Genomic DNA, 274,893 nt, shown 5'->3' on the forward strand with positions numbered 1-274,893 from the left:
AACTAACAACTGTCACAGCTCGACAGTTAAAGCGCGCTGGTCAAACACAAAGGAGCTGGCACGAAACGAACGCACAAGTATACACAGCATGAGCGCGAACTGTGGCAGTTGAAACTCATTTGAGTATGAGTAGCGCGCTCCTTTCGCAAAAGCGACCGCTGCGGTGAGCAAAATGACCTTCGTGTACTCTGTAAGTTCAACGCAATCTTTCGGTGAGAGCTCAAGACGTACAACCCCCCCCCCACCCCCCCCCATCACGAGATAAGCGCGCGCGCATCACAACCCGCGGGGCGACGACCTTTGAAGCACGGCCTTCGAGCCTTTCGCGCCATATCTGTAGAGATAAAGAAAACACGCTGAAGTGCCACCGATCTTTGAATACCGCCTACGGTAAATGATGAATATAAATAGCTCGCCGTTTGTACGCTGAAGGTGCCGTCTGTGGGAGAGTCGGTTCGCGCCGCGAGCTGCGAAGCGAGGGGTCGTAGGTTCGACTCCCGGTGACGGAACTTTTTCTTCTAGTTCCTTTCTTTGCGATCTGTTAGTGTATATATACAACGTCAAATCCGTGACGGAAATACGTCAGTGGAGCCGTGGTGGACCTCGGCAAAAACACTTTCGTATTAAAAAAGAGAAAATAGAGATGTTTTTCATTTAGGACCATATTTTCGTTTCAATTACATGAGAGAACCGTGTTGATCGGAGTGTGCCAGCATATTAAAAAAAAAAGACGCACTTTTTCTCTTTCTGTCTTGATTAAACTACTAACTTTTCTTACGTCTTTTGCAGGTCGCCACGTGCAGAAATTCCTGGCTCTACGCAAGCTTTCGAAAGCAACCTCACACCGCGTAGCAACTCACAACGCGCGCACAAAAAGGAAGAAACTGAAAGAACTCTAGAAACACGAAGTCGTCAGTATCAAACAGGAATCAAGGCCAACGGTTTCCTTCTCCGTGTGAGTGAAGAGGCCGGACGGGGTAAAAAAAAATAGAGCTCACTTAGAAAGCCCGTCCGTTCGTGTACTACATGCTATAACGCATTTCGAGCGACACTGCAACACGTGGACTAGCTGGAACTCCCGAAGCGTTCTTGCTTCGCCGGCCGTGCGCTTGAGGCGGTGGGACTTTGAGGTTCCGCTGTCTTGCAAATACGAGAAGAAAAAGACGCGTCCGACAGAAATCAAAAAGAAGAAAATGGACGAAGAGCCCGGTTTCTTATTTTCGCGTCGTCCCCGTCGACAGACACTTTGACCCAGTTCTCCCTTTACGACCCGCAAAAGGCGCGCCGAGGTGTGCTTTTCACCACGTGCCGGACAGGCGCTGCCGTCTCTGAACGCGAGGTTATCAATCAGCGTGGTACGCCCTCCTCCCAGACACTGACAGAGAGACGCGTTCGATTTGCACAGATGATGATGGCTCGGCAGGTCCCAGGGAAGGGACCTGCCGCATCTGATCAGCCGTTGCGGGCCCTGGGTGAAATTGCTAGTAAGCAGGAGGAGGAGGACAAGAAGAAGAAGAAGAAGCCCTTTTGTGATGACGGATGGCCCGACCAGATTGCATTCGTCATAAGTATGTCACGCGAACAGACGTTTATTTCTCGCTCTATCCCCCTCTTATTCGTCTTCATTACTCGAAGCCCGGGTATGAAACAAGGCCGACGAATTGCTCGAACGCCGGCACACGCGAACAGGCGCTTCTTTCGTCGCCGATGGAAGGCGTGGTCGACCACGTACACTGTGACGAGTCCGATAGCGGTCGTTCTATTTAGTTGCATGGCACAAGGTCAGCACCGCAGTCGGAATCTTATTTCAGGGGCAGGACGATTTATAAACCTATAAGGAAAAAAACTGGACCTATTACGATTGGATGGACAGGCTGGGCCACGTGCCCAATTCAATTGGCCGCTTTACACTCGTCGCGCCTGTGGAACTTGAGATGCAAGCACTCTTGCAGTCCATCGAACGATGTCGGCTCACCGTGATAGGTATTCATTTGTAGCAACTACAAGAATGGAGACGCATGAACATGTTGCAAGTATGGCTGTACAAGAGAAGTTGCCGAGGTCTACTGAGATATCAGACTATCGGGTGAGGGCTTGATGTTGGCTGTGGATTGAACTGGCTTTATTCTAGGTGGCTACATACGTGTTGTGCATCTTTGAAGTCTGGCGTGTTACGAAGCCTCAGTACATTGTGCAATAACGATATTAGTGCAAACGTGAAATAATGTCGTAAATAGCGCAACTACGCAGTTCTATGGCATAATGGACAAAAAAGAAGAGAAAATAACGAAGCAGCGCACTTATAGCCAGAAATAACTTGAGAGCACAGCCTGGGGGGACAGTTCCATGACCAGTTTTAAAGATATAAGCCTCACTGTAAGCGCATAGAGCAGTAATTATATCGACATCGCACAAATTGATCAAAGCGAAAGAAAATGTGTTCTAGCCAGCGTCGATGTTTCTATCAACAGTCCACGACAGCACATGGCATTGTGGTGTGTGCGACGTTCCCCGCATGGAGTAAATTCCTCGGGAACGAATGCATCAGGATCTGCGCGCACCAAGTTTGTTTCCATCAATCCAGGAATAAAAAAGTCAAATAACGAGGCAGATTTCGCACCGTTTTAAGAGACGATGTGACCCCTTTCTGTGGCGAGGTTTTAAAAGCATCCTACCTGCAAATATTCCGGAACGACTGCGTACAGAGCATGTACGAAAAGGAGAAAACATTAAACGCGAAATAGCTGGGAGGAGGAAGGGGAAAGGGAGGCCATCGGCAGGAATGACATTCGCGAGGCGCCAAGTACGAGCGTATAACACAGAAAAACACCCCCGACGCTCTCTCGCATCCGCATGCGAAGAGCACGTGCAATTTGCCGCCGAGCGTGTCGCCGTGGCGCAGCCGCTGACAGGCGAGCAGAGGAATTCACGCACGTATCCGACGAAGTTGAAGTTGGGAAAGGCGTAGAAGGTGAGGTGAGAGAGAGAAGACGGCAACGAACACAACACGTAGCAACGACGAGCGTCCAACATGCGTGCCTGCTGGGATAGAAAAGCAAATAAGCACGGAAAGTGTCGAAACAGAAGAAAGAACAGCGTGGTTCGCACTGGATGCGGCGCGGTGTCGAAGATGAGACAGCAGCGGCGACTTGGCAGCGAAGCATCAGGCGGTTTGGTGCTGCTGCAGCGGCAAGCTGTACGGAACGCAGTGGGAGAGAACGGGTCTCCGGCATCGGGATGATAGTATTCACTGTGTTCACAACCTCGTTGCCTCTGTTTCTCCTCGCAACAGCAGTGTCCATACACGCGCGCACTTCTTATTCTTTTTTTTTTTTTTGTTCCACGCGGGCAAAGCAGCGGTCCACAACACGTGGAGAGAAGGGAAGGAGGATGGAACAGAAAGAGTGGAGAGGTTCGAGAGAGGCGCGACGGACCGCAGAGCCGAGAGGCGAGCGAAGCAGAGAAAGAAATATGTAATAAGAGACCTACGGGCGAGAGAGGGGGAAGGAGGCAGGTGAGGAGAGGATCTACCGGAGAACTCACCGAGCCGGCCGCATCCCGACAGAGTCAAAATGCTCGCCGCACACCTCTGGCGCTGTGCCGTGCCGTGCCGGCGGTCGTAGTAGTCTCGTAACGGGACCCGCGCACGCATTGAGACCTTACAGCCTGTGTCTGTGTGTGTTTGCGCGCGCCGGTGTCAGTGCCGGTTGTAACACGTGCGTTGCAACGGGTCTCACCACTTTCGGTTTCGTCCTGTGCTTTATATATAGGAAGGACTAACACGAGTGCTCGCAGCCCGTTCTTGCATAGCCAGCTAGTCTCTCAGCATCCCAAGCTCCCGGTCTTCCCGAGAAGAAGGTCTCTGCGATGCAACTGTTGGCGGCACCGCGCGACCACACCTGCCGACGCCGTGTGCCGCAATTCGTGGTTATCAGCGGCGTCGCCGTCGTCTGAAGTTCCTCCGGGTCCTTCTTCCTCGTTTTTCCGAGCGTTCGCGCTCGCCGCCGGAGGCGTGTGCGCGCGGTTGGTTTGGATTGTCACGACGACGACGCGGTCGCTGATCGTCAGATGACGCCTGAAATACAGCGTTGCCCCGATGCGACGAGCCAGGGCCCCGAGCACACTGGATACGAGCCCTCGCGTCGGCCGACGGCCAGGAAACCCAAGGTGAGTGAGCCTCAATACATTGACGAACGTATGATCACGTAGTGGCATCGCTCCGAACTGTAAGATAACCGCCGGTAGATTCCATTCGCTTTCACAGCGCATGTTTCGAAAGTACGCTAATTTTTCACGACACTGTTATACTTTTCTCGGACTTGGGGAAATATGCCGTTCTTTTTTAACGAAAATGACAAAACTATTCGCAGTAAGTGTTTACACTTGTAACATGCGCCGAGTCGTCACGTGACTATACCGACAGCATTTTTTTTGTTGTTGCTGGTGGCAGACAGTACGTGCCATTTCATCAGAATCATAGTTTAAGTTTCAGTAAGAGTGACTAGAACCAATACGTTGCAGTAGTCGACTTGCTTGGAAAAGGTAATAATAATAATAATTGTTGGGGTTTAACGTCCCAAAACCACGATAGGATTTCTCGCGATATGAGCAGTGCTTAGAAAAGGTATTTTTCTTGACAGATGGTTACCGGTCGCCAGCACTATAGCAGTACACATTGACGATGGAAAAATAAACAAGCAACGAACAATGTATCGGCGCAAAAGGTGCTCTCACGAGCATTGTAATACGCCCGTTTCTCGCGATTTTAGTGTTTTACTAGCTAACATGCACATAATGTTACCTACCACGAAATATAAAAGACACTTTCATTTTGAGGGCAGGCGTCTATATCACACATTCTGATCGAGCACTGCTACTCACATTCTTCAGTACTGGCGTTGAAAATGTAATTCTGGAACAGCAAGAACCGTGACAATCAACTGATGCCTTATGGGGCTTAAAAATCGCCATCACTACACACTTTTATCATTCCAAATATGTAAAGTGAGTTAGGTGAATAGTGTTTTATTCAGTATTGCCCAACAGATTCTTCGCGTATGCTTATATCGGACCTACCGCGCCACTAAAAATGCACGGCCTCGCAAATATATACAGTTGAGTCAACGCTGCCCCTCAACCACTAGCTACGTCTCATTTAGCAGAGCGCGACACGCACGTAGTTTAGCAAATAAGGGTATTTGTATAGCAATAAAACATTCCTTCATTTATCTAATACGAGTTTTCGAGCACATATAGGATGATGCTGGACCTAATGTTCCCACGAGGGAACTTGCCTTCTCCACGGCAACTGGACAAAGACAAGTTTTACTGTTTCGAAACACTGACTCCAGGAGTCGAGGTTCCTTGTTCGACGACTTATGATCTCTTCAAGGCTCCACCTTCCCTTGAACTTCTGTCTTGTTTGTACTCTTTTCATCTATGTAATACATATCGTCATCGCTGCCATCCTTGTTAAGCATGAACATTATTGGACGAAGACTCCTTGCTTCCTGAAGATATATCAGCGAGTGGCTCACGTGACACCAGTCAAAAATGCAAGTGCAATCTTCTGCCAATGCGTATTTGAAGAGCCACGACACTGTAATATGTACCATACTATTGATACAGTTCAGATATTCACCGTTGTCCAATACATTTTATCCACCGACGTTAACTCCGCAGCGTAGTAGTAGTAGTAGCAGCAGCAGCAGCAGCAGTGGATAGTGGTAGTTGTAGTAGGGGCACCAGCAATAGCATTCACATTGCGTGTGTGTTAGCAGGGTCACATTCCCATTCCAGATAATTGTAAGCTCGCTTTTCCAGTACATAGTCGCAAGTCTCAGCCGTCATTTTCATTAAAGTTCATTGTCTCTCCATTTCTGTTCTCTCACTTGACCGACTCAACTATACATATAATGTATCGCCCACGAAAGCCCTTGCAGTTGATTTGTTCTAGAAGTCTGTAAAGGTATCGAAGTGACCCACCATGTAACCAGTGTACAGAAAGTCGTATCTTTTCTTTTGGTATTGTTGTTTTGTGGTATGAAAATGCGCGAGTAATAAGTGTATACGCTAAACCTAAGCACTAACTTGCCTGAGAAGTTATTTTGGCCTTGTTGTTTCTTCCTCTTATTTCTTTCGCGGAACCGCGTTTTGAAGGCCGAACTCCGCGCTCAAAGCAGCAGGAGTCTCGATGACTGCATGCGAGAAGCTCCATATGCTGAAGAAAAAGATGAGGGGGAAAAAACAAAAATACATAAAACAGCCAGTGAGGCGCGCTGATACCTCGCTGTCAAGCGGGCCGATGAAGCGCGGCAAAACAAATAAGCAATCCCATCAACGCTGTGCCCACATCGCGCGGGCCACAAAACGAGAGGGTGGGAGATGGGGGGGGGGGGGAGGGTGGAAACATCGAAGACGACGAGGGCAGGTAAGCACGAGACGAAGGAGAGGCGCGGGTGAAGTTGTCTCCGGAAGGACGCTGCGTTCATTTGCGTTCTCGCCCGCAAGCCCTTCTCGCCCCGAGGCGTGTGTGACGCGACACCGCGGCGGGTCGCACGCACACGACCTGCGGAAACGCCCTGCGGCATTCAGACGCCCGACACTTGGTGGCTTCTTCCTCCCGAGGGCTTCTGCCGCTTGCGGGTGACACGTCCGCGGCCCGGCACTTCGTCGCAGGCGGCGTGTCGACCGCGGCCTGTCTTCTCGCCGGCTCCCTAATGACAGGTCCCGCTGCGATGCGACCGCTCGGCCGTCCGTCCCCGCCTCTGCGTTGATCGGTGTACGCGTGCGCTTCGGTTAGAGTGTAACAAAACTCTGCGCTAAGCTATAAAAGGATGGTTGCGGAGATTGAGGGTTACGTTTGGCGAGCTCTTTTTGAGTTACTGACAAGTTGTACGCCTTAATTGTAAGCGTCACCTTGGTCAAGGACCATTCAGTTAATGCGCAAGAGCCATGCACTATAATTGAACTCACGCAGTGAGGTTAATTACTCACAAATTCATGACAGCTGCTTGTGCAGCAGCACTACTTCGGCACGCTTTTCACGGGACCTCAGTAATCAGATGACGCGTAGGCGCAAATCTTATCAAGGCGAAAGCCTTCAAGTGCGCCATCAGAGGCTAGCCACGGCTTGTGGCACGAAAACCCAAGTCACCTCAATAAAAATATCTGATAAACAAAACTTACGGCTCTAGCCTAAATCGAACCCAGGTATTCTGCGTGACAGTTAAGTATTCTACCTCAGCGCCTCGCCAGTACTTGTAATCGCTTTGGAAAAAGAATACAATTGTCATCTCGGGCAGAGAGTCCCGTTAACCGATGCACTATTACGTGGCAGAAGCGTATCACCTCACCAGGCATCACATCATGTGCATAGTGTAACAAGTGAGTGGTTGAAAGCTGTTAGCTAATTACATAGGGCTGAGCTATAATTCATTATAAGTATCGGTATCAGCAGCAGCAGCCACAGCATCAGCAAAGGCGCTGGCGTCACTCGGCCTGTAGTCGCATGACGGCCCGCGCACCTCGCCGAAAGGGAAGGAGCAGAAGAAGAAGAACCTTCAAGGAAAGGTTCAATGAAAGGCAAGGAAAACATTCAAGGAAATGGTTTGATGAAGGGGCAAGAAAGGTGAAATGGCTTTGCCCTTGATGTATCTCAGGAAGCGCCTATGAATCCCAGGAATTTTTAAACGAGATCTGTGAACATGCTGTGGGTCTACAACGAAATGCAGCACATATTGAAACTTTATGTTGTCAGTAGTTCTGATAACGTCATGTGCGGCCGATCATGACGAGAAAACTTGGCGAAATACATATATAACACGTAAACTGTCACGCAATGCTTGTATAAATTGTTTATGCTCCGTTGACAAAGTGGTAACTTCAGACAAGGTGTTTGCGAGTGCCAGGGAGATCTCGTCGAGAACTGTTCATCGAACTGAACACTCGAAAGCTTTCAAGCGTCATGTTTGCCTTCGTATGGCATGTTTCTACTTTGTCCAAACAGTGCAAACGAAGGGAGACCAGACAAAAATATGCACAGATGAAATGCGTACTCCCAACTGTTCTCTACTTGTCCTTATGCCAGGGGTCTTTCTTCGTCTGACCCCCATTGATCACGCTGTTTCAATTTTCAAGTGTGTAGCATCGACTCACTAAAGCGATATGCAGGTCATAGACGATAGTTGTTTTCTACCGTGCTTATGTCACGGTATATAATCGATAATTGCGTCATCACGTGCACAAAGGATAAGCGTGAAAGACTGGAAGAAAACGTTCGACAAAATGTTCTTTCTCCAAGCGTGTATGAACTTCAAGGTCGCTGTGGTACCGCTAAAGAAAAATTATTCAGCATGATTTTGAATTTCGCACCTGCGATGGCCGTCCTGAAGCTTATGTACTCCTCTCATTTCCTTCAACTTTTTCATTTCTCAGAATGCTAAACATCCTACGTTGCATCGCTTCAACGCCATAACATACTGTTTTTCACAACAGTTTCGTAATTACGCAGGGCTTTGGGGCATGTGATAAATCTAATTGTCGTCGAGCATACTCATAAAATTATCCCACCCTTCCATCATTGTTTCATTCCTCCGTATACCGATCCCCTTGTTGCCGCGCAGACTTCCTTATAGAACCAACGCGCGCATTTGAAGTGAATTGTATTCTTTGATGGCCGTGCCATGACACCTGTGTATGGCTTCCTGAGTATGGGTACCTGCTAAGGCCACGTACACTGTTATTTAACTCCTGATCATGAAGCACAAGTGCTTGCTTCAAGGTGTCGCCTTTGTAGATTTACACTGGGGTTACACAGCTGTAAATTTCTGCCGCATAGAATGCGCCAAAAGGCACATCATTTGTTGCATGTTACGTTCAATAGTATTGGTGTCACAGTATGGTATATATGAGCACGAAGACTAAGTTCATACTGGACCAAATTTCAGGAGAAATTAACGACGTTTAGTCAGGAATGAGTATCACTACACACAGACAAAAAAAACGAATGTTTGGCTAAACGCGAACATGGCATAAACACAAGGCAACATTAGGAAACACCGCCAAGAAGCTGTGCTTTCAAAGCAAGGGCAAGTGCGTTGACAGAAAAAGGTTCAGCATCTTTACACGTCTCCCTGAGAAACACAACGTAAGCCAAAAACACACATAACACATAACAACCGTTATGCCTCAAGGAAAGTCTTCATGATAATCAAAAAAGAAAAAAAAAACAGAAGAGGGGCCATGCTATCGGGAGAGAAACGTTTAAAAGTGTATATCAGCATGCGTAAGCTTGCAGGAATGGACGCCTTGTAAAATAATAATATCTGGGGTTTAACGTCTCAAAACCATGATATGATAATGAGAGACGCCGTAGTGGAGGGCTCCGGAAATTTCGACCACCTGGGGTTCGTTAAAGTGCACCTAAATCTAAGTACACGGGCCTCAAACAATTTCGCCTCCTTAAAAAATGCGGCCTCGCCACGGAGGTCTAGTGGTTATGGCGCTCGGCTGCTGACCCGAAGGTCGCGGGATCGAATGCCGGCCGCGGCGGCTGCATGGACGCCTTGTCAAGGCGGACAAACCATCGAAACGAAAAGCCAACGACCAAAAAGAACACAGAGCCTAAGTGAATCCAGAGAACAAGTATTTAAGAACAAGAGAATACGCCGAGTGTGCGCGCATTCATTTGTATCATTTAGCCTACATTTTTCAGCGCCCTTAGGAATGTGCCACCATTCCAACAGAATTGTGAAAGCCGTTGAACCCTTCGTAACCTGCAGATCAGGAGCGTCGGTGCGTGCTTATCTCGCCTGCTTCACCATAGGCGGTCTTCGTGTATTCGATGGGAGAAAGCTGCTAACAAAGTCAGGCTCCCGCACGTGCAGACATCGCGTCATGCATGTAACCAGAGAGTACAGGCCACATCGCCGGGCAGGGCTCAACAATGGAGGCATTGTTTATCGGCGCTTAACATGTACGTGCCCCCGTTAACACCTATGGGAAGTCCGGTGCTCTAATTACCACGTCAATAATGAGCCAACGGTTGCGAGCCAGAATTAGTTGGCGGCAAAAACGCACATTCTAAGCTAATAATTTGGCGTCACGTTCGGGATAGCTGTTCTGAACGGTGTCACCTGCCTCCATCTTGACTTCTTGGGGAAGTCAGAGATGGAGCAGCCATGGACTGTTTGAGCCAATCAGAAATTACAAGCTGGAGAATCGATAGCATGGCGAAATTTGACGTTTTCTAGAATGGCGGTATTGCAGAAGAGCTGTTATGATCGAGATTTGGCGTGTGCCGTAGATAGAAAATGACCATCATCATGAACCGGCACGCGCTCAATCATCGCCCAAGCATTCTGTACAGTTGGTTAACAAGATCAGCTGAAACGTGCTCACCAGCTCTGCTGTGACCCAGCTTTGCGCGACTTGGTGTATATAGGCTGCGCTAACTTTTTTGGAGACGAATAGTTCGATAAGAAACCTGGAGAACAAGTACCTCACAAATATTGAAGATCCCATAAACATGTCCACGATGTGCGAGCCCCTGAAAATTTGGAGTTTGACCGGCGCAATACATATTTTTTGACACAACAGTTTACTTCACGGTGCTTTAAACTTATTTACAAATGGTACCTCGCTTCTCCGCAAAATGACGAGTATTGTCGTGGCGGGTGCTTGCCACCTTCAAGAAAAATATTGATTTGAGGCGTAGTGGGCACGTTGCCAGTGTACTTGTATTAGTAGCCACAAGGGAGTTTCTAACGGGCTCAAGAAATGCCACTCTTCGAGCTTTCGCTGTGACTGTGCTGCGCTTTCCGCGCAGGCCTGGCTTTTTTTTTTTTTGTATCAAATGTTTTATCGAGGTTAAGTGTTTGGGTTGTATTATTATGTCAGTACATCTTCTTACTTTACTAACCGCAACAAATCCACGAATTCTGCCTTTTTCGCTTCATTACGTTCGAAAATCGCTAAATGTTCCATGATACCTGTATTTTCCTTTTGCTGCCTATAAATTAACATAAAATTTTATTTGAGGATATCTTTAAAACCAGAGAACGATAAGTAAACCAGTTGGAAAAGAAAAAAAAATATCCACACGCTACGTTTTCTCTGTCTTTAAAGGTCAATATTACAGGGCAAAACGAAAGTTCATAGTGTGACTCATCTCGAACCACAGATATAACACGCGAGGTGCATTGTTCTTCTTACATGGGCCTATATTGCATTATATCCGAGAAGCGAACCCAAACCTGGGCCGCGCCGCAAAGGCGCGAATCGCGACGCTTTCTCGGGGAATCACCGAATCGTGAAACGACGCGGCCGCGCGCTGGGTGCGTATTCACGCACGCACATCGGCGGCAGTGGCATAGCATGCTTTTGACCGGCAGCGTTCACTTTAGTGCGCGCTCTCGGCAGTCACGACCCAGCAGGCAAATGATGGGGAAACCGGGGTCGGATGCAGGAAACGGCCCTCCCGCGGCTTGGTAACGGACCAGAGGATTTCCCTGGCCGCCCGGAGTGCAGCGTCTGTGGACTGTCTGTCTGCTGCTGCCGCATTGCGCGGCTCCCACGGCCGCGCGCACAGGATACGGCGGCAAATACACGTAAACCCCCGCCGGGCTTTGCCGCTTGAGTTGCTGGAAACATTCCACGGGGGCCGCTGGCACAGCGCTGCCGACTCAAGCGGTGTCCAATTTGGGGGGGGGGGCCGCTCCATTCGTGGCTTTGGGGGTCCTCGCGCACCTCTTTAAAAAATCTTGTTTAGCTTGTTACAAAGAAACAATGAGAAATGGAAAGTGGGCAAAAGCATAAGGGAGAGAGAGAGAGAGAAAGAGGAGAGGAAATAAACGTCATTATTTACAAGGTAACTAAGCAGAGGCGCCTTTAGTGCAGGATGACTTGAGCTCGGGCAGCCTCCTAGACCGTCGCGACCAGCCTTAGCTGATCGTTGAGGCCAAGGCTCTCTGCCAAAGTTCGTTGGTATGACAAAGGTTGGGTGTTCTTAGTGCGATTTTAGGCAGCCCCCTAGCATATCTTGGAGGGACTCTGGTTCTCCGCAGAAGCAGCATTACGGAGAAAATTGAGTAAGGGCTATGCGATGATTTCTGGATGGGTGTAGGTAAAGCCCCTCGACCTTTAGGTGTAGGAATACGTTAGCCTATACAAACTGTAATGCGGGCGAGCTTACAATGTTATGTATTGCCATGGCACTGTGATAGAGGATACATGCACTAGGGCTCGACTTTTGCTCGGCGTTTGATCCAGGAGGGAACGAAGGATCAGCATGGAGGTCGACAAGACGCGCATTCCGGTTTGCTACCCTACAAAGAGGAAGGGGTCTAGAGACATGATGAAAATAAATAATGAAGCGGTGACCATGCCTAAAATAATTGCTGAATATGAGACAAAAGGGTCAAGGCAAGGGGATGAGCCAGTCTGATTCTGACTGGCTACCCTGCGCTGAGGGAAACTGAAAGAGCACTGAAAGATGAGGAGAATGAGAGAAATTTTTACTTCGTACTACGGGCCCAAAGAAGTAGTTGACCGTGTCACAGGCGTTCGTACGGGTTGCTGCGTCACAAGAAGCGCAAAATATCGAACAATAGTGTTCAAAGTCAGTCGATATCCCCCCGTGGGCCTGATGAGCTATGACCTCCGGATACACTTGCTGATTAGCCATACTGTTTAATGCGTTGAGACGGGCGGCTGGCGAGGCCTTGGAGAAACTCAAGGATCGACCATCGTTACAAACGTGACTACAACGTCAGTAGAGTGGGAAGCTGGGCTAGTTGGTATGGCTCTATAGGTGAGATGCTGTTACAGTTCGAAACACAACGAGAAAGAACCACAGGACGAGCTCTCAGTTGGCAGTCAGCGCGCCGCATGCGTTTCCCAGGAGGAATCAGGGGTCTCAAGTCACCTAACCTCCCTCCGTAAGTTTTTTGAGCCACTGGCCTGCTGTTTTGTCTACCGATATGTTCAGCATCAGGATTGGCTCAAATATTATCTGAAGATTTTATCGTAAGACTTTTTTTGTGTGTGTGTGAATACGGACCCTGATTTGGTTGCCTTATAGGGACGGCTACCCACAGCCCTCCCATAGTAGAGCGCATAGTACTCTGAGTCACTTCCAATTTTTTTTTTCTAAAGACACAGACAGCACTCGTCCCGCGGTTTTCTTACGTTGTGTTGAACCTGATCGCGCTGTCCTTTACGTATGTCATTACAACAGTTGTGGGGGCTTATATTGGGCTTTTGGTGATGTAATCGATCCACCTAGAGGTCCTTCTTTTGTCATACGGCATCGGGTGAGCTTTTTGTCGGTAAATACTGTTTGTGATTATCGTGCGGCCATCGCTGTAACATGCTTGTCAAATAATCGGTTGACACTTCCTCTTCAGAGCAGCTTTAGAGTGATAACACTACTGGGAATGCGGCTGCTGTCAAAAAGTATGAACATTCCGAAGCGACGTCGCACCACGTCAGCTGGCTGCTGCGACTGCAATAATATTTAAACCAAGGTGAAAGACGCCTAGGAAAATGACACGCGTTCTACGTATGTCTGTGTAGACGTCACTTGTCAGTGGACTCAGCGATTGTCGAGCACGACTTCATCGCATTCTCAACAACGACAACTCAGATAAAACTGTAGCTGTTGTGAATCGTTTTGTTGAAAGGCGTTCTCTTCCTTTTCTCCCTCTCTCGCTTTTCACTAGCTGCCCCGCTGTTGTAATTGATCTATCTGCACTTGTGTACGACTTCCCGTCGGTACATCTCGTCGACTGACGACTCGTGAGGTGATACATTTCGGCGCGTTGTTTCTACTTGAAAGACAGCAAGAAGACCGGGGGCTCTCGTATTAACGATCCAATGCGTGGCAGTGTATAGCCTAAACCAGCGTGATTATATTGGTATCAGCGGACGCGGCATCTGAGAAGACCAGGCACGTAAGTTTAACTGTACCGGTCCTCTTGTATGCCGTTCTTTTCCGTTGCCGTTGGCCTTCCATCGCGACGGGGGTTCTCTCCTCATCGCGGCACCGTTACAGCTCTCAAAAGAGCCGAGAAAGCGGCGCAATGTACTCACGTACACAGCAAAGGAGAGACGCGACATGAAGTTGTTACGGGCGGGCGGCTGTCTCGAGCGAGTGGTGGTGCGCGTTGCTTAGTGTAATTGCCTCCATCGCTTTTTTTCCCACGCCGCTGCGATTCGGCTCGCCTGTCGACCAGCCAACCTTCGCGGTATCCTCCCCACCGACCGCAGGGTTATACACTCAAGGGGCGCAGTCATCCGCCGAGGAACGGCCGCAGAGAATGAGCTCGGCCCGCGAGAATGAAAGAAATAAGTAAACAAGCGCGCCGCGGAACTGCGCTGAGGGTTGGAATTACTAATGCACGCGCGAGTTGCTGCTGAGACGACGGAGCTGGCCATCCGGCAACCCCTTCCGTACGCGCACCGCTCTCTGATTGCTAGGCGTTATGGTGGGGGCGCGCGCGTGCTCGCGGGGCAATTACAAAGCTCGCCCGCTGTGCGGCGCCACCTTTTGAAAAGGATGCAGAAGAAGTGGAAGCGTATAATGAAGCAGCTTTGCAAAGCGTATGTACAGGTTGCGATTGGCGCCGGCTTCGAGCAACGGTGCTGCCAGAGCAGTGCGCCGAGTCTTCGGAGGCCTAAGTAGAGGATCGAGTTGCGCGCTGGCAATATATTAGAAGGAAGCGCAGTGGAAAGAACCTGTGTCCGGCTGGGCTTACGGGAGCGCACCATGCGCATGGACGGACGGGCATGACCCAGAAAGGAACGTAGTCTATTGGAGGAGGGGGAGGTGGGGGGTGGGACATATTTAATTTGCAGCGCTGTATAACTTAACTGGGGTCGATCTATTCAATTTAAATCGACGCTTGTAGCTCAACTTCCGGTCAGCTGCTTCATTATTTTGTTGCTGTTTCTAGGTCGTCGCGCAACGCAAAAACATCGTGCGCCGAGTGAAACACGTTTTGCAACAACTTTCGTCCACTTGTATACGCTATTTTTTTTTATTCTGGACTGTAAAAGAAGCAGCTACTTCAGGACGAAATTAAGCATAGACACCCGCTGCATCATGTGCTTGTTGAAATATTATCGATGCAGTTTCGTTTGCATACTCAGAAATTATAAAATACTGCGAAAGGCCTACAGTGCAATCATTGATTATCCTAGCTTTAAAGGGGTCATGAAGCACCCCTTGGGCTGATTGAAAAAAACACATCCTGCGGAAAGCTGACACGGCTATGAACTGCTCTGCCAAATATTACAGTCGTGCGCCCCGCGTAATGGCCACAAGCGGAGCGCGAAGTTGCCGTTTCCCCACGCACCCTCTTTTCAAAACAGAGGCCGGTTCTCACTCTCGTCGGTGGGCGGGGCGTCTGTCCGCTGTACGTCGCAAGAGACATAGCATGCTTATTGGCCGATAGCCGACGTAAATCGAGAGCGGCGTTCGGATCAGATGCGCTTCTTGCCGCGGGGTGCCGCCACTTGCCGGCGCCGCACTCCTCAGTACACGGTAGCCGCACTCGCGCAAGCGAATCACAGCGGGAGAACGATCGCGTTTCATGACGCGCGCTGGCGTAACTTCTTTCCCCCATGCCATCCCTCCCTGTCTAGCTTCCAGTGCGCTCGCCGGCACGAGAAAAGAGAGAAAGCGCTGGGAGCGTGCGCCAAACCCCCGTAACTCCGCTGATTCTTGACGGATTCGAGAAATTTTTGCGGCAATCGATTCGGGAGGCAGTACACTCCGATACTGAGGCCATTAGATCATTACTTGGAAAAGTGGTTCATGACCCCTTTAAATGTATGTCCTGGACGTGACTAGAGGAAACGATTGTTTCTGACAGCTGCACTTGGACAGAAATAAGACGGCAGGAGACATAGGACCAACAGCGGAAAGGTTGGATGTTGAACGAATGAAAGCATAGATGGGGCCGCCAGTTAGATGGTCGTAGTTAGGTGGTAGAAAACCATATTTTTTCCATGTCATAGCCACGATGAATCTTCGCGTTTGTTGCAACAGTTAATAATAATAATAATTTTTGGGGTTTAATCTCCCAAAACCACGCTATGGTTATTAGAGACGCCGTAGTGGAGAGCTCCGTAAATTTCGACCACCTGGGGATCTTTAACGTGCACTTAAATCTAAGTACACGGGCCGTGTTGCAACAGTTCCGTTCTCCTTTTCGTGCACCGTGAACGATACTGTCTTTCGGTGACTTTTTTCATAGCGTTTTTGTTGCACTTGCCCAGGTGTAGACGCTGCTATACCTTCGAAAATCTGCATAAAGGACACCTCCCGTAAGCAGTGCAAAAAATTCCTTGCCAACGTTTCACATAATCCCGAGACAAAAAACAGTAAATCGATTCTCTTCAACTGGGCCGGTGTGCTGAAGATACGGCGCAGCCAAACAGAGCATAAGTGTATCTAATAGGCGCAACGTGCATTTCACGCTATCTGATCCCCCTGTCATGATCTAATCTCGGCACACTTATGCTCCCGATTTAACGAGTTCGCGCTCGAGAGCTAAGCCGTATAAACAGTTAAATAATTACGCGCCTCCGACCGTCTTGTAGCGTGTAAAACCATGGCGTAACAAGTTATACTGACCGATATTTGCCTTCGATGGAGGTCAGATATATATGCCTCGTCGCGCGCGGAAAAATCAACAGTGGCTGACCGGCACACTTTCATGGTGAAGATGAGTCAGGATGCACTCGTTTTTCGACTATTCAGCGAAAACGCCTCGCTGGGATGCGAGAGGGGCCCATTAAAGCAGCGCTCTAACGGCTTCTACCGCCCAAGGAGAGTGCTTCCGCCGGAGGCGATCGTTCCTGGACTTGACCCGTTTACACTCGCGAAAACCGGTAAACTGGCCTTTAAAAAAAAAGATGAGTAACCAAGCCTAGCGAATAAGCACGCGAGCGCATTTACGGAGACGTGAAATTAATACTATGCACGAAAAAAGAAAAGAAAACGTCATAAAAAATACAGATGACGCAAATTGGCATGGTTCAACGGCCTTTAAAAAAAAAAAAAAAAAGGTGTGGCGCTACGGCGTTGGCTCGACATCGGCAAGCCGATCTGTTATTATACGACGCGGTCGACTATACAAAACAAATATAACAAAGTGTCAATGGCAGCTCTTCCCCAATAAGCAGCGATGTTCGCAAAAGAAAAAAGAAACAAAACAACGAAACGGGTTTATGTGATGGTTGTAATACACGGTGACAGAAACAGCGGGAGTGTTTCGGTCCTCTCAACCCATTGACCTGTATTTAATGGATACTCCCATAAATTCAGCGCCCCCAATTATCTTTTCTTTTTTAATGTAGTACCACGGGGCTGTATAAGAAAAAAGCAAACTGCAAGTGCTGTGCACTGTGAACGTTAAAAAGTGCCAATGTTCTGTGGCTTTATGCAACGCGCATAAAATTTGTGAACATATTGCGGTCATTCGAAAAAAGAATATAAACAAACGATGATTAAGAAAGATTGAGAGCAATGAGCCGTACGCAGTAATTGTAGTCCTGCTCGCTGCAAGTTGTTTTGCTGCCTTCTGATTTACGACAGCAAATGCTTCTTACCTAAATCCGTGTCAGCAATTTTTAGCAAGCTCCGGCATTGAAGGAACGCTGCGGATGAACGCCTTATTTTGAGTTGTGGCGCTTAAGTAGCCGCGTGTGTTTTTGAGGATCGTTCAAACGAGTTAAATGCGCACCGACAATGGGTTTCAAGCCCGAAGAGGGAGTGCAAATGGCCTCAAAGTGGCGCTTGAAACTCTGAGGAACACGGTTGTAGAGTAATACTTGTGTGGAACTCCACTGCATGCTGCAATGGACGGAGTTCGGCAAGAGCGTATTAAAGTTCTTACCCGGTTGTTTGTATTTTGTGGTTCGTAAAATACTATCGTGTTTGGACCGCCCTCGAACCTTACCCTAGATTAAAGAGGCTGTAATTTATGGGGTCGAAAACACACGGGCAACACCGTTAATGACAGGGTATGGCGATTACACTGGTCTTCCTGTGGAGGAGCGGAGTCGGTAGCTAGGCACGTGCATAGTGAAACATGAAGAAATAAGAGTTGCCCACAATTTCTGTTTGCAGTTTATTAATGTTTGGAAACAGTGACCCAGACTGCTCTTGAATGCGTTAACAGGAGATACTGATTAAAATGTGGAAAGTGTTCACCCGCCCTTCCTCCCCCAAACCAATTCCTCCACAAGACAGGGACTGATTTACCAATGCTTGTTGTTCTTATCTGCTGTTTGTCATTGACATGCAACGTGCCAGGATTGACTGAAGTTTTCTCTTACCACTGAATCTAGAAAGACACAAAACCGCAGCTAGTGATGGTGCTGTACACGTTAGCAAAAGTGGACGGGAAATGGGGTAGGTAAGTTTGGAAGGTGCTTTGTGAACAGGGGGCCAAGACCGGATCAACCAAAAAAAGATTACCGCTCCACTTATGCAAGTCATTGTGTCGACCTATGATTCAAGTACGCAACCTAAATCTATAACTGTCGCTTCGATGGCGTCTCAGCTACTACTAGAAACGTGCGAAAACCACGATATGATTGTGGGCCACACCTTAGTGGGGGCTCTGGAAATTTCGACTATCTGGTGTTCCTTGACATCGCGCAGTACACGGGCCTCGACCATTCCGTCTCCATTGAAATGGGACCTGCCACGTCCGAGATCCGTAACAGCCGAGCACCGTAACCACTGTACTATTGCGCGGGACAGCATCTCAGTTGCTGTAACTCGTTACATACATCGGAGATGGGGGCCACAGGGTTTAGCCAAATTTGACGTCCTTGCCTGTCCAAAGGGATCCATTGCTATGAGAGCCTGGTGGCTTCGCTGGCTCTCGCGAGCCCTTCGCAACATATGACAAGTCCTGCGATTAGTTCACAGCAAGAATTTGAAGGCTGCTGTGCCCACCGTACTGGCGCAAATGGCTCGTTAAATCCAGGAGGCAAGTCGCTCGCTCATTGCGTTGCTGTTTTGTCGGTCTCTACTCGCGATTTTTGGGAGGGGGAGGTGAAAAGTGGAAGCGCTCATTGCCTTCTTTATGTTTGGTGTGTTCCCATCAACCGTTGCCGTCAAGGATGCGTAGGAACCGTTCAAGTTCGCGGTAACAGACGGGCGTCATCGCCGAAACACCGCGCCTCCTCCAAGTGAAGCCGCTTCCGCCTCACCCTTGGGCCTCGCCGAGGAGATGCAGCTCGTCTCGTGAGTGGATCCTTGAACGTCACTCGAGAACGGAGCGGCCGTAGCCTACATCGCGTGCAATGCTGTAGAGACTCACGTGATGCCGCATGCTTTCAACAGGCTGATTTTGCCTCCAGGTTTGGTCGATTCGCTCGAGTTTGTTGTAAAAACTACCGGAGTTTTATCCCCTTTCGTCGCTGGAACAAGACCCGCCACGGTGGTCTAGTGGTTATGGTGCTCGACTGCTAACCCGAAAGTCGCGGGATCGAATCCCAGCCGTGGCGGCATTTTCGATGGAGGCGAAAGCACCTAAAGCCCGTGTAATTAGCTTTAGGTGCACGTTCGAGAACCCCAGGTTGCCGAAATTTCGGGAGCCATCCGCTAAGGTGCCCCTCATAATCATATCGTGGTTTCGGGACTTTAAACCCCGACAATTATATTAATAGTCACTGGAAGAAATACTACAGTTATAGCTTTGTTAACAAAGAAAATGACAGTCACTGCGCCTCTTTTAACACGAAAGTGTTTTATGTCGGGTCCTACTAAGAATTGACTGACATAACTTGCGTCACGGGTATGACGCCAGTAAAGGAACACACTTGCTTTGATGTTTTATCAAGGGCAAAATGAGTTAGGGTACCATTTTCTCCACTATGGGAGAGCGGACACTCGAAACATGGATAAGCATTGCTGTTTCGGAGACAAGTTAGAGCGCAACGTCTTCCAGAAGGCACTCTACGCACCCTTGATAAATGTGATAGCAAGATCTGTTGAATTCCTTAGCATCATACCTCGAATTATTAGTCGATTTCATTTTACCAAGCTGTTTCGGGAGCGTTTTTGTCCCTGCGTATGACTTTTTATCTAAGACTTCGCGTGGTTCCAGGCGGAAGAGCTAAAGCTAGCGTTGGCTTAATTTCGGCAAGCTCTGCGCTGAGAATGCTTCAGTATAGAAGGACCCTAATCTGGATATTTCTTGTGCTTGTTTGGCACAAGGAGCGTTGCTAGCTTGCTCTTGCGATGTGTGAGTGCGTTATAAACTACGAGTAAATAAAGAAATATAAACGACTCAGTCATATTACACACAGGGCGAAATTTTGCTGTTTGATTTGTTATCGTCTGACAATGCTACAACTACTTCTACGAAGTCACGTTTCAATTTAACCGATTCCCATGAAAGAGGCATCAACGGTTTTTTTTAACGCGAAAGTGTTTTATGCCGGGGTGCACCAACACTTTCAGGAGGTATATTAGCAAAACGAATGCCATGAGATGGCAAAGAAAAAAAAAACTAAGAAAAGGTCCAGTCTACAGGAGTAGAACCCACGACCTCTCGGTCCGCGACATTGGCTGGCGGGTGTTTACCTCACTGAGCTACCGCCAAACACATAATGGAAACTATATGAACGCTCCCTTTATCTTTCACACTTTCCCCTCACAATGCTCTTGGATGGATGCAATGAGCGTCCCCTTTATAATGGGGCGGTTAAATGTGTGCCGCTAGGCTCGAAAAAAAAAAAATCACAGCATATCCACGGGGTGAATGATGATGAGTGGGGCGAAGCTACGGAGGGAATCATCTGTAAACCGTGAAACTCTTCCGTGAAATGCGCCCAGTACATAATATAAAGAGTGCGAAACATCGTGTATATATTAAACATCAAACTTTTATTGTACTGTTGGTTTACGTGGTCCCTTCATTATCACTTGTGATCGGTGAAATGCAAGGAAGAAGTCCGCTCCCGAGCGAAAGAGCGCCAAGAGCGACCGCATTCCCCGCTCGCCCTGTGCGAATTAAAGGCAAGGCTAGAGGGAAGACAGGACGCGCGTTCCACGACGCGAGGTCGGTAGCATGCCCAACGAAAGCCAACGGAACGCGATCGTGCAAGTGCTCCGGCTTCGCATCGCCTCATGGTTCCATTTAGCGTCTCAAAACCAAATATATTGCTCAAGGTGTGCCTTGCGTTTTTCGTAGAAATAATTTCTTTATCATGTACAGTAAGACGGAAAGTTGAAAGCTCACTAGAGTGTATCGCCCGCAAAGTATGTCTTTTAGTGTGATTTAACTCTCGTACGGCAGGGTCCTCGCGCCGTTGCCGGTCCACCTCGCCCGTTGACGATCGGGAGAGGTGGCTACATACAACTACTACTACTACACTTTAAGAAAAACATCTGGCGTTCTTTCGTTCTGCTTTTACAAAACATCTGGCGTCTTTCGTTGGTTTATTTCATCAATCAACGGCGTTTCGAACAAAATTTTTATTGTTTAATCACGCACAGGAGAAATCTCACCAGGCACTACCTTGGAGGTAAACAATGGCTGCTAATGGGAATGAGAGACAGAAGAAGTCGGCTTTTAGCTAACACTTACACTTCTACTTCTACTAACGTTTCCTACTGGAACATGCCAATGGCTGCTAATGGGGAATGAGAGACAGAAGAATTCGGCTTTTAGTTAACGCGCACGCTGCGAATTTTTTATTGTTCAACAACGCACAGGAGAAATCTCCCACCGGCACCACCTTGGAGGTCAAAGCGTAAGACTTGTTACGGACTACTACGATGACTACGAGGGACGAACGGGTGCCGCGTTAAGGAGCTTCGCCCCTAAAAACGCGCCGTTGCTACGACCGTCCCATTCGGTGCGTTTCCAATAGCAGTGTAATTCCGTCAACGCTTTAACACACCACAAGGTGGCGGCTTTCGCCCAAGCATCGCTCATAGCATCCATCAATATCAAAAATAGCTTTCCGACGCTCGCCTGCCTGTCGCGCCACGTTCACCGCTCGCCCTGTGGTAATTAACGGCCAGGCTAGAGGGAAGACACGACGCTCGTCGCGTTTCTCTGCGTGTTTCACGACGCTTTGAAGGAGTGCATATCGAGTATCAGTGTTTACTAGGTGCTTGTTGATGCCATCTTTGCGCGGGATTCACCATATGTGGCGTCCAGGTATATCTTGACAATTTCAGCTACCGCAAAGGTTAGATCATGATCATGGGCTTTAGCCGTCGGTACGGAGATGCGCCACTAAGCGTCAAAGTGGGTGCATCCACGTCAAGCGATGCTATATCTGCCAAGCAACAATAGACATTGTACAAGCTCTCATATGCCAATGCACTATAATAAATCAACTGCTACTGTGTCGAAACGTTCCACTTTCGTGCTATACCGATTCCAGTGATAGAGGGATCAGCCAGCTTTTTTTCATCCCATCGCCGATAAAAAAAAATAGTTCTTAAAAATGTCATGAATATGGCGATTACAACGCCATGTATCAAGCAATGCAGATCCAAGCCAAATAACATTTACGCTATTGGTTCATAGCTAACAGTTTGCTTGTGTTACTGAGGTGCAAGGAAATTACTGATAAAATATGTCGTCACTATGGTGTCAAGGAAAATTGTGTGTCGATTCTCGAGCATGGTAAAATGATCGATACCACGAGAATGCTGCTAGTCGGATTAGTTGGAATTGAATGCCGGAATATCGCTCCCGTCTGTTGTTTAGTGTGCCTTGCTATGTCCCTGCCTTCGCAAGTACGACCCTGCCAATGTGCCAGTACTAGTGTATACATGCGCTGCTGTAAAACAACAACAAACAAAAAACCTAAGCAGAGACAAAGCGTCTAGCTGATAACGGACCCGCGAGTGCAGCGAGCCGTTAAGCAAGTGGCTATAAGAAAGCACGGCCAATATATGCTCGCACAGGTAGTCAGTACCTCAGCAACTCTTTGCGCACAAGACCAGTAATACTCCTGAGATGCTAGAATATTAGGATATACATTCAACGCATAAGTGTTCATTATACAGCATTCACTTATAAAGTTGCTGCAACGTTCGACGACCGGCAAAAAGCGTTAGTGGATGAAATTTACTCGAATTTCAAGCAAGATTTTGTTAAAAAGCAATCTTTCTATCAAGCAGCCCTCGATCCATTAAACACTATGCATCATCATCGCTCACCGAGGAAAAGACTATGACCTTCGTAAAGTTTGTATTACAGAGCAGGTTCAATTACGCAAAAAGCGTTCTCAAGCTGAAGCTGTTCTTGCATGTGAGCCGGTGCTGACTAATGGTGATGTTGGATGTACAACTATTGTTGGTTAAGGTGGTCAGCCATTCGACAAAACACCCTCGCGATGGAAATGGGGACGAGCTTTCCTACATTAGCTGCCTGCCTGTCTTTGCCTATAACAGTACCCCTAAAGGAGAGACTCATTTATTTACATTTAGCGACAATCCTAATGTAACAGCCTTTTCCTTATCGAAAACAAAAAAACGAGCCCTTGAAAAATTACTTTATTTAGCCCAGCCTTTCCATTATGTAAGACATCTGGAAATTCGGCACACTCACATACGCACGTTCAGACATTGCCTATAAGGCGTTGCGAATGAGCCTGTGAGCCAAATGGTAATATAATGAGCTTGTGAAACAAATAGCATTCTGGCGGTAGTCTGCGCAAAACAAAGTACACGAAGCAAGCGCATATTCGAGGGTTCGAGTTCTACATTAACTAGCGTTCACGTTTTGGATATGTACATAAAATAGGACAATTTTCTTGAAATGAAAAATCCATCACTCTTTTCAAATCATTCAGTCAATCTGTCTACCAAGAAGATCGCTACAGTTGGTGTGAAAAAAAAACTAACAAAAAAAACCTGAGCCTGAATTCACATACTTCTTTGCTCGAAAGAGCTCTTTTCAATTAGCTGGCCTCCCTCCCTAATTATGGGCCCAACAAAATGACTGGGTGGCGTCCGCTCTCACGAATGCTTCAGGAACAAACTTCTTTTCCGTGTACTTGAGAGCCTAGTTTCTTAACTGATTCATTTGCTCTTGAAGCATGTCACCACGCACACAGTACCGAGCATCCACGAAGTCCTCACATTATCGGAGGCTTTTGTGGCAGCCAGCCACTCCAGTTGTTCGATCCCTCCCGTCCCACCGGTTTTCGAGCGGAGCGATATATGCGACTCGATTATGCATTCCTTTCGCGCATGGAAAGGCACCGCGCAGGAAAAGGGGCAAAAATAAACAAATACCGACCCGCGGACGGCGTGTGGCGACTCGTCCAGGTGACTTGTGACTGGTGCTGACGGGACGGCCTGCCGCCGCTGTACACCACCTCGTGCCTTCCGCTGATGCAGACCCTTTTCGGCGCTGAGGAAGTGGCCTCTCGAGTTGATTCATGGAGGCGCTTTATTATAATCGAGAGGAAAAAAAAGAGGGCTACGGTCGTCAAACAAGTCAGCTACGCTGCGAACAGCAATTTGCGCGTCAAATTCAAAGTTCTTGCATCAAGTGTTTATGGTTGCGTTGAAAGGCACCGAAGTATAGGACCCACGACTTTCAGGTGAGTTTGCAGGCCTTATCTTCAAGCGCCGTGGTATATCTTGGAGGAAGGCCTAGCGACGAACCCTACGCTTAAAGCCGTATGCTTGCCTAACCTCATCAATCTTTAATCAGTCATCGATCTTTTGAAGTAATGAGGGCGTGCGCTGGCATAGGACTAGAGCAAGTGTCGGATCAACATCACTAAAAAAAAAAACAATACACAAGGAATCACCGAAAACAAGAGCAACATTAAAGAGGCAGCAGGTTGCTACATTTTAGGCGCGCATCCATCCAGTTCATTCATTCATTCATTCATTCCACATAGCAAAATGGGTACGTAACATGTGACCCCATAAGCAAAAGCTACTTGCCAGTTGAAGACAAACTGCATCGCCAATTAGGGCTCATGAACGAGCCTAACGAAATGCAAATAAAACAAAAACCGGCGCGAGACACTCATTCATTCATTTATTTATTTATTTATTTATTTATTTATTTATTTATTTATTTATTTATTTATTTATTTGATTTGCATGCATACAAGCACAAGGACACAGAGAAAAGAGGGAGAGAGCAAGCTGGCAACTGCCACCAGAAGGGGCACAACGCCTGCCTGCTCTTTCGGGAGGAGACAGAGGAAAGGAAGTTAGGAGGAGAAAAAGAGGAAAGGAGATAGGAAAGTAAAGAAAAAAAATTGACGAAGACTTGGACAAAAATAGGTAAACACACACACACACAAAGAAACGCTTATAAACGGGTGGCCAGATCTCTTTGACCCATAAATGTCAGCAGAGCTCGATGGGCCTGGTCGCGTCGAGATGCACACCCTCTCGGAAAGAGGTAATCGTCGATGGTCGCGCATTTAAATCCGAGGAATTTATATTCCTTAATCAGCAAAGCCCGCTGCGTAGCCCGCGGGACAGTGTATTATAAGATGCTCAAGTGTTTCACAGGAGCCACATGCTGCACACAACGGACTGTTCACACGTCCTTGACGATGTAAGCGTTCGCGCACCAATACTGAGCCGACTTTTAGTTTATATAACAGTGCTCTGGAGCGATGAGGCAAGCCACGACCACGACACACATAAAGAACGGCTTATTCATACAGTTCGAACTCGATTTAACGAAACCTGATTTTACGAAGTTCTCGATCTAACGAAAAATTTACATTCCCCGCCAGGCACCAATAGGGTTCAATGTTGCTATCATTCTGAATAAATAAACTAACTTACCCTTTTAACGAAGTTTTTTCTGAAAGAAATGGGCAAAAATGCGGCGGTTTCTTTCTAATTTTCACACAGAGAGGTTTTCCTTCGAGCGTGCGCTCTAACGCTGTCGGTTTGAAAACGTGTAACCGCCTTAGTCACGACCATAGCTGTATTTTGACAAGACTGAAGCCGCGCCCATGCACGAAACATTGGACAGAGCAGTCGGTAGCGCTCTTACGTGACCGATGGTGCTAGGGGCAACGGTGCTTTATTGTCCCTGTAAACGCTTCCACAGCAATAATACATGGTTGCTTTCGTTATTGCATGGTTTACACAATAGATGACACTAATCGCCTCCTCGCAACTTTCTTGTTTGTCGGCCTGCTCGCACAATCACTGCTGTCGTTCTCCTTGCCTTCGTTTGTCGGCAGCCCGTCACAGCTTAATGTGACCGTCCGTGTGGTTCGCCTCACCCGGTCATGGGAGGCTCACTGTCTTGGCCACCCTCGCGTGAGGTAGCATTTGGGTGTCGCTACGCTGCAATTTTAAATTTCTAGGGACCGAAAAATTCCCGTCCCGATTTGAGAAACTTCTCGAGTCAACGAAATAATACTTGGTTAAATCGAGTTTTAACTGTAATACAATTCCCAATTGGTCATGGAGAGCGCTTTATGTTAGTCGCTATTGAGCCTCTGCATGAAACGAGACAGCGTGCATATAGTTAATCGTACTGGTTTATGCGTATTACGCTGCGTAGCGATCTAAGAGTTAAAAAAAAAGAAAAGGTTTTAACCGTTGTCGACTGAAGTACACTTTCGCAAACTGTTTTAATAATTGTCTAATACTATTTAATCTCCTCAATGTGAAAATTTCCAAGAAATGATGTCATAGTTTACTTATGCGCATAGAGCAGAGTAAGCACATGCGCAGGCCCTTGTGCGCGCGAGAAGTACTTCTACCAACACTTTCTTCAGTTCCCAGTGCGCAGCGTCACCGTAGCCCACTGCACTGCCGCGAACTTTTTTCCCCACTTATCCCTCCATATGCTTCTATGTCGGCACTTATCGTACTTCCATCGGCTTGGAGTCCGTTCTTGCCTTCAACAAGATGCTACTGCTTACGTGTCCTTAAAACGCATTACCTCTTACACCTTCTGTGCACGTCTTACATGTGCACAAAACGGTTTCCACGTAATGAGCCACTGATTGCAACCTTCATCCGAAGAGTTCTAATAAGCCTGTTGCTCAATAGGCATTGAAGCTTCGTGGAAAATGAGATACTGCGTGTTAATGGTGCAAAAGTTACGGTTATGCTCCTTTCTACTTCTTTGAGCGCATTGACAATTAGTAATATAACGAGCGTCGTCATAAAAAAATAATTCCATCAATTCCCAATAATGTTATAATTGCTTCATAGAAGTACTAACAAAAACGGAGTGTGAGAAAAAAAAAAGCGTTTCACGGAGTTCGTAGAATTGTGAATGCCGCGGAGATTTCAGAAATGTGACAGAGATTGGATTATGTCTATTTAAGCTTTAGGCTAAACAATGCGACACGTGGAAACGCGCGAAGATGTATTCTTCTCCGTGCCCGTGTTGAAGCATTACTTAAACTTTAGCACCTTACAAACAAAAAAGACAGGATCTCTTACCCTATCGTATCGCGCATTGCTCCCTCCTAATTGTTTACTCCCTCCATAGCTGGAATTGGACCTTAATCCCCTTGCTTAGCAGCACAGCACTTCCATTGCTACAGGCTACAATGACCGTCATGCGTTCATGTCCAGGCAACAATGAAATGTGGCAACGTGAAATGACAAGGGACCTCGATAAAAGGTCAGATTGCCATATCAGGAATGCCTCACCGCCGACAAGCCCACGACTGAGAGAGTACCAATTATAGGAAAACGGCGCCTGCAAATACGCATGCGACCGGCGCAACTCAGAGGTCAGAAATGCGACACACGCATTTCTGTACGCTCGCCGACACCGTATTTTTCGCGTACGACGCCGCCACCGAAATCTCGTGAGTTATAAAAGCTTCGCTTTAAAACATATTGCAACCTTAAAGAAAGACGACGTGAAACTTTGAGGCGTGAAAGAAATTTCCTCGTGCGTCGGCACGAACTGTTGCCATTTCGTTCGATATCGGCCGCGACCCGTGACGCATCGCCGGTTTGGCCGAGAAATCTACGCGACCGGCACTTATTGCCAGGGAGATTCGTGGCTTCCCGCGTCCGATGCCATTCTTACGGGGAAGCCGACTGAGGTATTTCTCACGCTAATTTAGGTTGCGTCAGCAATACGCGCACGTGGGTGGTCTTTCGGAGAGGAAACTTTCGAAAACGTGTCATGCCAACACTACCGCCCATCTTCGTTATTACTACTGTTATTACCAATGTTTAAAAAAAAAAAAATCAGGCGAAGCTTGCACTAAGCCGCGAAAGGCTTGAAACAGCGAAATGGGACGATTCTGAAGAGTAATCTTGTTGCTTCTAGGTTGTTCCTATGTCTTAGCTAGGTGATGCAGGTTGTTTCTATAGGTTGCTTCTAGGTCGTTGCTAGGCTTTAGATAGGTGATGCTAGGTTGTTTCTACGTTGATTCTCATCGCAGAGAGGGTCGAGTTAAACCACAGACAGTCACAGACACGACAGCGATGTCGAAACTCCAGAGACAGAACCCCGCGCGGAAACCAAGCGCTCGCACTTCTCATAGATCTACGGGCACGTCGTCGTTAGTGTAGACCTTCCATCGCTTCGGGGTCTTCTCGCAGCCGCCGTTGCATTTCCCGTTCCCTAGTATTATTTCCTTGTACATACTCGGGGCCTTCGGCTCGCCGCCGTCGCTTCGGAGCCATTTGTTGGGCTAACTGTTCCGTTCTTCCTTTTTAGTGGAAGTTGTGTGTAGTGCGATTTACCGAATTTCTGTGGCACATACCCGTTTATGATGATGATAGTTTTCTAAAAGGCCGCACAGTGCCACATACCCGATTGATGACGATAGTTTTCTTCTTCATTTTTAGTGCTCCAGTGGTGAGTAGTGGGATTTACCCAATTTCTGTAGTGCATACCCGTTTATGATGATTATAGTTTTTTGGTACGGCGTGAACAAGGAATGATCGGCTAAACAGTCTTGACTGTTAAAGAAAGGCAGTCGGTGTTGTCGGTGTTAGACCTCTAGGCTGTCAATAGGTGTAGTTTTGCCGTGATCTTCAATTAATTTCTTGCTGCGAGTGTTGACTCATTCAAGGGCATTCATTCATATCCTTCGTTATGAACGGGTACCATGACCGATTTTCGTTAGTGACCAAGCGCTCAAGCGCGGTAAAATAGTATATGGCCTTTAGCAACATGATTCCGCTTCCTTAATTATAACTTAAACGCATTCACACTCAGAACAAAACGATAAAGATGTCTACTTATTTCCGAACAGACAGACTAAAATATACTACATCTACATCTCATTCTTTTTTATCTACATCTAATTTTATTTCTCATCTAGGTTAATGACATTCCTTTTAGCTTCAACTCATTCATTCCAATAAAGCTTTCCGCAGATGACTGCATCGTGTAGACGACGGTAAATCAAACTGAGGACAAGGCTAACCTTAATCGCTCGTCACAAAAAATTCAAGCATGGTGCTCTCAATGGGGACACTATAACTCAAGGAAAACTGCAGCCATAAGTTTTACAAGTAAGAAAACCTTTTAACTTTCCTTATATATTAAGAAATTTCGAAATCACTAAAAGTGATCACGTAAGATACTTGGGAGCTAAAATAACATCAAACCTGAGCTGGGAACAACATATAGTGACTATTTCTTCGAAAGCGCAAAGAAAGTTGTCGTTTCTGAAGAGAAAACTACGTAACGCTCCAGCTGAAGTAAGCTAACCGCCTATAAGACGCTGATTAGACCATCACTAGAATATACCGCCATCATTTCGAGTCCCCATCATAAATTTCTCATCAACAAAATTGAGAGAGTCGAAAATTTAGCAGTCCGATTTCTGTTTTCAAATTATTCCAGGTATACCAGTGTTACCGCCCTGCGTAAGAAAAGCCTAACTGTATTCTCTTGATCAACGTAGAATAATTTCCTAACTCAAATATTTGTACCTTTTGTATCGTGAGCATTATAAAATGTCCAGAACAGAACATCTCTTTGAATCCCTCAGGCACTCCTCAAGAACTAACCACAACCACACAATACGGATTCTTAAAAGTGACAACAGTATTAACAAAAACTCTATTTTTCCGTCATCAATAGCACATTGGAATGAACTACCATCATCAGCGGTGAACTGTGAAACGGCAGAATCTCTTGCTCAAGAAATCAAAGATATGTTTTTTTCTAAATTGTGTATTAATACGTCAGTAAATTATCGAAATTATCAGTAGGGATACACAGTTTATTATCACTGTCATTTGTCCTTACATTTTGTACCGAGTTTGTCTGCTCTCTCATGTGACTTAAGCACTGTATCTTCGAAACTGTTAACACTTCTCCCAGCACTGAATTGTTTTCTTTGAATTGTGTTCGTCACCATTGTAATTATCACGTGTACACCCCTGCTTGGACCGAGAAAGTCTGCAGTATGTTAAAATAGTAAAAAAAATGCCTAAATAATCAATGCATCAAAATAATAAAATAATATTTTTATTAGTTCTCAATAAGCCTAAGTTCATCAACACTTTAATGGACTTCATTCAACATTAATTCGATAAGTTGCTTTAACTGATTTGTCCAATGTAGCATAACTTATCAGCACAGAGCGCGTTAAAAGTGCTTGGACAATATTAACACCCCAATAATATTAACATTACCTCCCAAAACCGCGACATGATTATGAGAGACGCCGTAGTAAAGGGCTCCGGAAATTTCGACCATCTGGAGTTCTTTAACGTGCACTGACATCGCGCAGTACACGGGCCTCTAGCATTTCACCTCCATCGAAATGCAACCACCGCGGCCGGGATCGAACCCGCGACGTTTGGGTCAGCAGCCGAGCACGATAACCACTGCTCCACCGTGGCGGACAAAATTGTTTGGATAACACACGACGAAACTTTATACACTTAATAGAAACGCATGGCACTGCACACTGTTCTGTTGCTCATTGCATAAGGCAGTGGAACATTATATGGCTATAGGAGAATGGAGACATTTAGTTATGGAAAGCCTGGAACGATACAGAAGAAGGATGTCTACAGGCATCTGTTGGTTGTTGTACGGTGCCCTCAGTGGAAAGGCAGCGAAGATGTGCTGTAGACACCGGTCAGGGCCATCAACCTTTTCAGGCCCAGTGATTCCAATTAGAATCATAAATTTTGTAGGTCAGTCAGCAATTACCTGGTAGGAAAAAAAGGTTGTTTTTCGCAACAACAAGTATCTAGCCTCTGCTCTCCCTATGTTGCCAACCTCGTAGACACAAGAAAGCGAGGTCACAGGTGAACAAAGAAATTGCAGAAGTGGTCGCGCTTTTCCTACAATATGCTGAGGCTGCTTCTTTCATCCTGCAGAGGGGGCTTTTATTTTAGTTTTCTATAAAAAATATATTTATTGAGGACTATTATATTGCATCGGAATAATACTTGTGTTAAATATTATTAAATAATATAAGTAAAGTTATTAAAGATTAATTATTTCAATCACTACTTAATTCTTATTGAAAAGTAAGCGCACAGATTTTTCCCTTCTTTTGGACTTCCATGATCGCGCGCATATCGAATTGTAAAAGCAGTCGCTTACATTTAACAGAATTAATTTGGGCCTGAAAGGGGTAAAGAGTGAGCATCACCTTACGATGACGTGCCCAAATTCACAAAAATTGTGAGTCATTTCATTCTGTGAAGGTAGATGACCAAGCGAAGGTGTTGAGCACACGACCCATAGTTCAAAGAGAATTTCGAACCATAGCCACTAATTACGAAATGTTGGTCCATAAAAACCCCTTTGAATTTGGCCTATGCTCCTTTTTAAGTTTTCCATTTGAGCAGCATGGTACTTGTGTATTCTTGCTGCATTCCTTGCTTCGCGACATGCGTCATGTTGCCTGGCTACCCGCATGCTATTGGTGTTGCGTGCACGATCCTAATTGAAGTTTGCCGCCCGCGTATTTTCTTCTTCATTTTTATTGGACCGGTGGTAAGTTGTGGGATTTGCCCAGTTTGTGTGGTGCATACGTCCTTGCTGACACATAGGAAAAATATACAGAATCCTCGACTCATACAGCTTCGCAGTGTAAACCTATGTCTTGCCAAGAAGCTTAGTAAGAGATAACTGGAGGCCATTGTCACTACGGAACGAAGACAGCGAAACAATCTCCAATGCGCAACTACGAAGCTTATTGGTCAGTTCAGCCATTGAAGGCATGTACATTGTAACATTTTTAAAAGTTGTACTGCTTATTAAGGTATAATGTGCATAAAAGTCATGAAGGATTGCTGTGAACATAGGTCAAACTAGTGACACTGGGGCTTTATAGATACGAATGAATTGATGTCGACGTAAGCTCATGATCATTGTGAGTGCCACAAAAAGTATACTAATTAGGACAACAATAACCAATTTCATGAGAACAACCTATTCTCAGAATGCCTGCGCTATGTACTTATGCGTTGACCGTGTAACAATCAGTCATACACAAAGCTGGAGACGTATTTCCTGCGCTGGAGACAAGGCAATGACTGATAACCTGTTCGATAAGCGCGACGCAGGGAAACCGCATCGCACAACACGTAAGCGTAACGACGACAACGATCTTTCATTCAAGGAAGATTCATGCCCTTTAGCAGCCGTCACGCGCGCCACATTCAAAGGACAGAACGAGCGTTACAAAGGCTGTTATTGTTTCGACAACGGCGCCGTCCCATCTGCCACTTAGGCATCGACGCCATTGCGTGCAAGGCCCTGTTGCCTGCCGTGACTGTCTAATGCACCATCCCTGCCATTGTTGCAGCAGTACGCTCGCCGCTTTGCTTTGCAACAATACCAGGCGGCTGCGAGAAAGAATGAATAGCTCTTGTTTCCCTACCCTCCACCCGCATGAGTCAACGCGAGGGTTTGTTTTGAGATAGGTGCCAACCCTTGGGCTATTGACAAGTGAAAAGTAACAGAAGAAAGAAAAGGACCCCACAAAAAAAGAAGCAAAAAAATGTTCCAGTCACTACAGCCTTGTTCATGGGCGCAAGGCAGGCACACCGGCATGGCTAATCATGGCAAACTTCTGCGCCGAGGAAGGAAGGATGGAAGCAGAAAAAAATGGTATCAAGTCTTCGTTCCAACAAACTTGCGGTGATTATAGAATAAAGAAGCGCTTTGTATCGCCTCAGTAAGAAACACACCGCCTTGCGTCTCATGGCGTCCTCTCACGAAAAATTCTTGGGAACTTAAGGTTCACCAGCATGGCGAAAGAGTGACTGCTATTGTTTCCCTGTCAGCCGAGAACAAAGTTCGCCCTGTTCAGCGTAGGTATATCGCGCTTGCCAACCTAATTATTTTATTCGAAGCATTGCCTTGTGGCTGAAAAGTGAAGCGGATGTCCTACGCATTTTATTTCCTTTGATTACCTGGTGGGGAGTATGCGTCGGTATAACGGTAGATTGCTTAACAGAAAACCAACATAAGAATACATTAGGAGAACATCACACTTGCGCCTAAGTGAAAAACTAAAAATGGACGTAAAATAAAAAGAGGGGACGAAGTAAATAAAAAAGAGGGTGATGAATGCTTGTAGATGTAGAGGAGACAAGTCTCGGACAAAAAGCCGTTTCCTCGTGGTGCATGGTTGGCGGCAACGAATAATTTTTGCTAGAAGATAAGAAACCACTCCGGGATTGTCGGCGAAAGTCACTGGAAAAACAACTCCGTCTTATTTTATTCGCAGCGAGCCTCGGGCAAAAAAAAAAAAAACAACAAAAAATACACACGCAATCGCGGAAGAAAAAAATGCGCTCCCAGATGCCGCCGCGGACATGTTCTGTTCACCGAGAGAGCGCCTCTCAATCACCATAATAATGGCATTCGCTTGCGCTTTCACAAAGCACCGCAGCGGCCGCAAGGACCACGAAGACGACGCGTGCGGTATCCCGTGCGTTTCAAGGGTCCGGCTTCGCCGTTCCTCTTAGCGGCCGATCCGTGATGCGACGCGCGGTCACTGAACTTGAGAAGGACAACACACGCGCGGATCGAGTGTGCCTTCGTGTGTGTGTGTCGTCCGCGGTGTGCTGGCGTTCGGGGACACCACTCTCTTCTTTCTTCCCACCATGCCGCGCGCGAATGCGTGTCCGACATGCTGCGCGCGCACGGTGCTGAGAAAGCAACTGGAGCAACCACGAAGAGAGAGCGCACGGCTGTCGCTGCTTCGAAGAGCCGGGAACAACCAACCCCTCCTGCTCGTCTCGCACGGAGACGATCGTCTTTTGTCCACGATGAACGGGTTGAATGCGAGCCAGTGTGTTAGCCTCATCTGTGCGGTGTAGCCTGCATTCCCTCTCTCTTCTTTTGCGCCCACCTCTGCACCCAAGCCTCAAGGACGCTGAGTCATGCACTTTCTTGGGTCGTTCCCAATGGGGCATTGGCCTCGGACGCGATTACCCAGCTTCCCTTGCGGACCACAAAAGCCCGTCTGTGATGACGGCAAACAAAACGGATGTGTCGAGACTATTATGAGGTGTGCTCTTCTTCGTCGTTTATGTCGGTTGATTTCTTTTCTTTTTTTCTTTTTTTCGTAATCGTTTTCTGTTTCCTGACTGTTGATTTCTGCAGTGTCGGAGTGTCAGGCGAAACTGAGACGCGTATCTGTGGTTGCATCTTCAGAAGGAGAATGGATGTTATCGATGAAAAGCATGCGTAGCTCACCTGTTTTGACTGGACGTTTGATGGGCCGACGTGAAATATTTGGAGTTTGACAATAATGAGGCAGACCTCAGTACAGAGGAAGCCGACTGCTACAGTACTCCTGTTGTCCGATGCTGTCTAGCTATTTCCATTTGTGTGTCTCCGAATGCTTATCCTTCCCGCCTTCTACTCCCACAAGGTGTAAACATTGCTCCGGATAAGGCTTTTTTTTATAAGTTGCGAGTTAAAAAATTCAGGCATGCCTTAGTCCCTAACTTAAATGGTGCCGCGAAGCTCCGCGTACTAGTGCGTACAGCCAGTGTTCCGTTTTGTGCCACGTTCTGTTCCGCTCTTTCTCCATTCTCCATTCTTTCGATCTCCTTTTAAGAGAGGAGCTCTTTACGCTTTCCGTTGCGCCTGGTATTGCGAACAGGAATTATCATCATCATGAACCGGTACGCTCTCTCTTCGTCCTCTTCAACTTCTGCTTTGCCCCCACAACACGTGCGCCGATTTGTCCGGCGTCGAATACAAAATCTACGATGGGTGAGTTTGTTACGTGACTAAAAGTAACGTAACATCACGTGACTGAAATCGCGTAACATGACGTAGAGACTAGTCACGCGAAAGATCACGTAACATCGCGTAAAACTAGTCACGTGATTAAAATCCCGTATGATCACGTAATAACTTTTTACGTTACTAAAATTCACGTAACATCACGCAACTTTCAGTGACGTGACTGAAATCACGCAACATCGCGTAATAGCTGGTCATGTGACATGTTCCCGCTATCAACCACAAAACAGCTAGTCAGATGACTATAATCACACCCTCACGTAACAGGTAGTTATGTGACATGTCTAGCCAAGTGTAGCGATACTTAGTACTATCAGCAAGAACTTGGCACTTCTAGCAAAACTTAGCTAAGTCGAACACTAGCTCCGCTGATGGTACCAGCCTTGCGGCACTAGTGCAAGCGGCGCACTCGTCTTTTTTTTTTTTTTTGCTCTGTCAACCAAAAAACGCAAATGTTGGTCAAGCGATATCAATGACTCATATTTGCTAAAGCGAGTGCTTCTGTTAGTTACTCTTCAAACTGTTTCTTGTTTCCTGTTTACAAGGTTACGATGCTCTATCGTGGCTTCGAAACGCCCATTCAGGTGTCCCTCAGGACGTATATTGTACACCTCTCATGCGTGGCGATTAAGTCAGACTGGCAACAAACAAGCGCCACTTACTTTGCGCATGCGCAGACACTTTCACAACGCTAAACGTTTGTTGTGCCTTTCTGACTTCGTCTTTGTTGCTCGCACTGCTTCAATCTACAATGGAACCGCACCAACTAGCCCAGTTGTCCACCTTAACACGCTAAACGGTTACACAATGCTAAACGCAGACGGGGCTGCGCGCCCACGACACACACCTGCGTTGCCGCCGTCTCATCGAAGTGATCATTCGACCCAGTTCCAGTGTGTGCTCGCGTGTTCAAAAGTATTTTCTTTTCGCGCCTCGAAAGAAGAAAATGCGGCGCTCCAGCGAGCGGTCGAGACTGCGATGACCCACATGCGGCATCGCTGTTGAATCCCGAGAGGGTCCCACTCCGACAACGGAGCGCGCTCTTCTCACGCGGCGACGGAAGTCGGACGGTGCAGTAGGCCACGGTCTCCGCCACCGAGATGTTTATACACGCTGGAGCGCTTTATCAGGCGAGCTCACGGTACTGCCCACCGTTGCGGCGAAGGAAAATATCCGTCGCTCACTCCTTCAGGTTTTTTTTTTCTTTACACGAAGCAACATACTGCTCGCGCAGGCACGCTTCTTGCTCGTGCGTCGACGAGAGAGGCCGCCTCGTGCTGAATGCCGGGGGTGTAGCTGGTCGGCGCGGGATGACAGGCCGTTCGTTAAACAGAGGGCGTTCGCATAATTAATTAGCGAGTGCCGGGCGGTCGCTCCGCCCTGCAATGCCCGCGCTATCCGTGTCAAGACGAGATCTCGCGGGATTCCATGTCGGGCTATAGACTGGCGCGCCTTTTAGCCACCTTGTGTGTTCCAGGAACTCGGAGGTCCGCAAGAAGCTGTGTTACAACCACTTTAACAAAGGTTCAGTAAAAAGGCGTAATACCTCGAGATGCTGGACAGCTACATCTTTGCTCTCTAAACTATTAATCACGTGAATATAATGCTTGATTACCTCTGGTGTGAAAGAAACTGAAGCATCGACCTTGTAGCGACCTTCGCGAAGACTTCGTCATGCTGCGGTGGTTCAGCGGCCATGCCGGTCTTCTGCTCGAGCCTGTAAATCCGATTCCTGGTCTCGGCAGCCGCATAGCGACGGGACCGGATCGAGAAGACGGCCATGCGCTTCAATTTAAGCACAAGTACAAGCATAGGCGTGCTCACAGGGCGACAGAGGGGGCGGCTGCAACCTTCTCCCCCTCCCCCCTCTCCCCCCTCCCCACACTAATCATCTAAAAGCGGGCGCCAAGTCTGCCCCATACTTTTACACATTCCTACCTGCTCCATGATTGTATAAAGTGAATGGTTCTAACCACGCAGATATTTTACCATAATGGCGGCCGAGCACCTCTAATATTGCTCTCGATGAACTGTTGACTTCCAGCTTTGCCCACAGAAATCCGGAGACTCAAGGCAGGCCGTTGTAAGAAGCACGTCATCGCTCCAGTTTCATTTTTGCGTCCACTGCGAAGTTTCATGTTGCATCCATTGTTTTTCTGTCTGACTTGGAGGGAGTGGGGAGGCGCTGCGGTGAAGCTTGGCCCCCCTTAATAAAGGAGAATCCTGCACATGCATTCCGTGGTGATCGCAATTAATTTGAAGCCTCCGTGAGAACGGCATCCCACATTCTGCGTAGCACTGGGAAACTATAAGTTCCCTCGTGACTCGGCTAACTAACTGCATCATGGGTATATTGGGGACTATACACTCTTAGCAAATGACCGCTTAAAACAACGCATATAAGGCGGAAAGTAGGTCAAATTTTCGACGCTTATAAATGGCTCTCTAAGCGGCCTACTTATACGGCTCTCTTATGCGGCCCTTCTTCATGCGGCCTCTGGCTAAGCGGCTCTTTCTTATGCGGCCTAAGTTTATGCGGCTCTTCCATATGCGAGGCCACCTCGTTGCCAGAAGGCCGTTTAAAAGTGACCGCTTAAAGTAACGCATACCGTCGATTTGGTTAAGCGGTATTTCAGGTCAAATCTGTCCGGCTTATATACAGTTCAATATGCGGTCGAAATATATGTGGTACTTTTCGCAAATTTTTAGAAAAAAAAATAAATTCTTCTACATTGTAGTTGATCGTGCAGTGTTCCTCTTTTATTTCTTTTGTTCTTTTCAGCCTTCCAACTCATGAATATGCATTTACACATCACAAGAACACTGCGCAGATTCACAAACCATAGCAACACACACACTCCACCACGGGGATTTGAACCCAGGCCAATCGCGTGACAAGCAGACAGTGTAACCACTACGCCACCGCACCACACGATCTGGGTGGACTTACGCGGCTTTATATATGCACTTCACGTTATCTCGAACGATTTTATGATCGGTTACAACGCTATAATTCTGCATATGTGAGATGCATCGTTCGCGTATATATGCGCGTGTACACGTGTACACGACCTTAAGCGAACCCTCGCGGGCAGTCACAGTCAGTTTGTGTGTGGAATTATGTTTCTCGTCCGACGGCTTGCGCATCCCGCACGGAGACAGAGGTGAACCATGAACGACGCGTTTCCGAGTGCATTTCCATTTGCCGGCATCATACAGCAGCCAAACGTGCCCTGACGTGCAACCAGCCGCCAAAGAAAAGTATTCTGCGATGTTTGACGCAGTACAGGCGGTGGAAGTCAGCTGATCTCATCTCCACTCGGCGAAGTAGTCTCCCACGTCCTTCGCGAGCATCGCGTTGATGTCGGTGCGTTTATACGGACAGTATTGTGCAGAGGTTCATCTCAGGGAATCGGATTAAAACACATAATCGCTTATTCGCGCAACAGATGGGTTTGGTGTAGTGCAGCGCGTACGGGGCGACGGACCAGCTTTCAGAACGGGCGCGCTCATTTCTCCCCGAATATAGTACAGACGATAAGGAAACCTTGTTGTTGTTGAGTCGAAAGAACAACGAGCATTCGCAGAAAAAGAATGCAGTCACCCGAGCTCGAGGCTGACGGCGCCGACGAGCGATGCCGTGGAATTGTCATGCTGGGGAGGACGGCGGGTCTGAGGTTGTTCGTTCTCGTAGTTCGTTCGTTATTGACAGTTGGAAGTGATGCTCCCCTTGCCTTCCACAAACGGTGAAACGTAGTGCATGACTGGCGCGGAAAGAGCACGCATGAAATCGCTTGCATCACCCGTTAGAACATTTGTTTCCTGCCAAGCGTCGCATCAAAAGAAGCTAGCAATGCTTGAAATCGAATGAAGTCACAATGTGATCTAGCTTTCAAGGATAAAACCATGCTATTTCTTGAAAACTCAAAAGTGGCCTGAAGGATTCAGAAGGATCATATGAACAATTATACTGAATAATGCAAAGATTAACTTGAAACATGCTAATATTTAATGGGTTCTGTTAAATCTAAATAACAACCCCAAATTAAATATGCACTTGTTTTGCACCTTGAAGGTTCATGAATGTTAAGCTCTACAACATGTCTCAGTTGACCGCATATCAGCGCCGAAGAGTGATCTGGTGGAGGCCCTGTGTTGGGCTACATGGCAAGTTGAAGGTTGTTTTCGTATTCCACCCGTTGTCGACGAGTGAAAGTGATTGTTTCCTTGGCTACGAGATGTGATCTGGGCGACAAGGGCCAGTATTACTTCACTCCACGTGATCCAGTCGAGTATGCTTTGAGCTTAACGACGCTTTAATGTATAAACTAGAAAATGCTAAAAGTGGCTTAACTCGGGCAGTAATCTTGACTTCTAGGAATAAATAATCGCCTGTCTTAAAAATGTGCAGTCAGTAGCAACCTGCTTAATTCGGATCACGGGACGCGACATGTAAACGTACAATACTAAATAGTACATATATAGGAACAATTGTTATACTCAATACGTGTCATAATTGCAAGTAACAGCTGCAAATAAAAAGCACGCTTTCACACAAATAGCACACCCATAAATGTTCAGCTTTACGTGTCCCAGTCAACCTCCCTTATGTTCCATAACAGGGGCGTAGCCAGAAATTTTTTTCGTGGGGAGGAGGGTTCAACCATACTTTATGTATGTTTGTGCATGTGTTTGTATGCGTGCGTGTATATATACGCAAGCAAAATTGAAAATTTTTCTGGGGGGGGGGGGGGTTGAAACCCCCCCATCACCCGAAAAGCCACCCTGGCTAAGCCCCTGTTCCATACCATGTAGCTTTGCGTGCACTTTTATTTAAATATCAACTGTCATGCAACATCCTTAGCTTTGGCTAGTACAGCAGCTAATACAAACTGTGCTTGAGAATTCAAGATTTATAGCCAGTACCAACGCTAGGTCTACACAAAAACATTCTGTAGTGGTTCAAGCGCAAGTGTTGCTGCTTTTTTCAGATTTAGCAGCTCATGTAGCGGTGGCTCACAAAAGCATGCAGACATACACATGTCTAATGTGCAGCTGTTATTCTTTGATACGAAGAACTGCACGAAATAAACTGACACAAGGAGAGGCATGGACAAGCGTCTTCCTTGTGCCAGTTTATTTCGCGCAGTTATTTGTAGTCATGGATTACCAACTTGCCCAGTGATCAATTCTATATTATCCTTTACATGCAGCCTCCTTCCGTGGCACTTACCACGGCGCAACATCTGTCAGACATAAAGGGTATTCGCATATTGTACTAGATTTGTCCTTCATTAAATGTTGAGACCTGGATTGTATTTGTTCTTTTTCTGGCATCATTTCAAAACATGGCCTTTCCCTTGCAGTGTTCAGACATTTCTTTACAATAAGTTAGTCAGGCATTGAGTCCAAATCCATCACTGTGCCAGACTGGTACTTAATTATGTATGCATGGGTCCCTTATTTCCATGATCTTCTGTTCTCTGCTCCAAGCCCTTCCCTTTACCCATTACTGTAGAACTGTGGCATTTAGGTGTTTCATATCGCACCGCTAATTGTTGTTACATTTTGTGCCATTTCTTCGTGTACCCAGGCCAGTATTTAGTGCATTAATTGAATGAAGGAACATGTTATGCTGCTGCGCAGCTGTACACTGAGCAGAACAATGAGATGCAGAGCCATGAGAGAAAAAATAGAGAATATTGTCACGGTACAACGCAAACACAAGACAGTGAGAAGTTCTACAAGAGTAGGAGGACAGCTTGTTGACACAAAAAAAATAGCAGGCACAAACATGTCTAACAAGACTGAAACTTGAGCTAGTTGGTTGTCCTTCATGATGAATCGGCAGCACAACTATACACGGACAGAGGAGAGGTACACAAAACATAGCACTGTGTTGTGTACCTTCTTTCCTATGTCCGTGTGTGGCTGCACTGCCGATTCACCATGAATGACAAATATGATGTCTTCGGCAAAATCCAGAAAACCCACTAGACGTTGATGTTCACTGATGTCCCCATAGTCTTTCTTGCCTCCAGAGCACACGCGTCAATACATATACAATAGCATGCATCGTAAGGGTTCTTCACCTATATGCTCTATTTTTGGAGTAATAGGGCATTCTGTCAACTAAATAATCAATGTAATAATAAAATCACCCTAAAATATATGCCATATTCCTTATTGCTCAATTCTCAACCTCCACGTATTCCACTTCAGCACCTATGAACATAATGGCCCCCTAAAGGATCTCGGCAGTAGTTTCTCTGAAGTGGTTTTCAAAGCTGTTATTGGATCAGATTAAGCTAACTGAATCTCATGAACTTATCCTTTCAAAACAAATAAGGGGGCAGTCCACTTGTTATTTTCTAGCAAGCTACTTAGCAATTTGGCCTTGAATGTGTGCACTTTCCTTGCAGTTGTGTCCCAAAACAGTCAGTGGCCTATTGGTTATCAGGTTATCAATAAAAATTTTTTTTATGAACAGTCTTACAAGTTCAGTAATGCAGCATGGTAATGGATGTATCATTCTGACATATATAGTTTATGCATTCAAAACTCTTCAGTTGAAATTCCTAACCAGTTTCTCCATCAGTAATGACCACAATTGCTATGCGACTCTCGGTACCATCGTCTGCATGCATGGATTCATGCATTCTGCAATGCTTTAATTATGCATCTTATCACTGGCCCTGTGATCTCACAGGTCACCTGTGTCCTTCTCTAGACAGGAACAGCTATAAATATGTTGCATAGCCTAACTAGTTTTTTTTCCAAACAGCATGACTTATCTCTATTTGCACAGTCAGTAAGCCTGAACACACAGTGCACACTTTTGTAGTTTGACATATTTTATTTTCAATTACAAACAAAACTGAGCAACAATGTATACACCAATACAGTGTCTGTAAACTAATAAGTGAATCTTACACTTTTACAGAAACAAGGTAAAAAAAACAACTGCGAAAGAGGTGATCAAATAATTAAACAGAACGATTGTTGTTTTTCTATGCTTTAGGGGTTTCAGGCCTTCTCATCCGACTAGAATTGATAATGACCTAGCTTGAGTTTCAGCACGCCTATACGTAGAAAAAACTCTACTTTCTTGCAAAGCGCAGGTCAATACATACATAGAAAATTGCACCACATAAATCGCAGGAGCTACCTAAATGCCTTCAATTATAATAACTTTACTTAAACACAATAAGATAACACAGAATTAACTAGAGTAACAAAGAAGTATTGAAAGTAAGTGGGCCTTGATCGACGTCATATATGTAGCCTTGGAAACAGACGAAGGGCTTGAGGTGTGCTTCCTGCCTGTTTCTGGCACTTAATTTGCAATATATGAGTAGAATACACAGTGAAAAAAATTCTGTTCTATATGATGAGCTGTGTAGTGCACGTAGGTACTATGATTTATCACAAATGTATGACTAAACTAGATACCCTCTATATTAGTAGGCCTGAAGTTTGAGGACGCAGCTTTTCTGTAGGTAGTGGCTAATAAAATTTCAAAGCATGGGTATCAGCTGTGCATGAACGACAAGTGATATGCTAATATAATGCCCTAATAAATAGGACTTTTCATAGTACATGCATCAGAAATAATATGATGACTGTGTATGTTATACTTCGAGGAAAACTACAAAATGAACAATGAATATGAACATACGAACACACACACACATACAGTTATTATTGCACATGATGGCTGCCACATATTCCAATGCTAGTGTACCTGCTACTCAGGTATCCTCAAAAGAAAGAGCATTGAAAAGTGCATGGACATAAAACGAACTTAAGTGTCTCTAAAGTTTGTGAAAATTCAGCTAGCCAGCAGCCTTATCTACCCAGCCTAACAATGTAACAAAAAACACACAAACGAAATAAAACTGCACAAAAAAGAACATAAGTTAGGCGTTGTCCTTGAGCTTGTCGAGAATCTTCAGCAGTTTACTGCTTGCCCAGCAATGTGGAAAACTCTCTTCCTTGTGGAGCAAACTTTGAATTAGTCCCAATGTTTGGGCGAAAGCAGACGGGTAGGTAACATCCTTTATGTAATGTACGGTCAAACACAAGAAAAGTGCCTTCTCAAGCGTGCAGTCATCTTTCTGGGTAACACGCTCGTCCTCAGCACAAAAAATAAGCTTTGTTGCCGAGCTCCAAACAATCATGGGCCCTGGCAACCCATGGACATCTGCAAGATACTGGAAAAAAGTAATAAAAACTAATATATGTTTTATGTTCTGCACAGCACATCTTTATACAAAAAGCTAACAATTCAGAGGTAGTGGATGGATGAATGCCAGAACTAAAATATTGCAAGCTTTATATGCAAAACCGTGCATAAATTGAGATTTTTATGGGTGTGGTTTATGCCACAGTAAATAAAGCAGTTTCAGCAACCCCGATAGACAGCTATAGGTGCCACTGCTTGAAATTTTGCTAATGCATTCAAAGCAGCTACAGGTACAATGTCAGATCTCACAAGTGTATAAGCAAGCGTTTCTTTGTGTTTCGCACGCAATGTTCATATCATATATCTGTTCCATGAAAACGGGTGAAAACAGCAGCCAAATGAGTGTACTGAGACCATAAGTTATGGAAAGCAGAGCCTTGGCTTGCTTCAATAGTAGGCTGAAGCCACCTCTCAGTGATGACATATCATAGGTGGTGACAGATGGCATGTGTGTTGGGCATGTCCTTTTGCATAAACTTGAGTGCTGTAGTGTCACGCTCACAGGGCAAACCTGGAAATACCCGGTTTCTGTTTCTGTTGGGAAATGGAAGAACCACAGGACAATCAAAAAGGCCCGAATGGATTGCCTACATTGACTTACATGATTGCTTATGTGTGTACGCCTTTGTGCATAGATATGTACTTGAACTATCTTAAACTATTTTAAACAAAGGAATTGACTAGACCCTATTCAATGGCAGAAAAGGAACTCTGCTACAAACAAGGTGGACGTAACGACAGAGTCCACATTTAAAAAACTAAAGGCCATGTCCACACTAGGACACACAGCAGTTCTCAGTCATCATGTAAGGTGGCTACGCTTGTAAGGCGGCTACACATAGGTTAGTATCAATATTCTTTGCAGCACCAAGGAAACAAACTTCAATCTACATGGATGTTCTAATACTGAAATTTGACATATAATCTTTCGTTGAGTGAATGATACAAATTACATTCAAAGTCAATGTCAGAGTACTTTAGCAGACTCAAAGGGCCCACTTTGTGTACACAGATGCATGCAGTGAATGGTGCTGTTGTATATAGACTAATATCACAACTTTGCAGGTCCTTTTGGCTGTCAATGCACACGTCTGAGAGTGGTGCAACCACCTGCTTATTGAATATTGTCTTTCTTTCATTGAAATTAAAGCTCTTTTGCAGAAAAACATTCTTGTATTCAAAAGTATTTTGTGTTTGCATACAGCATAATTGGGCATAAAATTACCCTGAATATGTCCTTTCAACGTGGTCTTGACAAACATATGTATTTGTCGCCTGGCCAGACATAGAATAGCTTTTTTTTTTTAATTTCGTATGCTGCGCCGAAAATTGCTGCATAATTGTGACAAAATTGTCGTGCAAAAGAAAATTCTTCAATGGAATGAGCTAGCTATAGACTTAATTGTAATTTATCAACTCTCCACCAGAAACAAATATCTAAGTTATATCTGTTGCAGTACCTAAACGCAGATAAATAGTTACATTGTTTATGAACGTTTTATGATAGTCATGCAAGTAAAATACTGATTCCGTTTTTGAGCAATATATGAGAGATAGATCCGCTTCAGGTGCACAATTGCAGATGCTGCTTGATATCGTTCTTGATTCGCGAACCACAAAATAGTGAGCAACAGTGTTTCGCTTTCTGACAGTTTGCGACCTTCATGCATTTCTAAGAAAAGGTCCGAGCAAGAGGCTCTTCTGATGCGCCTTTCACAGATCTATAGAGACTCGTTAGGAGCGGTGCTTTGTTTCTAACAGCACAACACAAGATTGGGAGCATCGAAATAAACTCACCCAGTCATGCATGGTTCACGGGGCAGTGCCCGCAGTAGGAGCACCAGGCAACTTGATGTGGCACGCCTGGTTCCCCTGGCTGGCGGCTGTACGTGAGCAATCTGATGCACTCACACTCACATCGCACTGACACACTTTGCACTCACACGTGCCATCATAACTGCACGCTCCTCTCTGAACGCCTTTGACGTCGGTCGAGGTGTACATCCCACGCAGCAGGGCCTGATCGGCACTTTCGAAACGTTGAAGCACGCCAAGACGATCGCGGGACCGAATTCTCAACGAAAACAGAGAGACCACGCAAGGAGCGGGAGCAAAAGAGACGGACACCGCTCGACGCGCATGGGAGAGAGAACTGTAGGGGGGATAAGTCAGCAGCGTGAGCAGGGAGAGAACGCGATCAAATGTGAAAACTTCCTTCGCACGTTGAGTTTGTAGACGTCGCGGGCGTTGTTTGCGTGATAATTTTGCGCATTCACGAGTAAACAGAAACAAAGGCACGTCTGCAATACGAACTTGTATACTTTAAACAAAAACGGTGCGAGGCGAACGAGGCAGCAGACGCGACTGACGTAACTCGTCACGGCCGCTGGGTTTCCAACGCACGTGCTTCGCACGAAATCTGATACGATTGCCACGGTCAGGGAGGCGCTGGTTGTATTGGCTATCTCGAGTTCACCGGCCGCATCCGGCGCCAACACAGGAAACACTACACGACGTCAACGTGGACTTCGAGTCTTGAGCACTCTCGCTCGGCGCTCTCTCGCTTCTCGCCGCGGCGCCGATCTCAATTTTCCGCATAAAAGAACGGGCCCTGTATAAGCGTTGCGTCCGCTCGAGAAATTTTCGCGTCAATAAACCGCGGGCTCCATATAAGCGTTGCGTCCGCTCGCGGCCGCATATAGCGGGCCCAGCCCGTCACCGCAGAATTTGTCACGCTTAATGGCGATTGAAGGGCCGCTTATATGGAGTACCTTGTGGTGGAATAAAAATGGGCCGCTTATGTGCCGGACGTTATACGGGACTTGAATAAGAGTGTACGGATACAAGTTACTAAAGTTCTTTTTTTTTCTTTTAAAGCGTTGCCGAACTTATTTTGCTCGTCTAGTTAGCGTTTGCTTTTTTTTGCTTTTGCTGTAAGAGAAGCTTTGTTCACAAATTATGACCCTCAGTAGCTGTACATAAACCCCATGACGGTTGTAGCAGGGCACACCAATGGTGATGTAGACGTTGGTGCGTTTTTTTATTTGGCAGATTTTTTTTTCTCTTGCTGTCATCCAACATATTCAAGTTTGTTGTGTGCTTTGAAGCTTAGCATTGGTTGCTTGAGCGTCAGTGGCAATTGCTGCTCCATTGTATCCTCCCAGTACCAAGATAAACTGCGCCAATATGCTATCCCTATAAATTCAAGCGACTAATAAAATTTTGGTCATTGTGTTTCTTATAAGGCAAGTTATTATTACTGAATTAACACTGACAAATGAATAGTCCAGTAACGTGTATTAGGAGGGTTGATTTGTCAGGATAATCGTCACATAGAGCAGACCAGGCGTGACTTTTCACTAGCTGAGACGACAGGGGCGATTTGACGCCTTCATCCCATTTTCTTTAAAATTGTTTTATTCTAAAAAGCGCCAGGATCCATGTTACTTATCACAGTTCACTACGGTGGCATCCGGCGCTCCATGATCACTGATAACATAAAGACATAGCTCTGAGCGCGATGTACTTGCACGAGCACGGTCAAGTTATTAAGCAAGGCAAAATCCCGGCGTTACCTGCAAGTATCAAGTCACAGAGATACACATTGCGGCCTCTATCTTTATTTCAAGCAACAACTTGTCCACGCATACTCTAACAGGGTTTACAAAAGTGTTAGGAAGTATTCCACAATCTTCAGCAAATACACAGCAGAAATAAAAAAGCCAAGCGAGCAGTACAGGAGTCATATGTCTTCTTACACGTTTTCTGTTGCTGCTTTCACGCAACAGTCATATATGAAGTCTAAGTGCGCCCTTGCGATTTGGTGTTAGCCGTAGACATTTAACCATTGCATTTGTACCCGGAATGCAAGCTCTATAAGACTAAAGATTATTATCTTAGGCTGCGTTGTCTGCAGGTAACAATGGTCAGTGAAGTATCATTTTTTTTTCTTTTAGCATAATCGGGCACTGCCCGTCCATTTCTCATTGCAAAGGGATGTGGCCACATGGATTATGATCATCAAAATCGTCATCATCATCATCAATGAAGACAAACATGGCGGCCAAAGAGAAAAGAGATCGCTCATCACGATACCTCGTTTGCGATCACAGGAACCCGTATGCATGCGGTTGGCATGCGACACCTACGCATCCCTGCCAGAAACAAAGCACGGCCAAGGCCGCGCGTGCGTGCTGCCCCTCTCAGCAACGAGAAACGCAGCTCGTCTTTTACGACCCTTTGTTCCACGCGGCCGGCCCACGCAAGAAAAGAGGGTCGGCCGGCGGCGTAAGATTGGGTTTGATTCATTACCCCGATCCGCGGCGCCAGCTGACACGCATCAAATCTTCGGCCGGGACAAGCGACGCGGCCGTGAAAAGATGGCCCAGCCGCTGACCTTGGCAGACCGCACACAGCGACGTCGGCGACCGAGCGATACGAGGGCCCTTGGCCGTGAGCCGACGGTCGTGTCGGCCACAGCGCTATATGCCGAGAGTCGCGTCGTGTGTAGTGTAATACTGGCTGCCAAGCTTGTGCGCATGGCACGGCCAGACCTTTGACGGCGGGAGGAATCGAAGCTGTCCGACGTGTGACGATGCCGAGGAGGCGGCATCACGCACAGCGCGGGAAGAGGCAATCACGCGGCGGGTGGCAGAGAGACTGTCTCGTTCTGATGGCGTTCCTCGTGCCTCTGTTGACGCCTGTCTCTTGGGAGATATTCGATGTGATCGGCTGACTGGCCGGGCAGTGCAGGATGTTGTATTGTCAAAGGCATTCCTTTGTTTGCATTTTATATACCTGTCCTGTAGTTTGCATACGCTCGTATAATTCGGTCAAACAGCGCAGTGGCCAGTTGAACTCGGCACGGCAAGGTGTGACCCTCGCAAAAACGTGTCCTATAGTAAGCACCAACTTCAATGAAAGGGAAGCCGAGAGACGTATGCTCTTTTTGAAAAGAATAGTTTAGTGTGTGTGTGTGTACGGGAGTGTACGCTTCATTTATACATGTCAATGCGGTAAACCTTGCCAAAAAAAAAAAGCTTCAAAATCAGACATTTCACCGCTGCGTAGACGATATTATGGGTTGAGCAGTTTCGACTGACCGAAAGTCACATATTGCTGGATCAAGAACCAATCGCCCATATTACGAATAATGTCAAAGGGCCCTAAGAAATGGTGGTGATCGCATTTGCGTTGACCACTTCATCAAATTGCATCTAAAGAAACGCATGAACCCAGGGCACGAGATACATGAGCGATAGGACTGGTTCAGGTAGAAGAAACTCGTTGTCTTGGAACTCGGCTTCTTTCCATTAGTTGGTTTGCAATGAAACTCTTATTGCACACAGACAAGATTGTCAGCCGGTCATGGTTCTTACACTGGCTGTTCTCATTCCGTGTTTCAACGAGGGGAGACAAAACAACGGAAGGGACTCATTTTCCGTAACACCCTTACAATGGCAACATATAAGGGAATCGAGGAAAGCCGTGGAAATGTTGTATTTCGTTTGTTAAAATGTAGAACCTGAAACGAATCGGCGTTAAATTTGGCATAGCCTTCGCGTATATTTTACAAGCAATACGGCAATCAATATGGAAGGACATGCGAGCTCACGTAAATGGTAGTCAAGTACACAACGTCCGAATGGCGTTGCGGTGCTCTGCCACTTGAATGACATAATGACTGCCTCGGTCAAATTTTTCGGCCATTTGAGTAGATGCACGAATTTTAGCTCTGTGACTGTTAGCCGGCGCAACTCACGACCATGAAAACTGTCGTGAGTTGCACGGCCGTGGCGTGTCATCACCGCGAGAGGTGCCGTCACAAGAGACGCACCGCAGCGCTGTGTGGTTTCGTCCTTTCTTTTTTTCTTGCGTCCTGTTCTTTGCGCCGTTTCCCGAGCAAGCTAGTCTAACAGGGCGCATAGGTCTTACATCTATGTGTCCTGCCACGCGAGAAACACATAGCGGATCGCTGTCCCTCAAGATCAGAGGCAGAACAAGGATTTTTTTTTTTACCGGGGCGAGGAGGGGGGGAGGGGGCAGACTAAAATCTTAGGGGGGCAACCCGCTCGCGCCGCCCCTGCTCAAGATTCCCACAATGCTTAGTACTATGAAGCGAGGACGAAACGTAATAATTGTTGGGTTTTACGTCCCAAAACCACGATATGATTATGAGAGACGCACTAGGGCTCTGGAATTTCGTACCATCTGGGGTTCTTTAACGTGCGCCTAAATCTTAGCACAGGATGAAACAGGGACACGTTGACAACGGATGGACAAACGGGTTCCTGTCTCGTCATCGTTTCTGAGCATTCAGCGCAAGAAGAAACCATGAACAGCCACCAACTAGCCCGATTCATCGTGATGTTGAGTGTCATAAGGTGCTGTTGAAAATGCGATGTCCTGACATTATCATGACAGCATGAATACGACCGTTATTCGTTGCGGACATGAAATGACTGTATAGATTTGGTTAGAAGGAGCGCGTTATGAGGAAACTTCCCCACAAGAGCACTTTCTAAGCACGTGGGAACGGATATATCCTTTCTCACGGCATCTACTGAACGGCATCTATTCGGACGTTACGCTTAGATTTAAAATTAGTCGACTGTATACACAGAGCTGGTTATTCACTCGAGTAATGAATGTTCTCAGAGAGAGCATCGACGATAGCGACACCTCAAAGATCGCGAATTTCAAATATCACAGTTATAACCTCAGAGGGGGAACTTTAAGGGCTCGTTTTTCTTTTGCCTGATGCAACAATAATTAGAACTAACAGACAAGAAAGCTAAGGAAAGTATAGGGGATGGCATTTGTACTAATTATGATGTAAATGTGAAGAAAGTAAAGTAGACAAAAAGATAACTTGCCTCAGGCAGGGGCCGAACCTGCGACCCTCGAATAACGCATCCGATGCTCTACCAACTGAGCTACACCGGCGGTCATCCCCCCGTCCATTTTATGAGGTATATATATGCATTTAAACCTGGGAATGTCAGTCAGCGCCGCTAGTAGCCATGACGCTAGAACATCGGACGCGTTATTCGAAGGTCGCAGGTTCCGCCCCTGCCAGCGGCAATTCATCTTTTCGTCCACCTTACTTACTTCACATTTACATCATAATTACTACAAAATAAGCATCCCCTACCTTGGCTTTCTTGTCTGTTAGTTTTAATTAATGTTACACTTATAACCACGTAACTTAAGTATAAAAAAAGATAGATCGCAACGCAGTGAGCTTAACCTTTTAAAACATATAAAGCGGACTAAACTGGTTTGTGTTGCACCACGTATTCATAAATTACTAATTTGGGAGTGAAACTTCTGCAAGACATTTACAAGCAGTGGAATAATTTCAAGTAAACTGTTAGCTCATACTGTGTCACGAATGCCCTCTTCGAATGCTCTAGTAAATGTAGTGTACATCTACGATATCTACGTTTATTTTATATTTGTGCGCAAGGTTCCATGTGCTGCTATCTGCATGTCTCACTTTTTTAATTGCAGACTTTGATTGTACTTTCTAGAATCTGAATGTATATTCTTAGGCTTTAAATCAAAATAAAGCTTCCAGAAAATTTACCTTTACGTGGTCTATGCAACAAATTCATTTTAAATTGGCGCAGCGGTATCTGATGACAAGATTTCAGTACTTAAATTTATTTTGGAAAGTAAAATCGGAGCTGGCCGCAAGTAAAGCTTCCCCCTAACTGCTACTAGCTGTAAAAGCTTCCGTCGGTGCAACTAAGAAGGAAGCTAGGTTGCCTATTTTCTGAAATATATATATTGCTAATAATATAACACACAACGTAAAATATGTAGTTACATAATTTCCTCGGGATCGTCCATTCAAGTCCATTTATGTGGCTCCGCGTTCAACAAGGATCACACGTGACAATTTAGAGTCTCCACCATGTCAAAACAAATTATAGCGACAGAGTTGAGTCTTTGGCTCGGCAAATTTGCACACTTCTAGACGCGGTCAAACATTTCAAATGGTACAGTGTTATGCGATTGCTCACCAGCAATAAAAACAAGCTGAGAGTGACGTGTTTATCTTCGTGGGCACAATATTATCAAGTTTAAAGCGGTCGTTCACGATATGTACTAGAAAACCTTCGGAAGTCGCCAAATGGCGCCGGCTAAAAAAGAAGCAAACGAAATTCCTTCACCAATGAAATGGAGCCAGTTTATGCCTTCGGTACCACCTATTCTTTTCTCCGCCGTCTATACGACGATGAAGGTAATTCTGCTGATGTTGGAAATTCAGGGCGCGCAGTGGCAGAAAAAGGTTTTTTAGAGAAATGTTAGATGTCTAAATCACAATTCTGTCCACGCTCCAGCGTTAATGAGTTGACCTGACCCTCTCAAAGGGCAGCTATGTATGAGATCGCATTTTGCAAGCATGTGTTACAGTCTGTCAAAACAAGGGATTAATTAGTGTACTTGATTAACTATGACATGAACTGCATCAATAAACCTTCTCTTAAGAAAAAACTCACGGGGCCCCTTATCCACACGCGCCGAAAACGACTAGAGGGTGAAAGCCATCAGGTACGCTATACTTCATCGTCACTTCGCGAAGTAGCGAAGTACTCACTATGAGTCTTTAAAGCAATGCGTACGCTATACGTGGCTGGACACTGTGGCTGGACACTGTGTTTATGCTGCGGCCGATTATGATGTTGATGAATTACAGTTGAGCTCTTTGTAGTGGGTTGAAAGCTCTAGAGCCCCCTAGTTACGCCGTTCACATGGTGTGTCGTCTTATGAGGTTCTACGCTTGCGTCACGCAATATTGCATCTGGTAACGTGACTCATCGACCGACGTGACAGCTATATAGGGCCTCCTTCAGAATAAGTTTAAAGTGCTGCTGTTGCTCGCTGGTAGAATGCTTCACTGCCACGCCGAGTGCCTGGGTTCGGTCCCTGCTCGAACCCTGGTTTCCATTTATCATTGTGCGCGAGTTCACTTGAGTTTTCGTGCCACACGTCGCGCTTTTTAACTTATGAGACACTTAAGCTTAGCTATCGTCTTAATAAGAAATCCGCCTGTTTGCGCTCAATTCTGACGGTGTCCATTAGCGTAAGGTTGCTTCGCGGCACTCGACACAATCTTCAAAGGGAAATTATAATTCACCAATTAATAGCACGAATCTACGAGGAAATCAATACGGATTTGCCAGAAAGAAATGGGTTAGTTGACGCAAAATGCGTTTTGTGCTGGAGTTCGAACCCTGAACCAACGCCTTCGGGTGGTCGCTCTACTGCTTGAGCTAACCAGGGTGTTACCAGTTGGCAGCGCCAGGGCGAGTTAATAGGCGACTCGAAGTACGCCTACTGAATATACAAATCAGCAATGCGGGATGCCGCATTATAGAGGAAAGGTTATAAAAGAAAAATTATCATTTCCTTGTAGCACAAAGTGACAAGGAAGTTCATACGGATACCTCAGAAGAAAAAAAGAAGAAAAACATCATTTATAGTTCCTGGTTTCTTACACATGTCAACTAGAGCACAATGGCTAGACGCCACGTTCATAGAAAAACGTTCTTACTGACATGTGTTAGCACGCACTTATAAGAAAAAGCATTTTATTGCTGAGCTACTTAGCATTCCTTTAAAACGCATATTAGAACGTACGCGCCTAGCCTGCACCGCTCATGGTCTTATGCATTGGAACCTGTAATACTTCGTCACATGTGTCATAAGACGGCTTCAAAGATCTTCAAAGGTTTGCGCTACGTTGATGTGGCACGATTTCTGAACAGCAGCACACGCAACCGGGCGAAATTAGCCCGGCTGTTGTTTCGCGATCGTTTGGAACTTTTTGAAAAAGCTCAAAGACTGCATGACTATGCTCCTGATTGTCTGTCGAAGATAGAACCTTTGACGGTGCCCAAGAAATAGTGTACCACTACACCACTCTATAGCTGGACTGACGTACCATATCGTACGATAATTTGTATTGCTTCTTGTTCGATATATGTTGTCTTATCGTTCAACTTGCACTTATCAATAACCTTCCATTCAAAACTTCGAAAGTGCGCCGTTGGTGTAGCGACATCAGGGTTCGGCGCCGCAGGTTCTTAGTTAGAATGCCGCCGTCGCAACATTCAATTTATTTGTGTTCTTTATTCATTATTTAGCTTCAAAGTCTGCGTAACTGCGGCCACGAGTTCCCTCTTTCCACACCCTTTTCGTCCAGTCTCTATTCGGTACTGCGCACAGGCCACCGTCTTCTGATACACTTGCCGAAAAAGGCCCAGGAATTTGTGCAATCCTTAAGTAGCATGCATGGAATTTTATAAGAGAAGTGTTTGCCTTCTATTCTGCGGAGCTCGCCAAGCCTGCAATACGATACAATAAAATCAACAATGCAGAGTTATCTGTAAATGAGAATCTGGAAAAGTGATAAGCAAAATCTTATACAATTATCCTATGACCTTTTTTTTCGTTTTCTTCCTCTGCCTTCCTTGTCCTAAGGACTCTATGTCCTTAATTCCCGTCCCCTGTGCAGAGTAGCATGTAGGCGCATTCGAACATACGCCGGCAGAATTCTCTGTTTTTCATTAAAGATCTTTCTCTCTCTCTATCTGTCTCTCTCTCAAGACTGGTTTTTAGCTTTGATGTTCTGAAAGGGATCTCATGTCTCCAAGCTAGCCGAAATTTTAAGGCCATTTCTTTTACACGCAATATTTTCTAGTAGGATATTGGGAAGTAAATAATCATCTAGAAAATTATTAGTCCGACTACGAGCTCAAGTATGCCCTCCAAGACAAAAAGAGCGCATTTGGGGCGCCCTGTTTCGACACTGCAATAATCGTGAAGTCGCGTGCTTTCCTTGTATTATTTCCCGGTCACGTGCGGCGTGCGGCTATCAGCGCGATTTAGCACTTTTGATAGCAAAAAGCGAGCGCACAGTTTTTGAGAAGGGAAACGCAAACAAGTCAAATGACGATTGATGTTCCGTGGCAGAAAGACGCCCCAAACGCACCCCTTTGGTTTAAAGTGTATGAAGTTAACAAGGGGCGCGATTTGCGAACACGTTTTTTTTATAACTGTGTTGCAACTAAAATACCCTGAAGAAGCTCGAGCTTAAAGTCTCCCGGCATATTTTTGCGCCATATAGCGAGGCTTCATAGGCAGAAGCAACATGGTTTGTAACCAAGGACATTGAAGGGTCACATTTTCTTCCTCAAAGAAATTTATTATAAGAACACCAAGAGCGTTAGGGACAATGTGTTTTACCGACACTGTTGACAGCAGACAGCCCAAAACTGTTGGCATGAGCGCTTGCAGGCGTGACTCGCTATAAACGTTTTGACAAAGCTCAATTCCGTGCAGTTTGTTGATCTTCATGGTAAGAGCAGCGCAAAAAAGACGACAACACGAGAAGCAGAACGCCACAGGACAGCGCCTGTAATGCGTCGTTCATCTTCTCGTGTTGCCGTCTCGTTGCGCTGCTTTTACCATGATCACAAAGTTTGTTTCACCTCAGCATGAGACAATTTGTGGCAAAGCCAGCTTTACAAAATTGCTGTAGTTCTAAGCTGTCGCATAACTTATTGCATTAACCGCATTGCTGTAGTTCTAAGCTGCCGCCTACTATATCGAAAGTTATTCATCTTTGTATAACCTACAACTACATATATACGACGACACGCTGTAGTGGATGAGCGTCTGCGTCGTTGCGCTGCTCTGCATGAGGGTTTGAGTTGGATTCCCGGCACGACGGTCGCATTTCGAATGAGGAGAAAATGCAAAAATGCATGCATTTAGATTTACTAAGTGTGCGATAGAGGTTTCTACGTGGCCAAAATTCATCCGAAGTGCCCCACACAGGCGTTTCCTATTATCCCAACGTGGTTTTAACCAGCCCCTGTGCATGGTAGCGACCAGGTTACTAGTACCAGGTTATTCTCCCTGCTTTTCCTTTTCATCTATTTCTCTCTCTCTCTCTAACACATAAAACATCAGAATCAATATAAAATTTCACAAGTTGACACTCAAAATGTCACCTACTGGGGCAGAACTAGCCGGCGTTCTTCAGGCTGTGCAATTTGATGCCGCAAGTGGCACAACGAATCAAACGGATCGTTCTTTGTTATCTTAAATCAGCCTCTGAGGCATTAAGTCACTAAATTTATCCCAAATCAGTTTCCGATGTGAGTGTTATTGTCTTATAAAATTACTAAAACGAATTCTGTGGTAGTAACGTATTTACAGCAGATCGATATTGATTTAGTTCAGAAAGAAGTGCAGTGTTTTTTTTTTAGAAGTTGCACACATATGGATATTAATGTAGCCTACACTAGAGCCGGATATGCCAACATAGAGTTAAAAAGCTTTCACGCAAATACAAATCCTCATGGCTGTAACAAACGACACATTGAGTCACTAAGTATGTTTTTCTAGACTTGGCGGAACACAGTAGGCACACTGGCAGCTGGATTTCATACTTAGGACTCACTGACACCATTTACCTTATGGCCATCGAATGTCTTGCGTATTTCTTGAGGCTATTTGAAAGGGGCCCTGCAACTCTTTTTCAGCGTGGCCAGAAGACGCTGCCGATCGGTAGTCGAGGCTCCTGAGAACACGTGAGTCAGATTATCGCGCAGCACGCAGCCTGGAATTTACAATTAATTCTCAAAGTTCAGCTAGAAGTCGTTTCCTATTCTCTTCACAAATGATGCCATAAATCCCAATGACCACGCCATAAATCTAAAGTCCACGGCCATTGGCTCATTTGAGCATCGTGAACTGCACAGCGACCGCAGCCGCCGCGGGATGCCGCCACGTGCCTGCGCGCGCGATTGCGATCACACTGAAAGTAAGCCGTGAATTCGAAGCAAAAAAAAAAAGAAAAAAAAAGAAAATGATGTGCTCAAGGTCGTGATGCGCGCTGACGATCGGACGCTTCTTTCCCCCGAGTCATCCTCCCCCCCCCCCCCCTCCTCCTCCTTGCGGAGCTTTCAGCGCACTTGCTGGTACGAATAGAGAGAGTAAGCCCTTGAAGGCTGCGACAAATCCCATAACTCCGCTCGTACTTGACGGATTCTAACCATTTTTGCGGCGGTCGATTCGGGAGGCAATATGCTTTTTTAATGAAGTCATTCGATGGTCTGCGGCACTGAGGAAGACATCGATCATCTTCTATGCCACTGCCCTCGATTTGCCTCTGAAAGAAGAGCGCTTTCTGATGCCATGCGACGATTGGACGATCGGCTGCTCTCCTTGCAGATGCTGCTGGAGCACCGTCCCCATCGCTCGTCGGCCCACAAGGCAGTTAATGCACTTTTGTGCTTTTTAAGGACTACGGGCCTCTGTGAACGTTTGTGACTGTTGTACAGTGCCACCGCCACATACGTGTCAGCGCATTTATTGATCATTTCCTTTTTTTCGCTCCACTTTCTCTCTGTCTCTGCCATCTTTCCACTCCCCTTCGCTTTCCCCCGGGGTAGGGTAGCACACTGGACTGCTGTCTGGTTAACCTCCCTGCCTTCTCCCATTTGTATTCCTTCCTGCCTTCCATTCGAAGGGTCTTGGAAAAGTGTTGCAGGGTCCCTTTAATACAGAGCCGCTGCACGCTATCAATGCATAGGTGACGGGATGCTAAAAGTGGCGCCGTGCTCTGATTGCCCTTCATTCGGTGAAGATTGCCCCCCCCCCCTCTTTTCTGCTAGCACGCCAATAACTATCATGCGCAGTTTGGAAGAAGGACTCACTTCATCGACAAGGTAACAAGTGACTCAGAATAAGTATCACCGACACTACTTTGATGGCTGACGATAGCAAGACTGCAGCCTCTCGATCTCTGTTCGAGGTTCTCAAGCTTTCTCCATTCGTCAATAACCTTGTTTAAACAACTTATCTCCTTTTGTTTCTCTCTCTTTCCAGCTTCAAGTGGGTGTGTTGTGGTACCTTTTCGAGTTTTGTTAAGGTCAGTTGAACACATACTTATTGGCATTTTTACCGCGCAAAAATGCCTTCAATCGAATGTATGCACCGATTCGTTCAGTAGCCGTTAAAGTGAATTTGGTTGTTCGCAGCTACATTGTAATTACTTGTACGTATAGCAGCATTGTAGTAAAGTCGTTGTCAAGCACGGAAGGATCTGCCCGTGGAATGATGATAGAGGGCGTTGCTTTGCACGTAAACCCCTTATCGTTTATGCTGTAGTTTACGTGGTAACTTCTTACCATTTACGAGTGAACGGTTTATTGGAGCAGTGCAGGGCTGAGAAGTTACCATGCACGTTACTCTTACGCTGAGTTCGTCGCCCCCATGAACGCTCCGCTCCCGCCCCGATTTGCTGAAGTGTGGCAACGTGCACTGAAGGCGTCTTTCTTTGTAATAAAAACAGCTTCACGGCTGCCGTCGAACGTGCGCTCGCTGTTTCTGCGCCTCTTCTTATGGCTATGAAACAAGAGCTGCGTCTCGATTTACAGTCATAAGAAGTTGAGTACCAATCGCTAATGAATGCTAACAAAAGGTTGCTAATATTATGGATATTACTCAACACGAACCTAAAGAAGAGTTGAAAGTCGAGCTCCCTAGTGCATTGCAACATTGACGCAACGAGACAAGAAAAACACATGGACGCATACTAACAACTGCCTTCCATTAACGGGTTGTGACAGCTGGAGTGTTCCGAAAGTGCTCTATCTCTGAGAAGAACTCCCTTGTGCATAAACTATATGCAGGCAAAGTGAACTGATAATAATCAATCCGACATAGATGATGTGTCCAACTGGTGCAAAATGTGTTTTATGGAATTAAATGTCAGAAAATTCAAGGTTACGCGTGTCGCTTTCATAATCCGTAAGTGCGCTCTTCTGCGCTGCACATTCGCCCAACTAATGGCGGCCTCTGTCGTCCTTCAAGTGGAAACGATGTCCTAGTCGCATGTGCTGGGGCTTGTCTATTATGCATGATTATATCAAGAGAGCTGAGTATACATTTTCCGCCTCAGCTTGAACACGCTGTTTGCAGTAAGTGACTAGGCGCCATCATTTGGGCTAGCTGCATCGCAGAAAAGCTAGCTTTACAACAAAACGATCTATAGTCCGCCTATTCACCTCTTGAACGGAGTTCATTAGAACCCGACACTTATTATAAATATTTGCGCTTGCATATATTACGGTATCTGAGCTCAATGGTACACACTGAAAACTTTATTAACAATAGTAAATGTATCTTTGGATCACAGTGTAAGTATTTTTCTTACACAGTGGTTTGGATACTTACATCACAACTTTTCCACCGAATATTCGTCACTTAAAGCAATACTTTAGAAAACATGAATACGGCCAAACTTTCAATACGCTGCTTCATTGTGAGAACATGTGCATGTAAAATTAATCACTGCCCTGGAACTTGTTCAGAATAATTCGTGTAATTTTGTTATTTCTAACTACACTCTAACTACACGTAAGCCAGCCTTTCTCTTCGGCGTTGATGTCCATTATTGTTCGTCATTGCAGCTTTGAGATTTCGAAAAAGTTCCCTCAGGCAGTTATTGTGAAGTAATGCAATTCGACCGAATTCAACGGCGAAACCGAAGCACCCATGACAGCAACTAGCGGGCGAGCAGACTGACTTCACTGCTCAAGGCAACGATTGCAGAGGTGTTAGTTCTTCAGCGTTGTTTAACGTATGTGCGCTATGTGTGCTAGTATCGCAAGCGCAGCCCATACACCCACACAACGAAGCCGCCAGACGGTTGATATAACAAAGCTCACTCACTCTGTTCGTCGCGGAGGAATACGGCAGTCGCGCTCTTCCCGGTTTCGGTTTCGCCGCTGAGTTCGGTCAAACTTCATTACTCCGCAATAATTACTAGAGGCCGCTTTTTCGAAATCTCAAAGCTCTAATTGGTTCGTCGCATGAAGGACTTCAATCCTCCCATTTGACCCGAATGCCTGTATTCAATCATTAAACATTTAATTATTTCATTTCTTCAATCACTGTCCTAAATGACGTCATTACCCATCTTAAGATGCCTGCCGCTGGAGAAAAAAAAATTGTGAAAGCAGCGAGGAAATATCGAATTTCCCTGATAATACAGGATTTCCGGAACCATTTCCTGAAGCACCCTGTATAAAGCAAGATAATATAACGACCATTACGGTGTCGTGATGGCGTCCTCATATTCATATAGGCCTAATAACGCGCATGACATGTATATCGTGATATTCATGTGGCGACCTCTCGTTCTTCTTCGTCATGCGCTCATAGTATGTTACGGAATTTTGATGTACAGGGTGTCCCAGCTATCACGCGGCTCGATTTAAAAGAAGAGGAACGCCGTTACGGGAAGCACACTTAGTACATATTGTTCCCCGTATACTGTAGTACCCACTACTAATTTTTTCGCCAATTAGGTTAGGTAATTAGTTCTAATCGTGTTTCCAACACGGCAAGTACTCACCCAATCATTAAAATGTCAACGAGGCATATGTAGGCACGTTCAAATGACATCTAACTCTGCTACGTTCAACAACGTACTAACTGCGTGCTCGCTTTTTTTTTTTGTTATTAAAAAAAATCACAGCATATCCACGGAGTGAATGATGATGAGTGGGCGAAGCTGCGGAGGTTCATCGGTAAACCGTGAATCTTCCGTGAATTCTGCCCAACCGACGTGAGATCGGGCGCGTTTATACTAAAGGTTCGATGAGTTATGACGACTTGCAGCTCACTTTAATTTTACATGTACGCTGTGAATTTTCATTGTTTAGAAAACCATTGCTTTAGAAAACAACTGGCGTCTTTCGTTTTGCTTTTACAAAACATCTGGCGTCTTTCGTTGGTTTATTTCATCAATCAACGGCGTTTTGAACAAAATTTTTATTGTTTAATCACGCACAGGAGAAATCTCACCAGGCACTACCTTGGAGGTAAACAATGGCTGCTAATGGGAATGAGAGACAGAAGAATTCGGCTTTTAGTTAACGCGCACGCTGCGAATTTTTTATTTTTCAACAACGCACAGGAAAAATCTCCCACCGGCACCACCTTGGAGGTCAAAGCGTAAGACTTGTTACGGACTACGACTACTACTACTGCTACTACTACGACGACGACGACTACGAGGGACGAACGGGTGCCGCCTTAAAGGGGCCCTGCAACACTTTTCGAGCATGCTCAAAAAGCGCTGCCGATCGGTAGTCGAGGCTCTCGAGAACACGCGAGCCAAATATTATAGCGATGCGCACGGCCTGGAATTTACAACAAATTCTCAAAGTCAGCTGAAAATCGCTCCCTCTTCTCTCGACAAATGATGTATTAGTCCGCAAAATATGACGCGATTGTCGGCAGTTCCACCATTGGCTGATGTTATAATCACGATAACACCCTCATTATTACTTTCGTTGTTAATTTTGAGTTCAATAAGTAGATAATATGTACGTTTATATTATGTTATCGCGTTAAAAACACCGAACAAACATTAATATTAGCACTTCCGGTCTCACCGACAGCTAGTCTGCTCGTAGTTGCGTGGTTCCGTTTTCTTCGCCATGCGCAGTGCCGAAAACGTGAATATTTCTGTGCTTTTGACCATCGCCGGTTGCCGTTGAGAGTGGCAGCCGTTCGAGTGTTGCCTCGTCAGCTGAGAACTGCATCGTCGGCACGTTCTCACGACCGACCGAGGCACGGGCGCAGCGTGTCTCCGATAACAATGCTGGCGTCCGGTAATGGCGGCGCTTCGGGGTCGTCTGCCAGTGCCGTCTTACGAGGCGGTGTATCGGAGTATGGGCCGAAACTGATCTCAGCTGTCATTCGTTCCAAACGAGCGCGCACGTTTGCTTCCATGGTTGGCAGAGTGATGAAAACACTACGGCGTTCGAGGTGCACACCCAACATTACCAAACCGACGCGCAGTTTTCAAACACGCGCGATACACAGCGCGATCGACTCCGCTCGACGAGAACGACGCAAGCCGACCGGAAGTGGCGGCACAGACCACGTGGTTGCGCCGAGACGCCAGAGAGAAAAAAAAATGAAAAAAATGCCGCCGGCGCTGACGTCGCCTCCTCGCACCTCCGCCCTCCCTCCCTCCCCTCACGCCGCGCGCAGCTTTCCGCGCGCTCGCTGCGTTGAGTTGAGAGAGAAAGCTGCGGAACGTGATCTCTATAATTTGGTAACACCACTTAGACTTGACGGATTCGAAAAATTTTTGCGGCATATGACTCGTGAAGAGTCATACGTCAATAATGAGACTATTCCAATATAATTAAGAAAGGTGTTGCAGGGCCCCTTTAAGGAGCTTCGCCCCTAAAATCCGTGAAACCTGAAAAGTCACACGTGACTAGACTTCAGCGCGCATCAGGAAGCAGCGCCCTCAAACAGGGTCACTGCGGAGTAGCAAGTGAAGTTGTATGTATGGATCGCCCTACCTACATTCCCCGGCCGAATAAATGCGCCGCTTTGGTCTTGAGTCAGCCATAATCTGAACAGTGCTTCGGCCGTCTTATCGGTAAAAACAGTCGGCCGTGAGGCGCGGATAATGATAGTGGCGTGCAATCGAGTGCAAGGAATCCCTGCAAAACTGCGACGCATGATGTTGGCACTCGACTTGTACCCTTGCCAATGTGCGGAACGCTGTCTCTGGCAACAGACAAAAGGAAAAGCGGTTGTTGCAGTTAGCTGATTTGAGGGTGCTGCTTTCTTTTGCGGGTGGGAGCGTAGTCACGCGTTATTTTTCATGTTTCGCGGGCTTTCTTTATCAGACAGAAAAAAATGAGCACGTAATTAGTACGTTGCTGAAAATAGCGCAGTTAGATGTCATTTGAGCTTGCCTACATATACCTCATTGACATTTAGATGATTAAGTCAGTACTTGTCGAGTTAGAAACATAATTAGGACTAAGTAACTGAACTTTATTACCAAAAAGATTTGATAATAACATCTGGTGTGTAACGTCGCAGAACCACGATATGATTATGAGGGATGCCGTAGTGGAGGGCTCTGGAAATTTCGACCACCTGAGGGACCACCTGAGGTTCTTTAACGTGCACCTAACTCCAAGTACACGGGCCTGAAACATTTTCGCCTCCATCGAAAATGCAGCCGCCGCGGCTTTCTTTAAATTGTGCTGCTTGATCGCTGGGACGCCCTGTATATCAAGCTAAAGAAACTACGACAGCACAAGGATACAGGCTGCTGAGACAGACAGACAGACAGACAGACAGACAGACAGACAGACAGACAGACAGACAGACAGACAGACAGATAGATAGATAGATAGATAGATAGATAGATAGATAGATAGATAGATAGATAGATAGATAGATAGATAGATAGATAGATAGATAGATAGATAGATAGATAGATAGATAGATAGATAGATAGATAGATAGATAGATAGATAGATAGATAGATAGATAGATAGATAGATAGATAGATAGATAGATAGATAGATAGATAGATAGATAGATAGATAGATAGATAGATAGCATCGTGGAAATCCGACCACAAGCATCCGTCTGGACGCGAGCAAACGGAGGTGGAAAACCATTTAGCCTTTGACCACTTGGCATCGGATGCTGAAATGTCTTCATACTAAACGTGGCCACAGTCATCATATTTGCCGTAAGCATCAACGTCACGCCTTTTGCAGCTCTCTCCTGACGTTTTGCTGACAATTATCGCGACAAGGCGGAAAAATGTGCATGCTTTGTTTCTAGGCTTCATAATTCAAACAAATTAGCTTTAATTTACCTGATCTCTGTCAAAATTCTGCCCACCATTTCTTTCAAGCACGCAACGCTCATGTCAGTTGCGTGTCAGGTTAGCGTCCGAGTTGGGCGTTTTCACTCCTTTAAAACGTCCAGGGCGGCAGGAGTAAAGCTGGAGATACTACTGCGAGTTACGCTCCCCACTATGGTAGAGTAGAATGTGTTTAGAACAAAATGTGAACGATCCAGAGCACTATAGGCTTCCCAAGCAACGCCTAAGGGCGCTGCTGCTCTTGAAAGGCAGCACCATCTCTGGCAGAAAAGGAGAAACTGGGGTGCAAGCAGCGAGCGTTTTCCCTTCTCTCCACCGCGTTGCCGCTCGCTTTGCACGTGCAGAACTCTCGCGGTGCACTTGCGGCGTGTCACAACGTACCGCGTGCAGTGTGGCTTCAAAAGGATCTTCAAGCTTTACTGGCACTTCCGAAAAGCGAACTTGATAAAAGGAGAAAGGCGACGATAACGACGCCCGACTCAAAGCGAAATGCACATCTCAAGTCGCGATAACACCGTGTAGGACGTATACCTCGAGGTAAGTCTCATTCTGTCATGTTAAAGATGAATAATGGTCCACATGCACTCCGAAATGAAGCCGTACACGCTATCAACGTTCTGCGGTGTGGACTAAGAATCATATGATTGTTGTTTGTTTTAATATGGCATGCTTAACAGTAGCAGCCATGTACTTTCGTGAACAAACGTTTGCGGCGTGCGAAAAAAAGAAATTACACGGCCATGGCCCTGTTTCCTGAGAAGGTTAGAGTCAATTCATCCGTGCCGCTGGAGAATCACCCGCCGATTAAGACGCGAGGCAGCTAGCTGAGCTTTAACCACAGTGAAGCAAGATGAACTGCTCGCCTCGTTTTTTCGGCTCTCGTGTCATGCTTGCAGTCTCTTTTTATGATATCGAGTTGACAGGCATATAAAACCTGCTGCGCGAACGCGGCTACAAGATCGCACAAAGTCAGAAGGTGACAGAAGGTTACTTCAAGGTTGCAATTGCAAAGCATGTATTAAGTGCCAGTTGTATTTAGTGGCTTAAATATATATCACACTAATAAAGTGACAAAAACAAAGCAAACCTGCAAAACGATGTCAAAGCTTGCTGAAAATGCACGGACGTCCGTTCCGGCGTGATAAAGCAGCCTTCCCGACGCGTGAATTGCAGGCGCCGAACTTCTGACAATGTGCCGAGTTCAGTTGAATTCAACCAACCGCGCAACGCTAACGGTATAGCGCGAGTGTGAACGTTCAACAACGACGGGTAGGTCTCACGAACACGAGGAATCAAAACACAAAGTTGTTTCACCTACAACCGTAACTGGACTTTCACAATGCGAGAAGACAGCGTGTAATCATTACTGTAGTCGCTGCGTGCATGCGCCGCGTTACTTACCGATTCAGGTAGTCGAAACGAACGAAAGCGATGAACTCAGACAACCAAAATAGAAGGCGAGACAGCGCTGTCAGCTATCCACGCTTGCCGCCTGTATTTCTCGTGCGACACGAAGACACGAAACAATACAGTTGCACACGTAAATCGCGTGCCTTGGTGTTGTCTGCACTGTTGTGGCAGCCAACGACACAGGAATACTTCCGACCTCACGTCCACTTCCGTGGGGTCGCTTCTGCCATCGCGGAAATGCGCAGCTTCGCGCAGCAAGCCTCTCTGTTCAACGTGCCGAGCTGACGCCCCCCCCCCCCCTCCCCCGTTTCCCGCACCTACAGAAGAACGCGTACGCACGTGCGCTACCGCTACCGTGAAAGGGGCTGAGTCGGCCGCGCCTAAGCTCCAGAGCTTTCCGACAGAGCCGCAGCGCGGCCAGCGCGGCGCTGTCATCGCGCCGCAAACTTGAGCTTGGGTTCCCTATAGGTACCCTGTTATGTGGGGTAGCATATACTTTCGAAGGCAACGCATGAGAGAAAGCGCTAACAAAGCCGGCAGCACGGTGTTTTCTTCTAGGCTACACACCTGAGAACCGCGCCCGTTTCAGAAGTAGCCTGTTCTACTTTTGCAAAGATATTTCTTGAATACCAAAAATAAACTCCGGTTGATCAACACAGCGACAGAGACGGAGTTTCTTCGAGTGCTCCTTCTAGTGCTATTGCAAGAAATAAAAACTGCAATATTGATATTTTTGTCATACTTAGAGACTACGCTACAGTGCTGCAGAATGTGCAAACAAGGGGTGGCTCTATATTTCCGATATACTAATAGTGGCTATGAAAAGGAATTCACGCTTAATTGTTCAGCCCACCAAGGGGCACGCAAAGCTCATTATCCACTAACGCTGTGAGGTGCCAATGTTTAAGTGCCGATCAAACAATGACACCAAATAAACAATATCACAGGATCCTTTGTGAATTCACCTAAGACGACTCGAAGGCGAAAGCCATCTTCTTTTTCTTCTCGGTCGATTTATTAGGGAGCCTACATGAACGACCGGTCATGTAGGCACCCTAGATGTATTTATCCTGCCCCGCCACCCTCCGAAAGTTTTGTGCACCTAGCTTGGTTTCGCTCTGTCTCCAGGATCGGAGGCACCTCAATTGGCTTTGCACTGCCTCCGAGATCAGCCCACCTTTGACCATGCTACGATGTCTTGTGATGATGGTGTAGGCTTATGCCACAGGAGAGAAGGAACGAGACGGCTGAACCAGAATCGACTCCAGCAGGGAACACGAGCGGTGGCTTCACGTGCCACTGCGAAGCGCCGTTTTTATTTTTCTGCTCTTGGGGTCCCTCGCTCTCCGGTTTTGTTCGCCGCCCGAAGGAGGGCGCTACAAAGGCATTATGTGGCCGTTACGCCACATCACGTCACGCCAGAATTTATGACATCATGGTGACGTCACAAAATCTTTGCTATCTGTGACGTCATCGCGTGATGATTTTTTGCACCACTCATCCCCGACTCCGATGGTCAAATATCGAGTTTACTGAGGCATATAAGGCTTTCGCCTTAATAAAGCACTTAGACACCTTAATTGTTTAGTTTACCGATTAGTAGAGTTACTTGCCGGCTTTAAACGTATAAGCATTTTTATGCCGTCCCCAAGCGGAAACTTATCTGTCCGTCCGTGTGTCACGCAAGACGGGTCACAAGAAAGAAAATGTATCAAGCCAAATAAATGGCACGGAAAAAAAACGTTGGCGGGCTTTAAACCCCGGCTCAGAAGCCGAGGCTTTTACCGACCGGTCTACATCTTTATTTCTTTCTTTTTTTTGTTCTTTATTGCCTGTCTTTGACATGTTAGAGATACACACGCAAACACTCAACAGAGGTAAAAAAAACCAAGACTGATATTAATGTACTTCCTTTACGTAGTTAACTTTTTGCTTAGCACAGTAATCATGTGGGCTTAAACGAGAGTTAACTGCTTAGACATTCCACTTGCCCTTTGTACAAGTTAATCGAAAGCTGGCTCACATATTCACTTTCACTGCCATCGATACGGCAGGCCTCGATCACCATATGTGTTTCTTTGTTCTAATGCTGGAGTTTCACGTGGCATAACGACAATTATCGTTGGGGTTTGACGTCCCAAAACCAGGGCATGATTATCAGAGACGGTGTAGTGGAGGGCTCCGGAAATTCTGACCCCCTACGGTTCTTTAACGTGCACCTATACATGTGAGTACACGGGCCTCTAGAATTTTCGCCTCCATAGAAAATGCAGCCGCCGCGGCCGGGATTCGATCCCTCGACCTTCGGGTCGGCAGTATAGCACCATAACCACTAGACCACCGTTGCGGGTGCGGTACAACAACGATATCATATAAGGCACGCCTTACTGGGGGACTCAGGATAAAATTTAGACCATCTCGTCTTCTTTAATGTACACCTAAATCTAAGCTCGCGGGTGTTCCTTGCATTTCGCCCCCGCCGAAATGCGGCCTCCGAGGCCAGGAGTTGAACCAGTGCCCTCGAGCTTAGCAGTACAATACCTTACCTACTAAGCTACAACGGCGGGCTTTCTTCATTCTTGTAGCTGTATAAAATTGCGCATTCATCAAATTTTAGCACGCATTTACATTCTCGTAAATGGAAAGCTATATTAGGCGGTGATCCTGCAGTTAGCGGCCTTTTACGCTCTGATCTATTATTATCTGATTAGCAAAACGAAACGTGTGCCCTATACGTAGAAGCGTGCGAAACTGAAAGAAGCATTATATAGTTCATAAGAGTTGCTGCTAGGGCGAGTTCGTCATCCATGAACATAGCGTGTATTAGCGCGGTACATAAAAGAAAGAAACACGACGCAGACGTAGAGACAGGTAGGCGCTAATTAGCGTCTGCCTGCCTCCACGTATATGTCGCGTTTCTTTTATGTACCGGGCTAAAATACACGCTACGCGCTTTATATACCACACCGGTGCGGTAGCCTGTAAACTTATTTATGTGTTTTAAGAAAAACATGTGTTTTCGCATTTCGTCAATTACCTGTCCAATGTTTCTCTTCACTGCGGCGCATAACTTACACACGTTGTCGTTAACTGTAAATACAATGTTAACACCATACCTACCTCCCACTTTCTTTAGCCTGGGCGATAAGGAATGGATGCAGCGAGTACAAAAGGGGCTGGTAGAAGCGCAATCCCTTTCTTCCGTTTGAGCAGCATGAGTTCTTTTGCGGCAACCTCAGTTTACCGACATGCGTCTTCTTGTCTGGCTTGCCGCATGCGCTTGGCGTATTGTGCACGAGCCTCATTGGGTGGTTGCTGCCCGTGTGTGGCTTCATTTTTAGTGGAGCGGCGGAGAGTAGTGTGATTTGCCCAATATATGTGGCGCATACCTGCGCGAGGTGTTCTTGCGCACTCACAGACACACAGTTAGGCATACAGAGCTTCGCTGCAAAAGGGTGGCAAATCAAATACGCTCTTCTGTAGACAAGGCACAGCTAAGCTGCTTCGCATCTTTCTCTTTAAACCGAAGCTTCGATGCTATCGACGCGACTTATCTGCCTGGACACCTTTCAACCACTATCTGTACATCACTGTCTGTACACCACTGTCTGTGCACCACTGTCTGTACACCACTGTCTGTACACCACTGTCTGTACACCTGTACGACTTATCTGCCTGGACACCTTTCAACCACGGGCTGTGACGTCCATAATATCGAAGTTCATTTCTGAGAGAACTTAGACAAAAAAATCACAGGATATCCACGGAGTGAATGATTATGAGTGGGCGAAGCTGCGAAGGTTCATCGGTAAACCGTGAATCTTCCGTGAATTCTGCCCAGTACATCATCACCGACGTGAGATCGGGCGCGTTTATACTAAAGGTTCGATGAGAGTTATGACGACTTGCAGCTCACTTTAATTTTACATGTACGCTGTGAATTTTTATTGTTTAGAAAACCATTGCTTTAGAAAACTTCTGGCGTCTTTCGTTAAGCAGCTGGCGTCTTTTTGTTTTGCTTTAGAAACATCTGGCGTTCTTTCGTTTTGCTTTTAGAAAACATCTGGCGTCTTTCGTTGGTTTATTTCATCAATCAACGGCGTTCTGAACAAAATTTTTATTGTTTAATCACGCACAGGAGAAATCTCACCAGGCACTACCTTGGAGGTAAACAATGGCTGCTAATGGGAATGAGAGACAGAAGAAGTCGGCTTTTAGCTAACACTTACACTTCTACTTCTACTAACGTTTCCTACTGGAACATGCCAATGGCTGCTAATGGGGAATGAGAGACAGAAGAATTCGGCTTTTAGTTAACGCGCACGCTGCGAATTTTTTATTGTTCAACAACGCACAGGAAATATCTCCCACCGGCACCACCTTGGAGGTCAAGATCTGGTACTAGCGTTACGACTGGTTACGCACTACGACTACTACGACTACGAGGGACGAACGGGTGCCGCCTTAAGGAGCTTCGCCCCTAAAAATCCGGCAGATCCCACGCACTGTGGGAATCGATGTAATGCGAAGTAGCCAGCAAAGAGCTGCATAGATCGCTTTGTTTATTTTTGAGCCGAATGAAATCATTCATGCCATGGCATCTAGTTCACCATATATCGCATGTTTGCCATGCACGCGTGCATGCACAATGTGGTATATACCATGCCAATGAAACGTATATTCTGGTATATACACAGCATGACCGGTGATTTATGTTCATCACGCACTCCTGTCATGCAATACCAATTTTGGTATATATCCAGTTATCTAAACGGCCCGAAGCGCACCATAACAGTGTCATGTAAATCATACCATACATGACATGCATAACATAATTCGCATGTTAGGACCTGTCATTTATGTTCGTCATACAGTCACATCGCACAATCTTGGTGTATATCAAACGAGCGAAATGGCCGCGAGACCACCATGAGGGTGGCATGTAAATCATGCCATGCATGACATGCATGTCATGGTTTTCATGTTACCTCCTGTCATTTACGTTCGGCATACATTCGCGTCACGCAATGCCAATTTTGGTGTATATCAAGCTAGTGAAACGTCCGCGAATGCACCATGAGCGGGGCATGTAAATCATGACATGCATGTCATGGTTTTCATGTTACCACCTGTTATTCATGTTCTTGATACAGTCACATCGCGGAATACCAATTTTGGTGCATATCAATGTAGCGAAACGGCCGCGAGCGCACCATGAGCGTGCCATGTAAATCATGTCGTACATGACACGCATGTCATGATTTTCATGTTACCACCTCTAATTTACGTTCGTCATACACCCGCGTCGTGCAACACCAATTTTGGTGTATATCGAGCCCGCGAAACGGCCGCGAATGCACCATGAGCGTGGCGTGTAAATCATGACATACACGACATGCACGTCATGGTTTTCATGTTACGACCTGTTATTCATGTTCTTCATACAGTCACACCGTGCAATACCAATTTTGGTATATATCAACCTAGCGAAACGGCCGCGAGTGCGTCATGAGCGTGGCATGTAAATTATGTCGTGCATGACACGCGTGTCATGATTTTCATGTTACCACCTCTAATTTACGTTCGTCATGCAGTCGCGTCGCGCAAAAGCGATTTTGGTGCATATCAACCTAGCGAAACGGCCGCGAGTGCGTCATAAGCGTGGCATGTAAATCATGACATACATGACATGCATGTCGTGGTTTTCATGTTACCACCTGTTATTTATGTTGTTCATACAGTAACATCGCGCAATACCAATTTTTTTTTTGTGTGTATATCAAGCCAGCGAAACGGCCGCAAATGCACCATGAGCGTGGCATGTAAATCATGACATACATGACATGCATGTGATGGTTTTCATGTTACCACCTGGTATTCATGTTGTTCATAGAGTCACATCGCGCAATACCAATTTTGGTGTATATCAATTAAGCGAAACGGCCGCGAGTGCGTCATGAGCGTGGCATGTAAATCATGACGTGCATGACACGCGTGTCATGGTTTTCATGTTACCACGTGTCAGTTGTGTTCGTCATGTCGAAATGTCTCGTCATACCAGTTTTCGTATATATCCATTCATTTAAACGGCCGCGAGCGCCCCGAGACCATGTCATGTAAATTATGCCGCATATGACATGCGTGTCATGATTTGCACGTTAGGACCTGTCATTATGTTCGCCATGAACTCTTGTCACGTCATACCAGTTTTGGTATATATGAAATTAACGGAATGGCCGCAAGAGCCCCAAGGCCGTGGAATGTAAATCATGCTGTTCATGACATGCATGTCATGATTTTCATGTTATGACCTGTCATTTATGTTCGTAATACGGTCATGTTATTCCATACCAAGTTTGGTATACATCCGATTAACGAAACGGCCAGGAGAGCACGAAGACGTAGGCGGCTAGACAGACAGACAGACAGACAGACAGACAGACAGACAGACAGACAGACAGACAGATAGATAGATAGATAGATAGATAGATAGATAGATAGATAGATAGATAGATAGATAGATAGATAGATAGATAGATAGATAGATAGATAGATAGATAGATAGATAGATAGATAGATAGAGAGATAGATAGACAGATAGATAGATAGATAGATAGATAGATAGATAGATAGATAGATAGATAGATAGATAGATAGATAGATAGATAGATAGATAGATAGATAGATAGATAGATAGATAGATAGATAGATAGATAGATAGATAGATAGATAGATAGATAGATAGATAGATACGCTCAAACTCGCAGAAGTTCCAGAATGGCTGCATTCTGTAGAGGCGACGTAAATTATTAGTATACAGAACACGCAGGACATCATAGTTGAAATCAAGAAGAAGAAATGGATATGGGCCGGGCACGTAGCACGTCGGCAGGATAACCGATGGTCATTAAGGGTAACTGACTGGATTCCAAGAGATGGCAAACGCGGGAGGGGGAGTCAGAAAATTAGTTGGGTAGATGAGATTAAGAAGTTTGCAGGTATAACGTGGCAGCAGAAAGCACAGAACCGGGTTGATTGGCGGAACATGGGAGAGGCCTTGGCCCTGCAGTGGGCGTAGACAGGCTGATGATGATGATGAGAACACGCAGGGCTGAAACTACCACTTGGCCACTTCACATTATATTGACCACTTCGCCAATATAAAGGGTAATGGGGGAGGCAGGCCCCTTCTTGAACAAGGTTTCTTCCTTCCCTTGAGCATAAGAAGACTAATATTCAGGGCGCCTATGCCTATACGCATCCTCGCGCGTGTGGGTGCGTGCGCAGGCAAATGAGCATAGAAGACGTTTCGAAATTTTGCACGTGCGGGCAAGCGCGCTCCCACACTCGGCGCGTTTTCCACAATACCGATGGTTTCGCGAAGAACTTCCCTCGCGCAAATCAACGCGTCGAGGGGCCTGGGAAACACGTATGTTGGTGGCACACAAGAGAAGGCGTACGTGATGGCCAAAAGAATACACTTATTGGTCACCATAAGACTATTTCTCATCGCACCATGACAGCTATAAGTCGGTAGCATCTTGAACAAAAATATAGTCGGTTACAGCCTAAAGATATACGTTCCGCCCATAACCACCGCTATCGCACCCAGCGGAAACTTCAATCTCTGTTCTGAAAAAAAAAAGAAAAAGAAATGTGTGGCGATCTAGACTACTATGTACTCTATTATGGGAGCTGTCCCTAACAATGATCACGAACCTTCTTAGAAGAAGAAAAAAAGCCTGAACGATTTGCAGTACTATGCACTTTACTACCGGAACAGAGGTATAGTACAGTGCTACGGGACAACAAAGGCGAAAGCCACCTTCTTTTTCTTCTCGTTTTTACGGTCATTTATTGCTACGCTTTGTGTACGCACGTTCATGTATATGTGCTAATGTCCACACATATTGTATGCGGTCGCTTTATGACGCCTCTTTCACAAAAAGCGTGTGACTAACCATGTAATTCATAGCACGTAGATACTGAGCATCGCGTATATATGAGGCGCCTGCCACGTCATTCGTCCGACTACAGCTACCCCCCTTCGCCCTCGCCGTACCTTTTTCACAGCTTCCGTCTTCAGTTCAAATCAATGAATGAATAAGTAAATTAGTATAATATCATGCAAGTAGACCTAATAGTCGCCGCGCGTAATTTTAGGGGTCTACCATATGTGAAGATGTGTTCTTCCCGCACTCATTATAGAAACAGCAATAATATGAGCAACAATTTCACTATCTTTTCAACTTGACATTTTCCCATGTATCTAAGATATATTCAAACTTACGACTGATTACGAATAGGCAGTTCTTTTCTTTATTGGCGCAACTTAGTGGATATTAATGAATAACTACAACCCTGTGGCCTTCAGAACGGCAAAAGTTGAAATGCCAACTGCAGCAACGAAATTGCGCATTTCCTGATTCGAGTTCGGAACATATTAATCACGCCATGGCAGCTCAAATGAATGTGTAAGTGCATTCACATGATTGCGTTCATTAAAGCTACTGTTGCTCTGAGAACTGGCTAACCTCCCTGTCTTTCCGTTTTTCTTCTCCTCCTCCTCCTCCTTCATCGTATTTAGAGCATTGTCTGATTGCTTTTTTTCTCTTGTTTTTCCCCTTGCAGGGTGTCAGATGGCGATTAGCAGAAGCGAGCGGCACCACTCCTATTCTTCCAGTCCTAGTATTCACATTTTCAGTCATTTCACTCGCCAAAGGTACGTGTTTTCTCTTTAATTGCCACTTGGAGCGCGTTGGCTCGTACTTGAATCTTGCATGCAATTTATTCCTCCGTGAAAATGCTTATTTGTAATCTACGGACAACCTGTCCAGGCAATGATTTCACAATAGCGCATATAACGAAAACTCATTAAAACGCAGCTAAAATAAGCAGGTATGCTCGTTCAGTATTTCCATTTATATTCTTCCGTATTCTAACGAGATTATGTCTTAAATTATCGAAATACTGTTCGGTGAATTGCTCACATAAAACAAGAACAAAAGAAAAAAAAAAGGAGCGCGATTCAGCGGTTCCTTCGCTTTTGAACTCATTTGCATCGACGTCCACATTCACTCGCAGTGAAGGCCACCTACTATTATGGCCTAATTCATTAAAGTATTTCCGGTAGCGCGTTCGCAAACAACAACAACAACAACAACAACAAAAATACCAGGTATGATAAATGAAAGTTTAATGAAGGCAGTCGCGGCCAAGGTGTGTATTAAAGCGTCCTGATCTGCTAATATGGTCCCTGCCAATTCGTGCTATCTTAATTGCTCGCTGGCTGCTTGTGCGCTCTTGTTCAGAGAGGCGAACCGGTTCGCATAATAAATTGTCGTGTGGGCCAGCGGGCGCGTGACTCGCAGCCATAAGCAAGGTCTTGCTTTCCTGTTAGGCAGTGCTCTTATGTAGCAGCGAATTTCAAAACGAAAGTACTGCAGATGATAAATAGCAGGCACCTGTTGTACATCACGAAGCCGAGCCTGTCTATTTGTTGCAATTGTGTTTTTCCGAACCCATCCTGTAGCTTCGTGTCGTCAGGAGCAACGCGAAAGGCACTGAATAGGTTTTTAAACGATGTCTACGCGTATAATAACTTGTCAAGTAAAGAATAAAACATAATACGTAAGCTCCCACTTACTGGAGAATGAAGGTACTAGGTAAGTATGCGTTGATTCCGATTCTCTCGTCGTACTCACAATGCCACAGCTCCAAGGTTAACCTAAACCAACGTGTCACTCGCAGGTCTGAAGATCAGCCCAAAGTCATGCGAGAACGCCATCGGCGAACGGGGTACGTGCATGTTCGTGTGGGAGTGCATCAAGCTAGACGGGAAGCACCTGGGCACGTGCACAGACGGTTTCCTGTATGGTTCCTGCTGCGAGTACGATGACAGCGAGAACAGCGTCGCGGGCGGCCTGGCACCGGAGCCGCCATCTTCGTCGACAACGACGACGACCACAGAGACACCGCCATCGTCGCCGCCACAGCCTCAAAAGCAGCGTCCTAAGCCGCCGCAGCACGCCAAGCCGCCACCGGGCAAGCCCGGCGTGACCACGAGCCTCAACAGCATTGCCGTTCCCAGCTATCCGCAGAGAAATTTTACGCTCATTTATCTGACGCCCACGTCGCCTACGCCAACCATGACGAGGAGACCCTCGACGACGACAAGAAGAACGTACAGGCCTTCGACTAGGCCCAGCACGGCGTCGTCGTCTTCGTCTACAAAGAGACCCGTGGTAACGAGCACGACGACAGCTGCGCCTAGCAGCACTACGACGGTGGCGAGTGTGGTGGTCACGGCGACCCGATGGCCGCCGACGTTCCGGCCTCCTGGCATCACCACCTTCTGGTCGCTGTTCAGGCCGCGGCCGACTTTGGTGCCCATCATCACGTTCCGGCCCAGCCGCCGGCCTCCGACTAGGCCGCCAACGACGACCCGGAGGACTACGCTGAAGACGACCACGACGACTACGAGTACGACCAAAAAGCCGGCTCGACCTCCGAGTCCACAGCGGCCGCAGCGGCCGCAACGGCCGCAACACGGCACACATGGCACATACGGCACACATGGCAGACCAACGACGACGCGGAAGCCGCCCGCCACGCCGGCGGCGCAAACTGGAAGCGCGTCGACACCCGTAGGTTCCAAGAGACCGGTGCCTCCGAGCCAGCTGCTGAACAAGAGACCCAAAGGTGAGCAGAAGGGCGGTGATGAGAGCTGTATTCAATGCGTTGTCTCGACCTGCGTTTATCGCGGCTTTATTATTAACTGAGATGCTGACAGTGATGCCCTCCATAACTGGCATTCCTAAACACATATCTCTGAATGTACACACAAACATTTCAACGCACTCGCTCGTTGGTGTACATTAGATGTCAGTGGGGCGAGACTTACAGGCTTCACGCAGATGTTGAGGAACATGTAAACAAAAGTATTCAGAAGTAGTAGCGGGAAGGCTGCAGTTGTTGGTCCAAAGTGACCTAATGCTTGTGAGTAGAAAATGGAATCTGATTACAGTAAAATTCAAGAACCATCTCCGCACACTGAGTAGTATTTTACGAAAATGTTCTTGATTTTCATCAATATTAACTATATGAAACCGCCATTCAGACGTCGATAATGTGCTTGTTATATCGCATTAATTAATAACCCATTCAGGACGAGGCAAACAAATATTCGAAAGAGATGGTTTCTTTTTTTTTCTAAATGTTCAAGCTACACCGAGTGTGTTCGCACTTATTTAAAAAACAAGCAATTTGTGGAACTTCTGTTTAGAAAAAAAATCGGGACGATCAATGGCACTCTATGTAGCGCTCTACTATGAGAGAGCGTTCAGCTGTCCCTAAGAATTTTCCTTAAGAAGAGATAAATTAACTTCTACTTGAGCTGTGGACAAGCAGTACCATAAAAAACATTGGAAGAAAGCCTTTTTTATATTGATATGATGGAAGGAGATGTTGGCGCACAAAATTTGCTCCGGATATTCTGACTCTTGAGAGTGGCGTATCCGACGACAAACATGGTTCAAGATTTGAAGATAATATATCAAGTTGTATTGCCATAGTAGCAGCAGGACCGCTGAATACCGTGTTCACCTGAATAAGTCTACGCTTTCTTTGAACCTTGTGGAGACAGTTCTCAATGGACGCGAACTATACTTAGTGTGAGTTGCATTTATACTTTACGTTAGCTGTACGATACCACTACATCCAGACACTTTGTACCGGTCCGTATCCTGTAACCATGCCTTTTGGCATGGCAATATGGAACCGATTCACTAGTTTAGGCCCGTTTACACTGAATAGCAGCCACTATTGCCGGCTTCGTAGCACTAACAGCGGTATCGGCCATGGTTTAAGAATTGGCGACGTCCCGCTCGCCACTAAGTGTCATTCCTGTGTTTTATGCCAATAAAGTAAGTCATGCTATTGCTAGACAGTTTGAACAGCGGAGCTGTTTAAGCTCGGAGAAACCCTGTTAGTCCTGAACAGAAAATATTATCATCATGAATCAGCACGCGCTCTTTTCGTCCTCTTCTTCCTCTCCGTCCACTTGTACGTCTTCTGCTTCGCTCCCAGAACACGTGCGCCCATTTGTCCGGCGTGGGATGCAACCAGTCTGATGGGCGAGAGAAAGGGTACAGAGAGAAAGAAGAGAGAGAAAGAAACAAAGAGAAATTCTTGTCGAAAAAAATTTCTTGACGAGGCGGGATTCGAACCCGCGCACCCACGGTCCGAAGGCGCGCGTCGTAACCAGTTAGCTATCCGGGCACGCTAGCAGGGCATAGCGTAGCCTTGTATAGTATGGTATAGTAAGGGGGTAGGAAAGGGGGAGTGAGGGCGAGGGGAAGGGAAACGAGGAGGGGAGGGAGTGAAACATAGCCTTGTATAGTATAGTACAGCAAATGTGGGAAAGGGAAGTGAGTGTGAGGAGGAGGGAAGCGAGGAGGGGAACACCACCAGCTCCGTTGTTCCCTCAGTCTTCGCACCACTAGTACGTATCTACCCCAATTTTTAAGAGTTTGAATGTACTAATCGAAGTTAGCATAGGCATTCTGAAAGCGTAGTGATGTGGGCTTGTTGGTGCATAATGGAAAGGCAGTTTCTTAGCGCTGGTGTAGACGAGGACACATAGGAAGAGACACTAGACACATGGTCCTCGTCTACACCAGCGCTATGAAACTGCCTTTCCCTTCTGAAAGCGCAGAAAAGAATCCTAACGAAGGCTCAGCAGCAGCAGCAGTACTCCATTCCTACCGGTTGTCTGCGAAGTTTACTGGCACACGTACCACTTGATTGATTCGTACGACGAATGGCAAAGCTGTAAGCCTACAATATATACCATACATATAGCTCAATGGAGTATCTTATAATGTAGTGCAACTTTCATTATTGGCTTTACGCGCAAGGGCCGCCTAGTTTATCAACCACAGAACCAAGCGCTTGTTCACGACACTGCAGTTAACGAAACATGAACATTGACAGAGGCGCCCGACTGACATATTTTATGCTTGTTCATCATCATCCCCATCATCATCCTCGTCATATTCGTTACCATCGTCATCACCATCATCAGCCTATTCTTATGCACTGCATGACGAAGGCATCTTCCAATGATCTTCATTTTGTTCTGTCTTGTGCAAGATGATCCTATTTTATGCCTTAAGTTTGCCAATATTATCATCCCATCCATATTTCTGCCGTCTCCCTTTATCTCTCTATCTCTCTCTGCTGCGCTTCCCAACCCCCGGTACCCATTTCGTCGCTTTAAATGAACACCAGTCACCTGTCCCATGTACTACGCGGCCTGCCCACCTCTATTTTTTTTTTCTCGTAATGTCAGCTAGAGTACAAGGTATGCCTGTTCGCTTACTGATCCTCTCTGCTCTCTTCCTGTGTATTAATCTAACACCTATCATATTCCGTTCTTCTCACGACGCGTAGCCCTTGACTTCTTGAGTTTCGTTCCTATGCTAATTACGTATTATAAATACAACGCTACGATCACGAGTAATATAAGTTACGTTCAAAAAAATATGACAATGTCGTCATTTCATAACCTTATAAAGAAACACACCACTAAGACAAAGCATTCCACATGTTCCCATTTGTCAGGTCCTTAATTTTGCAACTATTCCTTACGTGGTTAAAGACATCAAGAACGCGCAAGAGTAACCGCGACGTATGGCGGAAGCATGGTAGTCTTTCCAAAATGTGATGAAACTTGCACAAAACGTCAGTCGACAGTTAGGACAGCTGTCGATATCAGCACAGCTGTGGATATCAGTACAGGCAGCCAGATTAGTCAATAGTGTGTAACGTGCAATGTTGGCTGGCAATCCTGAAGGCCGTTTCACACAGGTATGCAAGACCTGAGCGTCCTTATCAAGATGTGTAGCTTAATGCTAATACATAGAAAAACATTATTCGAAGTTTCAGGCGGGTGGAGAGCAACCGTTGCTTGCGTCCCCCTCCAGACGCCCATGTACCCTACTACTCTATTTCCTTTTAATCTTATCAGCTACGTCCGGTTGTTGTGCAATCCGGAGTGATCTCTTGCTATCTCTTTATGCTAAGCCTATAATTTTCCGCCCCATCCCCGGTTTCGTGGGCCTCAGTGTTGTCGGATACACAACCGTGACCATGAGACCTAAAAGGAAGCAAGAAAACATGCAGTGTGAACAGAAATACGCGTGCAGTCATAACTGGCTGCTTTCCTTAACAAGAGAGCTCGATGGAATCTGTTGCTGTTATAGAAGCAGGGCATATTGCGAAGAGGCTTCACAGGCAATGACCGCTGGATGCTCCTGATAGGACAGAAATAAAATAATAAGCTGAAAAAACAAGTCCCAAGTGGACTCTAAAACAATCTCGGAGACTAAAACAATCAGCAATGCTCTATTTACGGAAGACACAGATTGTGGTGGTGGTGGTTTCTTCTGTAGAAGCTGCCCTCCCGTTACGCCCTCCCAAGCGTAACGGAGAGCACTTAGATACGGCAAAAACCGTTAAGTATCGTAAGTATATAAGATGAAGCTTTAAAGTAGGAATGGCGTACTACTCTTCCGAAAGCACGATATGAGGAAAAAGACTACGGGCTCGAGGGAGTAGATAATATATGGGAACCGTGTGCAATAAATCCCACGCAACCATCACCGCGCCCCAGGGTCTTGCGTACTATATGGGCACCACATCCTCGTAGTGTCTTGCTTCAGCGACTACGAAATATCAAAATGACATGCCAAAAAATAGATAGGGCGGCGATAAATATTGCCCCCATTATATAGGGCAACGTTACATAACCATTTAGCTGCAGCTGAAGACCGTAAGAAGCGTTTTCAGCACTCGCGTGAAAATATATTGGCTGCCTAATTTAACCCGTTACTGAAACCCTCGCCCTTTGATGGTAAAGATAGAATCATTCATTGGGACCATGCAATTAGGTTTTGTTGATTGACGGCTTTGTCAGGATAGCTGCCACGGGTGCTACAAAACTTGCATCAGATTATCTTTATTTCCTATCCCTGTGAAACACTCCATTGGCATATTTCTGGTGACATTTAAATATAGAATGAATAAAAAGGTTTTAACGACGCATTTCCTTTTTTTTTTCTTTAACCTTGCATTGAAGGTAATATTTACGGGGTGCACCAATTATTTCTGTTATCTTAAGGCTAAAGAGGTTTTACAGGATAAGAGGGATTTTATAACAAGAAGGCAGAGAGGTCGGCCTGAGCTCTTTGGCTTGCTACTCTGCACAGGCTAAAAGAAAAGAGGGAAAAAAATAATGAAGTGTGATGACGGGAGCAGGCAGAAGTGGTGTGCATACGCAATCACCACGTAACATATTCGTCTTTCTAACGTCTATCATCTTTGAAGAAGAACCACTATTTGGGCTAGATGGTTAAAGTGCATATTGAAGTGCATCTTTCTCTAACGTCCGTGGTTGCCAGGCTGAACTGCCCACCACGAACTCCATGGACGTCAGGCATATCACCTCATCCTGGTGGCCTTGCTATACAGTTCACGAGTTCCTATTTCAGCTCTCTGTGGCGGAAAAAAATTAGGATGAGCCGATACACTTCCCTCGTTAATATTCATGTTGTCTCCAGAACACAAGGGCACTTTTGCTCGAGGCTTAAATCCACTTACTTTTTTATTTAAGCTTTGCATCAAATTTGTGGCATTCTTAACAGGTAACTATCGACTTCGTTGGATGCCAATGATACACAAGATAACATTGTGGTGCCCTATGCACCATATGCCTACAGCATCAGACGCCACAAGCTTTTGCTTTTGTTGTGCCACACAGGAGTCTACAGAAATTGACTGATCTGAGGTCATGCCCTTTCCCTCGTTTCTGAGGTGGTCGACTGGGAAGTGCTTGCTTCTCTATACACCCAGGTCTTTAATGACCAAAATATTAAAGCATGAATAGGATGATCAATATTACATAGCACATGAAGGCGCATATTGTAACATGTAACTCTGGAGAGCGCAGGTTAGGGTTCATCGATTTTTGCGGCCTTCAGGCTTCTGTATATTCGACTGCCTTGACACTGCATGCATACACGCGGTGCTGTGCAACATTTTTGTCAGTAACTTTCACAAAAAGCCCCCTTGTATCTGAGTAAAATTGACCGCACCTGCAAAGTTCGCATAAGAAGTGGTATTTTCATTATACTCGCGCATTATTTCCCTTGCTTTAACGACGTGTCAGAGGTCGTCAGATCGATACATCTAGTCATTCAGTTTTGTGCTTACACTTCTATAACCCTATGAAAACCTTTTCTTTATTTTGTCGAGGCAACAGTTTTCCACCGATGAGTACATATCACCATGCCGGTAGTCTGAGGCCGGTCTGAGGCTTTGATTGCTCACCCATTGTGAATCATTTCCGGTCTTCATTGCCCTGCAAACATTCGTTTTGCTTGATTGAGTTCCGAGCGCTAAGTCTAGCCTTTAGAGATGTTATGCCTTCGCACAGCCTTTGGAGACCGATACTGCTCGGTGATGAGCGCTGGGGTTTACGCGTGCGGGTGATCAACGGCGTAACAGGCGCTCAGCGGTAACCGACCGGCTAACACGTTTCGCATGACGCCGTAAAGTAAACGTCACGCTTTAGTCTTTGCCTTGATCACGTGCTGGCACGATTACTCGGGAACCGGGAGCACACTGCTGAGGTATCGCTTCAAAAAAGAAAAAGAAAGGGCTTTGTTCGTATACTCAGTATTCGTGGCGCCTCTGAGCGCGTTTCTCAAGCTTTTAAAGCGCCAGGACACTCCTGGTTCTGACGTTCCTCGTAAACTCCGCGTATTCTTAAAGCCGCCTGGCGGATATGCGTCACTTTCGCTCACACCGTGAGTAGGCAATAAACGATCGAATGAGGTTATTCACCAGGCTTGGCTTTTTTTATTGGCGGCGATAACGAGTTATGGGTATTACATATACGGCAGGGTGCTGGGACGATGAAACGAGCTGCAAAGCGGCGATGTCGATGCCCGTAAAAGCATTTACGGCACTTAGAAGCGCGCGCGATATGGCTAGTTGAACTAAACAGGAGCAAAACGTTTTTTACTAGCGTTCTGTCGTCTGCATCCACATTTTATTAATGCTTTTTGGTTTACCAGTTTCGTTCACATGCTGTGCTGCGGGAATATCAGCCCTGTCTGCTCTGTATTTGTTTCTTATTGGCATTGTTCCGCTTACCTTTTTCCATCAAAAGAGGACGGGTACAAAGCGAACACGAAGTGAAAATTGGCTTATCTAAGGAAGGATATGAGAGCGCAGGACGAACATAAGGGGAGTCAGAATATGAAGGCAAAGTAATGTGGCATAGAAAGACAAAAGCGCAGGCGTTTTTAGGGCGAAGTGCTTCATTCAAACAATCATTTCATTACGAGCTACTCAGAGTCCAAACTCAGAGTGACTGCGTCGCCATAGGGAGCTTCTCCTCAGTGCTGCGCGTTGCTGCGTGGCGGGCAGCGGGCCTACCTAAACCATTAACTATACTGAAGTGGTGAGAATGCGGCTGTTTAAGGAAGCTGTTTCGTTGAGTTATGTTACTTTACGACGATTAAGTTAAGTTAAGGACATGTCAAGCACTTTGAAAAGCAGCTTTCGTGAACAGCAAGACTAAGAAAAGCATCATTGAACAATCCGAGCTAGTGAGACAGCACTGGACTTCCGCTTTAAGCTGGCGATTTCAGTGCAGCGGGTTGCATTGTACTTATTTTTATAGATGGTCTGTCCGTAAAGTACAGAGATTGCGTCTAGTAAAAAGAATATATTGATCCGGTCGATACGTATCATTTATATTCTTCGAAATAGTTCTCTTGGGCATCGATACACCGAGTGCAACGCACTTCCCACGCAGCAAAGGCTCCCTGCAAGTCAGCTGCCGTGACCTCTCTCAGAGACTCTGCGACAGCCCGTTTACTGGCAAAACGCCGTCGAACCGGTGACCTTTCAGGCCTATCTTGAGATATGCAAACAGAAAGAAGTCTGCCGGACTCACACCAGGGCTGTCATCGCACGAAGCAGATGCCAGTCTTGGTATTGACACATCGTTTTTTGGTCATTTAAAATTATTGACCAGTCTCTAAGCAAACTGAACCACCCTAGCAGGCCCTAGCAGCCCATTTGAAAACGGCAATAGCGTTAGAACTCTATTTAATTAAACCTGATTTTACGAATTTCCTGATCTAACGAAGAAATTTTCGTTCCCCGTCAGGTTCCGATAGGTATCAATGTTGTCATCAACTCTAATTAACGAAGCTTTCATGGAACTGAACTCGATTTAACGGTCTTTTTCCGGAAATAAATTAGCGAAAATGCAGTGATTTCTTTCCAGTCCTTACACAGACGGCTTTTCTTCGGACGTGCGCTGTAACGCTGTCGCGTTTAAACGTCTCGCCACCCTAGTCACGACACGAGTTTTATTTTGACGAGGCTGCACGCCGTAGCCACTAGCGCTTTTACATATCAAATTCCGCAGGGCGATAGTGGTTTGTTGCCCCTGGAAATACTTCCACAGTAATACGGTGGTTGCTTTTGTTATTTAATGGTTTATGCGACAGATGGCACTGATCGTCCCCTTATAGAACCTTCTTACTCTGCCTGCTCGCACATTAACTGCATTCGTTCTCCTTGTTTTTGAATATCCACAGCTTGTCGTAGTTTCACATGGACGTCTACCTCGCCGGTACCGCCCGGATGTGGGAGGCATTCATGCTCGGGCTGCCCTGGCGGACTTTTCAGACGCGCAGGCGTGTATTAGTGGCAAATAAAATGTCGCGGCAGCTTTTGGCCGTCATTACATTACAATTTTAATTTTGAAGCAGAGAGAAATTCCTTCCTCGATTTTACGAATTTCCCAATTTAACGAAAATAATTCGAGCACCCTCATCGCTGTTAAATCGAGTTTCAACTGTATTTTGAAGAATTTAAATATGTATCAATCGGATCAATAAATTCTTTTTACCAGACGCAATCTTATTACGGAACAGCCCCTGTGTACATTTGACCATTCGGTTAGATATCTCACAGGAGAGAGAGAGAGAGAGAGAGAGAAGGAATGTAGGAAAGGCAGGGAGGTTAACTAGACTATGCGTCCAGTTTGCTACCCTACACATGGGGAGGGGGAATAAGGGAGTAAAAGAGAGAGAAGGATAGAAAATGTTGAACAACAATGGTGGGTGGTAGTTTGAAGTGACCGGAGATTGCTCAGATGAATAACGCGATTCGGATGACTGGAAGGGCGTGCGCACTTCGACACAATGCAGCAAATATATTTGAAGGGCTACGTACGTGCGTGCTTGCATGCTTTTTTTTCTTTTCTTTCTTTTCTTTTTGCCCGGCTACCCAATATACAAGGAGCAATAGAGAGCATTACAATATCGCCATTCGAAACGTTATGCTGCTGAAGTCTTTCTATCAGAAATGTGTTTTTTTTTCTTTCTGGTAAGATTATTTGTTCCCTATTCTATAAAGGTAGAAATGCAGGTATAAATATTTATTCACTTATAGCTTAACTCAAAAGTCAAATTTTTATCTGCGTGATACATCCTCCAGTCGCTTTGAATTTTGCCTTACTGGTGATTTTGCATGTTTCAGATTTAATTTTACAATGAAGTGGGATCTAACCCCCTGCTAAAGGCTTTTTTCAAAGCAGTGACCATGCCGCATTTTATAAATACTAAGAGTAGAATACCTTAAGTACATCACATTCTTCGGCATATAAAATGGCAACTGTGCGCTTCGCATTCAGAAATGGAAAAGCACCAATATATCGTAACGTGTTCGATTTTCCTGTTTGTGCGTGTAAATTGTTGAATCTCTATTCTCCTGACTACCGGAACTATCGTACAGCCTTGTGCGTGTTAGCAGTTCCGCGCAACATAGACACGCGTTGCAGCTGCGTTGGTAAGCTGCAAGGGTGTGGTGCGCCATGAAGAATCCGTTCAATCATCATTCTTTACAGCTGCCTTTTCGACGTCCTCCATTTTTCATGTGTCATTCAGGGAGACGACATATTTTTTTCTAATAGTTATACCTCATTCTGTACAGAAACTTACATAATGCGATGCGGATAACCTACGTCGCCTCTAACAATTAGGCTAGACTGATCCATCTCCCCGTTAGTAGGTGGCAGGATTAGTAACGAGAACGCTATGAGTAAAGCATTGCCCGTTTGATCATTCATTTGCAGCTTGCTCATCTGGTGGTCATGAGCTGGCTCAAAGAAACCTATGTGTGAAGCAAACTGCTATTCTATTGGGGACGTATAAGCCTTCTAATGATGTCGTCACGTTTGTACCGTGAAAATGAGCGTACGTTACCTTGTACTGACGCTCTTTTTTCTGCACTTGAACAGGGGAGTGCGGTGTCCCGTCCATTCTGCCGCAAACCAAGGTCGTGGGAGGAAAGAGTGCGGCGTTCGGAGCATGGCCGTGGCAGGTGCGTAAATTCTGCAGAGGGAGCAAAAGTGGTGATGGCATAATGAGACGAAATGGTCTTAATAGAAATAATTAGGGGTGTGCGAATATCAAATTTTTCGAATACGAATCGAATACGAATATTTACCTTATAATATCGAATCGAATATCGAATATCAAAGGAAAAATGCCTTCACAGTAACGATATTTTGTTTAACATGTAGCTATTTGAAGAAAAAAAACATTAACAGCCTGACTGGCAACACAACATACCCTGCTATCTCCAGAACACAATGTCCAGGCTAGCACAATGCACATCACAACACAAGCAAATATCACGGCAGAATGAAAGTAATGACTACATGTTATCAAGAAGAAATATGAGTTGTTCCACATGATCAGGCAGCAGGCGCTCCCTTCTAACAGAGACACCCCCCCCCCTGCCGCTCGCTTGGAACAGAAGTGGCTGGTATAGGGAGTTACATGGGGCAAAGCTTTGCCAGACTGGGGTATCTGAAGGTGCCTACAGTCCGCCACCAGTCACATGGGTCACTGTCTTTCTTCAGAAGTGGTCCCGCATAGTGAACGAGTGGTAGTGCGGCACGTTACGGCCGCAAATATTGAAAATGTACGGTTACATGATCGCCAACAGCGCTGCACGTCGGAGATGCACCAGCAATAAAGCATACGTATTGGGGCGCTCGTCGCAGGCAGATATCGTGCCTCCGTGTACTTACGATGTTTATCGCTCCTCTTGGCAACGTTTTTAGCTATACGAACGCAGCATAAATGTGGAAGACGAGTTATTTTATGCATGATAATCGAATCGCATATTCGAATTTTTTGAATATTCGAAGTTATCGAATATTCGAAACTTTTCGAATACACGATTTTCGAATCGAATACGAATATATCGAATGTAATATTAGACGAATATTCGAAACATTCGAATATTCGCACACCCCCAGAAATAATATGACCCATTTGATCAATGGCTGCCAAAAACTTAAGCAAGGAAAATTACTTCGACGTTTTAGTAACACGTCTTGTTTCTATGACCGACCACCGTAGAATAAATCTTTTCCAGCAATTTGTGCAGAAACTTTTGTGTATTACAAGTAACGTACCGCGTAAAAAATAACAATCGCCAGAGGTAATTCGAGATACCAAGGCGTCAACGACTCTGGTAGCATAAATTACGTTGAGAGCGACGTAGATTCCTGTTTACATCTGATTCACGCTGACATTAGGCGTGTAGCGCTCCAACGTTGGAGCCTTGCACTAAAGGAACATAAAGTTGTTTCAGTATGGTAAGAAAGCAGTATTAGAAGAAGTTTGGCTCATTTACACTAATGTAGCTAAAATAATGTTGGAATCTCCGAAAGCTCCCCGCAGCATACTGAATTCGTGACAAACTGGCTAGCGCATAAAATTTAAAAATAATGTCCCTAAGAATTTTTTAAATGTTTCTATGCCTATTCTAACTCGCTTGCCCTCTAGACCTTGATATAGTGCACTAGATCTAGGTCTCTACATCTAGTGCAATCTACATTGCTTGCGCTTCAGGTTGCGCAACTTGGTGATGCCGACTACAGATACGCACAAGCGGGCCACTTTATGTAAACGAGAGGAAGTCATATTTTGCCTCGGCATAGCACTGACCTTAAGAAACTTGGGAACATTGCGGATTAGAGGTGGGGCAGAAAACACGCAAGGTTGACTTTAGCCGGTGATTAGTTGATCATTGTTGCGTATCTATAGAGCACACAGGATAAGTCACTCCTTTCGTCCAACTATTTCGCTTTCGTATTTAAGCTTAACCATTCCAGTGTCACGTCGCCGTACGGCGTCAACAGCCCGTAGCTCAATGTACTTACATACATTAGAGTGTTTTAAGTAAATAGCCCCGTCTTCTAGTGATGCCATTCATAATATATTTACCTTTATTCTCTACATCTAGCGAACTGAACAAGTGGCGCCAACAGGACACTGACACAAGAGGTCCTGGCAGCTTGTCAGGACCTCTTGTCAGAAACCTTAACCTCATGCCGTGACGAGATCAGGCACGCGTATGGATAGTTCGTTCATAAATCTTCGCTGCAGACTTCGATGAACAAGGAGCTATGCAATGCCCTGCTTTGAACCACTAGATTTTTTTTCTGTAACATATACGTGCAGGTCGATTACACTTAATCTAATACGGATGCTGGGTCCGGATATCTTAAGCGACAGGAATATAAAGATACAATGAGAGTGTTGTATCCGTACTTTAAGCATTTTTAACTCAAGCGGTAAGTTAAAAGGCAAACTAACGCAATGAAGAAAGCGCGGTGGCCACGTGTCTGTCCGACTTCTGATAAGCCTTGATACGAGTGTTGAAAGCTCCTCAGATTAACGACACATTGTTACAACTTGCCTCGCACTTCACGGGAGACAGAATTAACGAAATGTATGGTGCCGAGGGGTTGCGAAGCTCATCATCCGCGTAACAGCATCCCAAAAACAACTGCTGGAAACAAGAAATGTCAGATAACCGAGTTGTCCACTTCCGATTAGCACTAATCTGGGCAAGCGAAATAAACTGAAGCCTATGCCCCTCTTCCTTTTTATCGATTATAATTTTCCCTGAATACTTGTGCCTGATGTAACCACAGGAATGCTAGAGAGATCGTTGATTGCGTTGCCGCCATATGTGCCTCTAAACAGAATTGCGCATTCGGCATCTCCTGTAAGGTGACATGCCTGCATAACCGTGAAGTTATGTCGGTCTGCTGCCTTTCTGGAAAGATAGTTTTCAGTTTTTATTAACGGTAACTATATATAGCTGTTCAGTCGGATCGCAGTTTTTGTGAAGAGTTTTCCATCGATCGATCAGTAAGCATGTCGGTGAACCACCAAGCCTGCTAAAAATGTAACCTACCTTAACAGCCGCACTCTCATTACGTCGCCACCACCATTTCTTGCCATACGCAATTAATGTAAATTTAGAGGTGCTTAAAAGCCACTCGTGGATCCAGAGGGGGACCCCTCCTCTCATATTTGACACACGCCGGGCATTCAGCGCTGACAAAAATTATTGTGCAGTATGTAACGCCCCCTCCTTCCTTCCCTATATGAGCATATATTTTTAGACCCCCCCCCCCCCTTCGTACGAACATAATTCTTGCAAGTACAATTGGCCTTCGTGTTTTTGTGTTCTTTTCCTTGTTTAATTACGTTAAGACTGAATGTTTCACTGATATATACTAGTTCGATCTAAGTGTTAATGCGATTTCATGCGTGTGTTTTTTCGGGTTCCAGGCCTTCGTTATATTCTGCGTTACGTGAAACGTAGTAGCCGGTGCCATCTAAGGACCCTAACGCCTCGTAAACATAACAATCATATTAAAAGGTTTTTGCCACCAGAATTCTGTTCGGGAAGACGCTTTCGCTTAAATCAGTCAGTAGCTGCAAATGAGCGCCGCAAACCCGCAGGGAAAATGGCACAAGAAACTGGTGGTCATCGTACACGGACAGATCTAATACGCTACTTATTTATTCATTGTGGAAACCTTGCAGGTCGCCAAATGACATTGCGTAAGGGGAACAAGCACGAAAGAAAAATACATCCAGAGTATAAGGCAGTTTATTGAAATTATTGCGCAGGGAAAAAGCCAAAGGGAAAGACACGTCGGCCTGGCACTAGCATTGGTGCGGTAATTGAGGTTGTAAGAAAAGAAGCAGCACGGATACTTCGAAAAAGCAAATACAAAACTAAAGAATAAGCAATCGTCATACACAAAACACGCGTAACTACAAAAAAGTATAACGCAAGAACAATCAGAAGAAACAAAACAAAAGATAACAGGATACAAAAGAGTGTTAAGGTCTATATTTAAAAAGAGTCAATATATGTAGCAAGTCTGGAATCACCAAAGAAAGTAACACGCATTTTTTTTAGAGCGTAGCGTGCGACGTTCCTAGACGACTGGACATCAAACGCGTGAGCACTCATTACTTCGGTTGTAAGTTTAGGAATGGCGATGGTCGCAAGAGAAAGAAAAACAAATGCAGCTTTCCTAATGAAATATTTCACGATGACTGCAGGTGTCCGTGCGGAGACGTCTTTCTTCGGCTTCTCAAGCACTCATCGCTGTGGAGGCGCCATCCTGAACAAATACTGGATCGCCACGGCTGGGCATTGCGTGGATGAGTACAGTGACCTTTCTGACATACTATAATGTGAACGTGTACATGATATACGGATATAATACATTGTATGTATCAAACGTTTTCCTAACGTCACAAGATTTAGCACAGCGCTCACCGCCATTATGCTCGATCTGTGAGTAGTTCAAGAGTGCTCGAGTGTGGATACAACATACAACAAAATGCACACGAATTGTCGAATCACTTTCAAACATAAAGGCCGCAGCTGCTGCACATAGTCACTTCCGCATTCAAGAAGTGTGCAATTCGCGCAACAGAAGGAATGTACACGATGGCAGAGAGTTTCAGAACACCGTTTGGCGAGGTGGACGCGCATAAGTATTAAAACAAGGATTATTCGGTACTCCATCAGATTCCGTCATAATACGTATAGTATAATATACTTTATTCCACACACAAAAAGACAAAAGGTTCGCGCCCTTTAGGGATTTTATTAATACCGTCCTTACTTTCTTTTCATTTGTGTGTTTCCGTGTACACGCGTCTGTGTACAAAAGTGGATCCAAACGCACGGAACAGTTCCATGTCTTCAGTTCGACTTTTCCACAAATCACTCACACTCAAATGGACAATGCGGCTTCGCTTGGTTCTTGTTATACGCTGAATAATCACTTACGGAGTGGCGTATCGCCACTGGTGGATTAACATAATGGAAGGTTAGCTGAGTTATCCATACTAAAAAATGTCGAACAAATGTTAGGCCTACGTTTACTGGCGCAATGCATTTCGCTTCAAGATGTTGTGAACAGCTGAGCCGCAAATGGTGCTGATTTTGTCAGCCGTCACGACATGACCATTGCATAGGGATTGGCCAAGTTCAAACGTAATTCGGATCTGCATATTATAAATGTTCATTATGTATTATTCCAGTAATGCACTGAATACTAATGGCATGTGGAAGCGCACATCGGAAGGACAAGACATATGGATAGACAAATATTGCCTATCCTTCAATGTCGGCCATGTTTCGATATGCACTGCCATAACCCATCGTGACAACCAACGGGCGCACCAGTACGTCTGGCACTAACTATTGCCAGTTTATTTAAGTAATCCAGGCGATGAGGCAGCGTTGCACTTCTCCAATGGGCACAATCCTTCAAAATACGTCCATAAGCTGATTTTATAACGCAATGGAAAAGTAAATTGTACCGTCATTTTTCTCAAGCGTTTGCACTCCCTGCTCAGTACCACTACCGCTGCGAGAAACTATCGAAATAAGGGAGTGTCAGCGGTGGGCGTTGCACGACCCGCTATAGTTGCCCAATCCTTCGACTCCCAGTGTGCGCATGCGTGGCTTGCCACGGCGTACGCTCTTCTGGCATGCAGGCAGCGCACCGCGGTAGCGGACAGGATCGTATAACGATAAAAATGGAACCGCAAGAGATACTGCAGAGGCCATTATACGCTTATCTCGCGCACACCTTGCAGCGATGTTTTCTTTTCTTTTTCTTGCGTTGCAGAGCCACGCGTGCACGATAGATTAAAGAGCCTCCAATGTCAAAGGGGTTCGGAAGCAAAACTCGACGTTTCGCAGCTGCAATGACGTCATTTCACGCGGCGTCCCGCGAGCCGCTGTGCCCCTTAGGGACCAACGACCTGATGCACGAGGGGTCCGGATTACATCCATTACGCGTTATCGCAGTATCCGTCGCTCGCGTTTTTCTCTCCACTTTGTCGCGCTGCCTCGGTTGACACGAACGCGTAGGAACGAGCAGATTTGAATCGCCGCTCCCACCGGCTTCCGTCTCGTTCGGCCGCCGATAGCAGCGCCGCCGCACGTACGTTCCTGCCACCACCGACAATCAACCGGTTTGCCTTCTGCCCGCCGCGAGAAGAGTTCTCTCGACTGCCGCGAGATAGCGGCACCATTCAAGCAGCCGCCGTGATCATGAGATGAGACCCCAGTTGAGCGATACACGTGAAATAAAACACACTTGCACATGTAATAGTGCTAGCGCAGGGGAGAAAGTAAGCAATGATCAAAAATGAAAACGCATTTATCACTGTAAGTTGCATAAGTGTATTTGGAGAAGTGTCGTGGGTGCGTCGGGTTTGTGGAAGTCGTTTTCTCCGAACTCTCTTGATGCCATGCAACGAAGCTCCTGAAAAGGCGGGTCTCGCATCTTGAGATTGGTGGGCAGGCAGCGAGGCGATCGAGCACAAACTAAAAAGAAAAAAGATTTAAAGGAAAAAGTTATGTTCTTAGTCTCACGCACAACTTTTCTTTAGTTTCAATGCTGCAGGTTAGTACATAGGTTAATATACTTCTCTTAAGCAGCTGCAAACGAGAGCCCATATTCAGTGAGAAGTTTTGTGGCCATGAAGAAGCGTCGATAAACCGCTTGAAAAAAGAGGAATTGTCCGAGGGCTCGATTTCCTTGTTAGACACAGCCAATAAAACCAACAGATGATTAAGCCGTGGCCTAATTGGTTGGCTAATTGGCTTCATTGGTTGTGTCTAAGAAACTGCTTCCTAGATGAAATAATACAGGAACAGGGCGCTCACACAAGACACTTGGTATGCATCTTGTATTCAAAACAACACTTACAAGCACAAATAACTGCAGTGTGATGGACAGGTCGGTTAGTTAATATTGCGTTTGTCAAATGCGTAAGCATTTCTATGTCAACTCAGCACGAAAACTGTCCGTTCGACCGTCCCTCAGTTACATAAGGCGAATTATTATGAAGAAATAAATTTATATAATAAAATAAATGTTTATTGGCGGTGCCCGGTTTTGAGCACAGACCCCTCGCTATCTTAACCAAGGGGTTACACACCCACTTTTTTTTTCTTTCCTTCACGGTATTTGCTCGAAAGAGAAATACCGTGGAAGACATAATATACTTGACATTCCTCTGTCGTTAGGTGCGACTCAGCTTGTGGTCTGAAATATTGTTGAAATGCATAAATGTGCATTTAGTTACCGACAGAATAAAAGGGAAAATGTTTAACGTGCACTTCATAACACCCATCACCCATCAACACTGTGAACATTGGGAAAGACAACATACCAAGGCAAGAAAAACTGCAGAGCCCTATATATAGCCGGCTCTCTTCATTTCCTTTTATATTTTTCTTTCTTTTTTGAAATTTTATTCTAAAAGCATTGGAAGCAAGCGAAAACTAATATCAGCTCAGGGTCGTATGGCGACAACGCTGAACTATTGGCAATAACAAAATAAAAAAGATAAATATGTTTTTCTGGTGTCTTAAGAATACCCAAATAATCCTTTTAAACATATCCGGGCATACAAAATAGTTTCATCTATTTCGTTTGAGGTCTATCGATCTTTCCGAAATTTGCCATTTCGTGCCTTCCAAACCGGTGAATTTTCTATAACAATGGATATTGTTGGGCTTGTCGGTTCCTAGATTCAGCAAGCTCTTGCTGAAACTATGCTGAACTTTCTGTCGTTTTATAAATTTCATAAGGACCGCCGCGGTAGCGCAGTGGTTTCCGGTGTTTAGTTGCTGACCCGAAAGACGCTGATTCAATATCGGCCACGGCGGTCGCATTTCGATGGAGGCGAAGTGCTAGAGGCCGATGTACTGTGCCATTTCAGTTCACGTTACTCCGGGCGGTCGAAATTGCCCTCAGCCTTCCACTACGGAGTGCCTCGTAATCGTATCGTGCTTTTGGCACGTAGAACCCCAGAAAAAAATATTTACAGGGTCCCTTATGCATGCGTCCGCCTAAGACGTCTCGAATGCGAAAGCCATCTTTTTCTTCTCAGTCGATGTGTTGATCATGCCCCGCCACCTTCGGAAAGCTTTCTGCACATACTGTGATACTGCACTGCCTCCAGGATCGGAGGCGTTTTGCACCACACCTGGTTTTGCCCTGCCTCCGTGGACGGCCCACCTTTGATCAAGCGACGATGTCGCGGGATGACGCCATCATGTGACGTCACTATATGTGACGTCATGATGACGTCATAGTGGCGTCACAAGCTTTGACGATTTGTGACGGCGTGCTGACGTCAGCACGTGATGATGATTTTTGCATCATTCGTGTGGACGCCGCCGACGACGAATCTTCGAGTTTCATTAGTCATCTAAGGCTTTCGCCTTGATATTATAGTAAAACTTCCATAGGAATGAAACAGTGAGACGGAAGGCTGGAAGGCTAGCCAGAAAATTGCCTGGTTTACATATCTTAGGCTGCGGAAGTGGAAAAGAGCAATAAAAAAATGACGGAGAGACGGATCAAAACGAAAATCTGTGGTGTATTCGCCCATGCGTGCGGGACTGCACCCCTCAGTCAAAGGCGCTAGCACAGGCCAGTCGTCCTCAAGAAGCGCAGAATTGTTTTCACTGCCTTAACATTTACATAAGGACACTAGCTTGACATGTTCCATTTATTCCATCAACTTCATCTCGTCCTGTTCACTGACTGACTCAAAAATACGTATGTTTTTGTGTCTACAATGCTGAAAACACTCGCGCACGCAATAGCAGATGTGCAACCCTCGACCCGGCAGGACTCATGAGACAACACTGCGTTGTAGTTGCCCAGCAAGACACCGTACCTTCTGTATAGAAATTGCTGGGCAACGTGTAACCTCCACTCTCGTCTCTTCAGCCTGCAACCACAAAGCAATACGACCGGATTTATACTGCCCTGACCTCAGTGTAGCTGGTGCGACAAATCTCTTCGTAGTGTGCATTCCACTGCTACATAGTAAAAAACGCCTTGGCCATTTCGGCTACTACGGAATACCCTAAAAGACGGAGCCAGCCTCATTTGTACACAACGGTTGTCACGTCCTAAACAAGGCTTCTTTTTCACCGCCCATATTTAGGACGTAGAAAGCTGGTCATCCGCATTGCATCGGGGTGGCCGTGCTGCCGATGTAATGCTCCCTATCATAGGGCGCACGAAATATAGACAGAGCCTATTTTAGGTCTCGTTCCGATTTTTTCTTATACGAAGAGGCAGGGAGTTAAAGATGTACTCGGAGCTTAACTGCTAGTTTAGGAGGGCGCGGGAAAAACACAGCTAGGGCCGTGCATTTAGATAATATTCATATTCAACGAGAAAGCGAAAAAATTCTCCATAGCCTTTAAATAATTAAAAAGCACATCGCACTCACTTATGTCTTCAGAACGTGTCTTTTCGCCACGTGACATTAGCTCAGATGAGAAAAAATTAAGAGAGAGATGAAATCATAATATATTTTGCAATAGCTGCAAGTTTGACACCTGGCTGTTTGACAACATGCCAGCAACGCCCTGTTATGTGCGTGTGAATAGTCTGAAATCTCGCATTAGCTCCTTCTCATCTTCACACGTCCCTTCCTCTTTCTAAGTGTACGGCAACTCGTCGAACTCTGCAGTTGTTAGCGCAACTAGCAGTTGCACTAACACACTAGCACTGAGATAATGTTGAATGTATTAGCTTCTGTTTATGGGGTGCAAACAGTTTGCATCATTATACGCACAATTCAAGCACCGAGTGTGTCTACATATAGAAACCGTCCGCACGCTCGAATCGACCGTACAGTACGGCTCATTGGTTATTAGATGCGAAGTATCTTAAGGCGGAGCTCAATCCGGTGGTGGTGGTGGTGGTAGAGCACTGCACGGGCCGATTTTTCCGGCCCGGGCCCGGCCCGGCCCGAAAACGCCATGCTCTGGCCCGCCCGAGCCCGGCCCGGTGTTCCTAAATGTGGCCCGTACCCGGCCCGGGCCCGAAAGGTTTGGGTCCGGCCCGGCCCGGCCCGGCCCGTTTCAGCTAGTTATGCCTTGAGCATAAAGGAGGCACTGTCCAGCCTACGGTTATTGTGAAGATACCTGCCGCACACAAGATATTTTCTAGATTGTTTTAGGAACTTCTTTCATTGTCACAACTTTCACCGGTACTGTGTATACTTTCGGTGAATTACGCGCGTAACACTCTTGCGAAATGATTGCAGGGCAATATAAAATATAATTGGAGTCATAGCTGGCTCTTTCATGTACGCACGCAGTGCTAACCACGCAATCTCATTTTTGCATTTCAAAGAACAACTACAAAATATAATACCTGCATAAAGTGGAGAAAACAGCATGGCAGACATTTTTAAATTGAGTCTACATCAACTGCATACGAGCTAGGGCTGTTGAGTAAAAGTAGCAAGTCTCCTGCAAACCTCATCTATTGCACAATGCAATGGGGAAAAAACGTGCTCTATCTGCTTCTGGGAGGAATACGCCAGGCTGGGCAGCGTTACATAAATTAAAGCTGTCGTGTTGACTCCTCGGCAGGCAACTGCACCCAACCTACACTATACGTTTTCGTGTTCAAAACAATAAGGTTCTTTGTCCCACCCTTCTCCCCGAGTCACCGCCCCCGTCACCGCCACTCGGGGAAACGAGTGTCTCTATGGTCTGGCGCATCACCACTAGTAATGGGAGAATCAACAACGGCGTTTGCCCTGGGATAAGAGTCGCTCCGCATCTTGCACTTAAAATGCACGAAAAACAGCTCTTGAGATATTAATGACTCACAAGTCGTGTTGGCCAGTCTACGGGCATGCGAGCGTAGCTGCATACTCGAAATGTTTCCCTAGATACCAACGCGCACATCTTATACACAGTAATCTAGGCAGTTTACCGTTCTTTTCCTTACACGGTACCCAAGAACGTCTTTCACTCACTATAATGGCGGAAACTTATATTGGGCGTTTTTTGAAATCCCATGTAGCATACCGATGGAGCAAAATTGTAGACGTCTTGTACTGTGCAATTTCTATGCACGTCAATGCAGTCCAGGTGGTTTAACCCTTTCGGCCCTGGCGTCCTATAAAAAGGACACGAATAAAAATTGCTATAAATTGTGACAAATTACTAAAAAATTCAGAAATGTGTTTGTGGCATTCCCAATACACCTGTGCAAACATAGTGAGTATATTTTCCATTATCGTCTTCCTCGGAAGTCTGCAATGTTGAAAACGAGAAGGCGGAAGGTGAAAAAGACGACAAACGCCGCAACCAAATATTTGATGACATTTTACTGAATAACAATTTTTTCTGTAGCTATCGTAATTTTCTCTGTTGTGTCTAAAGTATTTGACGGCTTATCTACAAAGGGGGATTTCCCTAACATTTCCGCTTAGGCCGCTGCAACGAAAAATCTCCATGTCCTAAATATAGGACACCAGGGCTTAGTGGTTGTGAGATCTTTGAATGCATTGCATGATGACCCGGAGCCGTAGCGCTTGTGTCTGCTTCCAATTTCTTGTTATTCTCCTCGGGAAATCAGCCTGCATTTTTTGCTAATTTGCAAGGGGGTCCGAACAGCGAGATTGTACATAACTGATGTGAATACATTTGCTGCAGTGTATGAATGATGCATGAGAGGGCTTGAAGATAACGAGGATGAAGTCCAGTTCCATCTGCTTGCCCATGCAGGCACGGGCGACAATAATTGCGGCGCACCAAACGAGGATTCGGCAACCTATTATGATGTTAGATCTTACAAGGCGTCCAATAATTAGATAATGGCCATTCAAGTGCATTGAAGAGCATTGTTAATTTCTAAGGGCTCGTTTTCTTTGTTATACACAATATTAATGAGCACTAACAGACAATAATGCCAAGGAAAGTATAGGGGATGTTTTTAGTAGTAAATGCAAGGTAAATGTGAAGAAAGAAAAGTGGACGAAAAGATAGCTTGCCGCGGGCAGGGACCGAACCTGCGACCTTCGAATAACGCGTCCGATGCTCTACCGACTGAGCTACCGCGGCGGCCATCCCTCCGTCCACTTTATAGGGTATATATGTACATTTAAACGTGGGAGCGTCAGTCAGCGCCGCCAGTAGCCATGACGGCGAGTGTGGAACACTCTTTTTTGTCTGTTGGCGTCACGTAGCACGTGAACTTATTACGAGCTGGCAGCTGACCAATAATCCCTCGCATACCACCTGAAAGCATCAAGTCTGCCAGAACGAGACCCTTGCTATGAATGAAGGAAAGAAGTGTTAATTTCTAAGGGCTCGTTTTCTTTGTTATACACAATATTAATGAGCACTAACAGACAATAATGCTAAGGAAAGTATAGGGGATGTTTTTTAGTAGTAAATGCAAGGTAAATGTGAAGAAAGAAAAGTGGACGAAAAGATAGCTTGCCGCGGGCAGGGACCGAACCTGCGACCTTCGAATAACGCGTCCGATGCTCTACCGACTGAGCTACCGCGGCGGCCATCCCTCCGTCCACTTTATAGGGTATATATGTACATTTAAACGTGGGAGCGTCAGTCAGCGCCGCCAGTAGCCATGACGGCGAGTGTGGAACACTCTTTTTTGTCTGTTGGCGTCACGTAGCACGTGAACTTATTACGAGCTGGCAGCTGACCAATAATCCCTCGCATACCACCTGAAAGCATCAAGTCTGCCAGAACGAGACCCTTGCTATGAATGAAGGAAAGAAGTGTTAATTTCTAAGGGCTCGTTTTCTTTGTTATACACAATATTAATGAGCACTAACAGACAATAATGCTAAGGAAAGTATAGGGGATGTTTTTTAGTAGTAAATGTAAGGTAAATGTGAAGAAAGAAAAGTGGACGAAAGGATAGCTTGCCGCGGGCAGGGACCGAACCTGCGACCTTCGAATAACGCGTCCGATGCTCTACCAGTGTATCAATAGGTACAGGGCCATCATTCATCAATATTGTGTATAACAAAGAAAACGAGCCCTTAGAAATTAACACTTCTTTCCTTCATTCATAGCAAGGGTCTCGTTCTGGCAGACTTGCTGCTTTCAGGTGGTAACGAGGGATTATTGGTCAGCTGCCAGCTCGTAATAAGTTCACGTGCTACGTGACGCCAACAGGCAAAAAAGAGTGTTCCACACGCGCCGTCATGGCTACTGGCGGCGCTGACTGACGCTCCCACGTTTAAATGTACATATATACCCTATAAAGTGGACGGAGGGATGGCCGCCGCGGTAGCTCAGTTGGTAGAGCATCGGACGCGTTATTCGAAGGTCGCAGGTTCGGTCCCTGCCCGCGGCAAGCTATCTTTTCGTCCACTTTTCTTTCTTCACATTTACCTTGCATTTACTACTAAAAACATCCCCTATACTTTCCTTGGCATTATTGTCTGTTAGTGCTCATTAATATTGAAGAGCATGGTGTCACGAGTGCAAAAACTTGCTAACGCAGTAACTAATATATGGTTGCTGGCATGCTAGCTTCACAACCATTTTAGATGTAAAGAGAGTAAAATAAATAGCAATATCGAAATATCCCCATATTTCCTTTCACAACCACTAAGCCCTGGTGTCCTATATATAGGACATGGCGCTATTTTTCTCATACACTGATGGGATGCTCAGGAAAGATTATTTTCGTGATCTTGAGGTAATAAAAAAGCAATCTCAACAAGAAAAAAATTATCTACCCGTTAAAAAAATTTCAGGGCTGAAAGTTAAATTACCCGGAGCCCTCAACGACGGCGTCTCATATAGCCTGGGTCGCTTCGGGAAGTTAAACCCCACAAAACAACAAAAACAAAGCCACACAACGTACACACGCAATTATACCTATACGTATGAGACCCGGGCCTAATACGGGCCTGGCTCAGGCCCGAGCCCGACCCGAGCCCGAAGACAAAGGGCCCGAGCCCGGCCCGGGCCCGATCCAAGAACCCCTTACCCGGCCCGGCCCGGGCCAGTGCAGTGCTCTAGGTGGTGGTGGTGGTGTGCGGCGTGACCACCCTTACTGCGCATGCGCATACCCTCTCCACAACCTCCTCTCCGCTCACCCTATCCCCTCCCATCTCCACTTTCCCTCTCCACTTTCACTCTCCCCTTCCCCTCTCCTCTTTCCATCTTTCCTTCCCCCTCTCCCCTCCTCCTTTCTACTCTTCCTCTGAAACGCGGGCTAGACATGCCGAAATTCTCTCCTGCGCAACGCCGCGATGAGCTCGAGCGCATGCGCGTCTCCTCCCCGTCTCTCTCCTCTCCTACGCTGCCCCCTCTCGCCCGCGTGTCGACCGCGTTCCCCGCTCGCCCTGTGAGAATTAACGGCCAGGCTAGATGGAAGATACGACGCGCGTAGCGTCCCTCTTCGCATTCCACGACGAGAGGTCGGTAGCATGCCCAACGAACGCCAACGGAACGCGATCGTGCAAGTGCTCCGGCTTCGCATCGCCTCATGGTCCCCTTTAGCGGGAGATGGTGTAATTTTTTTTATAGTGACAAAGTGCTTATGTTTACAGCACATGCATGTTGATCGCTCGTTTTGGACTCAATTACAACGGCGCGTGTCTCTCGCAGCCTGCTGCTCAGCCAGATTCGGATTCGAGTGGGCGAGTACGACTTCTCGAGCGTGCTCGAGCCGTACCCGTACGCCGAGCGCAGCGTCAAGAAGAAGGTGGTGCACCCTAAGTACAACTTCTTCACCTACGAGAACGACCTGGCGCTGGTCAAGGTGGACGAGCCGTTCGAATTCATGCCCCACATCGCGCCCATCTGCCTGCCACCTGACAACGAGTCAGACGACCTGATTGGCCGCAACGCCACCGTCACTGGATGGGGACGCCTAAGCGAAGGTACGCCGCGCGTGATCGACGGTACAGTGTTGACATTACATGCGTTTGCACACTTTTGTAGCTGAGAGCCCGCAAGCTGGCAACTGTGGCTTCTGAAGCGAGCCAACCACATCTGACAATTACTGACAATCTATGCCGCAGTGGTGAAAAATCTAGTACGCCTGATTCATACGCACACTTTAGCTATGTCCTATCTTCTTTTCGTTTGAGAAAACAAGCGCAAGACTAAATACTTTTTTATCGAAGGCGGTAGTCTTTCCCATGAAATTTTAACCTTCCCCCACTGACCTTCGCCTTTGCACTATTATCCATGTACTGTATAATCAACCAGACGTTTTACTGCTTATCGCTGCCTTCTCTATCGCTCTTTGTAAATCCAGCTCAGAAACCTTTTGTCTTGTGTTTATAGTTTGACTATAAGAGTAGGCATGTTTTTACGAAAATAATCTCTACTTTTGTTTGGGTTCTTTTCTTTATAAGGCATATACCTATCTTACCCGCAAAGGGATGTTACTGGAGCCGTGCCGCTTCCAAACCCTACGCTGTGGTTGCTTGGTTGAAAATGGAAGGGCTCTGGGTTCCTTTTTACATCTACCTTTCTTCTATAGCCTTCGCTACATGGCGTGCTTAAGTAAATGGTCCATTTACACCTTAAATGTATTACACAGACGTTATCTACCTCATTTCTGCTAAGCTCCATACAGCATCGTCAACGCACACTCATGAGTGTTCAGCAGGCCGCACCATACATTAGATATAGCTTCAAGAGCATAGGTACCCAATCTGCGGGTAGGTCTCAAGGTTCACAACCGACATTAGAATCTCGTGAATCAAGGTTAAATACAATTACATTACTAAATTTTTTGTAGTTCCGGAAAAGTGGAAAAGCATAGGCATTACTGACAAATGGGTACAAGCGAGAATATGACGCGAGATTCTTAAGCCACAACGATATTAGGGCAACTTTGAGGAACTGTACAGCATCAACTAAAGAGTTGAAATCCTGTTAAAGCAAAACAGGAGATATAAACTGAGAGTAATACAAGGGTACGCTCCAACGTCCAGCCATGATGACGAGAAAGCAAGACATTTCTATGAGGATGTTGAATTAGCAATGCAAGAGGTACGAACCAGTACACTCTTGCCAAGGGCAACTTAATCCGAAGGTAGGACGAAAACAGGAAAGAGAAGAAGCAATGGGTAACTATGGTATCGACTTTATGAATCATATGGGGAGACACGATAGCGGAATTTTCAGAAAGAAATTGAATCCGCGTCATGAGCACCTTAGCACATTAAACAGAAAGTATGCATAGGAAAGCTCCAACAAAAGAAACAGAGAATGAAGATGAGTTCATAATGTGCAGGGATCCAAGAACGATACGGGACATAGAAGTAGCTAGCGAGGGAAAAATCAGTGAAGTTCGTGATGGCCAAGATCACACTCAACTATCAAGAGAGCAAGAACAAGATTAATCTCCAAAACAGGCCAGCTTAGATGTAATCAGGGTAAAAACAGAGGAAATTATGATTGCACATGAGAACGAGTACAACCCTTTAGAACAAGCAGAAAGCGATGGCATAGAGTGCGTGAACGACACCGTAACTTGAGTAATTTCCGAAGCTGCAGTTGAAACTGGAGACAAAAAACTAAAAGAACAAGTACGCAAGCTATCTCACAATGCTAAAGACAGTAAAGAAACGACAAGAAATCAAAGTGACTACACCAAGCAATAATATAGACTTCGCTGAGCTGTCAAAACTGATTCATAAAAGTGAACTTAGTTATGTACGAAACTATAAAATCATGGATATAGAGTCATCAGTAAAAAAGGGTGGCAGTGTCAAGGCAGCTAAAAGAAAATTGTATGGAATATACCGCAATGCGTGTAGGAGCAATGGTATTCACAATTTTAATGATTGTAAAGGTAGTTAAGGACATTTATTAAGTACAGTACAGCACAAATGTAAATCGCCTTACTTTAAGCGAAAGTAAAGTCGAGCACGAAACCGATGTCTGAAGCGTGGCTTAGCAATACGTTTTGTTGGGCTAGTTGGTTCATGACTTCTGAAGGAAAAAATTGTAGCGCAGAGCAACACACGGACAGACAGAGAGGACGGGACTGGCGCTAACTTCCAACTGTGTTTATTGAAGAAACGTACGTACATATATAAGGAACACAAGAACAGCAAGGGAATGACACTCGCGATAATCAGGCACAAAACTAAGGGGGAAACACATCTATAAGCATTGTCAGCAGAAAATCATTTTTTGGCAAACATTGCATAACAAGAACGCTCTATGACTTTGGCGGTTGCACGCGTGTTCTACAGATTGCAATTTTAAAACTGCTAGATGAAGGAAAAAGGACAAAAGAATAAGCAAGAAAACTTGGAGATTGTTCATAAGATTGGTTCTTACATGGCGATAACAACGGTTCTACATGAACAGAAACTAGGAGGCAATGCGTCATACGTAAAAGCGATGCTTCAGTATACAACACAAACGACGAATTGCGGGCGTAACCAATCAGAAAATCCAATGAACGAAAAACAAACAAGAAAACATTTTTTTTCTCTCTCTTTTTTCTCTCTCTAACGGAAGCGCGTGTGCTACTGCCAGCAGAATTGTAATGAAAACGACAACAAAACTTAAAGGTCCAATGGGGTGCGTCAAAAAATCAACAAGAAATAACGGCAACAAGACTTAAACGTGCAAAGGGGCGTCAATAAAACAGCAAAAATGAAAGTAAGATAACCCAAATGAGGTGAACGTTAAACATTTTACGCGAATACGCGAATACCATAACCACTGTATACAGAGATTCCATAGTTACTCTGCTCTTCCCCGCGAAAAGCTGGAAAATCCCGATCGAAAAAGGAGCTCGACAAGGAGACACGATCTCTCCATTATTATTCCTTGCATGTCTAGAAGAAGTACAGACGGGTCTACTGTTAAAGGGAACACTTGCGTTTCGGGTATGTCCGAATCTCGCTCTCCTACAAAAGCATAGTGGCTTACATTTGCATAACACTACTGTTAGCTGACAGTTTCGAACCCTTATGATAGACTAGTAACGTGCACAAACAATCTTTCCTCATCCACTAGCCATTAAGGGGCCAACAAGATGAAAGTTGCTCATTCGAGTGTTCCCTTTAACAGTGGACCGTACTGTACATAAACGACTAGATTGGGAAGAACTAGGAACAAAGAATATATGTATTAGCAATTTAAGGTTTGCAGTTGAGATCGTACTCTTGGGCAAATGGCTGCGACGAACTGCAAAAAATTATTGAAGACCTAAACCGAGATAGCGTCAAGGTAGGTTTGAAGATGACTATGCAGATGACAAAGATAATGACAGGTGGTCCGATGAAAGAACGAGGATTTGTGACTGTCAACCGGACCGATGAAACGGCATAACAGTATGTCTATGAAGGTCAAACGTCAACATAGGAGCCTACTCGTGTAAAGGAAATTCACCAAATAATGAGGATTGGTTGGTGCGCATGAAATGTACTTTCTCAACTCGTGACCGGCTACTTACCACTGCCACTAAAGCGGAATGCGTGCAACCTTAGTATTTTGTCAGTTCTGTCATACGGTACACGAATCTGCAGATTAACAAGGAAACTATAGCGAAGAATTGAAAGACCACACAGAGTTCGAAGGAACGAATAATTATATGTGTAACTCGTAATAGAATAGGAATACAGCGGAATATATCAGAGAACAAAGAGGGGTAGGCGACGTTCTAGTAAACATTAAGAGGAAAAATAGACCTGGGCAAGCCGCCTCATGAGAATGACAGGTCCCGTTGGTCAAATAGAGCGTCGGAATGCATACTAATGGCTGGGAAGCGCGGCTAAGGACGGCGAGCAGTTAGGTGGAGCGGTGAAATTAACAAATTTGCATGCATGAAATGGGATCAGCTGGCGCAGGATAGGACGGATGGGGAGCAATGGGAGAGGCATTCGTCCTGCATTGAACATCAGTTATGCTGACTTTGCTGCTGATGACGATAACGATGAATTGCTACTATGACGTTTAAATGGATATTTCCGTGCAGTCATTACGTTAAAACTGACGGGCAAATAACGCTCCTTAATAGCTTATTGGTCTCTTAGCGCGGCGCTTTATCTTAGTTTCTCTTACAAATAGGCACACTTACAGCCCTCGCGCTGAAAAACTACACGATTTGGTCTAATTTCAGAGCATCTCTATATTGAGGCTCTACGCGCAACAGGAGGGGAGTGCGGTTAGTTTTTCCGGCAAAAGACAGTGAACTGGAGGCCACTCCAATATATACATGGGCGTCCGGAGGGGAGTGCAAGGGGGAGCGGCTGCACCCCCTTGGAATTTCGGATAATATTGTTACGTGAATGAAGACTCGGTAGACTGTAGTCCGTAGATTATCTACACGATATATTTACAGGAGTGGTTGCAGCGCTGACCGGTTCAGCCAAGAGCCCGAGGAGAGAGAGATCTTCCTTCTCTTCGTCCGGCGCACACGCGCATGGTGCAAGGGGCTGGCAGTATGCATGTAGCATAATCCCCGGCGGCAGAAGCGCCGTCTCGGCGCATCAGATGTCAACGTCACTGGGAGAGTGGTAGGGCTTCAAGCGTGCGACATGTACGATATCGCTGGCCGGTGTGGAAGAGGAAGGCGACGAGGCGACAGGAGCGATTTCATAAGTCACCGGGGTTACCGCACGAACGACTCTGTATGGACCTGTGTATCGAGACATCAGTTTTTCCGACATCCCAACGTGACGGGTGGGCGACCACAGCAGGACCAAGGAACCTGGCGAGAAGTGCACGTCTCGGTGTCTGCGATCGTACAACCGCCGTTGGTTTCCTTGAGAAGTCAAAAGGCGAGTGCGGGCGGTTTCACGTGCATGGGCAGCCCTGGTGATAGCGTCAAGGGCATATTCACTGGTCGGTACTGCGGGAAACGGGATGGTGGTGTCCAGGGGCAACGTTGGTTGTCGGCCGAACAACAGAAAAAATGGAGAGTAACCGGCAGTGTCGTGGCGCGAAGAATTGTACGCAAATGTCACGTATGGCAAAGCAAGGTCCCAGTCGGAGTGGTCGGAGGAAACATACTTCGCAAGCATGTCTGTAAGTGTTCGATTGAGACGCTCCGTGAGGCCATTTGTCTGCGGATGGTAGGACGTAGTAAGCTTGTGCCTCGTTTCACATGACCGCAGAATGTCGGCTATGACCTTCGACAGAAATGTGCGGCCACGGTCCGTAAGCAGCTGGCGTGGAGCTCCATGTTGCAAAATCACGTCGTGTAGGAGGAAGTCGGCGACATCGGTGGCGCAGCTTGTTGGAAGAGCTCGTGTGATGGCGTAGCGCGTGGCGTAGTCTGTGGCCACAGCTATCCACCTGTTGCCAGAGGAAGACACGGGAAACGGGCCAAGTAGGTCTAAGCCAACGCGAAAGAACGGTTCTGACGAAATGTCAAGGGGTTGAAGGTACCCGGCGGGAAGCGTCGATGGTGTTTTGCGGCGCTGACATTTCTCACACGCCGCAACATATCTTCTGACGGAGCGTGCAAGCCCTGGCCAAAAGAAGCGTCGGCGGATGCGGTCGTAAGTGCGCGATACACCAAGGTGACCGGCCGTTGGAAGGTCATGAAGTTCGTGAAGGACAGCCGAGCGGAGGTGTTTCGGAATAACAAGCAGCAGGGCTGGTCCATCTGGGTGAAAACTGTGGCGGTAGAGTGCACCATCTTGGAGGACGAACGAGCGATGGGACCGGTCGGTAGACGATGATTCTAGGCGTTCGATGATAGTACGCAAGGACGCATCACGGCGTTGCTCGTCGCCGATGTTTGTTAGTAAGGAAAGTGAAAAGACGCAAGCGTCGGCGTCGGTGTCAGAGATGGTGCTCGATTCATCGACCGGGTAGCGAGACAGGCAGTCTGCGTCCTGGTGTAGGCGGCCCGACTTGTACGTCACTGTGTAGCTATATTCTTGGAGTCGCAGAGCCCAGCGACCAAGACGGCCAGTAGGATCCTTTAGTGACGAAAGCCAACAGAGCGCATGATGGTCCGTTATTACAGAAAAGTGCGTGCCATATAAATATGGGCGGAACTTCAAGACTGCCCAGACAAGAGCAAGGCATTCACGCTCTGTAATGGAATAGTTGCGCTCGGCAGCTGTAAGGAGGCGGCTGGCGTACGCGATAACGCGGTTGTGTCCCTGTTGTCGTTGGGCTAGGACGGCTCCGATCCCGTGACCACTAGCATCGGTTCGGACCTCCGTCGCAGCGGATGGATCGAAGTGGGCCAATATAGGCAGCGTTGTCAAAAGTGTGACGAGGCGAGAAAAAGCGGCGGTTTGAGCGGGACCCCACGTAAAAGGCACGTCTTTCTTCAGAAGTTCAGTGAGTGGTCGAGCGATTGTTGCAAAATCTTCCACAAACCTTCTGAAGTAGGAACAGAGTCCCACAAAACTCCGGACGTCTTTGGCTGATTGGGGTACAGGAAAGCTCGTGACTGCACGAATTTTCTCTGGGTCCGGCTGCACACCTGAAGCATCGACGAGGTGGCCCAAGACTGTAATCTGCCGGCGACCGAAGTGGCACTTCGACGAATTCAATTGGAGGCCAGCTTTGCGGAAGACGTCAAGAATAGCTGCCAAACGCCGAAGGTGGGTTTCAAATGTAGGCGAATATACAAGGACATCGTCGAGGTAACAAAGGCAGGTTGTCCATTTGAATCCTTGTAGCAGAGAGTCCATCATACGCTCGAACGTGGCTGGGGCGTTGCACAGACCGAACGGCATAACCTTGAAGTGGTAGAGGCCATCGGGAGTTACAAACGCAGTCTTTTCTTGGTCTTTCTCGTCCATAGCAATCTGCCAGTAGCCAGAGCGTAGGTCTATTGAAGAAAAGTAGCGCGCGCCGTGTAGGCAATCAAGAGCGTCGTCAATTCGGGGCAAAGGGTAAACATCCTTTTTCGTAATTCGATTAAGATGGCGGTAATCAACGCAGAAGCGCCATGTGTCGTCTTTCTTTTTAACCAGCACGACGGGAGACGCCCAAGGGCTCGACGAGGGTTCAATAATGCCTCTGGCTAGCATCTTGTTCACTTGTTGAATGACCGTGCGCTCTGCGGCAGACACCCGATATGGTCGGCGGTGAATGGGAAGAGAATCACCGGTGTTTATGCGGTGCTTTACAACAGAAGTCTGGCCTAGTGGTCGATTATCGACGTCAAAGATGTCGCGGTAAGAAGCCAAAAGGCGGCTTAGAGCGGCTGATTGCTCAGGTTCGAGGTCCGGGGCTATCATGTGACGTAATTTCATGTCGAGGCGTGTGGTATCCGGCGGGCGACAAGGAACATCTGAGCACACGTCCGCAGCGAAAATGGTGACGTGGTCATCTGATAATGATCGGAGCGTGGCGACTGAGATGCCTTGGGGTAGCACTTGCTTCGTGAAGCCGAAATTTACAACAGGGAGATGTATCCGGTTAGCGGCTACGGTGACAACGCAGTGTGGTACAGTGATGTCGCGCGCCAGAAGGACATCAGCAATAGGCGTGACGACATAGTCCCCGTCAAGCACCGGTGAAGACGTTGCCATTTCGACGAATGTCAGGGCTTTAGGCGGCATGCGAATAAATTCTGTGGTACAAAGGCTGTTCTGGAGCTTGGGGCTAGTATCGGGCAGAAGAGGAAGTTCCAAGCAAAGAGTACCGGCAGAACAGTCAATCAGGGCAGAATGTGTCGAGAGGAAGTCCATCCCTAAGATGAGGTCGTGAGGGCAACTGGTGAGCACGGTAAAGAGGACGGAACGTGGCGGCCGGCAATGCTTATTCGAGCGGTACACATTCCTGTGACGGCAACAGTACCGCCATCGGCGACGCCTACGGCTTTAGTTGTAGCAGGCGTGAGTACTTTCTTAAGTCGACGGCAGAGATGCGCACTGATGATAGACACCTGAGCCCAGTATCAATTAACGCTGTCATAGAAATACCGTCCACTTGCAGATCAATTAAGTTCGTGTTCGTAGGGAGCGTCAACGGAGGATTTGGTTCAGACGAAAATGATGCAGCACTACCTCCAGGAGCTGCACGACCTAGTTTTCCGTCCGGGACGAGACGTAGTTCGGCGGCGATGAATGGCGGCGTGGTTGAGGCGACGGGGAACGACGGCGTTGGGGCGACGGTGACCGAGCAGTAGGGCGGCTGTTGGGTGCGTCAGAGGCAGCGTACGTACGGCTGGGCGGATACCGGTGAGGTGCAGCGTATGGGCGAGAAGGCGACGAGAATTGGCCCCAATAAGGCGGCGTCCAGGTGGTTCGGCAGTGACGGGAGACGTGACCCACCCGGTGGCAGCGGAAGCAGATGGGCTTGTCGTCGGGAGTTCTCCATTCCGATGGGTTGCGGGATCTTGGAGGGAAATAGGAGTCGTTGCGGGGTGCACTCGTTGACGTCGGTCGGTATTCGGGTCGAGAGACGGAGCAGGCGACAGGGAAACCGAGATTGGCAATTTCTTGACGCACGACGGCCTGAATAACAGAGACCGTGGGGGGTGCTTGGGCAGCGGCTTGGTCAAAGGGAGGTGTGTGGAAGGGCGCTGGACTTGCGGCTTCAAGCTCCCGTCGAACGATGCGCGTCACATTCTCCTCAAAGGGTGGTGTGGCGACGAGATCGGAGCACGTTGATGTGACAGCCGTGTTCGGTAGCCGAGCGAATTGAGGCAGTACGCGGCGGCTTTTCGCCCTTTCGAAGCGGCGGCATTCCTTAATGATGAGGTCGATGGTCGACACATTTGTGTAGACGAGCAAATTGAAGGCGTCGTCCGCGATGCCTTTGAGTACGTGGCCCACCTTGTCAACCTCGGACATTTGTTCGTCCACTTTTCGGCACAGCGCGAGTACGTCCTGAATGTACGAGACGTACGACTCGGTCGATGACTGGACACGGGTGGCAAGTTCTTTTCGTGCTGTCATTTGGCGACCGGACGGGTCCCCAAAGATGTCGCGTAGTCGCTCCTTGAAAATGTCCCAGCTGGTGAGCTCGGTCTCATGGGTCTCGAACCAGACAAGCGGGGTGCCTCCCAAGTAGAAGATTACGTTGGCAAGCATCATGGTGGGGTCCCATCGGTGAGTTTGGCTAACACGCTCGTACATGCTGAGCCAGTAGTCAACGTCAAGGCCAGCTTGGGCGGAAAATGTACCGGGGTCGCGGGGGTGGGACACCGTAAGGTACGTTGTGGTGGGCGCCGCAGCTGGAGACCGAGACGAGCTGTTGTCAGTGGTAGCCATGGCCGGAAACTGGACGGTGAGGCCGCTGCGAAGCTTCGTGGTGAGGACGGGGAACGTTCCACCTCCACCAAATGTTACGTGAATGAAGACTCGGTAGACTGTAGTCCGTAGATTATCTACACGATATATTTACAGGAGTGGTTGCAGCGCTGACCGGTTCAGCCAAGAGCCCGAGGAGAGAGAGATCTTCCTTCTCTTCGTCCGGCGCACACGCGCATGGTGCAAGGGGCTGGCAGTATGCATGTAGCAATATTTTTCTATACCGTAGCAATAGGCTACACAGTTTGATTAGCACACTCAGGTCCTGGCCTTCAGGATTGCAATTCAATTTCTCACGTTACACACTATCGACTAATCTTGCCTGTCATGTCACGGCAGTGAAAGAAAGGCTGGCAGATGACCCCTCCCTCCCCTCCCCGCCGCCTTGCGGATGCACCCCCCTGCAAAAAGTTCGGCGGACGCCCTTATATATATATATATATATATATATATATATATATATATATATATATATAACTGGAAAATGTGTCTTGCTGCGTAATAATATCCGCCTTCTCCGGTAATCCGCTTGAAAAGCCCGAAGCCAATTATATGACCACTGGAATATCGCATATTAAATATGCATTTAATGTCGCCCTGCATATTAAAACATTATTTGAACTAAAGAATACAAAACAATGCTGACGGTAAGCCTCTAACACTAGCTGCTGATATGATTAATGAAGCACTCAACCACCAACTGCACGCGTACGTAGAGGCACCGCGTCTGTTTCTTGCTGTAGATGATATATATATAATGCATATTTAATATGAGATATGCCGATGATCATATAATTGGCTTCGGGCTCTTCAAGCGGAATACCCGAGTAGGCGGATATTATTACGCAGCAAGACACATTTTCCAGTCGACAGATGCTCACTAAATATCTTTTATTACTCAACTCAGTGAGCATTTTTAACTGTATTATTCAATCTTAGCGGAAATGCATACAAGATTACTGAATGGTATTCGCAAAAGTAGCACCGCTTCTTGCTAATAATGTTCAATGAGGCTGTTAATTGAACGAAATATTTTCGGTACCTGATTCGTTCCATGCTTGATTCGGCCTTAAACAGTGTCCCTCGCACTTGCCTATCACGTATTTGGTAGATACAATACATAACTACAAATAGTTGTGACATCCCCATTGCGTCCCATGAAACGCGGGACTACATTGCAACACACCTTTCCCATAACGAAGCTTAAAAACAAGCGACAAGTTGCCTTAACCATAGAAACTTCCACGTACAATACATCATTCCTAATGACATCATAATGGATAAAATAGAATAGGATGATGTACGACAAGATATGATAAGATAGGAGGTGAGAAGCTTATGGATGCCAGATTCCACCAATGCTGCACACTCCACTTGATTAGTTTTGCAAGGACCACTATACTGACTTATTCTTGTATTATGATCTGCATAATGGAAGTAGGGGAAAATGGTAGAGGGAAATGTATGAATTGAGCAGTGAAAGCGAAAGCGCTTTCTGTGTCTGTCTGTCTGTATCTCCCCGTACCTAGCGCCAGTGCAAGAATTGCCCGGCGAAACATTTTGTGTATGTCAAACACTCCACCGCAATAACGGAAAGATTCAAGGCCATATATCCTACAGGACGAAACCAGAAAAAGGCATACGAGAAACTACACCATGCCGCATCAACGACGACCGCAGGGGAAAACGTGAAAAGCTTTTACAGAATTGATTTCGACGCTTGAACGAAAACGTATGCTGTTAACTTCTGATAATACATAATTAGGAAGACTGCGAGGTGTGACACAAATAAAAAAGTGAAACAGGTCCAATAAATCATTGTAGTTACAGAATCAGTTTTCCGTGACATTATCACCTGCATAGTTTTCTCCTTCAGCATTCACACACTTCTGCATTCGGTGCTGCCATTGCTGGTAACTGTTCTGGAACGAGGTTTTTGGGAAGCCGTTCAGGAAATTCTCCGTTTTTGCCTGAACCTCTTCAAAATGGGTTACCTTTAAGCAACATTCAACTTTAACACAAAAAAATTGGCGCACAGAGGCAAATCAGGTGAATGAACAGGATGCCCCACCGCAGTAACGTTTTTGCTGGTCAGACACTGCTTGACAGATAGGGCCGTGTGAGCGGGTGAATTCTCCTGGTGCAACAGACATCAATCCCACAACTATGGCCTTTTTTTTCCTAATTTTTTCACGAAGTCTTTTTAGTACTTCAATGTAGTGTTGTTTATTAACAGTCTGACCACTGGGAATACACTCAATTATTACAATTCCGTTAATGTAGAAGACAACTAACATTGCCTTGAATTTTGATATTGACATGCGTGCTCTCTGGGTCTTGGGGGTCCTAAAGGCTTATACTGCATTGACTGACGCTTACTTTCTGGGTCATAGGTAAACATCCATGTCTCATGACATTTTACAACAGGTTCGAACAAATGTGGCCCGTTTGCAATGCGTTCAAACATGTCCACACACACGTCTTTACGGCACTGTTCTTGGTCATCGGACAGAACTTTTGGAACAACCTTCGCACAAATCTTCGTCCTTGTAATTCGTCAATTAAAATGCGTCGGACAGCCTCCCGATCCAAGTTTGCCAACTCCGCCACTGCACGAACACTTAATCTTACGTCACCACGTATCACATCACGAACTTTGGCAATGTTTTGGTCTGTAATCGCTGACCTTGGGCGCCGATCACGTTCATCATCTTCCACACTGTCCCTTCCGCCTGAAAACCACTTATGCCATTCAAACACACGTGCACGAGACAAAGCTTCATCTCTATAAGCCAAGGATAACATTTGACATATTTCCGTGGCTGACTTCTTAAGTGCCACAAGATACTTGATGCTGGTTCGCTTTTCGGTTTTTACGTCAAACACTTTCAGGCAGAATACGGTTGTACGTGTTCACTCATTGACGCAGCACTGGCGTGATCGATTAAGTCGAAACTGGCCGCATGGATATAGGAGGTGTGTGGGATGACGTCAGCAAAACAGTTGTTGCCAACTCCACTTTTTTTCAAGCTACACACTTAGTCTCTTTTTTTTTTCGTATAATTCTCGTATAATTCATCTACTGTCGTTTGGAAATTCGTGTAGTGTTATTTCTTTTGTTGTTCCTTTTCTTTTTTTGTTTTTCATAGGATTGAGTATTTTGTACAACATGCAATGCAGCCGTCCCGAACTCTTAGAACCTCGCCGCAGGAAAGCCGCGTGGTGTGCACAAAATGTGCACATGGAACCCCTTCTGACTCCAGAGTCTCGTTGTGCTGATCCCTCAGAATCTCTTTCACACGCGTCCAGGCTGCCTGACCCTTTCCCGAATGAGAAACAGCGAGAGGACTAAGGAAAACGCCGCCCCCGGATATGGCGCTGGTCATGTGGTTCGCTGACATCTCGGCGGCTTCTTTTGGGTCCTACATACTTTCCAGAAAAAAAAAACAGCGGTAAACATCACTTGGTTTTGCCCCTAAAGCACTATGCGTTGTTGAACGTGCGCACTGTTTGCCCCTCTGAGTCGGCATGGTCTTTGAAGATTGGAAGCGCGTAGTTTTCAATTGTTAGCAGCTTCCGTGGTTGACGCCACTCGGTACGCCCAGGGACGCAAACCACTTCGCATCGGCGCTTTCCACTGACTTCCTGAGCGTTCAGCACCGCCCGTCATCAACCCGCCTAGAGTGGGCCGGAGGTTAACGATCTGTGGGGATGGCAACCCCACCGCAAATCGTTGGTACTCATAAGTGTCGCCATCAACGCTTTGTTGGAACGCGCGTTCACTCAGCCGTCCCGACTTTCAATTTTTTTTTTCGCCGTGGATATCCACGTCCTTCGTGTCGACGTCGCAGTCACAGACACAACAAGCCTCGGGTACCGCCTATTTCAAGGAGGAAGACGATGGACCCCTTGGGGTAGCCACGTTGCCGCCACGTGCCTGCGGCATTGTTAAGCGTGATTTATCGGTGGCCAGTTTAGACGGCAGCCAGTTTGCAAGGCGTTCTCTATGGACAATGTCAAGTCGTCTTGCCTGTTCCGCAGCAACACTGTTCTGAACAGGAAAGGCGGCAGCCACAAAGCGGCACGCGACATGGCATATCAGGCACGGTCAAGAATCGAAGTAGTATCACACACCGGAAACATAAAACATACGAAGACAAAGTAATGATAATAATATAATCACAATAATTTCTGGGTTCTGCTCGCCAAAACCACCACGTTATATTGAGGCGCGCCGTAGTGGGGAACTCCGAAATAAGTTTGGCCACCTGGGTTTTTTTTTAACGTGCACCTAAATCTAAGTACGCATGTATGTTCTAGCGTTTCACCCCCATTCCTGGCCTGCGCTGCCGGGAATCGAACCCGCGCGAAGACGGAAGTAGAATCGCTGTATGCCAGCCACGCGGCTTTTAGCAATGCACTGAGCCTCAAGTCTAGAAAAGCGAGAAATGTGAGTGGCCGTTTGAGGTGGCTATGAAACTATGCATGTGTTCAATAGACGCTTAGAGCTAAGAGCTGGGAGATGACTCTCCTTGTATATACGTACGCAACCTTAGAGACGCCACACAGCCTTCTTGGGAGCAGTACAGCGACACTCCGCCGTATTTACAACATTTCGATAGTGTAAAAGGGAATATACTTATAATAAAAACCCCGATGCCGTCGTAACATGATAGTGCATGGCGGCATGCTTAATTAGGTCTTGTATTTTTGGCGCCGGATTGACGGTGCACCTTTCATGTATGTGCAATGAACGTTGACCGACTACTCAAAACCATATTTTTTCGGAATGCCATGCGCCTCTGTATACGGCGGGCGCGAGGGATACCTTAACCATAAGCTACGCGCTAAAACTTCAACGCGTTTCCCCATAAGCGCTGTACACTCTAAGAAAAAAAAAAAGAGTATGTGCGACTCCTTCCTATAAGTCCTGGCTTGTCACGTATATGACTCTCTTTAAAGATGCACGTTACTCTTCGTGGATCACGCGACTCTCCGAAGAGAGTATAGTGATCTACCTAGAGAGTTCACGTGTCTTTTTAAAGATATTCATATACGTGACCATAGGTCGGCAAAAATATTGGCACTCACTTGGACTCATTCAAGAAGTATATTTTGCTTTGAGAGCTCACTCGTACTCCGACCCACCGAAATTTTGCTCAGCTGGACTCGCTCGTACTCAGACTCACTAAACTTTTTCTCATCCGGACTCACTTGGACTCAAACTCACCAACATATTACTCAGCCAGATTCACTCAGACTCCGACTCACGGCTTCACCGGAATCTGAGTGAGCCTAATAATAATATCTGGGGTTTAACGTCCCAAAACCACGATATTATTATGAGAGACTCCGTAGTGGAGGGCTCCGGAAATTTCGACCACCTGGGGTTCTTTAACGTGCACCTAAATCTAAGTACACGGGCCTCAAACATTTTCGCTTCCATCTAAAATGCAGCCGCCGTGGCCGGCAATCGATCCCGCGACTTTCGGGTCAGCACTCGAGCGCCATGACCACTAGACCACCGTGGCGGGGCTCTGAGAGAGCCTGAGAGTTGACGCGTGAGTCCGCTGGCGCAAAATTAGCTTTTCCGATCCTGGTGTAAATGCTCTTTAACGCCAATATCTCACATAATCGGTGCTCTACGATACGCTTTTTGATCTTGTATCTTCATATACGGGTTATCAATGGTTGCAATCTAGTAAGGACGTTTCTTATGTAACATGCGACTCACACGAGATATTTCTATCAAGAACGTCCCGTGAAAGAATTTGGGGGGAGGTCATGGCACCCCCACCCCCCAAACTCACGCCTCTGATCAATAAACATTGATGTGGCGCATGAAGGATAGTGAGTTGAGGCATGTGCGAATAGATTTTAGTATAAACGTAAGCTCATATTTTCTTCAACTAGACTCGCTCGGACTCAATCTCACCAAAATATTACTCACCCGGACTCACTCAGAGTCACGGCTCGATCTGAGTCTGAGTGAGTCAACTCATGAGTGAGTTTGCCGACCTATGTCCAGAACTCGCAAAAAAGAGCCAGAGGAATATCTTTTTCTTCCCTTACAGTGTTTATTGAGAATGACTACTCGTTATTCGAGATAATTGTGGTGTCAGAAGACGTCTTCGTTGGTCTATGTCCCATATGGCGTTGCGAGCAAGTCTATCAGCCGCCTCATCGACCATTCCGCTTTTCTTTACCCCTTTCTCTGTAGCCCTGGTGTAGGGTAGCAAGCCGGATGTTTTAATTCTGGTTGACGTCCTTGCCTTTTCTTCTTTTTACACTTCTATCTCTCTCATCAATCATTCGTTTGCCATATCAAGTATGGTGGACGAACTGTGTGTGGCAGCACAATTAATTCAACATCTAGATGACGCTATCAAAGTAATCTACGTTAAACAAGATAGATTTTGTGCCCATTACTTCTTTCATTTCCTTTATATTTTACGTCATTCTGGAGATGGATGTTTGCCCGCATTGCAACTTTTTCGTTAGTTAGCTTGGCTGTACATAACAACGGCCTATGGTTCCTGACAGGCACACGTCTGCATGTTAAAACTAAGTCGGGCTGAGTGAAACACATCATTCAATTTGTGTTGATCCGTGCAAAACAATACAACTTGATGATATCATGATTAAAAGAGCAGACATGTATTTTCAATCGACTTAAGATATTTAAGACTTCAGTGCTCGCGAAAAACATGGTGGCACACGAGTATCACGCATATAATTCCACGCTGTCCAGTACATCCAATCTGACGACATTTGTACACATTTCTAATGCAACTTGTACACATTTCTGCTGCAAGTAGGATGATGATGCCACTCTGTTTTGTGCAATAACGTGAAATATTGTAAGTGGCTTTGACTTGAAATGGCACTGGCCATGAAACGTACCATCGAAAAAAAAAAGCGAATTCGAAATTTTGTAACGCAGGTATGAATGTACATCACCTTTTATATCGTTGAAAGTGTACCTCGAACCAAGAAACCAGCTGGTACTGGAGAATGTTTTGATCTCAGCTTAAAGAAATCCAGATAAGCTGTTGCGTAGGTCGGTAACTGCTACCCTGTAACACACAGACATTGCTACTAAAAAGTGCTTTTAAACACAGGAATATTGCTAACCAATACGAGAATTTTTGTTTTAATTTATTGTTCCGGTGAGAATGCCGTCTCTCCTAAGTACTGCTCTCGTTTCCCATTTAATGCGTTAGGTGTTCTTAGCGTTTGCGTCATCGTAATCTGTTTTGTTTTTTTAAGATAGCATGCCTTTTGGCAGGATTACGTCACATTCGGATACGCTTCATCAGCTTTGGTGATGTGCTCCTTGATATAGGCTTCGCATGGTAAAAAGAGTAGTCGACATTATAATATAATGCCAAAATCTTATTTCGTGTAAAAAACAAAACAAGACATTAAATTACCCAGTTTCTAGACGAGACGTGGATATCACAAACGCAGTTTTATAAACCAATAAAACACTTTACTGTCACAGAGACCAAGGGGTAAAGATTAATAAATATCACACGCGACTAAGTGTTTCTTATCTCATTTTAAGAGCATCTCAATGTACTCAGATTAATGACCCATAGTATTCCTTTTTTGTGTCGTTGTCTCATTGTGAATATTTGTACTAAGCCTATACCACATTGTTTTCGCAGGTGGAGTGCTCCCGTCTGTGCTGCAAGAAGTCAAGGTGCCGATAGTCAGCAACGAAAAATGCAAGAACATGTTCCTCGCAGCTGGCAGGCACGAGTACATACCCAACATCTTCATGTGCGCTGGCTTCGAAGAAGGCGGCAGGGACTCATGCCAGGCGAGTGTTCATCGTCAGGCACACTGGATTTTTTTTTTCTGTTCGCCGCACATTCGCAACCCGTCACAAACCCAAGAAGCGAATGGAGTGTTGAAGTTCCTAGACCGTTTTACAGGTGCTCATCATTTGGATCTACGTATTGAGTAATTCAAGCAACTCATTTAATTATCCTGTCATGCATTTCGGAAGTCTATGCCGTCGGCTGCAAAACTTTGAAGAAGCTATGGCTTGTTTAACCGCGAAAAACCCGGACTTGCTGTCGCACATATTGAATGACGGTGTTGTTGTTTCGACATACCATCGACTCGCTTACACCACCTAGTGAAAAGAGGGCTATATAAACGCCAGGAAGATATATTTATTATGAATTATTCAGTCTCACAGAGACGCTTCGGTGTCGCTTAAAACTACCATCTGACAATCTCGCACAAAGCGACCCCATGTTTTCCACTTTGGCTAGCACGGCTTTCGCCCCGTTGAAACGGCAAACCGCGTGGCATGACAAATATACGAGTGCGTTAGTTACAGGATCTCTGCTTCAAAAGAAATTGCTGGATGATTGACTCTTACGTCTGAGATATTGGCTATTATGTCAGTCAATGAAATTCTCAAAACTATACGCAAGCGCCGTCATGGGCGTCGGCAGGATTTTGTCTCGGGGAGGGGGGGGGGGGGTTGCAAACTCTCGTTGCATTGCGGCTGGGGGAGGGGGGAGCACTCGAGCACTCGTGTAGCTTGGGCGGGGGGAAGCGCTGGTGTGGCTTGACGGGGCCAAGTGCCCCTTTTGCACCCCCCTGCCGACGCCCATGAGCGCCGTAGCTTAAAAGAACCTAGCTTTCCTTCTTAACACCGAAGCTGTTTAAGCTGTCAGTAACTTCTGCTCCGTCGTAAAAAACTATCATCATCATGAACCGGTACGCACTCTCTTCTTCCTCTTTACAGTGAAGCTGTTTAAGCTGTAGGTAACTTGTGCTTCGTCGTGAAAAAATCCTCAGGTTGGTATGCGCCATAGTAACTGGGCAAGCCCCACTACCGTGTACAGCAGGTGCGACTGTCAAACGAAAACGAACACGTGAAAAAGAGATAAATAAAAGAGAAGGAAAGAAAGAAATATATAGATAGAAAGAAATCGATGGAGAGAAAGAGGAGAAAAATAGAGAAAAATAACGCAAATAAAGACATAGAAAGGGAGAGAAAGAACCAGAGAAGAAAGAAAGAAAGAAGGAAAGAAAGAAAGGAAGAAAGAAAGAAAGAAAGAAAAGGAAGAAAGAGAAAGAAATAGATAGAGAGCGAAATAAATATAGAGAGAAATGAAGAAATAGAAAAATAAAAGCGACAGATACAAAAAATGAAATACAAGACGCATTGACAAACAGAAAGAAAGACAAGAAATAAAGAAAAAAATTGTTTTTCATTAAAGAGCTTTCTCTCTCTCTCTCTGAAGAAAAAAAAGATAAACAAGGAAGGCCACCCATCTCCGCTCTTCCCTCAAGCTTGGCACCACTAGTGCGAAGCTGCGATAACTTTTTTTCATACGAATCGCACCCACACATCACCACAGTAAAAACGCAGGAGGTCAGCCGCAAAGTAGGCAACGACTACCATCGTTGTCTATCCCGAGTCCTAGAAAAAGCATATTGCCGCAGATCCTCTAACACCTCGTTGTTAATCTGAATAATCAGTCCTTTTCATGCTAACTTGTGTGTCTTGTACATCTTAGAAAAAAAAAAGGCCAGCCTTTCCGATTTCTTCTTTTGCCATCCGAATAATATTCTATAGGATCTCATACATCTTCGTTGTAAAGTATAACCTGCGTAGTGTAAGTTGGTCAATTTTGTTGCTCAAGTTCTCACTCTTTCATTCCGGTTTTCTTTATCCCACTCTCTGAGTAAGTATTCTCTGTATAAATTAAATAACTATAGAGAAGAAGCGAAACCCTGCCTGACATATTTTCGAACTTTAAGTCAATATATGTTGCCACATGTGTCTTAACAAGAGCTTCTTGCCCGTTGTGCGCGTTTTTTCAGTAAAATTATGAAGTATTTGAGGATTGGACGTTTTCTGGGATGTACCCAGAGCTTGTAGCGGTGGCAAAGTCAAAAGTTTTGCTATAGTCGACTAAACAGAAGCGCAAATGTTTTTTGATGTTCTTTATTACTTTTCATCAATAATCTCATGTTTGGAATAGTAGCTTATACCACGCCCTTTTCTGAACACTGCTTGCTCTGTTGCCATCTCTGTTGTCGTGCATTGTTCTAGCCTATTTTTTTTAATATGTTGAGAAGGAATTTGCTAATGAGATATTAGGGAAATGGTTCTGGGTTTTGAATATTATTCTAGGTCTCTATTTTTATGCAGTGAAGTAAAAATCGATGTTTTCCAGTTCATTGGCCATTCTGCTCTCCTCCAAATTTGTTGTCATAATTTAATGGTGACTTTTCCTGACCTTGGTCCAAATTTTCAACTATTTAAGACTATTTGATTTCAGGTTCGGAAAGGTGTCAGCCAGGCTTTTGCTCGTTTTCTATATTTATTTAGTTTATGCTGAGAATAAGTACTCGGAAACCGTGATAAAGAAAATCGAGATGAAATTTCTGTGAAATCTCATGCACTTGTGCATTCTCTTTCAAAAACACTTAACTCCTATAGTGATTCGGGTGAATCAGTAGCACAAACAAAGCACTAAAGGAACCTAAATGAATCTTTTAGCGAGTTGCATGAAATCACGTCACATATATCACGCACTAGGTTATCTGTATCGTTTAAATGATATATGTCATTTGGTCATCTTACAGCAAACACGTGGACTTATAGAAGCGTTGGAAGATGGATGAACCAGAACACTTGCGTGAAGGAGGCGAAATCATCAGATATCAACCAAGACATATATATATATATATATATATATATATATATATATATATATATATATATATATATATATATATATTATTTATTTATTTATTTAAGATGCCTTACAGGCCCATTTAAGGGCATTGAGTAAGGGGGGCATCAGTATATACATTGCAATAAAAATACCGACAAAAAGTAAAAAACAAAGAACAAAAAATACAAATGATAAACAGCAAGGTTCAACAAAGTTATACAATAGAAAAACGCAACGAAATCAGGTTATCACGAAAAGTTTCACGATTAGAGATGGATACGATGTGATCTGGAAGGCTGTTCCAATGTGCTATGGCTCGAGGTAATGGTGATGAGTTAAATGCCTGTGTGTGACCATGAATGCGCATGAAACTACGTGCGTTGTGAATGCGTCGAAATGTGCGTAGAGGAAGATGAAGCGGCAAACAGTGGAATTTGTTACTGTATATGTACCTATGAAATAAACATAAAAGGGCAATGACGCGTCGTTGATCCAGTGACATGAATGCAAGGTCTTGTTTTATTAGGGTGATGCTTGAATGATAGTTGTAGTTACCGGCGATGAATCTCGCGGCCCTATTCTGGACGGCTTCCAACGTACGGATAAGGTAATTTTGATGTGGTGACCATGTGGATGAAGCATACTCTAATTGTGGGCGAACATAAGCTAGATATGATAATGCGCGTACGTGAGAAGGAGCGTTGCGCAAATTTCTGCGCAGATAGCCGAGAGACTGGGAGGCTTTTGAAGAAACAGCTGCTATGTGCGTAGGCCAAGATAAGTTTGATAAAAGGTGAACGCCGAGATATTTGTACGATAGTGTGGCTGAAACAATGTTATTATCAATAGTATAGAGAAAGGATGAATTAGTACGCTTTCTAGTGAACGAGATTAACTTGCATTTAGAGGCGTTAAGGGACATCTGCCAAGCTTCGCACCACCTGTAGGTTAGATTAAGGTCATGTTGGAGAGTGTAATGATCGTCAATAGATTGAATTTTGCGGTAGATGACGCAATCATCCGCGAACAACCTAACTGTGGATGAAAGGTTAGCAGGCAAGTCGTTAATGTATATTAAAAAGAGTAATGGACCCAGTACACTGCCCTGGGGAACACCAGACGTGACATCGCAAATGTTAGATGAAGTGTCGTTAACCACCGTGAATTGCTGACGGGATGGCAAGAAGTTGCGTATCCAAGACAGTGTTAATGAATCGATACAGAGAGAAGACAATTTAGAGATTAAACGACAATGAGGGACAGTGTCAAAAGCTTTGGCGAAATCGAGAAAGAGGCAATCGGTCTGATCGTTACTGTTCATATTAAAGTGAAGGTCAGTAGTGAATTCGAACAACTGAGTGTCACATGAGTAGCCTTTCCTGAAGCCATGCTGATTAGGGAAAAAGAAGTTATTTGATTCAAGGTGGTCATAGATATGAGATGCTATAATATGTTGAAGCAGTTTGCAGGATATGCATGTTAGTGAAATGGGTCGATAATTACGGGGCGAGTGCCTGTCACCGGACTTGAATACGGGGACTACCTTGCCGATCTTCCAGTCTTTAGGCAACTCACCGGATGACAGAGACTGGTTAAAGATGAGACCCAGAAAGACTGGAAATATCAGTGGTGTTCTTCAGTATTTTAGAGTTAATGTTATCAATGCCTGATGAAGTTGAGACTTTAAGATTCGTGATGAGGTATATATATATATATATATATATATATATATATATATATATATATATATATATATATATATAGGAACAAGAGAGAGTACGACGCACGTTGCTTTTTGCGGTATGTTTACTGGCGTTTCGGCTGGTGGACCAGCCTTTGTCAAAGTAACCACTTTGACAAAGGCTGATCCACCAGCCGTAACGTCAGTAACATACCGCAAAAACCAACGTGCGTCGTACTTTCTCTTGTTCCTTATTCTACCGGGGCCAACGTGACTTCCTTGCTGCAACTATATATATATATATATATATATATATATATGTATGTGTGTGTGTGTGTGTGTGTGTGTGTGTGTGTGTGTGTGTGTGTGTGTGTGTGAAAGCGGCGTGATTAGAGAGCGTAGTAAATTACAGGATCCTTGGAAATTTGGGGCAAGGAAGCCTCACAATCCACGGCAAAGTTCTTTTGCACTGTGCGCAAAATCACTTGCCCATTTCGGATGATGCGATTCAATATGGCGTTCATCTCGTAAAGGGGCTACAGATATGTGCCGGTGTGTGACCAATCTATATATTTCCGGCTCAAAATAAAGTGAAACAGGTTGTGAACACATGGAAAACGCTCCCGAAATCAAACGTAAGCTTAAGCAATCATAACCTCAACTTATCGCAATTTTCGTTTGTACATCTCTTCCTATTATAGCTGTCTACAAAAGAGCGACCGTGAACAATGTCGACGTGTGCACTCGCCTTTGTATACATGGTGCGCAAGTTATTGCGCAGATACAGCCCCCATGCAGAACGTCGCTTTCTTTGTGATCTATAGATCTAACTGCTAATTACTTTCGTAGTTGTGAACTTACGCCAAATACCTTGCTCGTACGATGGATGCGTACTAATATCTCTGTCATTGGCCTTTACTTTTTCTTCCCGACCGTACATGTTTCCTTGGAGAGTGTGTGGCTCACATTTTTCCTGATAAAAGGTCGCCGCTTTTTTCCTTTTTTTTGCCCTGCACGTTTAATCGGTAAAGCTTTAGCTTCTACGTCCAAGTGATGTCCCTTGTGAAATGCCGTGAATAAAAAAATGCGTCATAGCGACATGTTTTGACTATAACTTTAACCATTGAGTACAGATATCTAGTGGTGTAGTGACCTGAAATATTTTATACTGCGCTGCGTCCACGTCGTTTCTTTGTATTCCTGTCCCTTCGGTGCGCTATAGGTGTTAAGGTGTAAAGTTTTATACTGCAGTGACGGTAGCAAGCGACGCTGAAACATAATAGTTAACATGCAATCCTTTTAGAATTTTTCTTCTGGATAAAACAGTAACGCCAAAGCTTTTGAAATGTAGTGTAATTGGACAATGTATGCGCAGGATATAGCTTCCTGTTTTGTAAGTGTTCGTTCAAGTCTCCGATAATTAACCCTGTGACACACGAACGCTCACGAGTTTGAGGGAGGAAAAATAAGTAAGATAAAGCTCTGATATTTAGCTTAAAAAATTAGTTGCTGGGCTAGTTGGTTCATAACCTTAAATACTGGATAGCGCGAATTCGAACAGGAAAAATAAGGAACACAGATGCACAAGATAGGAGCTACTCGCAACTAAGCGCTGTTCAGAAAAGTTTACCTACAACGCCGAGTTAGCACGCACAGGCGCACTGCACGTCAAAGTCACACAACACTCATCAGGATCAGAAGATCAAGACTAATATAGTTCATGACTGTCTTTCTAAGAACTGTTTTTCTTTGCCGCGCAGCACAACAGACGAGTCACTGATACAATCGCTCTTTCGAATATGATAAGCTTCCACGGGTCCTCTGGCAAGCGCATTCCCACTTCTGCCCAGAATTCGAATACTAGTCAGCACTGCCTTACAGGCACAGGTTCTTTAATATACAGGTAAATGAACTTGACATTAATATTAACAGCTCGCTCGAGTTTCCTTTTCTGAATAAAGCTTAGCTGCGAGTGGCGCCTGGTCAGTGCATCTGTGTTCCTTCTTTGTGCTGTGCGAATTTGCGCTATCCAGTATTTAAGCTCTGAAATGTCGCTGAATAGAAGACTAGATAAGCTTTCTCATAATCGCAGTCTGTGATCCACTTTTCCGAAGTCATACAGCCTCGGCCGGCATCAGTGCAACATCCTCATGCTCAGCAGAGCAGCACTATTGCCACTCAGTTGCTACCAAGAGCTATGTCGGCTTGCATATTCTTGTCAAAATTCACATCACGTACAGTCTCACATTACCGTTACGTGAGAAAATGCTGATGATAATGTATCAGCGTCATGTAGAGAGAGCATGTTGCCAAAAGAGCATGAAAATGACGAGCAGATACGTGAATAGATGTGAGCGATCTTCCTTTTGGCTAGAATCATGTTTTAGCCTCGCATACCAATTTTTCTAAAACAGACCTATGAGTGAAAGTTGCTGCCGTGGCAATTATTAGAGCCGTTTTTAAGCTTATATTAATAGCCAAATTACAGCCAGATGAATAAAGGTATCTGAGAACCGCCATTGCTTCATTCACGGGAAATCAAAGGACAGTCACTGTTATAAAGAAACGCTGCTGTGCTCTAAAGCCATGCTTGTTTTCTTACCAAGTTCTTATGACATTGCATAGGATAACATGGTCCTTCCTGATTTCCGCGATTATAAATAAATTCAACGTCGGCCTTACACATAATAATTTTGTGTCTTTAACCTCTAACATATTGTACAAAGCTTCTGGCGCCCACAGCTACACTCTACTTATTGGAACATAAGAGATCGCTAACCGGAGGCTCACCTTCTCATCTATCTTTACATTGTCGAGGGTGTAAATGCACGCCGAAATTCAGCGAATGCGCAGCTTTGTACAGGCACAGGAATGAAGAAACGCGTCTAATGATTGAGACATGGCATATCGATAATAGTGGTAGCGCATGCGTGAGCCCACAGTCGGTTAACTTACATAAAGAAGAAATTCAATGCCTTCACAATTATTTTTTCCCCTAGATCCCTACTCGTGCCGGATTAATAGATTCGCCTATTGCCTGGGCATGCACAGATAAGTTTTCGTGCCTCCTTTCTTTTCCGCCGTTGTGCGCCTTTGCAGCTTTTAGTGGGCGTTTGTGGTGTCTTCAGTTCTCTCTTGTGTCCGGTTCGTGTTTGCCCGCCTAATTATTTAGAATGTACACTCTACTCATCCGATCAATCTTGCAGGGGGATTCCGGAGGCCCCCTACAGATACAAGCCAAGGACGGTCGATGGTTCCTGGCAGGCATCATATCGTGGGGAATCGGATGCGCCGAGCCCAACCTGCCGGGAGTCTGCACTCGGATATCCAGGTTCAAGGACTGGATCATCAAGAGCACCACTTGACCTTCCACGATGCGACAGTCGTGGTCGTCTCACAGTTTCAGTGCATCACCCATCGTCTCGACTGTCGAGGCGGAAGTTTTGTCATGCGCCGCGGGACGACGTTCGACAACATTTCCGGTCTGCAGCACTGAATGGACAAGTTGACGTTGTGAAGACACACACGCACTGCTAGTTTGTTTTGCGTCACCCAAGAGCGTTGTGAAACAGACCGTCCTACACAAGTCAGAACACAATGCACCGCGTGCTCTTTTTTTTTTTAATCTCGTTACATTATGCAGACCACTTGCGATGACTTTAGTGAATGGCTCTGCGAAATGTGTGGCAGCCGTGTGACTGTGCAACGCAAAAAACTGCTTCGCTTGTGCTTTAATTTCACACATGTCCTTGTGCTGTGACTCACAGAGTTATTCCGCAATGATTGCTCCACGCTTCACCCATGCTGTCGGATATGCACAAAGCTGTAAGTAATACACCCGCGAATTGTCTCGTTAAGTTAAACAATGAACAACGTAAGTACTGAACCTAATATAATAAAGGAAGTATGCCGCACGGAAATAAAGAGCTGCTACATGTAGTGAGCGTGTGAAGAAGGAAAAAGTACAGAAGTATTGGAGAGAAAAACAGAAAATCGTCGTCAGATTAATTATGACAAACTGTAAAATACATTAATGTACCCCCACAGCATGGCACAAGAACCCGGCAGTCTTAATACTTACCACAATGCCGTGATCTGAAATTGCCCAATACTAGAACGTCACAGTCGTTAGGGTACAGCGGTGTGTTGCAGCAGCAACCGCTCTATCAGAATGAGTGCTTCTGTACATATTCAGCTCCCCATATCTGACAAAAGTTGCGCCTCTAAATGAATATGCCAGTTAAGCCTAGCTGGAAATATATCCGCGAAAAAAGTCTCTATTGGTACGTTGAGCCTACTCTTGGTAAAAAAGAACAAAATGCGACCAGGGCAACAGGACGAAAAATAGTTGCAAGTAACTGCAGCACAACGACTCAACCTTATAGGAAAAGTACTATACAACGTTAACTTTTCAGGCAAACATACGTATCATTCAGTGTTAGGAAGAATGTATGAGCATTTTCGTAGCCTGAAACTCGTCTCCGAGTTCCAACCCGGAGTCCTTGTGCGCAAAGAAGCCCAAAGCTGCGTGTGACGAAAAAAAAGGAAAAAAAAAAAAAACTAAAATAAACTTCTGATCCTTCACAGCTCTCATGACACATGGGAGAACAGCGTTTGCAAGAATGAACTCCTTGCCCCCTCGCGGTTCACGTTAGAAGTTCAGACCACCGAGGGGTTTCGACTGCGGTGATACCATAATCATCACATCCAACAAAATGTGTGCTTAATCTTGCATGATTGTCCATAAGCAAGCACGAAAAAATTAATATGAGTGTTCATTCATTTTGATATATATTTATTGTAATAACATAAAGTACGCCACAAATATTGTGACGTCACTGCTGGCACCACTTTGTTTAGCACTGATGTGCAATCGAGAAGTCTCTTCCCAATGTTTGCTCAGTGACGCAGGTAGGTACAACGTTCGTTGCGGAATTCGTCAGCTCAAGTTCAGCTTTGATCACTGCCTCTAAACGTTTGGCATGACCAACGGTCACAGGTTTCGTTCTCTCGTGACGTATTTTTTTCCGTGTCAAGAGTACGAGACATTATTTCATCTACATCAGGACTGCCCACTGTACGTGGCACAACGAAATACTCTGGAATCTACGCTCAGATATATTTCGTCCGCAGTATCCGACCAGACAGCGTCAGCGACTGCTACAAGAGCAGTTGTAGACTTTGTCAGGTGTACCGGACTGGACACTATACTAGATTGCAGGAAACCGCTGTGTTACGTGGTTGTTTTACTGCGCATCACTTCTTCTTGTCCCCATTATCATTGCCAGGTGATTATGAAGCACATTTAGTGCCTTCACAAGCTCATCAAGCTTATCGCAAAGAGATTAACTATTGCTTCATCGTGTTTATCAGGGTCACTTAGGCACCACCACCACCTATAGTAGCGATGTGAGGTGGTTTTGTGGCACCCCAAACGAAGCATGTGCAAAATGCTCATTTTTATAAGTGAAACTATCAATAATTGCCATAAAGAATAGTGCACCGATTTGAACACGAAACCTGTTTTCCGCGGACTGAATTCGGTATAAGGTCGACCGTTATAGAGGATCAAGGAGCAGCCATGGGTTCTCTAACTTTGGCGGTATAGGTGAGCGTTCAATATGCGAACTGTGGAGAGATGGACCCGCCTTATATAACAGATTTAGTCCTTTTTGTCTTCGTGATACCCAAGGCACATGTGGTGCACTTATCTGGGACATACCACAATATCCGTGGCTTTTTTTCCTTTCCCCTCGGGGAGCAATAAGTTTTTGAAAGAATTGACTTCGATGTGCTCTGCCAGGTTTTTCATAAGAGTAATGACGAGGAGCGGCAAAGGGCTCGGGCGCTTGCACGAAGCAGAGGCCAGGGAGCGCTTAATCACTCATTTTCTAAACTGAATATCGACACCTCTTGTTCCCTTGGCGTAGAAGAATTTCCTGTCTGAACAAGAAAAAGATGACGTTATGTTTTTACAAACTTACGCTGTCGGGTTCCAAAAGCTAACTTTTATATGAACTATAGATGGTCTGGCTCACCTTTCCCATTTTCCCCTCGTTCCCTCGTTTGTAAACAATGCCGAAATCAGTCGAACATATTTTTTTATCCTTCAACCGCTTCAATTACTGAAGAAAACAGTCTCAAGCTGGTCTCGTTTAATGCGAATTCAGATTAGGATTTCATTGCTTCTAATATTCTATCCCTTGGGAGCCTCCTCATTAAGGTCATTGTTTCACCGGGATGTCTGTTCCGCTGTACAAAATTCTTATAGTGAAGGGCCGTCTTTGATTTCAAATTTTTAAATTAGCATTATTATTTTATTCTAACTATTATATAATTCACTAGTCACACAATTCATATGTGACCACTTTTATCTATAACTTATTTGTTTCTTGGCCAATCTCCCAGAGTGGGTGTGAGCCATTCATAAAGGCAGCCATCATCATCACCACAAACAAACAAACAAACAAACAAACAAGAACATAATAAGTAGTCCTAAGAATATTTTGCTGTTTTACAGCTCTTGTTACCACGTATGATAATAAGTACGTCCATTGGATGCCATCCAGTACATTTCGCTGAAAGAATGTGGTCCTTTGGTCCGATCTCTGGAATCGCTGCGCGAGCTATACGTCCTATAATTCCATTTAATTGATTCATTTAGTTTCTTCCTTGGATGTACAGTTTTGCGACACTGTTTCAGAATGATCTACTATGAGATTTCTAGAAAATGGTCGCCTGGTAAGCAAGCAAAATTACTACCTTGAGCGCAATAATCTTTTCGTCCACTTTACGTTCTTCACATTAATATCCTAATTATTACAAACAACGTCCAATATACTTTCCTTGGCATTATTGCCTGTTAGTTATCAATAATATTGTGTCTAACAAAGAAAAACGTGCCCTTAAAAGTTAATCATGTTTCCTTTATCCATTCTTAAAGTTTATTTATTAATGCGATAGTGTTAAAGATCTCGTTTCACATAAAATCAGGCCGAGACAGACGGTACGATTTGCCATGCGATGCGACGTCCGACGCGGGGGTGCGCAGCCGGAGTGGTGACGTTTCATCGCATCGGACCGCCGCATCGCATGCCCGGCGTGCATCAAACCAGATAGATATTTTCGTCGCCGCGTCGGACCGTCGGACGGCCGCAGCCAATGACAGCTCGGGAGACGTGTGTCGTCACGCCGCTGGTGGCGCCCTCTCCCTGTCGCCGCTCCGTGGCCAAAGCAAGTCGGTGGAGCAGGTGGAGTCTAGTATCGGAGCATTTGCTTACCTCGCCGCTCGCGGCGTCGTGATAAACGTCGAGTACATTTTGTTTGTGACGTGAAATAATTCCTGATTGAATAACGCGATGTTTGAGGTGTGCCATTCTGCAAGGCAGCGCCCGTTTCCAAACCATTAGTGAGATCGCGAGCAGCGATGCAAGGCTATTTCGGCAGGTAAACACAGAGACACCGTCGTCTGGCGAGCCGGCTCGCTTCGCTTCCACCTTTGCTCTTCACATCGATGACGTCGAGAAAGTTAATAGCGTATGGCGTAGCATGGCGGCTGCCGGCGACGGCCTTACCTCCCGCAGATCGTGAGTGACGGCGAGCTGTTGCCATGCGCTTGTCGTTCGCGAAGGCGTAGTTTTAGTGATTATTTTCTTATAGAACGAAGCGTGGACTGCGCAAAGTTGTTTGTTTTGCTGCTTCATTACGAGGATACGAATGTCCTCCGAGTGTGCATGCCGAGGCGCCGTATGTGGGCGGAGCCGGCTGCTTGCTCGTTCGCCCCGTGTGTGCTGAATCGCCGTACGCCGCATGCCGGACATCCGACGTCGCACGCCGGATCGTAGGCAAAATCGTACCGTCTGTCTCGCCCTTAAAGCTTAATCAGCTACTCACAGAGCTAATATTGTTGTGACATGCGTGCTCTATTTGACCACTGGTATAAAGCATTTGAGGTGAGATCATCATTAACTCCCAACACTTCCATAATTTCATTTCGGTGAGTACGCTCACGCAACTGTAAAAAAAAGTTCAAAGGCGTGAAAAAAAAATTTCAAAGGCGTGATCTCCGCGATCAGGTCCGGCAGCGCGTGCTGCCGGAACCAATCGCGGAGGCCGTGTCTGAGGTATTGTGTATAGTTGTACAAAGCTCCACAGGAAGTCGCCTCTAGCTCTGCAACTGCCGTCTCTGCAACGGCGCCGGTAAGCCAACATCAGCAAACGTCTACGCACAATCCAGCAGAAACTAATTCTCTAATTTGTAGCATCGTGATCGTCTTTTCGCTTTAGCAATTTGGTGGCTTGACCTGGCCAGTCTCGACTTGGATTGTTTCTCAAAAATTCTGTTGGCCGTGAGAGAGAGAGAGAACAAAACTTTATTTTCGCATAAGGCGGGGCATTGCAAATGGTCGGGGCCCCTATTCTGGGGCTCCGCTGGCCCATGCATCATTTCTGCCCAGTTGGACCAGCCAGAACCGGTCCTTAAAGGCCGAGCTGAACAGCAGTGCCTCCCATTGTTCCTCTATGCTGTTCATGCTGTGGTGTTCATCTGTAGTGTACACTCCCAGCGTGATGTGAAACATAGTTGCTGTGGTCCCGCAGCACGGACATATATCTCTGTATGCCTGTAGAATACATGTAGCCTGGGTAGGTTGGCGTATGTATTTGTCTGGAGTCTGCGTAGCGCCGTAGATTCCGTTGATGTGAGGTTCTTATGTGGTGCTGGATACATTTTACTATTATCCCTGTAATACTGAAGGATTGTAGCAAAATTAGTGTCTAAGGGCGTGGGGTCCTCTATTGCAGTGTCCGTGGAGGCTCGGTGATTTGCCGCCTCATCCGCAAACAGGTTCCCGGTGATGCCCTCATGCTTTGGCGCCCAGATTATGGTCTGGATGTATTCGGTTGGGAATTCCTTAGGAGCTTTGGTTGGAATTGGTTATGCCTTCGCACCTGTTCTACCCCTTTGATAGTTCCTACATGCAGCCTTCAAATCCGTGATTATTGTGAGCGGGGTTTTTCGCTCCCTGCCCTCCTTTATTGCCAGTGCGACTGCTATTTCCTCTGCTTCTGTTGTGGAAGTTTGGGCTAATGAGGCACAGCTTGTAAGTTTTCCTTTTCGGTATGTGACCACTGCCACCGTGTTCTTTGCATTTGACTGATACGGTGCCGTCTGTGAATCTCGCCGAGTTCAAGTATTTTGTCTGCGAGGGGTGACGAGGTTGACGTCATGAGTAACGTGACCTGTTAGGGGCAGCGACGCTTTTGGCTGCCATGCGTAGGCATGTGCTTCGGGCTTCGCGCATGCGCCGTACCACCGCCTCAGCGTCTTGCGTTGAGGCGGCGGTACTGCGCAAGAAGAGCGGTTGACAAAGAACAGCGAAGTTGTTCTTGGTCGAGCCTTTCATGTCCGGGATCTGTCGTAACGCTTGTGGGCATCATAAACGGGTATGCGCCACAGACATTGGGTAAATCCCACAATTCACCACTGGTTCACTAAAAATGAAGGCAACAGTGAGCCCAAGAAACGGGTATGTGCCACAGAAATCTGCGCGGCCTATCAGAAAACTATCATCATCATAAACACGTATGCGCCACAGAAACTGGGTAGATCCCACTACGTACAACTTCCACTAAAAAGGAAGAAGGCAACACTTAGTCCAACAAACGGCGCGCGTGTCGCCATAGTCACACCACTGTCACGTGATAAGTGGTGGTTATAAAAGGTGGCGGCTATATTACCACCTCAAACCTTGACGAAGAGTGTTTAATAAAGATCAGTGATACAATATATCGGAGCATCTTAAGCGAAGGCTTCTTTGTAAACCTGTTTATAAGAGTGGTATGGTCAAGATGCAATAAAACTACACTACCACCTCAAAGCTTAACAAAGAGTGTTGAATAAAGAACAGTGATACAACACATCAGAAAGACTTGCAAAGCATAGAAATGCGTTAGCCTGACGAAGGGAAAGCCACCAGCTTCGGTGTTTCATAGGTGTCCGAGAAGCAGAGCTAGTTGAATTTTTTTTACCTCTGCCGCTAATGCCACGCCGTTTGCTGTGCTAGTTGGTCGATGCTTATACGGTAAGGCAATTAGATTATTGTGTAATGCTGGTCTTGTCGGCCACGACGGTATGGTATTGCCACATTTACAGTACAAAGCAGCATTGCTAAAGAAACCTAGGTATATGTTTTGGCGCTCCCGGTAGGTACGTTTGCGCAAAAGAAAAAGAAACAAATATGAGTATGTGACCATGTTTTGAAGCAATATGCTGAACGTCATTCTATATTGGGACATGGGAATATTCAGGAAACGCAAGACTCCCATAGACGGAAATATAAATCTGCAGCTCTTCGACACTGATGGTTTGGTTGGATGGATACTACTTTATTAAACGTCCGGCAAGGTTTAACGCGACCCGGGCTTAAGTCTGCCTCGGGGAAACGTCAAGGCCTTGCCTCAATGTCACCTCACGGGCTTGCTGGACTGCCCACATTTGGATGCCGAGGTCTGAGCTTCGCAGAGCGGCGGCTCACCTCGACGACAGGGTCTTCGGAGTAACTACCATCATTCTGATAACAATATTACACTCCCACAACACGTGTCTGAGCGTTTGGCCCTTCCTGGCACAATTTGCACGTGTCGTCCTGATGTTTGTCTGGTCATACTCGTTTTAGGTGGAATGGGTTAAGAAGGGTGTTCGTCTGGAGCTGTCTCCAGGCAACGGCCTGCCCCCTGCTTAGTTTGGGACTCGGCGGTGGAAATATCCTTCTGGCGTTTAGATATGCTTTTTGTTCGGTCATTATAGCTAGTGAGCCTATCCCGTTCTGCGCGAGGTGTTTTCGCTATTATGTGAGAGGCGTGTCCCTGTTCGGTGCGGCGGGTCATGTCTCGCGCCGTCAGGTGTGCCTTCTCGTTTAGATTCGGGAGTGCGTCACCTTCCGTGGTGACGTGAGCGGAGAACCACAAGATGGCCGATCTCACGCTTCGGGGTCAGTCCGCTTTCGCCAGAATGGCCAGGGCTTCCTTGGAAATTCTACGTTTAGCGTAGTTTTTTACTGCTGTTTGCAAGTCATATAGGACGTCTTCTCATTCCTGATCTGTCAGGGCCAGAGCGATGGCTACTTCCTCCGCTATTTCCGAGTGTTTCATGCATATGCTTCATGTGATTCTGGTTTTGGAGTCTGTGTCTATTACTACGGCAGTGTATTTATGGACGTCGGGATATTCGGCGGCGTCGATAAAGCGCGTATTCCTCCCCCTGCCGAAAGAACGGAGCAAAGCCTCCGCTCTTGCCTTTCTTCTGCCTCGGTTGTAGTCTAGGGATATTTCTAGGGATATTTGCCACTGTAACGGTGTCCCTGATTTCGCTGGGGATTTGAATTTTCAGGCCGTGCTGTGTGTGGTAAGTTGTGCCGAGCTTGTTCATAAAGTGTCTTCCCGTCGTGGTGGTCGACAGGCGTTCAAGCTGCGAAATGCGTTGTGTTTCGGCTATTTCTTCTAAAGTGTTGTGCATACCCAGATTGGTCAGAAGCTCGGTGCTCGCCGATTCCGGGAGGCTCAGGGCGATCTTTTACGTTTTCCTGAGGAGCGTGTTGATTTTATTCTTTTCACGGATGTACCAGTTGTGATATAGGCGGCTATGTAGGCAATGTGGCTGATAACGAAGGAATGGATCAGTCGAATAACGTTTTCAAACTTCATACCCGCGTTACTGTTTGTTACGGGTCTCGTGGCACAGATGACTTTGCCTTCGAGCTTCCTCATGGTTTCACCGTTAGCTCCGTTGGCCTCAGCGATCATTCCGAGTATTTTTACTTTGTTAACTTTGGGGATTGAGTTTCCATCTTGTGTGTATAGGCTGATTTCCTCGTACTCCCGGGATCTCGTGTAGCTATTTGGCGACATGCATCTACGTGTGGTCCGGTAAATCAGTAGTTGACGAAGCACGAAAAAAAAAACAAAAAATACTGGACATGATTTGCAGACGTGACAAGAACATTCGCTTGAATATTCTGAGATCTGACAAGACTTTTTTTAATATTTCTAAAGTGAACACCCTCGAAGCAATATTCCAAAGAACAGTGCTATTTTCCCTTCTGATACATACATCACCCGGTAGACAGAGAAAAAATTTTAATGACATCCCCTGAGATATTAGCTTGGTTTATTGATTGGCTTCCTACTCCAGGAGTCGGGTGGTGACTGTGGTAAGTACAATGATCACATATACACACAAATAAAAAGCGCAGTGTTGGTATCACGCAGTGGGCAGAGGAGACGCCAGCAACGCTCCGCCTGGCGGATGACCTACCTGTACTCTATGCTCTCGGTCTCTTCATTTATATGTGAGTAAATCACCCAGAGGCATTGTTCACATAGACGATACCGGACATAATTTGAAATTTGAGCAATTTCTTTAACACGGACATTACTTCGTATATTGTGATAAACCTAGACTTGTTGCTGTGGCGCGTGCAATAAGTGTTTGTTGAGTTGCAACCACGAGGTTTTACTAAAGTCCGCATTATAATCACGGGCGGATACAGAGGTGGGGTCCGGGCTGTCCGAACCACCCGCCCCTCCTCACACACCAGCAATCCTTTAATCCCCCCCCCCCTCCCCCGTGAAGGGGACCTATCGGGTACACTCATAAACTGACTCCAACCGCCCCCCCCCCCCTTTCGTAAGACTCCTGTATCCACCCCTGATTCTGATTTAACATTATTCACAATTAAGACCTAATGGGACACGATGTATTTTGTGTGCCGTAAATACAGCATTGTTTCATCTTTAAAGCTGATTCTCATGAGCCCAGTAAGTTGAGTTCTTTAGCCAGAATTCCAAAAATAGGCCAGTGATCCAAAATAAGACGAGACATTACGAAAATAATACCTAGATACAAATGACTTCCCGTCATATACCTATAGGCGAACTGCTTGCGATCATGCGAGTAAATTGTCCTATATGGCCTATAGAGCCACACCTCTTCGGCCATATTTGCTTTTAACTTCCTTTTACTTGTGTCATGACTGATTGAATCAGAAGAACCTATAAAGCATGTAAAAATATCTCAAGCTGTCTGTCTGTGAAATCGACAAAGCTTCATCGGGCGTGCACAAAACCTTCGCTCAGTCCAGGTCTTGGAAAGCCTATAGGGTCATTCCACGCCAAACGTCCCAGCCATTTTGGCGATCCTTTCAAATGTGATCAGAATAATTGTGCTGATTTTTTTTAATTGAAAACAGTAAATTACTAGGCTATCTCGGAGAGCAAAATTTTTTTGGTCACCCCGTGGGAGCCTTCCAAATTTCCCAAAATGTCGTCTGAGTGACGTTTGTTAAAAATTATTTCAGAGAGCATCGTTTCTTGTTTCAATATCAAACTTGGTTTACATATTATGCATAAGCATCTGCGTAAGATGTACGAGTCTCAGTTATAATACTGCAATTTGTCTGCCATATACGCCTCCACAAGTATTGTCAAGATGTTCTGCGTCTGCATATCTTTCTTGTAATACGGCGCTATGCATAAATATCCTAGTAATCACTACTTACGCTAAAAAGCGTGTATTGTACGATAAGAATATTTTCAGACGACTGAAGTTTGTAAATCTCACGAGAAAAAATCACGAGTTTGTGAAAATCTTCACTTTGGGCCACATTGAGACGTGATTAACACCACGTGGTGCTCCAATTGAAATCAGCTTTATACCTCAATCGAAAGCAAACGAGCAGTTCTTTTTATACGGCAACTTTTATCGTTACAATTTTTGTTTTAAGGAAGAAAATGATTTGTGAAGTTCCCCATTAACGGCTATCTTCCCGTTTGTTCATACGGCGGCTTCGTCATTGAAGTTGCCTATTACCTTCAATGGGGAACTTCGAAAATTATTTTCTGATTCACTGGGAAGCCGATGAGCCGTGGCCGATCATTTCGCCATTGTCTGCGTGCCTAATCAGGCCTGCAGGCCTGACTAAATTATCAAACTTCTAGAACGCAGCAAAGTTTTATAGGTATGCGTGACACCATTTGCGCTACTGAAAGAAGCTGACGCAAGGAAATGAAGTTTATATATTATGTCTTGCTATTTAAGTGCGGCTTCGTTCCTCCGAAGTTCAGGAGTATACGCTTGTTGGCGTTATACAGAGCGCTTTTTTTTTTAGACAATACATATTTTTTAATAAAAATTCTATGACACACATACTCCTGCCGTTTTTGCCTCGTCGTAGAGTACACTAAGTCGAGGCGGAAATACATTGCCGCAGTTAAAATGAGATTGACGAGAACAATTAAAAACTCGCTATATAATATTTTAATTATTGACGTGAGGGCACTCGTGTATACTGGAAAGTTGTATTGCGTGCCAATTTATGGCATACCCATTTTTAAGAAATCTCTAAAGTTGCACGTAATTAGAGATACTCATAATCGAATTTTAAGGGTGAAATCGAAACTGATCGCGCCCGGTGCACAGAAAACACGGCCTTCAAAAAAAGAAAACACCCTGTATGCCTAATGGACTGAAGCCTATTTGACAAATCAAACAACGTTGTGACAAAAAAAAATAAATAAACGTTAGCTCCGTTGGCGCAGCATCAACACACTAACGTTAAAACGGAACATATTTACTAACCTACACCTTTTAAAGAAAGGAGCAGACAGTCTTTGTATATCTGACACTGTACACTTAGATACTGGGAAAGGGCAAGAGAAAGGACAACAATGTGAAGAAGAAGATGATCATGAAGATGTAGCGACGTCCCGCATACCACGACAGGGCGACGAGAGTCGGAAACAATCGGCAAGCCGGATGCACGGGTTAGCCTAGATGCGTGCCAATAACGGCGTTCGAGGCGGTTCTACTATAACGGAAAAGGCTGCCTTCCGCTCCGCGGGTGCGCCCCAGGTGCTCTCCCCCGAAATCAGGTCAGTGTCGTCCATTACGCTCGGAGGAAACAAATGAGGCGCCCAGACATCCGCATATAACAGACTCGACGCGAGGCGCTGGGCCAAAGCCGACCTGACCGATAGGAAGTAGTTGGTGCGTGCATACGCGTGTCTAGTGGATGGGTGTCCCATTGAAATTGCGCCGCTCTGCAAAGACGTCGTCCGACCAAGAAGACAGCGACGGCGGCGGCGGCAACCGTGTCACGGCTGACCTAGCGCGCTCCGCACGCGCCTCGGGGCAAAACAACCGGTTTTCCAACAATGAATCAGTTATTGCCGTTCCCGCGGACCACAGATGAGACAGTCGGATGCCGCGGCGCCACATGTGATCGGGAACGAAACCTTTGTTTCGCGCCGCTGACCGGATTAGCAGCGAGAAGAATGCGAACGAAATGCGGGTCTTCACCGACGGAATGTCTGGGTAGTATAACTATACTGTAGCGTCATTTTCTTACTTGGTACGTGGTATAGTTTCATGCAAACCTGCGAGGAAACAATCACCCATCTTTTCTGCGAGTGTCCCCGCTCCAGTGCTCCCAGAAAAGAACTTTCAAGAGTGTTAGATGGACTTGACAATCACCCATTGTCGCAAGCAACGGTCTTGGGACACTGGCCGAGACCGTCCTCAGGACAGGAGGTTTCGAAAACGTTATTGCGTCTCTTGCGGACAGCTCGTCTTAGAGACAGACTGTAGGCATTGTAGTACCCTCCTTTCTTATTTTCTCCCTTTTTTCTTTTTTCTCTTTTTTCCTTTTTTTTTTTGGTAACATCTCTTTTCTGTCATCGTTTATTTCCCTTACCTCTTTCCCCAGCACAGGGTAGCCAGCCAGTCTGAGAACTTGCATACCTCCCTGTCCTTCCGTCTATTTTTAGGGTATATATGTGCATTTAAACCTAGGAGTGTTAGTCAGCGCCGATCGCAGCCATGGCGGCGATCGGCGCTAACACTCCTAGGTTTAAATGCACATATATACCCTACAAAGTATACGGGGGGATGACCGCCGCCGTAGCTCAGTGGTAGAGCATCAGACGTGTTATTCGAAGGTCGCAGGTGCGGTCCCTGCCGGCGGCAAGTTATCTTCTCGTCCACTTTACTTTCTTCACGCTTATATTCCAATTATTACAAATATCATACCCTATACTTTCCTTGGCATTATTGTCTGTTAGTTCTCATTATTATGGTGTCTAACAAAGAAAAACCAGCCCTTAAAAAGCAATCTTCTTTCCTTCACTAATCTTGGAATGGTAACGCGGAAAAGCCGTTAAACGCATTTTATCAATATGTTTCGATCTGCAGCGCCGATGAAGTCACACACGCAACGCATGCTGGAAATGATGGTAGGCGGGCGCGATAGCGATTACACGCGGGCAAACCAGTGAGGCCCTGTGACGAAAGCTTGTGCTGTCAAGGTTTGTGTTCGCGCGCATGCGTCTCATCGCGTGCATGCGCCACGGCCTGACACGGGTTTTCGCTTCTACTAGATGCCGTTTATCTCGTAATAGGCGCAGAATAAAATAGGGAGGCCTTATAATATACATGCTGTAGTATTAGGGACGAATTATGGTGCGTCTAAAGAAGCACACTACGTACAGCAATCCGAACGAATCCTTCGCGCCGTACCAAGGCTTGACCACCAGACGTCGCGACGTACCAGTTTTTGTGAATTTCAAATACAATTTTAAAATATAAATCCCAACCAAATCGTGAAAACAATTTTCCATTCCGTCACTTCCACTCCCAGAACGTGGAAATGAAAGGACAGTTAATGATAGAAAACCGGAGTGCGTAATCACACGCTCTGGCCGGCAGTCAGTGCCTTCAAACTTGCACTGTGTCCGTGTTCCATCTTCTTGTACTGTCGTTCTTTTGCGCCCCTTCGTGAATTACCAACTCGCCCAGCAGGCCATCCTTCAAAGCAATCTTATCTTTTCCTAAACGCACAAGAGAATATGAATATGACATCACTGCATGCGTGCCAACATACTCAATAGCTGCGTTTGCAAAAATCGAACGCACGAAAGTTCAGTTTCCTCTTAGGAAACTCTATGCCTTCACACGTGTGTGTGTGCTTGCGTGTGCGTGCGTGTGTGTGTGCGTGTGTGCTAGCAAAAAATTAAAAAATAATTCACAACCAGAAACGGTAACGACGTCGAGCTTTTACGCCACATGGCGCGAAGTTATGGGACATTTCTCGAAGGTCCCGCTTTTTTACTTCCTTTAACTACGCGATCATTTCTTTGCGTCTTTACCACTCGCTAAGAGCCGTAGGCGAGAGAAAAGGCAAATTAACGAAAATGGTTTGGGACGCAAGCTTGTTCTATTAGCCAAATAGTGTACTTGCAATATACACCAAAATACTTTGCAGATAAAAGAAATATGACGACACAACAGCTCACGAGCAAAATATCAAAATAGTTCAAAAACTCACGTGGCCCAATCAAGCAAAACCGCTGGAGTGGGACACCAGCCGTGAAAGGATCAGTTTGGCAGCCTTGCACAGCGCAGCGTTTTTTCGTGTAGCGCGCCGCATTCACCGTCACGAAAGACGAGGGAATTAAGCGGTCTGCAGCCGCAGGAGCGACTATCGGCAGCTCCTATGAGCAAGTTTAGCTTCTCCGAAGTGTTACGCCAGTAAACAACACATACGCAAAGAAATAACCTAAGGAGGATACGCGCGAAACCACTGCACAAAAGTGAGCGATGCCTTGTCAACCCTATAGAATGCACCGAACTAAACACAAGCCCACATGAGCGGACTGCCCGTACACGCCCCCCATTACTGGCGGTTAACTAGAAAAAAAAGAATGGCAGTCTACTACTTAGCAAAGCGCCAGATATGCGGTGAAGTATATTGCTAATTTATTTCGTCACATTTAAAATTAAAAATATCTGTAAAGAATTCTATTGAGATTTCGGTTTTCATTATTTGTCCCACCTCATCTAGACACGCATCAATCGTGCGCCGCGCGTTGATGTCTGGGGCAATAGGCTTTCCACAGCTTTCCGGCCCAACTTTAACAACCGATATGAATTGACTCTGGAGTAGTACCGTTCACTCAGTGTATTAGAAGGGTTACTGCAATGTAATATAAACTAGTGTCTGCGCTTTGTTTGAGATGGTTTGAGAACCGCCCTCTACAGGATGAGTAGAAGTGCCGTAGCCCGGCAGCGATACGACTCGATCGTGTCTGATCTTAACCTTGTATCTGTTACTCTATCGCCTAACAGCCTAGCTGCTATAGCAGATACCTGCAAAGCAATATAGGAGCAGGCCGCGTTAGCTGTCGTGTGGTATAGAGTCTGCGTGCCAATGCACGCTGCCCACGAGAGCTTAGCAGCAGGAGCATCATTATGAGACACCGGACTTCTTTCGTTCATCTGTTTGTATATATTGTGCGGCGACATTTATCCTGGCCAGATTTAGTTACGCAAGGGTACCCACTGCTTGGGAAGTCAATCTCAATTTGGCTGATTTAGTAGTGCATGGCGGGGAAGTTCAATGCTGGACAATGCCACATAAAAAGGTGTGCCATAGGGAAGGGGAAGGGTAATTTGTAAGAGAAATGTGTCGAAGAGGACCGTCCAATCAACGCGCGTTGAAAATGCCCTCGGAGTACCTTCTTTTTCGGTGGACGTCATCCAGCGCAAAACTTTTCTGCGGCCCTCTCCCCCCTTACTTTTCCGTACTGGCCAAGTTTCAAGACCGTTTCGTATAGACCGATCCCGGAGTTGTCCCCCTCCTCCCATGGATACGCCCAGGCACGTAGGCAAGGGGGGGGCCCGGGGGGCCCGCCCCCCCCCCCCCCGAAATTCGTCCAGCCTTATATGTTCCCGGGCAATTTTTTTTTCTTTTGGCCATGAAAAGACTTTCTTTCGAATAATTAGGCCTTGGGCCCCCCCCGAAAAAAAATCCTGGCTACGTGCCTGGATACGCCCATGACGTCATGGTACCGGTCTCCATAAACACATGTGTGTTTATACTCCTCGGTAACTATGCCACCGGATGCACGCTTACACCATCAGAAAAGGATGGTACGCCGACGAACAATGCAGGAAGCGTATTGATCGAGCACTGTGACGTTGACTAGGCTATGCCATTAGTGCCGAGTACTGAAGCAGTAGGGGTACGCACGTCCGGTTAATGCTCTCTACGAATGGTTGTGCACACTCGCTATAACGTTCAGAGAGCTTTAACCGGACGTGCGCACCCCTGTGCTTCAGTGCTCGGCACTGTTCGCATCACCTAGTGAACGCCACAATGCTCGATCAAAGCCCCTGCTGCAATGTTTGTCTACGTACGATCCTTTCTGATGATGTAAGCATGAATGTGTCCTGTGGCGTAGTTACGCAAGAGTATCAAACTATACGAATGGTTGTGCACACTCGCTATAACGATTACAGTTCGATACTATTAGGTGAAAGAGGGAGGTTAGAGAGAGAAAAAATAAAAGCGTGCTTCAATGGCATGCACGGTAAACTGGAAAAGAAGAAAGCGAGAGCACCAGGTCATGGGCTCCAATGGCACAGGTGAGCGACCGCGGCATTCGGCGACCGCGACCTTCCTTTGTAGCCGCCGCTCGGCGACCGCAGTCAAGGCGCCTGTTGAAGAAGTCCAGGAGGAGGAGGAGGGCGAACGAATCGCCCAACAAATCGCCACGAGTAACGGCGCACGCACAAAAGCAATGAACCAAAGCGCGACCAGCCAGCTCACTTGGGCGCGGAAAATCCCTCCGAGTGGAGGGGAGCATCGTGACGCCACCAGTGGAGACGTCCACGTCTGAGAGGGGGGCAAGAAAGGGGGGGGGGGCGTTACTGCAAGCCACGAAGCTGGGCAACCAGAGGTCATTTTCCCACTGATGCGTAGCCAATGTCCTCGGAAGGTTGCCGAGAAGAGTCCCTGTTATGGTCTCTGGTTTAGGAGCGAGCAAAGGAGGCATTGCGTATATACGAAAGCACTGCTCGACCCGTCGATTACCTGCCTGCATTGCGATGCGCGGTTTCGGCCGGCATTTCTTTTTTTCTTTCCTCCTCGCCGAGCTCATTGTGGCGGAAAGAAGACACGTGAGGCGGAAGCTGCTTTGCCTGACCTTGGGAAACGCATTGTGGACACAGGAGCCATTTCTCGGGAATGTCCTTCTTACTCTTTTTCTCTATAGTCCCCTAGGGCAATGTAACTTGGCTATATGTTTCACTTCGTGGTAAAACAACGACACAACTGCCGCTGAGATCGGAATGTTCGTGGTCCTTTAAGAAGGTGCAGGGCAGATTCGCTCTCGCGCAATCGCTTTTATCGCAGGTGCATGTATAAAGTTGGGAATGCAGCGATCACAAGCATTTGTGATTTATTATATTGTCTTGTTTTCATTTTCAGTACTTCATTTTCCTCTTAAAGAGGCACAGATGTAATAATAATATCTGTGGTTTACCGTCCAAAAACCACGATATGATTATGAGGGACGCCGTAGTGGAGAGCTCCGGAAATTTCGAACACCTGGGGTTCTTTAACGTGCACCCAAATCACGGGCCTCAAACATTTTCGCCTCCATCGAAAATGCTGCCGCCGCGGCCGGGATTTGATCCCGCGACCGTCGGGACAGCAGTCGAGCGCCATAACCACTAGGCCACCGTGGCGGGGCAGTGGCACTGATGTCAGAGAACGTCTAAAACGTCAATATTACGAACAGAGCTTCAGTATAATCGAGATATTAAGATAAATGCAGGACACGATTTGCGGCACCAGTGCGACATTTTGGTACAATACTCTGATGGCATCGGAAGTCCTTAGTACTTGCGCCTATTAATCACTTGTGCTCAAACATCCTATCCGTGATAAAAAAGAACACTGTAGTCCATTACAAGATTGAGCAGAGGGCAACTTGTGCATTGCAGTTTGATTCATACTTAACGTTAACTTCGGAACGATGCGACTGCTCCAAAAGTTTCGCTTTTGCCGTGCTGTGCTTCGCTATGTACCGCTGCCCCGAAGCAACAGCTTTAGGACAGGAAATGACGTGGCAAATGATACGTCACAAGCGCGCTTTCGGAGGCGGGCGGTTTGAATTGCCCTAACGGTTTGCGGATCACTAAAGCAGAATTTTCTTTCCTTGGCACGAAACAAGCAGTATAAACTTTCCGAAAAACTATTTTAACAATCTGCGTCGACTTATTACTTTGCTTAAAGGGGTACTGACACGAAAATTTTCAGTTGTTTTTTACATCAAATGAAAGATCAAGCCCTCAAGAGCCTAGAAAACATAGTACTAAGCGCGAGTGCACCCTGAAAAAGTAATTACAGTATGCTTTTAAAAGCTAGTTTCAATCCCTATGGTACCCTGACGTCACAACACGATATGAGCTTCTCGTCACGTGCTCGCACAATATATAGAGTCATTTCCACGGCCGCTCCGCACCATGGCTCCGTTGGTGACGCACTAGCGGCCATTTTGAATGTTTTGGTGACACACAAGGGGCCATCTTGGAAGTTTTGGCACCTAACGTCATCACAACTAGCCAGACTGCTACGTGAAGTCAGCGGAATTGGTACTGTAGCCTGACGTCAAGCTAGAGTCGATGTCGGTAGGTGCGCCATGGAAAAGTTGACTATAATATCAAAATAAAATATCTTATCAGCATTTGCTGAGCTTCACACTTGCTCAGAGCCGTCTCTGCATACAGGAGATTTGTATGGCAGAGTAAACTCGCCTTCGAAAAATGGTGTCAGTACCCCTTTAAGGCCCGAATGCTAAGGCCTTATGCGAAATCTGCTTTCACCTGGCGGCCGTCGTGTGCATCTCCGCCACGTGACATGACTTCTTTTATTCATTTATTACATTGCCAATAGCAGACACACGTTAAACTATAGCAGCCCGTGCGCATCATCAGTTCATGCCATCGGACCGAGTCTGCTGGAGTGTGTTGTTTGTAATCTGTTTTAAATTGCGAAGTTTCACAAGGTACCGTTTGGTGGGATCCAATGCGCGCATATTGCTTCATTGTGCGCATTTTTCAAGCATTTTACGAGCTATGGAATGTTATCAGAGACTTCAGGTATGTCTGACACTTCTGGTATAAAAATGGCAAATGCTGTCCCGAGAAATAAGTTACATTCGAGTCTCCCCCGTGGCTGCGCTATCGTTGATTTCGCTGATATATTTTGGCAAGCGATGATTCCGAGCGTCAAAAAATTGTGTCTTTCTGCAACCATGCAGGGGTTGATTTGGCGTACACCCGCAGGCCCCGAAAGCGACAGTGTGGAACGAGGAATTTATTGGCCTGTCACGATATTTACCAGCAAATGCCGGAAGGATACTGCGTAAAATAGCAGTCAATGGACACCTACTTCTTGGAGGAGTTAAAGGGCCCGTAAACCGCCCAGTGGTCGAAATTTAGTTGTGGCGTTTCAGTTGTGCACGGGTCTTCAACAAACACTCCGCCACGAGAATTTTTCGAAACGGTGCCGTATAATAGCGGAGCTACACGAGCCTGATGATCAAAGCGGCCCCCGCTCGCTTCGCTTTTTCCTTCGCTCAGCTCTGTTCATATCCCACGGTGTAAGACAAAATAATTTTTCTCACACCGCGGTTCATCCAGCACCTTCTAGATTCTAGGTTATTGGTTCATTGTCTCGTCTCTCCTCCTGGCTGAGTGCTGCTCCTCGCCGTGCGAGGAAGAAGAGCGGCGAGCAGACAAACAGGTTCTTTTTGTTGATGACAAGACCAGACGCAAATGATGACGTCACGGCCAACACTGGAAATTACCGAAAGTCCCGGAGAGGAGATGGGATTGTTGCTTGGAATTTGTGGCTCGCCCGCGGCTCGCAGCGCTGGCCTCGTTTGTCATTGTTCATCGTGACGGCTTTCTGAACTCGATGCGCGCATTTACTTGAAGTGTTGAAACATTATCACAGCTGGCTCAGAGGCCATTTAACGTTTTTCGTGTTCACTTTTCACTGGTGTCAGATGCATAAATTGTTAATATTTTTGATGTGAGTAACTATATGTAAATTATAGTCAATTGTGTCTACAGGAGCTAACTATTCTTTGAGAAATAGGCAAGAAAGGAATAACATTTCATTTACAATCAGACCTACAATGCTTAAGTATGTAGTAAACTGCAGCCGTTAAACACGCCTTGAAATTGGTGAGCAGCACATTTTTATTTATCGTCCTCGTCGTGCCCAGTCGTGTCGCGCGCTAAAGCCTTTTTCCATTTATCCATATGGCCAGAAACGCTTTATTCGTCACACTGAAAACACAAAGATAAAGTTCATTACATTGCTCACTGCTTCGTTTCTCAACAACGGCATGCTACGTGCATATGACTCGGGGACGAACTTGTATCTTCGTTGTCGTTGTGAGGCCGTTACCGACATATAATAACTGTCAACAAAGTGACTAAGTGCTGGTAACGCAGACACGTCCATGCGCACTTGTCTGAAATTTCTTTTTTTGCCACGCGATCGATTGCGATCAAAGCATATACAAGAAAACAGTTATAGCAGGAATAGCAAAACAACACGGAAGTCAGCTTCGCGTGTTCATTGTTATGGTTATTATTTTTATTTTATTTGAATGCATAAACATAACGGACAAAGAAGAAATAGGAAAGGGACCAGGCTGACAACGACCGCCTATAGAGGGGCACAGCGCCTGCCTAATGTGTGGTTCGCGTGAAACACTTGAGCACCTTATTTTAGACTGCCCCACAGTAGTTATGCAGCAGGCACGTGCTCAATAGGAATATAGATTCATTGGAGTTGGACTTAAGTGTACAACCCTTGATGATTGCCTGCGTCCGAGAGGTTGTGCTGCTTGACTTGACCAGGCCCGTCGAGCCCTGCTAACTTTCATGAACGAAACCGAGTTGACCTCGCGTTAAAGACATATTTTTTCCCGTGTTACTATACGTCAAATTGTCCCGTATGTGTTGTTTGTTTCCTTTCCTATTTTCTTCCCTCTTTCTTGTCCGTGCGTGCTCGCGGTAGGTGTCATGGCGTACTCGAACTTCCTCGTGCGTTTCATCATCCGACTGCTGTGCGTGCAAACAAAAGAAAGCAACTCCCCCGGAGGCTTCACTCAAGGTGAAGGCGAAGCCGACTCTCGAGCACGAAACTTTACCGCAAGGCGGAGTCAGGATGGCAGCACACGAACAGAAGAGGGGACCCCTGGCCAAGAGTTTGCCTGATGAGTCTCTTCCGTGAGCAGGTTTGCCGGTGTCTAGTCGGAAGGGCTTCCGAACAGAACTTGCGCAGGTAGAAAAGAAGCACGTCCGATATACAAAAAAAGCCAGGCAAAGGGCCGATCTTGTCTGCGTCTGACGCCGAACCGTGTACACTGGGCGCATCGAGCGTATCGCTATCTGTGTGTGTTTCTTTCTTCTTTTTTTTGTTTTTTTATCTTCGCCGTCTTGTTGCACCGGGCTTTTCGGTTGTCAAGCGCGTTTGTTCGGGGTCACGTGTTTTCTTCGCATGCCCTTTCGTGCGCTGCGTTTCGATAAAGATATTTGCTTGAGACGAAAGTCCCGAGATCTCGATCGTGAGTCTTAAAAAGAAAGTTAACATCCTCTCCGTTTTCACCGTGCCGCAGAGAAGAGCCAGACGGAAAGTGCCCATGCTTCAGGGCGCCAGTTTGTGGAAGGCTTTCCTTTCTTCTGCAGTCGCACTTCGCAAGTGTCCCTGCAAATGCTTTCAACTTTGTTTTTATTTATGATTATTACCAGTGCTTCAAAAGACGTCGGTGCATGTGGGGGGAAGCAGTGCCTACAACCCTCCCACGAGGTAACCATGTTCAAAGCGATGAAGAGCAGTAGCAATAAGAATCAAGCCTTGCTCACGTGCGAAACAAGTGTTCCTGGATAGTTCGCATATTCCCGGCTCGATTCAAGCAAGCCGCCTCCTGAAGGCTATGCTAATTACGCGCACTCTCGCGAACAAACATACAAGCCGCGCAAGCACAAGAAAACTGGGAAAGTAAGTTAATAAGGACGATTTTAAAACGAGATAAGGAGGTCATCAAATCTAGCGACGTGAAAGCAGATGCTCCATGATCCAGCCTCCTCGCATGAACACGCAGCGCTTTCCGCTTTCCCTTCTCTTTAAACGAAGCTTCTATGAGTTACAGATTTCGGCGGTGGCATAGTTCGCGCGATATCCGGCGCTGGCGACTGTACAAAAATGTGGGTATACCAATGAGGCCCTCGAAGATACGGTCGCATGCGTATTTGTATATACACCGTTTTCCAACAACTCATGCTCTGCCGATTGCGGGCTCGTCAGGAATCAACTGTTTCTGGTATGATATGACATGGCAAGATCTTCATTTCAGTCGCGGGGAACTCAGGTCTATAGAGAGCCGGAGGCCACCTGAAGATCAAATTGGTGGCTCCGCCCACGATAAGTCGCGGCGGGACTTCGACTTCCGATATGACAATCTGATCTTTTCTCGACGTCACTCGTCAGATTATATCGCCGCATTTCACTGTCGTCTTCCATTGTTTCACATATGATCCTCGTTGTTGCCTGTAGCAGCTGAACTGTTGCCCGGCTAAGCATGTGGGTGAAGGTGCATTCCTGACATGGAGGAAGGAAAAACGGAGCATTGCGCAGTGCGATACAAAGAAAAATAGTAGATCAGACACGCACGCGCCAAACTTAGCTTGCACCCATTTTCCCAATAAAGCAGGGCCTCTCGAATTTTTTTTTTTTTTTTGACACTTGACTGCGGGGTGCAAGATGCGATGTAAAACGACTGCAATAACACATAGCAAACATGTGGGAAAGAGGATATATCTGCATTGTGCCACAGTTCGGGGTCGCTGTGCAGAGGCGCGCTTTCGGCCAGAACAAGCGATGAGCAAGGCACCGCTTACCGCGGACATGCATGTATAACATACATACATAAGAGGATACCCAGGCCTTGGATTCACTGGGATCGCGTAAGCGCTATTGATGCTTTCGCATAGGGTTTTTTTTTCGTAAAACCAAAGGCAAGATAAGAGCGCTCGCAACTTTAGGAGAACAACGATCACGCAAGTGAGCGTAGGGAAGGCTTCTGTAAACACTCTATGTTCTGAAGATAGAGGACGGAACGCCGAAACAAATAGTGCCGCTGCGCACGTGCCATGCGTGTAACAACATAAGGTGCAGGGGTGTTCCCCAAAATTTTTTTCGAGGGGGGTGGGGGGTCTGACCATACCTTATGTGTGTTAGTGCGTGTGTATGTATGTGCACATGTATCTATTTATACTTCCACTTGCACGTGACGTCATGTACACAGGTTGTTAACTCACTGCTACTCTATCATGGCGTCATTGATGACGTCACACTCAATGTGGTAGCGACGCTGCTTAAGCGCATTTGGTCTTTGTGCATGAATAGCGAAAGAACCTGCATGCGACGTACTGATAACATTATCGTGACGTCACAAACTTCGCGCCCCACCATGTTGGTACTCCAGCATGGTGGTTTCAGTGACTTCAGTGCAAGGCATCCATATATACATGCAAAATTCTAAAATGTTAAGGGGGAGGAGGAAGAGTTTGAAACCTCCCCTGGTCAAGCCAGTGCTAAGGCTATTGCAGGCTTGAATCTCTGGGTGCCCCATCCGCGTTTTTCACGATGCCACGGCGCATGTGCACCCTTCGTCATGTGCACCAAAGTCGTGAAACTCCTCTTGATCTCGGAGGCTTTCGTTCTGGCAATATAGGCTGTCTCGACCCCTAGCAAAATCTTACCAAAACTGCAGAGGGCAACACAGGACAACAATAATGGCGCAAACCTGTACAGGGGTGCTCAAAAAGTTTCCATGTCATGCTGCCATCGGATTACATATGATAGCGACCTGAGAACTTTTGAGCACCCTTGTGCATGTGTGAGCGTTGCGCACGCGCGCCAATCACACGATGCAGAGCAACTTCAGTTAGAGGGCCCTACTTCAGGGTGGGCACGGTTTCCGAGTTATGCAAGTGAATGTCGTCACGCTTATCACATTCAACATGCCTCGATGTATTGCTCGTACACAGCAGTAGGGTGATAGCCTCCACCCCCCTCCCCCTACTTCATTAAAAACAAGCAAATGAAATATGCCAGCCATCGCTGACTGATTGCATAATCATGGCGTATCGAACACAGACACAATAGTTTAACTACACACGCTAACATAAAATCATATATGCCGAGTATCCGAATACGTGGCGTCATAAGCATTGTTCCTTGAAAACACTTACGATGTCCTTTAGGGAATGCAACCACTTGCACTAGGGTTCCTGGCATTTTAGAGTGACAGGCGTCAGGCAGTCATCGAGCTGACCACAGACAAGGGGTACGGGGCGAGGAAAGTTCGGGGAACTCACGCCTTTTAGTGGTGGGGGAGATGGCGGCAGCTTAAAAGCGTCGCCATGAGCATTGTAGTACTGTGTGAGGGCAAGGGTGCACGCGCCGACAGAGCGAAAGTCATGGCTGCACCCTTCTCTCCCCGAGCAGTGCAGCCATAGTACAGGTAGGCAGCGGCAGCACCAGGCGGGCTGCTTCAGCAGGGAGGGCAGCCCACCAATGAGGGGAGGAAGAGAGCGGCGCTCCGCGACCTGGCCAGGCGCGCACGCGTTCCTGCCGCCTCGTGAGGAGAGACTCGCCAGCCGCCGTCGCCATGAGAAGCGGGCTCGCGACGCTGCTCGCCGTCGTCTCACTGCACACGTGGACCGCACTATCGCTCAGGGTCCTGGATCACAGACTCTTCGGTGAGTGCCACGCAGTAGCGAAAAAAGAATCACTTTTTTTTATTAACGAGATGCTTCTCTTGCGGCGAGCGAGTGGTTGTCCTGCGACAGTGGCGTAGCCAGGGGGTGGCACACCGGGCCCGTCCCCCCCAATTTTTTTTTGCCATGGCACACAGAGCACAAAATGACACTCGACCACATCTGCCTGCCCGGCCCCCACTTCGAATCAAGATGTCCCTCCCGAAAAAAATTAATTTCTGCCTTCGCCCCTGCCCTGCGATGTCCGATCCATCTGTTCTCGGGTGCGCTTGTTGGTTTACGCGATCACGACAGGCACCGTTCAAGATGAGTACCGACGCCTTCCGATTCCGTCTTGCGTTGGTCCAGCGGCTCCCCTTATTTCGTTCGCACTTGGAAGACCACGAAGTATATTTGTACGGTACGAAGCATCCGTGCGCGTTGGCTTTCGTAACCTGGGCTCGTGGAAGTCGTGTTCTCGCGCCCCTTCGTGTGTGTGTGTATTCCGGCGCATCTCGTTTCAAAACTAACGAACTACATTATTTTGCTTATGACTGTGTACGAAGCCGATTTATGTGCGAAACTAGACTGTTGTCCTTTATTCCGGATACGTTGGATGATCAGTCCGTCGCGATATTGCATTTTTCCAAAGTACAACGCTTGCAGGTGACGTCCGCAAAGACACCGTTTCTCTGATGGCTAGTGGTTCGGAAACAGAGCCTACTTTGGTCGAGGCTTGGGCAAGTTGGTTCATGGTTGAACAGGGGAGAAAACAGCGCAAGCAGAGCCGCGATGCTATTCAATGGAATTGAGTCCTGCTTATCGTCATCAAAGCAATCGGTTAGTTTCGCGGTTTGTTTCTAAATCGTACCGTGTTTTAATTCCAACAAGTTCTGTGATTTGAAAGGTGGTTTTGTCAACCTACGGTCACCGCAGCCGGTCACATCCATTGCCATTACCGGTTTTCCTAAATCGGTCGCTGAATGCGCTCGTCAAGGCTTCTGCCACCAAAACGCGCTTCGGCAGCTGTGCGTCGATACCCAGGCGCTCCGTTTGCTGTGCCAGATCACATGACCCAGCAGCAGTCGACTGTTGAGCGAAGAGCCGTGACTGGGTAAATATTTAGTCACACACACACCGAGAGAAGGCGAAAGTTTCAAGCACCTCCGCTGTTTACCCTTAATCAGAGCCAAGTGTCCCTGACCTTGCGAACGAGCCAGTCACGCATGAATTGCCATGGATATTAAATGAGGGCGCCCGTGCAGTATATAACCACGCACGAAATAGAAAAAAAAAGAAGTTTACATATATATTATCCGCCCTGCTAACCAATTCAGCTGTCATGACTACGCACGCAGCGTCGGATAGGCGACCGTGTTCTGAGAATGCCGATGCTCCTCCAGCTGTAAGGCGTGCCCCACCTTGACGTCCGTACACACACGTACTCGTTTACCCCGTTCCGAAAGGATGACCTGGCTAAGCATGTGACACGGGCGTGCTAGTCTGGTTTTGACCTTGTCGCCGTGACGCGTTCGCGAAACGAAACCGAATGTCGATACGTGCTCGTTGCCACCGTTAGATAAGAGAACACTGTGCACGGGAACTCCTGCGAATGCGCAGTAGTCCATAAATGTACCGCTCTATATATATCGAGCGGAAATATGGAGATACAGTCGTTTCCACCACGGCGTATATTTGGCCATGAGAAGGCGTTCTATAATAATAATATGGAGGGGGGGGGGGGCAGAGGTGTAAAAATGGCGCCGTATGAATCTCACCTGGCGCTGAGCCTTGCTTCCGCAAGAGCTGCAGAAGCTTCTTCTGAACCAGTTGATAACGAAAACAAGCATATTGTACGATTGTTTGAATATCTCGCAATAACTTCTACATGCAGGGAGAAATAATGCAGCAGACTGCCGGGGAACGTAACATTAATTGTTTGTGTAAACGATCGTGCCATTAACAATTACATCAGAGGATCATTCCCAAGTAAAATGGCGTGTGACAGCACAGACGTAGGAAGCGCCTCTGTTCCAAGATTGCATTGTAAGCTCCAGTGTTTGAACTGCCGTTGAACTAACCAGTGTTCAGGTGATTCACTCATAACACCTACTGTCATTTAATCGCTGCTGTCATTACTGTTTCGGCGTGCGATGGAGGCCTCCGCTTGAGTGAAAACCTTTTTCAGCTAAAGTATGCTTACTGAGCAGGAATGTTGCAAAGACTTTGTAGTTGCGCGCAGTCTCGCAATATGCCACAAGCAGAGCCGCTGCATTTCACAACGCCGCATCACTGCTTGACCCGGTATAGTCACGTGATGTGTTTACAGTAGTTCATAACTCTGTCGATTGGGTGATATTATACGGCGCCGTTCGGAGTTTCACGCTTTCGTGTTGTCCAGTTTTGACGTAGTTTCGCTGCACGAGACAGTTGATTTACATACGAAGCCGAGTTCTTGCTGGGGAATAAACCACGTTTCACATCTTGTCGTCACCCTGTTGTGTCGTGCCCAGGTGATCGTCATACTGATGTTTCCGTTGTTGACGGCATGTCTTCGTTGTCAGCCGACAACAGTTTTGCATTGCAACTGACTTGAAATTGGCGAAGGTGCCTTATTTCGAATATTCTTGGGTGATGTAGGAAGTGCGCGAACCGCGTTTCAGTTTCAAATAAATTTAGCTTTCCAGAAAATGTATCTTCATATTCGATCTTCAAATAATATGGCAGCACTGAACATCTCCAGGCCCCCCACCAAAACATTTCTCGATGATAAGTTTGGCCTGGGATGCCGAGCCTTGCTGGATTCTGCTGCTTTTTCAAGGACATGTGACACGGGCTGCTTCATTACGATTTCGTGATCGCAGGGTCTGGCGGCTGACTGAAACAAATCTCTGTTCAACGCAATTTTTCACCCTTTAGTAGATGACGGATGATCTTACGACTAAGACTTTCACATAAGGACACATACTCTTTATTTTTTTGTTCCTTACTATTTTCGTTGGTGTATCGTATATTCTCTCATTGATCCACTGCTGGCGCTCCGTGTCCACCTGAAAGCTTTTGGCGAACCTGCGTTTCGTCTTTCAGAAAGCGTCCTCGCAAGTCGTCGTCAGGGACCGCGCATTGGTGAGTGATCGACCGCAAGCCTGATAGAGTTTATCATATATTTATATGCAACGCCCTAGTCTGAACCAGGTGGCGATGAGAACCGGCTCTTCGGATAGGTACTGCACTTCGTGCTGTAGATGACAGTTTTCATGCGAAAGGATCCGCCAGGTGCTCTGTACACTTCTGTATTTGTGGCCAATTTCGGCAACCTTTCAAGTTTATTCAGCTAGCTTCTTATTTAACGTTTACAAATGACTGAACTTTACACTAGGGCTATTGCAATCCTCCTTCTTTAGAATGAGTCGCTGCGGCGCTATTAACAGAACCCGTGCGTAAAACTGCTACAGACACTAAGCAAAGTCATCGGAGCATGATTTAGTATTCCTGTTACTGTACATCGTGCATGGAGGACTTAGTATTGCATCGAATTCAGGTGACCAGCACAACGTGCTGCCAATACGCATTGCATCAGTGGAAGACGCGGGTTAACCATGAGTAGAAGTCGACATTAGAGTCTTTTAGCAAGTTACGGAAATATGGTGCGCAAATACTGTAAGGCAGTACGGTAGCGTTCCCCCTTTCCCGCTGGTTGTGCTTTGGCCGCTCAACGACCGGGAAAGGAGGAGCGGTACGGTACTGCCTTACCGTATTTGCGTACCGTATTTCCGTAACTTGCTAAAAGACTCTATTAGCGCATTCACGCGAACTGCGGCGCGTCATGTCAGTAGGATGTGCTGCTGGGATATATGCGTAAACGTACTACACGTTCAACTTGCTCAATTCTACGGACACTTTGCATATACTTCACTATGACCGCCATGTTGGGATCCTATGAGACAATGAAAAGCTGCAGCGCGGGCAAGAAAGCTTGACCGCTCGACACGCATGTCTTGCGTAAAAACAACGCGTCGACAACAGTCACACTCCGCCGAAAAATACGGCACCGCCCAGCGCGAAGCACGGCACGCGTGATGATATATTGTATTCACGTCACCATGTTTGGGTACTAGCACAGCGAGAAGCTGCTTTAGTGCCGTGAGCATCACGTGCAATCTATGAATACTGAAAATCGGGAAACTCTGTTTTTCGTACTTTGAGATACAGAAATCTAGGTAGATGAACACATACGGCACGAGATAATGAGGTCAACAGCACGAGGAACAGCGCACTTAGCCCGAATCTCTCATCACGTGCAGCTACGCCTGTCGCCGATACTGAAACTTTTCAGTTGCTACGCGTGCCATCTTGCGCTTCCACTTGAAGGAAACAAGCACTCTGCCAGTGCATTGGCTCTTGCCTTCAGCCCAGAAGAAAAAGAGCGGAAGGACATACAAACATACACGTAAAATGAATGTCGCCCTAATGAAGCCGTGGGATCCACCAGCAGACATAAAGACGGCAGTTTTCACTCCTAATCACTGCCAGGAAATAAGTCTGAACCGGGTGAGCGGGTACTTTTTTTTGTACGTTTTCTTTTCTTTTTTTTTTTTTATTGGCCGCGAGGGGAACCCGCGAGCCGCCGGCAAATGATGACCGCCGCAGGAGCGGGTCTTCCTTATCAGCCGTCTCGGCCCGCTGAAAACTGCCTTTTCCGCCGTCTTCTCACTGAAAGCATTGAACCGGCTGCAAACGCATCAAAGCGAACTGTACACATTCACGGAGCCGAAATTACGACGCTGGGGGACGTCATCTCTTCCTTCTTCGCGTGCCGCATATAAATGGGGCTGTGAATGAGTGCGGTCATATAACTGTGAATCACACGCACTCGCGTAACGGGCAAGTTTGATTTAGTGTCAGTATAATAAAAAGTTGGGCGAGTTGGTGTTGGTTCATAATGAAACGGGGGCGAAAAGATTGACACAGGACGACGCGCTACCGGACGACACAGGACGGCGGCGCGCGTCATCCTGTGTTAATCTTTTCTTATGTGCCGTCTTAATCGCGCCCAGGTTTCATTTTAATTTAGAGTGAACTGTTGGAATGATCCGTGCGGCACGTTTCGTACATTGCTGTAGCATAGCTGGCCACGTGCTGAACCACCACAGTGAGGGGAAGATAATCGCGCTCTAAGAATATCTTCAGAGACAGTGACCACCTAGGCTATGACGCAATGTCGATGCTAGGCTGCCAGGAATAGCACAGGTATAACCTGAAAGGGAGTGCTGCATGCTCCCATTTAGCGGCGCACTGTAGGAATTGTGAAGACAGCGCATGTCAACCCCTTTTTGACCAAGCCACTGTTATATACAAGCACAAAGACACGCTATCGAGAGAAATAATGGAAGCTTTCTACATAAAAAAGAACGAAGCCAAGTGCATCAGCCGGCCGTCTATCACCCTCCATCACAGCGAAATTGCTCTTTTAGACTTCCAATGAACTAAGGGACTTAGACGTGGGATTCAGTTGCAATCTTTTAAGTTTATAAATTTTTTTGCATCATGTGTGTTGCGATTAAGTGTGCGCAGGCGCATTGGTTCAGCCTACCCCTTATGAACCCTTTTTCCGGAATAAAAATTTCAGTTGATAATCAGCGCTGTGTCCTGTCGTATGTGTGCCTTCCAAAGTTTTCCTGTTCTTTTATCGCTGTTAAGTAACGAATGAATACCAACTAGCCCGGTTTACTGTACTCCTAGATCTATGATTCGATTAGCTCGTATCGTCATCACAAAAGCAAATAATATGCTTCTGTACTTGCGCTGATCGAATTGAGTCGATAAGACGCACAGCTTGCTCTATGGCGCCTAGAGAGGCGGATGAGGTGAGATGATCATGTCGCGAGATATGAATGAATGAAGTTTTACGGCAACCGAAGTTGCGGCGGAAGGACCTAGGGACTACGGAGTCGCCGGCAGCTATACCGAAGATTTTCCGGCCACGTACCGAGAGGTGCTTGAGCATTACAGGAACGGTCGAAAGACATATCCACAACCCCACCCGCGGCTGGACAGGTCCCAGGTGGTCGACCTGAGGTGGCTGCAGGTGGGCACTTTCACCAACCCCTACCACCTGCACCGCCCGTGGCCCATGCTGCACCAACACCCTCTCTAGAAGGTGTTGGCTGCACCCGTCGCCTGACTGCCCGTTGCGATACGAAGAAGACAGACCAAGAGGAAGGAGAAAGACAACAGCAGGACCTTCTGAAGCGGGATGCCTCGCTAAAAGATAGCAAGCCGCCCTCCTCAGCAAGATTCCCGAAGACCAGCAGTGGGCCGTACAGCGGGTCAGGGCCATCGCCAGGGACCTCCGAAGATGTTCCTCGAGCGATGGATTCCTGGCAGCCTAGCCCTGGGAAACAATAGCAATAACCGTTCGACAAATAAGTTTATTCCTCATCTCGCACTGAGCAATGAAGGAGGGTGAGGGAAGAGGCGTTGAGAGAGACGGCTCGAGTACCCTAACCCCCCTGACAAGATGTGACTGGAGTACGAATGGTTCAAATGTTCAATGGTGTTTTTGTGAGGAAAAAACTCTATTCCCCAAACAGACTTGGGATGTTCTGTCAAAGGAGATGTAGATATCAGTGCAAATGTAACTCTCGATGGCAGTAGCAATTATGCAGAAAAATGACACTAAGGTTTACGCCTTTAATAGCAATGTACACATGTAGAGACGGTAAGCTCCGGTTATCGGTGATGACTGCAGTAGTCGAACTTAGGTTTCCTGCAGGCTTCATCTTCAAACAATCTTCATCACCTACTGGACCATCGACCTCTTTTAAAGTGCCGTTGTTCTTCGGCCTACTGCGGCGACTGCAGCTTTCTTTTTTTTATCACTAATAAACCCCATTAATTGAGATGTTATTTTGCTCGAGCTTCTACCGGTTACTTCACGTTTCTTATGCGTTGCTGCTATTTCATGGCGCAACGCTATGGTAGTAAAGCGCCGAGTAGCTGTATTGTCGGACGACGATTTGCAAGAAATCTGCAATGAGGCATTGCTGCGAGGAAAGTTTTCAAGCGAATAACTCTCGTTACCAGAATGATTTTCTCACACGGAGTGAGCTCAACCCTCCACATCCTAGCGAAGGTCAGCAGTGTACAAAGTGAAAGGAAAGAACTGAAAAAAAAGAAAAGGCAACAGCGAGTCCTGCATGGAAAGCACAGTCTGCGGTCGACGGTATTTGGGTGGAAAATAGTTTCTGGCACATGGACAGTCATGTTTTTGCAAATGGTTCATTCAGCTAACGCACGAGCCGCTCACCACTTCCTCGTTGGCCACGTCTTGTGCTGCTGAGCGGCGACAACTATCAAGCGGCTACAACTGGAACTGGGCACAAATTCAGCCCTGGGGTCGAGCTTTTCATGTTCCGTTATCAAACCCAGTATCCCCTCCCATATGGGAGACGGTAGCTAAAAAATAACAAAAAAAATAAAAAAGAGCGCACACACAGAAGTCAGCTCCGAAAGTCTATCGCGTGGAAAGAATGCCTCCTTTAGTGCGCCTACTTTTCGAGTCTTTGCAATATGCGAGTTTAAGCAACAACAGTAAAGCCGCAAAAAGCGGAAGCCACGGTTGGATTTTCAAGGTGCGCCTCACAAAAGCAAAGAACACGCCATCCTGGGCACCTGTCATGCAACTGGCGACTAGTCCCGCCAGAGACGTCCAACGTGAGGCAAAGAAAAGTAAGCTGCGATGAGATGACTGTTGTGGGGGGGTGCTCAGGAAGAAATGAGGGTGGGGGGCGTGCGAGGGGGCAGCAGTGGCGTCTCGGTTCCGGTTTGGCCAGTAAGTACCGTAAGAGGGCGTGTTCCGCGCCTCTTCGAAAGGACCGAGGGTGCACGCATTCTTACAGCATTCGGTCACGCAGTTCTGACGGATCGGCCGGCCTTCGGCCGCCCACGGAGAGCACGCGGCGGCGACCGACGCGTCACCTGCTGGTGTCGTAGACTTGTCTCGGCGGAACGACGCGCGTGCTTGCGGGAGTCGTCCGCAAAAGCGGCTTATGCAGCTGCACGGCGATCTAAACGTGATCAGGCACGGGTCGTTGAGATCCGAGGTATTAAGCGGACACGGTTGGCTTTTGCCGAAAAGTGCACCTTCGACCACAGTTGGGCGCCAAAGCGCATGCGTGACCGCTTCCAGTGACGATTACGTTGGTTTTTTTTTTTTTCCCCTTTGCGTTTAGGTTTGATAGGATTGGTCGAGCAAAGCTGTGTGCGCCAGTCGGAAGTGTCAGTGTTTTAACACAGAAGAAGCATGCGACAGAGAGAGGGAGAGACGAAAACTTTTATTGGGGAACCCAAGAAACAAAACAAAACAAATAAAGCGTTGTAGTTGAGAGAAAGAAAGGACGAGAGAGACATTTACTCGCAAGAAAGCTGCGAGCTGAAGGAGAGATAGGGGAATGAATTAAGAATAGGATTATCGGTGTATCAAGTGCTACAAATATAGCGAGCGTTTTGGAAAAGCGTAGTATAGTTGATGGAAATTTTATTTCTGTTCACCTTGAGTGCTCGCTAGGTGACAGTATTGAAAGTGTTACTAGAAGAGCACAGGCAGGCATGGGTTAACAGGTTAACGACAGACACGGGTTAACATCTAACGCTTAACCATCCTATTAACCCGCAAATAACGGCAGGCGTGTGGTACCACGGCTGTGTTCTCACAAAAGCTTCCAATAGGGGCAAGCAAGTGAAAAAGGAAACAGTTTAATAAGAGAGAGTGCTACAATTTTATTCTTGTCTTCTCTCATATTATTCATATTTGGTACCGTTACCTACAAAGGCATACCAATGAGCAGAAGCTGCCACGATGGTGTACTCACTAAAGACGGCACTGCACCGGTATATCTTAAAGGACCCCTGACACCAAAATTGAAACCTCGAGATGTTTTTGTTGTTTGACTTTCCTGTATACGGGGACACATCTGACTGATTATTAGTGACGAACGTTGATTTTAAGATATCTTAATTTGGTTTTAAAAGTAAGCGTGAGTGCTCATTTGAGTTGGCTGCACCTCGCGACATCCTGGTATGACGTAGATAGAGGCCCCGTGTGACGTTCCACGAGTAAAGCAAGTATTGTGGACGTCACGGAAGGTTTGCGGGGTGCACGTGCACAATACGACGACTGGCACCCGGCGAGGCCTATTGTTCCGCACCCCTCTCGCTTTGTTATCGGGCTGCTCTCGAGGTAGTTTTTCGTGAGGGGACACGCGCTTAACAGGTTTACCCATACCGAGGCACCCACATACTTTCAATCTCTACCGCGCGCGGGGGCCCCGATTTGAAAACCGCGCTTTCAACGTCACCACAGCTTGAGTGCACGTGGTCTCTGACGCTCCCCCGCATGGGGCGCTAGTTTCTTGTGGTTTTTAGGCGGGCGTTTTGAAGTGACGCTAAAATTGTCACAATTACCTACGCTAGAATTAGTTATACGATACGCTAGAGCATTTACGATTTAACGTAGGGATTACCAGACACAAAGCTACAAATTACAGTAAAAAAGTCACCAACAAAAATTTTGCTGTCAGGGGCCCTTTAAAGGGACACTAAAGAGAAACAATGAATCGGTTTAGATCGATAAACTGTGCTCCGACAACTCTAACGTCGTTAATTTTGTCATCATAGGTATATTAAGAGGAGAAAATCAAGTTCAATATTTCATTTTCAAATTTCGCGCCGAAATCTCCCCGCTTGACGTCACGGGTTTCAAAGTGTACTTATCGTATTTTGACGCCATTGGCTCAACAAAATTACCCCAATCTTAGTATGTTAAGTTTATGACCCCCTCAGAGGACAATGTACTTCATTTTTACCGATTAGGGACTACGTAGTCCCTAGCAGGTGCCGTCAAAACATGTGACGTCACGGCGAATGGTGCGGAAACTTCAAGGTGGCGTCGCCACTTACATTTTCTTTTTGCGCGTTTTCTGGCTTACTAAGAGTCTTCTCGCAGGAAGCGTGGTGTTTTTAGTATCGTGAAAGAGTACTTTACTAATATGAGAAAAATCGTTTTGCTCTTTAGTGTCCCTTTAATGTGTCACTTATAGAGAAACTTACCGGCATCGTATGTGAAAGGTTGTTGTCATCAGTGGCTCCCTGGTTCATGCAGATCATTCAAGCTTGACAGAGGTGTAAAAAGTGCCCATTCAACGGTGGTAAACTTACCGGCTTTTCAGCCCTGTGCAACATAGAATGCGTCTCTCTTTGCATTTGTATCTAGGCAGCACAACGCGCAACCCTATTTTAGATCATATTACTTAAGAGGGATGTTACTGTGGGGCTGTGCAAAACACAATTGTGACTTAGCTAAGTTTCCTTTATAAGCCACTGTGTACGAAAATCTAGAAGTGTCAGTGGGGCAGTGTACGTTACACTATCATGGGGTGTAATGTAAATGGGACAGAGTGCCACCTTAATTAACGAAATCTTACCACAGCGCAACAAAAATTTAGAACGGCGCGCCTTCATCTGTCCGCGCATTGTCTTTCACGGGGTTATAAACAAGTCTTCGATAGAGCGCTTTTCATCACCAGTAACATGGACTAAAAAGCGGTTGAAATTGGGGAGGCTGTCCACATGAAAACGAGCGTTTCTTTTTCCTTCAGTATATGCCAACCCGTTTGATTGTGAAGTCAGCCTCCTCGAAAGATGCGGTTCATATAAGTACAGCGAGGGTGGGGTGCGTACGCAGACGGTTTTGGATTTGTTATTTTTTTTTGTTTGTTTGTTTGCAAGAAACCTGCCAAATGTTAGTTTGGCGCCTGCTCTGTGTACTTCTCTGCGTAGTGCCACCGGCACAGTGTTACACTGATATTCATTGTTACAATGAACACCGACTCGTCCAGTTTTACAATCCATTTCTATAGAAGGAAACAGTCACAAAAGAAAACAGAATAATTTCTGACGTTTCCGATTCCAGATGCCGTTACTAGGGAAACAAAAACTGCATGCTTAGCAAAATGCAGCAAACGCTCGTGTGATTACGTTAAGGTGCACGTTCAAAAGGCTTAGACGCGAAGCACTGAGCCTTTTAACTTGCAGCTACTATTATTACGAAGCACTCGACAGCGGCCTATGTAAAGACAATGTTAGACTCCGCTCAAACAATTTTCAATGGTCATATTCAAGGGTAGTTCCTCTTGAAATATTGGTCCAGCGCTCCGCACGTGACCACTAGCCTACTTTTTGAAACCTCTTGTGCTCCTTTATCGACGTAAATCGGACGTTCGCATTCCATTTCGCTTGGTCATGCATTCAGGCTGGTTAGCGCAGTCGCTGACTCGTTGGCCTCGAATCTGTGAGATATACGCAAGTATTTTCTTTTTTGTCGAGACTCCCGGAAGTTCGTAAATAGAACGAGACTGTAGAAACCAATGCGCGATATAGCTCGCTGTACTCGGCGATACCTGTACCTTGCAAGAAAAGAAGAACCTGTTTTGGTTTGTATTGTTTTCTCGCTGCCGCTCGAACACCTGAACCAAAAGACCATTTCGGATGCGAAAGTTCGAAAGTAAAATAACAAAGTCTCCCAATTCGGCGAAAACTTGCTCCCCGGCCGAGAAAACGCGCTGAACCAAAAACACGAAACAGAAGAAAAAGAGAACAGTAGGAACGCACCTCGAGCGATTAGCCTGCTTACAGAGAAGCCAATGGGCGGTCGGCCCTGAACTTGAACTTGTCCGCGATGCTGCAGCAGCAAGAATGGTCGCACGCGATCTTAGAGAGGAGGTGGGGGGGGGGGGGGTCGTAACGATAAAACGCAACAAAAGGCCAATAGCAATCGGCGACCGCGCCTCGCCAAATTGCCTCGTGTCCTAAAAGCAGCCATGATGTATGTTTCGCGTCCTGTCGGGGACCGGCAAAGTGAGACCCCCCGGAGGCGACACATCTCCGATGCGCCGGGCCGTCGTCTCCGCGCGCTGCTTAGCCCAATTTCGAAAGCAGCAGCAGCAACAGAGTTAATCCCGTGGCGCAAATCGAACGACCCGGCAGGTGATTATTGCCACCCGAGGCACTACGCCACCACTCCTCCTTTCCCTGCTGGCTTTTCTTTCTCGTGATTCCCCTCGTTCGGATGAGGAGCCCGAGGCGAAGCGATCAGCAGCCTCCGCGGAGGCCGTTTATCCAGGTAAAACGCAACGACGCGCCGGCTCTGAGCACCCTAGAAAAACCGACCTTGGCATTTGGGAAAGAAAAAGACACTAAAAAACGCGCGATGAAGGTGAACGACCGGATGTCCTGCACTCATCTTTACCTCACTGCCTACGCTGTTGCAGGAAAGAAGAAGCTCGGCCCTCTCCCAGTTTATGTGTGTCTTCTTTTTTTCGTCGCCTACGGCCGCCGCTGGGGTTGCCCCCTCCTCCCTTCGCCATCGTCTTCACGCTGTGAACCACGAGTCTTCCGCGTTTGCCGGTTCCGCCATTGGTCTCTCCCCTCCTCCCAACCCGTTTCCTCTTCTAACCGATATTTCGACCAGCAAGGTCACGCGCCGCCTGCTGCCGTGCAGCGACCAAGGGGGGTAGACCCATCCCTCTCCCCAGCGCCCTTGGCTTCGCACAGGTGTGAGGTGAGGGTGGGTGAGGACGGCTCCAAGGGTGAAGGTCAATGTGTTTGCGGTGTTGTGGGTGCTGCGCGCCCTCCTCCTCGCCGCCGCCGCGGCCACCAGAAATGGCTTCTTTCTTCACCCGCGTGCATCCACTAGGTCTACGATGTCTGAGAGGAACGAGACGTTACGGCGGCAGCACTTGCTTCTCATTTGCTGCTCCTTATGCAACCCGCGTGACCTCCTTGCATTTCCTCGGAGGACTGCTTCGCGTAAATTAATTTTCGTTTTGGCAGGCAGGTAGGCGCGTTCGGCCGTGTTCCCCACTGACAGCCGTCAGCCCGCTGCGTGTACGCGTCTGGGTTGTGCTGAAACGATGTCTTTATTATGTTCACATCTCTAGCGTTCTGGTTGGTTGAGTACCACCGCGGAAAGAAATAAAGCATCTACACGTGGGTTTCTGAATAACTACCTGTTGACCAAGTTACCTGCGCAGGCGTGGCTCAGCTTTCTCAGTGGCATTGCTCGTGTTCTCAAAAATTGGAGATGCGTAACAGCGGTGGTGTTGCTTATGAAATCTTTGCTCTTTTTCGTTCCAGGCGCTACACGCACCATAAAGCTCAAGCCGTGCCAAAACAGGGTTACCGGACAAGAAGGCACGTGCATGTTTGCCTGGGACTGTTTCAGCGCGGGCGGTACCCACCTCACATACTGCACAGACTCTTTTTACACGGGCAGCTGTTGCAAACTGCCGCCCGGGGTCGTCGTGCAGCAACATGACCAACCTTCAGAACCAACCAATAGCATTGACTCGGCGCCGTACGAAGGGGACGACGACGACTACAAGAAAAGAACGAAGAGGCCACCGACGAGCACGCCCAAAACGACGTTGCAGATGTCGTCAAAGACTACGCAACCCGGTAACCTACGCTGTGACGACGCCAAGCCATACACCGTTGCCAACCACGACGGGGGCGACACCTTTTGCCGGCCTCTCGACGTTTACGCCAGGTCTTATCACGTGGAGACCTCACGAGACGACCTTGCCATTTGTCTCCGATGAACCGTCCTCAACTGTGCCAAACGATTACGGGTCGAGTACAAGTGTTCCGGACACAACTACCTTTTCGGCGACGACCACTGAGAAACGGACCGTGCCACCCCCTGTCACGACCACACGGATACCGATTGTGGCAAGCACATTTCTCGATCCAGGAGAAACGACGATAGGGCCACCAACGGAGTCTTCTACTCAGACTACGACAAAAGTCGCAGCGGAGACAACAGTGGAAACAAGCAGCAGTGCGACTGAAACGGCTGGATACGATACTACGTTGCAGGATTACACAATCCCTACGAAAGCGCCCTGTGACGTCCACACAGGCGCCCGGTACCGAGACTACAACAGCGCAGACCACTACGCAACGGCCATCCACTACGCCAGTGCAGAGTCACACGTGGATTGTTAACGAACGAGAAACCACAATGGCTATTCCGCAGTCTGTACCGACGGAGCAGACTTGGGTAGTTGTGGACGAGGCTGATGCCAGTGGTCAGCAAACGACAACTCCGTCGCAAGGTGAAACTACCAGCCAGCCGCCTTCCACTTCATCGATGATGGATTGGTCCACGGTTACCGACACGGTTACTTCGATTTCGTGGGTCGATATGACCGAGCTATCTACGACGCAGAAGCCGCCGCCAGATGTGGCGGACACATCGCCGTTACCGTCGAAGCCTCCTCCTGAAAAACCAGTTCTGCCAACCGCGTCTACCCCGACAGCAACGACAATGAACTCTACGACAAGCACTATTACCACGCAGACTGATTTGGTCACAGTCAGACCAGATCCGTCGGAGGCGCCGTCGCTCGAATTGGTAAGCGCTACGGCTACTGAGACGTCAACGAGAGAGGAAATCAGCACGCAACCACTGACAAGCACACAGCAGACGTCAACTGCGCCGACGACGACCTCCCTGCCTAGCAGCACTTTTAGACCAGAGATAACCGCAACTATTACAACGCGCCGACGACCCATACCTACTACTATCGCGCTGTCCACACGTCACACTACGACTACCACTACAGAAGGGACGACCGCGCCGATCACGACAACGCCTCAGACAACGTGGAAGTACACGACGGAGCCGCCGGTGCCGTCATACAGCGTTTCGGAAGAACGAGGGACCACGACACAAATGCCGACGACCACAAGGGCCACCACGCTGCCGCCGACTGTCCAGTCGACAGTTCCGAAGGCAACTACCACGACAACTGCGCCGACCACAACGACTACAGCGGGGCCATCGACTCTTTCTCCTGACAAGGATATTCGGAAAAGTAAATTCACGCTCACCTTTCCTTTAACACAACTTGGAGTCGTAGCGTGAGCAATTTGGAACGGCCAATTCTCATTACATCAACTTTTACAGTATGCGGCCGGCCGCGGACACTGGCAAGTGCCAGGATTGTGGGAGGCGAACAGACAAAATTTGCTCAGTGGCCTTGGATGGTGAGTGTTCTAACGTCGTCATTCGTTCAACGACCTGACGCATTTAGTCGTGCCTGCACATGGAGCTGTGTGTCTCTGTTCTCAATACGAAGATCACCAAAAAGGAATAGGCTGGCTGTACGTGATCTTGCGCTTTCCTCTCGCCCACTTTCAGATATCACTGCGACAGTTCAAACGAAACAACTTCCTGCACAAGTGTGGTGCGGCGCTGCTCAACGAATATTGGGCCATTAGCGCGGCCCACTGCGTTCACAAGTAAGTACTTCAGTATTACTCGTCAGAGTTAAATATGCTGGTATGGTGTAATGGAGGAAAACTGGCTTTATCGCTGGTTAGTTGTGTCGGCGCTTGTAGTGAAAGAGAAACCGAGGCTCTGATGCGCGACGTGTTCGTCTCACGTATCTGATGTCCTAGCCTGTGTGATTAATTCAGTACACATAACATTACACTTTTCTGTTTACAGTACATCTGATGCCCTTCGTAGCGCAGCTACGGTGTTCGCCACTCAGCATGAATGACTCCGCGAGTTCGATTTCGCACGCGGTAGAAACATTGGGACTCCATTATCATCACGTCTAAACAACCCAGGCTTCACTTAAATTGACCCTTCCTCCGAGTAAGGGGTCCCTCAGAACAATTGCACAGAACTCGCACAATAAACCGGTGAAAGTTTGCAATCAGCAGACAGCTACGACAATGCAGACTTGCCTTTCGCTCTCATTATTAAAACAAGGTATATCACACAATATCAAATGACCATAGGTTTACCTTCAAATGATTTCTCATAAATTGAGTTCGGGCTTTTCCAAATATTCACTAGGCACCCGTTATTTCGGTGTAAATATATTCCTTTTTTACGCTTTTTTTTTTTCGTTCAACGCTACCATATAGCCCAGAGTCTTCACTACGGTCACTTATGTTCGTTGTAATGTGTATGTCCAAACTGTAATCTTGGTAAAGAATGCGCTACAGCCACACCCACAGACGTGGTTTCACTTGATACCTTTCAGAAAACCTGATATTTGAAAGAGTAATGCGGTCAGGTTAGACGGAAACTGAACATGAAGTCATCAAGTAGAGCTTGTAAAACTTGTACCACTTTGCCATCTAAAAGCCCACTGACAGTTATTTACGTGCATAAACAATAATCTGAAACTCCATTGTTTTAATCTATAGGCGTGTTTAACAAGTAATTGTCACCAGTAAGCTCCCAATGTGCAAAGTTTTTTTCTCACACAAGCTTGATTTGAGCACACTATCCTTCGTAAGGAAAGCTCATACAAAAATTACTTCGAGCTGTTGTCTCATAAATGCAAGCCTTATCGTTGCTGCGTTATCACTTTTGCTGATGCAAATGTAGTAAAGGCACATTCTTAAAGAAAGGTAATAAAAAGTTAGTAACTTCAGCATTTACTACCTGTATGTCAACTTTACTACGTGTAGCGAATGTCTTACTACTGTAGAAATATATGAGAGGTAGTAAACGTTGTCATTGCTACTCAGTGTCAGGGTTGTTAATATTACTGCTTGAGTACGTGACGGGCTAGTAAAAGTTACTACGTCTTTTGGCTGTGGTATGTTATGCTGCATTTGTGAGTCTCGTGGAAAATGTTGCCAATTTTTTTATTATATTGGGGGGGGGGGGGGGGGGAATGAGACTTCTATGCTACGTGTTGGTACACGTATATACAAGCACTGAGGTATAAAAGCCTTGGTCCAAAACATAGATTACATGTCTGAGTTCATGGCTGCTCACCACTACAATGTAATCTGCTCCAAAGAAGAATTGTTTGTAGCCTTGAAGTTGTTAGAGTATGTCGCGTAGAAGTCTTGATATTCTGTGTGTGTATGTATGCGTCTGTGTTCTCACTTATCGTCCAGTCATGCCTCTATAAAGACATTGTTCGGTGAAGATGTCGTTATGGTGTGTAATTACCACGGTAATAACACGAAGTAATAAGCGATTATTAATTATTTTCACAAGGCAGTGCAGTTTCCACTACGGCGTATCTCGTAGCCTGAGTCGCTTTGGAGGCATAAAACCGTATGAATTAACCAACCCTACCATCTCGGTTCTTTAATTACATTTCGGTAATAAATTTGACTTGACATAAAATAGCCAATGGCGCACATGAACCAAACATGTGTACATCTATAGTCGGGTAATTGTTGTTCACAAGTGTTAGTAACTGCACCCCTCCGTGCGCCGTTCCAGCTAAAGCCTCCAAAAATAAGGCGTTGTAGAACGTCTACTCTGTTAAATTGCTGCCCACCCTTCATGTAAATACCCTAATGAGGGTTTAAAAATAGATATTATTTATTTATTTATTTATTTTTATTTATTTATTTACAGGCGTACAGGAAACAAATAACCTGCACCAATTAGTGACTGTCATGGCGGCAAAGTTACTTTGTATTCCTACTTCTTTCTAGGTAGTAACTTTAAGTAGTAAGCGTCATTGCAGTAAAGCTACTAGGCAGGTATTACCTGCAGTTGCCACCAGCAGTCGCTACACAGGTAGTGAATGTTGTGGCGGGAATTTATATACCTCCAATTCAGTAAATGTCACTACCCTTTTTAATAGTGTGCCCGCCAAGGTGGTCTAGTGGTTGTGGTACTCGACTGTTGACCCGCAAGTCGCGGGATCGAATCCCGGCCGCGGCGGCCGCATTTTCGATGGAGGCGAAAATGCTGGAGGCCCGTGTGCTTGGATGTAGGTGCACGTTAAAGAACCACACGTGGTCGAAATTTCTGGAGCCCTCCACCACGGCATCTCCCATAATCATACCGTGGTTTTGGGACGTTAAACCCCAACAATTAATATTATTTTGAATAGTGTATGATATGCATGACTTCTTGAATATGACCACAGGTATTGCCATTTCTGCTGAAGTTCTTCCCGCATGCTTTTGCACGTCCCTGACGTGAACCGAAATGCGATTGCGTACCATGCAGCCAGCGTGTAGCTGATTCCAAACGAACTTGCAAATGAAGATTGGTAAGCGGTGCTAAATTTATTAAGGACATTTTGATTGCACAAGAACACAAGTATGCTAAGTTGCAGAATTGAGCATGTACTTATTATCCCAGCCATTGAAATAAAAAATAATCCGTCATAATTCGCTATACTTTAAAGGGACACTGAAGAGAAAAACCATTTTTCTCGAATTAGAAAATTACAATTTCACGATACCGAAAGTGCCACTCTTAACGCGAAAACACGCTTGGTAAAGGAGAAAACGAGCGAATAGAGGCTACTATAGGGGGCGTGCGAATAGCGAGATTTAGAACCGAACCGAATAAGAATCGAATAGTACGGCAAGCATTTTCCTGACAGGCCTAGAATTTCGCAGCATTTTATTTGAAACGAATATTCACAAGCTTTAACAAATTACAATTACATTTAACCGGCAAACTATGCAATTATGTAAATTAAGGTAAGCCCACATACAGCAGCGACTACAGCCTTCGAAGTATTTTTTAATTGTAGGACGAATACAGCACTTACTTCAGTATTTAACATCACCAGCCTTTAAAGGAGCACTGACATCAAATTTCAAGATCGAGATGTGCCCATCATTCGATCGCTTGGTATGCATAGGTCTTCTTGGCCAAATTTGAACGGCATCCGTCGCGTGGAAGTTATTTTAATTCGATGTCAAACAGCGTAGGAGAAAAAACAAAAAATCGGCTGCCCTGCAACATCGACACGCTACGTGTTCGGTGTGATACATTGCACAAAAATCACCCTGAGTGACGATACGCTAGTAACAATGACGTCGACGATCTCTGAGTGTGTTTGGAGCCGACTGCCAGCCATGCTTTCACTCTCTTTGCTGTGTCGAAGCGTGCGGCGTGCGTTTGCGGGGCGCGCATGCACAATACGACGACTGGCACCCGGCGAGGCCTATTGTTCCGCACCCCTCTCGCTTTGTTGTCTGGCTGCTCTCGAGGTAGTTTTCGTGAGGGGTCACGCGCTTAACAGGTTTAACCCATACCGAGGCACCCACATACTTTCAATCTCTACCGCGCGCGGGGCCCCGATTTGAAAACCGCGCTTTCTACGTCACCACAGCTTGAGTGCACGTGGTCTTTGACGCTCCCCGCATGGGTCGCTAGTTTCTTGTGGTTTTTAGGCGGGCGTGTTGAAGTGACGCTAAAATGGTCACAATTAACTACGCTAGAATTAGTTATACGATACGCTAGAGCATTTACGATCAACTTAGGGATTACCAGACCCAAAGCTACAAATTACAGTAAAAAAGTCACCAACAAAAATTTTGCTGTCAGGGGTCCTTTAAATAACAGTCAGACCCAAAAGTTAATTAATGCATCATTAATGAACGTCAGCATGAATGTCATAATAATGATAGTGGATTGAGGACAGATTTGCTTCGGTGACACTGGAGTTTAAAGCAAACGTTCCTTAATGCAGTAATGTGTAAAGCTTCGATAGTCTCTTAAAAGCTTGAACTGCGTGCATCTTCGTAACTGAGTAATTAAAACAAGAAATATGATCCTTCGCTCTTCCAACTTTTTGTTCCTTTGAAGTTTTCCCGTCGGTGCTGATTATTCGAAAAGTATTCGAAAAATATTCGGTAGTTAGAATATGCGACGTTCGATTCGAGAACCGAATCGAATAGAACGCCATTCGATTCGTCATTCAAGATTTCGAATACTCACACGCGCCAAAAAGCTGCAGCTGCTAACGTCACCTTAAAATTCCTGCATCAACTCGCTGTGACGTCATAGGCTTTCACGGCGTCTCCTAGGGCCTACGCAATCGTTTGTCGGCAAACATTGCGTTCTAAGGACCAAATGCATTAATCTTTGAGGCGCTATGTACACAATTGTGCAAGGTACATTGAGCTTTGGATAGATTGAACCTTCTGCACAATAAACTCGTCTTCATTTAACTTCATTTTGCAGTGTACTGTGGCATAGGATTACTTTGGTGAAGGCACTATCGTATTCGACAAGTCGTTCGACGTGCCGCTTCCCGCGACCCACGTCAAAAGTACAATTTTTCTTTGCTCAACATGGACATAACCGAAAACGAATTTGCACTACATTTCTGGCCTGACATTTCATTTGATTTATGCAGAAAATAGCATGAATAGCTTCAGAATAAATAGATATGTTTTTACAAAGTAATTAGGAATGATTACTATAACACACATGAATTAACGTATTACGAGATTTCTGTTGCCATATATTATCGAGTGCCTTGAAATAACATCGTATCGATTTGACGCATTTACAAACGGTTCTTCATAGGTGGCGTCTGAAAGGGGTAACAGGAAGGTTCAGAAAACTTCATCGAATCAATGTGGCCAAAATACGCAAAAAAATATTTTGAGATTCGTTACGTCACATTAACGTTTAACGTGCTGAAGTTTCGGCGCGAGATTAAAAAAAGAAGACGCTTTGACTTTGATTTACTCTTCAAATAATTAACCCATGATGGCGAAATTAATGACAGCCGTCTTCTGAAAGTCCGTTTTAGTGCGTGAGTTTACTTTCCATTTAGTAGCTACCCATTCTAGAGAGCGGCCCATCGTTTTTGGGGTTTTACTTTATGTGGTCGTGGGTTCCATTGTGGTATGCCGGTTTGAGTTGGTATGTAAAATTATCTGCGATTAGACTCGCGTATTGACGAGTGGTTTGGCGATGTCCCCGACCCTGCCTCACGAACACATTATTATTATTATTATTATTATTATTATTATTATTATTATTATTATTATTATTATTATTATTATTATTATTATTATTATTATTATTATTATTATTATTATTATTATTATTATTATTATGTAGGCATACACAAGGACGCAGAGGCAAGAGGGAGAAAACAGGCTTGGAACTGCCACCTAGAGGGGCCCAACGCCTGCCTACTCTTTCGGGAGGAGGGAAGAAAAAGAGGAAAGGAAGATAGGAAGAGAGCAAGAGGAAAGAATAAAATAACAAACACGTGGAAGTAAATAAGAAAACACGCGAAGAAAATGTCTATAAACTGGTGGCACGTCTCTTATAGCACGCTTGCGACACTTCGAACGGGGCACGTTCTTACGTTTCTGCAAAAATATTTCGCTCAGTGAGAACCACAGCTGCAGCCTGAGGCGTTAAACCCAGTTGTCCATGAACCAATAAAGTGTACGCTATGAAACTATAAGTACATCATTGTGCCGCCTCCATTCAGCAGCCTGTTCTAACCTTGAGCCTGTAAATGTTGATTGTAGCTCTTGATTTGCTTATTTCCAGCGTGGCACATGTGGCGTTTCTTTCTGCAAAGGTTATACTGTGCTTTTAGAGCGCAGCGTTTGGGCGCCCGTTCCTACGTTGAGCGGCGTCGCCGGTGGCGTAACTGATAGAGCGAACGAGGACGAAAGAGAGCAAACGCGGACTCTGTCGGTATCACGAGCCACTAGCGTCTAACCTCGCTTTCTTCCTCCGTCACGCGCGCTGGACCCTCCGTCGGAGCTCGTGCGCATGCATTGCTGGCAAATGCACTGCGGCTGGCTTCGCTTGTCGTCGCGGGGCTGTCGGCGTTTCGCTTGGTTCCTGACGCCTGCAGTGCACAAGTGGTGAGCGTAGCGCTCGAGCGCTGGCATCTTCTGTGGCAATATGTAATTACTGTTACATTGCTACAACTACGGACAGCCAAAACTTCTCACAGTTGGCGTTGCCCCAACATGAAACGTGCATCCGTTCTTTTAGAGCGCAGCTCTTAGGCGACCGTTCCTGCGTTGAGCGGCGTTGGCGTCGTCGTAACGGCCAGAGTGAGCGGGACGAAAGAGAGCGAACGCGGAGAGCAGCGGACGAGCAGCGGACGATGAAAGAAGGTGATAGCGAGGAGAGCGTGAGGAGGAGGAAACGACAGTGGCGAGACGATAGGTTCCGCGGCGGCCACCTACGGCGCCACAGTAGTGCGCGCCGTCGCGCGGTCGCCGATGACGTCATCACTAAGGTATGCGGCGAGGGCGTCCATCGATACCATATATGAAAATAAAGCGCTGCATGAACGGAGGCTGTTGTGGAAAGGACACATTTGCTGCCTTCCGCGGTCGTCCGGTTAACGAGGCAGTCGCGCTACGCTCAGTCTGCGGCGGTTGTTGTGAAATGAGCTGCACGAAATTGTCCGCGACACGGTGTGATATGCAACTGTGTGATATGCAATTGTCTACTCACGGTTTGATATACAACTGTACATACATGCATGTCTCTCAAATTGTTTGCCTGAACTTGCCGCAAAATCAAAACACTGAAACAGCTGCGCTCAGAATTCGCATTAGGCAGTATCGCAATCCTCGGTGATTTTTTTCTTTTATCATTTACGCTTCAAAGGGAGCTGTCCTTATTGAAGACTGTGTAAATCCTCTTCCTTTACATGTTTGATTCAAATAAATCATTTCTAATATAACTTGGTCATATTCATGTGCCCTCGGTTTTCTATCTGTCATACATGCTTCTCTCCTGTTCGCCGCAGTGTGTCACCCACTGACATCCTTCTCCGGCTGGGCGAGTACGACCTGAAGAGTGACCGTGAGCCGCTGTCGCACGTGGAGCGGCGCGTGCAGATTGTGGCCACGCACCCGCGCTTTGATGCCAGCACCTTCGAGTACGACCTGGCTTTGCTGCGCCTCTACGAGCCGGTGCCCTACCAGGACAACGTGATACCCGTCTGCGTGCCCGACACCAACGACACGTTCGTTGGTCGCAGCGCCGTTGTCACCGGATGGGGACGTCTGTACGAAGGTAAGGCAGCAGCGCCTTAGGAACACCGAGGCCTTGTAGCAACACCATGGCAAATCAGCAGTACAGCTACAAAGCTCTCAATTATCATAGAAGAAATTTCGTATTAAAAAGGTCGGACGCTCCCTCATGCATTTGCCTAAGACAATTCCAAGGCGAAAGCCGTCTCTTGTCCATCTTATTGATTCCCCATTTCCTTTATAGAAGGAGGTTCCGATTATTACCAGGGTCAGTATATATGCTTTCATCTCCTGTATTATATTTTTGATTCCTGTTAAACATTAGTTTACTGCAAGTTGCTCGCAGACAACGTGAACGTGAGTAGTTTTACTGCGCATTCAGTGCTTCATATATACTTTTTTGCTAACAGGGCGACATAATTCTGCAGCAAGCAAAGCATGGCTCAACTGCTATAACAAAAACAAGTACGTTGAACTTCGACGTTACCTCACGTCAGTTTGCCTGCCTGATAAGGAAAATTGTCGCCTTATTTCGACGCACTGTTCACGTTTTTTCATGTGGACGCACAGTTTTAACTTAGACCACGATGGAGCTTAAATCGTCCATCGGGCGTTCTTCCTCTTTCATAGCCTCCTAATGGCCGTTGTTATCAGCAGCATTTGTACAATCACGTGCAAATTTTATTCGCGAGCTTTCGGCAAGCGATCACATTAACGCACATAGCGTACAAAATTGCTTCTGCTTTCAGGGTGTACCGATTCTTTCGTGAACTCCTGTAATATGGCTGCATCACAAAACTTTCATTGTGACGGTGTTCTAGGGCACAACACTTTATGGTGCCGCTTGATGTAGTGTCATCGACGAGGAAAAAAGCTACCGCGCGTTTTCACGAGAGCCCACGTGATGTTTGATGTTTAGACGTCAAAATTTGGGAATTCCATTAGCTTTAGTCCATGCGTGCGACCTCTGTACTGAACTAAGATTTGGACCGCTGATACGTACCAGATACAGATGGATACCCCGCTCCTTTCGCAATAAAGACACCGCTAGAAAGAACCGATGTTCTGGCCGCAAATCCGGGAATTCCCGGATCTCACCTCTTCTGAATTTTTTCGTGTTCACTTGTGTCGTCCTAGAGATCAGACTATAGAGATCGTCTGACTGGTTGCGTGCAGTCGGGCTCGTTGCACCACCGCACGAAATCGCGTTTTCTTGGTACTACGCTGGCCTGTCCCACGTCGGCCAAACTCAAAGAAGATAGGCGCTAGATACCAACACGGAAGCTGACAAACAGGACCATCACAGTAAAAGCAAAAATGACATTGATGTAAACGATCGAAGTATTCATTCACAGCAAGCAGCGCCGACGATCTATGTAAGTGCTTTGCGAATAGCATTGACCCTGCAATTTAAAGGCTGTTAAGGAAGGCTCGTCAAGCAGAAAAGAAGCAAAAGATTGCGACAACAGAAGGGTGTACTCGTCGAGGTAGAGCTACGCATTTTTTTTTTGCGTGTATTTACCTACATCGAAAGCTATCACTTTGCGATCCTCGTGGGCGACGTCAAAGGGGTTACTGACCACAGTCGACCACCCAGGAAGAATACTAATGGCAATGCGTAAATGACTTTCGTCAGTAGCTTCAGTACCATTGCTCTGACCTTAAATGGTTATGATCGGCTTTGGAAGCAACGTTCCCCCTGTAATGTAGTGGGAATTCGTGTGAACGCGTTTGCGCGTCTGTAATTTTAGCGCTAAAGGTGTTGTGCATCAAGGTTCAAGAAGCGCCGCGGGCAGCTCCCCATGTGCCAAAATGACCACACCGTGTTTTGATGTCGCAATTACGACAATAAGCACGTCAACGAAAATAACCGTTTTTATACTAGAGAGGGAGAGATGGACAAAGGAAGGACATCGAGGTTAAGCAGGGGAGACATTCAGATGGCAACCCTGTACTTGTGCGGGGGAAAGCAGGCATGCCAGATTTTATGAAAGATTTTGTGAAGCCCCGCAAAGTCATTATGACAACACCGATTTCTGACTAACACACAGAAATCTTCTACTATGCACATACACAATATGTTCTTCGATTCGGTGTTTCAATATAAAGCATGACCAGGATTCGGGAACATGTGACCAGTGCCATCTGTCGCCGGTGGCAGCGGCGCTCTGCCATAACTGAAAGGCAAAAAAAATTATATCTGACGAAAAAGCTTATCAAAAACTATTCCCGTTTTATACAGCAGAGACACACTGAAACATTTTGGCAAAATTGCAGTATCGCACTACAAAGTGCGCGGTTTTTTCCAGAAAGTTTAATATTTTACACTGCGGCCCATGTGTTTCGAATAGGCGGTGTTCAAATGTCCCGAGAAACCACGCTGTTTGTACCGTGGTTTCGGTTAAACTATCCTACCTCGAAGTAAATCATTTTCTTCTCTATGGAAGCGGTCACTCGCCCTACTAAAAGTTATACGAACACCATGAATCAAAAATGACTCATTATTGTGACCAATGTGTAAGTTGTATTTACGCAGTGTTCATTGTATATTGCATGTCTGTTAGTAATGCTGGTCTCTTCTACAGGTGTAGGAGATTCAATTTTTCACGGGGTTTCTTTATATCCAGGTAAATGAAAAAAAAAAAAACAGAAACATGATGGCTGGAACGCAATTTACTTTCCTCTATTTTCAAAAACGCATAATTATTATCCTGACAAGATTTGTTAACCGGTTTTTCAGTGTGATAAGGTCAGCTCTACGATGACCCATGTTTAAAAAGCCCTAAATAAGCAAAACGCGCAATCATGCTCTATAAATGATCACGTCGGCTTTACATCATGGCCTATAGTCATCATGCAGCCGGATTTTCTAACACTGTTTCGCCGGCTCACGGCACATGAGTACTTAATGCGCACTTGTTGCTATGCAGATGGACCCCTTCCAAACATCATGCAGAAGGTCAGCGTTCCCATCATTACCAACAAAGAATGCGAGAGCATGTACCGTAAGGCCGGTTTCATTGAGGACATCCCCAACATCTTCATCTGTGCCGGCCTCGCCAAAGGAGGCAAGGACTCTTGTGAGGTGGGTCCCTGTCACTTGCTGCTTCTCCTTTGTCCTCATAAGCGTCGGCAGGTGGGGGTGGGGACGTACAAAAGGGGCGCTTGAACCCCCTCCTCCCTTCGAGACAAAATGCTGCCGACGCCCATGTCTGTCATGTTGGCGCCAACTCGCGATGATACAAAACGTTTGATTAGCGTATGATCACTAGCTTCATCTTTAGAAATTGCGGTATTTATTCGCGCCAAAATGACAATATCATTATGTGGCACGCCGTGGTAGAGGACACCGCATTGATATTAGAGCACTTGGGGTTGTTTACGGTTTAGCTAAGTTCAAGTACAAGGGCGCTTTTTGCACTTCATTCCAATCAAACTATAGTCGTGGAACTAATCTCTCCAGAAGCGCTTTTATCCCCAAAACTACTTCAGAATAGGATGGACTGCCGGCAACCATAGTCAGCATACCTGATAATGAAAATTTTGCAGCAGCTCTCAAATTTCGTTCTGTATTCCACGTCAGTTTTTTTTTTTGCAGTTATTATTACACAGCTCTCTTCGTATAGTTGTATAGTGCCGTTGTTTCTCGTTTACGAATGTTTATTTTTACGTTGGTGATTTGCATTGACATCCTGATGTAATACGTTTGTTCCTCAGTACTCTTGATTGGGTTTTATACTGTACAGCTGTTTGTTGTAAAAGTGCCGCGAGTTGTCCACATTGCTCTGTATAACTAGCCCCACCTGCAATGCCTAAATGGTCAGCCATTGCCCCTAAACCAACACCACAGGTGACACATCTTATTGAGGCATTTCTACATGTCTCACTCGGCAGTTCACCAGAACGATCTTCCATACCCTTCTGGGTATACTATAACGATGCGCCTCACCTACATTGTGGCTGTATTTAACATAGCAGTCAACTAGTGACAGAAATCACTAAAGATAGGACAGAAACGGAAAGACATAAGTTTGAGTAAACCCGACTTCGATCGAAAGTGACCGTGTGGCATCAATGTGAGGGTGTTGACGCAGCTGTACTCTATAGCTTCGGAGGCCTCCTGCAGCAACGTTTTTCTTTGGGTAATAATTGCAGCGTTTTTATAAAGCTCCGGCATCAAGGACTGTTATTTTTGTGAACTTTTCGTGACGCTTCCGCTCGTGTTACAGACGTCAACTTTTGCGTAGGGATTCCTCTATATTTACATTACTTAAGCTAAGCATTTTTACGCGGTTCATAATTTTCTTGCTGTTGCCCTTTGAGCTCGCAAAATATCATTGGAAAGTATCGACAGCACCATCACTGTGCAGCAATCTCGCGCACTTAGTGCAGCGTGCATGACATTGATCTGCAGCATTGTGATTGTTGGTTAGAGAACACTTTGCCATTTACATGCACATTATATTGCGAGTACGGCCAAGAATTTTACGTTCACAGCCGCTATAGATATTGCCTAATTATTCCGTCAGCCACTTATGTTTCATTTCATTGCCACCACCATCAGCACACTTATGCCATTGACTTCAGCACACCTCAAAGTTGTGTCTGTTCGCTGTTGTCTTTTGTATAAAAAGATGTATGAAAAGATTATTTCTGTGTTTATTATGCATACACAATATCCATGTCAAGCTAAAGTCATATTCAGCTACAATAATAATAGCATGTGCGCTAAGCGTAATACGATATATATGTATATTGACTGCTACGGGGCGAATAAAAATGAGATATATTTGCAGAATATTCAGACCGAGTTTGATGGCTAAAATATGCTGGTTCGATCGCTAACTACAGAGAATCGTTGTTTTGTGTTCGTTAGCAGTCAGCTATGAGCCCTGACAGCTGAAGCACCGACCCGACGATGGTCAGCGAAGTTCATGAAGAGAACGTCAGTAAGCGTTTGTTGGGCTGTGTTTGTGAGTGGTGAGCAGTAACAAGTCTGTGGTCAGACGCGCTCGGGTGTAGGAGGCCATTCACAACACTGCATAGAAGGTAGCTGCCTAGGTCGGTGAACAGCTGTCCAGATGCGTTGTGGTAAAGGATGACGCTATCCAGGGGGAAGTCGGCGACGTGCGGCGGTTGCAGAATTTGTTTAGGGAGTCTGTGTGATGGCCTATCAGCTGGTGTATTCTGTTGTTGTCGCCGTCCACTTATCTCCGGAATAGGGTAAGGTCCCAGAGAGCGGTGTAAAGAAGCACTGGCAGATTCGGTCCCAATATTTTGTTACACATAGATTCATTCTAGCATGCGTAAGTGCAAGCTTCAGCGATAAAATTTGTATGTGTGTGAGCGAGATAGAGAGCGCAGTAAGATTCTGCATTAGGAGCGGCACTACAACTGATAGAGCAAACGTATCTCCTCAACCGCTGCCTTTGGTGCCAATAAAAAAAGCAGTAAGAATAAACAGAAAACGCTCACTTGAGCAAACTTCATAAACCTGTGAAACACAGATTCCGACTTTTACATTTTACCCGCCACGGTTGTGTAGTGGTTATGGTGCTCGACCGCTGACCCGAAGGGCGCGGGATCGAATCCCGGCCGCGGCGGCTGCATTTTGGATGGGGGCTAAAATGCTTGAGGCCTGTGTGCTTAGATTTAGGTACACGTCAAGGAACCCCAGGTGGTCGAAATTTCCGGAGCCCTGCACTACGGCGCCCCTCATAATCATATCGTGCTCTTAGGACGTTAAACCCGAACAGTTATTATTATGACTTGTATGTTTTGCTACCATTGCAAAGCTATGGACCGGTACGCAGAGTCAATGACCTCGGGGATCTTCTTCGTCATTCCAACTAAGATATGAAAGCGTCCGTGTGCTGCCTTCGAAGCAATGCCAAATTTCCGTTTCCATCCGACCGCAAACACATTAGTGTGGGAGCCTGGCCTTGCTGCACCCCTCCCCCCGAACCTTGTACGCGTCTATGTGTGTGTGCAGGTTTTGACTACTTCCTTGTTTTTTCTCCCTTAGGGCGACTCTGGCGGGCCACTGGTGCTGAAAGATCCGAAAACGGGCCAGTGGTCACTCATCGGTATCATATCGTGGGGCATCGGCTGCGCCCTGCCAAATCAGCCCGGCGTGTACACGAGGATCACGCATTTCGCCGACTGGATTCGGCAAATAATCGTCTTCTGATGGGGAATTCGATTTTTTAGGCGGCTGTTCTACTTCACTGGGGGCGAACGACTCTAAAGCGACGGCGGTGCGCATCTGAACCGGTTAGGAGACCGACTTGCCTGGTTATTTCTTAGGCAAGAGAAACTACTTTACAGTGAAAGCGCCAAAAAATAAGGGTGGGGGTAGTTAGTGCTCACGTGCTCAATCTATGGTGATAAGCTGACCACATTTCGCTGCAACTGCTGAGAACTGTTCTCAGTTACAGTGCTTTCTACCTGACTGCCCAATCACACGCAATTTCACGTTATCCGTAGCCGTTTATATGGTTCAGCTGACGTCACACACAGTCGTTTATATGACGTTGGGCTTGCGTGTAGTAGTGCTTGCGGCGTGTGAAATATGGGGCTCACAAAGAGGCCGAATTGACCCCACCGTGCAATCATAAACGCAAAGGTGTATCAAAAAGGTTTTATATCACACAAGAAAACACGTGTGTGTACACATATATGCATACAATTTGTGCCAATAATTTTTCGGGCAAGGCCGTAGTGTTAAAAGTTGCCATTTCATGCTAATTTGAATTCATATTCGATGGTATTTGTATTCGTTTCATTTCGCAAACCACGTCATTTCTTTCATTATTTATTTCTACTGCCATACTGCACCGATAAGTCTGCACTTTGTGACTTTATAACCACTATGAAAGTACATTCCATGAGCACTTATTTGTGCGTTTTTACGTTACTATATTGACTGCTCTAAGCTATTGGGATCGCTATTTTAATAATATTGCTAGGATGATTGTCGCATAGGCTGCGTCTAGTTCCGGCAGACTAGCCAGCAGGCATTTTTTTAATGATGAGTTCGTTTGTTTCATCTCGTAAATAGAGAGTAAATGTTGTAATTTTATTTACCTTACATTGTTACTCGCTTATATTTTTAATGAATTGACGTCTTTTCCCTCACTGTCTGAGTGAAGAGATATCGCTGCTGCCTGTTCGACGTGCTTAAAGCAATATGCAATGTGTGATAGACAAGAGTCTTTACCAATCAGCAATTACGCAAGCCAATATTGAGCATTGCCATAATGTAGGGCACAAAATTCCGCCGCACAGCGTGCACAGTGTTTGCATTGAAATATGCTGGGCACGGTGATAGAATCAGTTGTTTTTGTTAGTTTTATATAACGACGAGAGCAACAGCTTGATATCGCGTATGTAAAAAAAAAAAATCACACATGTCTTTAAGAAGTTGTTACATTGAATCCGCTATTATGACTTAGCAAAATTGAACGCTACGTTCCAAGCGCAATGGACTCCGTACAAAAGACTGTTTCTCGATGGCTTATTCCGATTGTGGAGGTATTATAACTGTGACGCGCGTACAGTCATGGACAAATTAAACTAGAACAAGAAATTACAAAGTGGAATGGGCTTCGCGAGTGGACAACTGGTGGGCACTATACCGGAAAGGTAATTACGTGGTTGGCAACGATGGTTTACGCCTCGAGATATGCGTGTGAGGCGAAATCGTTCAGATATTACGCGTGCTGGACGAAACAAGAGCAATAGAACACGTATTAGTTAACCATCAGTTGTTTCTATTTCATTTGTCCATGGTTGTACATATTACCATTACCACTGTGCTAATGTGATGCCAAAATGTAGTTGAAAATGATTATTTTTGTAGACATCTGGTGACCATATATTCTCGTAAACTGGCACATATTGCACCGAGCAACGGTGTGCTATTCACGTGTCTACGCAGAAACTCTGATAGCGACGCAATCTCCGCGTAGAAATGGCCTTAAGTTTACCACGGCCGAAAGTTGTTTGGCTATAAAGTAATGTGCTGGACACATTCTGAAAACGCTAATTCGCACAGTGCCAGTCACCAGTGCAATTCTGGTCACCATTCTATGTCCATTTAATTGCAGTTACAATGCGGCGAGATGTGTAAGCTAGGTGATCCTGTCGATTTCGGCTGTCAAAGTTTCAAATACCATTGTATGCCTGTTGTTTTCGCCAACAAGTATGAAACTTTAGCTTAATAGGTCCTCGTATTCCCAACGTTTCAAAGTTCGCCTACTCAGGCACTTATTCATTTCGTTATTAGTGTGAAGGCATCGCTGTCTATAGTCAGGCACAACTTGAGAAAGCAAGAGAAGCCCCGCCCACATTACCGATGTACTGCAGCGGATTGCATCCGTGACTAAAGAAATAGGCCCGCGCATGTTCTCTGACGTCAGTCTAGAGTGCACGCCAATTGGTGCAGGCTTGTGTGCATCCGCCTTGCACGTGGGAACGTCACTGCCTTCTAAATCTGTATGCGAATGTACGTCTCTATCTGTGCGAATGCGGTGAGTTCGATTATATCTGTGATAATCGAATGAATCGCATAACGCTGATTGATTACGACAGGATGGGAAACGTTACCTCAAGGTGCGTAGCTACTATGGCATGCAGTGCCACGCTCTGTCGGTTATGCGAAGGCGGTGTTTCACAAAATTTCACTAAACGTTTTTGACTTAGTCTTTTTTCCGGACAACCGATTCCATCCAAGTCGGTATTCCACATTGGATTCATTACAAATCTACTGAACCTAAATGCTCAGTGGTGCTTATCACGTAGAAGACTGTTTTACAAAGTGTATGTAGTTATTTATTAAACTCATTCATCATCGACTTGTGTGAGCTGTCTTGATTCGCGAACACGAAAAACTATATAACATTAAGAGGACATGTTTACGCGATTCGACATTATACAGCCTAGAACATTCAAAATACAATAAATAGCAATTATGCCCTCATATCGAGCATTGTGGGGTTCCTCAACAAAACGCGCGTGTAAACTAATTTTGCGGTTAATGTAGCGCTAATGTTGTTCTTGTGTAGGCCCTGGTGTAGTTCTAAATCCTGCCCTTAGCGCAGCTTCACTTCCGCGAAACCTGAGGAAATGCGTAGCACGGGCAACCCAGCGATTTCTTTGGCAATCGCGCGCTTGCCGAGGCGGTGGTGCCCTCTCTTGCGCGGCGCGGGTATCAGCCGGATCTATCAGAAGCGTTTTTCGCTATTTTGGGAGGTAAATTATTGCGATGAATACTTGGTTATGTGTGTAGTTCATATTATTTTAGACCTTTTAGTTTATTTTGCACTGGTTTTGAGCATTGTTAGCCATGTTTTAGGATTGTATTGACCACTGCGTGACCATGCGACATGAGACAGTGGATTAACGACAAGCCGGGCCGCTAAAGGGCTAGCGCACTTAAAACTCGAGACCAATCTACTAGAGCTGTGAGGGTGGGTCGCCAGCGGAAGCTAAAGGGCGCACTGCCGCCTCTGCTTTCCTCGCCATTCTACATAAGCACGCTGATGCTCGGGCGTTCTCACAGTGTTCGGTCGAGCCAAACCTGCCACGCACGACCGTGCCAACGCAGCGCTTAGACTCTACTAACGTGGAGAGACATACGGAACGCCTAACCACGGACGTATTTCAACTCTAATGTATTAATTTCCTTGCCACTTCATAGAGGGCACCAGGTGTTCCGCTTTAATGCTTCAAAATACACCACTGCTCCTCGGGGGGCGTTGGGCATTTTCTATTCTTTTTTTTTTGTGTGAAACGTACGAGACGCGTACCGACAGGTTTTTCTATTGTAGGAAATTAGTTGCCTCCGCCACTACGTAGAAGGCGCCACGCGTTCAGCATTATTGCTTGAAAATGCGCCACTTCTCTCTAGGGGTTGCTAGGCGTTTTTTTGTATGCGGACATTCGCCATAAAATTAAGGAGGTGTGCCATTTACAGCTCGGCTGTGAAACGCAACGACGTGAGGAACTCGTACCGATTGTACAACATGCACAAATGATGCAGCACGTACGCAACGTGGCGACGAGGTTATGCCCGGTCATACAAAAAGCGGGAAGGGAAGCTTTCGCATATGCACACTATATACTGGTGTGCGCCATTCCATGGAGCAGTGCTCAAAGGCCAGACGCAGAAATGAAGCCCAGCGCCTCTAGCATGTTTTGTAGTTGTAGAAACACAGAATTAGAGGACACTGGCTTGGTGTATCGCCCAGGCAGAAACGTGAGGCGTCGCGCTTAAGTGGGTGCCAGAGATAACTGACGGGAACCATCGGTGACAGATGGCACGCGTTAAAGGGACACTAAAGAGAAAGAATGAATCGGTTTATATTGATAAATTGTGCTCTGAGAACTCTAACGTCGTTAATTTCGCCATCACAGGCTTATTAATAAAGGCATGTTAAGCCTATGACCCCCTCAGAAGACAACGTACTTCATTTTTACCGATTAGGAACTACGTAGTAATAAGACTGAAACTTGGGCTAGTGGGTCGTACTTCATAATGGAACGGCAGCGCAACCGCACACGGACCGAAGAAAGGAGGAGCACGGAACACAGCGCTGTGTTGCTAGTAGGCGCCGTCAAAACATGTGACGTCATGGCGAATGGTGCGGAAACATCAAGGAGGCGTCGGCGCTTACATTTTGTTTTTCGCGTTTTCTCGCTTACTAAAAGTCTTCTCGCAGCAAGCGCGGTGTTTTTGGTATCGTGAAAGAGTACTCTACTAATATGAGAAAAATCGTTTTGCTCTTTAGTGCCCCTTTACAGAATTGCACAGCGTTAGCTCGATGTGTAGCGTTTGTTGTGGTTGGACCAGTGTATAAAATGAGCACAACAGCAGGAAAGCTATATTGTGCCATGGTTGGACATGGAGAGACTCATATATGTAGGCGTTCCTTCTCTGCCTCGCGTCTCTCCACTCCTGTCGCGATCCTGCTTAGAATTTGCGGGAACACAATTCTCATGCCTACACCTGATGGTGGAACAATCTCCTGGCTCCTCCACCAAGCTGTGTCCCCACTAGCTCTGTTGTGTTGAACTCCGCGTCTCTGGACCTTAATAACAATCCTCGCATAAGCAGTGCATGGCCTGATGGTAACGAGTGACAACGCGAACGCACCTCGAAATCCGTATATTTGTATCCCGATAAACAAACACGAACGTCAACCGAAGGTAAGTCTTTTGTAAAGTATATGGCCGTTCTTTCTTGCGTGCATGGATATCGCCGCTTACGGCAAACACGGTTAGCAGCAGCGCACCTTTGCGGCAATTTTTATGATGTACCCCTTCGTTGGGGCAGGGAGGTGGGGGTGGCTCCAATCGGTCTTTCGAAATCTGTCAGTCTACATGACCAGGATTTGGGGACATATGCACGTAGCGCCATCTCTCGTCGGTGACTGCGGTGGCCTGCCGTAACTGAATGGGAAATAGGCGAAAAAAATCATATCTGACGAAAAAAGTTTGCTATAAAAAACGACTGCCGGTTGTACACAATAAATATTTGTTTGCACATTCTCTTAAAATTACAGTGTCGCACAATAAACCGCGTGGCTTCCCGGAATGTTTAAAATTTTACAATGGGGTTCCATGTGTTTCTAATGGGCGGTGTTCACTTGTCCTGGGAGGCCACATGCTTTATAGTGCGATACTGCAATTTTACCAATACGTTCGACTAGGTCTCTACTGTATAGAACCTCGAGTCGTTTTTGATAGCTTGCTTTTTTCGAGATGATTTTTTTCCCCCATTTCCCATTCAGTTATGGCAGGACGCCTTTCATGCCGCCCAGAGATGGCGTCACGCACAAATGTCCCCTAATCCTGGGAATGACGTATGTTTATACAAACATGCGCACAGACGTACACAGGCACGCGCATACGTATGCATGGATATGCTTTGGTAAGTGCTGTCGAAGTGTAGTGGGCTCAGTGCGAGACAGTCACCGACTCAGGCACGTAGCGTTTGTAGTAAATCACGTGCGGCCTGCCGCCTCACATGGGCGTAGGCGAAACCCAAATAACAGAGCGCTTTAGTTTCTCTGTAGACTTCTTGCCTTTTACGTTTTTACGAATCACCGGAGAGATATACGTGATGGGCAGCTCTGGTAGCGGACCTGATGATTCAGAACCTAGAGCCACGCTGAAAGCTACGCAGGCGGGAGGGAAGGGGGACCGTCAGCGCGCGTCATGACCTTGAGTACTTTCTTTTGTTTGTATTTTTCTTCGAACGCGCGGCTTACTTTCAACGTGATCACAAGAAAGTGCGCCGGCACGTCGCGGCATCCCGTGGCGGCCGCTGTAACTATGCAGCTCGTGATGCTCATATCAGCCAATGGCCATGGACTTCGTGTTTATGGCGCGGTGATTTGGGTTTATGGCATCACTTTGTCGAGAGAAGAGTGAGCGATTTCTAGCCAACATTGAGCATGAATTGTAAATTCCAGGCCGTGTGCTGTGTTTTAATGTTTAGCTCACATAGAAAAAGGGCACCGAGTAGTATTCCAGTGGCTGCCTAGTCACTGCGGCATTCAGGGAAATGACCAAGCGGATGCAGCTGCCCGATCCGCTCATGACGGTGTCAGCAGTGTCACCATTCCCCTGTCAAGATCGGACGCCGCAAGAGAACTTCGTATGCTAGCTCGTCGCATAACGTTGGACTTGTGGAAGTCATCATCTACATTTACAAGTGCACGGCTGCATGCCTTGGACCCTGATCTTGAATTACGCATCCCGTCCACCTTATCACGACGTGACTCTACCCTGCTGGTCCGTCTGTGGCTTGGAGTGGCCTTTTCAAATGCCTATTCGTATATTATTGGAATGGCTGAGAGCCGTCGTGTGAAGTCTGCGGGTGCAGCGAAACAGTCGCGCACCTTCTCTGTGAGTGCACCCGCTTCAGCTCCGAAAGAACGGCCCTCTCAGCCGCATTAGGCCAGCTGGACAACCGCCCTCTCACGGAGAACAAAATCCTAGGGCCCTGGCCTACCCGGTCTTCAGTGCAAGCCGCTCTGAGGGCGTTGTTGAGGTTTCTCCACGCAACCGGACTCAACATCAAACTGTGACTGCTGGAAGAAAATGGTGCTGTGTAGTACTTGGACTGCGGTTATGACTTCGTTTTTTGTTTCGTTTTGTTGTTGTTGTATTTTGTCGCGTGCTGTCGTCACAAACTCTTCTTCTTCTCTTTCATTCTTTTACATCCCCTTTCCCCTTCCCACGTGCAGGGTAGCAAACCGGAGACTGCTTCTGGTTAACCTCCCTGTCTTTCCTTTCTCCCTCTTCTCTCTCTCTCTTTTAGCTCACATGTTCTCGGGAGCCTCGACTACCGATAGGCAGCGTTTTCTGACCATGCTGAAAAAGTGTTGCAGGGCCTCTTTAAAAACGAGGAACATAGAGGTTTGCTTTATTAACTGAATTGTACTCAATATACGATTTCTATGCATTACGCTATGGTTATTCACGCACACACTGCAGCTTAACTGTAGCCGTGCGAGGTCAAGAACCAGCACACTTATGCATTTATGGAGTTCGTGACTGGCTGAAGTGTTGCATTTATTAGCTTTTTACGGTGAACCTAGAGCTACCGCGTAGGCTCCTGTATAGGCTCCCAAGCGAACCCATAGAGCAACTCCCGGATGGATGCTATGAGCGCCCCCTTTAAACGGGGCGGTGACAAGTGTGCCACCAGGCTCGACAAAAAAAAAATTCCCTTTACTCTCCCTTTTCTCAGTGTTGGCCTAGTGTCTCTACTTCAATTAAATCTATCTTACTACAGGAAAAAAATCGTAAATTCTCAGCCCAGTTCTCTGCCCTTTACGGCAGAATGTCCTTATTTTTTTCCAATATGTCTCGCAATATGTCTCACCTGGCGACACCTGGCGACACCTGGCGAGACACCACGACGTCAAGCAAGACCTAGGATGGCTAACCGAGTGACAAACTTTTGAGAGACCCTGTGAGAGCTTCCGGAAGAACATTGAGCGGTAATAAATCATGATATCTTCCGAGGTTTTTACGTGCCAAATCCACGATATGATAATGAGGCACGAGCACGTGGGGTTTTTTAACGTATCCTTATATCTAAGTCCACGGCTGTTCTCGCATATTGTCACCATCGATATGCGGCCACCAATGTCGGGAGTCGAACCTGTGGCTCCGAGCTTCGCAGCGCAACACCTCAGAAGCTACCACGGCCGGTTTCGCATTAAAATGCGTGAAGATCACACAGTTGGCCACCTTACGTACACGTTGCAAGAAAATCCTGGTATGAGAACAAACTCTCTCTCTCTCTCTCTCTCTCTCTCTCTATATATATATATATATATATATATATATATATATATATATATATATATATATATATATAAAGAATATTACCATTACATTTTGCTGCATAAAGTGTTGGAACATTCCATCTGCGCCGCGAGCATGCTTCGCAATCGGTGTGTATCCCGTTATAATCAGCTAGAAAATGCATCCTTTTCATGCAAAAGATTGTTCAGTGCCGGCTTATATCACGCCGTTATTACGGTCCCTGTTATATACTGCCAGCATATTCTAGGACCGTATTGTCGTGGCCATCGCGGCTGAGCAAAAAAAAAAAAAAAAAAATGGCTGCCACGCGTCACAACCCTGTCAAACCTCCTTGCGTTGTCCGAGAACAGTGGCGCCACCGCTCATCTGTACGGCGAAAGCTTGAAAATGCGCGCGCCGTTTGAAAGTCATGAGTAACGTTCGCTGGCTTTTACGTAAAAAAATGAAATTACAAATGTGATTTCATTTCTCATAGAAGTTACGTTGAGTTAAATGACGGTGCTGGCACCATTTCTATATGACGGAACGTTGAGAAGGCACGTGCGTTGAAAATCGTTGCAGCGCTCACGCCCTTCTACATATTATAAAAAGAAGTGTGGGGCGTCAACTTGAAGCCCACTTTGCGCTTAGACTTGAAGGCATGCTAACGAGCCAAAGGTGCTCAATATTCAACCGGTGTATATCACACTAAGGCGTGCCTCATAAGACCTACAGTGCTCACGTACTGAAACACGAAAATTTGGGGCTATGTATTGCACATACTTTCCAGCGTCTTCAGTACGTGTCATATCGGCGCAATTTTTACTCGAACGCTTACGTCAGAGCCAACATTACCTTAAGCAGCCAGATTCGTAGCGACGCGACGCGGTTGTCTCGAGCAGTTGCTCTTAGCAGTCGTTATACTAATATTATATATATATATATATATATATATATATATATATATATATATATATATATATATATATATATATATATATATATATATATATATATATATATATATGACATTTATATACATTTATTAAGATGACATTTATTGCATTGCGTTTGGGTTCAAGTACAAATTCCCGCACTACATACACAGATGCACACACCGTCGCGATTCGTTGGAACGGGACAAGGCGACGGGCCAGAACAACAACAGCAAACATAAAAAATAAGGCTGGGAGAGACAGACATACTGACACACACAGCGTCGCAATTTGTTAGAACTTGACAAGAGACAACTTGTTAGAACTTGACTATACAGGCTCGATATATAAAAACTCACGCTGCTGCGGAAAGAACGCTCAGTAGGAAAAGAGGAGGTTATGCGGATCAATCCACAGACGGAGTTCTAACGCGATAGCGTTGAAGAGCTCGTTTCGCAGAAATTCCGATGTCGGCGTCGTCGGTTGTGAGCGAAAGATCGTCATCTTGTGCGTGACCGAAAAATCGAGAGAGGTACGAAAAAAAAATAAAGAGCAAAAATTTTCGGGTTTGAGTGAGAATCGAACCCTGGCCGTCTGCGTGGCAAGCAGGTGTTCTACCACTGCGCCACGGTCACTTTTTTTTTCTTTCATGGTATTTATTACACTTAGTATTACAGTGCACAATAAGAGCACAAATAAAGCAAGCAAAAGTACAATCACATAGCGACAATAAGCGCTCAAGCGTTACTAAGGCCACACTCGATGGCTAACACAACGTGCAGTAGAACGGTGAGAGTTCTTCACATCGTGTTATACTGGAAAGTTGGTGAGGCCGAGCACCTCACCAAGAGGGGGTACCAGTCCGGTCTAAAGTCCAGGTCGTCATAAATGTCCTTTAGCTGAATAGTCATGCGAATGAAGTGCATGCTTGAAGAAATGGTGGGTTCTGCGTTACGGTCCTGCATACGTGTCTTCCATAAGCTATGCATACCCATGAGGAAAAACATATCATATGGCACTTCATCAAGCGATGTTGGTATAAGATAACGTATGGTGTGAGAATTGACGACAAAACTTTTCTTCAGTGCTTTCTGAAGGACATCCCAGAACAGAATAGCGTCTTTGCAGCTAATAAAGCAATGTTCTATTGTTTCCGGCACATCACATAGACGGCAGTTAACAGAAGAGACAAAAATACCTTTTCTTTTCAACCATGTGCTTACCGGAAGTGTTTCAGAGTGGAGTTTATAGAAAAATGTTTTTGAATTAGGAGGAATATACATTTTGCGCACACGTTTCAACACATCGTGGCCTGAAAGATCGGAGTACAATGAACGGTACAACGGAGGCGGGAAGAGCATAGTTTGTAAATCCTTATATAGTACCTTGCGCGAGACTGTGTACAGGTATTCCATGGAAAAGCGAGCTTTAAGGAACCGAACTGCGAGGTAAACTTCCTGCATGAATCCCCACAAACATGGGCGTTCGCAGAAGTTTGATGAAACAACGAAGTCTGGCAAGCAATCAACAAGTGTAACCTGCAAGAATGAACGGATTACGGGGTGGGAATAGTCTCGAAAAAAGAAGAACCGTGAAACTGTTTGCCATAGATAAAGGTGCACTAATCCCAACCCACCCTCACTAACTGGCCTGAAAATGTTGTCACGACCAGGGTGTCGGAACGAAATGTTTTTCGTTTCGGTTTTAGTTTCGTTCAACCGCAAAAAGTTCCGTTCCGTTTCTGCTCCGGACCGAAAAAAAAAACGTTCCGTAACGGTTCGTAACGGTTTCTTTTGTATGAACAATTTCCAAGTAAAGGTAGTCATAAAAAACATTGGATTTGTGATGTAGATGTAGTTACTTGCCCTCCTCTTAAGAAAGGGGGACAAGGGTAAAACACGTTCTTCAGAGGCGTGGAAGTAACTGTACCACGAATTCATAAAAACTAGCACAAACCAGTTCTACTTTCAAAGTCATAGTATTTATTTTCTTAAAGACGAACACGAATTTTTTTAGTGGGTTCAACTCTTTGTGTCAAGGGAGTGAGCACGATCTCAGAAGCATCACGTCATTGAGTGTACTCTCTGATGTGCGAGACCGCTGTTCTGATAGAAAGATAGCCATGCCTGTGCGGAATACGCAGCACAGTCACAGCGAAAGCTGGAATGCGGGCTTATGTAGAGCCCTTTGTTGAGTCTTGTCTTGTCTTGTCGCCTAGATCTTGGCACATACCCACAAGGGGGATTGGCCACACTGTACTTTATAATGTAAATGGTTTACACAACGCTGGCTAAAAAATAAAAAGGAGAGAAATTAGATAAGAACTATAATAACATTCCTTAAAGAAAAAAAAAAAGGTGAAAGGGGCAGAAGCTTTCGATAAACCATAATATAAAAACAACTTAGCAAAAATAAAGAAGGAGATCAAAGAATTGGATGTAACTGGCGGTACCACTAGCAGCGTATCCTTCCAGTTGCCTGAATGAATTTATGTAGCGTTGACAGAATAACACTGCGGCCCGCACCCAACTGATTGGCTCCAAACGATAAAAGGGTGGGTGTATCAACTGCCAATCCGAGCATGCCAATCGGTCTCTCGAGAATTATTCGGCGCAGTGAGGCGAAACGGCGGCATGTGAGAAGAAAGTGATCTATTGTTTCCGGTTCATTACAAACTGCACATAGGTTAGTTAATGAAAATCCTGATTTGTGGAGATAATAATTTAACCGAGGAACTCTACAGCGAAAGCTTGTTAGGGTCACCTCACATTGACGGGAAAGGCAGTTTGCGGTGTTCCATGTGAATTGCAAGTGCCGAAATTCTTCAGATTGTAGGAGCGATGTTTCGTTGATTTTTAAGATTAATAGGCGTTTGAATCGTTCAGCAGTAATAAAAGAAAACTGTGGAGCTACTAGTACCACCGGGAAATTTAACGATGCCGAAGCGAGCGAGTCAGCGGTTTCATTTAGTGCAATTCCAGCATGCCCGGGGACCCAAAGAAACCGAACTTCTGATAGGCTACGCGGTACAAGAGACCAAAATATCCTGAGAAGAGGAGACTGCTTTGCGGACGTTAAATGTGTACAGACAGATAAAGCATCCGAAATAATAATAGCTTTTGATTGCTGAGAATTTAGTTTCCGAAGAGCCAATGTAATAGCCAGGAATTCTGCAAGATAAATTGGCGTGAAGTCAGGCAAACGGAGCGCAAAAGACCAATTAAGCTGATGAGAAAAAATGCCTACTCCAGCCTTCTGAAGATTTTGCGTTGCATCCGTCGAAATTACCACATAATGAGGAAAATGACTGAGATGGTCTTGAAGGAGGCCCTCCAGAACATGCTTTGGAAGTAATTTAGCATTTTTTGGAAAAATGTCATCGAAAATTAAGTCAACTGGCATCGAACATAGGGTTTGGGGAGTTAAATGCTGAAGGGAAACGTGAAGATTAGACAACAGAGACTCGACGAAAATGACTTGGGGTCTTTGATAACGAGGCCACGGGCGCCTAAAGAAAGAATCTGGAGATTTGATGAAAAGTGTCTGTGAACGGGAGAGGGGCGCATCGTAGAGTTTTAAAAATGTTTGCACGGTCAGCTGTCGAAATCTTGCATCAAGCGGAATGATTCGAGCTTCCAAATAAAGCACGCTGTTCGCAACACATCTAGGTAGTCCGAGACACAGCCGCAGAGCTTGCCTTTCTAACAATATAAGAGGTCTTAATTTGTATTCTGCACTTCCGGAAAACAGAACGCAACCAAACTCCAGAATTGGGCGTACATAAAGTTTGTATATTATAAGTAACGTATCCCTGCGCATCCCTGAATTCTTATTGCAAAACCGGCGTAGCAATCCTAAGGCGCTTTCTGCTTTACGGGTGTTTGATTCTATTTGTTGCTGCCAATTTAACTTTTCCACGTAAAGAATGCCTAGATATTTTAGTGCCGCTACTTGTGGAATCGGTTCATTTCGATAATGCAGTGAAAGAAATACGGGAACGGATAGCGGAAATACCAGCAGAGCACATTTGCTAACATTAAGCGAAAAAGACAGCCCGTCAAGCCATACCTCAAGCTCACTCAAGTACGTCTGTAAGATTTGATACAGAGTATTAATATCTCGGGATGACGAGAAAAAAGCAATATCATCAGCGTAGACGTAAAGAGGAACATTTTTATGAACTGGAATTGATGATAATAAGATATTAAATAAAAGAGGTGACAAAACTGATCCTTGCGGAACACCTCTTGTTTGCTTATATGAGGCAGAAGTAATTCCCTCGTGGCAACTAATACAAGTACACATGCAAGGTACCCACTACGCCGTAAATCATCATAATTGTGCTGAAGTAGCGGAGTTTCCACTATGCCATTTTTCGTCATAAGGCGTTATGTGCACTTTGTGCTGTGGCTGAACGTGATGAAGTATTTTGAAAGGGAAAATAGACAACCACCCGTTTTGTAGCACGAAGCCACAAGGAAGTCCATACGGATTTCTCAGAAATAAGGGCTCTTAGTTGCCGAAAAATTCGTCCTGGTCCGGGGATCGAACCCGGGACCAACGCCTATCCGGGGCGGTCGCTCTACCAATTGAGCTAACCAGGAAGCTAGCAATTCCGTGACCAGGACGGATTTTTCGGCAACTAAGAGGCTTTATTTCTGAGAAATCCGTATGGATTTCCTTGTGGCTCCGTGCTACAAAACGGGTGGTTGTCTATTTTCCCTTTCTTAACCCTTCCGCCACCTTGCGGGATTCCGCAGAACTTATTTGCAAAATGAAGTATTATGGCTGGGCACTTTGCAGTGGGTGGGAAGCAGTGTTGCGAAATGGGCGCCTCCCTTCCACTCCAATTCCATTCCGGGGAATCAGAACTTGCCGCAATTCTATTCCTTTCAATTCCTCGGAATGAAAACTTAGCCTATTCCCCCTCCGGGAATGGCCGGGCAGCTCAATTCCATTCCTGCAATTCTTCAACGTAGGAAAGGCATCTTGATAGTTTTATCGAGTTAAGAATGAATGCCCCATAAAGCTGATGTCATCAGATGCATTAAGAACTGCAAAATACGCAAAGCACGTGGTTACCAAGGTCGAGGAATAGTAGCTTGGTGAGCTATCTCGTGCAGTACAACTACCCTACTAATTCCCATAGGGGCATTTCTCGCGCTACCTATAGTATTTGGGTGGTTAGCGTGTTTGAACGAATGGTGGTGTTTTAATATTGTTTAATCTTAAATGTGCTCATGCTAAAAGGACGACATAGCATATTTTTTTGTTTACAAAAGTAGTATTCAAGAAGGCTAAGCAGTTTTGCCACGCGTCTGGAGCGATCGGGAATATGGAGAAAACTAAGATTTGATTAATGGGGAAGAAAACCCTCTAGATCTGCTGGTATTAATTGCAACAGTGCACCACTCGGGCATCTTGTGCTTTTGCATCGAATACGGAACGCTGGGCCGCACTGCTCGTCAGCACTCACTCTTGTCGAGCGCGCCTCGCAAGCATGGATGGGGTGAGGAGAACTTTCTGTGTTCACCTGTGCGCAGGTATGCAATGTCTTCCTTGTCGCAAAAGTTATTTACGTGTGTCAGGTACTAAACTGCTCGTGAGATCAAGATCAGGCTGTGCATAGAGTATACGCCACTTTCGTGTGGGGGTATCATTGGGAACCAACGCGTAGAAATAATTTGTTTTCTCCCTTCTGTATCTGCTGGGATAGTGCATTTGTTTGTACACTTATGCCTCGGTTTATAGCAGGCGCGTTGCTTAAAAATGTGGTGCGCTTGTATTTAGCCAAGCTACTTTAAAAATACTGCTTTATTATTAATTTCGAGGCTCTGACTTCCTAATGTTTGAGGTTTGAAAATCAGGACGCAGACTAAAACGTGCTCTATTTTCGGAAAAAGACGTAATTCTATCCCTATTCCATTCCGAGCAAAAGGCGCTTAATTCCATTCTTATTCCATTCCTCCAAGCATTGTCCCTATTCCATTCCGGGCTCGGGAAAATGTGGAATGATTCCGGAGTCATTCCAGTTCTGGTGGGGCAACTCCGCAACACTTGTGGGAAACATTACAGCAGGGCTTAAAGTCTCCCTTCATTGGAGGGTGGGGGGCGCTTAGAGGGCGGCGACCTATATACATGCATACACACATACATACAGCCCCTCCTTAAGAAATCGAAGGCCTCCCCCCCTTTACTTTAAGCCCTGCATTAACGGTCACGCACACCGGCGGCGGCGGACAACTATGGTGCCAAAGTCAGCTGTTGTGATCTCATAACAGCTTTCGCTGTAACAAACTTCAGCGCCGACAATGCCCTCTCCACTTTGGCCTGCGTGACAGGCGCGCGAAAGTCAACTTGCGTTAATATAAACATCTCTGGTTGCCACTGTTTTCGTTTTTCGCACAATTTCAACATATATTTGCTTTGGAATTCCTACCTGAGGTACGCGCTAACACTGTAGCCTGAGATATGTATAACTGCTTACGTTGCATGAGCTGAGTTGTTCCGGATTGCGAAGTTTTCTCGTGAACCGAAAAACGATTGAAAAAATTTCGGTTTCACTCCGGAACGAAATAATAGATATAGGTTCGGTTACGTTTTCGTTCCGGTCAAAAATATCGTTTTTTTCGTTTTTCGTTTTCGGTTTTCGTTCCGTTCCGACACCCTGGTCACGACGCATGGGCTCAAAAGTCGAAGACCATATCAAAGTAGCGAAAATTCGATGAAAGCGTCGTATATAAAATCTTGCGCAATGGATAAGTTGCAATACGTAGTAAAGCTTTGTTGCTAGGAAAGTATTGCAAGCTTCAGCTCTCCCGAATATTGAAAGTCGATGGGGAACAAATGTCTGGGCCTGTCGTTCAAGCTTAGGAACGCGCTCCTTCCAGTAATGCGCACTGAATCTATACGCGTCCAGTGGTACACCGAGGTATTTTGGCGGGATTCGTGTCCAATTAATCCCTGCGAACTGATTCGGTGTGGTACCCCACGAGCCAAACCATAGTCCTAAACTCTTAGAGGCATTTAAACGCGCATCCTGATACAACGCCAAACTTTTCAATTGTAGATACCACTTTTTCTACACTTGGTTTATCTGTGCAAAAGAAAGCGACATCGTCTGCATAAGCTAATACTTTAACTTCACTGCCTAATATACTAAAGCCGCGAATACAACTGGACTGTATTATGCTTAAGCACAGCGGCTCTAGATAAAGTGCAAACAGAAGTGGTGACATCGGGCATCCCTGTTTCACCGAAGAGCAAATAGAAACAGGTTTCGAGAGTTGACCATTAACAATGAGACGAGTTGAGCATTCATTATAACAAAGTTTAACACCTTTAAGCACGACTGTGCCAACATTGGCATGCTCAAGAAGAGAAAAAAGGAACGAATGACTAACACGATCAAAGGCTTTTGCAAGGTCTACCTGTAGCATTGCAAGCTGTTTTTGATAACGATAGCAGAACTGAAGAACTGTTCGAGCAACGTGTATATTGTTTTGTATAGATCGGCCCCTAATTCCACATGTCTGATGAGACCCAATGAGAATCGACATCGCAAATTGCAATCTATTTGATAATACTTTCGCAAAAATTTTGTAGTCCACATTTGACAGCGATATTGGCCTGTAACCTTCGACGGAGCGAAGCTTTTCCTTGTCAGAGGTTTTCGGTATTAAAACAGTGTGGCTTTCGCAAAAAGATCGCGGGAGTGTCTCCATCTCATAACTTATTTCAAAAATATCCAGCAATATGGGAGATAGTGTTTTTTTAAAAACTTTGTAAAGTTCAGCTGAGATGCCATCAGGGCCAGGTGTTTTCGATAAAGGTAAGTTGTCAATTGCCTGCTCAAGTTCCTTTATCGTAATGGGTCCATTGATGGCTGCACAGTCATCGTCTTTCAAGGGGCTCAAGAGGGAAACAAAACTAGCCTTCAGGTGAACGTCAGGATCATCAGAGAGAGAACTAAATAAACTTTCATAGTACTTTTCGAACTTCAAAGTGATGTCTCTTGTATCTGTTATAAGGACACCGTTAGAGTATAAGTCTGGAATTAGTTTAGAAATTGCATGGCGTTGTTCATCCAGTAAAGCTTGAAGCGTCGGTTGCTCGGAATTCAAGGTGCGTTGGTTTCGAGATCGAATACGCACTCCTTTGTAGCGGGCTGCATCATATCTTTGAAGTTGACGTTTAATATTTTCGATTTCATTAATGTACGTTCCCGGCATTTCGCATTCCATTTCATAAAGATTGCACCTAAGCGCCGCGCGACGTACAGCTCGGATTCAAGCAAGGAGAGTCCCAGCGACAGTCAGTAGGGAAGTCACGCCGTCGCCGAACGTCCCCGCACCATGGGAAGTGTCGGCGATCCCGATCTAGGAGGCCTGAGAGGGGTTCAAGGGAAGCCTCACCATCAACCCTCAGGACTGATCACATGGGACAATAAGCGCAATAGAAGGTAGTCACCATGGCGCAATCTGAGCGACTTATCTTTGCAACCTTGAACGTACGTGGCCTTAGGTCTTCGCAGAAACAGGCGCAGCTCCGTAGACTTTTTAAACGAAAGCGTCTCGACTTTGTCGCCATCCAGGAGACAAAAATCGAGAGTGACGAAGAGACTGAGAGGGCCCTGCGGCCTTTGCTGTCTGAGTACAACGTGTGTGTTTCACATGCAAAAGGTTTATCTGCGGGCTGTTGGCTGTTCCTGAGAAAGAGCCCACCCTGTTCAGCAATCAGTACTAGTGTTGATAACGAGGGCAGATATATATGCTGTGATTTTTGTTGCAAGGAGCGCCGTGGCGAATTATCAATCTATACGCGTTTAATGAGGTTTCGAAACGACTTGATTTATTCAAAAATATGTCTAATTTAATTGACTCCGACAGATGCACTGTACTAATGGGTGACTTCAACTGTGTATGTGACGCTAATGATCGTAACAATCCTAATGGCAGGCGAGACAGGAGTGGCGAGCTTTTATCCGGTATTGTAGATAACGCGGGGCTAATTGACATTGGTGTCTCGAACCGTGTAACGGCATATACAAGAGTTCAGGGATGTTCTTATGCTCGCCTTGATCGGATTTACGGGTCCTCATCGCTCCTCTCTCGTAAAATATCCTGTAGCACTGAAGCAGTGTCGTTCTCAGATCACTGTATTGTTATTGCGCAAATTGGTGAAAACCGTAATTAACAATTCTGCCCACAGTGGGCCCTTTGGAAGATGAACTCAAAGTTTCTCTGCGATCAGGAATTCGTGAATCGCGTCCAGACGACAATGAGGCAATGTTTTTCAATTGGTTTGCACATATTTGCTGCTTGGGAGCTTTTTAAACAAGAAGTCCGTGTTATAGCTATAGAAATTGGAGCCGTTAAGTCTTACTATAAAAAGTATGAAGAAAAGGCACTCCTTAAAAAAAAATGCGCCACGGTCACTTTTTTTTTCTTCACTTCATGGAATGATGACCCGTTACAGCTGTGAACCACACTACATATTTCGTCACATTAGAATTACCTTAACATGCAGAACACCCACATTGTTGCCTACAGTAAGAGGCTGTTCAAAAGTCAGGCAAACACACACAAGCGTCCAGAAGTGCAAGCCACTCCGGAACGGGCTCAAAAGTCTCAACAACACTGCGCACTTGAGCAGCTTCTTTTCGGAAGACAGACCTCGTCGATCGTGGTGGCTCGGAGTGCCTGCTATTTCTTAAAACTGCTTTTGGAAAACAAAAACGCTATATGAATGTCATGTAGTGGAAGGAGTCTCCTTAAGCATGTTATATTGCGTGGAAGAAGCGCAGAATGTCGCCAGGCGTCAAGACCCGTGAATTGAGCAACAAGTGGGCGTTTTAAGGGCCCACCCATTACAAAGCGCTCATACATATTTAATCATCATCAGCAGCAAAAGCGTAAACAAAGTGAGCAGCTGCATAGGTTTGCATGTTGACTTACGGACGGGTAGCAGGCCCTTCACTGATTCGCAAAAGGAAGAATTATGGCGTAGTGGGCGCTTAACAATTGTACTTGCAGTAGGCATTCTAGGACAGTTTGAAACGACCAATGTAGCGCGCACAGTCGTTCGTTTCCTTATGGCACGGTTGAGGCATGCACCGAGAGCCGAAGCCATTCTACTCTTGAAGGTGAGGCCCAAGCGTCCTAAGTTTTTTTCCAAACCCCGTACTCTACAGCGAGTGGCATCCAATGTGTTCACGTCGAATTGAAAATTATGTGATGAGGCAGGAAATTCGGTCCACATGGTGTGGACATGTCCAACTCAGTGTGATAGCGCGGGCATTCTAGAATCCTGGGAGGCCCTACTGCTGCCATGTCTCAGGGGATTACGGCCAACGGCTAGGGGCGACGGGGGGACCTCTCCTGACGTTTACCCCCGTATTCAGAAACGCTGCTCGACTTTAACTTGACTTGCCACCGCCTTGGGCAGCACGTTTGAAACGCGTTTGTGCTGCCTTGGCACAGCCTAAAGGCAGCGCGTTCGAAACGCGTTGAAGGCGGTGGCAAGTCAAGTTCAAGTCAAGGAGCGTTTCTGAATACGGGGGTTATTCATTGGTGTTCGAAGAAAGTTATCTCTCCCTTCGTTGCTCTCCTTGCACGCATAACTCTTGCCCGTTTCTGGTGCGAATATTATTTTCCTTGCCTTCTTTTACTCTTTGTTCTATTTTGGCCTCTTCTTCACATTGCCAGTAGCACCAAGAAAGTCTACCTGCTGACGTTTACCAGATTACCTTGCTGCCCCTGCATTAAGACACTACATAAAAGGAAAGCCCCATGCCCGTACTGCACCCATATATCTCTACACCCCGCCTCGTTTTTCTGAACGCGCCCCTTTAGTTTGGAACAACTTCTTTCCTTGGGACGGGAAATTTTGTGCATAAGAGCCGACAGGAGACGTGCGCGGTGCCTGTGGTCGTACATATTCGACTAATAGTTGCGTACAGCGGTAGCTTCATTTAATTACGCGCAATATGTGTAGTCTCATGTTCTTCAGTTTTGTACGTCTTGTCGGAGAGGGCGCGGCCTTCTGCCACAGTTCATAAGTAGAACTTTATTCCTTGTATAATGCAAAGTTGTCATCAGTGTTGCCGTCACAGTTGTTCTTACGCAACCACACTGACGCAAATAAAAACAAATAAATGTAACGACCATACCCCCCCCCCCACCCCTTTTAGCATTTATACATACCCTTTAACTTGAATTCCTCAGGAAACCCCTCACCACACGGCTGAAGTTCAATAGTCTACAAGTGGTTTGCATTGCATTCAAGCGCAAAATAGGGACAAAGGGGCCGAAGCCCATGCGGGGATCTTTCTAGCGCACGACCGAGAGAGGGAAGCTACCTTATTGAAATGAGAAAAGAAGAAAGTATTTTTCGCGGAGGGATGGCGGTCAGGCCGTGCCTGGCCGCCACTTATTCGGCTCGTTGTATGCTCCGGTGCCGTATTTCGCGACAATGACACGTGTCCGGCATGGGACATAATTGGGAGCCAGGTTTTTCAGTAGCAAGGGCAGGAAAGCCTTCAGAAGGACAGAGTCAGACGTCTTTCTCTGAACACGAATCCCAAATGTACAAGCCACGTGCCCACGCCATCCTGTCCTCTTCTTCCTTCTTCGCTTCCCTGCTCAGACGACGTAAACAAACGTCTCAAAAGGGCGGACGCGTCTTTCACAATATGGTTCATGGCGGCAGATTTTCAATTCTTTCATCCCACAAAATATCCACCTGTGGCACGAAGGCCACTGTATATCACCGCACCTGGATATGCACGTGCCCTCCGGATGCAGACACTGTAACTCCCCCACCCCCACCCCCCTTCCCAAATACTTCCATCACTCTTATTATAGGACATTATAGGAGGTTGCGCTGACCTTCTATAATGGCGGAAGTAGCAGCGTCGGTTGATCCTGCGGACACGTGGAAAGGTGCGGGCCGATGGATGGATGGATAAACCTTGAAGCTGAACACTTTGACAGTTTTACCTGTCTGGTCAGGGAGATAAATTGAGATTAGATAGTGGCTACAGCTAAAAAAGAAAAAAATCACAGCGTCCCTTGTGCATTCATTCACCTAAGACGACTCGAAGGCAAAAGCCATCTTCGTTTTCTTATCAGTCGATGCATTAGGGAGCCTACATGAACGGCCGCTCATTCCTTGCTTTAGGGAATTAACCAACGGTTCAAAAGAACGGAGAGTTTACCTGACCTCCCACTGGAACCGATCGGAATGTTAACAGTGAATGAAGTTTGTTTGTTTCACATCCGTTTTCACAGCTCGTTTCAATGCAACCCCCAAACCCCCGCGATTGTCATCACGATTTCAACAGCCTCCCTTACACGCTCACTGTGCACGCAGTGGTCGTTGCGAAGTTTGTAGGTAGAGTAATCACGGTATGCTATCTCTATTTACAAGTGCTTGGATAGCACTTACCCGTACTTATAAAGTTGCGTCTGAAGACGAGAATATTATCGAGGTTCTTCAAGTTATTTCTGTTAATCCACGCCAGCCAAACAAGCGTGGGGCTTTTCGGAAAGTCGCCATGTGCGATCACGATGTCGGGTAATAACTTTCGGCAAAGAGAACACCCCGACGCTTTGCTCCCTCTTTGTAGGCTGCAAAATGAACTTGCTTCACCAGCAGGTGATAATTATACAAACCTGCATCGTGAGGGCGAACTGAGCGGGCACAATTGCGAGGAAACAACACGGCAGCGGCCGGCGACAGCGTCAGTAGGTACACAGGCATGTCGGTGGCGCATTCCGGAAGTGACGAAGGGGCGCTGCGTCACGCACGTGCACACTATGTATAGCAAAACACCGGAACAGGATGTATGTCAGGGACGTACAGCTGGTTGTCGCCACTTGCTTATCGACGCGCACCAACAACAACGTTCATCAACATGACCAACGGCGACGAGCGCAACGTTGACGTCATTGAACGCGACCGTGCGTGATAGGACCTCAGGGTCAGGAACTACGAGTCCCGCGCCGTTTGTGACGCGGCTTGGCGGCACGTAGCAGCAGTGATGGGATCGAAAAAATACTGCGTGACAATGATAAAAAAAATTGTGCCATTATGCAACAAAACACCGTATTTTACATTGCATACCGCTGACAACGCGCCACTTTTGGTATGAGCAAACGCCTTCTGGCCAGCAACAATGGAGATTGCACGCCGAAGCCGTCGCGCGAATAGGGTTTGTCCATGCAAGCGACCGCTTGCGTGAAAGCGATCTACGTCGCGTTGCTCGTCGCTGTCGCGTGCATTTTCGCGCATATGGGGTTTGGCCTTTACACGACTTGCTTCCAAGCAAGTCGTGTAACGTATTAGCAAGTCGAGTAAGCAACCGTAATGTATACGTTAAGGTTGGTTTCGTAATCCTCTGCACGACAATGCGGCGAGCACACAAGCACATTTTTTGTTCATGCCATTGTCGCACAAGTGCGCAACTTAGACACTTCGAGTCAAGCGTAGGAGTTCCCTCCGGGGCGCCCATTGGAAAGTCGTAGATTTCGTTGCTGCAGCTGCTCTTGGTTAAGTCGCGTACACCGTTTGGGCATCCAACAACATTATACTGACGCGGCATTTTGTCGAACTTTCCGTTAGAGCGACTTTCATGAGCGTGGAAGGCATGCGCAGCAGTACACGAAAAAAAAAAAAAACACAACCACTGCGACGCGACCGCGTGAGCGGTTCGCAGCCCGGCGAAAGCAGAACTTTGGCACAGGGTAGCCAGCCGGTCTGAGAACTGGCTAACCTCCCTGTCCAGGGGCGTAGCCAAGGGGGGGGAGGGGGGGGTTCAACCCCCCCCCCCCGAAATTTTTCAGTTTTGCTTGCGTATATATACACACACACATACAAACGCACGCACGGACATACATAAAGCATGGTTGAACCCCCCCCCCCCCACGAAAAAAATTTCTGGCTACGCCCCTGTCCCTGTCCTTCCGTTTTTCTTTAACTCCTCCTCCTTCTTTGGACCAGCCGCGCCGTTCTCCATGGTAGCGTCAAGAAGCTCCTTCCATGAATCTAACAGAAACGCACAAGCAGTACTTTATTACGTCTTGCAATGCACGGAATGTTCTTTTTTATCATAAGTAGTTTGAGTACTAGTGATTAAATGTACTTGGGGAATCTTGGCGCCATCGGGCTCATTCCAAAATGTTCCATTCGTGGCGCATATCGCACAATACATTTACCTTAATTTCTCGATTAGCAGAACACTTTTGCTGATAATACTGCTTTTTCAGACATCCTCAAGCATTAAGCTTTCACTCTCGGCATCTAGGTTGCATTTCTCTTAATTTTAGCATTGCTTCGGTTACGGTTACAATCATTTCTAGTTTGTTTTCTGAGTGCACAAGTGATGTACATTTTTTTTTGTTTGACGTGACTTACATGCCGCACTTATTGCAACAATGAGTGTTATTTTTCATTTCTCTCTCTGAGTATTGTTTTCTTAGTACTGTTCTGTTATTTAATAGTTCGTGACTTACTTTTTACTTTTTCTGAGTATTGTTTTCGTATTAATGTGCTGTTAGTAGTTAGTGTTATTCTTAGTATTATATTGCCATGTAAATCAATTTGTTTCACCGTCTCGCAAGTACGTTACTGTTGCACTTTTCATACTCATGTATCGCTTTCTTTTGCATTTCTTTTTGCGATGCTCCCCTTACTCAATGCTCCCCGTGGAGCCTGTAGGGTACTTGTAAATAAATAAATGAATAAATAAATATAGCATAAATTTTTGTTTGCCTTTATTGTCCCTATAGCAAACCCGTTGCCAGGGGGGGGGTCTAGTCCCCCCCCCCTGAAATTTTGATGAAGTACATATTTTTACCAAAAATAAATAATAAAACTAGGTGGTGTTCTCAAACAGTCAAGGTGTTCAGCAAGTGCCCCCCCCCTCCCCGAAAAAAACTCCTGGCGGGCCTGCCCTATAGGATTCGTCACCCGTCCCACTTGGGGCGTGTTTTTGTTCCCTATAGCCTTCCCGTATTCAGCGCACGCGAAACAAGTAACTCGAACGACAGACGACGAGGGAAAGGTTGACGCGGCACTGCGCGATGAATATTAATTGAAATTCTGGTCTTTCAGATGCCATAACTGCGGTATGATTATGAGGCACTCCGTAGTGAGAACATAGGTCGGCAAACTCACTAATGAGTCGACTCAGACTGATATCAGGCCGTGAGTCTGAGTGAGTCATGGTGAGTAATATTTTGGTGAATTTGAGTCCGAGTTAGCCCGGTTGAGGAAACTTTTAGTGAGTCTGAGTCCGAGTGAGTCCGGTTGAGGAAAACGTTGGTGAGTCCGACTCCGAGTAAGCTCTAAGTGCAAAATATATTTCTTGAGTAAGTCTGAGTGAGCTCAACCTTTTATTGCCGACCTATGGTCCTATCTACACATCCTCAGCATTACTACAACCCTTATATCGGCTTACGCCACTACCAACCCACCCCACCTTCCTGCCCTCTGTGCAATGTACCGAGGGCAAACCTAACCCACATTCCCCTGGCCTGTCCGTCTTCTCCTCCTCCCAACCGGGTCGGTGCCACTCAAAACCTGGGAGGACTGGGAGACCTCGCTACGCTCCACGGACCCGGCAAGGCAGAAGATCGCCGCCCGCCGGGCTGCCAACGCCATGGACTTATTAGACATGAACGTTTGAGTGTGGTGGGGTCGCGCGGGGACCCGGGGGGCCTGGGAGGTCCTGAATTCCCTTGCAATAAAGTTTTTTCGACTCGACTCGACTTACATTTATGCTAAAGTCTATTCACACATATCTCAACGCACTAGCGTTCATGCGCCACCTCAATATTTATTGATATTCAGATCAATAGGTCAGTAGATCTGACTCTGATCAGTAGATCAGAGGCGTGAGTCAAGGGGAGGGGTGCCATGACCTGCCCCCGCAAACTCTTTCATGGGAACTTCTTCATAAAAATATTTCGTGTGCGTCGCGTATTTCATAAAAATGTCCTTACTGGATTGAAACCACTGATAACTCGTATTTGAACGTCCAAGTTCAAAAAGCGTATCGTAGGGCGTCGATTATGTGATATATTGGCGTTAAAGAGCATTCACACCATGATCGAAATTGCTAATTTTATCCTAATGGACTCATGAGCCGACTCATTCAGGCTCACGCAGACTGAGGTCCAGCCGCGATTCTGAGTCTAAGTGAGTCCGGCTGAGTAATATGTTGGTGAGTTTCGGTCTGAGTGAGTCCGGCTGAGAAAAATTTTAGTGAGTCTGAGTCCGAGTGACTCCGGTGTAGGAAAATATTAGTGAGTCTGAGTCCGAGTGAACCCGCAGAGCAAGGTTTATTTATTGAGTGAGTTTGAGTGAGCTCCAATTTTTTCGCCGACCTATGAGTGAGAGATCTCGTAATAAATTTGACGACCTGGGGTTCTTTAACGCGCACTTTTATCTACGCACGTGAGCATTCGTTGCATTTCAGTTCCATCGAAACGAGGTCACCGTGACCGGGAATCAAACCCGCGTCCTCGAGCTAAGAGCTGCACAACGCCATAGTCATAGGCGTGCGCAGGGCGATGTGGGCGAAGTTTTACCGCACCTCCCCCCCCCCCCCCCCCCATCTCTCTCTTACCAACCACCTCCCACTGATGCCCTTATGATAAGTATGCAATGCAAAGACGAGGTAATGAGAGGGGGGGGGGGGCTGCCGCGCTGTTCGCACGCCTATGGCCATAGGTGCTAAGCTCCCCCACGCCAACTCTAAACGCAATGTGTGCGTATAACGTAGACTCGACAGCACAGAAACAAATTACCTCGCATCGCTCGCAAGCCCATACATAACCAGGATGGCACGAAGAGCAATACAAAGATCTATTAGATGCGTGCACGCGAAGCAACTATAGTAAGTACCGGCTGCTTGCAGGAGCGGAACCGTACACGGAGCTGCACCACCCAAGCCAACATCCCAAACCGGCACGTGAATCGAGGCTCAGAATATGACTGCAAGCCCGCATTCGTTTCCCAAGATACAACAGTACACGACGCTTCTTAAACCCCGGCACACACGCACAAAACGAGAAGTAAACGGACCACTTCCCGCGGTGCGTATAGTATACAAACGCACGCGCACTCAACGGACGGAGCCAGCACGCCTGTAGCCGGTTTTTCTCGCAAGTGCACGACGACCGAGGGGACCGGCACCAAACGCCAGGAACGGGTTGGCCGTGGTTCCCGCTTATCTCGGGTGGGATCCCGCTATGGAGCGACGGCCCGTACCCACGCACGCCAGCGGCGGCATCAGTCTCCAATCGGCGCGTGCACGCACTCTGCAGCATGCTTCCATCTCGTCCGGTGTGCATCCCACGACACCCGCTCGCCTCCGACATTGACCCTCCCTCCCGCTATCCGTGCTCTTTTGTGTGTGTATTGCGCGCTATACATAATACGCGCTTGCGGCAGCCGGAGGCGGAAGTAATTACCGAGGCAGCGAGGTGGCCGCATCCAGCTATCAAATCGGTCCGCATATGGGATACAAGCGGTCCTGTTTCTTCGCTAAGAGTCCTAAGGTAGGAAGACGCCGGCTGCTGACTTCGATATCGACTTGTCAACAGAATATCTGAGAGCCTCCAAGGAATGCGTTGGTCACGGAGGCTACAGATAAAGATAATATGAACGATTAAAGGGCGAAAAAGAAGACGCCAATTTGAAATAGACGCCAACTCATCGAATAAGGGGTAGCTTCGGGGCGGCGGCTTACTTTGCCGGCTATCAACTCCTTCGTTATGTCATGAGGGACTTCGGCGAACTTGATTTTGTGGCGATCGTTCGGGAGCGTGTTTTTGACATCCGAAAGAGCGCAATAGCGCAAAAACGGGTCGCCGACGCATGTGGGAGAGTCACATGACATGAGAACTATGACGTCATACCACAGTCATAGAAAATTTAAATGAAAGGAAACGTTCTGCCTGGCAGAAGAGCCAGGGTAAGGGCCAGTCAGCACGATAAAGTTTACACTTTACATACACTTCTGTCTGACATTGCATAAGTGTCGCTATTTTGCCACTGTACCCGGTTGACCCATGTCACGAGGGAGGTGGGGGGGGGGGGCAGTAACCTACGCCGTGCCTCTTCGCGGCTCTCCCAGTATCACTACAGGGTGCCCCAGCTACCTCTAGCTATAGTTTAAAGGGGCCCTGCATCACTTTTCTAGCATGGTGAGAAAACGCTGCCGATCGGCAGTCGAGGTTGCTGAGAACACGTGAGCCAAGGATTATAGCGCAGCACGCGTGACCTGGAATTTACAATTAATTCGCAAAGTCAGCTAGAAATCGCTCCCTCTTCTCTCGACAAATGATCCCATAAACCCAGTGTTGTACGGAACGGCGTTCCTGGAACTAGTTCCTTTTGGGAGGAACGGCGGAGCACCACCGTTCCGTCGAGGATCGGTGGAACTGTAACGGTAACTCGATACCTTTTCGAGGGAACGCCAGAGCGAACGGCGTTCCTTCTATAAACGTTCCCCACAAATAGTTTGAGATTTCCATCATCGAAATTGCGGGCCACAGTATAGGTGATACAGCAGGGGCATAGCCAGAATTTTTTTTTTTTGGGGGGGGGGGGGGGTTCAGCCATACTTTATGTGTATTCCTGCGTGCGTTTGTATGTGTGCGTGTATATATACGCAAACAAAATTGAAAACTTTCGGGGGGGGGGTTGAACCCCCCCAACCCTACACCCCCCCCTGGCTACGTCCCTGTGATACAGAAACTGAGCGTTCCGGGCGCACAGGAAATATGCCATCAGGGTTGCGTCAGACCGGAAAGCTCACGTGACGAACTTCGGAAAAAGGCGCGTCGCAGCAGAGTTTGGTTAGGAAAAACGGCAGGTCGTTCCAAATACCCAACCATGTCCCTTAAAGGGGCCCTGCAACACCTTTCTTAGTTATATTGGAATAGTCTCATTATTGACGTATGACTCTTCACGAGTCATATGCCGCAAAAATTTTTCGAATCCGTCAAGTCTAGGTGGTGTTACCAAATTATAGAGATCACGTTCCGCAGCTTTCTCCCTCAACTCAACGCCGCTCAGCGCGCGGAAAGCTAGGCAGCGAGTCGACGGAGGGAGCGCAGAGGAGCGAGGCTCCGCCCAAGAGCGCCGGCTGAGTTTTTTTCTTCATTTTTTTCTCTCTGACGTCTGGGCGCAACCACGTGGTCTGTGCCGCCACTTCCGGTCGGTTTGCGTCGTTCTCGTCGAGCGGAGTCGATCGCACTGTGTATCGCGCGTGCTTGAAAACTGCACGTCGGTTTGGTAATGTTGGGTGGGTGTGCACCTCGAACGCCGTAGTGTTTTCATCGCTCTGCCAACCATGGAAGCAAACCTGCGCGCTCGTTTGGAACGAATGACAGCTGAGATCGGTTTCGGCCCATACTCCGATACACCGCCTCGTAAGACGGCACTGGCAGACGACCCCGAAGCGCCGCCATTACCGGACGCCAGCATTGTTATCGGAGACACGCTGCGCCCGTGCCTCGGTCGGTCGTGAGAACGTGCCGACGATGCAGTTCTCAGCTGACGAGGCAACACTCGAACGGCTGCCACTCTCAACGGCAACCGGCGATGGTCAAAAGCACAGAAATATTCACGTTTTCGGCACTGCATGCGTATGGCGAAGAAAACGGAACCACGCAACTACGAGCAGACGAGCTGTCGGTGAGACCGGAAGTGCTAATATTAATGTTTGTTCGGTGTTTTTAACGCGATAACATAATATAAACATACATATTATCTACTTATTGAACTCAAAATTAACAACGAAAGTAATAATGAGGGTGTTATCGTGATTATAACATCAGCCAATGGTGGAACTGCCGACAATCGCGTCATATTTTGCGGACTAATACATCATTTGTCGAGAGAAGAGGGAGCGATTTTCAGCTGACTTTGAGAATTTATTGTAAATTCCAGGCCGTGCGCATCGCTATAATATTTGGCTCGCGTGTTCTCGGGAGCCTCGACTACCGATCGGCAGCGCTTTTTGAGCATGCTCGAAAAGTGTTGCAGGGCCCCTTTAATCTTTGCGTTTATTGTGCAGTGATATGTGCCCCCCCCTCCTTTTTTTTCGCGCTGTGCCCAAGAAAATGGCAATTTCCGCCTTTTCTTTCACTGCGCCGCGTAAAACTAGGTGGCAGTCATTGCGGTGCTACCTCTCACAGACAGGCGAAAGAGTGCTTTGCATTTCATTACAGTTTAACAAAAAAAACGGATAAGCACTACACATTAAACGCAAAGAATACACGGTCCTATGGGGTGTTTGGGACAACTCGGTGTTTTTTTCTGGCCAAATTCTGCTGCGACGCGGCTTTCTTCAAATTTCGTCACGTGAGCTTTCCGGCCCGACGAAACCCTGATGGCGCATTTCCTGCGCACCATAAGCGTTCATTTTCGATATCGCCTGGATTGGGTCCCTCAATTTCGATGATTAATATCTCAAAATACGTGGGTTTTTCAAATTAAAAAAAATGTGTATGCCACAAATTGTCACGTCCAGCAACTTTTGAATTTAAACAACTGCCCTCAAGTCAATAATTAAAAAAGATAATTAATGAGTTTTTGTTCATTGTTGATTTCAGTGTAACTTTCGGTGCGGCAAAGTTTTTCCGCTTCGGCGTAGAGTTCGTTTGCGAAGACGACAGAGGCCTGGCAGTTATAACATTTTCATAAAAAATCTGTATTATCTAAAAAAAACGACACCGTGTATGTGAATAAAAAAATAAAATGTAATGTTAGTGTAGCAACACGTTCCAATGTTCGAAATGTAACTGCAACGCGTTCCTTTCGCAATAGAGGAACTTGTAACGGGAACTCGTTCCAAAAATGGGAAGGAACGATGAACGAACTTTCGTTCCCGCTATAGAGGAACGTGTACAACACTGCATAAACCGAAATGACTGCGCCATAAGCGCAAAGTCCACGGGTATTGGCTGATTTGAGCGTCGTGAGCTGCATGGTTACCGCGGCCGCCGCGGAATGCCGCCACGTGTCCCCGCGCACTCGCGATCACACTGAAAGTAAGCGGCACGTTCGGAGAAAAAAAAAAAAAGAAAAGAAGGTGCGCAAGGTCACGACGCGTGCTGACGAACGAACGTAGCTTCTTGCCCCCTGTCATCCCTCTCCCCCCCTCTGCGTAGCTTTCAGCGTGCTCGCGGGTACGAAAGGAGGAAGAAAGCTCTTAATGTGTGCGGCAAATCCCTGTAACTCTGCTCGTGTTTCACGGGTTCAAAAGAATTTTTCGGCAGTCGATTCGTGAGACAAAAAGCTCCTTTAAAGGGACACTAAAGAGAAACAATGGATTGGTTTCGATTGATAAAGTGTGCTCGGAGAACTCTTGTGTAGTTTATTTCACCACCATAGGTTTATTAAATGCGAAGCATTTCTTAGCGAACCTCTGGCACTTTGAGCGTTGCTATCTACGTATCTATCTATCTATCTATCTATCTATCTATCTAGCCGCCTACGTCTGGGTGCTCTCATGATCGCCTCCTTAACTTGGTGTAGACCACAATTTGCATAGGATGGTAAGAGGATTTGACGAATATGATTGCCGGGTCATGATATGAATAACGTTAAAAAATTGTCGCGTACGTCGTCAAACCCTTTACACTAGACACGTGTGGCACATACCCGTTTACCACGGGCTGCGGTGTACGGGTATGCGCCACAGGTGATTGACAGTTTATATCTACCCAGCAACGGCGAGAACAGACAGTGTTAACTTAAATGTTAGAGCGTTAAGGAAAACCAACATCGGCAGCATTGACTCAACGAATGGAAAGAATGAAAATTAGGATCCCAGCAGGAATCGAACCCAAGCATTCTGCGTGGCAATCAGGTATTCTACCACTGAGCCACGCCAGGTCTGTAAACTGGTTTGAAAAAGCAGCCTACGCAGGCGTAATATCAGTGCAACGCCAATTGTGGTTGTGGTGCTGGCTATGTAATTTTGCAAGAAAGCAATAAACGCTACATGATACTCCTACGATGTGTACTCCTACGATACAAGTGTCATATCAGATTAGTGTCTGTAGTTCCAGTGTTGGCTCCGCTTTTATAGCAGTCTAATAAACATTACGTTTGTATTCCTATGATTCAGCAAGCTATATTGAAGCATTGCTCGACCCCGGAGGAATACATTAACGAAGGTTACATATGATATCCACATCACCGCACCGTAAAGTGCACTTCGTCCACCAGAACGACGCTGTGCCCTCTTCATTTCTTACGAGGCTGGGCGATGGCCTCATGCTGACCGAGGATGATGCCAGATTGATTGACAACCGCTTTGTAGACTAGGCTACTTAGGCCATATGCGCCCAGGTAGTCTACGAATACGACAAACACCATCCACTGATGTTGGTCTACGAGCACTATCCAGGCCTACCAGCCTCGACGGCCTATACCTCACGAACGCGAAGGGTGGCTTCAGGTTCCGACATGTCGCCGGCTCTGTCGACAGACAATTTGTCGACAAAATGACCGAGGCATCCACGAATTCCAACAGCTTTACTATACCACATACTTCACTACACATGGACTCCTCGTCATCACGATTACGACCGGATCCTATAACAACGCATTACCAGCTGCTGGTGCTCACTGATCACGGTGATGATGCCCTTGTTCAAGAACTGTCAAGAACTTCCTGCACACATGTACACGGGTTCGTGAAACGTGTGTGCGTTCTCGGGACACGTATAAGCACTACATATCAGCGTACTGCTTCTGGTGTAGGTAATACCCACGTTGCCATTCGCAGCATTACCCAACCGTAAACAACTGCTTATATAACACATATGCGGCTCTTCAACATATATATGTGTGCGTATAAAATTTATACAAATCTTTAGCGTCATTTTGTAACTTGTCGTTCAGTAAAAAAAAGTTACGCCACAGTCACCTACCCGCCGCATGCCTCGCATAACATCGATTCCCCGGTACGTGGGATCTGCCGAATTTTTATTAGAGGAGAAAACCAAGTTCAAAGTTTCATTCTTAAATTTCGCACTGAACTTTGTAATTCGTGACGTAAAAGACTTCCAAAGAGCATTTAACGTATTTTGGCGCCAGTGGCTCGACGAAATTTCCTCAAACTCGTTATGCCAAGTCTCTTGGCCCCTCATAGGACAATGTACTTCGATTTAACCGATTAGGAACTACGTAGGCCCAAGCAGGCGCCGTTAAAAATATGTGACGTCACGGCAAATGGTGGGGGAATTCCAAGGTGGCGTCGCCACCTGTATTTTCTTTTTGCGCGTTTTCTCGCTTATTAAGCGTCTTCGCGCAGAAAGCGTGGTGTTTTTGGTATCGTGGAAGACTACTTTACTAATGCGAGAAAAATCGTTTTGCTCTTTAGTGTCCCTTTAATGAAGCCATTCGATGATTGCTTGGAAAAGTTTTGCTGGGCCCCTTTAAAAGTGTGTTGACGCACTTTATGACGACGCGACCACATGCATATTACTGACTGATGCATGGAGTAAGTCAAAGAATTTTTGTGTTCTGCTTAATAGCTTAATTAGGCAAGATTAATGAACTAACTTCCAAAGCAAAGAAGATGAGCGAACAATTTCTACTAGAAATTTGTAGATCGACTTGCAAGTTGCAATCAGAATGTTGTCGCCGCTGATCTGGCAACGAATTATTCGTTTGTGGTGCTAATTCATCATTAATTGGGTGTGAGCTCGCCGAGCATTTGGGGAAGTTGTCAGGGGGAAGCTTCATCAAAACTATCCTTCCATGGCAGGGAGCGACAAAGACCACAGGGAGCACGCCATCGCTCTCTACGAAATGAAGAAAAGAGAAAATTAGATTTGTATATGAGGAAAGGCAGAAAGAAATAAAATGAAAAGGTGGAGGGTGTCGCAAGGCCCGGATTACGAGGTACCTTGGACATTGCACAGTTAAAAAGATGCTTCGCGCTTCGATGTCAACTTTCGGCCCAATTACATCAGTTCTGCCGATTTGCGACACCTCGCAAATGCTGTGGCTCGGATCAGTAGCTGCCAGTAGCTGGCGCACCTCAGTTGGAGGCTGTTTCATCGGACGAGGAGGAAAGGTATGGGAAAGAGCGCCTTTCTTCCTTTCTGGCCTGTGCGTCCCGACGCAATGCCGCTAGAATTCGTTGCCATCGCGTGATGGGAAGTTATTTGGAGATCTGTTGTTCTCTCATTTCTGTGAAACAATCGCACAATGACAGACGAAAAAAGGTCGCCGGGGAATCCCAGCTACCCTCTATCGCTAGCTGCTACAACAATCAGAATTCGCGATGTTTTGGCTCACTAATGCATGGCTTATATCATCAGCTGGGGTGTTTGTGTGTGCGCGCACGCGCGCGTGTGTGTGTGTGTGTGTTTGTGTGTGTGTGTGCAGTATATAGACTATTCCTCCTGCATCGGTTGCCACTGGACGAAGAGCGGGGAGGTTTACGTACATATATATTAAGGCGAAGGCCTTAGGTGCCTCATCAAACGCGTTAATTGATCGTCGTCGTCTCGCGTCGTCGTCTCGCGTCACCACGCGTGATGCAAAAAATTAACATCACGTGATGACCTCATTCTAGATATCATCATGGCGTCACAGATCATCAAAATTTGTTACGTCACTATGGCGTCACGCAACGTGATATCACATGATGGCGTCATCCCATGACATGGTTGCTTGGTCAAAGGTAGGCCGATCACGGAAGCAGTGCAAAACCCGGCGAAGTTCAGAAAGCTCGCAATGCCTCCTATGCTGGAGGCAGTGAGAAACAAGGTTACGTGCAGAAAACCTTCGGATGGGGACGGCGGAGGATTTACACATCGGCTGAGAAAGAAAAGCAAACACGGCTTTCAGCTTTTAGTCGTCTTATGTGAATGCATTAGGGACTCTGTAAGTTCGTTTATTTGACGTGACACCAGTAATACACGTGCTATCTCTAGTGCTCGTTCACACAGCCGTCAAACCACCCGTCGCGTCACCGTCACGTCAAAAAAACGTACAGCAGACGCGACGTAGCAGTGTACTACAGTGTACAGTGTACTAACAGACGACGGCGGTTGCAGCGCCGACAGCAGCACGTTTTAGGGGCGTAGCTCCTCTTAGTCTAACCTTGTCCCATGTCAGGCGTAACCGCGGCGGTATCTCCCGAACAGTATAATAAATGGCACTGTCCCATAGAGATGCACGCAAACTGCAGTTGGGTGACGATATACTATATCGTCACCCAACTGCAGTTTGCGTGCATCTCTATGGCGCTGTCTTATAGAGATAGAAAAAATAAATAAATAAAAATGCAAGAAATAAAAAAATAAAAAGATGAAAAATAAAAATAAAAAAATAAAATTAACTAAAAATACAGAAACATAAAAAAGAAGTTTGCGTGCATCTCCATGGCGCTGTCTTATAGAGATAGAAAAAAAATAAATAAAAATGCAAGAAATAAAAAAATAAAAAGATGAAAAATAAAAATAAAAAATAAAATTAACTAAATATACAGAAACATAAAAAAGAAGGAAAAACGGAAAAAGGAAAAATAATCAAAGCAGCGTATCGCTTTGATTACTGCTGGGCGAAACCACTGAACATTTCACGGTGTACACATGATTGCTTCAGGAGCTTCGCCCAAGCTCTTCATCATTCATCCGTGGATACGCTGTAATTTTTTGTGCAGTGTTGACCGACTGTTCACATGTTCGGTTAAACGTGGAGAAATAAGATCAACATTTTTCAGCAAATGAGTTAAATCAACCTTTGTCGGCATAATGTTAACGTAAACAAAAAATGAACGCTTTAATAGTGCATTATGAACGCAGTATGGATGTTATCGTAAAGCAAGAAATTGAACGGTGTTGATCACTGCAACTGGCAACACTGGCCACTCTAGAAATGGCAAGCCACAGCAACAACGCATCTGCTGTCGTGATGCTTGGCGGTTTTATGCTGATGTTTTGGCTACGCAAGCGAAGAAAGTAACGAGCGCGCAAAGCGCGGCGACCGAGAGTCCAGGGGCGTAGCCAAGGGGGGGGGGGTTCAACCCCCCCCCCCGAAATTTTTCAATTTTGCTTGCGCATATATACAGCCCACATACAAAAGCACGCACGAACATACATAAAGTATGGTTGAACCCCCCAGAAAAAAATTTCTGGCTACGCCCCTGCCTGGGTCCGAAACATGTGCAGACATCGCAAGTTCGGCCACTCACCTTTATACTACTTCGAGTATTTTCGAGTATTCATATTTATACTACTTCGAATACTACTTCGAGTAAGTACACGGCATGGTATGTTCGTGTAGAATAGTACTTCCTAATTTTTGGTGTTATTGCTCACTTATCATAGCTGCTTCGGACGCAACTCGTACGTTGTCACTTTGTTTACTGTGGCCACAGTGCGCGCAGTTCGTGGTATCCGAGCAACGCCCGAGGCTAGGATGCACCTTTTGTGTTGTTAGAGCGTAGTAAATTATGATTTCTCGTTCTTTTCAAGATATTCATTACTGCAGTACTGTGAATAGACTAGCGTTAGAAAATATGTTTTATACATAAGTACAAATTTCCGCGCAGCTATACATGAGGATGTTTCCGGCGACGTTCGAGAAGTTGCTGTGTTTGGTTAGAAGTGGGATCGAGCGACTGGACACCAACTGAGGAATGGCCATCCCGGCGCGGACACGACTCGAAATAACACTTAGGTAAATATTTTAATGAATATGCTCATCAAGGTTCTTGGCTTTCTAAAGATTGGTGTGTTTATTTTTCCTCACTCTATACTGCATTTTTTCGATTCCTTTCAGGTTTCTTGCAAGTGGTGACACTCAGCGCGCTCGTTGTCATTTTCATATATGATTGGAAGATCGACTGTCTCCGATATTATTTCAGAAACCATACAAGTGATTTTGGAAACCCTGAAAAAGAGGTACGTTAAGTGCCCTACGAAACCCGAGGAGTGGCGCGATATTGTTAGAGGTTTTGAGCAGTGGTGGAATTTTTCTAACTGCGTCGGTAAGTAGTGCAAGAAAACTTTTTTACTGAAGCACAAATGGGAATTACGATATAAACACTTCTGTAGGGCTGTATGGAGCACTGTATCAGTGCAAGTTGCAGACTAGAAATGTATTTTGTGACTGCCTAAAAACACTTATTTCGCACTTAAAACGTTTTGTAACTACCTAAGCACACGGAAGCACATCAATAAGTGTACCGAGAGATATGAAAGTACAGTATCTAAAGCGTAGATGCTTATCGTCCAAAGGAATATCTGGTATGATGCCACCTGTGTGCATGCTGCCGTTCCCTCTGTTAAATTCGTGGCAACTTAGTTTTCACTTTTTTTGCAGGCAGTATCGATGGCAAACATGTCACAGTCGAAGCCCCATATAATTCAGGATCTGAGAACTTCAACTACAAATGAAGCTTTAGCAAAATTTTGATGGCTGTGTGTGATTCTGCATACAAATTCCTCGACGTGGAAGTTGGTCGCTCTGGTGGTGAAAGCGACGGGGGCGTCTTCGGAAGGAGTACGCTTTGCAAAGCCCTTGAGACGGGAAAGCTGGGTATTCCCCAACCCACTGCAATTCCAGGAGGAGATGTTGCCCCTTATGTGATTCTTGGGGATGAAGCATTTCCCTTGAAAGAATACCTCATGCGACCTTATCCAAAGCGTTACATAAAAACAGACAGTGAGAGAATTTATAATTACCGTCATGCTCGGGCAGGGCGTGTAATGAGAATGCGTTCGGCATACTAACTAGTCGCTGGCGCATTTTGAGAAGGAGGTTTAAGGCCACTGACGAGAATGTCAACAGATACGTACTTGCAGTGTTGTACACGTTCCTCTAAATCAGGAACGAAAGTTCGTTCCTCGTTCCTTCCCAATCTTGGAACGAGTTCCCGTTACAAGTTCCTTTAATGCGAAAGGAACTCGTTCCAGTTACATTTCGAAAATTGGAACGTGTCGTTACATTAACGTTACATTTGAATTTTTAATCAAAATGTAGTGCCGCATAACCTTGAGGCGAAATAAAGTGAGCAATTTAAGGCTAACATTGAGCTACATATATTTTACGAATTTGACATCGCCGGCAGTAGGTTATATGTAGATAAAATGAATATAAAGAAACGCTCCTAGACGAATTTTTTTAGAGACCACCGGCCATACTACAGACACGTCTAACTGCAACTTTCGGGCTCGTCTATTACAAGTTCAACACATGGGGCACTTTCCACGTCAGCCTTCAAATGCGCCGTCAGAATACTGCGGTTCAGATATTCAGATCGAAATTCCCACACATGCACATTCCCACACATGCACCAATATAAATAAGCTTCTTGCACAGGAAACCACATCGAAAAGAACAATGCATGCTCGTTTAATGAGTGCTGATTCAATATCGCAATGTTAGTAGAAAATAATGTCCAGGACAGATATTCGCAACTTAATAAAGCCCCTTGTTCGCACTCAGCAAGAATTGCATCTCGACGTTGGTATCCGACTGAGGAACCTGTTTTCTCGTCAGCACTTCGTTGGCAATGTTGAACAGCCGTTCGATCAAGTGTGTGAGGGTACTGCCGTGTTGTACACAAATAGGGACAAGTCAACCGTGGTCATATTTGCAAGGGCAGGCTCAGCGGGCGCAACGAGAATGTAGCGCTAGATGTACGCGTATCGTTTATTGCATGACAGACGTTATCGGCGCGGCAGCTGTCGAACTGAACTAGAATTAAACTTATAGACCGATAGACGGGGAGATAACTCGCATGTTCAAGGGATCCTGCCCAAACGAAACCATCGAAGGCACCAGACAGGCGTCACTGCAGCACCCGCGCCCTCTGCGTTTCGGTCCTCTTCCCCGCTATCCACGCAACCGGGTGTCAAAAGACAGATTGGTCGATAGCTGCCGGCGGCATGCACGAGATACTAAAGGGACGATAGAGCCGGCCGCTAAAGACCACGCAACGAGTGAAACGTTCCCAGGAACTGGGCTGAAGCTTCCCTGTCGGCAGCTCACTCATTTTCTGCGGTCCCTGGCGTTGTGATTGGCTCCTCTGTCCCATGCGCGTCAAACACCAGATTAGCGAAGATGATACGCGCCGTTCGAAAACTCCGCGGAACCACACGTAGGCGCCTCGAATGCGGTAAGTGGGCTCCCCCACTTCTCGCTTTGCCGACAAGGCCACGGGGACGCGCAGCAGAACCAGCCGAATAGGCACCCCCCCCCCCCCCCCCCCCCACACACACACACAAAAGCTAGGGTTGACGCTTGGGCAAGTTGGTGTGGGTTCATCTCATTTTGAAATGAATCCACACCAACAAACATTTTGAAATGAAAAAAGCTACTTTCGAGTTGGCCGAACAAAATGCCCTTTCCTGGCGGTTCAATGCGGTTACAATGCAAGCATTACAATGCGGTTCGATGATTCTCGAGTCGAATGTCAAGTAAAAGTTCTCCGAGGTGTGTCTACACTCCGGAACGGTCCGTGATTGCTGTCAGACTGGCTCAGACACAAAGAAAAAAAAATCAGCTGTTCCTCCCGCGCGTGGTCGGTCTTGAACACCGTGGTCTTGACATCGCGCGCTTCCCTGCGCCCCCGGCGGGCATAGTCAAGTGAGAGGCAAGCTTTAGGTTCTTGCGCCTCACATGGTCGCCCAACCGACCTGTTTTGCATGATGTGCTGCGTGCGTGCGCCTGTTCAATTGCCGAGGAACGTTTACAGAAGGAACGCCGTTCCCTCTGCCGTTCCTTCGTAAACGTAACGAGTTACCGTTACAGTTCCACCGATCCTCAATGGAACGGTGGCGTTCCTTCGTTCCTCCAAAAAGGAACTAGTTCCTGGAACGTCGTTCCTTGGAACGCCGTTCCGTACAACACTGCGTACTTGCATGTGTGGCACTGCATAATTTCATGTTAACTGAAAAAGAGGACAAAGACAAATACTGTCCTTCCAGGCTAGTGGACATAGAATCTTGGACTGGTGAGGTAATTGACGGCGAGTGGCGACAGGAAGGTAAAACAGTGCCAGTGTTTAGACAAGCGTCAAAGTTAGGCTCAAACCGACCTTCCCTCGCAGCGCAAAAAGTTCGTCAGACATTTAAGAACTATTTCATGGGACCGCGACAAGTGGAGTGGCAGTTGGATTATATACACAGGAATGCTCCAAGGCAATGAGCACATGCTGACGAGGGGTAGCATGCCCTACTGTATGTGAATAAACATTCACTCTCAGCTAAACTTCTTTAATCTCAAGCAACGCCATGTGACATGCGTGCATGAGCCTATCTTGCTGGAGGCGTCAGTTCCTTGGCTGATACCGCCATAAAATAAAAGAAGGAGTTGCATCGATGCACGGGTTGTTTGTGCGCTGTGGCGCTGACAGCTTGCAAGAAGGCGCCCGTCACTTGCTTGGTGTCCTCATAACTAGCATCCTTTGTCTTCTGCCTGCAATAAAGATTTCATTTCACATTCTTGAGCGTTTCTAGTCACTGTCTCAAATGTTTGATTTTCGTGCAGTAATTGCGAACAAAATCAATGCTACAGGTTTCGTTTAAGTGCCCGTCTGGAGCAGCTTCACGGTCAGAGGCTATTGAAGGTTGTTTTGAGACTTCAATCCAAATGAAACAGTATCATCGAATAGCCTCCATCATACTTTTTTTATTTGTGCTGCGCAGAAGACGTCTTCTTGGAAGCAGATGTTGAGGGTGAAGGTTCAGCTTGCCCAACACTTTCGGGTGGCGTTCCCACATGGATATAGGGAGCACTGTTGCTGCTTGTGGGAGGAACTGAAAGATTGCTTAAGAGGACACACTTTTCACTCGTACTCCCAAAGAAAGGAGTTGCACATCAATGTTGTCACATTATTCATTTCCTTGCTGTAGCTGTATAGCTCGTAATGATGTAATAATAAACACTGCTGGCTAATAGAGGCAGTCACTGTTATTAAAAGCCTCATACTACTTACAGTAGCGACAAAACTGAATCCAAAGTTTTTAGTCCATGACTACTTTGTCGAACCCACTATCAAATATGCCAAAGTGCGTCCAATGACTACTCTGTAATCTATAAATTCGCTTCCAGTGGGGTAGGCTTGGGTGAATTTGACAGATACCTTTCAAATAGTGACCGATGTGTACTGAAATGAAGTACCGAAGAATACACATTAACGTATAGTTTTCATGAGTTAACATCAAAAGTGTTAACGTAATGCCAAGACAGCAGCAACGTTGTTTTAGAAACCATGAAATACATTAACACACAGGCACGTAGGCAAGGGGGGGGGCGGGGGGCCACGGCCCCCCCGAAATTCGTCTAGCCTTTTATATTCCCGGGCAACCTTTCTTTCTTTTTACCATGAAAAGACTTTCTTTCGAATAATTAGGCCTTGAGCCCCCCCCCCCCCCCCCCCGAAAAAAAATCCTGGCTACGTGCCTGTTAACACATATTCAAGGAAGGCCAGTAACAGACAATGAAACATGGGAATGAAGTGTTGATGTTCGTACCTTTCCCAGTCATCACCAAAATCTTAGTCTGATTCCCTTCAAATGAAAAGAAAAACGCTTTATTATACCGGTACAGTTAAATGAAAAGACAAACAAAATGAACACACAATGCCAATATCTTTGGTAACTAGTCTAGCCTTGCATCAGCTGAATATTTATGTTGAATGCAGTCTATTTACCTGTGCAGGAAAACATGTTTTAGCACCATTCTCGATTTTATGCATTGCCACCACTGCACCTGCTATTGCTTTGGCTACCATTTTGCAGGCAATTAAAAGAGAAAATACCGAAACAAACTCATGAAATGAACAGAAAAGTAATGCTAGCACAATGCTTACCAAAGCATAGAGTACCAGTGACGCATTTTAACACAAAAGAAAGCTCAGTTAGTCTGTATAGCTTTCTCAAAAATGAAAAAAGGATCTAAGGCATGCAGACTCGGACATGGCGTCTGTGTGGTGTTCTCTTCTCAAGTACCATTGTTTGCATGTCTTGCCTTCTTTTATGATGCATAGTTCATATTTAGTTTCTCATATTTCAGTTCTTCCCCCAGTGCAAAAGCAATCAATGAACAATAATCAACAATACCTGGCAGTGCATTCAGCAATTGCAATGTCATTAACTCGTGATGGAACACTCCTGAAATTGCGAGTATATTTCTGTTAGCTGTTTAGCATTCTTTTGCAAGCAAACATAATGAAACACCAGAACATATAATTTACAACATAACGTAACCATTACTTACATGTCAACACTATCTGGCTCAAGGTCCAAATTTGAAATGACCCTGCAAAAATAACAGTGCCAGTAACTCTTCTATCGCACAACCACAAACTTAGAGTTGAATTTATGCTAAAAGCACGCCTGCCGAGAACTGTAAAGCGTAAGTTGGCTATACGCGAGCTATAGACAGGTCGTGGCCTGGAATGCACGATTTACTTACGTCCCGAGGCGCTCCTTGGCCATGGCTATCCAAGACAGCAAAAATGCGCCAAGTAACCTTGAGGATGTCCGATGCCCCTGCTACTGACTTTTTGGTGCCATCGTGAACCTTTTTTAATCTTCTCCACCGATCTCTCAGGTGCGGGAACTTTTTTGGCAGAAAGTTCTCCTAAATGAAACAGTACAAATAATTGCCATGTGTACACGTGTTTTTAACACGGGTCCATCTAACCGCATATATATATATATATATATATATATATATATATATATATATATATATATAATTTTCAGTTGATAGTTTGCGCCGTGTATCGTTTGCCTTCGTGTTTTCGTTCTTTCGCGCACCACAGCATTAGGATGAGTTACCAACTCGCCCAACAGTCCGTACTTCACAAATAATAAGCATTGTGGTCGCTTGAACCAAAACAACACAGTAACTCCCCGCTGACGAAGACACCAAACTTGTTCCATGCGTGATAATTACAAAACTTGGAAGCACGTGGATGACGACAGATCGTTATGCAACAATCGATGCAACATGAACTACACAGCGCGACAAAGTCAAACAATAATTCGTTAATTCTTAACTTGTTAGCGCTTTACTTCGAACTGGTAGCTTAATGAATCACTCACCTGAAATGCCGAGTTCTTTCCCAGTCAAGATGCACCTATTTTCTTTCATCTGGACATCCTTGAAGCAGGCTTCCCTGTTATCGTACAGGAACCTGTTAGGTCTCACCAGTTCGATGAGTAGTTCTGCATTAAAACGTCCCTCGCGGTTCTCGTTGTCCGACATAGTGGCACCGCACAAGCTCGCTCAACAACACGGCGTGCCAGACGTGTCAAACGCACGTGTCAAGCGCGGCTGGGGTGCTATTCTGGACATTGTCAAATTCCGCCATGTTGCTGACTTGATTGGTCACGCGAGGTCGTTCGCATTGTGGCGCTGCAATGGCGTTACGACACAGGAATCCGCGATGACGTAACGTGACAAAAAATAGTTAATTTTTTCCGAAGTAACGCTTCGCCGTACCCTGCCGTGTAGAAATAAAGGTTTGGGTTGAACAACGAAACCGAAATATGGTACTAAGCTGTGCCTACGGTCTACTTGCGGTTTATCGAAACTACTGCTCGCTTAACGAAGAGCCACCATGTCTGCAACACGATTGGACATTGCACTTATGGCACCCATTGCGTCACAGGACCTCACTCTTTGTAACGTCAATATGACGTTGCGTGACGTTGCATCCTGCCAAATTTGCAGCTTAAAATGTGAGAACGATGAAGTGCCCAAAAGTGGCCGCCATATTGTTGTAAATTGAGTTGCTTGTTCGATGTGTAGCCTCACATACGTATGTGCACATATCATTCCGCGAGTTACTTTACAAGCATGTTTTCGGTTAATAACATCATAAAGTGTTGCACATGAAGCTTGCTTGTAATAATAAAAGGTTATTGTTTAATTTGGCCTGTTCGAGGTTGCGGTTCTCACCGCAAGAGAACGCTAGATTAGCGAAGCAAAATGGCGCTGCCCTTTGTCGTGTAGTGGCTGGAGCTGCAGGAAGAAAGAGAATTCCGCTAGTACCGCGATGCTTTTGTGATGACCGATCAATTGTTTCAACTGCGGTGCCGGCTGACGAAGGACATTGCGCGATGGCTGTGCGGGGAGCTTCGCCGGGACCTGGAGAGGCGGCGTACGGACACGAGAACAGCCCCGACCGTTGTTGTTTTTGCTGAGCTACACGTGCTTTGCGCCCTTCGCTTGTTCGCCACCGGCAGTTACCACGACGCGATCGCGAACAACGAGGACGTGGGGACGAGCTAGTCCAGTGTGGGTCTCACGATTCATGCTGTCATGGAAGCGATCGTCGAGCGCCTCCGCAATGAGTGGATCGCCCTCCCTGCCAAAAGGAAGGCTTTGTCTACATAGATGCAAGATTTGAAGGCTGCGTTGAGGTGGTCGACGACACGTTCGTGTGCATAAGTGCGCCGTATGAAAAGGACGATGGCAACAAGGCTGCTTACTTTTGCCGCAAGAACTTTTACGCCCTGTTATGCCAGGGCTCCCAACCCAAACTTCCTTGCTTCGACAAGGCATTCAAGCTGGTAAAACGTCTGACGCAACCAGCGTCAACACCCGCTTATGCAACGAGGCGGGAGTCTTACGCAATCCCCGGTAACTCCGGCGATGCGTCTGACGCAACCAGCGTCAACACCAGCTGATGCAACGAGGCGGGAGCCTTACGCAATCCCCGGCAACTCCGGCGCTGCGCCTGACGCAACCGACGGAAATCTCTCCCGCAACGTGCGGCAAGCCCTCCTCCCCGCGGATCCGGTTCGAGCCAGCGACCAACGGCGGTTCCTGATTGGAGGCTTCGCGCTCCTGGCTGATGCAAGCGATCGCCCAGGGCTATAAAAGAACCAAGCTGCGCGGAGACAAGAGAGACAGCGAGACAGCGAACGAAGAAGTCGCGGGTCGTCGTCGCACCGCTGTGCGAGCCCAATAAGCTGTCGGCCCCAGCGCCGAATATGTAACGCCTCTGTATATATGTATATAAATTTGCCTTAACTCACCGTCGCCTTGATCGCTCCGTCTATCAGCTCTGCGCAGAAGCAGTCGCAAACTGAGACACCCGTTTCCCAACAGCCCTCAGCGTCATGGTGGTGAGAACAAATTTCATCTTATTCAATCTCGCGCATGCCGTTAGTAGGATGCAAAGGAGGAACGTGAAAGACAGCTTTTCGCCACTCTCCAGTATTTTAACGACATTTGCCGTGGCTCCAACTGCAGTGATAGAAAAGAACGCACTAGTCGCGGTAAACGGAGTTTCCGTCACTATTTAGTTTTAGCAAGGGTGACTTGACACCATAAAAAGTTCATCGAGCTTCATATTTGATCGTGGCAGCTTTTAAGAAAAATAATGCATGAAAGGAAATCGAACGTGCTGATCGCGCTCTAATTTCATAAACAGTGATATGCAGACATGCAGTAACTGCCACATGTGAAATGAAAGATACAGCTGTCGAAGCTGCGCTCCGAAAGTAACTCGAGAGAAATAATTGCGTTGGACCACACAGTTACAGTTGTTATGCATGTAGCTGGCTGTATTGCTGTTGCCGACTTCCTTCCAATGCAAACAACACTCTGCAGGTATGTGACCAACCTTGCCGATGACTGCCCTCGTACTCGGGGCCCGTGCACGACGCCTTCATGTGGAGGACATCCACCGTGAGACACTACTTGGGCAGTGGACTCCGTGGCCAGGGTGGTGAACAGCTGTGTGGTATGCAGGCGTGAGAATGCTTGTGTGGTGTCTTAGTGTAGCAAGGACATTATAACTACTCGAGTCTCTTTGTCCAAATTTCTGCCCCATATGTTATTTCTGGCAGCATACCTTGGTCGAACACTACCCACTTTAGTGGCACTGGTGTTCCCTTGAATGAAAATTCTCTCATGCACACATTTGACAAAACAAGTCATACTAAGACCCGAGGCAGCACACGATAATCCAACTTGCTCTCAGTGTATAATTGCACCTTGTCTTTCTGTGTTCATGGGAAAGGCTACTAGTGCAATAGAACGGTCAAGCATGAAAGAAACGTTCATGAAGACATTGTATGATCCTTTATTATAAAGTGGCGAAATAATAAATAGTCAGCATGTGTTGATACAGAAATGAAATGCTACACTCCGAGGCTATGTTAATAAAAAGAATACATGAAATGCAACTGCCATAAATGTTGTACATTCATAAAAACAATTATGCATAGAATGGTCAACTTGTATGAAAAAATAAATACAAATAAGCAAGCACAGCCAAGTGCTGTATAGCAATAGAATAAGTCAACTGACATCTCAAAGGTACTTCACTTATGGTTCATAAAATGAACTAAAAAACAACTTAAAAGATTGCAAAATAAACATGCTGTCACTTTACATTCGCGGCCCAAGCACAAAAAAAACTAAGGGAACGCAAGCCTTGAGTGTACTGACCGTCTGCAACCACCCCTTGCACATCAGTCCCATGCAACCAAAGGAAAGCACAACACCCTTACCACCAAAGACGACATGCCTTCTGTCACTCCCCTCACCTGGTCTATGAAAGAAGTGAAGGGTTGCAGTTCCACATATTTGTTGTCATTCCCTCTGACGAAGGAATTGAGTTGATTCCAAACCAGCCGGAGGTAAACCCATTTTGTCGTTGGAGCCTTTCAAAAGTCGCAATTAGGTAACCTAACCATACAAGCAATTCTCTCAATATGTCTAGCTGCAAAAAAAAGGAAAGCAGTGCATATCAGTGACATGATGTCTTCGAATAAGTTAAAAGGAGAGAGAAAGGACTAGTACATATTGAAGTATATATTAATATTATGCTAATTGAAACACTGTCCTCCGCAGGTGATAGTGCATACCCGCTGAAACCTTGAGTGCTTAACCCCATCCCTGGAGCATATCCTGCAGGATCCCCTGCTGCCAGATTCAACTGTACCCATTCGTCACTGTGGTGTGTCGTATAACCGCGCATTGGAGTCCTCAAGGCCCGCTTTCGGTGCCTGCAGAGGCGCAGAACACTGTACTATGGCCCACTCTTCAGGTCGAAGATCATCGCAGTTTGTGTGGTGCTTGACAACCTCGGTGTTCTGCAGCAGCTGTCTGAGCCAGACGACATCCCTTGCACTGAGAAGCTCGAATGAGAAGATGCGGACCTTTACAACAACAATAGCGGCGATACGGCTACAGTAGGCATGTACCAGGCGGATAGGCAAAAGCGGGATCACGTTGTGCAGTGGTTCACAGCTGGGCACCACTGGATGTGATGGGGTTTACTTTCCTGCGAGATGTGCACAGAAACACGAAACACAAGAAGCTCTTGTTTTTTCTCATGACAAAGTAGCCACTTGCAGTGTGTTAGATCCTATACCTATCTCCTGTACTTGTGTTCCTGCAGAAATTGTATTCTGACAAAAGCTTCATTGTGTTAGTTCATTGTTAGTATGGTAATTGTACCAGTAAGTTAGGCAAACGCGTGTTCAGATTCTACAGCAAATCATAGCAGTAGTAGTTTGTTGAGACTATAGTAACGCTGGAAACAGCCTGTGTTCTTTCGCAGCAGCGAATGCAACCTTGAATGCCATTCTAGAGCATTGTTTTCAGCACTTTGTTCACAATGCGAATCCAGTGAAAGACATTTCACATCTTGTGATGACTGTACGAGTCTGGCAGGTGCTGTACAAACGCTCTATTCATGTAGTAGCCACTCGTACATGCAAGAGCACAAGGTTGCTCCGGTTGGCAATCTATGTAAACACGTATAGTGCACAAAACGAACCAGCACCGAAAGGGGCGACGAGAACACAGCGCTGTGTTGCTCCTGTCCTGGTTTCTCTTGTGCACTGTAGAGGTTTACATGCAAGAGTAATAAGTGATATTTCAGAATGCATTGTGAGGCAGTTCACCATCTTTTCTAATGATCTTCCAACTGCTTTGCAGAAATCGCTTCATTGAGCAACCATATTATGGTTTGTCCTTGCAATAATAAAAAGCACACAAGTTGTCTCATTGTTTACATCAATGTTTCATCATTCACTGCTGCCAACAACAACAAAGGATAGCTCTAATATTGTGCCAGCCAGTTTTGAAACAAGGACAATTCGAAAAAAAAAGACATCTCGTGCACAGTTCGTGCGCTTCCTAGTGCTGCCAGTCCAATGTAACATCAACTACGGGAAATACTACATTTCCTCTTTTTATCTGTGGTCATTATGCAGTACCTCCCATAGTTAACACCTTCTGGGATGCATCACTTCTGCGGATTGAGATTCGCCTAGACCATATCATTCAGATTCACTTGATGGCCGGATAGTTAACTCTTGTTGCTTCTGCTTCTGTATATTTACATGATTGTAACTTTTATTTACAGTATTCCTTACGCATCCTTAGCAGAACATATAGCACCATCTTAATGATCACGCCAGGTCAGAACATACTTCGCGCATCGGAGACGTCATAAATAGCACATCTAGCTGTTGGGCTAGTTGGTGCATTACTTCAGATAAAATAGACACTGAACCGCCACCACAACAAAAAAGACAGAAGAAACAAAAGGGGCGTTAATAATACTTGCAATGCAGTGCAGCTCCTTATCTCTATACTATCAGCAGCGCTTCTGGACGCCGCGGGCCTTGGGAACGAAGGGTCGCCGAAGCCCAAAACAGAGTCGACGCGCATAATTGTAACGATGCGGGCGTTGTCCACCAAAACGTACGTCGCCAAATCAAACGGCCCTCCGCTTGTACTCCTGCAATAAGCATGTGCATAGCTGACACGTCAAGGCCACCCAAGTGAAACGCAAGCTTACCTGATTGCGCTGCGGTTTCGCGCTGCCGCTACCTTCGCCAAGACGCCGTCATCACCGTCACTCCGGCGGCGGCCTGCTGCTGGGGCCCAGGCAGTTAAGGCGCTCTGTCAGCGTCTGTCACAGCTCCCGTCGTACCTCCGGCAGTAAGTCGCAAGCCACTATTCCTATACGGGGACGATCGATAAAAAAAAATGCAGCATCGCGGCCCACTGTTCGGCGATCCTGCCGACAGAACCACAGAACACGTACACAAAATAACCGGAGAAATAACGATTGCGGCTATGTCGACGCTGGCTTGGCTGGCTCGCTTATTGGCTAGAAAAGTTACTATGGCTTCGTCGCTTATCTCCAAAAATGGCGCTAAATTGCGGACGGTATCGTCTGCTTCACGACTTTAAAAGTGAACGCATCACTTTTCTTTTATTTTTTTCCTGTTGAATTTACAATTAAATAAACGAAATGTTACTTGACTGCACGTTTCTTTGTATTTTATGTCCCCTTCACGTCACATTTCGCAAGCATTTCATGCGTTTTCGTCATCATTGTGTACACGTCACGCCTACGTCAAATTCGACAGAAAATGGCAGAATAGCACCCCTGGTGAACACAGTTGTGGATTCAGATACGACAGTGACTTTTGCGCAGCCAATTTTTGCACCCCTGTTGACAGCTTTTGCTTTGTAAAATTGCCATATTTAGAGGCCGGCTTCCTAATTTCTGATTGGTCCGTTTTCTAGGGGCGGGGCTCCGTCCCCGTGCCGGCGACGGAAACGTAGAGCCACGGCCGGTCTGGAGGCGCGCGGTCTAGAGGCGCGCGCTCGCTCCTCGGCCTGAGCAGCCGCCGGGAGTACAATTATAGTACAATGGAACTTTTTCTATACAGTCACGACAGCGCGCTCCGCGTGAGGGCGTCGCGAGCCAACCGCCCAAAGCGCGTTTCGCCTCATGCGCTTCGTGTTGTAAACCAGCTGTGCCCAGCCCATTTCTCGTGCTAATTACTTCTTTCAGTTGTAGAAAGCGGTGAAGGAAGTACAGGTGCGTGTGGGGACAGTCTGCCTTTCTCGGCACTCGGCAATAAAAGACACAACGCAGCGCTACTAGCAAGAACAATATATTTTAAGACCCGATCACCTTATATTCGATGGAGGCGAAAATGCCTGAGGCCCGTGTGCTTAGATTTAGGTGCACGTTAGAGAACCCCAGCTGCCACAGCAGTGCATTTTTGGTGGGCCACGCATATTTACAACGTCACAGAGGGGATTACCCATCTAACCTGGAAAAGATGAATGTAATGCGTGTAGTGCAAGTATTCTCGCTCCAAGTCATTGGCGCACTGTAACATCTGCGAAACTTGAGGGGCAACTCCTCTATTGTTCTATTCAACGATGCAGCATCCACAATCAACTTCATGAAAGCCATAAAGAGATAGTTCGACATTCACAACACTACGTACAGTGGAAGTGACTGCAAACTTCCCATCTCAAAGCAGGACGACAGCCGATTGCTGTGGCTGGAAAATGAATTTTCAGGCTACATTAAGCGCATCCAGGATTCTTCTGTCGCCGCTGGAGTAGGAAACGTTGCAGACGAGACGTACACTGCCATGCTTTTCACCACAAAGTCCGCAGTGGAGATAGTCCGATTTCTTCTGAGAAAAGGAGTAAACTATGCGCTCACGAAGAAATTTAACAGTGATCCAATAGAGGCAATGTTTGGAAAATTGAGGGCAATGTGCGGGGGCAATGACGCGCTAGACGCAAGAGCCGTCACAGCTGCTTTGACTCACATTGTCAAGGAAAAGGCGCTACCTTCAAAAGACATGGGCATTCGCGACGAAAACATTGAAGAAGCGGCGATGTCTATTTCGGAAGATGTTATTGAGGAACTTGAAGCTCTGCGAGAACCTCCTCGCAAACCACCGAACTCTGTTGCCTATTCAGGCTTGGTGTATGTAGGTGGTTACATTGCCAAACTCATCACTGACGTCGGTTGCGAAACATGCGCCATGCTAGTGACGACAAACAAAACGAGCAGTCCTTTGTATCGTCTTCTCCGTCAGCAAGAAGCCTATGATCTACACTACCCAAAGCCGGAGTTACTATCAATGCTGGACACAATTGTGACGTTCTTCGAGAAAGCAGTCAAATATCTTCCTCGAACGAAAATCCTCGAGACTCTGCAATTGACTGTTGAGCCATACTTTAAGATTCGCCACTTCTGGACTGTCCGGAAGGTGTGGACAAGAGTCACGCGAGAGTGCTGGCTCATATTATTTCTGAGAACTTTCTCCGGATTCTTCTTATTAACTACACAAAAAAGTTAACAGATCAGAATGACAGGCCCTCCGGTTTTATTCACAAGCCCCCGCGGAAGCATATCAGGCTGTGACACTCTTGACTCCTTTAAACTGTGATCGTCACTACAGTTTTTTACCAGCAGTGATTTTTTTTTTCAGTTCTCCATGCGCATATTGTTGTAGTACCAAAGAAAACATTCTGTTTCCCATTGAAAGGATTCTCTGAATGTTTTTATGTTTCCTCTTCGTCTGCAGCGTGGCCGTCCGCATTATGCAGTGACTTTCACTTTTTTGAAGTATTTGTTTCAATATTAAAGCACGAATTAAGATGCCTCCAACAAAAATGTGCAATTTGTTATTTTCAAGTACAGCGACGACCGGCACATACATTTGAAATAAACATTTCCTAAACCATGATTAAACCGTTTCCTCAACCAAATGCAATGTTCATCCTCTTACTTATTCTCGAAGTTACAGAAACCTAAAAAAAAAACAAGGCCGAGCAACAGAAGCGGGCTTATGAGCGGCCTGCGCCACCACTTCTGTAAAGCGGAATTTACCAGAGTCATCATATATACTTGCTACCATGTTTCTATCGCATTGGTACCATGAATACCATTAGAGTAACTTCAGAAAGCGCCACGGTAAGTCGGAAGCCGAGCACTCCCTGCGCGCGCTAGCCTCCGCAACGGCCGGGAGTGAGTTAGGGAGCAGTTAGAGTCACTGTATATGCTACCTTTAGGTAGCAGAGTAGCGCATAGGTCCAGCTAGCAACCACAGCTATGCGGTGAAGTCGCACTCCATTTTTGCAGGCGACATGCCTACCGCGTCGCCGATAAACATGTCTGGCGTGTCGAAGGCCGGCGATAAACATCGGCTGTCGATTACTAGTGTTAATTGAGTGAGCTGCAGCGGCGGCGTCGAGAAATACAAAAATTGGCCTGAGCGTCAGCTTCTCCGCAATGCATGGTTGCTAGCGGCGTTTGGAAAACAGATGCGCTACTCTGCTATACCTAAAGGTAGCATATACAGTAATTCTAGGAGCAGTTGGCTCGGAGCGCCCCCACGAAATTGCGGCCATAGGTAGCAACAGTCCCCCGTGCGCAGGCCGTAAAGGAAGGAGCGAGCGCGCGCCTCTAGACCGGCCGTGGTAGAGCATCGCTGAACGTCGCAGTCAACCCGTTTCTGGAGAGAAAACGGCTTGGAAATCCTCTCCCCTGACGAAATTCGGTGCCGTGATGGTGACGGGGTGGGGCGTTTGACGGCTGTGTGAACGAGCCCCATTGGGCGAAGCACAGACGTTCAGTCACTGTTGCGATCAAGATTCGCAATTCATTTACGTAAGGTTCATCCCTGTGATATAGGGCCACCTGTAGAACAAAAGGGTTTTTTTTTTAATACTATCGACGAGCTGATTCAGCGCCTGGCTGATTGCTTTTAATACAATAACACCAAATAGAGCATAGTCAAGTTCAATTCTTAGTGATGTTAACCGTCTGTGATACAATAAATTTTTCTAAACACAAACATTTGCTGCATTCATTTGAAGGAGAAGAAATGCTAGGTACCGGTACAGTGCCTAGAATACCGGGGTGGCATACTGCTCTCGTATAGACGGTTTCGCCAGCGCTTACCGTTCTCTGGCAACATTGTGCTTTCACCGGAAGTTCTCCATAGAAAACTTCATGTTTACCTTGTTTTAGCGTGGTTTTAGCCTGCGTTGCTGGTCGTGACTGCTTGTGTTTCGGTGTTTTCTGCGGATAAAAATTTTCCGATGAAGCGCTCGCAAGTCGGACACTGATGTGTAGTGCCAGGATGCCGTCTGCGATCCGCAACTAATTTGCGCATGTCAAAACGTTCTGTTTCCCGACAGATGAAGGCAGAAAGAGCGCCTGGATTGCAGCGATCAGGCGACAAAAACTGAATTCCCACAAAGAGCGCGTAGATTTGTTCTGCCCACTTTATCTAAGGCAAGTAAAGTTCAATGCATACTCAGACAATGCTCAGACGTTAGTCGAAGGTCCCCAATTACAAGGAACACGTCGGACGCCGTCGTCTGCCACCCATGACAGCTGCACTGACGCCTGAAGTGGATAGCAAAATGTGAAAGCTGGCTAACACCGAAAATTCATCGTAAAGGTGTTTATTCTAGTTGGAGCGTCATCAGGAATGTGTACTGTTCGAAGCAACGCACAGGACACCAAAGCAGCCGTGCTCATCATGAATACAAAGTGTACGTCGCGGTGCCCACGTTTTGTTGCAATTGCAGTGACGCCGTTGCATATGCTTTTTATGTGAGCGACGCCTGCGAGTGGGTTCTCATCGGTGCGAGCAAATGACTCATCGACTGTCGTGTTGCCGCCAATGGACCTCGTTGCACTCTAGCTAATTTATCTTTCGGTTGGAGCGTGACCTGCAGATGTAGGCAGGTTAACTTGAAAGCTTAATACATGAGTACCGTGCTCGTGAGTAAACCATAGTAGTTCGCGTGACTCAGCCTCACCTGACGTCCCATCACATAATGAGTACGTTTTATATTTTCTCAGTCACACCGAACATTTTGGATCACGATCAATTCCTACCGGCGCCGATCTCTATCAAGAGTGCCCGTTGTGACGCAAGCGCAATAATACCTTTATCGTGACCTTGTGTGTCTGGACAAACTACATTATGTCCGCGGCTGTGACAGGAGACAGGTTTCTAGCTCCAGTAGAACAGCTGAATGGCAAAACTTCCCTATCCAGCGTATCAGGCAAATTCTCTCCACTGCAGGAGGATACAACTTTTATTAATGAGAATAAGAATTAAAAATAAATAAAAATAAAAGGAGGGGAAATTTCAAGGGTAGGTTCCCCATTCCAGGACACCAGTGGCCGCCGCTGCTCGCCCGGCTTGATCCAGGAGACCCCTTTGGGTCTTCAGGTTTCTGCTTGTACCTCCCCTGTGCGACGTTGTCGAGCCCCTTCATATACTCCCTAGACATCGCTCCAAACACATCTAAAGGAATGCGCCAGAAATAATAGAGCAACAAACTCAAACACACCAGGAAAACACCGCTGGGATCACTGAAAAGTATTACCGGAAGTGGCGCACCGGAAGTCTCCTTGGGCAGACCGTTCGGCGTATGCCAGTTTGTTTACAAACAGCGAAACCGTCTACAGTAGAGCCCACTGGTTCTGGATGGCTGGTAATGTGCTGCCCTTCCCATTACACGTGGAGCTCGTCAGGGATGTCCATTGTCCCCTGTGCTATTGCCCTCAACATTGAGCCTTTTTTTTTTTCGTGCTTTAGACGCGGATTCGCGCGTCTGGGGTCTTGCGCTCCCTGGCAACAGTGTTGTGAGAGTAACAGCATTTGCTGACGACATAACCCTGTACCTTTCAGATGAATACAGTCTTCCCTCTCATGATTTTGCCGCAGCGGTAATTCAATATTATCTAAATTAAATGTAGTTTCAATGCAGTTATCACCACCAATTAGTGGTTTGCGCAAACGTAAAGGTATACGTTTACGTACGCACGTAAACGTTTACGTATGGCGAGCTAAAACATTTCTAAAACATGCGTTCCGATAACACGGTAAACGCAATCCGGTATTCCGGTAACACGGTAACGTTAAAAAGTATACGTACAAGCTAAAAGTCCCTATTATCTTCGTCGCACCAGTAGAAAGAGGACGGTCACATTCCAAGTCCACATGCTGTACAATTTCTATTGAAGCAATGCAGACACACTTGGCGATCATACGCAGAAAGTTCCTCACGGCACCACTTCCTTCCTGAAGCAACACTGTAGGCACACCGGCAGTGGTAACTCCAGTTATGCTGTGGGAAATCGCTTCAGTACCACAACATAACAGAAACATTTCTGACGTAGTATACACCATGCCATGTTAAGTAGGACGCGCCAGTCTCGAAAGCAACCAACAGCGACTGAAGCCACACAAGAGAGCATTCGCTCAAGCCAGCATGGTAGCATGCTGTAAAAGCACGGGCTTCCGCAAACACGGCTATTAGACGCGGTTCCCCTCCGGGACCACGACGAATTCTTTTTCCAACGGCCATGGCTTCTTTTTGACAAAGCCGCCTGGGTTTCCTTCGTCTTCTTCCGCTGCACAAAAAGTCAACAACGGTCCTTCGCTTTCGCAAGAATCAGTTCTCTGAAGTTCAACGCTCTCTATGGAGAGAAGAGCCGCATGAAGTAATGGCCTACGAGAACGGATAACTGGGCTAGTTATCCGTGTCTCTTTGCGCTACCTGCCTTAACATAAGTAATGGCCGTCGTTAGCTACCTGCGCACTTTCTTTTGCATGTCTCTAACCTCCCTTCCCCACCCCTCCCTTTCTTTGTTCTCACCCTCAGCCCCCTTAGGGAATAGGAAGAAGGATGTTGTGAGTCCCCCGAAAAAATGGGGGATGCGTTGTGTTCGTTTCCCCGAGCCACGGGCCCCATTAGAACTCCTCTACAAGAGGAAGGGGCACGTCGACGTTCCGGTAGCATTTCCGTGTTATTCGTTCTTTCATCCTCGCGCCCTCCCCCTGCTGCTCACAAAACCCTTCGCTGTACTCCTTTATGAGTTACTACCGGATGAAAGGCGGATGTCCGCCGTTCAGATGTCGTATGCTCGAGCTAGACAGCCACAGCGGCCATCATTACTGTCTTCTTCCTTTCCTCTGTCCCCCTTGTTTCTTATAATTAGTTCGTCCAATAAACGACCAGTTATTACGGATTAAAGGCAAGCCCGCGAAGACCTCCAGAGAGGCACTAACATCTGATCCTTCCCACACACAAAGGTAACACGATTGTCCTTCTGGTTAGGCAGGACTACGAACGGAAAACTTCTATTTTTCTCAACATTGATGAATATGGGAAGCCGAATAACTATCTTCTGTTTGTTTCTTTCTCTCTGCACACTGTAATTACGCAATGATATGCTACGCAGTCAGCATGTGCAGGGCAGTTGCGAGGCGTGATATTACCGCTTTAGGGTGCTCCTGCATTGGATTGGGAACTGGGGGCGCACTAAGAGCGAGAAATTTAGTCTGGGAACGAGAGCTCTTGGCGGAAAAAGAAAAAAAATTAAGGTAGCTTCGCACTAGGGGCGTCAAGCCTGAAGGAAGTGCGGAGCTGGACAGCCTTCTTTGTCTCTCTTCGGTTTTCTCTTTCTTTCCTCCTCTCTTTTCCAGTTTTTTCTCGCTTTATTTCTATTAATTTCTATTCTTATCCCTATTTTCTCCCTTTCTTTCTCTCTCTTTCTATTTCTCGCTTGCTTCCCTTTTTTTCTATTTTTATACGTGGTTTTGCCTGTGTTACGCCAAGCGATGACAGCATACGACAGCCCGGGCCCCTAAAGTGCTCCGCACCTAAAAAAAAAGAAAAAAAGCTAGCGGGAAGGCTTACTCGTGTATTTTTTGCACATCGTCAGCGTCTCCACAGGTGCCGTATCTATGAACGGCGTTTCATATTGTTTACCTTACCTGAGGTTTATCGTATACTGTTCCATTCCGAAGGACTCATAGGAGAAAATGTCCCGTATCAAGCAGCGTCGTACAGCTTTATTCCAGAGAACGGTTTCAATGGGCGCACCGGACTTCCAAATTGACGTTACACTCACAGGTGCACCTTAGTAAACGCACCCCTACGTCGCTCGAGCGTGTTTATGGAGGCACGTGCACCTTCTGTTATCTCAGAGGCGTTGTATAAACGGCCGCGTCTTCCGCGGCAAATCTGACCGCTATTCAGAGGCATCCGCCAGCGGTCACAACTGCTCGTGCGTTGCGTGACCTTAGAGAATGCCCGCGTGTCCGCCTCTTTAAGTGTAAAATAAACGCGCGACTGAAATAGAAAATAAATAAAGAAGGAGCAAACGCAACGAGCGTCCACGGTCGTGCTCTCAAGCGAAAACGACGCATTGTCGAGTCGTGCCGCAGAGAAAAAGAAAAAAAGGTCGACGAGAAAGGGCGGCCGCATAAAATTGACGGTAAAGTGCGGCAGGAAAGAAAACACATAACAAGCAAGGCGAGGGACTGTCGCGTCACAAAGCAACGGCAAGGCGAATATACGTTCATATTCGTGCGCATGCAGTGCACGAGGAGACGACTCGCGTGCGCGAGCACGCGCGCGACTGTGGAGACGTTTGCAGGTGCCGGAATGGAGATGAGGTGAAGAGGAAGGAGGGGGCGGGGGGGGGGATGCCACTCGCATGGTGCGTGGCTCTTCGTCGCTGGGCGGGGGCGGTTGGCGACAAGAATGGGTGTCGTGAAGCTTGGCGTTCCTTTCACGCACTACATGCTGGGTCAGGCCTGGGGGAAGGGAGTCGAGGATCACAGTGATCTACTGGAGCGGGTGCACCGCCTTTTCGAGTGCGTCTTGATTTGTGAGCTCGGTAAGTTTCGCCTCTGAGCCGGCTACACTACGGTTACACTACCATTAAACCACGTACACCAACGCCGCAACATTGCTCCGGGAAGGAAAGGTCGCGGAAGTAACATTTCGGGGCCCACTAAGGTTTTTACCTGTAGGCGCCATTTGCATAAATCATCACTAGTCAGATTACAGGCTTGAAGGGCAAGTTGTTGAATAAAAATAAACGACTCGGATGTTACCGAGGGTCATATTACGTGAGTACAGGCGGCTGTATGTAGGTCAGGCCTGGCAAGGTCACACTGTAGCACGCTATGCGGAGAGGCGCGCGAAGTTGATAAACGATCGGCCCTCGTGGTATCAAGCTGCCGTGCATCATGCACCGAAACGGCCAGCCTCACACCGCCGGCAAAGATTACCCGACAAGATCGCGTAGAACATACACACACTTCCTAGACGGAAATTGTAGAAGCCCTAGCAGGGCCGCCGCTTGGCGCATAAGAGAACAGCGGGGGAGGGTGCGGCAGAGGTGCGTGTAGTTTGGGGAGTCGTGGAAGAACGGGGCGCGCACCGCCCCTCCACGGTTACCCATCGTACCTCCGCCGGTCTCCGAGGCGCGCGTCGTCTCGCGCGCGCGCGTGGCCCCCCTCGCGCTGTTGTCGGATCGGACGGCTCACTGCGCTCGTCGCGACGAACGAGGCAAGGTGGTCGTCGGAAACCGGTCCCCTCCCCGAGAGCGCGCGCGATCACCAGCGGAGGAACGAGCGAAGCAGTGCGACCGAGAGAGGCTCCTCTGCCAAACGCGGCAGCAGTGCGCGAAACACGTTGCCTCGGAGCGCGCAAACGGGCAGGTCTTGCTTCTCCGAGAGTGCGGCCCTCCCTGGTGGCCCGCTGGCCCAGCGCCGGTCCCCGAAGTAACGGAAAGAAAAGAACAAGAAGGAAGGAAGGAATGTCCGCCGAGGCGGCCTCCGCTGCCAGCGCGGAAGTCGCGCGGCCGGGATCATGATCATGCCGGCGACGCCGATTTCGTCCTCTGGTTCGGCGCGTGCGCCCTGTCATCAACTGACACGCCGCCGCTGCTGGAAATGGTAGCCGCTGAACAGGAATACCGGTCACAACAGGTGAGTGGCGAGATCGTCTTAGTGTCCATTTCGCGTTTCTTATGGAGGCGGTTTACTTCGAGACGTTGAGTTGGGTTAGTCGCGACTTCGTCGCGATGCTACTTGTCCGTATAGAGGTCGATCCTACTTCGCATTCCCACGTATTGTAATACACTACACTAAGATAAAACGCCTGGAAGGTAAGACAATTTCGTAGCTAATTCTAACGCAAGCTCTACGGAAATTCGTAACTTGTAACAATGTGTTGATTGATTAGGTCCCCGGGCGGATCAAGAGGCGGTTGCAGATGTCGCGACACCCCCACCCCGCTATTAATTCTTTCATTTATGCCTCCTAAATGAGGACCTATGAGGTCCTTCCAAAAGTTGACGCCCTACTGACATAAACCGATCACTTAAGGTTCACTTAATGTCATTCGACAGAAATTACTTACATTTCCGGTGTGAAAGTGGTATAATGCTCAAAGGAGAGTGACCACAACTTTACAATGGCAGTGCGAGGCCGCTTACCGTATGATCAGGACAGTGGGACAGCAAGGATGTCAGCGTCGTCAGAGCGTGAACTGTTGAGAGAATATAATCAGTTTGAATGAAGCTTCTACAAGAACAGAAAGTAGGGCGAGTTTCTGTTGAGAAGCAGCAGCTGTATACGAGAGCACGTGAAGGATGGCGCGCGTACAAAGAGACAGCATAAGATGAGCGCGTTTTTGCTTTACTGGTGTCCAAAACAGCGCGATGAGTATTGTGACGACTGCTTTTACTCGTCACAAGCATTCGCACTCGTACCAAGTACTCGGTGACGAGCAGGGGCGGATACAGGATTCTTCCGAGGCGAAGAGGAGCGGTGGGCATCAGCTGGGTCAGAGCATTCAGACCCTCTAACTGGATCCGCCAGTGGTGAGGAGTACTTGTGTCAGCAAAGCATTCAAAACAAGCTGTGGAGCTGCGTCTCTTACACGGTGTAAGAAAAGTATTCTTTCACCCTGGTCCCTTCTGAACTCGGAAAATAACCATCACATTGGAAGCCGGCTTGCGAAGGATGGGGCTTCACGTCGCCTTCACTGAACCTATTTATGCAAACAATTACTGCTACACTGATTACCCAAGTAAAGAGAAGTTGAAATATAATCCACACGTATACGCAGCAAGCAACGCCTATTAACCGTTCATAGACAACTACACGAGGTCTACAAAGTGGGCTAGACCATAGGGCACTATAAGGGTGGCTATTTACGAGTCCGTATTTCGACACGGTTTCTCAACATTAATGAAGCAGCTCGCGTTGTTCTTTTTTTTTCCATTTTCCCTTCACTCATTCTGACTTGCGCTAATGTCAAAAACTCATTGTCTACTACAGAAGTTGCTGCATCGCGCAGCAAGAGATAGAAACTATAATAACATGGGGCAGCGAACGAGGTGTCAGATATAAATACAATAGCAAGTGTGCCTGATTCTATAATACCTGAAGTGCTGTAATAGCAGAGTTTGCATGATTCTGTAAATTTGAGGTATAATGCTCTTCGATGGTGAATCGCTTGTTATTCTTCCTCTGCATTGCCTGTGTACACGTGAAGCATGGCGACTGAGTCCTGGTAAGGTGACTCTTGTCACACCATGGTCATTGCGCCCTCAAGTATTGTCATACGAACATAGCGTTACGGGGAGTATTTCTTCAGCAGTCGTCAGTCAGCACAAGTCGAGCTAACGTTGCACAGAGCGCACAGTATTGCAGGCCAATAGGGCTGCCCCATACTCCGCCCTACAGCAACAACGTCTTCGTCTTCCTCCGTTACGTTCCATTAAGCGCCCGTGCCGAATTGGCATTTCCGTACCCGTGACATCACCCCGGCCGGTAAACCACCGTCCCAGTGCCTGCTATGGTTAAAAGGGAGTGTCACCATTGTAGGGCCTTAGGCAAGAATCATGCACGATGTCAGTTCTATAGGTGTAGCAGTCGATCAGTTGGTTGTCGGGGAAATCTCCAAGGTGACAATTGTTACACTGCGCAGAATTCGGTAGAGTCCGAGGTATCGCGACAGGAGCTTCTCGCTGAGGCCAACACGACGAGATGGGAGCCACAGTAGGACGAGAGAGCCCGGAGAAAATTCAGCATTCCTATGTCGACGATCATAGAGGGACTTCTGCGCAGTCTAGGACGATGAGGACCGAGTGCGGGCTCATCACCCGCTCATCTCGCACTGTGCGTGCGAGAAGAGCGGGTGATGGCATCTTGAGCGTATAAAACGGTCGATGGTGGGTCAGAAGGAAGAAGGATGTCGAAAGGTAGCAACGGATCACTGCCAAAAGGAAGATAAAAGGGTAAATAGCCGGCAGTTTCATGACGCGACGAGTGTAGACGAAGGTTACGAACGCGAGGGCAATGCCCAAAGCGGTGTGGTCGTCGGGAACGTTCACGGAAAGCATGTATACGTACATCAGTGTGTGGTTGAGGCTTTCGGTGAGTCCGTTAGTATGAGAGTAATAAGAAGTGGCGAAGTTGTGGCGAGTAGCACAAGATCGAAGTAGGTCGTCAACCACACGAGACAGGAAGCATTGACCGCGGTCTGTGACAAGGCGCGCCATGCCGTAGAATGATGTCGTAGAGAAGGAAGTCTGCAACATAAGTCGCGCAATCGGTCGGTAGCGCTCGACTGATTGCATACCGCGTGTTGTAATCCGTACTATACTGCAATCAATTTATTTCCAGTTGCTGAAGTTGGAAAGGGACCTAGCTAGTCCAACCACACTCGATAAAACGGTTCGGCTGGGACTTCAATAGGTTGAAGGGTTTCTTTCGGTGCTGGCAGAGGTCGCAAGTTGCAACGTAGCTGCGAAAGGAACGATAAAGACCCTTCCAGATAAACCGTCGTAGAACGCGGTCGTAGATTCTGGAGACGCCTAAATGTGCAGAAGTTTGGGCTTCGTGAAATTCTTGAAGGATATCCTTGCACTGATGATGTGGGACGACGAGAAAAAGTTCAGCGCAATCTGGGTGTAAATTGCGACGGTACAGAACATTGTCTTGCAGCAAGAACATGTTGAATGAAGGGTCGGTATTGCTGGATTGAAGGAGGTCAATGATGGAGAACGACGATGGATCTCGACGTTGTTCATCCACCACGTGTAGGAAGTCAGTGATGGCTAAGATGTAGGCATCGGCCTCCAACTCGGTGGAGTTGGGTGGATCAACACGGTGTTGGGATAAGCATGTCGGCGTCGCTGTGCAACTTGCCAGATTTGTGCACGAACGTGTACTCTTGCAATCGTGATGACCAACGGCCGAGTCTTCCTGTCGGTTCCTGAAGTGTTGACAGCCAGCAGAGGGCATGACGGTCTCAGATGACTGCGAACAGGCGTCCATATAGGTACGGACGGAATTTCGCGACAGCCCAGGCGACAGCTAGGCATTCCCGCTCGGTAATGGAATAGTTCTTTTCCAACCGTGACCGAAGGCGGCTAGCGTACGCTATTACATGGTTTGTGCCATTCTGTATCTGATCAGGTATAGTACCAATGCCATCGCCACTTTCGTCGGTACGAAGCTCTGTTCGAGCAGCTGGGTTAAAATGAACCAGCACAGGTGGTGACGTGAGGGCGGAAATCATCGATGCAAAAGAATGTGCTTGGTCGGCATCCCAGGGAAAACCCAGGTTCTTTTTGAGATCTGTGAGGGGCCGAGCAATGTCCGCAATGTCGATGACAAAGCGGCGGAAATATGAGTACAGCCCAAGAAACCTGCGGACTTTTCGTGTGGAACGCGGATTCAGATTTTTTATTGATACGAATACAAGAATGTTACATGTGTTTAGTATACAAAAGCAGGTCCCAAAGTCGAAGACTGTATCGGGACCTCTTGTTAAGGGCAAATTGTGGTAAAACAATGTTAGAGGCAACATAAGCAATAATCGAAAGTATAAACTAAACACGTTTGCAGCAGAACAAAAAAAAATATATCTATATATACTAAATGAAAACAAAATATACACAATAAAACAATATGAAACGATGAATAATGCAAGCAGCATAACTGAAAAAGAATACAAGAAGCTGTAATACATGAAATGTGGACATTGAAACAAGGTGAAGCTATGGAAAAGAACAGTAATACTAAGCATGCATAATGTGTGATTTTAGTTCTGTCTTAAATTGATGCAAGTTTCTTGCATTTTTTATAGAAGCTGGTAGTGTATTCCATAATGATACTGATGAAAATTCAGCAGTCAGTCTATCTTAATTAGTTCGTACCTTAGGCAAAAGGCGGGAGGCGGGAATTCGCGGAGAGCGCGGAGTTCAAGTTCATTCGTTGTTATTGTGCACAAAAACGAGCTCACATAATACATACAGCATCAGCAGGTCCCAAAGTGAGACACTGTCAGGGGGACCTCCTATCAATAGTCTGGTACATAAAAGGTAACTAGCAGCAGCAAAAGTTAAAAGTGCGAACAAAAATTTAAAAATGCATTCAATAGAGAACAATGAATAGTGAAATAGAAAAAGTTAATTTACCAGAACAACATTATACAAAACTATAAAATACACATAAGTAGGAATACAAAACAAAGAAGTGATGATGAAAACAAATCCGACTTTGTCAATGTCGGATTGGACACCAATATTCAGTGTACAAGCACGGTAAGCAAGCTCGTCTTGTTCAGTTTCTATTGTCATATACGAAAACAAGCAATCACTAACAGGAGTAGAAATAAATATGAATGTTAGTAACGAAGTAATAAAAATACCTCTATATGCAAAATTGATGATTACAGCGGATCTTCATGATATGGGACTAGCCCAACACCAACTAGCCCAACAGTCAACTCTCTTAAAGATCTTCATTATATTACGACACGCGCCCCACCTGATGTGCATTGACTGCAATGACCCTGCACACCAGACACAATTTCTAGACTAGCCAGCTTGTGGTAACTACATTTTATTGTGAAACGATGCTTGTATTTCCGCTGGTGGCCTTTTTGCATCAAAATATTGCGTTCGTCCTAATTAGCAGTTGCATTTAGTTCTGCACATCGAGTATAATGCTGGAATTAACCTTGTACAAAGTAAACATCCGAATTTGGGTCAAAATAATGACATATTGATTTTGTGCACCTCACTCTTATCTGAATGCACAGTTAGTGAACCCGACTTGATCCCCCTCCGGTTCTTACGCCGTGCACAGCTACGATGCCCTGACGTATTAGCACATCTTGTGCCGCTAAATTGAAATGTTTGTGGTTATTCAACCGCGCATAAAGAGCACGAAAAAAGAAAAACGTAATCGTGCTGAACGAAGCGGTGACAGGCATGCTACACCCCGGCTATTCAATAAAGGCACGGCTGTACCAACGAAATAAAAGGACCAGAAAGCACCGCGCTGCGTGCAGCCCAAGAGAAGACGTGCTTTACTGCTACGGACGGAGAGTAATGAGGTAGCAGAAGCACGTGATCAACCCTCAGCTGTCCCATTGGATGGATGGACGGATGGATGGACGGATGGATGGACGGATGGATGGACGGATGGATGGATGGATGGATGGATGGATGGATGGATGGATGGATGGATGGATGGATGCTGTGAGCGTCGCCTTTATAACGGGGTGGTGACATGTATGTCACCAGGCTCGAAAAAAGAAAAAAAGGAAAAAAATACACTTTTTAAAGTTCGCCTAATGCTTCTTCTTTGATTAAATCGATCTTACCATAGCAAAAACAACACAAATTCACAGCCCAGCTCTACCCCTTACGGCAGAATGACCTTAGTTCTGCCGCTATTTATTTTTGTCCTTTCTCTCTAATTTTCTGCCACCAATACTCTAACCGTCTCTTACTTATTTCTATCTCGGACGTGTTCAGCTTTCCGTTGTTGTCCCCAAAACCTAAGGCTTCATGTAGACCCGTGCCCAAACGTACACCTGGGTGGATGTCTCCACAATCACTCAGAACATGCTCCGCCGTTTCCTTATCTTCCCCGCAGCATGTGCATTGTTCTTCTTCTTTACTGAATCTCGCTTTATAACTACGCGTTCTAAGGCAACCCGATCTCGCTTCAAACAGTAAAGCGCTTCCCCTCGACTTATCATAAAGTGCCCCCCTCGTTAACTCGCCTTTGCCCTTCCGGTAGTTCTTTATTTTTCATCGCTGCTATCCAACAAATTCGCTCCACCTCTCTAAATTGCCGCTTAACGCTCTTTGTTGGCATATCGCTTACACTGCCAGCCGCATATTTGCTGGTGCGCCTCCCAGTTATTTTTCTTTACTGTGACTCGACGGTCTTCCTGTACAAATACCGGAACGCTTCATCTGTCCATCTACTGTCCTTCGTATTCTTTAGCCTCTCTTCGAACCTCACTTAGCTCTCAACTTCCCTCACCTCAAATCTTGTCCATCCCATATCGCCCTTTACAGCCTGATTTGTCGTCTTCCTGTGTGCGCCCAACGCGAGGCGTCCTACAGTCCTTTGGTTCACATCCAGTCCTGACTGCATCTCTGACTTCATGCACGCCATCGAGTTACCAAATGTAAGCCCGGGAACCATTACACCTTTCCACAGACATCGAAGCGCCTCGTACCTCTTGTGTCCTCGTAACGCTCTGTGCTTCATTATTGCAGGTTGGCTTGTCGCTCAAAACATCCCCACTCGCTGAGTTAAGGAACTAGCAATAGACGAGTTAACTTCCTCGCAGCAAATTGGAGTTCCGCGTGAATGCGCTTCGCGAAAGGCAACAGAGCGGCACGTGGAAAAGAGACGCGCAACTCTGGCTCCTAAAAGCACCATATACAGTAGTTCTATCCCAGTGGAGGTGTATGAACTGGCCGCTAAACGCGGTATACGATTCGCTGTAGTTGCGCACGCTCTGCGACAGATGGCGCGATATGTTACTTGCCGCGCGTCGGGGTCTCTTAACCTCCTTGGGTCTCGCTGGCTTGTAAAAGCGCAGCTGAACCCTTCTGAGTGACACAACGGGTTTCAGAGCTTATCTTTGCGATATTGCTTTTTTTTTTTTTCTGAGGCTCTGCCAATCGATATGCTCATGCTGTGAAAGACGTTGAAGCGAATTTCAGGCGCGTATATATGGACGCCACAAAAACGCAGGTAGCTCAGTCTGCTGTTTGTGGTGCGGTAAATAACGGTAACTACGAAATGAGAAGCAGTTAAACACCTATGCGAGCTCTCTGGTCACATGGAAATAAGTATGAATCTACATATTTTAATAATAGGGACATGTTAAACGAATCCGCCACCACTGGGGTGATATTGTGCTGTTGCACAACGAAGCAAAGGGCGCTCAGTGCAGCGGCGTTTCTTTGGACCGATTAAGAGCCAAATCTTATTTATTTTGCCCCACTTTTTGCAATTCAATGAATAACGGAAATTCAATGAATAACGGCATTGAATTTCCGTATTGTACACGCGTATAATATATCGATCCCGCAATTGCTACATATATTTGAACGTCTGCAGACTGCGACGCCCACATTCCCTTTCTTACGAGCCTACGATGTATTTGTTCGTGTCTTATTGAGACACGAAGCAAAGGCATGGGCAGGCCAACAAACCTTTGACAAAATGATGCTTCTGGATGCACGATCAATGAGCAGCTATTGTGGCGCCACTCATGATTCATGTCAACGTACGCACTTTCAGGTTAAATTTAGGGGTACGGCAGAACACTTTGTCCTCCGGCGCAAATCTTAGTTTGTCCACGTACGGAAAAATGATTTTACACCTCCAAGAGTCGACAGCTGGCCTGCATAGTTAAGTTGCTCTGTGGCGATGCACTTTCCCATAAAGACTGCGCGTATTAAGGCGAAAGCCTTAGATGTCCCATTCAACGCGCAATTTGACCGTGGGCGTCAGCGGCCTCGGGGACGAGTGATGCAAAAAAATGATCACGTTATGACGTCACGATGACGTAACAGATCGCCAAAATTTGCGAAGTTATTCTGACGTCATAGTGACGTCCCGTCACATGATGACGACATCACATGAGATCATAGCTTGGTCCAAAGTGGCCCGATCACAGAGGCAATGTAAAACCAGGTGAGGTGCCTTTGACCTTTGAGGCAGTGCAAAATCACATTAGATGCAGAAAGCTTTCAACCGGTGCCGGTGCAGGATCAATACATCAACTGAGAATAAAAAGAAGATGGCTTTCGCCTTCGAGTTGTCATAAGTGAATGCATAAGGAACCTTATGACTTTTTTTGCGTATTCTCGTCAGTTGTTTGCACGATTTTAGGAACACTGAAAGTTGTCAATGGACTTACGGCTTCTGATAACGTGTCTTTGGAAATGTTTTTGTTGGTTTCAGCTCCGAAATGCCAACGCTTTTCACATCACCAAGTTCTGGCCTACGTACACCCCATGTCTTTGAGGGAAGAAAAGATAACGGAAAGTCATCGACTAAGCGCGAATACACGGAACTCTCTCCAACAGATAACCCGGTGCAGCCTTGTTCTTCAGCTGGCCTGCATACATCAGTGTCCGCGGAGTTGCCGGACACTGCAACAGTCGATGACGCTCATGAAAATGGGTGGCCACTAGCCCTTCGCAAGAAACTTCAGCGCTTTGATTCGACGGGAAAGGAAATGTCATATGTCCTTTCAGCCGGTGTCTTCCTGCATTTCGAAGTTTTGGACAGGTATGCCGTGCAGTATAGGGGCACTTTATCGACACAAGCATCCTTTGACAATATCGCCCGTCGCGGCGCATTCAACGGGACGTGTTCTTTGTAGCGTACCGTCCATTCCTTGCACACGATTTGGGGCTCGAAATGCGTTTCCCAGACCAAGTTGGTTCTCTGAACGGCCCGAACCTCCTTCGGAATTGGCCGCCTCAAGTTTTCCAGAAGATCGGCGTCTTTTATAGCACAAAGCAACCATAATTTTTTCTTGCGCATCTTGTCCCCGTATTTCAGTGTGGTAACAAACATTTTCTCCTCATTACGCGCTAACGAGCGTGGCGCATTCTCGCAAGAGCGCGCGCAAAATGACCACGTGCTCGAATTTTCTTATTCGCTTAATGCACAAGACAGGCCCGCAAAAACCATTGCCATCTATCGTCGAGTGCCAGTAACCACAGCGAGTGCGTGTCATGCTCTCTCCATAGCGCCGCTGCACAGTTCGCACTCTTTAGTTGTCTTCCGCCACGAACGCCATTTTCCGGCACCCTATTTTTCCGGTTCAGCCAGCGCCTCCAGTGAAGATCACCGAAATCGAAACTGCTGGTCTGTGGCCACTGCCTTTGTCCTCCGTGCGCCGTTAAACAATATCGGAGGCATGGTTTCTTCCAGGGGGAAGGTATGTAAGCTTGCGACGCCAGTAATCACTCGCTTCACTGCTGTCATAGCGCTGTGGCCACTGACCTCCCCTACATACGTGGCTGTGGCAAAAAAAAAAGGAGCGAATGAAAAAGGCAGGCGTTTCGTCACCGCCACCGCGCATGCGCAGAATACTCACCCGGAAAAGGTTCATTCGTTCAGCTATCGCGCTGCAGGTCAAAAAGTTCCGAAAAATTTAACCTTAACTTTGATTACATTTTGCTTTAAGTTATCGATTTTGTAATTCTTCTACAAGCCCCTGTCGCCGAGATTACACATGTCGCGCGTGTATCAGTACGGCGAACGCATTCAGTGGGCGAATGCCATTAGCTGTGAATGACACTCGCTATATACCTATGTAGCAGCAACTAAAATGGCATTAGCACTAGGGGTGTGCGAATATTCGAGTTTCAGATTTGGATCGAGTACCTAATCGAATAATTTGATTCGACTTTCGAATAGCTAGTATTCGAAGTTTCGAATATTTCGACAGGACGAATATCTAGAACGCGACAAAGGCCAATGGTGCCACTTGGTTAGAGTCGGGTGGCGAAAACTAACGCCAACGTCGTTACAGTAGGCCTTTCGTTAAAGTTTTCACGGACATCCTGGTTCAAAAGCGAGCCCATGCTGATCTTAAACGAGAATATGTCATTTCCGCACGTAGAAAAAGACATGAGAAAACTGTCAAGCCCTTCACAAATTCGCTCCCGAAACGAAGGCACGGACTTCTTGTGTAGTTCGGTCGCGTATGCCGCAAGTGTAGTAAAACGTCCTGGCTTTAACCTGCGAGACCATCGGTCATTGGCTTTGCATCTAAAAATTTATTCACGCTGGGCAGTCGCCACTGCCGCGCCGACCCTCTCGTTCAGAAACTCCTATCGTTCAGGCACTCAGTTAAAAAACGCTGCTGTGAACGGGCGCCTGAAGATTTTTGGGCCCGGAGCACCCATGGCGATGATGCACATTGCCGTTGTTAGATGAGCCGTATTGCGCGACCATGGGGAAAGAAAACTAGTTACCGTACACCCCACTGTTAGCCGTTAGGCGGCTAGAAGTGGCGCTGCTGACTTTAACGGCGGCTCTTCTTTCAACACGCCTGCGCGCCCATAAAAGCTGAAATAAAAGCCACTCCCGAACAAATGCGTAATAAAACTGTCTGCACGACGTAGCATCCCTGATTTTTCCTCTGTCTTGCCGTAACTAGCGGTACACAATTCGTGTAAATATACTATTCGATATTCGATATTTTTGGCCACTATTCGGCACTATTCGATTCTAGTTCGATTCGAGGTGAAATTTTACTATTCGCACACCCCTAATTAGCACATAAGCACATTCGCTGCAAATGACATTACACGCGCAGTGTGGCATACTTTTACCAAGTACTTCGTTGCTTGCTTTTCAACTCTCAAAACAGTATCTCCTCTTACTTTCGGTCATCTGAAAAAAGCTGAGCCACCACTGCTTATACACAGATTGCTGTCTATTCTTGTGCCTGCTTGGCAGTGACCACGCAGCTCCCCTTTCCGTCCACGACCACTTTTCGACTTTTGTCAACCTACCCAGCACGCCCACTTATTTTCTATACAAATGCACGTGAGGCAGAATAAGCTAAGCATTGCGAAGGAAAGCAATTTCACGACCACGTGGCCATTGCTGCTGTTGCTTCCCCGAAGGCAATTTTCATTGTTGCCACGCTGGCTCTTTCGACCGCTGCTAAATCCTTCACGAGAAGGCAAACAAGTAACAAAAAAAGAAAGAAAGAAGGATAGTAAGTAACAACGCGCGGTGTCAACTCGGTGCAGGCTGGGAGTGGAGGAGTGCGCCCATAACAGCAGCGTCAGTCGCCGTTCTCCGCGACAAGCGTCGGCGAACAAAAAAACTGAGCTGCGGTTGTCTGTGCGTCGTTAGCCACCGTTATCTGGCGCAATATCGATAAGGGGGCTTCTAATTTTTTTCTTTCTTCTAACTCGCAATTCGCTTACCCTTTCCCCCAGATTCTGCGCCGTGCTTCTTTCTGTGGGTTGCAGAAGTAAGCGTCTTTCCACGCATCCATCCAACGCTCCCTCATTCATTCATTCATTCATTCATTCATTCATTCATTCATTCATTCATATTTATACATGCCTTGCACGTGACGTCAGAGACAGGTTCTTTGCGCTTGGTCCCCCAACATGGCGGCCACCGTGACTTTTTATCTCATTAGAGTGTGTCAGTGCAGAGGAGGACACCCAGGTGTTCGGTCCACGCACTCTTTTGTGCTCTCCCCGCTTTCTTTTGTTCGCCAGCCGCGCCAAGGGGGAACCCAAAGGAACGCGGGGGTTTTGGTGTGAAAGATGCTTGGGTGCACCGGCACTAATCTAATGGCGAGCCGTCACCGTTTCTTGCTCGACGCGTTCGAACAAAAGCTCACGGAGCGTCTCAGCCCGCTGGTCCCCCAAGATGGCGGCCATGGTGACGTCAATGCAAGCTATGTATTGGCTAAGGACTTCCGATGAGGTATTACATAAGGGCTGGAGAGCGAGAAAAAGAGAGAAAGAGATTGAGTTTTGTTATGACAGAAAGGCTGAGAGCTCGGCCTGAATCAATTTCTGACGTGCTACGTAAGGGGTAACACAAGCTATTATTGGCGCAACAATCAATGTCAAATCACATTTGATATGCTATGCATGAAGCGGTGATGATAGTGATGATGCTGTGGGAAAGGCGTTTCTAGCGTTGTGCGGCTAGAATGTGTCATTACGAGCTCGCAGGCGAGAAACTCATGGCGCATATAACCAGTGCGCTGAGATATGTTATGTGGTTACGAAACATGAATCAATCTAGCGGTATGCTTTTGAATAGATTCTAGGATACTTGCGAGGTTTACAAGTGGGTTTCTGATGGGGGATGCGTCCTCTAAATTTCACCTGACTGATTTGTAAGCAACAAGTTTTACATGACTCGTAGCGTCAAGGAATTTGCCTTTGAAGAAACCCAACGTTCTCATAGTCGGGGACGTCACTTTAGTAATATGCCTTTTCCAAGACACGTTCAGACAAACTAACTTCAAAGCATTTAAAGGGAGTTTTAGCTTGTAACGTATACTTCTTTACGTTACCGTGTTACCGGATACCGGATGGAATCTGCGCATGCGCGAACCTTTACGGAACGTAAACTACTCGCCGGATAGGCTTTACGTTTACGGCCCTATCTCGCAAATCCACCTTCGTTCGTGGCTACTCGCGATATCCGCTTCGCGGAGACTCGAGCCGCCGAGTCAAAATAAGCCGAAATGCGAACGCCACTTACGATCACCTTATTTCAGCCGGATTATTGAGGCTAGAGCGACGTAGAATACCGAATCCGCAAACGTAAGAGGCCTAAACATGCTGACAGGCTGGATAGGTGGCGCCATCTAGCGGGGCCAAGGTGTACCAGGCGAGCACAAGATTGTTATTGCAGAAACATCGGGCATTCTACTCCCAGTGTAAATGCCTTGCAGCGGCATCATTACAAATGGGTTGCCTTTTTTAATCATTTTTTCCTCTCAAGAACACTAAGCGAAAACAAGCGTGTCCATGATTGTGGTTGCGAGAAGCGTCACAAGATGTCGACACCATCGCCTGGTAACCTGGTATTGCTACACCCCTTCGCTTATACCGGGATACTGCACACGCTAAAAACCTCTTTAATGATTTTGCCGCAGCATAACTCAATATTATCTAAATTAAATGTAGTTTAAATGCTGTTATAATCATCATTTAGTGGTTTGCGCAAACGTAAAGGTTTACGTACGTACGTAAAAGTTTACGTTTGGGCAGCTAAAAAACTTTACTAAAACTCGAGTTCCGGTAAAACGGTAAACGTAATCCGGTAACGGTAACGTAAAGAAGTATACGTTACAACCTAAAACTCCCTATTGATGTGCCTGTATACGTGCGTGTTTGGGTTCGTGGGCTCGTGTATGTGTCAGCGAGTATCTGTGTGTTTATATGACTGCCTCTACCTATATGTGTGTATGTGTAGGCGCCTATATGTGTGTATACATAGCTTGCATTGACGTCACCATGGCCGCCATCTTGGGGGACCAGCGGGTTGAGACGCTCCGTGAGCTTTTGTTCGAACGCGTCGAGCAAGAAACGTTGACGGCTCGCCATCAAATTAGTGCCGGTGCACCCAAGCATCTTTCACACCAAAACCCCCGCGTTCCTTTGTGTTCCCCCTTGGCGCGGCTGGCGAACAAAAGAAAGCGGGGAGAGCACAAAAGAGCGCGTGGACCGAACACCTGGGTGTCCACCTCTGGACTGACACACTCTAATGAGATAAAAAAGCCACGGTGGCCGCCATGTTGGGGGACCAAGCGCAAAGAACCTGTCTCTGACGTCACGTGCAAGGCATGTATATATTGAATATTGGTGCACTGGATGCCGAGATGAGCGGTTCTCCCGTTAGATAAGACGTCCTTATTAGAAAGTTCTCTTACATGGTTAGTCTTGCATCACTAATTTTCGGGAGCCGCCCGCGACGCCGCCTTAGGGCATCGTCTCTCAGGACGTTCTCAGTATCTGAATCGTTCTCTATATCTGAATATGTTATCGAGTATTAAGGCAAAAGCCTTAAATGCCTCATCAAACGCGAAAATTGACCGTCGATGTCCCGCGTCGACGGCGTCCCTTGACGTCGGGACAACACGAGCGATGCGAAAAACCCTCACGCGATGACGTCACCATGCGACATCATCGTGACGTCACAGACAGCCCAAATTTGTGACGTCCTTATCACGTCACATTATGAATTCATCTCATGACATCGCAGCTTGTTCAAAGGTGGGCCGATCACGGAGGCAGTGCAAAACCACGTTAGGTGCAGAAAGCTTTCGGAGGGTGGCGGGGCAGGATCAGTACATCGGCTGAGAAGAAGAAGAAGAAGTTGGCTTTCGCCTACAAATCGTCTAAAGGCTAATGCATAAGGAACCCTGTGAGTTTATGTTATTAAACCAGACAAAGTCCTCACTTTTGCGTTCGATACCAGCAATGCATCCAGCTGAGGGGGTGAGGGCGCTGGTGCTTCCCGCAGCAACTTACACCGTGACCGCCACATATATCGTTCTCGTTCGCGACAAATGCAGGACCAGCTGACAACGCTTACGGCGTTGTGCCACAAACGATTTCGTCCGTTTGAACAATAAACGCTAAAGGTATCGTTTAAGCGTTAATACGAACTTATGCGTTAGCACTGCGGTGGTTCGAAGAATACAACAGTACCGCGACCAGGAATGCTCAGAAATATATTTTGACGAGTATACTATATTTCGACGAGTACGCCTCACTATAGCGAGGCGTGACCTGGTGCGAGGCGGAGAGTTTCCACTCAAGAGCCAAAAGACACTGTTATTACCAAAAGGGAACGGCGCGAGATACACTGTGGCCTGTAATATAACATCCTTTCTAACGTAACCCTCTCGTTATACACACGCGCAGTTGTTAAGTGCGGTTCACATCAGAAGCAATTAAATGTATTGCTCACCAGGCAAAAGATCATTTGCATGCATCCTTGCCGTCGTACTAACGAAAGTGACAAAAAAGAAATACGTCACTGCTTCAATTGTTTACCCCGCATGTGATTGCTTTGACGAAACCCTTTAACGGTGACGACGAAAGTACAATGTAACTTAGTGTGGCGCGTGGGCCAACGAGCATCATTCCTCCTCTCTGGCTCGTCCGACGAGCGTTGAGGCTCCTACACTGTGTTTGCTGGCACAAACAAACACGCCTGAGAGATACAAACACGCATGCTCAGAAAACGACATTGTCTGACTTTCGCGAAGGGATAAAAAATGACGTCTATGAGTGTGTGCATTTATCGCGCATAGCGAAGTGTCGCATCAGCGGGCTGCAGATCTTGGCATGGCGGCAGTGGCCACTATAAGTAAATAAATAATGCTGCTTCCCAAAGATGGCGGCGTCTAACTCCGAAATGTGTGGTAGGTATTTATATGGTTTAAAGCGATTACGCTCCCTTCTACACGTAATACGAGAACAACACGTACATGTGAACATGAACGTATAGGACATGATTATAGCACGATTGTTACTACGCAGGCGCAGTACCTTAACGTACTAGTACTACAGCATAACGGCTACATTTATGTCAACGCAGCATATTCCATGCTCTCGTTAACCTGCTTCATTGGCATAAAGATGTGGACGGAACGTTCTTGGCTTCTGTGCCAGAATAACGAAGGGACCTGCGAGCGATGAATGTACTGACAACATTAACGTGATCTAACAGTGCCAGCCTCCTACAGAGCTAGTATTACAACAAGGCGGCTTCAAAGACGTCAGTGGAATTCACCTAAAGAGCAACAGACGCAGCGGCTGATAAGTACAATCATGTATGTTCCTAATCTACTCGTGATCGCTTTTGAAAATCGTTGAATTGCACACGTGACTGGTTTCACTGGTGCCCGATACGACCTCTTGCATACAGTGTGTAACAACGTTTTCCTGAAACAATGTATCGCGCTGTTTTTCAGCGACGTGATGGAAATTCCATGGACGACGCTAATCATCACCGGCGGCTGTCTGTGGATCAGCGGAGCCTTGGTCTCGGCGAACACTGCCAAGTACTACACCTCAGTCACTCCCTGTGAGTCGTAGTTGCCCTCTAGAACACCCTATAAACAATTAGAGCGTTTTGACTTCGTTCAACGTGCTGGCGCTTCATCCAACTTATAATATTTAGTGTGGGCGCATTTGTGTATGTCAGCTTTACATAACGCGTCTTTGCTGTAACGAAAAGTACTTCTGCGGGGAAATATCTCGCACTTTGGTGTACAAGACGTAAAACTAACCTGGTGACCGTAATTCGTAGTATCTTGAATTTTCGATGTGTCTTTGTTCTTATTAGTAATCTTGGAATAAGTAGTTCGTAGTGGGTGGGATGGTGATCAGTATCGCATCCACTTTTATTGCCAAAGGAATCGATGAAAGCAAATCTGCCACAGTCAGTGCATTGGGCGTGTATGTGGCCGTCTTAGGCAGTCGTTCACCTGCTGCTGAACTTGAACGTTACAACTTTCGTTTGAGCGCTTTTGAGGAATGAATATTCGAAAAGCACTCATCTTTCTGATGTTCATTACCGCAGGGAAACAATGGACTATTGGAAGGAGGCCATGCGAAGGCGTGCAAGGCGAAACAGGACTTTGCATGTTCAATTGGGAATGCATACGCCAGGAAGGCACAATGCTGTCCGCCTGCATGGACGGCTTTCTGCTTGGTGCCTGTTGCAAGCTTCCTGACGAAGCAAACGTCACAACTTCTGCATGGACTGAGGCGAGCACGTACACGACTGAGGACTTGTCCAAGGTCAATAGCGTCGTCACAGTCGACGCTAGCACATTGCCGTCTCCTTCTGACACACACCCCGAAGCATCGCGACTTCCTCCCAGCACGACGACTACTGAAGCACCCACGACAGTCAGCGTGAGCCCAACGACAGTTTTGTCGAGACCCAGGCCGACGACGCTGTGGCCCGTCATCAGGCTGCCCTCAACTGTGAAGCGGCCGGTCGTCGTGCGTCCAACGCAGCAACCGCAAGCGACGACTTTGACCAATCACCACAAGCCACCGAGCATCACTGCACCGGCCGTGACCACATGGATGACGACGCGGCCCAACGTACTGTTCACGCCAACTAAACTGGCCCTGCGCCCTTCGCCATTCGTTCCTACAACAATGTACGTACAGCGACCCTCACTGCAAGCTGTACTCGCAAGTACTCCCATAGGGATGCTCAGTTCTCTCATAACGAGGCCTTTCTTGCGGCCAGTAACAATGGCCATGAAGATGCGTCCTACGGTTGCCACATTAAAGCCAGCCAAGAAAACTACCGTGGTGAGCACTCAGTCCGACGCAGCGACCACGCCAACGCAAGAGGAAACATCTACGGCTGGCCAGACAACAGCTTCGCGACCTACGCCAACGAAAAAGTACGTAACATTCTCCGAAACACCGTCGCAAACCACGACAGCACAAAAGTATGTTTCTCCTATCGCTGCCTCATCGTCGACAACGCCGTCGCAAACGTACGCAGCTACCACTGAATCCATGTTCCAAACTGCTTCGACTAACGAATACGAGCCACCTACTGCGATCTTGCTGCATTCTACTACCCCTCAGAAGTACGGGTACTCGTCAACTCACTATTCGCCATCTCAGTCCTCGTTTCACACAGTGCCATCCACCCCAGGGCAATCCCATGCTGTCAGCCGACTTCCACCATCAACACTGAACGACCTTTCGGATCTCGACGCTGAAGTAAAGACTCCGGGATATCACACGACCCTTGGTATGCTTTTGCCCACGGAAAGCGGAAACGCGCACACAACGCACCATCCCGAGTTCGTTGATCTCACAGAGACGACTACAACGCAACCGCCGCCGACGAACGTGATGGAATACACGTTAGACTTCGACGTCGAAGATCGACCAACAGTGACAGAGCACGTATACGGTACCACAACTGGCCAGACGTTCGGAGAGGTCACAGACGTCACCGTTTCTAACGTCGCCTCGGCAGTCGTCTCGGCTTCCACGGAACCCTTCTCTACGCCGCGTCCGTCCACGACTACGAAGAAGCTGAAAACGCGCTCTCCAACGATGACTCCCCAAACAAAGGCTCGACCTTCGACGGCGGTCTCCAAACCCAGCCAGACCAAGCCACGCCCGCCACCGTCCCCGACGACTATTTCCAACGACATACAGCACATGACCTATCCTTCCAAAGCCACGCTTTGGCCATCGACAGTCTTCAAAATTCCGCTGAGGACAACACTCGCTGCAAGGCCGTCGACAAGCACGCTCTTTGCAGGCACAGTCACTCTGCCAATGTCAACAACTCATGCCCACCTCACGTTAACTACACCTCAAACGACGACCACGCTGCCGAAGCGCACAAAGAAGCCAACGACGACGACGACGGCAATGAGAGAACCGATACCCGTGAGAACGACAATGGCGATGACAGCGGCGACCAAGCCGAAAAGTACCCCGAAGCCCACGAAGCCCGTCCTCCCCATGCCGGCTCGTCCTGCAAAGCCCACAAAGGCACCGCTGCCCACCAAATCTCCGACAAAAAAGACTACCCAGAAGCCGCCGTCCAAGATGCCGCCGCCCTCAAGCACATTTACGCATTCCTCAACAATGAGCGTGGCGACGACGACGGAGCCCGTCGCGAACGGCACGGATCTGCCGACGTCGACGAGCAGTAAGCAGTGGGATTACCGGAAACGTAAGATCGACGGCCTTCTCATTTCTGTGTATTTTTGTCTTTGTTTTTTTTTTTTCGCTCTTCTTCAGCTTCGCTGGTTTTAAGCAAAATTTGTGACAGGCATAAGCTCACGCTTTCAATGAGCATCCTTCGAGCAAAGTTCGAGTGGGAAGGTATAGAGGAACCCTGAATGCGTACAAAAAGAAAGGAAAAAAAAAATGCGGGGATGCAGTCCAAAAGCCAAATAACTGCAATCCTGTTCAGATATTAGAGCACTCTGAGCAAGTCGCTTGAGCAAGCAACAGCGAGCGAGTCGCTTCTAATTCTTTCAATCCTAATGAGATGCTGCGAAGAAATGGCGCAAGTTAGAAACTCAGACGTTCAGGTAGACTGGGTTGATTGCTGAGCGCTTGTAAAAAAAAAAAAGTTATTTGGCTTAACGTGCGTAAACCATGATATGAATGTGAGGAATGCCGTAAAAAGAGCGGGAAAGGGTGGAGAAGGGGTGCAAATGATAAGACGCCTGAGCATGCCAATTTACTTCCCGCAGGCATGGACAGCGATTTGCCGGTACACATTGCAAACTATGCGGTTGCGCCCCCCTCTTTAGTAAAGCTTTAACAGTTGAGAAAGCTAGGACGCAAAAGGAAAGAGAGATTGTGGAAGCTTTCACACCTACGAACTTGGTACAGACAAGTGCATGGGCGCGCAATCTCTGTTTGCGACGAAGAGCGCAGATTTCTTAATGAACATTTTTATAGTTATAGGTTGTCGTCAACTGACTTGCTGTGCTTTCACTCATGAACCGTATCGTCTATCTGCACGCCGTTCTCTCAGATATAGGCAGTCGTTAGTCCTGCACCCTTCCTGTTCTCTTATGTTTCAAACCTCAAGAATTTTCTGGTTATCCTGTCCGTTTCAGCCATACCCTTATAAAGTATTTAATTATTCAAATGTAGCAGGCTTAACGATGACTTTTCGATCGCCTAGAATATCGATGCATGCCCCTCTGCGTCATTTTATTTTTCATGCTGTTAATTTTTCTTTTTGACCCATAAAGACTGCGGAGTCAGGCCGCTACATCCCCAGGGCCGGATCGTCGGCGGAAGGAACTCGTTCATCGGTGAATGGCCGTGGCAAGTACGTTTTGCACTAGCCGCAAGTCTTCCTGCTTCCTTATTTACGGCTAGACGTGCCGCAGGCGATGCTCATCTCAGGACGCTCCGAGTGTCACGGCTTCTGTATGTATTGTATTTGTTTTTACAGGTGCTCGTGAAGGAAGCTACGTGGCTGGGCCTGTTCATAAAGAATAAGTGCGGCGGCGTGTTGATCAGCGACAAGTACGCTCTAACCGCAGCCCACTGCCAGCCGGGGTAAGAATTTATCTTTCGCTTCCTGTTTACGCGTAAGCGCTTATCATTCATGAATCTTCTCGATTGCATCATCTTGACAACAAAGCTGAACTTGATCATGGCGCGAATGTACAGTTAGAAAAGACAGCAATTCGTGCGTATTTAACCATTGGAAGCGTCGTCCCCAACCAAGAACCATAAAAACATCTTGATCCATTTTATTTGCAGCGGTGGAGAGCCAATTCATGTTATAAGAACAGCGAAATGTTATTTCTGATGACAATGATCAGTATCGCGCTGTATTATTAGTTAGCGGTTTGTTTGGCTAACCAAATATTGAATGTCAATCTAGCATGTAAAAAAGGCGCTGTCTATTGCGTTAACGTGTTTGGGTTAATTCGGCGTATTATAAATGACATAGTGGGCGTCGTGAAGTTATCATTGTATGTTCGTCTCTCAATTTTTAAACCACTCTATTTACATTATTGCGATACATTTGTGAAAATATATCATATGTTTCTATAGTGATATTAACATACATACAAGCTGATCGCATCAGCTGTCTTGTTACATGTACAGTGGGCATTTTTTAAAGTAAACCAGAATGCTCGAGCAAAGTTGCACGTAACGTCGTCGGCTTATAACTTCGAAATCGGCGATAGCACATGAACAAGGGCACAAATTAGTCTACAGTGAGAGTGCTGTTGCAGTGTTAATTGCTTCGCGAGGGTATACAGTGTGTGTTAGTCTGCCCGTAAACGTCTTACGATTTGCGGATTCTGAGTTACCGGAGCCGTTCACGCCAGCAGGAAACTGGTGGCGACATATGGTGGCTTTTTGTCCAACTACGCTGCAATTTTCAGGCTAGTCAGTGTTCTCGTCGAAAGGAATTGTAATGAAGGTAGACCGCCTGCATTCATGCATCCGTAAAACAGTCCTGAAAGGGGGTGACGTCTTTCCTCGATAGAAACGCTTGCAGTGGAATTTTATTAATACGATTTCTACGGGAACTGGAGAATTCTATCGATACAACCTGAAAATAGTATCAAGCTACAGCAAGCATGAAAACAAGCTTACCCTCTGATGAATTCGTTACGAAAATTCGTATGGCACCCACTCAAGCCTTAGCGAGCAAGGCGTCGCGCTGCTTACGTCGAAGACGGGGGAACGATACCCGCCCACGGAGGCCGCATCTCGGCGCCTAGATCATTAACTTGCATCTAAACCTAATGGCACAGTTGAAGAAACCTAGGTGGTCAAAATTAATCCAGAAACTCCCGCTACGGCGTGGTTTCGGTATGTAAAGACCCAGAAATTAAGACCACGTTCGCATTCACCGTATGAAAATAGATTGCTCCAATGTGAACTCAGCCAGGAAGAGAAACAGAAACGTATTATCCCGAGAAACGTATTGTATGCATAGTCGTATCAACGAGATTCCACCGTATAGCTTGAGTGCGGACCGCTACAGCTTACGAACTGTGTTCTGCATGGACTCGATCTGCTATTGTGCACGGACAACTGCAGCATACGGACTGAATTCTGCATGGACACCGCTTTTCTGCACGGACAACAGCATACGGACTGATTTCTGCATGGACGCCGCTTTTCTGCACGGACAACAACATACGGACTACTTTCTGCATGGACGCCGTTTTGTGCACGGTCACTGTTGTACTTGTTTTTCTTTCGGTGTGTTGGAGACGAAGCGTTTTCGACACATTCTCAGAGGGGCCCTGCTGCGGCACAGGTTCCTGTCTTCGCTGCTGGTGATCCTGGGCGCGCATGACCTGTCCGGGGACATCGGCCGCTTCAAGCCGGTCTCCATTCCCGTACGGCGCATGATCGTGCATCGCCGATACAACCCGGCCACCTTCGAGAACGACCTGGCCCTTCTAGAACTGGAGCGACCGGTCGTGTTCCAGCCGCACATTGTGCCCATCTGCCTGCCTGGAAGGAACGAGGACTTCACGGGAAGGACTTCTTTCGTCACAGGATGGGGAAAGCTGTCGCACGGTAAGCTTAAGTCAGAAGTTCAGGAAAAGGTAGGAGCTTGGAGCGATGAGAAATCCTTGCAACATGGGGTGGTCGCTCGAGTAAACGTTTCGACAAACGGTCTTCTCTTCTTCAAGGCTGCATTGCTACCTTGAAGAAGACAAAGCCTCTTGTCGAAACGTTGGCCCCAGCGACACCCAGCGTGACTGCGCGTGCGCGGAGTACTGTACGCCGCCATAAGTTTATCATGATGCTCCGGTGTACATCGCGATTTACTAGCCAGTACAATCTAATCAGAGGTAGAACAAGGCAGCGAAAATACCAGAAGGTCAAGTAGGTGGTTCGACTAAGTTTGCTGCTTTATCATCAAAACGTGCGTGTGAAGCCGTGCACGGGACAGGAATATACGTAGAAAACGAGAGATAACCAGACACGGTCATGCACTTCTGTTTTCTACCCTTCGTCCTGGTTTGTGTGCATGTTTCCCCACGCACACGCACGCATTATGAAGACTACTCACCATCCCGTTTAAAGCTCGACGTTGCTAGAGTTGCCACTGGGGAAGGGGGTGTTTTTATAGAGATCGCAGTGCACCATTATGTCTTTCAGTTTTTTTTTGTTTGTTAAAATTTGACCCTATAATTAACAGCTAATTGATCTTTTCTCAACTTATACGTTCAACGTTCTCGATTCTTTAGCCTACGCACCAGTTATTGCCTCCGTCTTCGCAGAATCTCAGCACTCTTGAAAGATGAACGCCTTCTCCCAAACCCCCTGTCCCTTTGAAACTGCTTTAACATGCGTTTTTCACCTTTGAGCGAATGCCAACTGTCCGACTTTTGAGTAGATATCACAGCTTGACCTACCCCCCCCCCTCCTTTCATTCTTGAAACCTTTTGTTGCGATGGGGGGCGGGGGGGGGGGCTGTAGACAGATAAACCCTCCAAATCCACTGAAACCTCGTCGCCCTGAACGCCCCTCCAGCCTTCGACGCCCCTGCACAGCGGTGATATCTTTTACAGTGAGAGAGAGCGAGAAGAAATGCAGGAAAGGTAGGGAGGTTAACTAGACTATACGTCCAGAATAAGGGAGGGAGATATTCCGGATAAGCGTACGGAAGCGACACCGTTTTGTAGCGGCATCTTGGGACACCAAGCTTAACCGGAGAACATATGACGGAGGTGAATAATGCAGTGACCAGACGGATTCTACATGCCGTATGATGGGCAACGTGCGTGCTAGTACGTCTTTAACGTCCATCGCTTTCATAATTTTCCTTCGAAGAGAACACCGGCGCGGTTCAAAATGTTAAAAAAAGAAACGCATTGCAGCTAGGTCAAGAGTCAGGATCCACAAGCTCCGCTACTGACATCCACGATATCAGTAACCCATTAATTCTCAAAGGCTCCGAGGTTGAAGGGCGAGCTCTTTCCCAACGGAGAAACCCACTGCAGCGTCCACACCGCTTTGAATTTGGCGTGAAAATCGCGTCTGCGGCGACAGTGCAAGGTGTACGTCTGTGTATTTTGGCGTTGATACTGCGTTTGTTTAAATGCCCCCGGAAGTGTTCCTTCTGAACCGTTCCTCCAGAACGCTGTCTCATCTCTATTTATCGATCAACTGTAACTATATTCCAAGCAGACGCTCTTGTTGCTGTACAGTTTTCAACAAGCTGCCAATTTTATATGCTTGAAGGCATTACTTGGTCAATGCATAGTGCACAATTTTCTATGACCTATCTACCGTAAAGTATTTGCTTCCCTCTCCCGTAGCAAGAAAGATCGTGGCTTTTTTTGTCCCGTATTCTTTTTTCTTTCAAAATTTTTCACTCCACAAGGATCATGGTGAGATTTTTAGAGCGCCCAAATACATTATACACTGCCTTTCTAACGCGTCGGGTACCACTTTCATTTCTTCTTTTGTTAGCGAAAAGTGCCGTATTAGATATCTCCTCTGCTTTTCCTCGCAATGTCGTTGTGAAACCATTCGTGTTTTCTTACTGCTTACAGGCCCCGCCGCCGCTGCCGAAATACGGATATCGATAGCATTGGGGACCAGAGGAACGCGCGGGGTCGACAATCACGACGATGAGAAACATTACTGCAGTGGCAGTGCCCTGCCTCCGCCCCCCCTCCCCTGACTTCTCCTTCGCTCTACCACCATGGTTATGCCATCTAGCAGCAATATTACTAAACACCACTCATTCCCCATCAAACGAGAGAGAGAGCGAATCACGCTATTGGACGATGATAAATTACCTGAGACGTATCACTACCTTCGTGTCTTGTAGTGGAAGTAATGACACTCATGGGGTATCTAAAGTATAAGGGAAACAACAAGAGCGTCCCGTCAATCTTGGTGGGAACTGATGCGCACAAAAGACAGGGACACAAGAAGGAACATACATGGACAGACAAAGACGATGTTCCTTCTTGCGTCTTTTGCGCGCATCAGTTCCCATCAAGATGAATCACCAACAAGCCCAAGTCGAAACCCTCCTGAAGTCCCGTCAGTAAGCCACATCATACCGTTGTCTCCTAAGTGCTTCTATGCTGGAAAACGAAACTTCTCGTGTTCAGTATAACAATACCTAAAAATCGCTGTTCTTTCTGGTGCCCTATCCTCCCCGCAGGTGGGACGGTGCCGAACGTGCTGCAGTACGTGCAGGTGCCGATACTGAGCAACGAGAAGTGCCAGAAGATGTTCCAGCTGGCCGGACATATCAAGTCCATCAGAGAGAACTTCGTCTGCGCTGGCTACGACGGAGGCAATCGAGACTCCTGCGAGGTACGCTAATGAAGCACTCGCTATGCATTCTCTCGTTGTATATAGCTGAATGAATTAGTCTTGCGAGTTCTAACGTGAATAAAACTAAGTAGAATAAAATACGGTCAGCTGCGTTCGGCAAGGTAGCGCTGGGTGACAGACTTATTTGAGGAACGAAGTTCTGAAATAGAAATTGTAAATTAAGCACTTACGTGTTTTCTTCCGGGGGAGAGGACCCTAGCGCTGATAGAAACGTGCGAAGTCAACTGTCTTTATCATTGTTGTTGTTGTTGCTCGTGTCATGCAGGGCTGCATGGACTGCACGTGCATGTGTACATGCTTGTGATAGTGTATGTATGTAAGCGTGCATATACTGCAGATCAATACAATCAGTATAGATATGTAAACGTAAGTAAAGGTAGCGAAATATCGAGAATTGTAAGAACGTAATCATACTGAATAACGACAAAAATATCTGTGTACTATCGTCGAGCAGTTAAGCCGCTCACGTAGCTCACCTACTCACGCCGCGTTCTTATTCTTTGTGAAAGCGCTACAACGCTGTCGGACAAAACGACAACATTGTCATCATTTCTTGTTAAATTAGTTGCCTCATGCTGGAGGTCGCCTGTATTCAGCTAAAAAGCGAAGGCTCGTCGATTTCGTTGAATGCGCGTGTTGACAGAGCACACCTGTTTTGGGTACCGTGAATCTTCGCTTAAAATTCGCGTTTGAATGTCGCTGCAGCAACCAACGCACTAACCTACCACTGAAGCACGTCTCCCATGTGTCGATGTCGCGCGATAGTCGTGGCTTTGAATGCCTGACGTCACAAACGAGTAACCGTAACCTTCGTATAATCATGTTTCGCAGGGCGACTCGGGCGGTCCGCTGACACTGCTTCGGGACGACGGTCGCTGGGTGTTGGTGGGCACTGTGTCGCACGGGATTCGTTGCGCCGAGCCCAACATGCCGGGCGTCTACATGCGCACCTCAGCGTACCGCGCCTGGATCGACAGTGTCACCGGACAGAGGTCCTGACAGGCGCGGATTCTTCATCAGACCCTTCCGCCATCTTAGCAGGAAGCGTCGCGTGAACGCCTCCTCCATTCCTTCTGTGCTGCGGCAGGTCCACCGTGTCGACGCTTTCCGGTCGTTGGATCTGTCGCAATGAGGAAGTTCGCGAGGATGGTGGTGGCTCTAGGCAAGACGAGCAGGACTTGCAACAATCATCCCGACAATCATCCCGTTCGAAGAACATCCACAACCATCTCGGAAACTCCATCATCGCGGCTGTTCATAACAGGTGCCTTCTCTATCGATTCTGGGCAAAGCCTTCTTGACAACTTCAACTCGGAAGAACCTTTGCTGAAGGCGGGCATGAGTGAAATCAATGGAAGCAGAAGACGTTAAGAGTTAATCGCCGTGACTTAGCTATGAAAATAAGAAAGGTGGTCACTGAACAATAAGGGTGGAGGCCCTTGTTTGATTGACTGACTGCGTATTTTTGCGCGTGTTGTGTGCGGCCTGCTTCACATGCACTAAGGAGCTGCGGCGACAAGACTTCGTAAGATATGCCTTCCGTTCACCGGGGTTCTGAAATTCATGATTTTAGCGGCAGCGGACGACCTGAAACTAGATAATGTCTCATTTTTTTTATTTATTGGACTTAAGTATTTATTTTGACCGAGGACAATCTGATGTGGTATTGATGTCAACACAATAAAGGCATAAAAATTGTGGTCTATTTGACAATTTCTGAAGTTTTTCTAAACATGCAGAGTGTACGAATTTTCTCTCATTTTCGCTTGCAGCTGACATGAATCCACTCAGAGCCAGCAGTACAGACCTATACGCAGTCATGATATAATGTAAGAGTTTGGCATGCCCTGTGACCTTCACAGCAGTGAAATACTGTCTACACGCCAAATAGGTGAATGTCGGACAGTAAATACTTGCCTATACTAAGTTAAACGGATGCAAACTTAATTGGACCATACTTGCAAAGTATGGGAAGAATTCAATAGTCAATTTCGCACCAAAGTCACGACCACACTTAGATACGAAGAAACACATAGGCAGGACGGGCGCTTCCTTCCCGTCCTGTCTGTGTTTTTTCGTATCTTAGTGTGGTCGTGATTTTGGCGCGAAACTGACCATTGAATTGAGACATGCACCAACTAGCCCAACAGCGAGTACTACAGGAGTATGGGAAGACATCGTCCATTTAACCTATTCGTGCGATCTGTTCATGTAAGTACTAGAAGATACATCCGACGCTTAAGCCGTAAGCTACGACACCTACTTTATCCATGGACCATCCCTGTCTGTGCATCTCTTGCAACGGAGGCATGAGCGGGATTTTGTGACATGTGCACGTAGCGCCATCTCTCGTCTGTGACAGCGGGGGCCTATCGTGACTGAACGGGAAAAAAAGGCGAAAAAAAAAACCATATCTGACAAAAAAAGCTAGTTACCGAAAACGACTCCCGGTTCCATAGACCGGAATTTTTCATCGCTTGCACAGGGCCGCCATCTTTGCTGGGGGGCTGCTGATTACGTGGAACGGACGACTACGCTAGCATCCAGCCTGTTGTTATCTCATGATGGCTGCCAGTGTTCGCTCGCCATCAGCTGTGACGTAATCACCCCGCCGCCCCTTCGCTGTCGTCACCGACAGATGACAACTGGGGCCAAGATTGTGTATGCTTGCTCTAAACGTGGGTGCGAGAGCAAAAATGTTCTGGTCTATACAGCAGATACTTATTTGAACATTCTGTTAAAATTAGTGTCGCACTACAAACCACGTGGCTTCCCAGAGTGTTTAATATCATACAGTGTGGCCCCGTGTGCTTCTAACGGGCGGTGTTCAATTGTCCTGGGAAGCCACACGCTTTGTGGTGCGATAATGCAATTTTACCAAAAGTGTTCCAGTAGGTCTCTGCTGTATAGAACCCGGAATTTTGATAACTAGCTTTTTTAAAGTGATAGGATTTTTTTTTGCCAATTTCCCATTTAGTTATGGCAGGACGCCGTTGCTGCCGCCGCGTGGGACGTAAAAACTTAGGGGATGCTTCAGTTTTATCGTAAAGAGTTGAACGCAATAGCCTAATGAGGCACCGTTCGCATAGCCTTCTCCGTCGCTAGCCTCGCTTCGCTCCTCGGACCTCAACTATGCCGCAATGAAAGAAACGTCTGTGTGCGTATCATTAGCCGTTTCAAACTATCCTAGAATGCCTAGTGCAAGTACATTTGCGAAGTGCCCACTAGGCTATAATCCTTCCTTTTGCGAATGGGCAAGGTAACCCGCGGTTTTAGGGGCGAAGCACCTTAGGGTCTCGGCGTGTCGGCGGGCATCATTGTGGCCTGTCCATTTGCTTGAGCGCAAGAACAACTCTTTGGTTAATTTTCAGAAATAAAAATGTTTTCTACCACCACCACCACCCGGCACCCTAAAGTGCTCCGCACTTAAATCAAGGAAATTTCTGGCTACGCCGCTATCACTGACAACGAGCACTCGGTGCAATATGCGAGAAACACTACTTTGGTGAGAACTCCATAAATAGGTCTCAGCTGAGATCGGCAGGTTTGTCGTCTTGCATTACTGCGACCCAATAAGCAGCAGCGTTACTCTTGGAAGCATAACACAGCAGCACTAAATTCAGCAACATTTCGCCGAGACACTAAATACAGCGAGATGACTGAGCGACACATGAGGATCTCGCTGTGACATCTCGTAGGAATCACTTGGGTAGATTTTTAGTCTTAATGCACATGTTTGAGGTTCGATTTACTTCCGTCATTTTAATATAGACGTAAGCACACACACACACACACACACACACACACACACACACACACACACACACACACACACACACACACACACATTTAAGAGGCTCGGGCCCCATCCCCCCTCCAACCTCTTCCTTTTTCTCTCGAAATGAAATGCTGGTGACGCCCCTGCTTTACCAATCGCCCCTGTGCGATTGGTAAAGACGGTATACCTTTGGTGTAATGAAGAGTAATAATAGTTGTTGGAGTTATAGCTTAACGCCCCAAAACCACGATATGATTATGAGAGACGTCGCAAGAGAGGGCTCCGGAAACTTCGACTACCTGGGCTTCTTTAACGTGCACCTAAATCTAACGAACGGGCCTGTAGCATTTTGCCTCCATCGAAATGCAGCCGTCGCGGCCGGGATTCGATCCTGCGACCTTCTGGTCAGCGGCCGAGTACCATAACCAATAGACCACCACGGACGGTTGTAATGGAGAAAGGAGAGTTAAACGTACGCATTGTTTCTGCGCAGTATGATCAGCCAACGTGAGAGACCGCTGACCAGGGGCGTATGAATGGTCCCAGAGAGAAAGCAGAGTAAGTGCAAGGTGGAGAATCGGGCCACCTTTAGTCAGCTCGCTGCAACTGCAGCCGCGGTACCACTGTCTGTCATGAGATGGCGCACCTTCGCTGAGGAGCACGAAAAACTTGGTCGTGCAGCGGCGAGGGAACGTCCTATGCGACGTTTGCCTGCATTCGTCTTTGCCTCTTCTTAACCACGTCCTGCAGTGAAGAGAGCTTGAAGCTCTTGGGGAACGCCTCATCATAACGCGGTTTATTCCTTCCTTCCTTCAAGTATGTGAGTGAAAGAAAAATGAAATACGGAGGGTAGGGTGGTTACACAAAAATAAACGTTCACTTTCTTACCCTGCGTAGGTGAAAGTGTCAGAGGCGGCTGAAAGGCGAAAAAATAAAATAAAAGCCCAGACAAAGAAAGAAAGAAAGAAAGAAAGAAAGAAAGAAAGAAAGAAAGAAAGAAAGAAAGAAAGAAAGAAAGAAAGAAAGAAAGAAAGAAAGAAAGAAAGCATTACCCAGACCAAAGCGAGGACAACTTTCGAAGCATGGAAGAAAATGCTTAGAATTCAATCATGCTGACATGCCGAGGACTGCGCGCGGTCCTGCCATTGTACGCACTCATCTATAACAAACTGCAGGCGTCCTTCGCGGCGCTTAAGGGACGCTATGGTGCTAGCTGGGTTAACTTCCTGTGATGACAACCCTGTGTGGAATATAGTTTCAATAAAGTTTCAGGACACTTTATGCAAACTTACGATTGTTCAGTGACTCATGCAGATTTTAAGTTTTTTTTTTCTATACTGTGAACACATCAGGGCCCCACCCATCGAGCTCATGACCCCTTATCCCAACCCTTATGAATAAAGTTGTACTACTACTACGACTACTCAGCTGATCAATAAACATTTCTCGACTCTTTTGTAATTACCTGCAAAGTTCGTGATGTCTTCCTTTAAATTCATAAAGAAATAAATTCATGATTAACGTAGATCGAACAACTGTTTTCAAACCTAATGCTCTAACTAAAAAAATCACGATGGTTTTTGATGCTTGTCCTTAATAATTAGGACACAAGTGCACTTATGCTTAAGCCGTGAAAAAGTCGCATTTTGAAACGTCTCGCGCTTGCATCACGTTCCACTTTCTAGCGTTATTTCGTTCGTGAAAGATAGTTCTCTAAATCCTTTTCGACGGTACTACCTTACACCGCCACGGTGGTCTATAGTGGTTGTCGTGCTCGACTGCTGACCCGAAGGTCGCGGGATTGAATCCAGGCCGCCGCGACCGCATTTCGATGGAGGCGAATGGCTAGAGGCCCGTGTACTGAGGTTCAGGTGCATGTTAAAGAACACCAGATGGTCAAAATTTTCCACTACGGCGTCCCTCACAACCATATCGTGGTTTTGGGACGTGAAATCCCAACAATTTTTATGATGGCACTACCTTCGAAATCGGCGCGCATTTGCCACGCAAAGTGTGCGAATTCCGTCTTATGATGTCAATGCATTAAAATCACCGTTTGACCAGTAATGCTACGTAGGCACGCGATATTTGGCGAAATGTGCGCCGAAAACACGTTTCGTGCAATTTTTTATTGAAGCGATCAGTCGTACGCGCGAGCGAAGATCTTCTTTCGATAACTGGCATACGTAAACGTTTGTGCAACTTGCACCACCTGGTGGTAAAGTGGGAAAACTTGGCTTTTATCCCACTTATAAACAGAAGCACTGTTATATACACGCCTTTAGATTCTTATTGTTGCATCCGCTGCTCCTCTTTCCAACTTATACTCGGGCTGCCTCATACCAAGTGCCATCCGGTGAACAGCGAAGGAGGCGAGGGGAACAACTATAAAGCCACCAAGACACGGCCATGTTGCCACATTATTTTATAGCAGGGCTGTTATGCTTGAGATTGGCCGTGTGTCGTATACAGAAAATTATCAGCATCATGAACGGGCACGCACTCTTCTTCATAGTCGTCTTTTGCTTCGCACCCATAACACGTACGCCCATTTCTCCGGCGTGGGACGCAATAACTCTGATGGGCGATATAACGACTACATAGAGAGAGAGAGAAAAAAAAAAGAAAAATAAAGATAGAGAAAGAGAGAAATTCTTTGCGAAAAAGATTCCTTGGCGAGAGCAAGCATAGCCCTGTATAGTATAGTATAGTATAGTATAGTATAGTATAGTATAGTATAGTATAGTATAGTATAGTATAGTATAGTATAGTATAGTATAGTATAGTATAATATAGTATAGTATAGCATAGTATAGTAAGAGGTGGGAAAGAGACAGGCGAGAGGGTAAAAGCCCAGCCAAGCTAGGACCAGCTAGGTGCCCAGCAGCTCTGCAGTGACGCAGCCTTGCGCGACTTAGCAAGCCGCGCTAATTATTTTTTTTTTAATTTTTTCTGTGCACGTCCCTAGAAATTACCGAGCGAGATATGTACCTAGCGTAGCCGACTCTAGCTGCGTGCGTGAAGTTCGGTCTTCACAGATGGTGCGATTGACCTACGACAACGCAGGCGGCTTGAGTTCATGGGTACACGTAGGAACACATCTGAGAGGGGGGTGGAGGGTGGAGGAGAATTATTAAAATTGCGATTGCGTGCAGCTCAGTTTCATGCTTTTGAGCTCATGCTGCAAAAGTGCAAACACAAGAGATAAATAGTGCAACCTAGGAGCTACGGGCCCGGCTGCACAGTGCAATGGATTTTATCTTTGTGTAAACGTTCCTGCGGTATCGTGCGTACACGTCTACGGGGCTAATTGTTCTTGGACGACGAAATTTAACGCATGATTTAAACAGCGTGGCATAATTGTATAAGCTGATGTTCGTACTTTATTTCATAGTTCCAGTCGAGCCAGACTTTACCAAAAGGTAGCTTTCAAAAGCACATAGCTCCAACATGACGCGGTTTTCCCCTAATAATCATTATTATTGCTTGCTATAAACTAGCGCTTTAGAATGTGCGGATTGAGCTCAGCCACGAGGCGACAATGCGTCGCGGCAAAGCCGGCATCCAATGCTCTACGCGGAACACAGCATATGTGTACTAAAAGGCGTATCGGCGCAAAGTACAGTCCGTGTTTCTTCCGATCAGCCTACAAGAGTGTATGGTTCCTACCACGCGCTGGTGCATGAAGTAAACGGACCAAGGTAAATGAAGACCATGCGTGTTTGTTTTCCGTCAAGAAATCTATGCCCCACATTAGATGATATTTAGTTCAACACAATATTATGTTGTGAATTGTGCTCACCATCAGCTAAGGGAATATGTAAAATTCGAATACATCGAAAACGAAGGGAATCGCGAAGTTGTTTGATATATCTACAATTAGAAATACAAGATATGCCTGTCTTAATTATTCAAACGTCTCGACCAGTTCCTTGAGATGATTATTCGCTCTAAAGCTGCTTGGAATACGTGAAATTTTACCTCTCATTCAGTTTTGATCAGCCCCTTCTTTTGAAACAAGACAGAAGAACGTGTTGTTGCGCGAGTTGGTGCTTGCTAAGGGACATAATGCATCGCTAAAACACAATCACTAAGAAGAGGAACACAAGACGACGGGACAGCGCCTGCCCCGTTGTCTTGTGTTCCTCTTCTTAGTGATTGTGTTTTATCGCTGCATTATGTCTCTTTGAAACACGAGTTTTGGATCACTTGACATTTTGCGTCATTGAAGCGCCGTGGTGAATATTTTTCTGCACAGATCGAAAACACCTAGGTGGCACGCTTCGCAGAACAGCATTTACTCCTATCCGCATTACACAACTCTGTAGCGGTGAAGCTTACCATAGCAAATCCATCATTACCGACTGAAAACAAATCAGTAACGCAAGCGCATCCATAATTTTAAACGCAGACTGCTTATTCCCCTCAGTGGCTGGCACTACCCCTCAAATTGAATGCACCGTTCTTTGAATCGATTGGGATATATCGCTCGCTACCAACGCCACCGACATCGACACCTCATTTTCTGCGACGCGGGCTTTTTAAAGCCGTGGTGTTAATGAATACACGAATAATGGATTCTTTAACGCGCACTGTGGACTACCAGGCGCTGATATCGGAGCAGTTATTGCGCGGCGGTCTCATTTCTATGCAGGCGAAATGCTAAAGGCCCGTGTACCGTGCGATGTCAGTGCACGTTAAAGAACACCAGATGGTTAAAATTACCGGAGCGGTTCACTATGGCGTGCCTCATAATCATATCATGGTTTTGGCACGTAACACTCCGGATATTATTACTATATCGAAAGTGAGCGTGCCAGGCGTGCAGGAAATGCCGCCGCTGTGTTAACTGAAACCGGAACTAAACGTGACGAAAAAAAAGCGAAAAAAGTCACGCCATATCCACGGAATGAATGATGATAAGTGGGCGAAGCTCGAGAGGGGGAGATCATCGGTAAAACCGTAACCTTATCGTGAAAGTTCGCCCGTTACATCATTAAGAAAGATGTGAGACTGTGTGCGTATATACAAGTCAACTTTTATTTTGTTCTTTTATTTTGTTCGTCTACTGTCTACAGCCACCTGCTCCATCCGGTGACTCGCTGCGAAAGAGGAAGCGCGTAAAGAGCGATTGCCTTTTATTGCGTCAGTCACGTGCGAGTGACGTCATCATGGCGTCATGATGACGTCGTCATGTCATACGTCATGCCGTCATCATGACGTCACTCACACTAGCGCCACCTGCTGAGTGAGTCATACAACTAGGTGGTTACGAACCGGTCAAAGAGGAAGGACAGACCCGCGACGTAGTAAAGAAGAAAGAGCACCACACAGGCGAACACGCACGAGAGTGTCACTCGTCAACGTCGTCTTCCTCTTCTACTGCATACCAGAACGCGCGCAGTAAAGAAGAAATAATGCCACACAGGCGAACACGCACGAGAGTCACTCGTCAACGTCGTCTTCTTCTGCTACTGCATACCAGAACTGCATACTACAGTAAACTCTCACTTGTACGAACGTCGGTTTAACGAATATTTCAGAATAACGAACTTTTAGAAAATCCCCGGCGATTTTCTTATGCATTCTATGCAAAAATCTTTCAGTTAAACGAATTTCAGAATAGTGAACTTTTCAGTTGAACGAACTTGATCCGCGGACCCAGGCTCATTTTTTAAATCAATTCAACGAAGTTTTGTGCACTGCAGCACTGGCATAGCCGATGCGAGCCGCCACGAAATCGCCCATCCATCTGCGGCAGGTTCAAATCCTGTAACTCCAGCCGAGGCGGTAGAGTATTTTAGAAAGTTGCGAGGCTTCGTGTCTCAGCAACAAGCTGTGCCAGAGGCAGTGCACAGAAACGCAGACTCTCTGGAAAGCTTTGTCTCTTCTTGCGCTTTAAGGGCACCAGTCCAAATGAAAATTACAGATTTCTTTTCAAAATAAACTGCATTTCACACTTTTGACTCTAATGTCTGCTGTGCCTAATGCTGTTCCATATTCTAGTGAATATTCAGTTTAGTGAACTTTCAGTTAAGTGAACTATTTTTTTGGGTCCCTTGAAGTTCACTCAATTGAGAGTTCACTGTAGCTCGTGAGAAGCGCGCGTTCTGGTATGCAGTAGAAAAATATTACGTTGACGAGTGGTTACAAACCGGTCACAGAGGAAGGGCAGACCCATGGCTTAAGGAGCTTCGCCCCTAAAAAAAAAATTGGCCGCGTATCTGCGTGCTTCGCTGCAAATGTCGTCCAAAGACGATAGAAGAGGCGCTGCGTGAGATATGGACGCCATCTGTCAATACGTCGGGAAACATGAGTGCTGTGTTGCAGGCTGGTAGTCCCGGCGTAGCGGCAGGCGAAGACCGGCGGTGACCAACGCGATCGGTGGGGACACCGGCCAGCCCGAACATGCTGTTTGGCGCGATGCGCCGAAGGAGAAGAAACGTCCGCACTCAACGAGTACTCTCCACAAACTCTCTTATTTACACGTCGCCTGGGTAAAAGATGATGATGATGATGATGTCTGTGGTCATCCCCTTTATACCGGGGGGGGGGGGGGGGGCACCTTTTAGTGTCCTGACCGGAACGAGAAACAAATAAATTTAAAAAAAGAGAAAGAAAAATCACACCAGGTCCATGAACATCACAATTGTTCACTGTCTCCCTGACCACCACCGTAGAAGCCTTGCTTTTGTTATTGCTGTCGCTGCCAGGGGGTGCACGTTGGTATCACGGCTGCAGCCTCCATCCGGTGCGCCACAGTCTTTTGCAAAGCCGAGTGCCTCCGGTAGTGTGGTGCCATCTGTCTGACGAGGACACAGGCATTCGCGGTGAAGCACCAGGTGTTCAATGCTCTCCTCGTCCTTCCCGCATGTCCTGCACTGTACATTGCCGTCAGCCAACGACGGATCGAAGTGACGCCGATACACCCGAGTGCGGAGCGCTCCAGCACGGGCCTCAAACAGAAGCGCACTGCCGACACTATTGTCGTATAATCGTTCGGCGGAGATGGTGGTCTTGTGGAATGCCAGAGCGGCGCCCCCTGTCATTCGTACAATGCAATACTGAACCGAAAATAAAACACAACATGAGCTTGTGCAGAGGGCACGGAGGAAGACAAGTTTCAACGCAGTCGCATTTTCAGCGCAGCTTAAGAAACTAGGGTCTTTAAAATTGCGTACCTAAAGGAACACACCACCTAATACTTACCTAATGATGTTGCGCCTCAGATATGCGTAATATTTACTTTTTGATCGACAACATTCACAAGTATGAACAGCCGTACCAGTTCAAGATGGGTGGGCGGTAAGCAAGTGGTTCAACTTTGTCCGAGTGGCTGAATCGGGTGACGTGCCGACAAACTGAAAGACCAAAATTTCTGCGTTTCAGTTCCCCAAGAAAGACACTCGTCTTTAAAAAACATGGATGATCCCTCCGTCATAGGGATCGGTATAACACGAAAGTGAAACGTGTCTTCACAGAAGCAGTGCTTAGTGATATATGAGAGCTTGTACAATGTCTATTCGTGTTTGGCAGCTATAGCACTGTTTGACGTGGATGCACCCATGTTGACAGCATGTCTCTATCGCGACGACTAACGCCCATGATCATGATTAAACCCTGTGGTAGCTGACGGTGTGAACATATATTTAGACACAGCGAATCGTGAATCCCGCGTAAGGATGATATTAACAAGCTCATAATCAACACTGGTGCCCGGTATGCACTTCTTCAAAGCATCTTCAATTAGGGAGAGAAACGGCACGGTGTGCGCTTTCTAGTAATGGGTAGCCAACGCCTGTGCTCATGCATACACTAACACACATTAAGCTTCAGCAACACGGGAGGTAGAGGTTCGTAGCCTGAGCCGCAAACGCGTGCGTCCCGCTGGTTTCTGTCTCGCAGGCGCTGCTCTCGCTCCACCAAGGCACGACATTCGCCCTTCGAAATCGCGTCCTTTCTGCAACGCGTATTGCAGCAGTTTTGTTAGTCGGTGCTCTCGCAACTGAAGGAGTCGGCGGCGTAGAAATCCCGTTGGTGCACGTGAAAGCTGCACTACTCCGATGAGCCGACGCACGCTAACACGAAGCCAAAGGCAAAGAACGTAACTGCGTCAAGGGTGCCTCGGCGACGCCAGCGCGGTCAGTCTACCTCTCTGGTATCGAGACGCTTTAACCATGACCTGCTTTACTGCGTGCAATCTCGGAGTAAGCGCTAGTAAGTGTCGATTGCCAAGCATTACTTCTTTTCACATCTCACAGACGGCGGCACCGCCCCGCTCCGCCAGTCGCGAAAGAGAATGTGTGAAAGATATAAGGCGCGTTCGCGCCGTGTCTAGCATCTCCCGAGTTAGCTTAGTCGGTAGCGCGTCGGGCGCTTGCCGTCGTGGCCACAACGTCGTGGGTTTTTCCAGCGGGGTATCTTTTTCTTGGTTTTTTTCTTTCTCACCTGTTGGCGTCCATTTTATAAACGTCATATCCGTGACGGATGTACTTGGTGGACCCCGGCATAAAACACTTTCGTGTTAAAAAACGCGACGCAGCTCAAACTGAACGCGCCCACGGGCTTGGTCAATATCACACTGATAAGACTCGGCCTATTGGAGTGACATTTGGACCCTACAAAGACAAGCAGCAAATTCTGGAACAGGGCAAAAAAAATTCAAAGGTTCACAGATCTCTGTACGGGAAGATTTTTCACCGCACACGCGGTTAGCCAGAAGAAAGCTCTTGAAAGACAACAAGTCTTCAAAAGCGTCATTCAAACTTAACGTTGACAGACTGCGCGTTGAAAACGTTGTTTACTCTTATGAACCCACTTCTGGCACAGTGAAACAATCTTTTAGATAGCTATCACCCCTTTGAAGATCACGTTTTATCGATAACCCCACTCGGTCAGCTAGCGCGTTTTCTCGGTAATCCCACTCGGTCACCTAACCGAAACAAATGCCTCCCTTCTGGAGTAGTTCACGAACATACTCAGCGTTTTACCAAAACGCACCCATCTTTGTTCTTAATAGATAATAGCTCCAGCGACATTCTTTTGCTAAAAGAAACGTGCTTAAATCCAAATATTTGTGATTGCAGTCATTTCAATATAGTATATAGGAAAGACGGGATTGGTAAAATAGTTTGCAGTTGTTAGTTCTTTCTTAACTGAGACTTATAGCCCACTTGAAATTTTATGGGTTGCAATTACGTCGAGCAAACCGTTTGTGGCATCTGTGATCGCCCGCCTGATACTCACACGAAATTTACTCTATAGAGCTACACGACACTATATAACTGCTGTTAAAACTAAATACTCGGAATCAGATACATTTTTTAGTTTGGAGAATTTAATTTTCCCCACATTGACTGGCCTAACGTGACTTCCCGATACTTCTGATGAGCTCATTCAACACACGCTCGACTTTGCCTTGTCCAACTCGTTAACCAACCTGTCCGCGCTAACATTCTGGATCTTATTTTAACGTATTCCCCGGAAACAGTTGGTCGAATTTCATGTCAATGCTGTTTCAATGATCATTGCCGCCTTCATGCCACAATTCAATATTCACAGTTCCAATGTCATTATACACCTAAGCACATACTAAATTACAAGACAGCTGATATAGAGGCCATAAACAGTGGCGTACCACATTTTTGCGACGAATTCTTTCCTTCCTTTTCGCTGAGATCAATTCATTAAAACTGGGCACTATTCAAAGGAAAAGTACTGCATCTAATGCGGGACCACATGTATATTCGTGTAAACATGTAAACATAGCAAAACCGAATCACTCCGCTCACTCCGAAAAAAATCTGAATAAAATTGCCAAGAAATCGGTCCCACCATTTTCGAAGGCACGACATAAGGCCTCCGAAAAAGAGTATTTGAACGCTATCAGGAGGGCTAAAACTAAATTTTTATCACATTTCCTCCAATCTTTAATTAGTATCAATCCTGCCAAATTCTGGAAAACAATCTGATCCTCAAAAAAGTCAGGTGAATCTCCCCTTCCGACAACGGTTGTGTTATTCCACATGAAGATTTTTGAACTATGCTTACATCGGGGGTGTTTACAAAGGAAAACTACATGAACATGCTTTCAGCACCGGAACTTAGCTACGAGTATATGGACAAAATAAATGTTACATCTGGGGAATTGCGTCACTATTCAACAAAGTAAAACTATTCAATTCATCGGGGGCGGACGACATAAACGTAAGAAATTCTTAAACATACAGTACTCCTGTCATGTGTAATTACCTCTCGCATTTTCCAAAATTTCTTAACTAATGGTGAAGTTCCATATCAGTGGAAAATTGCTAAAGTAAACCCGTTTCACATTACTGGAGATAAAAATAACGTCTCTAACTCTCGCCCAATATCACCAACCAGCGTTCCTGGTAAGTTACTTGAGCACATCATCGTTCCAAACGCAACCAATCATTTGGAATCTAACAATTTCTTTCTTGAAAACGAGCATGGATTTCGAAAAGGATTCTTACGCACAAATAATAGA

The 274,893-nt window shown here is 46.5% G+C and overlaps 3 protein-coding genes across 4 annotated transcripts; all 3 read left to right on the forward strand.

Annotated features, from left to right (window-relative positions):
• The first annotated feature begins 3,478 nt into the window (after positions 1-3,478).
• On the forward strand, positions 3,479-125,439 carry LOC119394316 (serine proteinase stubble-like). Its single transcript, XM_037661605.2, has 8 exons — positions 3,479-4,167; positions 73,238-73,328; positions 74,357-75,307; positions 84,990-85,076; positions 89,137-89,242; positions 99,527-99,801; positions 116,793-116,947; positions 124,722-125,439. The coding sequence occupies exons 1-8, from the start codon at positions 4,069-4,071 to the stop codon at positions 124,878-124,880; spliced, it is 1,923 nt and encodes a 640-aa protein (XP_037517533.1). The 5' UTR covers positions 3,479-4,068; the 3' UTR covers positions 124,881-125,439.
• Positions 125,440-148,779: 23,340 nt separating this feature from the next.
• On the forward strand, positions 148,780-180,879 carry LOC119394314 (serine proteinase stubble). Its single transcript, XM_049416057.1, has 9 exons — positions 148,780-149,197; positions 152,282-152,320; positions 162,389-162,843; positions 163,020-164,130; positions 164,223-164,302; positions 164,457-164,557; positions 171,793-172,061; positions 174,949-175,103; positions 178,044-180,879. The coding sequence occupies exons 1-9, from the start codon at positions 149,107-149,109 to the stop codon at positions 178,206-178,208; spliced, it is 2,466 nt and encodes an 821-aa protein (XP_049272014.1). The 5' UTR covers positions 148,780-149,106; the 3' UTR covers positions 178,209-180,879.
• Positions 180,880-235,410: 54,531 nt separating this feature from the next.
• Positions 235,411-262,302, forward strand: LOC119394313 (serine proteinase stubble). 2 transcript variants are annotated; one of them, XM_037661602.2, is made up of 8 exons: positions 235,411-235,880; positions 251,719-251,831; positions 252,330-254,474; positions 255,514-255,593; positions 255,720-255,826; positions 257,556-257,821; positions 260,433-260,587; positions 261,440-262,302. In XM_037661602.2, the coding sequence occupies exons 2-8, from the start codon at positions 251,726-251,728 to the stop codon at positions 261,605-261,607; spliced, it is 3,027 nt and encodes a 1,008-aa protein (XP_037517530.1). In that variant the 5' UTR covers positions 235,411-235,880; positions 251,719-251,725; the 3' UTR covers positions 261,608-262,302. The 2 variants fall into 2 exon arrangements, with proteins under 2 accessions (XP_037517530.1, XP_049271698.1); XM_049415741.1 differs by lacking the exon at positions 235,411-235,880 and having other exon boundaries at positions 251,666-251,831.
• Positions 262,303-274,893: the final 12,591 nt, after the last annotated feature.

The sequence above is a fragment of the Rhipicephalus sanguineus genome, chromosome 5 (assembly GCF_013339695.2).
Source record: "Rhipicephalus sanguineus isolate Rsan-2018 chromosome 5, BIME_Rsan_1.4, whole genome shotgun sequence".
In the NCBI taxonomy this organism is placed as follows: domain Eukaryota; kingdom Metazoa; phylum Arthropoda; class Arachnida; order Ixodida; family Ixodidae; genus Rhipicephalus; species Rhipicephalus sanguineus.

Coding starts and splice junctions, on each gene's coding strand:
- LOC119394314 (XM_049416057.1), top strand. CDS start 149,107: ATGAGAAGCGGGCTCGCGACGCTGCTCGCCGTCGTCTCACTGCACACG. Junction 172,062..174,948: donor ATGGGGACGTCTGTACGAAG/GTAAGGCAGCAG, acceptor GTTGCTATGCAG/ATGGACCCCTTCCAAACATC. Junction 175,104..178,043: donor GAGGCAAGGACTCTTGTGAG/GTGGGTCCCTGT, acceptor TTTCTCCCTTAG/GGCGACTCTGGCGGGCCACT.
- LOC119394316 (XM_037661605.2), top strand. CDS start 4,069: ATGACGCCTGAAATACAGCGTTGCCCCGATGCGACGAGCCAGGGCCCC. Junction 4,168..73,237: donor CGACGGCCAGGAAACCCAAG/GTGAGTGAGCCT, acceptor TTCCCCTTGCAG/GGTGTCAGATGGCGATTAGC. Junction 75,308..84,989: donor GCTGAACAAGAGACCCAAAG/GTGAGCAGAAGG, acceptor GCACTTGAACAG/GGGAGTGCGGTGTCCCGTCC.
- LOC119394313 (XM_037661602.2), top strand. CDS start 251,726: ATGGAAATTCCATGGACGACGCTAATCATCACCGGCGGCTGTCTGTGG. Junction 255,827..257,555: donor GCAGCCCACTGCCAGCCGGG/GTAAGAATTTAT, acceptor GCTGCGGCACAG/GTTCCTGTCTTCGCTGCTGG. Junction 260,588..261,439: donor GCAATCGAGACTCCTGCGAG/GTACGCTAATGA, acceptor CATGTTTCGCAG/GGCGACTCGGGCGGTCCGCT.